The 288,358-nt window shown below is 44.0% G+C and overlaps 5 protein-coding genes across 18 annotated transcripts; 2 read left to right on the forward strand and 3 right to left on the reverse strand.

Annotated features, from left to right (window-relative positions):
• Window positions 1-429: 429 nt before the first annotated feature.
• On the reverse strand, window positions 430-132,599 carry TBC1D7 (TBC1 domain family member 7). Of its 9 annotated transcripts, none has more exons than XM_064476206.1 (8): window positions 132,463-132,599; window positions 17,820-17,983; window positions 16,734-16,814; window positions 12,350-12,537; window positions 8,350-8,487; window positions 3,507-3,652; window positions 2,083-2,212; window positions 430-1,041 (listed from the first exon to the last, which is right to left on the reverse strand). In XM_064476206.1, exons 2-8 carry the CDS (start codon window positions 17,938-17,940, stop codon window positions 955-957), a joined length of 891 nt encoding a protein of 296 aa, XP_064332276.1. In that variant the 5' UTR covers window positions 17,941-17,983; window positions 132,463-132,599; the 3' UTR covers window positions 430-954. The 9 variants fall into 9 exon arrangements, with proteins under 9 accessions (XP_064332276.1, XP_010978383.1, XP_031291039.1 ...); XM_010980081.3 differs by lacking the exon at window positions 132,463-132,599 and adding an exon at window positions 19,290-19,445 and having other exon boundaries at window positions 17,829-17,983; XM_031435179.2 differs by lacking the exon at window positions 132,463-132,599 and adding an exon at window positions 19,290-19,445.
• Window positions 41,915-133,429, reverse strand: GFOD1 (Gfo/Idh/MocA-like oxidoreductase domain containing 1). The gene is made up of 2 exons (XM_010980082.3): window positions 132,463-133,429; window positions 41,915-48,940 (listed from the first exon to the last, which is right to left on the reverse strand). The coding sequence occupies exons 1-2, from the start codon at window positions 132,713-132,715 to the stop codon at window positions 48,021-48,023; spliced, it is 1,173 nt and encodes a 390-aa protein (XP_010978384.1). The 5' UTR covers window positions 132,716-133,429; the 3' UTR covers window positions 41,915-48,020.
• Window positions 133,430-173,495: 40,066 nt separating this feature from the next.
• Window positions 173,496-197,187, forward strand: SIRT5 (sirtuin 5). Of its 6 annotated transcripts, none has more exons than XM_031435176.2 (9): window positions 173,497-173,585; window positions 177,900-178,049; window positions 180,561-180,694; window positions 182,031-182,256; window positions 184,938-185,025; window positions 185,823-185,876; window positions 187,351-187,474; window positions 189,465-189,580; window positions 196,653-197,187. In XM_031435176.2, the coding sequence occupies exons 2-9, from the start codon at window positions 177,935-177,937 to the stop codon at window positions 196,726-196,728; spliced, it is 933 nt and encodes a 310-aa protein (XP_031291036.1). In that variant the 5' UTR covers window positions 173,497-173,585; window positions 177,900-177,934; the 3' UTR covers window positions 196,729-197,187. The 6 variants fall into 6 exon arrangements, with proteins under 6 accessions (XP_064332281.1, XP_031291036.1, XP_064332282.1 ...); XM_010980083.3 differs by lacking the exon at window positions 173,497-173,585 and adding an exon at window positions 173,719-173,862; XM_031435177.2 differs by lacking the exon at window positions 173,497-173,585 and adding an exon at window positions 173,776-173,853.
• Window positions 197,188-199,715: 2,528 nt separating this feature from the next.
• NOL7 (nucleolar protein 7) lies at window positions 199,716-203,549 on the forward strand. The gene is made up of 8 exons (XM_010980085.3): window positions 199,716-200,012; window positions 200,095-200,155; window positions 200,771-200,829; window positions 202,108-202,139; window positions 202,399-202,480; window positions 202,807-202,928; window positions 203,008-203,085; window positions 203,366-203,549. The coding sequence occupies exons 1-8, from the start codon at window positions 199,753-199,755 to the stop codon at window positions 203,440-203,442; spliced, it is 771 nt and encodes a 256-aa protein (XP_010978387.1). The 5' UTR covers window positions 199,716-199,752; the 3' UTR covers window positions 203,443-203,549.
• A 678-nt stretch (window positions 203,550-204,227) lies between these two features.
• On the reverse strand, window positions 204,228-278,208 carry RANBP9 (RAN binding protein 9). Its single transcript, XM_031435175.2, has 14 exons — window positions 277,287-278,208; window positions 265,022-265,133; window positions 238,557-238,609; window positions 237,464-237,631; window positions 233,217-233,239; window positions 226,176-226,360; window positions 223,589-223,701; window positions 222,192-222,300; window positions 220,360-220,550; window positions 219,057-219,201; window positions 215,624-215,745; window positions 213,860-214,011; window positions 208,082-208,193; window positions 204,228-205,220 (listed from the first exon to the last, which is right to left on the reverse strand). The coding sequence occupies exons 1-14, from the start codon at window positions 277,864-277,866 to the stop codon at window positions 205,090-205,092; spliced, it is 2,196 nt and encodes a 731-aa protein (XP_031291035.2). The 5' UTR covers window positions 277,867-278,208; the 3' UTR covers window positions 204,228-205,089.
• Between the last annotated feature and the right edge of the window lie 10,150 nt (window positions 278,209-288,358).

Raw genomic sequence — 288,358 nt, forward strand, 5'->3', positions numbered from 1 at the left:
CCAGAATCCCAGCTCCAGGATTTCATCGTCTTCCTTCTCTTCAGGGTGGGGTGGGGTGGGGTGAAGAATCCAACTCACCACTCAGGCTCCCGCAGATCTGACAACTGAATCCATCTCAAACGCAGGGCCCCGTGTCACTCGCCTGCCTCAAAGCCTGCAACTGTCCCATCGACATTTACCCTTAGTGACACAACGTGGCCCAGGGGGTCATTAGTGTTAACCTGAACCTGCCGGTTCTCCCATTCCTATTCCGGGCGGCAGAGCATTCCCTAATGTCCACCCAACATTTAATGACCCATCAGGAAAAAGCCTGAGTCCAGCAAAATATCAACAAGTCCTTTCTCTCCTAGCAGGGAAATTGAGACACATTTTGTTTACTGACAGTTTCATTCCAACTAGCACCAAGACCAAAAGAAAAAGAAAAAGAAAAAAAAAGGTAAGGCCTTTATTTCAGCCTATTTAACAAGACGAAGTCCAGGAACCAGATTTAGCTTTCCAAAGACTGAGATTTGGGAAGTCAGCTTAGGGTTCAACAGGTACTGCACCAGCCAAGTCCGAATCTGAGATGCCAACAAAAGGAAGCTGTTTTTCATTCCGGAAACAGACCCGAGAAAGTAACGAGCTTGGCGCTAATGAGAGAAGCAGGGCAGGCTTGGTACACGCTACAGACTGAAGCGTCATCCCCCACACCCTGACTGAACAGCTTTAAAGGCTGGGAACTATTTTCAAACAACCCTTTTAAAATGCTATTCAGCGCTGAACTGTGTACCTCTGTGTAACCAAGAGATGCCATCCCACAACACAGCAACCCCAGGTACCTTAAATAGTTTTACTGGAAAAACAATTACACTGTGAGCACCAAAGCAAGAACCCTATTGTCAATTCAGCAGATTACAACTCAAGAACAAAATGCCCCGGGGAGGCCGGGCGGACTGTCTACAACATCAGGAATGTTCAGGCCGAATGGACCGGGGTCCCGCAGTGTTTGTGCCAGAGGTCGATGGCCTTGCTCACGATCGCGTCCGAGCTGTCCTGGGGAATCTGTGAACAAGCAAACCGGTCTCTGAAATGTGTTTCCAGCTTCAGTATCTCCCTCATTCACTATGGCCTAACACTCATTTCCACTGGGTTTTCACTGCTTTTTCAGAAAGTGATCCCATAAGAGGCTGCTGCCAAGATATTTGCTTCACACGCCACCTGAGGTCATCCCAAGGAGCTGTGGTCACACTGCCTGGCTTCCAATCCTGCACTGCCCACAACTGTGTACTCCTGGGCAGGTTCCTGAAGCTCCCTGGGTTCAGATCCCCATCTCTAAAATGGGGCAAATGATGGTCCCACTTCACAGAGCTCTTTACAGGGGTTACATGAGATAATTCACAAACAATACTTAGTAGGGGCCCTAGCACTGCGAGCCACTAATCATGACAATGACGGTGGCTCCTTTATCCAACACGCACTCACTCAGTGCTTACTATTTACCAGGCCACTGTTCAACTGTTAATACTGGCTAAAATACATAGATGGTGGGTTCAGTGAAACTCACTCATCTGAAGTCTCTACTTTAACACCTCTTGCCCGGTTCAGGGGTACTCTAAGATACAAAGTGGGGGAAACTAATTCATTGAGACCTTTTTCAACATGCTCTAAGTTTACACTTAAGCACATGACAAGTCTAACTGGGATTCCATCAGCGACAGTAACAGAAATGCCAAGGGCTTACAAAATCCCTCAAAACATCAGGACTCCTCCATCAGCAAGGATCGCTCCTCCTAAAGTGACAGATCTCATCTCTTCCTTTTTTTGATGAGCCTCCTAGTAGTCACATCAGGGGACGAGACTCTGGTCCTAAGCGCACACACTCATGGGGAGAGTCTTGCTGCTCAGACCACTGACCACCCCCTCCCCCACCCAACAAACAAACGACAGGGACTATAATCCACAGACCAACTTTAAACTTTTTCAGGGGAAAAAACAGTTTCTTATAATGTAAAAATATACTGAAATAACTTAATGCAAGAGAAAAATCTGGCTTGCTAAACTTCCTTTCTAGATTCAAAATTCAAACAAAACAAGCACACTTACGTTTTCCAGAAACTTCGTTATCTTCTCCGCACTGTTCAGTGCCATTACTTTTATCTTAAAGGTTAACAAAATTTCCACAGCTACAAACACTAGTATCTTACAGGATCCACTTACAACTTTATCCCAAACCCTACAAAAATAAAGACAATCCAATTACAAGTTTGAAATTTATGCTTACTTCAACATTTCAAATTATAAAATTAAACCAAATGACACTTCAAGTAGAGTCATCCCTCGGTGTCCCCAGGGAAGTGGTTCTAGGACTCGTTAGGATACCGAATCCGTGGACGCTCAAGTCCCTCATGTAAAAGTGGGTGGTACAGTCAGTCCCCTGTTCCTGCAGACTCCACATCCAAGGATTCAACCAACCACAAACTGTAAACAGCACAGGATCCGGAACTGGCTGAATCTGCAGATGCACAACTGCGGACACAGAGGGCTGACTGCATACGCTCCAGAGAAGAGCTATAAAGGATCATCATCAGGGAAACAACACATCAGCCATTTGAAGTCTATTTCAGACACAGTCAGCACTGCAAGGAAAAAAGGGGATGAGCTAGAAAGTACTTGCTCTGCTAGGAATCTACCAAATGCCAAGTCCCTCATGCTCCAAAACTGACATTCTGGGGCCGGAAAGTCCTAAACCAAAGCTTAGATTTTATTAATACTTTGTAATGCTCATATAATCATTACATATTAAGGAACCACAACAAAAGAAGCAAATGAAATGAGATAAATTCAATTTCATTTTCTGGTGGTTTACATTCCTCAACGAAGGAGCTAGTTACTGAGCACACGCTAAAATTATTCTTCTGACAGCTCCTGTCTGTAACACTCATAGTTGGTATTACCCTCTCTGTGCTGACCACGCACGGTCTTGTATTCATCTCTGTATACTGCCTTTCTCCTCAACTGCAGAGTCCTGGAGGGGGCGGGACAGGGCTCTGAGATACCCATAACTCATATCTGAAATTGATGGAAGAGCTGAGTTTGAGTGTCAAATCTCTGACTGCCTTCAACTATTTTAGAACGTCATAAGATGTCCAAGAAATAAAGATTTTTCTCTATAATCTACCTCAGTTCTGGAAAACAAAAGCCCATGCCTATGTAAAATTCTTGGAGGCTATTTCAGATGTGCCTACTGTACAGCATCTAATACACTGATGGTCTTCAATTCTTCTCACTGTATATTTTAACACTTTAAATATTTACACTAGTACTGACTCTAACATTTCTAATTGTATATATACTAAGCAGAACCTTGTGTTGCTGTGTTAGCTGCAGGAGAAGTTAGCATCAAACTATTGTTCTAAATCAAATTTATTTTCTGAGATGATTACATTTAAGAAAAAGAAAAAAGAAAAACAAAACAGGGTTCTTCTTGGACTCCAAGCCTTCAGTATGTCTTTGAAAGAAATACTTGCCTCTGTAAACTGGACTCGGGCAAGCACCCGGCGAAGCACCTCTTGAACCAGAGATCATAAGGAAGTCTGGACACCGCAGAACACGTCTTCAGATGACTGAGCAGTCTGCTATCTTCCAGATTCAAATATTGTTCAAAAGCCTTTGGCTAATGAGTAAACAAGAAGGGGTTACTCATTTCCTGTAACATTACCTGATCTTACAGCCTCTGATGAAAAAGTCTACATGCTGAATACAAAGAAATGCTAGAAAACAAAACTTCAGAATCCTCCAAGTCACTGGTGACGCAGTGGTTCCCCAGATCAGCACAAACCAGAGCAAACCACCATCCAGACTGAGGTTTCCTGGGACAGCCCCAGGCTAAACAGAACAGTCTGTTAGTTAGTACTAACCGCACTAACCAATTCACCAGCCCAAGACAAACCAAAGCAAAATTCAGTTGTTCCGGGGAGAGAAGAAAGGCCATGTTCTGGCTACTCTGGGGCAGGAGATTATATCTACAGGGAAAGGAGAAGTTAAGACCGAAGAAACAGGGTAGGGCTACAGCGGGAGAGGGAAGTTGGAAGAATGAGACAGAAAGAGCTGGAGATTAAAAGAGCCCTGCAGCCACTGACTACACCTGTGCTGGCCCATGTGTAACGCATTGTGCCCTGGGGCAGGGAGGTCCAGACAAGAGGGACAGCGCAAGGGAGACCTCCATACCCCCACAAAATGTGCATGCGAAGTCCTGGGAGGCACAGGAATAGCTCAGAGGGAGCAAAGCCCCACGATTCCCTCAGGTCGCCTCTTCCACGTAAAGTTACACAGCAGCCAACTCCTCCAGAAGACTAGGGAGCTAACAAGGCTGCCTCCCAGATGGGGCCAAATCCACCTGGCATGGGCTGCTACATTTATAGGGACCATTCTCAGACCCTCAAGTCTGTACTCCCTCTCCAGAAGGGCACAACCAGATCCCATATCACCCAGGCTAACACAAATGTTTTTACTAAATATCTGCACCGCTGCACTTCTGCCAAAGAGGCAATTCATAATCCTTCCAACGTCCACTGCAGCCAGACACGGTGCTACACGCAGGGAAGAGAGCCAGAGGGTAAGACAGCACCCCTGCCTTCAAGGAGCTTACAACCTGGTTGAGAAAGACCTGCAAAGAGGCAAGTGTAACAGTGTCGTAAAGCCATGATGGGAAGAAGCACAAGGCGCTGGGTACATCCATGTGTGAATCCTGACCCAGACTTTAGAGGCCAGAAGCAGGTTCCCACAAAAGCAGATGTGTGAGCCAGCCATTAAGAAGGGACAGAAGTTAATCAAAGAGGGCCATATAGTAACATCTAGTTCAGCTTAAAGGGTAAATATCCCTAACTAAAGAGTTTCTAAAAAAGAAAAAAGCCAAAAATTCTCACAGAAAAAAAAAAAAGCAAATGGCTTCGTGATAACTAATTTGGTAAAACCACAAAAAAGTGAAAAGACAACAGACAAGATTATGGAGACGCTAACAAAAAGCTCAACAGAAGAGATCTTATATACAACAATAAAAAATTTTAAGCTAGACTAGACATGGTTTAACTAAAGACTTTTAAAAACTTGACCTTAAAAGTTGAAGTCAGTCGCTTGCTGCCTAAATCAAATAGCAAAGCAAAGAAAATTTAGCTTTTCTAATACATAGTGAAGAACTTAAAAATTTTTTTTTCATAACTATTTAAAACTACATGCTAGGCACTGTAATATATACAAGAAGAAATTAAGACTTACGGGACATGGGGACAATAAGTATCTTATTGATTCTAAAAAACTTCTAAAAAATGTTCAAGGCATTCGTGAAAAAGAACAAGAGAGAAATTTCCCTACCAGCTATCGAAATATGCTAGGAAGTTATATTGAATTATATGGTGCTGGCCCAGGAATAGACAATTACCTTGAGAGGAAAAAAAAGTGTCTAGAAAGAGATAAATATGGAAATCCAGTAGAAGATAAAGGTGGCATTACAAATCTGTGAATAAGGATGAAATGACAAAAAATAGCATAACTGGTAGTTCTACTGCTTACTGTGTGACTTTGGGCAAGTTACTTAACTGCTCTGTGCTTCAGTTTCCTCATCTGTAAAAACATGTTAAAATAAAGTAACTCATTAATATAGGAAATTCAGCACTGGCTGGCATGATGCTCCTTCTCAATAACTGTTAACCAGAGTGGGAAGGAGGAGGCGGGCAGTGGGGTACTGGCTGAAGTCGTGCTGCAATTAACTACAAAGGAACAAAGTCACATTTGCATCTGATACGCCAGTCACAAAGGAAAGTTCCTCATAAATTAAAGGACTCTAAATGTTGAAATATTTTTCAAAGATAGCTTTTTAAAAACCTGTTTTTTTAATCTTAGGGTTAGAAAGGCCTTTCTAACTAAGATACAGAAAAGCCAAAAAAAAATATATATTGATAAATCCAACTGTATCAACTTTACATCTTTATACAACAGGGAGAAAGGTTTTCAGAGAGAAAATAATTTATAAAACAAAGGATAATAAATATCCAGCATATGTCGATAATTCTTAACCCCCCCAAAAAAGGAAAGAGGTAAACAAAATAGAAAGGTAGACAAAGACAGCGACCAATAAACATACCCAAAGCTGTTTAACTGCACTCAGAAGTGTGGCTACAGAAATTAAAATGGGCTACCATTTCACTATGAGGTTGGCAAACATCGAAAAGACTAATGCTATCACGTATTGGCAATAGGGTGGAAAAGAGGACATCTCATAGACTGTTTGGAGAAGCAGAACTGGTCCAACGGGTAGGTGAGTAATCTGGCAGTTAACAAATTTAATGACGTCTCTTTCAATTGTGCGTTCCCTGTATAGGTAACCCACCCCTGGGAGAGAGACAGACAGACACACACACGCACACACGGGAACATGTCACGTACAGGCGGTGTGACTGTTAGCATGGAGCTATTACATTAAATTATGGCAAACTCTTAACAGAAAATACTTCGAGAATTTAAAAAATTTTTTAGAGGTGGTTCTAAATGAGTGGCTCTCAATCTTAGCTTCACTTCAGAATCACTTTTGAGTTGTTTTTTTTTTTTTAAATGAGAATTTTGGGGCCCCACCCGCAGAGATGCTGATTTAACTGGTCTGGGGGGAGGAAAGGCACTGGTCATTTTTAAGCGCTTCCAGGTGGCACTGGTAGGAAGTCAGGGAAGAAAATTACTTATGCGTACTAACATGGAAAAGCTCTAAAACATTAAGTTTAAAGAAAAAACATAGGGCCATATAAACGGTATGTATTTACATTTTTTTTAAAAAAACATAAGTTACATACACACACGTTGCACAGGTACGCACGCACACTCTCAGCCATTCTTGTGCACACAAAGCAGCCTAGACAAACATACACCACGCTGATGACAACGCTTACGTCTCAGGGGTGGGGGAGGGGAGGTGCTGCCGCAGGTGCGCAACTGGATTCAGCTGGATAGTTTCTCGCTTCCACAATGTGTCTATTACTTGTATTATTAAAAATACATTTTTAAAGAAACTATCAAAATGCTACTGAATTTACTCCAATATTAAGAAAAGCTAATTAAATCATGATACAATTTGGGCCTCTTGATTTAATCAGGCAACTACCATTTACATATCCTCCAATGCCACGCTTTATTTTTTATTAAAATCAGCTAAGTGCATTAAATTTTAGAATTCTAAAGACTAAATTTTACTTCAGTGAAATACATAAAACACATGCCCTCCGAAGCTGAGGGCTCATGCCGACCGCAGGGACCCTCCGGCTCCCCCAGCCCCCACCAGCGCCCCTTGGCTGAATCTGCGCCCTGTACCACAGTCACCACTGCCAACAGAATTTCCAAATGAAACAACTCAATGACTTAAATACAGATTCACTTTCATAAATGAGAAATGACGGAAGAAACTGGAAGAGAACAGCAAAGGATGCCGGCTCATGCTGGTGAAGCAAGTGCTGGGTCTCTGCTTTCCTGTCAGAGGACAGCCCACAGCCGCTGCCTCCCTCCATCCTCTCCCTCTTCACCAACAGAATCCCCAATCCAATGTGGGATCACACGTGCCAGCACAAAACCACCAAAGAAGCCACATGTCCCAGGCTCCACTGCAAACCAGGGCGGCCTGGTGACAAGGTCCTGCCCCACACCAGCCTGGCAGAAGGAAAGTCTGTTACAGGGGGACAGGCTGGACTGGCTGGTCACACTCTCCTCCTTTACTTCTGTCTCTGCCTTTCCCTCCCTGCCTGGAACAGGGATGGCGTGGCAGTCGCTCCAGCATCCATCGCATGATCACAAGAGGAAGAATCACACCTAAGAACGCTGGAGCGGAGGACGGGAACCTGGCTGTCTGTTGGTACCGTGGCTGTGGCACCAGCTCAGGGCTGCCTTGCCTCCAGACTCTGGGTTACACAAGGGAAGATAAGAAAGCTTCTGTTATGTGAGCTTTCCATCATATGCAGCCAAATGCAAACCTCAGGACAGAGAGATAATTCTAGAAAAAGTCAGTGGACTCTAGATCAGGATAAGGAGTGTGACAGAGCAGAGGTGAGCAAACCCCGGCCTGCGGGGGCCAAAGCCACAACCGTTCTTTGATGTGTTGCCGACGGCTGCTTCTGCATGACAGCTGCAGAACTGAGTGACTGCACAGACATGGACCAGCCGGCCCACCCACCTGGAAATATTTACCCTCTGGCCTTTTAGGAAAATATCTGCTGACTCCTACTACGGTGGGTCCACTCATAATTGCAGCGGCACCGGGAGGTAAAGGCATTTCCTGAAGACCCCTATTACCACGGCTCGCCCCCACCCCACAGGAGCCAAGACATCATCCCTCACCAGCTGGGGCAGAGAATCCCGGTACTTGTTATTCAACTGGTTCACAAAGCATCGGGTGACCCAGTAACAGTCCACGCTGTCTTCCACCATCTCTTCCATGGCTTTAGCAATGGCGAGAAATACTTCATCTTCTGGCTCCTGAAAGATTAACAACAAATCTCAAGAGGAAGGAGGAAGAGAGAAATCCATAATTCTTTAATAAAAATGAAGCCTTGCTCCCTAAATTTTGAAGGGGCTGCAGTAAACCAAAGTGGGACCAAAAGCAGTCACTAAAAAGACAACCAGGGGGAGATGAGGACGAGTAACCAGAGGAATCTGTCTGCACCAGTGTTGCTTCTGATGATCAGGTTTCAGCCTGACGCTCAGAGATTTTCCAACTTCTAACATTACGGCCAACGAGTCAACATAAATCCAAGGAAAGGCTGACTCTCTACCCAAAAATATTCTTAGTGCTAGAGAATTCCTTTTAAACAGATGTGATAAACAGCACAAAAAACTAGAGACATTCACCAACACAGCAATTTGCAAAAATTAAATGACCCCTAAAGGACTAATAAGCATTTTATTTCAAAGCATTCATACATACCTTTGCAATTTTATTCTATCTTTAAGCACCTGAAAAGCTAAAAATGTCCCTAGAATTAGAATTTTAGGACCTGGAAGTATGGCATTTCTCAACCCTGGTGTCAATACTCAGAACATGAAAGTACACCCTCAAATAAATTTCAAAAGAAATCTTGTAAAAACTGGAATCTACTTGAAAAATCTGTTTTCTAATACCGTATCTTATACCAAAAGCTTTACATTTCTCAACTAGGACTTAACAGCTGAAGGATTTTAACGTTGGAAAAAAAAATCCAACAACTATAAAGTTTCTTTCTACTCCCCTAAAAAGTCTGAAGCTAAATCAAAATCCCTATTTTAATACAAGTATTTCATTTTAGGCCTCTCTCAACTTACTAACATTCTACAAAATGTCAAGGGTAGCAGAACCATAGAAAATAAAATTCTCCAAAACACTTGTTAATGTGTCAGGGAAGGAGACAAGAGAAGAGGAAGAAAAGGGAAAGGGAGCATCCTTCCTCGGACGCCCGCCTGGCCCCGCGTGTTCCAGGACATGCCATCTCCACGCTGTCCACCAGCGGCAGCATCTTGGACCAATGCCCTCAGCTGAGATCAGCATCTGTGCTCCCGCCCTGGGCTGAGCACTGTCGCACAGGCGTACTAAAAGATACAAAAAATAAGGCTGACTGGGGCTTGGTGACCCAAGGGACACGAGCCCAAAACGAACCCTTGGGCAGCAAGTGTGCCCAAGGCCACAGCACAGGTACCTGGGCGTGGCAAGTGGAGCAGAGAGGAGGTGGAAACTATGACCCACCACGCAGACTTCCTGAGCTAGTGGATAAGCTCACCTAATTTCACATATAATTTAAGAAGTCGGGTAGTACTATCAACTAACTGCATTTGCCAATGGAAAAAAAATTACAGAAATTTAAGAGTCCCGATTATTCTCAGGGTTATTCTCTCCTGATAAACTTAAAGGTGGATGGCCTAAGATTCATCCGTAGGATCCACATCATTAACCTCAAAAGAAAGAACAAGTCAAAGCTTAAACTGCTGTGCTGGCAGGTTGCAATCTGCTGCCCCAGAAAATGACAGAACAGCACAGTTTGCAGGACAATCCCTGTTTTTGACAATTCAGCCAAAAGTTAAAATGCCTGGATTGAAATGTAAGAGGCAAAGAGCCGAAGCCGCGGAGCTGTGGGCATTACTCTGACTGCCCTCCTCTTCCTCCCTTTCTCTTTCCTTTATAAATAAGCAGTCCAGTCAGCAACTAGACCAAGGAATGTGTCAAAGATGAAGTTTAAAAATGTTTTGGAACTAGACAGAAGTGGTGTTTGCACAACACTGGGAATGTACTGAATGCCACTGAATTTGTTCATTTTAAAATGGTTTATTTCTAGATTGTGAATTTCACCTCAGTAAATTATTTAAATAAAAAATAAAGAATTAAAATTTTTTTAAAAAAAGATGAAGTTTAAAAAGCAGGCTGGAGCCTGTGGCGCTGAGGCCAAGGAGGGGTCAGGGCCAAGGAGGCAGTCAGAAACTACAAGGCCTGTGGGGCCTGCCGGCCAGGGCCAAGGAGGTGGCTGGCCGTGTCGGTTACAGAGGAATGAGCAAAAAAGTACAATGAGGCTAATGGAAGCCTCTTCGTATGTGCAACTGCCAGATACGGAAGGTGCAAATACAGAAAGGGTGAGGGCTAGAATGAACTCGTAATAGTAGAAAGGAATTGGCACTGTTAGCATGAACTCAGGGTTTTCATTACGGAGAGACAAGACATGCAAACGTGTGTGTGTGAATGTGTGTATTTCCTAACTCTGTCTGCTGTGAGCGCCTTAGAAGCCATGGCAAACCAGCGACAATGAACAATGAACATACCTAACTAGCATCCTGCTCTTGGTTTCTAAATACAATACTCCATTCAAAAAAAAAAAAAAAAAGCTAACTCCAGGCCTGGGGCAGGAAATGTACTAGGAATATCTTTTTGTGCCAAAAAGTAAGGATATGCTCCAAATGATGGGAACTTATCAAAAAGACACAGACTTCAGCTTGAAAGGGTTCCCACTGGTGAAATCTGGGACAATCTGAACATCAAAATCATGGTAGAAATGAATTATAGGTCACTAAAGCAAAAAGGAATCTATAAATTCATATTGATAAAAATGAGGGAGAAGGGAAAACTCTTCCACAGAAAAGAATGCTGACTGATCAATGCAGAAGGCATGGAGGAGTCAGAAAGTCACCATCTGGCAAGCAGCACAGCAGAAATTGTTTCAGGCCACAATCATCAGTGGGTTGATATTTACACAGTGTCAAAGTACCTCCCCACGAGTTACTTATTAATTACAAAGGGAAAAACAGCAGTCTCACATGGGAGAAAAAAAGTGATCAAAGTCAGCAGAGTAACTATCACACTTCTGTGGTATTCCTGCCAGAAACGCACAACCGGACTTTAATCGTGTGGAAACCTACAAACCCAAGCTGAGAAACGCTCTACTGGCTTGAACTCTCCAAAACGGTCAAGGTCATGAAAGATAAGAAAGGACTGAGGGGCTGTTTCAGATTAAAGGTGACTAAAACACGGCAATAAATGTGATCCCAGATGGGACCCCGGACCAGAAAAAGATCAGTGGAACAGTCAGCAACATTTCAACAAAGGCTAGATAGGTTAGTTCACAGTACTGTATCAACGCTAAGTTTCTGGTTTTGGTAAATAACCAGGGTACAATTAAGGTGTAACATCTGAGGATGCTAGGTGAAGGTACATGGCTACACTATACTCCGCACAACTTTTTTTCTATGTCTAAAATGATTTTAAAATATCAAAAAAATTTTAAATCAGCAAAAGGTATAACTAGTGGTTGAGAGGTTGCTAATTTCTGAACCAAAACTTTTATTGTTTGTAATAAAGGGAATGATACGGGCAACTGGTCAAATGGGAATGGAGTCTGAAGATTAGATGTTAATACTGTATCAGTGTCAACTTCTTGGTGCTGATGACTGAACTATGGTCACCTAGGGGAGAGTTTTTATCTTCAGCAAGTACACACTGAAGGAATCTGAAGTAATGGGATGCCATGTCTACATCTGATGCTCAAACGGTTTGGAAAAAAATACATATACACATATACAGGAAAAATGACAAAGTAAAGGTAGTACAATGTTAACAACTAGGGAACCCGGCTAAAGGGTTTATGGGAATTCTTAATAGTATTGTTGCAGCTTTCCTGTAAGTTTGAAATTACTTCAAAATAAAATTTTAAAAGATTGGGGAGATTGGATCAGAAGGTACCGGGCCATGAGAGCCAGATCTGCTGCTTTTACCCTACGAAGCAGAGTCACTGAAAGTTCGTAAGGCAAAACATGATGCGATCACAGGCTGGCAAGACGGAGCAGTCTCGAGTTGAGCCAAGGGTCAAACAAAAGTACCACTAACCAGTGGAAAGGAGGGACTTCGAGGCAACTTCCCAGACTCCAGCCGATGCATGTGGAGATAGACTTCAACCTGCGGTGTGGCATCACTGATAAAGCGAATGACTTCCAGGGCGTGAAGGACATCAGAGTACTGCTCCTTGCGATACGTCATCACCTGGGCATGGGACTCGTGGTGTGGAGGCAAGATTCCTACAAAGACCCAAGGGGGAGGAAAGGGGCAAAATACTGAGGCGCCAATCCAAACCCCACCTCTACGAAAGAGAATCCCGGGAGAAGCTGCCTATCAAAATTAGACTAGGACCCACAGATATTTAATCACCGTGATGACTCTCTTTGAGAAATTCTCACTATAAAACAATACAATCTTAAGTTTTAAATACTATCAATATTTGAAATGGCAACTGAATCACTGATATTAAGGAGAAATGAAATAAATATGCCACATAAATTCAAGATAATTACACCCATTACAATACTGATTTAATGCAAGTTTAAGGTTGTCAGCCTGGGGCCACCCTTAGGCCTCCAGAGCTATCTCCATTTTTTGCATTTGGCCCCTAATGGACTGAATTGTACCCCCTCCTCCACAATTCATATGCTGAAGCCCTAGCCCCCAATGTGCCTGTATTTGGAGACGGGGCCTTTAGAAGATAATTAAGGTTATATGAGGTCGTAAGACGGGGCCCCAATCCAATAGGGCCAGTGCGCTTATAAGAAAAGGAAGAGACACCAGAGCTAGCGGTCTCTCCTCCCCTTCTCATGTGAGGACGCAGCAAGAAGGTGGCCACCTGCAAGCCAGGACCTGAGGCTTCACCAGGAACAAAATGGGCCAGCACCTCCATCTCGGACTTCCCAGCCTCCGGAGCTGGGAGGATACACACTGTTGTTTAAGCCCAGTGGTCTGGTATTTTGCTAAGGCAGTCCCAGCCGACAACACAGCACCCTTCACCTCAGAACCACCACCAGCTGGTCAAATCCTTCTCTTCCCCAACGACTACAACTTGCTCACAAAGTGCCGTACCTTTAGGACAGAGATCTCTCATCTTCACTGACAAAGTCACCTTACACTTTGATGCCATTTTATGCTCATTAACACATTTAAACATGATGTCTACTCACTAGACTTTGGGGCAAGAACCACATTCTTAAAAAATTTTTATTGAAGTATAGTTGACTTGCAATGCTGTTAATTTCAGGTATACAGCAAAATGATTCGATTGTACATATACATATATATATTCTTTTTCAGATTCTTTTCCATTATAGGTTATTACAAGATACTGAATGTAGTTCCCAGTGTTACACAGTACGTCCTTGCTGTTTACCTATTTTTATACATAGCAGTGTATATCTGTTAACCCCAAACTTCTAACTTATCCCTCCCCACTGCCTTTCCCTTTTGGTAACCTTAAGTTTGTTTTCTATGTCTGAGTCTAGACCTGTTTTGTAAGTTCAGTTGTATCTTTTTTTAGATTCCATAAGTGATATCATGATATCTGCCTTTCTCTGATTTACTTCCATTTAGTATGATAATCTCTAGGTCCATCCGTGTTGCTGCAAATGGCATTATTTCATTCTCTTTATGGCTGAGCTGTATTCTGTTGTGTGTATATATATACCACAACTTCTTTATGCAGTCATCTGTTGATGGTTGCTTCCATGTCTTGGCTATTGTAAACAGTGCTGCCGTCAACACTGGGGTGCATATATCTTTTCACATTAGAGTTCCCTCTGGATATATGCCCAGGAGTGGGATTGCTGGATCATATGGTAAATCTATTTTTAGTTTTTTGAGGAATCTCCATACTGTTTTCCATAATGGCTGCACCAAAGTACATTCCTACCAGCAGTGTAGGAGGGTTCCCCCCCCCCTTTTTTATACAAACAAATGGCATGGATAAACACAGTGGAAAGAGCACTGGGTGGGCCTTCGGCAAAACCAGGTTCTAGTCTCAGAGCTGTGAACACCAGGACTCTCACAAATGTCTCCCCAGGCACTGGTTTCCTCATCTGCCAGAGGCAGATAAAGCATTTCACCAAATGTTCTCTGCAGAACATGAGCCCAAAGGGTCTTCATGAGAATAAAGGTACCCTGGTCAAACAGATTTGGGAAATGGTGACAATGAATTTAAGGCTTTAAGTTTTCCTATAAAGAAAAACATCTTGTTTACTCCAGCCTCATTAAACATAATGAGGCTGTATTGCAGCACAAGCTCTGGAGTCCAAGTTCCTGGGTGTGAGTCGAGCTCTACAGCTAACTGTCTGCATGACCTTCTGCAACTTATTTGATCTCCCTGTGCCTCAGCTTCCCCATCTGAAGAATGGGAGTAATAATACCCATCTCATGCAGGTGCAATGATGAATCAACAGATCAGCAATGCACAGCACTCAGGAAGCACACGGCACACACTAAACTCATATGTATTAGCTAGCACAGCTGCTGACGGACCCCTCTTTGGTGCAAACCACCACAGATCCAGCATCTTCAATGTTCTGGGAAACATAAGCTGGATGAGCTTGACCGACTCCAGCTAACATGGTGCCACATTAACGTGAGAGCCAAACTTGCTTAAATGTTTTTCCTGACATAAATCTTTACAGACCTTAGCCATGGGGTTCTGTGCCAGGCCTCCAGAAAAGCCGAGGACATACACTCAGGTGCCCTCCAACCTGGGTTAATACAGCCAAACCCTGAGCACACTGTTCGAGGTGGCACCCGCTTCCCACGTTAAACTTGTCTCCTATGATCTGGTCCTAAAACATCTCCTTCTGATATTAACTAAAATGGTTTCAGGAGGCAGGCATGCCAAGGTCCCCGAGCTATCAACCACCTGTTCTAGGAAGAGTCAGCCTGTCTCCAATGTAGCGTGGCAGCTCTAAACCTCCAGTGCCTTTTACCTCAAAAACAAGAACAAAGACTTACCTGATAAAGGAAGCCATGAGAAACAGAGGTGACGAACAGCCTGACAGGCCTCGGCGCTTAGCTGCAAAGTACAACTGTCCATCTCACACTAATCCACTGGCACTGGCACTTAATGGGACACATGGTATTTCCCAGCAGACATAAATGATCATCGACACCACCACCTAAAAGGCACCCCTAGAAGGCATTTATTTTAATGGGCACTGGAAACATTAAGACTTAAAAAATGCTCAGGGAAAAACTGAAACTGTTTTCACATGTGCTCTACATTTTGATTCAGTTTTGGTGGACTGTATGTTTCTAGAAACTTGTCCATTTCTTCTAAGTTGTCCAATTTATTGCCATATAGTTGTTCACAGTATTCTCTTACGGTTTTTTATATTTCTGTGCACACATGCTCTATATTTTAACCATATGGTGACCTATTAGAAATAGAAGCATATAGACTGCTGAGATGCACAACAAAAAAGGCATCCTGCAGTGCTTCCTAGTGCGGCCTGCATCCCCTCGCTGCCCCCACATCACATAATCGGACTGAGGACTACAGATTTCTCAAGCCCTGAAAATATTGTACATTTTGGAAAGAAAGCGGTGCCTACAATCTACCCTAACTTCAAAAGGGCCCTACAAACCTGAGCTCAAATCCTAGCTCTGCCACTTACAGTCTAAGGCCTTAAGCAAATTATTTAGCCTTAGTCTTTTCCCATCAGTAACACTGGGATATTGATACCTGCCTGTCATTAAGATTACTTTTTTTTTCCCGGAATGCAAAGGAGAGTGGGAATGGATGGGTATTTTACGCATCTGCAGGCTCAGCGATGATTAAGAACAAAAAATCCGTAGCGCAAAAGGAATGCTGCCAGTCATTTTGGGCCCCTAGTACACTTTCTCTTCCACAGAAACTAAGCAAGATCATGTTTCCCTTCTCCTTCAGCCGATCATCGCTGGAATGTATTCATTTGTGCTTCTAGAAGTAAGAACCCTCCAATTCTTTTTGACTCTGATAGAGCTCATCAGGAAGTTATGCATCTACAGCTGGGAGTCACAGGCTAAAACAAAGCTAAAACCTAGGTGTTAATTTAGCTCAAATGTATTCTCATTTTACAGATTAAAAAAAAAAAAAAAAGAGGCCTAGGGAAAAGGTCTAAAGGGTCTTCTTCAAGGTTACCCAGCTGACAGCAAAGCCTAGACCAGTTCTTCCTCCCAGCCCGATGCTCTTCCCACACCTGTGTCAGGAAGGTACGTTGCTGTCTCTTCTAACATTACAGACACTCTTACAGCGACCTTCCGTGTCCTGCCACTGAAGTCACCTTCTTCAAGGCTTCCCAAGTGAGCTCCTGGGGTTAGATCCAGCATTCAGTAAAAAGCCTAAACACATCCTCCTTTTTCTAACTGATGGATACCAATGGTCCAATCATTCAACATTTTTGAAGATAAAGCTTCCAACTCTTGGGAATCATACCTAAAAGCACCTTCCAGACCAACGCACGGTACATGGATGGGAGCGGGAACCTCTGACTAAAAGTGCAAAGTTTCTCGACATCTAGAGGACGAAAAAAAATAATTAGATGCTTTTCATGCTGACCACGATACGTACAAGTGCATTTCATTTTTTAAAACTGGAAGTTGTAAGAGATTTCTTCACAGAAAGTCTGCCATAGAGTCAGCAAATCTAGGAAAGGTTTAAACGAGACTGAGTTCAGCCCAGGTGTTCCAACTAGCTATTTAAAAACAATTAGCATTTCACTGCATAAGAGATGTATTTTGCATATATTACGACATTCATTATAACATTAGCAGTAGTTACTATGTATAGAACATTTCATTTATCCACACTGCAAGCTTGTCAGGTAGTTATTGTTTTAAAGATGCAGAAACTGAAGTTCAAAGCAGTTAAGTGACTTAACTAAGTTAACATAGCTGGCAAGTGGCAGTCAGCCCACAGGTCTGCACATTCTCCAATAAACCACATTCAACCATCCTGGAACTCAATTCCTCTACTCATCAAGTGAGAATTAATATTTAAAGCACGGACTATCCAGTGAGGATCTAAGATCAGGTGGAAAGTGGTTTTGAAACTTTAAAAGCACTCTATGCATTTAAACTACTATTTTTAACTATGGTTCAGTTTATCTTACTTTAGTTAGCAACAGAACAGACCTTATTATGACTGGATTAGATTAAAAAAAAGTCAATATATAAGGTAGTCTCAGTATTTCCGTAAAAGAAAATCATGGCAAGAGTTGCTGCAAATTTACCCAGAAGCTATGAAGACACCTCTGAAAACTGAGAAAGGAAAATATATGGGTTTAATAAGAGAAAAAAATATTACTGACTTCTTAAGCGGCCTTTCAAAAAGGTCTGGCTCTGACTCAGTCAGAGGTAAACTTGAAAAATTCTTAACTTCTCCCAAAATACACTATTCTGCTGTCATCCTATCAGTAAAAAAATACATGGCAGATGACAAATACCTTTGGATGCCTTATAAGGTAATGTTTATTCCAGAAGATCTGGCAGACTGAGAACCAATAAGCTTAATTTAACTTACAAAACTCACCCAGCCGGTCATCTTTTAGGAGAATTTCTAATGATTTCTTTTCTTCAACTCCACGGAACCCCACTTTTTCATAATATACTGAGCGAAAGTTTCTCTGGGAGTCCTCAGTCATGTTTCATTCGTGGAGAGACAATAGGGAGTGGAAATAAATGAGCCTAGAAACAAAGAAGAATTGAGGAAATTTTTAATGATTTTCTCCGACTTTTCCATAAATCTCATATACTATGATAAACGGTCTGTTCTCGCATAAGACTCAATATTAAATCTTCCCTTTTATATAACTCTACCACCATCTTGCCTGTGCACCTTGGCCAAAACCAAGACATAAAAACCAAGTCCTCTGAGCTGCTAAAATAGATGGGCAAGGTTCATGCCTTAGGGCTCCAACTTGACTGAGGACGGCACCTCGCAGAATGAAATACTCTGCAGCCATTGTACATGTTCAAAGAAAAAAGTAAATCAGGAAGACAGACAAAATGCCATGCAAAAGGGTACATACACAATGATTGCTTTTGTTTTAAATATGATGCATTTTTAAAATTAAGACTATTTGGAAATATTAACAATGGTTATGTTTAGGTAGCAGAATTCCAGCTCTCTTGTTTAGCTGTAGCTTTCTACAGTGGGCATTTCGAAAATGGGTAAAACAAAAATTAAATTATAAAAGTTTAAAAAAATCCACAAGTTCCTCAGTTTTCCTTCAAGCACAGTCCTACCAAATGTAATGGTCAAAATTCAAAACCCACAGATTAAGCATTAAATTAATTATAAATTAGAAGAGGGGCAGGAATGTTTCTGGTTGACAAGGGATGCTACAGAGTCAGAGACAATAACGACTTAAAATCTGGCATCAGAATTCAGAAGGTTTGGTGGTTTCAGTTTCTTTCACAATAACCTACAGTAGACTAATGGCAAGTCATCAGGAAAAGGTAAAATTAGGTTTGTGTTTTAACAATAGAATGGATATAAAGCACTTTCCAAAAAGTACTGTCCTGCCCGATCCAAATGCTTAAAGCGTCAGTGTGAACAGAGTATAAGCCTCAGGTTTTAGAAATTCTGAGCTGTCCCCAGGGACCAAGGGGGCGTTCTAGACAGCCAAGGTCTTCCTTATTGACAAGGACCGGATCGGGCACAAGAAAGAATACGATTCGTTTCCACTGAGGAATTCTAAAGGGTTTTCAGGCTTTTGGGACCAAATTAAAAACAAAACAAAAAACAGAATTCCAAAGCATTAAGAAGCTAAATAAGTAGGGATTTTATTTAAAAGAGGCATCCAAACAGCTGCAAGGCGTTACGGTGGTTGCCGCTTAAGGACACCATCCTCGAATTGCAACGCAACGGCAAACGCGTCCTCACGGGAGGAAATATGTTTCCTTCCTGCCCATGAACGCCCACCTGACGGGAAAAGTACACACACCCTGGTCCAGCACCCCAGGTTCCACTCTCCCTGTTATGCTTCACCTTCAGTAGTGGAAACCACACCCGGGTTGAGACTAAGTGGTCCGGGGAGGCAGCGGAAACCAGGCCCGGCGCGCTGACCAGCCGGCGGGCGGGCGGCGACGACGGGGCCGCCCAGGTCCCGGGGACCACAGCGCCAAAGGCGGGCCGGCGGGGCGGAGCGAGACGGCGCGAGACGGCGCGACACTCGCGCACGCGCGCGGGGACACAGCAACCCGCCGCCGCCGGACGTGACGTCAGCTCCAAGCCCCAGGGGCGGGGCCGAGTGCTCGTGCGTCAGAGCTTGCGCAGTCTCCACCCACACCGTGCGGCCGAGGGCTTCGGTAGCAGACGCGAGGAGGGACGTGCGGGCGGCGCAAGCTCCTCTCCCACGACAGCGTTCCCCGCATCCGCCCCACTCTGGGTCTGGAGAACCTCGCGAGCTACCTTACTACCGCTGTCCTGGCGGTGAATGCCAGGATGCTCTCGCCAACCCTGCCATGCTGGTGACCTCAGAGCCCCCAAACAGTGCTCCTCAAGCTGTCTGCTGACCCCTGCTGCTTTGTTTCGCTTCCTTTTTCCCGGTGTGTGGAAATAAATGACCAACCAAATGGAAAGTGTAAAGGCACCTTACTGAGAACTTGCTGTACAAGAGGCAGCCCCACGCTCACGTGGATTTTGGCAGAAACTCAAAGGCAGGCAGAGGAGGGAAACGGTTGATAGTGGGAAAAAGGAAAGGTTTCGGGTGTGCCCTGTTGGAGGCTGCTGGCATAGGGAAGGTGTAGGCAGACTAGAAGCGGGCGTCCCATGTGGTCCGTTAGCCATGTTTGACTTTCTCTGGTTGCTCTTTAATTTGGAAGCAGAGACAAAAGTTCAGTTAATAATCAAGTCCTGTCCATTAATCGAGTGCAGGCCAATTGTTACAGTAGTTATTGTTCAGCTTCCTGGGTTGTTACTAAAGCTAACAGTCAGGCTCCCTGCAAGTCTGACTTACAGTAGGCTGGCTTTTGTAGATGAGGGTTTGGTTTTCTAGGCGGGTTGCTGCAGTTTGTAGGGCAGTCCTGTTTTTACATATGGTCCAACCTCTGTCTGTATACTCCGCCTCTCAAGTAAAACACTATAAAAAATAAGGCACTGTAAAACTAAAAACGAAGTTCTAAAACAAGATATACTAAACACAAGCCCCAACTTACTAGATTCAGCAGTCGAAATTACTCTTTAAACGAGTTATTAAAGTTTATAAACACTTTGCGTTTCCCCACTGACCTTGTAACGGACCAGCACTGGTCCCAGAGACATCCATGTGAGCAGCACTGCCAGAGCAGGTTTTTTAAACCCGTTGGGTTTGAGAAGAACTGTTCCTGAACCAGACTCATTTTGCCCAACGCGCAGCAAGCCAAACGCTGAGACACCAAGGTTTGCAGCAAAGAGAGGGAGAGCAAGCCTCAAACCTGGTTTGCGGAGGCAAGAGGCTTGGGTACTTATGGGATGAAAAATAAAGAAGCAGGGCGGTCCGAGGCGTGGGGAGCGCGGAGAAACGTGATTGGGAGAAGGTGCAGTAATAGTCATTCTGCGCAGGTGCAACTAAGCTACACTTTTAATCGCGCATGCCCAATTGGATGGTCAGTGGTCCCATCCAGTCTTAACCAGCTCAGCTCTAACTAGACACAGCTAACTCTAAAGTTCCTGCAAAACACTTATGGCAAACAGCTTATTGTTTAGGCCATGGGCCACTTGGAGGAAAAGCAAGCCTTAAAACGATCTTGATTAGTGAAGGCACATGAAATGGTCTTGACCTACGGTTTCAGTACCATCTCAAAAGAAATAGGTTCAGTGATAGGAGCTGCTTCCTTAAGAGCCCAAATCTGTACAAAACAGACTACAGAGGGACCAAGCTCTAGAGGGAATCTTAGGAATCAACAATACAAAAGTCAGTCCAGTTAGAGTCAGTAAGCTTGTGGTGTAGCGGCTCCTCAGAACTTTAAAGCAGTGTGTGATAGTTGAACTCAAACATTTATGCTCCTCCAACCCCCTACCATCACCGTCTTTAACTCTGCAGTACTGGGGTACTAAGCCTTGCTTAAGCAGTGTTTCTGCACGTTAGCAAGTAGCATTCTTCAAGTTTTCACTTTCAAGAATTCCACTGACTTTATCTAAACCTTGGACCAGTCAATAACTTGGACCAGTCACTAACTTTTATAATCTTCTTTTTCTCACCTCTAAAAGAGAGCTAATGGTGGTGATGCTATCATAGAGGTTATCAGAAGGGTTAAAGGAGAAAGTACATCAAGTGCTTGGCCCAGTGCCTGGCACCTGGCACAGTGAGGATGTATTCAAATTGGCTGCTATTAGCTAAATGGTGACAGAAGATGGTTGCCTTTAACCTCCATCCACTGTGCTTTTGGATGAGCTGATAAACCGAATATTTTGGAAGCTACTATAGAAAATAAGTCTCTTGGAGACTAGTCTTAACACTGCAGCCAGAGTGACCCTTTGGAAAGGTCCTTCTGCTCACAGTCCTGCAGTAACTCCCCCGTTCACTTCGAGTGTATACCTTGCTGGCATCTCTCCTTACTGCCTTGTAACACGACTGCCCTCTGGTGGTTAGTTATTCTTACTAAATTATGGGAGTAATTACACTGCTGATCAAACAATCAAAATTTCAAGGTTGAAAGAGACTCAAAGTTCAGCCAGTTCCATTCAGTGTGGTGGGCCTGAGAGCTAGACCTCAGGGTATGAAAACAGCAGAAAGTGTTTAGGAATGGCATTGCGTCTTTTTAAATTCACCTGTAGTAGGATAGTAATGATCAAATACCATCAACCTCAGCCCCTTGGCCCTCTTTTTTTAAGAGGTAAGGAAATGGAGACCCAGTGAGGTCCTAGCTCTAAGGCAACTGTCTTCATTTTCAGTAGCATCTAAAATTAACATAGTTTAAAAAAATCCAATACAGTGCAAGACTGGGACGTTGTGCTGTACACCAGAAGTTGACACATTGTAATGGACTGTACTTCAATTTAAAAAAATCCAATACAGCATGATGGGGCGGGGTGCTATATAAATTAAAGTAATTGACAAGTCAACTCACATCTCCAAAACATCTAAAGAGGGACAAATTTGGATGGTCGTAGAGGCTCATTTTCTCCTTCATTTTGGTCATTTGACAGAGAACTGGTTGGTTCCGCAGGTCTGGGCTGGCTAATCACATAGACAGATACCAGCTGCAGGACTCGAGTCTCCCCTTTCTAATCAGGAAGCTTCCCTTAGTGTCATAGCCGTTCTGTGCTTCACCCCACCCCGACCCCATCACTGTAAATATGTAAAGAATCAGGGGCACAGGGGCTCCCCTTGATTGCAGCGTCAGCTGCAGTGCATGTAGACCCTCTGGGTCTGGTCTAAGCCATGGGATAGATTTGAAGGATTGTGTACACTTGACTATTTCCTATTTGTAAAGTCTTCCTCTAATAAAGCCTACTTTATACTTGCATCATGTTACAGTAGTGATGGTCCTTTTTGAGGATTTATAACTGTTAGAGGGAAGAGACATTACTTTACCTGTCAAAACTGGGAGCATATGTATCAGGTGGATGTGATTATAGACTTCCAATACTGTCCTGGTATATGGAAACCCCTGGTCGGAGGTCGCAGGGTGCCTCGTACATAGGGGGTCATTTAACAAATAATGAAATCCATTAGCCATCAGTAATTATTTGGCCTTCGCCGTGTCTTATATTTTGCATCAATCTTTGGCCCTTTAAGTGTCAAGATGGCACATAAAGTCAGCAGGGTAAAAATAAAAACTGCATTTCAGTTTCAGTGAAAGTAGAAAAAATATATATAAAGTAGAAGTTTCCAAAAGCAGTGGAGATCAAGCAGGGCATACATCGGAGAAAGTAGAGACTCCAAAGCCGCAGACCTCAGAGCTAGCAGTACACGCCTCCCAAAGGCGTTTTTATCAGGAACAGATGTTAGAATTTGCCGCATGTGTTTTCAGTACATGTGGGGATAATTACACAGGTTTTCATACATGCTTTTTTAACATGGTGAATTACATTAATTGATTTTCAAAGATAAACAAATTGTGCATTCCTGGGATAAACTCCGCTTGATCATGATGTATTATTGTTTTTACATATTGTTGGATTTGATTTACTAGAATTTCATGTATAAATTTTGCATCTAATTTCACGAGGGATAAGATTCTTTAGTTTTTTTTTTCTTGTAAAATCTTTATTCAGTTTTAATATCAGGCTAATGCTGACCTCATAGAACAAGTCAGGACGTGTTCCTTCTTCCTATTCTATTTTTTGGGACAGTTTCTGTAGAATTGCTGTTATTTCTTCCTTGAATGTCTGGTAGGATACCATCTGGGCTTCGAGGTTTCTTTGTGAGATGGTTTTAAACTATATATGCAATGTCTTTAAAAGATAGAGGGCTATTCAGGACACCTGTTTCTTCTTGATTGAGCTTTGGTAGTTTAGGTCTTTCTAGAAATTTCTCCATTTCATTTAGGTTTTGAAATTTATTGCAATAAAGTTTTTTTTTTGCCATGAGCTGTTTAACCCTTTATATATATGTATTTTTTATTGAAGTGTGATCAGTTCACAATGTGTCAATTTCTGGTGCACAGTACAATACTTCAGTCATATAGGAACATATATATGTTTTCATATTCTTTTTCACCATAAGTTACTACAAGATATCAAATATAATTCCCTGTGCTATGCAGTATAAACTTGTTACTTACCTATTTTATGTATATTAGTTAGTATCTGCAAATCTAGAATTTCCATGAAGTTTTTCATAATGTACCCTTGGTACATGTAACTGGACTTGTTTTGTGACCTAACATATGATTTAGGTCTGTTAGGTCCATCTGGTCTAAGGTGTAGTCAAGTCCAGTGGTTCCTTACAGACTGTCTATAGGTTCTATCCATTGTTGAAAGTAGAATATTGAAGTATCTTATTATTATTGTATTGCTGTCTATTTTTTCCTTCAAATCTGTTAGTATTTGCTTAATATATATATAAGTTCACTGGTGTTGGGTACATATATATTTACAATTGTTGTGTTGCCATGAGGAGTGACGTCTTTATCTTTATGTAATGATCTTTGTAGTTTTCATCTCTAGAATTTCAACTGCGGTCTTTTTTATATCCTCCATGCTTCTACTGAACTTTTTAATTTAAGGAATAGGGTTATAATAACTGTTTTAATGTCCTTGTCTGGTCATTTTAATGTCTGTCAGTTCTGGGTCAGTTTCAGTTGATCAATTTTTCTTTCCATTATGGGTCATATTTTCTCCCTTCTTTATATGCCCGGTAATGTTGTATTGGATGCCAGACTTTGTCAACTGTAACAGTTTGGGTGCTGCATATAACTGTATCCCTGTAAATATTCTTGAGCTTTGTTCTGGAAAGAAGTTTAGTGCCTGGGAAACAGTTTGATCCCTGTGGATCTTGCTTTTAAGATTTGCTAGGTGAAACCAGAGGCATGGGTACTCTAGGGCTAATTATCTCCCACTACTGAGGCAAGAGCCTTCTGAGTCCTCTACCTGATGCTCCGTGAATTGTGAGGCTTCCCAGTCTGGCTGGTGGGAAGAGGCACTAATGTCCCCAACCCAGTGGATACAGTTCTCTCTCTTTTGGGGTGGTTCTTCCCCCAAACTCGGGTTGTTTCCTCTCATGCATGCACTGCTCAGGACTCTGGAAAACTTGAGGGGGGTCTTCTACAGATCTCTGAATCTGCTCTCTGCACGGTTCTCTCCTCTGCAATACTCTGTCCTGTGAACTCTAGCCATCTTGGGTCCCCAGTCTCTCAGCTCTGTCCTCAACGTAAGGAGTCCACCAGGCTCCTCGTGGGCTCCCCTTCCCTGCACCACGGCTTGGAAACTCTCTCAAGGCAGTAAGCCAGGTTAACTGTAGGACCTGCCTCCTTTGTTTCCTGCCTTTCAGGGAATCAGTGTCCTTTGTTGCCTGATATCCTGTGTCTTGAAAACCACTGTTTCATACATTTTGTCCCATTTTTTGGTTGTTTCAGATGGGAGATAAACCTGTCATTTTTAGTCTACATCTTGGTTGGAGGCAAAGGGCCAAAAGTATTTTTTAATTTCATCATAATTTTCTTTATGAATTTCCCAAATTTCAACAAAACGTTTTATCAGAATAGTAACTTAAGTCTACCCAAGTAACAATGCATTTGTTCGGGGTGACCTGAGTAACACATAAGAAATGTGATAGAAATTGAGGCACTGTTTCCTGGAGTGTTAAGAGAAGACAGTGGAGGAAATAGCATTTGAGCTGAGTTAGTAAAGAATTTTTGAAGAAATGAGGGTATTTTTGACAAAAGAAACAGCATCCGCTAAACCTCAAAGGAAATCATGGGTATATGGAGATGGGAGTTGGCCTGTGGCAGCCGTGTGGGGGTCACACAAGATAAGACTTGAGAGCAAGAAGGGTCAGATGGAGGACAAGGGAGCGCGGACTAAGTGTGGGCAGTGGAGACGTGACTCGGATCAAGAAGACGTTATAACCACGGGTCTCAAAGACCTGTAAAGGGGAGAGACTTGGAGGCAGGGGGGGCCCTGTGGAGGTGCAGAGGGAAGGAAGGATGAGTTTGGGCAGCGGAGAGGATGTGGGAGGTCACAGCTAACTCGGCACTCAAGACTGGACCTCTGGAATATGGGGGCATGAAACATCAAAATGAGGACATCAGCAAAGAGCAGGTTTGAGAGCTGGCCACGTTCGATTGCAAATAGGCTGAGCTTGAGGTAACACATAATCTGCATTTGATGGCAAAGTCCAGAAGCAGTTATAGATGGTCTGCCCATGTGAAAATGCAAAGCTATGATGTGGAAGGCGAAGAACAAATTCTAGGACATTTCATTAAATTCTGAACACAGTACAAATTGATAATCCCCTCCATTTGCGGGGAGATGTTGCCAGGCTGCCGCGGGAGAAACACTGCTCGGCGTCATCCCCGACAGAAGCAGCAGAGGGCAGCAACGGTAGGCGGCTGGGACGTTCCTCACACTGAGCTTCAAGCCAAAGGGGTGCTGGGATTCTGCCTCCACCAAGATCTAGCAGGTACATCCAGATGCTGGGGAAGGGAAGATGGGCCCTGGCTTGTCAGATAAACCACAGATTCATCTTCTTCTTGCAGATGGAAATGTGAGCAAGGGAACAAAGACCTCTTCATTCCCTCAGGTGAAAAGATTAACAGCTAAATTTACCAAGTGCCTTCTGTTCGAAGAGCTGTATGCATTCTATGCCTTTTAACTGTCTTAATAACCCGAAGCAGTTGTCATTATTATTACCATCCACATGTTACAGGAAATGAGTTCAAGTGGATGCAACTTGTAAATGATCGATATCTTGCTCCAGAGTCCATATACTCAACCTACATTGTATTACCTCTGTAGGGAGTGGTATTGTTATTGGGGGGGGGGGGGTGTATGTGTGTGGCGCATAAAGAGTTTTTGTTAGTTGTTTAGATTTAGGGTAAGATGGAGAACTTGTAGGCATTTTGATCTTTCCTATAAACCAAAACACTGTAAGGTAGAAACAAGATACTTTGGTTTGCTGGAACAGAGTTGCTTTAAAGTGTGGTCCTCTGTCTAGTGTTGGTCCATGGACTGTGCGTGATGGGTCTGCAACCTGGTAAGTACAGAAGTTCAGAGCACCCAGTCAGACACTCCGATAGCAATTTGACAGAGTAGCTTTAGGCCTGTTGCATCTAATAATCAAGACTGGGGACTTACGCGTGTATGTCTTTTTTATTTCATTTTCGAGTCATTCATCTTTATTATATTTGAGAAAAGTTAAGTCCAGAACAGAGTGGAATTTTTTTTTTATCAAGAAAGCTGGTTCTTTGCCACAAGATTGCTTGAGAAGCCCTGCAGTGGAATTCATAACAGAGATGTAAAAGTCTGTAGGATTTTAGATCTGTTCCTTTAACAGGGAAAATGAGCCCCCAGCACAATGATTACAACATGGAGGAGCTACTCCTGTAAATCCTCCAACAGCTCCACTGATGGTCGTGATTATAATATAATGAAGAGGGAGGCGGCAGCGGAGGAGGGAGCAGTGGGAAGAAGATGAAGAGGGGGAGAAAGAGGAAGGAGAAATCTTGATAAGACTTAAGGAACATGGAGAGGTGGGTGTAGCTCAGTGGTAGAGTGCATGCTTAGCATGCACAAGGTCCTAGGTTCAATCTCCAGTGCCTCTGTTTAAAAAAAAAAAAAAAAAGACTTAAGGAACAGGAACCTTTTTCACTTCTTAGCTTTGGGCCAAATCACTGCAATGAATACAGGAAAAGCACAAAATAATGAAGAAACAGATGGCATACGGAGTAATATCATTTAACACCGGCCCTTAGGAATTTCTAATGCATCTTTTGCACATACATTTGATACAGCGAAGGATCCCAAGATCCATGTAATAAACCAGGCTTCCACACTGATTTGTTCCTAGTCATTTATGATGAAAAAATACCTGATTCTCGGTTGAAAAATGAGCCCTTGGCCTTCCTCCAGCTTTGGCATCAAAAAGTTGCTATTTACGAGTGTGGGTGTCGGGGTGGGGAAAGTTCTAGGAGAAGTGGCATTTCCCATAGGAAAATCAAAAAACAGAAAAGAACTTGTCAAGGCATATGTAAAATTTTTAAATGTGGAATGGGGTTTGCTAGAGTAAAAGAAGAAGAAAATGCAATGTTCTTTATTCACTTTCAGGCATTTTCCTTCTTTGAGAAAATAAAGGGGAAAATGCTCAGCTCTGCCTTGATATAGGAGCAGCTGCCTCACGCTGCGCAGACACAGAGTTGATGTCCATCCATCCAATACGATTTGCCAACAAGTGTTGCCCGGTTCCCCCCACATCTTCCCGCCTCTGCTCCTGCTCTGCTTTAAATGCCACTTCATTGACTTAAGACTCTCTGCTGTTAGAAAGCAAGGAGCCCTGGAAGGATCCAGACTTTCAACCAAATTGCTCATTTGTGTCCGAGAGCATGTGAGTTTATCAGATTCTCTCCAGAGAATGTGATTTGATAGGAGAGTAGTTGAGACTGGAGGTGGCTGCAAGCCTTCATTCTTCTTCCACAAATGTTTTGAGTCCCCACTATGTGCCAAATACTGGGAATGCACATCCCTACTCTCAAGAAGCAGCTCAAAGTCTACAGAAAGAGACACAGATGAATCCCCAAAACCACACAGATATCTGATGTTGTAATGCATATACAAGATGGCGTCTAGGAGTCAGAGGAGAATTCATGCAGACTGGGAGGGGTCATAGAAAATGAGGAAATGGGGGCTTTGCTCTAAGAGCCACGGGAAGGCACTGAAGAATAACGCATATAGAAACAGGAGCCCAAGCCCTGTGATCCAGGATGAGGTCAGGCTGTTCTGATTTGGCTCCATCTGAGCCTATTAAGACCGATTAAGAGCAGTTTACTTTGGAAAATTACATTGGACTTCCATCCCTTGATAATTCAGCTCAAAACCAATGTTTAATTCAAGTTCAAGTCAGGTTTCGCTCCCTCCAAATTAGTAACTGTCATTTTCAAGACATCAGACTTTCTGGCCAAAAGGCACAGATGCATTCTGGCTCCTTGATTTACTGGTTGGGCACAGTACTTAACTTCCCAATGTCTTCTGTAAGACGGGGAGAATGGAACTACGTGCTTCACGGTGTTAACATGAGAATTAAATAAAAGGAATATGTCGAGTGCTTAAGAGTACCATGATTACCTGCAATTGCTCAAGAGTGACATCCATGCCCAGTAGTTTGATGAACTGAGGGATGGTGGGAGGGACTGCTTCTCTGACTCTGTGGACAAGATAGTCCCAGAATTTGGAAAGAGAGGGTTGGAAGTAAGGAGCAGCATGTGGACACCCAGGTGGATCCTCAGAGAGGCTGAAGCCATTGAGATGTGCCCCAGATTAGAAGCAGACCCTTAAGGAGGGCCTTTGGTACAACACAAGCTTTTAGCAGGAGGAGAGAGTAACTTTTTGCTGGTCAGGAGCTGGTAGGAAGTGTGGTCACTGGTGCCTCCTCTGTTGAGGACACACACCAGCTATTCACTTTTCCACTAATGTTTATTGAGTTCCTACTATGTTCAAGGCACTTTTCTAAGGGCTTGGGGCATGTCCATATAAATAAAGAAAAAGATAAACATATAGTAGATAAAAAGTAAAATATCCCTTCCATGGAGTGGGGTAAATGGATAAAAAACAATATATACAACAAATAAGTAAATTTGGGGGAAAGAAGAAAAGTTAAATGAGGGTCACGGTGGTTGGGGTCTTGGGGGTGAGATTGCGTATGTCTTTACTTGAAAAATGACAAGGAGGCCGGTGTGCTTGGACTGCAGTGACAGAGGGGCAGAGCTATTACAGCGGTAGGCAGAAAGGTTTATGGTGGGGTGGCGGGATCACATTGGTAACTGCGAGAACTTTAGCCTTTTCTGGAGTGAAATGGGGAGTTCTGAGCAGAGAAGTGACATGGTCTGACTCATATTTTAAAAGAACCACATTTGTCGCTATGTTGCCAACAGACTTCAGAGGGACACATGGAGAAACAGATACCTGTTAAGAGCCAAGGCAGAAATCCAAGCCAGGGATGGTATTAAGCACGTTTGCAACTTCTGTAAACGTGATGTTTTAACATCTGTCCCACATGTACAAGCCGGACACGCCTCATTCTGGAGGACCTCAACGTGCCGGGGTCCCCACGTGTCTCCTGCCTCCCTCGCTGGCCCCCTTCTTGGGAGAAGTCCCCCTCCAGGAGCGTGCTTTTCAAATGCAAACCAACCAATCCAGAGTCCACACCCCCAAGCACCTCCCTTATCAGCTCTCACACTCTGGGCCTCGATTCCCCTGCCCTAATCCTCCCAGGGCCACATACCAGACACCTAGGGACAGCCCCTGTGCCCAGAGTCCACTGGAAGTATTCGAACCAGCCAATCCTAAGCCTCCTTTCCCTGCCTCGTCTCTGCTTTCCAAGGGAAGCCACAGCAAACGCTCTTGCCCACAATTCCCCTCTCTCGCTGCCTCTTGATGACCCTGGTGCTTCCCCGGGTGCCCCCCCCACAGGGCAGCATGCCCCCCTCCTCTTAGGAACTATGAGTCAAACAGTCTTTTCAATGGCAGTCATCTCCTGATCCTGTGGCCTTATTCGACCTTGCACTTTCCATCCATCCACTGTGCTTTAGAACAGGGATGATGATGATGACTTGAATGGGGAAGTAACACTGGATAGGGGGGCAGGTGGTCAGATTATAGATATATTTTTAAAGGTAGAGCCAACAGGTTTTCTTCACAGATTAGATACAGGGAGTGAGAGCAGTGACTTGGAGAGACTTGGGCCTCAGAAACTGCAAGAGTGGGGAAGGGAGTGAGAATTTGGGAGAATTTGGACACTGGTTCAGCTGTGGACACAGTAAGCTTGAGATGGCCATCAGACATCCCAGTGGAAATGTCATGTAGTTGACTGATCACAAGTTTGGAGATGTCAATTATATGCCTCTCAGCTCCCAGCCCACCTTTCAACACCTGCTGTGTGATAATGGAGCTGAACCCTGTGAACATTTTTACTTGGCCCTCTGGCATGATATTAAGTTTCCTCAGCAGAGTGCATTGGAGGGACCCTGCAAGAAGAAAGGGTTTCCTTTCCTGATTCTGGTTCACTCTTCTTGACAGACACTTGCACTGTGCCTGGCATCTAGAGCTTGGCTCTTGCAGTGACAACCAATGACAGCCCCTGGCAGGCAGGAACACAAGATACCTCCTCATGGATGGCTTCCTCTGGTGCTCTTTTGTGAAGTTTTGCAGCAAGTTCCAAAGTACAGCACCAACCAGCAGAAGCTTCCCCAGCACCAGAGAGGGCCGTTCTCAGTAAATCCCACCAGCACAGCAGCTAAGCGGACTTCTCCACCATCCCATGAGCCACAGCTCTGCCCCATCCAACTAGGTCTGGATCTCAGTCCTAGGGTGTGAATGGGGGGGGTCCCCTCTTCCAGATTTGTTCCCTCCTTGGGTTCTCTATCTCAGCCATAGGGGTAGTGGGTGTTCCCTGTAGCTGCAATTCCTGTATTCTTTAGAGTTTTCTTTACTCCTTGATAGCCAATCCTCCATCACTCCAGTCCCCTGTCATAATTATATTAAACTGTCCTGGTTCAGGTTACTGTGTTGTGTCCGTCTCCTGACTGGTCACAACTGATGGGTTCAGCAGAGGGGTCCAGGCAGGAGATACACACTTGGGAGTTGTCAGCATATAAAGGCTACCTAAGAGCCATGAGGTCACCAAAGCAGTGGGTAATTGAAGGAGAGAAGGAAATAGAAAGACACTTCAACTTTAAAACGTCAAGAGAGAAGGAGGAAATTGCATAAGAGGCCAAGAGGGAGCAATCAGTGAGGCAGGACGAAAATCAGGAGGCTTTCCTGGAAACCAAATTTTGAAAGTGTATCAAGGAGGGAGCAATTAGCCGCGTCAAATACTGCTGATACATCAAGTAAAAGAAGACTGAGAACTGATCACAGGGGGTCGTTGATGATCTTGACAAGACCACGAGACCAAAAGCTTGGTTGGAATGGTTTTAGGAGAAAATGGGAGGAGAGGAATTGGGGACAGGACATATCAGCTGCTCTTTTAAGAAGTTTTGTTGCAAAGAGAAGTGAAGAACTGGGCGGCTGTTGGGTTGGGGTGAGAAGGAAGTCGTGTCAAGGTGAAGCAGCAGCAGGGACGCGATGGTAGGTTAGCGAAGGAAGACTTGGTAAGGGGGGTGCAATTTACTGGAGCCACATCCTTGAGTGGGGGAGATGGTCCAGGATCTGGAGCACAAGTGGGAAGACAGCTGAGGACGGGTCTTTAGGGGGTGACCTAAATCGAAAGTCAAGTGTGAACATGGAAATTAGGTCTAGTTGGATCAGAGTGGGGCAATCTCAGGTGGGGATAACAGAACCACAGAATCAAGGCTGCATTTCTCAGCCTTGCCTGCAGGTAGGTGTGATGATGAGGCTAAGTCCTGGCCACAAGTTGTGAGGGGGACATTTGTGTGAAACGTTGGGTCATGCCTTCCAAGGGAAGGGACATGTTCTCCCATGCCCTTTTCATGCCGGCTGGGATGCAGACACAGTTGCATAGTGGGGAGCCCCCTAGAAACATCCGGACACAGACAACGTTTTAGGGAAGACGGAGCCACCAGATAAAGAAGCCAGGCCCTCCACTCTAGCTTCAGCTGCTACACAGACAGAAAGCTACTCTTACTTTGCCTAAGCCACTGTTATTTTGAGACTCTGTTTTATGCACCTAAACATAGCCAAATGAATATAGATTTCCAAATACGCCCCACAGCATGGGGAAGCTGTCTTGGAGGCTAACTCGATCTCATCTGGGTTTAACAACAGTTAGAAGTTAAAACATCCCCTCAATTGTAAAATTAAAAAAGAAAAGAATCAAAGACGCAACCAAAACATTAAACAAGATGCAAAAATCTCTTTACTCGTCAAGGCAGTAGGAACGCTAAGAAGTAGTGTGTGGAATCTATACCTCTAAACCTTACCTATCTCCCCGAGAAACTTCTAGGTGGCATGATCGGACTGCAGACCTGGGGTCCAGAAAACAAGTCTCTTCAACGGCAAGGGGCACATACGTGAAAGAGAGTAAAGGTCACTGATCTTGATCTGCACACTAAATAAAAAGCACGGCTAGGATTCTCGGCCAGCTGCACTTGAGTCTCCCAAATTCAAGCTGAGACATGGGTTAGGGGCTTAGAACTGGCTGGCCACACCCCCTTCCTGCACATCTCCTCCAGAAAAGACAAGTTTTCTGATGATAGAAATGGAGAAGGGAGTGAAGGTTAGAAGGTGAAACTCTTGCACAAAAGATAAATGCTGGAGAGTGTGGAGAAAAGGGAACCCTCCTTCACTGCTGGTGGGAATGTAGTTTGGTGCAGCCACTATGGAAAACAGTATGGAGATTCCTCAAAAAGCTAAAAATAGACTTACTATATGATCCAGCAATCCCACTCCTGGGCATATATCCAGTGGGAACCTTAATTCAAAAAGACACCTGCACCCCAATGTTCATAGCAGTACTATATACAATAGCCAAGACATGGAAACAAACTAAATGTCCATCAACAGATGACTGGATAAAGAAGCTGGGTATATATACACAATGGAATACTACTCAGCCATAAAAAATAATAAAATAATGCCATTTGCAACAACATGGATGGACCTGGAGAATGTCATTCTAAGTGAAGTAAGCCAGAGAGAAAGAAAAATACCATATGATATCACTTATACGTGGAATCTAAAAAAAAAAAGAAAGAAAAACAAATGAACTTATTTATAAAACAGACTCATAGACATAGAAAACAAACTTGTGGTTACAAGGAGAGGAACGGGGTGGGAAGGGATAAATTGGGAGTTTGAGATTTGCAGATACTAACTACTATATATAAAATAAACAACAAGTTTATACTGTATGGCAATATGTTGTAGTAACTTATGGTGAAAAAGAATATGAAAACAGTGTATGTATGTTCCTATATGACTGAAGCATTGTGCTGTACACCAGAAATTGACACAAGATTATAAACTGACTATACTTCAATAAATATACCTATATTAGTAAATAAATATATATTTATATATATATAAAGAAGGTAGGACTCTGGCATGTTGAACACAATGTCCAGATCTGCACTGTCCCCAGAGTGACTTGGGCCACAGCTGGGAAGGCCTGGCTGTATTCTCTGGCCAAGTTCCCAGGTTCCTTTTTCAGTGTTTCTTTTGCGTTTCTGAAGGAATTTCTAGACATTCGAGATCCACTTGGCTAATTACATAGTACCGTTGACATAAGATTACCCTGAAACCACTTACCATCCTCTCTCAGCCTTCGAATCTCATCACTTACTGTCGGGGGGTGGGGGGTGGTTTAGGAGGGAGAGGAATTCCAACCTATCTTGTTTTCCGGGAAGAAGAAAGTGAGCCAACCAAAAACATCAAGCAACTGACGCAGGAAACACTCAGCCTATTCACTTTCTCCATCCTGGCCCACTCGGCTTGCTTTTTTTTTAACAGGAGTCTGTACGTTAGCACAGCACAGGCTGATTACGGTACAGTTTTTGCCGAGCCAAGAAAAAAAGAGGGGAAGGGGAGAAGGAGTCAGGAGGAAAGGCAGGTAGCTGAGTAGACGTGAAAAGAGTCAGGCGTCCGTGAACATGGGTAGCTGGGCTGAACGTGAACGTGGGCCGCCCTCCAGACAGACTGCTGAGGGCCCGCTGGGACGTTCTAAAGCAGAGTAAGAACGCAAACCGTTGTAACGGCTTCTTTTTTGGCATCTGTTTGTCTCAGGGTACCAGCTTCTTTTAGACTCAACTTATATTTGGAAATACTACAAAAACACAAAATTGACCAGCTCACAATATTTTCTGTCCATCCTGGAGGGAGTAAGATTAAATATTAGCAATTCTATGCTGAAGACAAGTTCTGACCTTTCAAAATCTCCTAGAATATAAGTTTTGTTTTGTTTTTTTGCTGGAAAAGACTTTGACTATCAACTAGCTCTCCGACTTAAGAAAGGAAGGAATTATTAATATAATTTCTGTTTTAGACATGAGGCAACTGAGCCCTAGAAAGATGAAAGGATTTAATTTTCCTGAAGTCCTGCAGCAAGTAAAAGGGGCTGAACCCAAGTGTCCCCTCTGGCAACGCTCTGTCTTACCTCCTGTTGTCTCTCAGGCTGATGAGGGATCATGCTGAATTACAAGGAGTAATTCCTTCTGTGCTGGAAGGAGGGAGTGGGGAACAAACCGGTGGTTACTTACAAGGCTGCCAAAATCTGCAGAGAGAGGAGCGTGAGTGGTTCTTGAGCCCGGGCTGTGCATTAGAATCACCTGAAGACCTGTGATTGGGCCCCTGGCAGAGGAGTTAAATCAGAATCTCGGTGAGGTGGGGGGTGGGGTCAGCCTGGGTATCTATTTTGTGAAAGTTCCCCCAGGTGATTCTAAGATGCAGCCAGGGCTGAGAGCCACTGTTCTAGAAGCATGAGTGATTCTACAGGGGGCTAGATGGAAAACAAAGACTGGCCTAGGGCTGTGATGCCTCACCTTCACCTGGAGGGCTTGCCGGGCCCAGGTCCGAGTTTCCCTGTTTCCCGAGACCGAGGATTTGTGTTTCTAACAAGTTCCCCAGCTGATGGCACTGAGCCAGGGAGCACACTTTGAGAACTGCTGCTCTGCAGGTCACTTTTCAAACTGCCCCCAGCCTGAGAGTCTGTTGTACCCCCTAGAGTGGACTTGGGGAGCACAGGACGGGGAGGGGGGCAGTTCTGATTAAGACTCTGAGCAAAAATGATTGCAGCGTACATGGCACCCACTGTAGTTGGTGCCGTCTCTCAGGAATCCTGGGCAGGAAAACATGGCCACAAGCGACCCACGACACAAAAAGCAGAACTGAAAGTTAATTATATTTCCTTTCTTGGCTAAAAGTCAAGTCTCTTGAAAGTCATCCTAGAGTTAATTGTCGGGAAAGAGTTCTGAAAAGGCTACACGTGGTCCATGATCAGGCCACTGAGCAACCCAGCCACCAGGAGCCAGCGCTGGGTTGAAGAAAACCAGCTTGCCAGGAGATTCGGGCCTTTGGAGCTCCGTGGGGCTTGTCCCAACTCCTTTTCTTCACCTTATAGGGTAGTTGCCAGGACCTCAGTCACAGAATGAGGTCTGAGAACAATCTGATCTCAGAGGAAAGGCAGCAGAGAAATGAACACACAATGGGTGTGGCAGCCACACAGTTCTCTGGATAGAAAAGCCTGGCACTGCCGCTGCTCCTCGGTCCTGTGCCTTCATGACGAACCATGCCTGGGCCAGGCAAGGCCACAGCGGCTCAAAGAAATGGTGTGTGAGCCGGTCAAACTCTGAAAGCGGGGACAGTGGCCTAGAGTTCACGAATGCATGGAAAGACCGTGTAGGCAATGCGGGGAGGGGGCTGGCACACAATGAGACCTTCCAGAAAAGTAGCCATTAATAACTACGTAGGGCGTAGAAAATTGAAAAGACTCTCCAGTGAACGTGTAAGTTCACAGCCATGCCTCACCAAAGACTCCTTCCATGAAGTGTTGAAGTGTTGATGTGTGCAATGACACAGCAAAGCACTCCAGGGAGGGGTGAAACCTTGGGAAAATTCTTCTCTCCAACAGAGTAACCTCACGGGCAGGACCCTACTGATGGAGACGCGGACAAACTCACAGAGCCAGCTACATATATGTGGGAAGTACACATACAGGCTTTTCAACGTGAGATTTTAAGTTATTCCTTAACAGGGAGAGACAAGAATTTGGTGCCACAGTCACTTTTCCAGGTCACTAAGGCAAGGGTCTGACTTGGTGCCCTGAGTCCGTCTGCAGCCAAGAACAAGAGCTCCCACGGACTTGACATGAAACGTGGGACCGAGGCTCTGGGCACTGGGGGCTGCCTGGGAGGAGGGCTTCACCTCTGATCTGTTCCCTCTGATCTGAACTGCCCGAGTCCCCACATCAGTGGAAGTGCGTTAAACTGCACAGATACACCACCTGGTGCTGAATTTCAGGGGACATAGCTTATCTGAACGTGCCACTTGTGAAAAAGGCTTTTTCCAAGCCCATTAGCTGGGTCAAGGATGCCAAAAAGCCAGTGAAAGAAAGTACATGGAGGCGTTAGTGTCGACTTTGGGGTTGTTTACGACCAGGCTTAAATTGTTTCACAAGCCCTGGCCTAATTTCTGCAAAGCTTTCAACACTGAGGATGAAAGGCATTCCAGAGCTGAAAAGGATGCTGTCCTCCCCAGCGCTGGGACTGTCGGTGGTAATGCCAGCTGTCTGCTGCCTCCTGACAGGCTTAGGGAAGAACCTTTCATCCACTTACACTCTGCTAACAGCCACCCGTGGAAAGGGGGGCTTTTGTTTCCATAAAGAAATACGAATGAAAGGGCTCTGAATGGCGGTAGACAGGCAAAAGAGAGGGGGCGTTTCCAGAATGTCAGATTGGCTGACCTAAAGGGGGGAGGGAAGAAGAGGTGGGGGAGGGGTGGGAGACGAAGTGGGGGAGGAGGGGGAGGGAGGGAGCTGGTGGGGGAGGGGTGGGGGCTGGGGCTGCCCCTCAGTTACCTGGGGAGCTTAAAATTTTTTAAATTGTGGCAAAATATACAACACATAAAATTGACCATCTTAACCATCCAGCTTTGTTGAAACAAGAACTTCCTAAAGATGGCAGTTTGGGCACCTAGAAGGGGTCTTTTGATGTCAGTGTATCATTATTTAAATCATATTCAATCACGATGGAAAATTTTCATAGTTGAGAGTAAGAATCATGCAAAAGCTGTTTCTGCCAGACTCAGGGGTTCTCAACTTTTTTGTGCCTTGTATATCTTTGGCAGTCTTGTAAGTCGATGGATCCCTTTTTGGAATAATGTTATAATTTAATGACATTTGGAATAATGTCATTAACCTCCAGGAAAATGTTTTCAAATGTATAAAATAATACACATATGACTATAAGGTAGTGAATTATATTGCTATACAGGTACCTCTAAATTTTTTAAAGTTGTGATAGGGCAGTGTATGGGCTTTTTACTGAAGTATTAAATAACAAGATCTGGTTGTAGTCTAATGATTTCCATAATTTTAGAGAAGTCATGAGTATAAATGATATTTTAAGATATCGGCAAAACCAGTGATGAGATCTGAAGATATATGTGATTCCTATTGGTGATAAAGTCACAGATGCCACTAATCCACCTGTGACTTGATGCCACAATTGAAGAAAATGCTGAATTTCAGTTAGAGTTAGTAAAAATTAAGATTTTTGTTTGTTAGTTTTTTTCTTTCGATCCAACTTCAAAGACTGCCTGGAATTCATATTCTGGCCCAACTGAAGGATGAAGGGAGTGTTGAGTGGACAAGGAGAGCTTCAAGGTGGGAGCGGGAGCAGGCTGGGAAGGGATGTGGTCCAGCATAGCAAAGGCAGAGGTACCCGCCTTTGTTTCCAAGCAAGGATGAGGAAGCAAGTCAGATACAACCCACACTCAGTGATCAGGAAAACAGGCAGGGAGGCGCTCATCAGATGACCTCTGTTTGGATGAATGGATAAATGAAAGCAAGAGGTTATTGTCAACAAGGGGAAAAACCTGAGTGTCACAGCAACCCGATGAGATCGGGGACAGAGCTGAGGACTGAGCGGGGGGTCCAAGGCAGCAAGCCACGGCTGGATGCGGCTAGGGAGCACCTCCTCCTGCTCCCCGAGGAGAGTGCCTTCAGAAATGCTCTCGGCAAGAGGAGAAAGCAGATTGAGTGATGGCCTGGTGGGCGGGGTCCCTGAAAGCTGAGGAGGGTGAGACATCCTGTGTGTGGGAAAAAATAAAGGCTATCTGGCAGATTCCTGAATGTGTCCCCAGGGGGGACGAGCAGACAGGGTGAAATGGAAGATGTAGAATCCTTGAACACGTCAGGTTTGGGAGGGGGAAGGGACTGCAAACAGCAAAAGCAACAAGAAAGGAGGAGGGGACCCAGGGCGCACTCGGAGTCTGGTGCTCATTTAACACAGAGGGTCGTATGGAAATTTTCCCAGCAAACGCCGACGGTTTGATCGCTTTGAACAGCTCTAGAAGTGAGTCAGCCCAGCTCTTCCAAGTTCCTGTAAGAATTCCGCCCTCGTGCTTTCTCGTCTTCTCTCCTCCTCCTCCAACAAGCTGTTCTCAGCACACAGATAAGGCTGTCAGCCGCAGAGGAGCCACGTCTCAGGTGTCTCACGTAACACAGTTATCTCCAGAACCTTCCACATCTTACATGCGTGCCTCTGGTCTTCTACCTGTTTCCCTCCGCTCGTCTTTTTACCCTTGGCAGGAATGTCCACTCTTGCTTCTGCCTCATGTCCCTGCTGCCACCCCCCATGACCCCAGTTCCTTCTCTTTTTGCTCCCCATCACTTCCGCCCACTCGCCTCCTCAGTGAAGCAGATGTTTTAGCTCCTCACAGCAGGGCTGATACCCGATACCCAGTTATTCTTCCCCGGCTGGCTCTCTCTTCTGCTTCATGGTAGAAACCTGAGTACTCAGCCCAGCACACTGAAGAGGGACTGAGGCCCCAGCCTCACCTGTTAGCTGCCACATCCCAGACAAGCAGCCTCAGAAGACCTAGAAAGACAGCAGGGACTCTGGCCTTCCTTTCCGCCTCTATATTTTCACCAGCTATTCTGTCTGTTTGATCTTGGTTTTAAGGAGCCTAGAGTGAGTCACTATTCCCAAGGCAGCCCCAAACAGCTTTGGTCTGGCCTGATTTAGACCCCTCAATGCTCCCTAAAAGGGAGTCAGTGACTTGGTGGGGTTCAAGGCTGAGGACAGCCTAGGGCCTCATGGGCTTCATGGTCACGATCCCCATGGCCCTCTTAGGTTCCTCCTCCCAGGGCATCCGGCTTCCAAGGGGCTGATGGCCAGTGATAAATGGGTCAGAGACAATGGGACTTACATACATGTGCCTCCCAGGTTGTAATTCTGGGATTGAGCCCCACCAATGTACAAATCATCTACCAAGAAAGAAATGCATCTATAACTGCCCAAGAAGTTACTCCTAAAGTTAGTCTTTCATTTTTACTCATGGCCAAAAGGAGAGTTTTGTTTGACCTAAGATGGTTAGAATATGGGTAACATTAGGAGAGAAAGGGGTTCCCATCATTAGGATATTTGGGAGCAAGTCCAATAACCAACTTAGAAGTCCATCTAGTAGAGGTGTGGTTGGACCACAGTGGTGCTGCAAAGACTGTCCTAGCTCAAGTCATCTCTCAAGAATTTACCCAGCAGATGGAGACTCAGAGATAGGATTCAAGAGGGAGCCTGAACTTGAATGAACAAGGCAAAGAATTCTGAACATTTTGCATAAGCTTCTTCATAGAGGTTTTGGCTAAAGTAAGCTGTAATGCTGTCTAGTTGGTCATGACAAGGCTCACATGCTATCAAGTGCCTTTTTTCTATTTCTGTGGTTGTCACTTCTCGGCCAGCCTTCCGCAGGGAGCACTGCTCCTGACAAAGGCATGTGGAGACTGCCTAGGACAATCAAGGCAGAGGGATCTTTTCTCAGGCAAGATTCAGGTAAGTGTGGGTTCATAAAATGGGAGCATACAACTTATAGAGTGAGGTGAAATTATTTTTCTATGCAAAATTCTGCATACTTTGTACACGTATAGTCCATTCTCATAACAATTGTAGCAGTCATTTTATTTTTCCACAAAAGGTGCTAAAATGCTTAAGACAAAAGCAGCGGGAGATAAAACCAGAAAATGGTCATGCATGTGTGCGCACACACATGCACGTGTGTGTGGTGGGGCAGGGGCTGAGGTAGCTAGGCACGGGAGGAGACAGATTTCTCTTCATTTGACCCGTAAACTACAACCTCAATGACTCGCAATGTAATTGCAACTGTTCTTTGGAAACCGCAGTCCAGAGACTATGAAAGCAATGCGATCATATCCTGTGATTTCGTAGGAGGCAGCATAATCCCTGGCTTATGTAACAGGAAATGAGCCTAAATTGAGAGGAACCAGCATCACCAAGAGATTCCAAATCTGCGAAGGAACATCTAGCTCCTGGATTGAAAATATACATAAGTGCTTAGGAAAGTGATGTCTTCCATGAGGGTTTGGTTCCCAGACCACTCTGCTGGAAGAAACTCAGAGGACCGGACCCCACGGCAGCCACGTAATACATTTGGGCAAGTGAGGCGTTCAGCTTTGACAAAGTGTTCTCTCTCACTGCCTTCTTCAGTACTGAGCTTAGACTTACTACAGTGTCATAAGGTTCAGAATGTTATAAGTGCATCGTAATAACCCATGTGAACGCAGGAGTTTGCTGCAATTTTATTGCCTTAACAGATGGGCTGCGTTCTGAATGCATTAACATCATGACTTGCTCATGAAGGAATGAATCACGGAATCTCAGCTTTTGTTTTCTTCTTCCTGAGTCTAAACTGTTTTTAAGTGAACGGAAAGCATGGACCAGAAGAATTACCTACGTGCGTTCTTTAAGACAGCAGATGGTGGAAAGGAAAGGCCAGCCCATCCTCATTCATGCAAATTTGAAATTCGGCTGAGCTCAGTTCTAGATGGTTGCTCTTAAACACTACTAAGAACGAAGTAAGCAAAGATGCTCTTGAAAATAGTCAGCTGAGCCTGTTAGAACACGTCTTGCAGAGCTTGGTGGGTGGTATTAGGTCAAGATCTTGAAATAACAGAGAATTCTAAAATTTTCTCCCCCAATCTAAAGTCTATGCTGTCATCTTCTTGTTTGTTGGGACCAGACTTTCAACCACCCAGACACACACACACACACCCCCCAAATGGCCTTATACAGGTTATCTCCCCACCATTTCCACATTTTCAAAATGAGGCTTTGAACCAGATTGCTCTAAATTGCCTCCAGTTCTAACATCCACATCTACATGTATCTACAATCAAAAAGAACAGCTTCTCCCATGCTAGATACATACACACAGACACACACACACACCCTGGATGCTCCACCATCATTCCCACCCCATTCTTGCTTCACATCCCATAAACTGGCCAGGTACCTAACTCATCAGATGGAGCACCCTCTAATAAACAGGAAAACAGCTGGACTCGTATCTTCTCTTCAATATTTATTTGGTACTTCCATTCCTTTATCCAACCAACGCAAATTGAGGACAGCAGGAAGCCAGGTTTGAAGTGGTACAGGCCAGTGGGTGGAATGATGGTAACCACAGCCCCCTGAGCATCGCAGAGGTAACAGCAGGCATCTGCTCTGGGCCGGGGCACGGACTGTCCAGCCCGAGGGCCTGGTAGGGAAGGCCGCCTCCCACAGCAATGTGGCCTTTAAAACACTAAGAACAGTTGCATTCATTGTCTTTTTTTGTTTTGCTTTAATAATTAAAAAAACCCCAAACCTTCTATAATTTATAAGCTATTTTTTTGCTATCACATTATATATAAAATATAGACTCTGTTTACTTTATAACACACATCTTTTGCCCTTGATAAATAACTCTTTAAAATATCTAGTATACATGCCTTGACTTTTATATATGTTTGGTTTTATACATATACATACATATATATACTCATGTTTGTAAAACACAATAAATATATACTCGACGTTGACAATCAAACAAATGCAATTTTGGTTAAAAAAAAAAAATGAAGTACAGTAAAAGCACCAGGCAACAAACAGAAAGCCATACTTGCTAGAAACTTCCCCCTCCCCTGGGCAAGGCACAGGGCGGAATACTAAATTCAGCTGGATGCCTGGCAGGGGTCGGGGTGGGGGTGGGGGTGGCGGACAAGAGTAGGCAGGTCTCCTGCTTGTGTTTTCTTTCTGAGCCTCGGACTAGAATCACAAAGAATCCCATCAAGTTTATGAGGAACAACTACGGGGAACATCCAACAACATAGCCTTTGTGATGGCTGCGGGGCACAGCAGAGACCTGGATGGACGGGGAAGGACAGATAGCTGGCACCAGACTTAGTCTGTGGGCCCTGCTCACACCCTCCCAGACAAGCTTTTGACTGCCACGCTAAGCATGGAGCCACTGCATGTGACATGGCCTCGTGATGACTCTCCTCACTGCTGGCGTAAACAGAAAGGGGCAACAGATTCGAGAGCATTCAGTAGTGCAACACTTTAGGAGCCTGACTGAGCCAGCCGCTTGGGTAGCCCTCCCAAGAACTCCGGCAAATAGGGACTGTGTCTCGGGGAAGGAAAGGTCGGTAGGCCACCAGCTGCTGCTGCTAACTGGTGTAGCTACTCGGATAAGGTCTTGGCTTCACCTCCAGGCTATGATGAGACCACTGTGCCCATCACCTCTTTAAGCAGCAAGAAGGTCTTCACTCCTCTTGGGAGACATCCTGAAGCACTCCCCACCTGCCCACTTCTCTACCCCGGGGTGGGGTGGGGCAGGGCAGGCTGGGGGGGCCTACGGGCTGCAGACAAATACAGCTTTTCTTTCATTACCTTCCTATCCCCAAAAAGGAACTGAAATGCAGGGCTCTGAGAGTTGATCAAAAAAACAACAACAAAGCTCCCCAGTGTTGTGGCCTCTGCCCTATAAACTTCTGGATTTGGACGGCCGGAAAAGTGGGTGGCGGGGAGGGCAGGGGCCCTAAGGGAGTCAAGGCCTAGATCTGATCCGGGAGAGGGGTGGGGGCCTCAGGAATCCCAAAGGTGGACATCTGCATATGTGCCCTCCACCCTGGCCAAAGACAATACAAATTAGAGACTGTTGTTCACATTACAGTCACAAGGGGAAATTTTAAACAGCTAGTTTTCTGAGTCCTCTCAAGACATCATTGAGTTTCTTAAAAAAACCAAAAAAAATTCAGCTGCAACAGCTCAGGTCCACTGCAGGTCTGAGTTCTAAATGCAGCTCTTCCATCAACTAGCTATGGGACCTCAGACGAGTCATCGCACTTCTGTGGGCCTCCCGCTCCCCATCTGAGAGCTCTGAAGATGCTGTGTGAGGCAGGATGGGATCTTAGAGTCAGAAAACTGGAATTTTAGTCCTGGCTCTACCGCTCTGAAGCGGTGTGACCTTGGTCGTCACTTAACATCTTCGGGATGTAAAAATAAAGGAACTGAACATATTGATTGGGCTCTGAAGTCCCTTCAGATGAAAATAGATTTACCTTCTCCCCAAGGTACCCTTAGCAATACTGAATCCCCACCCCACAGCCACCAGAATAAAAGCAATGCAATCAGAAACCTATTTTATGACCACAGGTCAATTTCCACAGCTGCAGCTACGAGACACGATGAAGACTTAAGAGAGTCTACAGGTAGAAACACAACGCACAGCTCAAATCTGAGTCCCAAACAAATGAACTTTAGGAGCCCCATTCCCTGAGAAAAGCCATTTTCCTATGTTATACTCAGACCAGCAAGAGCAAAACCCAACCGTCTACAATAATCGGCCAACAGTGTTTTGAAACTTCCCAAATCTGCAGTTTGCTGCATCACCTACAATCAGAATCAACCCACGAAGTTGGTTCTAAAAGAAGCTGAGTGACATTCCCCTTTTGGAAGGGGAAGAAAAATCGACTCTTCTATATGCAGCTCAACAAGGAACCTTCTGGCAGAACATCAAACGTGGCGTCCTGCTCAACGGGAAGGTGCCGACAGTGGCAGAGCGGAGCCCCACGCAGGTCACTCTGAGCTCTAATTGCTGTTGCTCCATAGACCCCAACAGGGTTCCACCAGGAGTGCTTCCCTGCCCCGCACGGAACTGGAGAAACTCAAACCTGGGAGGCAGCGTGGTTTGGAGGCGAAGAAAGGTTTGGGATTCAAGTGACCCCTCCTCTACTTAGTAGTTCTGTGGCTCTGGACAAATTACTCTTCCTCTCAGCCCCCATGTTCTCGCGTGTAAAATGGAACAACCCACTACTATGGAGTTGTTTTTATGGATTAAGTGAGAGACTGTACTTAAAACACCCCGCACACAGTGGAAGGTCAGGACATGTGGGAGTGTGGGGAGTATTTAGATGGATCCCCGCAGACAGGGCAGGGTCTGGGAGAAGATCATCTTCAGCTGGAGTCAACCAAGACTGCCCTTAGAGGCTAGAGGTACCTGCTACCAGGTAGGCTGAGGAGCGTCCCCTGCCGTGCCTCTGCCGTCGGGGGCAGAAGTCGTAAGGAAGCTGACAGTGGTCCTGGACTCTCTCCAGAAGAAACCTCAGAGCATCCAAACCTTCTAAGCAAGCACGGAGCATTCCCAAACCCTTGTGGGCACCGGGTAAGAGCCTGACTTAGAATCTCAGAATCTGGAACATCAGCAGAGGCCACCAGTGGCAAACACACGATGATGGCCACAAAGCAGGGAAGGAGGGACTAAGTGTGATGCCCCTAAAATGGAGACTCCATTACTCCAGGTCCCCAAAACACAATCAATAAGGCAGAAAGGGGCTGATCACTCCCAAGACTCCATCTGAGCCCAAATCCTTCTGATGGTACCCAGTCCCCTGTGGGGGACTGTTAGGGATGCTGGGCCGGAACAAAGTCCTTCTGTAGAATGTTGCTGAAAGCTTGAGATTTCTGCTGTACCTTGTGGCTCCCAATCAAGTCTTTGCAAGTAGTAGGGCAGGGGCCAAAGGGGCACCAGGGAACCCATTTACTATAGTTTTTGTTTTTTTCAAAAATGAACTATCTAGGTCTTGTCTTCCTCTTGTCCCTGCCTCTACCTACCACATGCATTTCAGCAGATAAAATTTGAGAACACTTACTAAAATATTTTCATGCTTCTTTTAAAGAATATATATTCTTTCTCTATACCCCAGCCTCAAGTGAGAATTTTTATTTTAGACACTAAATATTTATCACAGAGCTCAGAGATCTTTTAGGGGAAAAAAACTCCCAAGTATTTTAGTTAAGTACAGAAACAGGAATATCCCTACTTAGATTATAAATGACTTAGAAAAATGAGACCCACAGAGTCACTAGTTTCCTTTTTCTTCATCCTTAATCACAGCCTTTGGGCTAGCTAGGAAAATAAAAATTATTTCCACTCAATTTCCACAAAAGCTATTTATCTAGAAAGGAATTTAGGACAATCTGAACCAAAACAGTCCATGGCATGACCCTCTGCTCAAACTGTTACTGGGAGACTTCCATTCTACCAAGTCTCTAGTTTTGAACTGATAGCTACAAAAGCTGGCACGCTGATCATGAACTTTGCCAACAGCACAGGGACCTAACGTACAATGGTGAGTTTCAGCTGACTAACCTCAGCATGTTGCAGTGAGGCCCCAGGAAGCAAGGTCATTCCTTCTGGGAATGTAATCCTTACTCCTCTGTGTGAGAGAATCCCAACATCCCCGTGGTGTTGGGGCTTGACCACGCTGCACCCTCGTGCACCGACCTAGGGAGGAGGAGGGAGGCTGCAACTGACCAGACTGCTCAGTTTCAGGTTTTGCTCTGAGAGCCTGGGGGTGCCCTCTGGGCCCCTTAAATTCTCTTCCAGGCCTCCTGCCAGCCGTCTGAAAAGAAGCTTAAGCCTCACTTGTGTGCCAAAGACAACAGTTGGATTTCTGTGACTGTAAACACACACTATGTAGATTTACAAGTAACAGTCTCCACACTGACCTTGACAAATGTCCTATGGGGGAGAGGAGGGGTGAAGGATTAAGAAAAGAGAACAAAAGTGTAATTTCCCATTTTCAAAATGTATTTGACTTGGGCTTTCTTTTTGGTTTGAATTTTTAAGAGTGATTTCTAGTAACACTGGTGATAGTGAGCATTTATCAACGTGTGTGTGTGTGTGCGTGTGTGTGTGTGAGTGAGTGAGTGAGTGAGAGAGAGAGAGTGTGTGTGTGTGTCCAGTGAGTCCCTTCCGCACTGCCTGCTCCAAGCCTACAGTTATAAGCAGAGGGTGACAAGACAAGAGAGACAGGAGACCAAGGGAAGGAAGATTTTTTTTTCCTACATTAGGCTTTTCAAGCCTACGTGAAGTATACACATCAGAGGGCTTTGAAACCCTATTTAGAAACACTGAAAATGATATTCCTTGCTGGCCTTTTAATACCTATTCAAAATTTTTCAGGTGTGTGATTCATGAAAGCAAAGGTCAAAGCTAAGGAAAAGAGCCTTGACTTTTATTTATTTATTTACTTTTTAAGGGAAGAGGATTATATCTGAGTAGACCTGAAGATTTCCCTTTTTCAATCCACAAGGCTGGGGAATCTCCGAAGAGCCCTTCCCCAGTTTCCTAGGAGAGCCTGGGCCTGGGATGGCTCACTCTCTGCTGCTGGGGAACCGTCACTGCCACCCGGGTGCGCACAGCTGCCCCCAGTCCTGGAGACCAGCACAGAGCAGGCCCTCAAACCCCAAGCTCCTGCTGTCTCCTTGGCCCCTTCAAAGGACAGCCTCCCCACCCCAGTACCCGGCCCCTCTTACCCTCCACCCCATCCCACGGGAAATAGTTACACGGTGGCTCCTCGTGGGCTTTTCGCTGCTCACAAATCCAAAGGGACATTTTCCTCTCTGCCTCATCTGTCTGGGTGCAGGGTGTACCCTTGCTCTCTCCTTTCGGTTCAAGGGAACCCCTCCCTCTTCTTGTGGTTCCTGGCATTCCCACACCCCACCTCAGGTCAGAAGGGCAAAAAGTCAGTGAGGAAGGCACGCCCTCCTGCGTCCTGGGAGGAAGACCAATCAATCAAGAAAGCTACACACTTTGCTACCAAGTACTTTCTCCTTCAGACACTAAGTGGCTTCCTGGAATCTGAACTTTCTCGTTAGCCGCTGCGCCCCCACCTCTCCCCAGACCCACAGGCTTGCGTGGACGTGTGAAGATGTGCCAACTGAGCTGCCACTGGATACAGGGCCTTGACCTCGCAGGAGCATTTGGCTTGCAAAGGAGGCCAAGGTGTCGGGGAGGGACGAGGTGCAGAGGACCGCAACCCCGCCCCGCCCCACAGTGAAGGGCAGCAGAGGCAGCTGAACCTCCTCTCTCTACGCAGGCGCCAGCAGGGACGACCTCGGAGCAGGCCCTCTGAATACCCCCAGGTACTAGCTCAGCCCTGCAACAGTCTTGTTTGGGGGGGGGGGCCTCACCTGGGCAGGAGCTCGGTCTCCCAGATGCCATTTTCTCACACCGCCTTTCCCCTTCCCCGTCCCCACACTCCTCGAGGCCGCCTGTCCCCCTGCCCTTTCCCACTCTCCCGGCCCCACGGGGGACCTAACCAAAGTCGCGCTGGGTCCCCGTTCCTTGCTAGCAATACAGGGACATCCTGCTCCGGCGCATGGCCTCGCTGATCAGGTACGCGGGGCTCAGCTCGGGCTCCTCCGTCATGACAGCGATGTTCTGCCACTCGCCTGTCTGGCTGGACCTCTTGATGGTGTCCACCACGCACAGGGCGTACAGGCAGTCGTCGAAGGTGGCGGCCATGGTGAGCGGCCGCCCGTCCCACGTGCGCCGGTCGTCCTGGTCCTGGAAGGCCTGGCGCACCGCCTGCATCATCTTGATGGTGCCGCGCAGGTAGGGCGAGGGGATGTCGCTGAAGGCCTTCTCGGGCAGCAGGGAGTTGCTGACGGGCGTGGCGTCCTGCACCAGCAGCTCCTGCTCCGGGGAGCTGTTGCGCTGCCCATACAGGTCCGTGCCCACCGCCAGCAGGCGCCCGGCCGAGCCCACCACGGTCACGTCCTGCTTGAACTCTCCGGGCACGTTGAAGTTTAGCGTGACGGTGCAGCACACCCCGCCCTCCAGCACCATCTGGAAGGTGCAGAAGTCGTCGCTGGTGATCTGGCGGATGCCCTTGATGTGGTCGGTCTGCTTCACGAAGGTCTTGAGCAGCCCGTGAACCTTGACGGCCTTCTGGCCGGTGAGGAAGGTGAGCAGGTCGATGATGTAGGTGCCCACCGAGTGCAGGCCGCCGCCGCCCATCAGGTCATCGCAGCTCCAGTTGTACTTCTTGCCCAGCAGGCTGCCGCCGTGCACCTGCACCTCGCACACCAGCAGCTCGCCCACATAGCCCTCCTGGATGAGCTGCTTCATGCGCACGAAGGCCGGCAGGAAGCGCAGCACGTTGCCCATGATGCTCATGAGCTTGGGGTAGTAGTGGGCGGCCGACATCATGCGGAAGGCGTCCAGCGGCGTGGCCGTGCGGTCGCAGATGACGTTCTTGCCGATGCCTGCGGGCGGGAGGACAAACAGTACATCAGGGCCCTGGCGCCGAGACAGCGACAGGGGGCGCTGTGGCCCCCGGATGGGAACTTACTGACGGACCCAGACCAAACTAGGTACCCTTTTTACAATTTAGAAACATTTTATAACGCCTTTTATTTATACAAAAATAACACTTGGGTCCAATTATTTAATTTTAGTATTAAACCATCGGCATTGATTTCAATATTTATTTATTTTCATACATTTAAATAGTCTATTTTAATATTTTTAAATGAATGTACCAATATCAAATGTTTTAATTTTTTATTTATATTAATCTATAACATTTTATATACAAATGTATTTTACTTGTAATAATATATTCAAATATAAATTTTAAAATATATTTAAAATATTTAAATATGAGTTCTATTAAAGTATACAATATAACTTTTCACATACAAAATATATTTTATTAAAAGTTATCTTACACAGGAAATGTTTGACATGTTTTATTTTATATGTAAGATATAACTTATTAAAAAGACCATATGTAGAGAATAGTGTCTTTATCTGGACAGAACCAGAAGACATAAGCTGAAATCATGGCCAAGGAGAGTCTGATTAAGTATGAGGAAGAATGTCTTCATATCCTTCAAAGGTCTAAGCGTTTAGCCATCTTCCCCATAACCATCAACAAAGGATTGTTTTTTGAGTGTTTTCTTGCTTGTCTGTTTTGCATTATGGATTAGGACTGGCAGTGGTCACAGATGTGTGTGTTTGATGTTCTCCTGCTCCTTAGGCCAAGAGCAGATATTCCTTACACCTGAGGGGTGGGCAGTGGCCCGACCCTCACCTGTCCTCACGGTGGGGTTTGGTTCCTTTGGCAACGGAGCTGAGGCCAAATAAGAATTCGGCTTATGTGCTGACTGTACTGGGTGCACACATTACAGGTAGATGGAAACCCTTTCAGAGACTGCGTAGTTCTGGGTCAGGAGACAACAAAGCTGAGGGAAGGCGAGTGGCAGAGAATGAGAAAAGGATTTATTCCAAGGTAAAGCCAAGAGTCAGGGAAGAAAAACAACTCAGCTGAACCTGGAGAAACAGCCAAGTGGAACTCAAAAATATAAAAAAAATAGTCTCTACTGTCTGGTCATGTTCTGCACGTAGGCCCTCTTATGAAGAGCTGAGCGCTTGGCCACAGATGAGGGACATGCCACAGGGGAAATGGGGTGATAAGACATGCGCCCATCCCAGCTATCCTGACCATGGATGGGCACTCGACTTGTCAAAACCCATGAACACTCCCAGTAAGCTGAGCTCAGAGGGTTTGGTGGAAGTCCTGCACCTGTGGGTGGCCATCCAGTGGAGATGCCTGGACAAGGCTACGGACACGTGGCACTATCATTTCCCCTCTGGAGAGCTAACCAGAGCTGGCTGAGCAATAGAAGTGGTCAGCACAGACTGGAGAAAATAAATACAGTCAATGGCTGTCAGTTTCCACGGGCACATCTAATTCTGGCCCCAGTGAAAGGCCTGGAGCCCACACAATGACCACATCTCCTGGCCTCTTCTACACTGGCAGAGCTGGGCTGGCTTTCCTGATAACCATGAGTGAGCAGTAAGAGCACTTTAACTCTGAGCAGCCAAGTGAAGGGATGGGGAAACACTGGTGTGTTAAACCGAATGTGCCGGGCACCCATGTAAATATGTTCTGAGAATATGGCCCTATCGGCATGAGGTTCATGTAACATGGGCTCATGTTGGCAGGAGCAGATTTATATGTGAACAGATTGGCAGGTCATTGTAGGTACAGGTGACAAATACTACCAAAACCTGCCTCCCACCCGATGGATGTAGGCTGTGACCCTCTTATATCTAATTCATAGTCTGCAAAACCAGCACCCAACTGCTATCGTCTTAATACACTCTACTGGTCGTGTTCATGACACATGAAAAAGAAGTTTATCTTTTTCTCTTATAAACACTGTAAGATAAAATAGTAAGAGAAGAAATAGAGAAAAACAGTTCTCTCCCACTCGGTATACCCAAAACAATATCGCAGGGGCAATTCTTTGAAGCGCTGTAGATGAAAAGATACTGAAGAAAGCTCTAGACTCCCTTTCCAGAAAAACACAGCATGGCTTCCCCCAAGGTTCTAAGACCCAGGCATCTCTTCCTCCGGGCTATTTAAGTATGTTATGGTTCCAAGCATAAAGGCTGGGCCGTTTTATTTCTTAAGTCTCCACCATTCCTGCAGCGCCTAGAGGCGTGCCCTGAGTGTGCAGGAACCCAGTGTGCCTCACTGCCTGGCCGCACCACTCTGCCCGCAGTCCTTTGCAACGTCCACACTTTACAGGCGGGTCTTGACAACATATTAACACACAGTATTTTCAAAAGTCAAAAGAGACTTCTAGGAATCTCTCATACAGAAATCATCTAAAATGTAGGCACGGCTTACCCAAAGATGCCTCTCAGTGCATTATTTATTAAAGTGAAAAGCTGGGAGTGTTGCAAATGCCCAACCATAGGAGAATGGGTAAGTAGGCTGTAGCCCAGCCGTATAATGGAATATTGTACAGCCACTGAAAATGATGCTTATAAAACCTTTTTAATGGCAAGCAAGATGATCATGAGGTCATGTTAAGTGAAAAGGGCTCTATTCATAGACATACTATGATCTCAGCTCTCTCTTAAGAAGACAAAAGAAGAGGAAAAAACCCCGAAAGGGAACAGCTCAAAATGTTTACAGTAGTTAATTAATAGGATTAGGACTCATTTTTCTTTTCTTCACTACTTTTTTCCAGATTTTCTAAGTGTCTTTCTACTTTTATGGTCAGCAAAACATGACTTTTTCTCTCAAGCTCAAAGGAGACATGAAGAGCTCATGTGATGGCAGAAGGGCCCTCCGAAGCCTGGGGCAGGCAGGTCCTGGCCCAGCTCCTGCCCACCCTGAACTTGTGACGCTTCGAAGGCTCAGGCTACATTGCTACGTCTTTCTGCTCCAGCTCCTCAAGGCATCTTCATGATTCTGGTGAAGGCCAGGGACCCTCTCCAGAAGATGCTATTCACACATACACACAACACTTTACCCACATCCCAAGCCGGTGCACCGTCCCCTCATGGTCTGAGGAATGGGCATCTCCATGGTAGATGCTCCTGGAAGCCCATATAACATATTGTCAAAAATAATATAATGCTTCCAGCTTCAAAGGAACCCAAAATGCAGAGCTAGCAGGCCCTTCACAGATGTATAAGGCAGAGTCTGTCTTCTCCTTGTTCTACACAGATTTCCCTCAAACCTCACCTCTGTGGGGCTTCTGCAAAGCCCACTCTGCGAGCCACCCCTCCCCCACCTCCCTGCTAAGATCCTTCGGTTCTCTCGCTCAGCTTTTCCACCCAAATCTGCCCTTCTGAAATACCCAGAACCCGAAACTCCAGGGGTCTTAACAGCGTGACAAGAATCAAGGGCTTAGGCTAAAGGAATACAATTCTAATTGTGGACTTGCGGTCATCAGATAGCATGTGAGTGTGCGTGCATGTGTGTGTAGGTGCATCAGTGTGGCACAGAGCACCCCCTCACCCCTAAAATCACAGGGACGTGCACTGTCTGCACAGAGGGCTGACACAGCCCACAGTCGGGGGTATCACATGCCATTGAATATATGCAAGGATTTTTCCCAAAGAAATCAGTCAGCTTCCAAATCGCCCTGTCAGCCCAGCCTTTGGGACTGGTTCTCCAGGAATACCATAGGGCTTTGGTGTCTTCATGAATTTCCTGTGGCCTATCACCACGCCTTTCTTGCCACCGCCAGAGAAAGTACTGGAATGGGCTCTTTAGAGAAAAGCTCTCTCTCTCCATTTTGTGCTGGAAAGGAAATAATAGGGGCACCCCCCCACACACACACACATGCCCATGGCTCTGAGATTCCTTTGATATGAAGGTAAGTAGACTCTACCAGGGAGATAGAGACGGGAGAGGGCAGGGAGAGGCGCAGCCGTGGCAGACTCCTAATGGGGGAAATCACCACCCTCGTCTCCGCTCTGGAAACCCTAGGAGGACAGCCTGTACACTCTCATCGCTGGGTGCACAACCTTACCAAAAGGACAGCAGGGCTGTCTCTATTGCCCTGCATCCATCCATCTCTCAGAGAGCAGCATGGCACACGCTCCCTTGAGGCTTGGGGTTCATATTCTCTTGGGGCCAGATGCATTCTCCTCCTAAGGCAAAAGATCCCACACTTTAGGGCCTCAATCATAGAGAAAATCATATGGCAGAGAATCAAGCAAAGAGACCTGAAACATATGGACTTGATTTCACTTCCAATAAACAGGCTGTGTGAAATGGACTCACTGAGTGCCTGAGAAAAACGCCTTGCATGTTCTGCCAGAGCCCAGACATTTCCCCAGCAGTTGGCGTTTCAGCAAAGCAAGAGCTCCCTCTCCATAAGAGGGTGGGATCAATGCCTTCTCCCCCATGTCACGGAGCTGAGGTTGGGGAGAAAATGAGATTGATGGGAAATTTCTGGAAGGGAAAGTGCCACGTGCAAAGCAGTGGGCCTGCTCTTTGTTGGAAGCTTTTGCATTAAATCATTTCAGAAGGAAGTTTACCTCCCTCCTGAGACCCCTCATGGGGAAATGCAGACCTGGCCTCCTCCAGCACCTACTGAGCATGTGCTCTGTAAAGGAGCCCAAATCTCCAAGGCCCTTGGAGGCATCAGTGCCGTCGGGACTCAGGGAAGGAGTTTCCAAGCAACAGACCCTAAAGTCTGTTCAGGGAGCTATACCCCTCAGGGTCTGCAAGCTCAGGGTCTCTAAGCTGTGGCTGAGAACCCACCCAGATCTCTTTCCAGGGACCAGAGCTTTTATAGGGGCTGATACTCCACCCCGGGGGCCCCCCAGGAGCAGGAAAGGAACGGCCCATTAACACCTCCAGAGAAAGACACCTGCCCTCTGCTGTCCCACAGAGCATTGGTCCTCTCCTGCCCTTGATCAGGTAGGTTATCTCTGGGTACCTGGAGGATGGCTGCCGCCCCGCCACCAAAATCCTTCCCCAGCATCATCAGCCTGGAACTTCAAAGCCCTCTCTGCCAGCACATTTCCAATGACACATGCCCTTATCTAATCGATGGCGGTGATCTATGAGGCCAGGGCGACTTTCCCACCCATTCTCCCTGATTATTCCACTTGTGTTGACAGCCCCTTATCTCCTGAAAGCCAAAAAGGATGCTGGTTCCCTAGGCTGGCTTGCAGTGGTCCGGGCAGGTTGGCGGAGCCCCCACAGGAGGTCCCATCAGATACGGCTTCCTAGTTTTTCCTCCCATTCACACAGTGTAGAGAAGGCTTTCTCTGCATTTCAACCAGGAAACTCGTTCTCTTCCTTCATACTCCATTCCTTCAGCACTTCTGGGCTAGGCACTGGGACCCAAAAAATGAGTAAGAACGATGAATAGGAGCTCACAGTCTAGGAGAGGAGACCAACCAGGAAATGAGGGATTAGAGGACCTGACAGACTACAGGATCTAATAGAGGGATGAACCATGGGAGGGGCTGGCCAACCGACTTGCGTCTGGTAGAAAGCTCTGCCGGCAAGGTGACATTTGGGCAGGGTTCTGAAGCATGTGTAAGAGTTTACCTCTTCATTCAGAAGCTTCGGGTCCCATTTTAAAAATGGTCTAAAACGTGGGTGTTTAATCTGGGTCTGAGAAACCACTACAATGTGACTATTTACAAAAAGTGTGTATCCTGATGTTCAATGTTCTGAGGAAGAGGGTTGTTATAGTCTTAAAAGAGTCTTATCATTCAAAGGAGATCAAACAGGACTAGAGTTTAGAGGGAAGGAAAAATAAAAACAAGTCAAGACAAATCTCTGCTTTTAACAGAACTAAGTATCTGAATGGACAGGTCCAGCTCAGCCTCTTTCTTCCTTTATCCCCACTTCCATTTCTCCTTCCCCTGCCCTACCTCCCACCACACACCCCCCCCACCCAGAGAAGTGGCAGCATCAGCAGAAATGTCTTGTCAAAACCCCATCTCTGCCCCCAGCCCTTCTTCCGTAGAAGTTGGGAAGAGAGTCCCTTTGCAGAGATGAAATCCTTCATCTTCAGCCCCACTAGACCTCCTGACAGACAACTTCCCAACTCACATCGCTGACCTGATGTGGTCACAATAATTCTGATGTCATTTAAAATAGCAATGATGACCTTTCACAGGGCACTTACCTTGTGCCAGAAGAGGGTGCACATCTTACACACACTTCCATTTCTGTGTGTGCACAACCCCACGTGGCAGGTATGACACTATCCCCATCTCACAGACGTGGAAACTGAGCCCCTGAGAGGGTAAGCAACTTGCCTGCGGCTCCACAACTCAATGAGTGCTACCACTGGGATCTGAACCCAGAATGCCTGGCCCCAGAGCAAACCTGGTCTTCACTCCTGCACTCCTATGCCACCGGCCACCCTCGTCTTCCAGCTGGTTAGGTTATTCTCTGCACCCACATCTAAACTGTGTACAACACCCAGAGGTGACATCCACCTCCATGATACACGGTCCCATTCTTGTGGCACATACCCGCAGCAACACAGGAGGGCTCCCAGGAAGTGATGTGCGGTAGTGAGCACCAGAAACCAGGGTGGTGGGGGATGGGGTGCCTAACACTCAGCTGGGTGACCCCCCACCCCCACCCCGCCGAAAGTCTCAGAGCAACGTGATGAAGTTTCCATTCTAATGTCAAATTTCAGATGGAAACGGGTCAGGGAGACCCATATTTAGCTCCTTTTGTCAAGGCCCCCTGATGCCGGGCTCTGATAGGGGAGGACAACCAGAGGAAGACGGTCAGCAGGGCTAATGTGGACGGGACTGGATATGGAACTGAATTAGATGTTCAAGTGCTTTTCCATATCCAACCCACCCTTCAAGGCCAGCCCCATCCCACCGTCACTTTTCATGGACTCTCCCCCATGACTCACGCCTGTCATCCAGGCCCTCCTTCTGCACAGGAGCCCCCATCAGGAGTTAGGTTTTCTCAGATTGTTTCATGCATCATCTTACCGTTGAGCCTACACCATCCATAACGGGGACAGCACTCCTGAAACGCTTTTCATTCGGGGTTTCCTTACTGGTAAATCACACACATCTCCATCACTATGGCTTATACGTGGTGAGGTTGAGGATATGATGCTGGGAAGTTACCTGACAGCTCATTCCAGCTATTCCCCAGGAGAGAAAAGAAAAGCTAGCCACATCTAGCCCAGGGGAGTCCAAGAGCGGAGGTTTAGAAACAGCAGGTAGGTAGGCAGGAGCCAGAGCCCTTCTGGGCTAGTGGCAAGCGTCCCAGGTGGGTGGCCTGAGGCAGCTCCTGCCTGTAGACCCAAGTGAGAGGGGCAGGGAGGTGGGGAGAGGGCCCCTGGGAGAACAGAGGTCTGGGGTTGGATGCAGTGGCTGCAGTGGTCAGGGACTTGGGGACAGAAGAAAACAGCCAGAACCATGGGTCCTGCTGTGTTGGTCCCATATAGCCAAAGGACACCTGCTGCACCTTAGCAGTTGTTATTCTGGGGAGTGGCCTGGAACAGCCTCTCTCAAGCCTGCACCACCATCACACATCTGGACAAGCCAGGAGTCAGAGGCACCACCTGCATCCAGGGAACACAGCCAGTCGCACCAGCCACACTTGCCCCATAGAAGCAGCCACCTTCTGCACTAGAGGCAGGCAAAGGGCAGAATGCTGAACAACTCGGCCACCAGAGTCACCTAAAGGAGACCTAGCTACTTAAAAGAAAACGTAGGTGACTGGGTTGGGGAGGATGACCGGGTAGCTCCATTCCCTACCTTCCCTCCTAAGGGTGGGGCTCAGAACGGTGATCAGGATGGCTGCAGAGAAATAAAGAAACCTGTACTTCCTCTTCCTAATTGAAGTGGGAATTCTCGTCACACATCTAAAAGGGTGGGAGACTTGTGCTAGCTCCCAAAGCCCCCGCGTGGCCCCAGACAAAACCTCCGTCCCTGGTGGTCACTGCAAGTTTACACTCTCCAGAGAAACACCATCTTCACTCTATGTGTGCGTGAAAGACAAAAGACTTTAAACTAGGCAACTCCTCAAAAAAAAAAAAAGTAGGAAACCCCACTCAAGAGGGGTTATGCTTTAGTGAAGGGATCACAGGTATATTGACCCAGCAAATGTTTTTGTAAAAAAATCAGTATATTTCCCACAGTCTAAGCTTTTGGCCTCTTTTTTTTTTTATGGAAAGATCCAGAAACATTGGGTTTCTTCCCCCAGAGCCTCCTGCAAGACAACAATCAGTTGGAACTGAACGGTGGCCTCTGTAGTTGGGTGGTGTGGGCACCTCCTGTAGACCACAGGCCCCCCAACCCCCACAGCCCCTAAATCCTTCTCATGCTGGGAATCCCTCTGACTTCCTCTTTGGTCAACAGCCAGAGAGACCTCTGTGTCTTTAAAGGGCTCCTGTGATTAGATTAGGCCCACCCCACCCACACTGACCCTTCTTTGGCTGTATAACCAATCAAAGGAGTGACAGCAGGGGCAAAGGCCATCTTAAAATTACTCCAGCCCAGCTCCCTCATTTGCCTGTGAGCTCCTGAAAGCCCCGCCCAGAGGAAGATTTGAGTATTTTCCCAAGCAAAGTGCCTCAGACGTCCATCGACATTCCTTTAAAACCCCGCTTTGCTTCTATGTTCTTGTGGTAGTTTTTACTCCATCAAAGACTCAGCAAGGTACTCCAGGCTTTTTAAAACTTATTATAAATCTCCCCGTTACCACGGAGATTGTGTCCCCAATTCAGGGCTCCCTGTAGGCAGTGGTAATAGGAACAGAGCCGGGAAGGTGGCAGACTCCATCTTGGGAGTGAGCAGGAGGAAGGGAAGAGGAGCTGAAACTGCTGTGAATCTGCCAGGTGCCCGGGCTTCCCATCCCCTCAGCTGAGCATCACACTAGCATCGTTACCCCCTTTTGTCCAGAAAAGGGAGCGGAGGCTGGGAGTGACCACAATCACCCACAGTCACAGACACATGGCAGGGCCCGCTACGAATTCAGTTCTGAGATCCCAAAGCTTGACATTTTCCATTTTCCGTCCAGGGAATTGCTCTAGCGGGAGGGTGGAAGCAGAATTAAATCACTAGGCCTCAGAGGACCAGGCGGGTTAATAAAAGAAGCCCAAAGCCTTTGGGCCCCACAGGAGCCCAGCACAGAGTTGAGAAGTGATGCTGGAGGGCAGAGGCTGGATACTGCTTGGAGGGGGATGAGCCGGAAGTCAGGATGGGCTGGAGGCTCGACGTGGGAGAACCACAGTGACTGCTGTCCTTGAAAGGTAGATGTCCTTGCTCCTGTAGATGTCCTCTGTCCTTGTGGCCAGAGCAACCAAAAGAATATTATCAGGAAGGAGAGTGACTGGGGAAATGGGCCGCTGTGGTGACTGGTTCCCACAGACGAATAAGGAAGCCCTGCAAGGGCCCCAGGCGCCTGCCGTCCTAGCAGAAGGAATTGAGCGGCAGTGGGCTCGCCGCAGACTTCAGCTCCAAGAAGCAGTGTGGCAGCAGCAAAATCACAGCGGGGCCACACCACCACCTGCCTTGAGGCCCAGGAACGCAGGTCCCTGGAGGGATAAATACCTCGGGGTGGCCAGAGACCTGCCTGGAGAAAGGAAAGTAGCACCACGCTCCAGGCTTCCTCACCAAGAAACTATGGATCTCGCCCTTCAGCCAGAAGCTGGGGGAACAAACCAGCTGTGAGACCATCTTCAATTAAAAGGTGCAGTGTTTCTGGGGATGATCAGAGAACAGTAACCAAGCCCTCCAACGGCTGGGGGCAAACTGGAGCCAGGGCTGTGGATAATCATTAACAAACCACTTCCCAGAGCACTTCCACCTACATCAGCTACACATTTTAGACCACGGATGAGGTGTGGCGAGTGGTGGGAAGGTGGTGACGACTAGAAACAGAGAAGTCCCCGACAACTAGGTGTCTGTGTGTGTTTGGGGCAGGGTGGTGGAGACTTGTAACGTTCGGGGCTGCCCGGCACCTGCACCCCTTGTTCCTTGTGGGAAGCTCCCTGTTGTGTGAATACTGGTGGGAAGTACAGCTTCTTCTCACTACGGAAGCCAAGCCGGGGGTCACTTTCCCAGCAGCCTTTGCAGCAAAGGCATGGACACATCTGGGTTTGGCAACCAAGGATACCGCCTGGGCCTGACACAAGGAAGGAGAAAGGTGGCGAGTCCAGGCTGGCAGTGGGGGCAGCAACATCAGTTTTCAAGGGCTTCGGTGGCAGTGATGCCAATGACAGCACCTGTGGTTCAGGGCCAGTATCATCACAAGCATTGGGGTCTGTCCACATTGGGTGGGTTCCTCCGTGTGATCTGGACTGATTCCAGCTGCCAAGCCTTTCTTTGTTCCTCCTGTTTTCCAACCCCGCTCCCCACCACCTCCCCAACAGAAATGTTGGGGATGAATTAATGTCTTTTCAAATTTTTCCATTCTACTAAAATCAGTCAGGTAATTTCTGTTGTGGGCAGTTAAAATGCTTCTCGAGAACAATGGGTTTATGAGCTCTCTGGACTCTTTTCTGAAAAGATTGATTTGGGCACAGAAGAACCACTGAGGGCCTATAAATAAAGCAGCCCGAGACCCTGGAGGGACTTACTGGAAAGGGAAGTGGAATGGGGGTCGGGGGAAGTGGGCTCAAGTTCTGATTCTGGCACTGGGAGTTGTGTGACCTAAGCCATCTGACATCGAGAAAGCTCAATTCCCTTATTATAAAACTGGGATAACAAGACCTTCTTCAAAAGGCTGCTTTGAGGACAAAATGACACGTAGGTACCGTCCGACCCATGAAAGGTGTCTGCTCATGAATGTCTGCTGAAGTCAACAACGCTTCCAAATAAAAACTGCTCATGTCAGCTCTGAGAGCTACAAGAATTCAGAAGAGGTCAGGGCCAGGGAGGTAAGTACACCACAGTCCGGCAGTGGGTAAGGTACCAAGACTTGAAATTAAAATGGGTTCTAAGTCTGGCTTTGCCACAGATGCAATGTGCAAAAACCATCTGTGAAATGGGGCTGATATCTGGCCCTGCCAGCTTTATCAGACTGCTGAGAATATGAAATGAATAGTATAAAGGAAAGTCCGCTGGAAGGAATAAGCCTATTGCAAGAATGAAGTTCCTGCTGAGATTCAGTAGCAAAAAAAATCCCTTGAAAAAAACAAACTGATGGCGGCGCGCTCTGCCCAGAATCCCTGGGCTGGATCCTAGATGCTCTTGTGAAAACAAAATGCAGAGCCTACAGGCATCAATTGGGGTGCCAATTCACTTGACACCAAACACACCCCTGGCAAGGACTTCCGTGGGCATTACTAGTTGTACGGGGTGGCGCAGGGAGGCGAGGTCGTGCAACCATAAAGGCGAACGCAGCGTGATATGTTTAGCTGAGCACCTTATCAGCGGCCCCTGGTGAATAACTGAAGCGCAGCTAGTGGTCCAGGCTGTAGATCGGGACCTCTTTCCTGAGAATCACCCCTACCCTTGGTTGCAGCTGATATCTGGACAGATCTATGCTACTGTCATCACTAGAATAAGGGTCTTGTCCACAGAGCCCAGAATCACAGAAATGGGCAAGACCAGGGAGGGTCAGGGTGGCGGGGAGTTTACAAAGCCCCTAATTGAATGCAGAGATCCCTGGAACAGCCCAGAAGCCAGCCACGGGCCAAGGCTTCCCTCCTCCAGTCTTTTCTCTTAAACGGACAGTGTTCAGTTTTCCATCTCTGGACCGGATGACAATCCCTGGTGCTGAGCTGATGAAGGTTTCAGCAAGTCCAGCCAACCGAGGAGAGGCTAAAAGGTCCAGGCTTTGGGGCTTTCTTGTTATTTGAGGTTTTGTTGATTTTTTAAAATTTTGTTTTGGCAACAATTTGCAAACAATGCAGACTTTTTTTTAAATTCAACTATTATCGGTTTACAATATCGTGTTAATTTCTGGTGTACAGCATAGTGATTCAGTTTTTATATACATTTATATATATATACCTTTTCTTATTCTTTTTCATTATAGGCTATTACCAGTGCACACTTTTTCTTTCTTTCTTTTTTTAATGGAGGTACTAGGGATTGAACCCAGGCCCTCATGCATGCTAAGCATGCACTCTACCACTGAGCTATATCCACCCCCCAACTCCCATTGCAGACATTTTTTAAAGGCAAAAACCTAGAAACTAGGCACACCGGGGTATGTGTTTGCCCCTGCAACGCTCACTGAAAGCCTGAAAAGCTAGAGAGCTTGTGGGCTGCCTGGCGGTGTCAGGTGGAAGCAGCCCCTTCACGGATGAGGAAATGGGTGGAATCAAGTCTTAATACTTTCTCTTCCACATAGTATAATTCAAGGCCCTGGAGGAGGCCGGGATACAGGCACACAGGTAATAAAGGCTTGTAAGGCTCCCTATACATCCTGAGGATGCTCCTGCATGGAAGGGGAAGGGGGTCTGACTCCCAGGAGAGGGTTCTGCATGGGCACAGCGCTGGAACAAGTCTGGCCTGGGGCTCCGGAACATCCGGCCACTCATCAGATTGGCACAGGACCATGGGGAGAGGTCCCAATGTCTTAGACACAGCAGATGCCCTAAAGGTGTGTCAGAAACAGACGGAGAACCAGGAAGAGATCAGGCTTGGTTCACTCTGTTCCACGGTGAGTAGGGGTGTGTCGGTAAGGCCCTCTGAGAGCAGAGAGATGTGGCTTGTCACCTTCCCGCCTCCACGACTCACTCATCCTCCTCTCATTTACACTCCGTTCTGAGAAAAACTTGTGATGCTCAATCACACTGAAGTCTAAATGCCCACCCCAGGAGTAGAATTACAGGAGGAACTAGCACAGACTGATTAAAGGCCTTACTAGGTACCAAGCACCTGGCAAAAGGCCGTTCACGCCTCATATCCTCCCAATACCCTGAGGAGACACTGTCATCCCCAACTCACAGGCCGTGAAGCCAAACCTGCAAGAGTGAAGATCCAAATTCACAGCCTTGTAAGTGGTAGAGCTGGGATTCACACCCACATATCCTGGTTCCCTCTGCGTATCTGTGGCTCATCTTGAAAAGTCTGTTGCAATTCGACAGGCGGTAAAACATGACTGCAAAGGAAGCCAGTTGTAATCATAGATTTTCATGAAATTATTCATTCAACCCACAAACACTTATTAACAGCTTCCTGGGGAAGCAATGGGAGGGGGTACCCGGGCTCCACCTGGTCTTGTATTTTCCACTACTAGTTTCTGTGCTTTAGAACCACAGTTCCCAACCTGAATGTCTTGGGACCCAAGGCATCTAGGGGTCCCACAGCGAACTCGCAGGGGCACTGCAGTGTATTTTAAATTTTTGAGGAAAACAGTGATATTCAACATCTATTGGATGCTTCAGGACCTGCTAACTCAAAAAAGTTCACAGTTTCAATATTGGATTGCACTGCCTTCCTTTCAATAATATCCCATCTCTATGACGCTTGGTTTTTGGCAGTTGCTGTGATGAAACTAACCAAACACAAGTACCAGGCAAAATTCAAGGAAGGACAGGAAGTGAGGGTGACTGTGTTCTTTCTGATTCCATGGTTTGAGAAAGGTGCCCCACAGGCACACATATCTCAGTATAACTCATTCTGATTATTTAAGAATGAAATACTAGATAAAAAAATAATTTCTTCTGTATAGTACAGGGAACTAACTATACTCAATATCTTTTAATAACCTTGAATGAAAAAGAATATGAAAATGAATATATGTATATATATGCATGACTGGGACGTTACGCTGTACACCAGAAATTGACACACTGTAACTGACTGTACTTCAATTATTTTTAAAAAGAATGAAATATATAAATATCTTTATTCTTTCAATTCATGTGTTATTTTTTCAAGCATCTGCTATGTTGTTAGGATAAATAATATCTGGATCTTATTATCTGGACTGACAAAATGGAATTGCTAGTTCTTTCTTTTGGCCTAGGAGCACCATGAAAAACTACTGGGACACTAAGGGCACTGTGAATGGAGAATGGATGGGAACCTTTGTTCCAGAACATTCTGTGTACACTCTCCCCTCACCCATAATTTGAAGTTCTTTAAAGGCAGGAGCCATCTTTTACTGGTTACTACTTTGGTTTCCTATCACAACAGTCCTTGGCCTTTTTAGTACTTGTTCACAGTTTCCAATAAAAGACTGAATCTAGCCTTGGCAAGCCCTTAAAGATCCACAGAAGTCCAGTGAAGTGTGAGTGATACAGGGGCTCCTGACACTCCAGCCCACAGGTCCCACCAGCTAGGGGGCAGAGACGTGTATGGGACCTTCTTGATCCTAGAGAATAAATGCAATTTTCTGAGCTGATACAAAGTAATGTAATCAACTGTCTCTTAAGGGTTTTAAACACACATGAAGCTCTAAACTTTAGGTAGAGATCATTTTAAACTTCTTAGATTCTGTTTTATTTGAGTTGAATCTATTATCATGTCATTGATCGAGATCATTCTTTCCAGTGTCAAAAGGCAGACCCTACACCTCCAGGAAGAAGAGGCCCTTGGCAGAGAGGGAAGGGTCAGAGGTGGTCGGCAGCAGCAGAGTTCAAGTTCCAGCCCCTGGTTATCTCCCAGCTGGAACTCTCCAGCAGGAGTTGCAGGCCTGCTTGGGTATCTGCTGACTGGGAGAGTGAGGATAACCTGGTTGCTTAGCAACAGCTGCAGCCCGCTTCACTGAGAGGGTAGTGGGGTGAGGGGAGAGCAGAGGAGGTATGTGTTCACGGTGAGGCTGAAGTTCTAATCTTGGGCATGTGCCATTCTTCTATGTGGGTATCTCAAGACAGGACCAGCAGGAGAGGATCCACAAGACACCTGCTCCCACAGGGCTCTGGTCCTAATCAACTGGAGATGAGATTAACAAGCTGAAAATGCCACTGGAGTCCATGCACCTGTCTTTAGAGCTGGCAAGTGATGATGGTGGGAACCTTCTGTAGACTGCAACAAGGAAGGGTTGCTGCCCCACTTGGGTCTGGGGACAGGAAGACAGGGATGTGGGGTCCAGAGAGGACTCTTATGGTGCATTTCTGCTGCGCTGGGAAAGGCATTATGGAATCATTTTTTTTTTCTTTCTGTGCATTAAGATTAAGCAGTCATCAAGGGTTTGATGAGTAGAACCGGCCAAATTGTCCTATTAGCTCATTGAATAACTGAGCGCAGGTCGATTTCTCTTGGAGGAAGGTGGGTGGGAGAAGAGAGATAAGTATTAAAAGCAGAAGGGGTGAGGGTCAGGTAAAGCACAGCACCTAAAACACAGCCACTCACCCGCGTCCAGGGCTTAAAGCCTCCAGAATGTACTCTGTGACAGGCACAGCACTCACAGGGCAGGACGATAATAAATAACAAAATACACCAATAAGTAATAATGTGTAAGAGTAAAGTCACTGTGCCCTCCTCAGGCATGTCTGCTCCACAGAAAGGGGACTTGATCTCTGCAGCTCAAGTCTCCTTTAAATTTTTCACACCCTATTCCCATCAGACATGTTTATGACTCTTCACCTTTATCTTATCAGTAACCTCAGGACAGTGAGTTTGGACAATGACCCTTATTTTCTCAAATAACAGCTTTGTATTTACAGTTCTCTGTTCTCCTTTTATTCCCAGACCCTAAAGGGTCTTCACACTGATGTCCCAGGGGCCTCCTGTTAACCCAAAACCCCCTTTAAAAAATTGTTTTTTGGTTTTTGGGAAGGGACATAATTAGATTTATTATTTATTTATTTATTTAAAAAAAATTTTTTAATGGAGGGAAGATTGAACCCAAGACCCCATGTATACTAAGCATGCGCTCTACCACTGAGCTATGCCCTCCCTCCCAAATCCTCGTTTTTAAACCCAGGCAAACAAACTTGCCCTGCGTTTACACTGGACACATGCCCAGTGAATCGGCAATTCTAGAACCACTGACTGGAAAGCTGATTCATAGCAGTGCCTCCAACCAGACTGCAGAGGAACCTCATCCTCCGCGGGAGACACCTGCTGTCCCCTGCCACCTGGAGTCAGCAGAAGTACCGTTCACCTGGCAGAACTCGCCATCGCCTGCTCCCCAACCAGTGCATCAGCCCCACAAAGCTCTCCTCGCCAAACGCCCTCCTCCAGCTGCTCTGCCCGATGGCTTTAACAGGCGCGTCCCCTCCGCACAGCACACATCTCACTGTTAGAGGTTGAGCCATCAGTACCCGTGGGCGTGAGGCTGGCAGCAGGGGCTCGAGACTTTCTGTGCCCCCTGCACCCAGGCCGCAGTCCCAAGTATACCATCCACTGTGCATTTTCTCATCTGTGAAGGGAGGGGACGGGGCTAAAACAGAACTTTCGAGGAATGAGCGTCCCGGGGTGTCGCTGCTGCGCATGCGCAAGAAGAGGGTTCTAACGTCAGGAATCTTGGGAAGTGCTTGTTAAAAATGGGAAAAAAGTGTCAATTCTTGGTTCCAGCCCCATTCCTAGCCTAGATCTCATTCCTCACAGTCCAATCACCACCCTCACCTCCTATGCTCCTGTGTGTTTTGATGGGCTTTTTGTTTGTTGTTTGTTTGAGGGGCATAAATTAGGTTTATTTAATTCTTCTTATTTTTTAATGGAGGTACTGGGGATTGATTCCAGGACCCTGTGAATGCTAATAAGCACACGCTCTACCACTGAGCTATACTCTCCCCTACCCCTCATTTTGATGGTTTCTAAAGCAATGTTAAGTACCCTGTTACAGAGGCACACACACAATAAATTGAAGTTTCAACTACCCTCTCCCATCAAGAAAGTTTCCCTGATGTACTACTATTTCGAGCCATTAACATTTATGTGAATCTGCAAGGAATCAGAGAACAATCCCCAAATGATCCGGCCTTTCCCTTTTCTAGTAAAGCATGCTGGAGAGAAGATGGACAGCTGGTGTTGAGGCTAGATGTTCTATAGGACGCCTCCAAGTGTACCACCCATGGTTTACATTCTTCACTAGGTGCCTTGCTAAGTAAGCCACTCATATGCATTTATTTGGGGGGCGTCGGAATAGAGAGAAGACGAGGGGCCAGAGGGGATCTGATGCTAAGCCAGGGCTACCCATGGTGCCACAGCTGGCCTCCCACGTGGCCTCAAGGGAGGGGAGCACTTTAGCTCTTAGAAGGTACAGTTCAGGGAAGGCGAAGATGTGAACGCATTAGAACAGGCTGGGTAGCACATGCTTCCCACCCACCAATGCACACCCGCCTTGAAGTTGAATGAGTAGAAAGAGGTTTGGTAAACTTCAGAAAAAATCTTAGCAACTGGACATGGAAACAGCTCTCTGCACAATTCACACAGGGGCGCTTTTACCAACCGCTGATATGCAATCAATTTTCTAAAGGTCCAAACTGTATCAGAACAGTGTCTTTAAAAAAATGTCTGACATCCTGTGGGGAGGGTAATAGCTCAGTGGTAGAGTGCATGCTTACCACGCACAAGGTCCTGGGTTCAATCCCCAGTACTTCCATTAAGAAAAGTGTCTAACGTGCCTTTGCAATCTATTTTACTATTAGTCTTTTCCAAACATAGATGTACAAGTGTGCGGGTGTGCGCACACACACGCCTCCTGTTTAGAAACTTAATCTTTGCCATTGCCCATCCTAAGGCATTTGAGACTTGGCCTTGGCCACGGTTTACCTCTCCAAAGGGATTCTCTATTTCCCCCAGCTTGGTCCTCAAGTTCAAACAGGTTCAGCCTCGCCGTACACTTTCTCCTCCTCATACCTTTACTCCCTTCCTCCCTAGTCCCCTTTGTGCCAAGACCCCTCCACAGTCCAACTTAAGTCCCATCTCCTCTGAGACATCTTTCTTGAGGACCCCAACCCTCAAGTAGCTCTCCTTCTCTAATACCTGCTGCCTGCCTGTTATAACTTTCTGAGCCTTTATAACATAACATCTGGAATTTTTAGCCATATTTTCAGTGTTATAGTAAAGCTGCCAACCATCTGCGAATTCTGTAACTGTGAGCAAGGTCCCCCAAACCTTCTAGGCTTCAGTTTATATTAAACCGAGATAACAGGAGTATCTGATTCAAAAGGTTGTTATGAGGATTAAATGAGATAATGCATGCAAGTTACTTAGCACAATGTCTGGCACAGTGAGGGCTTCGTAAGTGCCTTTATTAACCAGCTAGTGAAACACTTCGGAACAATAAGGAACCACGTCTGTTTCTTAGTGTCTTCCAATGGTCTAGCTTGAGTTTCTGTGCCACTTGAGTTCTAAAATATTTTTAAAAATTGATTCAAAATAACTTTTTTTGGGGGGGGGGACATCATTCCTTATTCAATTAATTTGGACTCTACAAAATAGTACATTATTTCCCTTGGCCAGTTTCTCAAAGGAATAATTTATAGGTATTTTGCTAGCTAGCTAGCTAATAAATACGTAACCTGTTTTTCAGAGATTTACTTTAGTTGTCATGAAACATGATCTTTTTCATGGTTTATGTAAATTTCATGCTTCACATACAAATGAGCAGGCTCTTCACACATGATACAGAAAGTTACACAAAAAGGGCAGGATGCCTGGTATATTACCAAGTGTATACAAAGCAAAGGATAAATGTGTATTTGCTTGTATTTATGTAAAATCTCTGTGGAAGGGAACACTGATAACCAGTAACACTGGGCAGGAGAGTGAGTGAGAGAGCAGGAAACGGGAGGGCGGCTCTTCAGTGCATCTGCTTTTGTGCTCTTTGAACGTTGAACCAAGTGAGTGCACAACACACTATAAAATGAACAGATAAAATTACAACTTTTATTTGAAAAGGAAAAAAACAACCCCTACAATGTCCTTTGGATGGAGGCAGGGGCCCAAGCTTCCGGAGGGAGGGTCAGGACGGATTAACCAAGGAACGGGCACATCCAGGAGCGGGCCAGCCACCGCCCTGGGCATGGCCCTCTTCCAAGATGCACTGGGTGTGTGATAACAAGCCTATAAATCACTCGCTAAAGCTCATACATCACGGCCTGGCCTCTGATAGGGGAATCTTGTTTTTCCTTTCCTGTAATACAAGAGATTCATGCCTTATCCAGAAATTCAGATACAGTGGTGTCACGGGCTGGTCGGCGTAGAGCTGGCCAGATGCCAGGCTGCCCTGTAGTAGCTGTGCAAATGCAGATAAGAGCGTTCGCCTCTTGGGGTTTTAGCTTCCTCACCAGCAACATGCAGGCAGTCATATCCCAAGGAGCAAATAAAGATAACTTATGTAAACCAGCACTCACTCAGAAATGAGCGATAAAGGGCCAGAAACCATCGCCGGGGGAGCCTTCCTAAAAGAAGAAAGCCTTCTTTTCTGGTCTTTGCTCCCCCAGAAAAGAAACTTCCCTGGCATAGCTAACTAGCCAGCATGACTCCCACCCGAGGGCAGCCCCAGCCACGAGCAGGGGAAGCTGGGGCCCCTCCCTGGGGAGGGCTCGCTCTGGTTTGTGTAATCCCTGGTCTGGGGGCTGGGACAAGTCCAGGCCCAGCTCGGTGTTCATTCATTCCAGAAAGGTCTGATCCTGGGACTAAAACTGCCAGCCACTGAGCCTGGGGTGAGTAAGGGCAGGCAGAGGGGAATGCAGGAAGGCCATCCTAGGCTGTCACCGTCACCATCACCATCAACTGCCCTTCCCAGACTTGCAGCCGTGGAATTAGAATCTGGGAACCCCGGGAACAGCATTCATACGTTCAGTATGTTTTTCACAACCACAGATGCACCTAGGAAGCCACTCGACATGCAAACTAACCTCAGGGACAGTATCAGTCCCACTTCTAGGCAGTTCACTAGAAATTCTCCAAATAATTATAGGCATCATTTATTGAGCACCTATCGTTTGCCAGCCATAGTGCTAGATGCTCTATCTTCGCTCTTTCCTGTAAAGTTAGATGCAAACTGCCTCTGTTTTATGGATGAGGAAACGGAGACTCAGAGATGATCTATTTCACCTGCCAGAGGTCACAGAGCTACCAACTGGGTCAGAATTGGAACTTGGGTCTAAGCGCCTCCCCAGACTTTCAGATGCGCCTCTCAAAGTGAGTACCATGCGAGTGTCTGCGAGCTGTACTAGCATCTCAGTTACCTACAGGACAGGCAGCCTTTCCCAGGAGTTGGTGCCAAAGATTCTGTGCTGTGATCCCCTGGAAGGCCTACACCTTCAGAGCACAGAGAGGCCTGGGGGAGAAAAGTGCTCAGGGAAGGACAAGGGCACCAACCGTCACTGAGTAAGCTCGCAGCAGTGGCTGGGGACCGTGGGCCCTGCAGAAGCCGGTGTCAGGCCCTCCTCCTCTCCATCAGAGAGAGGCCAGCCGGCCAGCCTGTGGTGAGGAATTCACCTGCACCGTCACAACATGGCTTTCACTTCCTCTGTCTCCAGGCCCTCCATCATCTCTGGGGCAGCCCCGGCTATACCCTGAAGGGTGGGAGGCAGGGACTCGTCATAAAACCCAGAGGTGGACCGTGGGAGAAACCAAGTGCCCCGATGCCACCTGGCAGGGCAAACCTTTGCCTCTGTCTGCCACGTCAGAAGCCAACGCAAAACAGGAGAGCAGGTGGGAAGGAGGACGTATATTTAGCCAAACAGCAGCTCAACCTCAGCGTCACGAGAAGACGGCGGTGTCCCAAGTGTGTGTGTCAGGACACACTGGCCGCCATGTATCTCCCTGCCATGTCCTTGATGTGACCATTTGGGGGGGGGTGTGTGAGCATTTTTATAGTAACTGTATCTTCTAGTAAAATTAACACAGACACATGTGGAACCACATACAAATTCTGCATTAATTTTTAGAAGGAGAAATTTCCAACTCTAGGCCACATCCCCAGCTATTCCCTGGGTCCCCTTAAGTATGCATTCCCTTTTCTCTCTTTTTAACAAATATTTCAGAAAAGGTCTGAGAAATCAGGTTTAGGGAAAAGTGCCAACAGGGGGTCTCTCACAGCTGTGCTTGACCCCTGGCACAGCCAGCAACCAGCTGTATCAGGTTACTGTACTGTTATCAATTAGGAGATGTAACAGGTATTATGTATAGAATACACAGTGCATATAACATATATATGACATGCTATATGGTGTATATTATATGATGTTATGTATGTGTACATAAAATGTTGGCCCTCCTGAGCTTCTATGAAACTATGAGAATACTGATTTTTGCTTTTAAAAGGAGAGACCTCTGGTCTTCTGATATATTGGAAAGAGAACAGACTTGACGGGAGGTGGAGGCTCTGGAAAGGACAGAGTACAAGCTATTAGATGGAAATGTACAGAATATCTAGGTGGTATTCAGCCAGTACACGATCAGTTCGAGGCAAAAAAAAAAATTAAAACATGTACTTATCAGTTGGTAAATAGCCTCTGCCCTGAGACTTCTGAGTATCTCCCCATCAGCCAGGAACCCTCCCGGCCTCCCTACGGTCCAGTAACTTGAAGGGTGGCAGCTACAGAGCCAAGACCCTACTCCAGCTCCAAGGTGGCTTCTGTGCCAATGCGCTGGTGCCCAACCATACCGGATGGGGAAATAGTTTTAGTGCCTCCCCTGAAAGAACAACTGAAGTTAGGAGTAAGCCACAAGCATACAGTGATTTTAAAAGAGCACACATTTTGTCAGGATGGAGGGCCGCCAATGGAAAAACCACAGAAGTGGAATTTTTTAAGGCACATGCCATGTAAAAACTCTTAAGGGATTTTTCCGTTTGTAAGCCCTGCTTTGACTCTAATTGCAGACTTGTGTCTTGCTTCCAGGTCAACATTTTAAATGAGGGGAAGAGGGAGGAATCTTGGAAGGACAGAGAGAAAATTGTATCTGGTGACTGGAGGCCAGGGAGAAGAAATGGGAGCAAAGGAGTGAGGGAGAAACTCTTCCGCGGGGGCCGGGGCATCTGGCTCACACTATTAAATAAAGTGAGATGAGGAGAGCCTTCTTCATCACTCCTGAGAACAATCAGTCATTGTTATTCAAGTGTGGGGGTGGGGATAAGAAACAATGGTGATCTGTCCAGCATCTTCAGCAGGGAGTATTTTCTCCGCAACAGGTGCTTGGAGGGCCAGCAACAGCATCACACATTTGCGTAGACCAATGGCCCCGCCCCTGCAGGAAAAATTCTGTTTCAAATTTCCTCATCTGAAACGAAGCAGGAGGGCTCTGACTCTGTCTAATGAGGATTATCTAGCTGTAGGTGTTAGCTTTGTATAAGGTCAGAGACTTGCTGTGCCTGAATTACACAAATTTAAATCCTCCAGGCACAAAAAAGAGAAAAGAGGAGCCATTAGAAAGGGAAGGAGATTTGAAAGATACCATTGCCAGGTTTAAGGCAAGGGCGTGTTTGGATCCTGATTTGAGAGGTCCAACCCTGAGAAGACATTCTAGACAATCAAAGAAATGTGAATCTGGACTGTGTGGTGAATGAGAGCAGGGACTTGTTAATTATTGTAGGTCCAATAGCGGCATGGTGGCTAATTGGAAGGAAGGAAGGAAAAAGAAGGGAGGGAGGGAACAAACAGATGTTAACTTAGGTATTCACAGGTGGAATGTAATGTAAGTATTTTGGGTGGTGTGACACTATTTAAAATTATGCAGGAAAATGAGCAATCTGAAAATTAAATTAGGAAAACACATTTATAACAGCATCAAAAGGATAAAATACTTAGAAATACATTTAAGAAATGCAAAACTTGTACTCTGAACACTAAAAAAAAATGCTGAAAGAAATTAGGGAAGACTTAACATAATAGGAGAGACATCTGTGTTCATGGGTCAGACATCTAACACTGTTAAGATGCAATACTAAACCAGAAATAGATTTTGATTTATGGACACAGAAAACAAACTACGGTTACCAAAGGGGAAAGGCAGGGAAGGATAACTTAGGAGTTTGGGACTAACAGATACACACTTTTGTATACAAAATAGATAAACAACAAGGACCTACTGTATAACACAGGGAACTATATTCAATTTCTTGTAATAAGCTATAATGGAAAAGAATCTGAAAATATGTGTGTATATATATATATGTATATGTATAACTGAATTCCTTTGCTATACACCTGAAACTAACATTGTAAATCAACTTATACTTCAATATAAAATTAAATTAAAATAAACAATGCAACACTACTCAAATTGATCTACAGTTTCAATGCAATTTCCATCAAAATTCCAGCTGCCTTTTTTTTCAAATTGATAAACTGATCCTAAAATTCATATGGAAATGCACCCAGAATAGCACAAACAATCTTGAAACCACAAAACTAGAAGACTTACACTTCATGATTTCAAACTTACTACAAAGCTATAGTAATCAAGATGATGCGATACTGGCATGTGGAGAAACAAACAGATCAATAAGATAGAACTGAGAATTTAGAAATAAACCCTCACACTTACAGCTAATTGACTTTCAACAACGGTGTGAAGACCATTCAATGGGGAAAGAACAGTCTTTTCAACAAATGATGTTAGGACAACCGGATCTCCATATGCAAAGAAATGAAGCTGGACCTCAACTTGATGCCATATGCAAAAATTAACCCCAAACCAATCAAAGCCCTAAAGGTAAGAGCTAAAACTATAAAACTTTTAGAAGAAAACACAAGAGGAAACTGTGAGAACTTGTGTTTGTAAATTAAAACCATGGCATCCCAACTACATGGGATAGAACCTCAGCCATGCCACTTTCTTGCTATGGCTAAGTGGGTGGCTTAATTTTGCTGAGCTTCAGAGAAAATGAAGATACAACCAGCCTCATGGGGTTGTTACAAGAACTATAAGGAGGCAACACTGTCCTGGCATCTCCCAGAATATGAACTCAGTCCATGTGAGTTATCTGTTAGCCATGTCCTTAGTGAAAGAATATGTAAGCTCCAGAGTGAAGCCTCTCTGGGGACTTGGGTGCAACATTAAAATGCCATTTCAAGATTTAAAAAAGAAACTCCAAGTTACAAAACTCAGTTTGAATTCTCTACAATGCATAATTTTCATACAATCTGTAGTGTACAATAGTTTGTTTTAAAGGTCCCAAGATAGCAGGCTGGAGTCCTCTGGACCCAAAGTCCACCTGAAGACATTGCTTATGGAGTAAAAAGCATTTTAAAATTTTTAATTTGGATGCCTTTATACAGGGTCCCTCATCCCATTGAACCACAAGCCCCACCATTCCGTACTGATAACCTCAGGCAGACCTCACTTGTTTACATCACTGTCTGGTCCCTGAAGGTGATTAAGTTTCTATGCTCTATCTCAAATGCTGTGAAATCTCTTTGTTAGCTATTCAACTTTATTCTTACAAATGTTTGGAGAGCCTCTTTTTTTTTTTTTAAGACTTTTCAAGTTTTGGAAGGTTTTAATATTCATTTAAATGTTCGCAATAGCTTTAAAAATACAGCTGTAAAATATTTTAAAACACAGACCAGCGCTATCCTAATGGAAGTGTAATACAAGCTACAAATGCAAACTGCTTGCATAATTTTAAATTTTCTAATAGTCACATGAAAAAAGTAAAAAGAAATATATTTTCTATTCTTATTTCAAAGTAAGTCTTTGGGATCTGGTGTGTGTTTTACACTTGCAGCACATCTCAACTTGGAATGGCTGCATTTTGAGTGCTGAAGAGCCACCTGTGGCCAGTGGCTCACAAACTGCAGAGTGCAGATACAGAAAACCAATGACAAACCATGCAATACAAGACCTTAAAGGAAGAGGTGGGGTTACACAGGAAAAGAACATCTACACTGGAAATTATTTAAGTGGCAGATTCTGGAGCTTTGATAATCATGGTGGTGACAATGGTCATGATGAAGTTTTGAGGTCACATGACTCCATTGCTGGGAGGAGGGTAGGGAGGGAGTAGGGGAGAGGACATCATTCAGGGCTTCCTTTTCTGCTGTGGTTTCTACTTCCATCCTCCCTACCCCATGCATATTGGAAGTGGGAAAGGACAGGGTTGAAAACAGAGCAAAGAAGAACAGAAGGTGGGGTTGAGAGCTCACCACTCCTGACATTTACCTCTGCTTCAAGCTACGGCCCCAACTCACCAGTGACCTGAAGGTCCTGGGGCGAGGATTCTTCCTGCTACTCCCGACCTCCCCTCCCCGACTTCTGAGGCAGCCTTCTCTATCCCCAAAGAACAGGCCTTCTGGCTCTGCTATTCGAGGAATATTATGTTCTCCCAAGTGTGATATTTTGGGACTTTCTGGCAGGAGGTGGGATGGGCAGGGGTGGAAATAACTCACGAATGTTCTCTGAACAAGGAACCATAAAGCACAGACATCTGGCCCCAGGATCTTGCTGGCTCCAGGGACGTCACTGTAAACCCACTAACACTAATTGCTTTCACGTCTGCTGCCATTTCTAGTGGAAATAAAATGCCTCCCTGGCTAATGGAAGACAAAACGCCCGCTTGCTGTTTGTTTGCCACATTACATAAGCGCTCTCTGTCCCACCACTCCTCCCGCAGCCCCACCCTGAAGCCCTTTAAAGGGCATCTTGTGCAAAGCCTGCAAGAGCCCCACATACACAGGGTAACAAGGTTCAGAAAGGATGCCTCCTTAATCCCAGACTAAACGGGGGAGGCAGAAAGAAGGCAAAAGGGGAGCTAGAAAAGGGAAGGAATCCTATTCGTTTTTAATTCATACTTTCAGGAATATCGTGGATCTCCTGACTTGACATGAAGTACAAAGACCTGAACCTCAACTTCTGAGTTCAGTTTGACTGCCATAGAAGGGAAAGTACAAGTTCAGGTGAAGCTGAGGTTTAAGAAAAAGGACTCTCAACCCATGGGGCCAAATTCAGTTGCCCTTTAAAATGATTTACAGCAGCTCACTAGGAAGCCTTCCTTAACAGCCCTGTTCCAGCTTGGCTGCCTGTGTTCACCCCCATGTTAGGACTTACTTCACAACGTAGTAACAAGTGCCTTGTCCATCTCCCCACTGACGGCCAGCAGGACTGCATCTTACACACCACTCTATCTCCAGCGCCTTGCCTGGGTCTTGGCAAAGCACGAGCTATCCTTCCTCTCCCCACGATGGTTCTAATAACAGAACCAAGTTTTAGTTGGACCCATGGTTGCCAAGAATAAGAACTACATTTCCCAGCCCCCCTTGCAGTTAAGTGTGGCCATGGGACTAAGTTCTAGCCAATAGGATCTGAGTAGAAGTGATGTACAAACTTCTCACGGTGCAATTCTCCATCTCTCCCTTCTTGTGTGAGTACTGACAGGGGTGAGGCCATCACGGGCCATGCAGGCAAGGACAACACCCTAGGGATGGTGGCACAACAAGACAGAGGATCCTGGATCCTAGACAATGTGGAGCTGCCAGACGGCTTTCAGAGAGGCTGCCATGTGAGAACAAAACTATTATTTTGGGACTGGGTTATAGTAGCTGAAATTATATGCTTAGGATTTATTTGTTGATGAAAACAGACAAGGACACCTCTAAAACAGTGAACCCCACTGTGATGGTTATTTTATGTGTCAACTGGACAGGGCCACAGGGTGCCCCACACAGTAGGTCAAACATTATTCTGCGGGTATCTGGAAGGTGGTTCTTGATGTGACTAGCATCTGAACTGGTAAGACTGGGTAAAGCGGTTTTCCTCCCTCAGTTGGGTGGGTCCCGTCCAATTAACTGAAGACCTCAGCCTGAAGGCTGAGTAAAAGGGAACGTCTCCTGCCTGACTGTCTGAGTGGAGAGATAAGTCTTTTCCTGCCTTTGGACTAAAACTGAAACATCAGCTCTTCTCGAGTCTCAAGCCTGCTGGCTTTCGGACTAGAGCTTACAGCACTGGCTCCCCTGGGTTTCCAGAGTACCGACCACAGCTGTGGGGCTCCTCAGCCTCCGTAACTGTGCTACCCAACTCCTCGCACTGAATCTCTTCTTTTATTCTTGGCAACCAGCATTAAGTTAATGGTTCTGTTACTGGAGAAGAAGGTGAGAGCTGATTAGAGGAACGGCCAGGGGTCTGTGCTATGCCTATAATTTGCCGAGACCCTGCCAGGTGCTGGAGATAGGGTGTTGTGTAAGATGCCGTCCTGTCAACAGGGAGATAGACAAGGCATTGTCTAATTACACCATACTATCATATAGATAGATAGATAGATAGATAGATAGATAGATAGATAGATAGATAGATTGTTTTCATCTCTAAGTGGATGGATGGATAGATAGACAGACAGTTTCCATCTCTAACTAGATGGATGGATGGATGGATGGAAGGATGGATGGATAGATAGATATGGCTATAGATATAGATACGCTTCCAATTGATTCTGTTTCTCCAGAGCATCCTGACTAATACACCCACTATTTGGCTCTCATTCTGAAGAGCCAGCCTCTGGTTCTTCCTGCCTCTGTTACTGATGAACAATCTTACATCCCTACCGAGATTAGATGCTCTTGGGCTGCAGAGACGCACCTTTCTCATCACCTTCTTTTGCCTCCACCTCCCTCTATATGCTACTTACTCCAGGCTGGACCCAGAACAGCACTCCTAGATCCTGGAACAAAGGATCATGTTAAAAACAAAGCCCTTTGTCACATCTCTTTGGAGTGCCTCTGAAACACCCTGTTACAAAAGCTGAGAAAATTGTCCAAGATGGCCAAGTTCAAAGGGCTTATCTTAGAATCAAAACCTTCTTCAAAGCAGAGACTGAGTTTTTGTATAAACACCTTCTGCCTAGCCATGAGGTTCTACATAGCAAAATGAAAGTGGACAGTTTGGGGGAAATTAATTTGGGGGGAAATCGAGGTCAAACGGGGGTCAGAGGATAAACTTTTGCAACAGGATTTAGTCAGATGGCTTTTCCTGAGTCACTGAATTTCATCAGGAGAGAACTGCAAACACGAACCCTCTGTTTAACGAAGATGGTGATGAAATAAATCGGGTGACTCCCACTCAGCAACCTCCCTCCTCACACTCACCCAACCGACTCTCCAAGATTGCTCAACCAAAGAGCAGAAATTCACAGGATCTTTCCTTTTGGGTCAGCTCCCACAGGATGGGAGCACTTGGCTGTGCTCCCAGAAGAACCGTGATCCAGCGAAGGTATGTGAGAAATGGGCCCTAACCACCGAACACAGCAGAAGGAGACAGTGGCCAAGAGTCTGACCCCGAAGCTTTTGTCCTCCAAGTGGAGAATGTTTAAGAACTGACACGTTCTCTCACCAGCTCCGGAAATAGCTGCCTGGTCAGAACACAATTGAACCTGACCTTGGACCCCGGCTGTGGCAGGCAGAGGTTAATTTCCTTTCCTCCCAAGGCAGGTCCCAGTGCCAACTGTCTTATTAATCGTGCCTAATTAAATTTTCTGCACAATATAGCAAGCATCTTATCTTGGGCAGTGGGGCCAAGGCATCCCCTGGTTCTTTCCTATGGTTTGAATCAGAAGTTTGATAAGGGGCAGATTTTGCTTAAAAAAAAACAGTGATGATGGTGAGGAGAAAGGATTTTTTTTCTTTTTTTACTGGTGGCAGCTCCCCCAGGAATAATTTCTATTTGCCTGTGAGAACCTCCCCTTGTGACCTGGCAGGGAGAAAAGATAAGACAGCCATGTAAAGGAGCTCAAGTGAACACCTTCGGACCCAAAGGAAAGTAGGCCAGTGGGTTGAAATAAAATCCACTCAAAAGCAAACAAAAGGTTTGATAAACAGAAGACAACTTGATGCCGGCACAGACCTCGGGCCCTCTGCCTACATCATGTTCCTGGCCAACGGCACTCTGTGTCCACCTGGTCAACACAGCTCTGCTAAGGGACTAGTTGGGCTAATACAGCTGTTCACTTATATATTCATTTATTTCAGAATGACTTCATTGCCTTTTGGAGAAATGACACATACTCCTTTTTTTTTTTTTTTTTTAACTTAAGCAACTTAGAAAAATCTGAAGAAAATGAAACTCTAAACCCCACCACCCATTAAGTTAGGTGACCATGATCCAGTGACATCTTTATGGCCACAGAGGGCTAGGAAGACGGGTGGACTTCTAGATAGCAATAATGTCACAGGGAGTTTACCACACACCACCTCTGAGAAAGAGGATTCCATTAGTTGAACTCGACAGGTTAAGAAAGAAACTGAGATGAAACGGAATCTGCCACATTTCTGAAAAGACACAGATTGTGATCCTGGTGGATGGGATTCTGAAGGCAGAGTGAACGTCCCAGGCCAGCTGAGGGAGAGGATATCAGAGGTACAGGTAACGCAGGGAAACAAAACCCCAGCCCCTAAGAGATTTAAAATGCTTTCCTTGGCACTCTGGAGAGATGCCTTAGTTGACATACGGTAGCCTCCTCTGGACTCAGCGTTCTGGAAGCCCGGGCCCTGGCTCTAGCAGAACAGCTGGCTCAGCCTGTGTTTGCGTAGATTACCCGACCTCTGAAGAAGGGAGCATCTCCTCGGTGCTGGAGAAATTCTGGCAAGAACAAGGAGGACGGAGAGGACAGTGCTGGTCACCTAACAGGCTGGCGAGAGAAAGCGGGGAAGACTTTGAAAGCTCAGAGTGTGTGTCAGGAGACTCCCAGATAGACTGATGGAGGTCTGAGCAGTTTGGATGAAAGAAGAAAAAGGGAAGAGAAAGACTGAAGGAGGAGGAGGGTAGGAGAAAAAGACACGTCTGGCAATCTTGATACTGAGAACCAAAACCTCAGCTCCCCCCAAAGCCCACCCCTCGCCCTCTGCCCGGGCCTCTGAGGGGACATTGTTATTCACACAGCAAAGCAGTTTAACCTCGAAAGACAATGAGAAATGCTTTCAAAGTAACCAAGGCCTCGTACCTGATTGTATAGTAAAGCCTCAGGATCTCACCCGGGCCTACAAACAGCCAAGCCCGCGCAGTCCTCCAGCCTCGCCGGGAAGGAGAAGGAGCAAGAGGGAAGGTTCCAGGCAAAGCGACACCTCAGATCAGAGAAGCCTGCTGTGAAAAGAGCAGCTCCAGACTCTGCCAGAAGCAAACCTCCGGCTGTGGGCCTGCCTCCTCCGCTCCGGAGCAAGGACCCACAAAGACATCAGCTGTCCAGTCTCAGCAGCGGGGTGACGTGCGGCCTGTTCTCCTCAGATGCAGGCACAGAGTGTCACCTGGGGGACCTCTGCCCACGCGGAAGGGTCGGCGGTTGGCCGCACCGACGAAGGCCTGTCCTCCTGGCCTGCGACGGGCGCCAGGCCCGAGGGCAAAAGAGCACCTCGGTATTGTCTTCTGTCGCCGAACTGCGGCCACACCTCTCCCCACCCGCTCACCGACACAGGCTCCCACAGGAGACCCGCGCTAAGCCTTTGCTTCCGAGGCTGCAGGGAGAGAAGCTCAGTGCAGGGGCTCTGGAAGCAGAACCCCGAGTTCAGGCCCAGCTGCTTCCTCAGGTCCCTTGTGCCTCAGTTTCCTCATCTGTGAACTGAGGGGGTACTCGTAGCTACCTTAGCGCTATTGCGGGGACAGGAGGAGCTGGTCCACTCAAAGTCTGAGCACAGCTCCAGGACACAGTAAGGGCCACCAGGACCCTCTACCACTGAGTCTGAATGCCAGGTGCTTGGGGCTAAGCTGTGTCCCTGGAAATTCCCAGTTTGAAGTCCTCACCCCTAGTCCCTCAGAATGGAACCGTTCTTGGAGACAGGGTCTGTCAAGAGGTAATTAAGGTGAAAGAAGTCAGGAGGGTGGGCCCTGTCCTTCAGTCAGGCTAAGCAGCATTAAACCACCTCTAAGCACCCACTAATATTCCAGGTGCTCCGGGGAAACGGGAGGAAAAACAAAACCTGGGCCCTGATCATTAGCATCTTACAATCTGGATGGAGAGAAAAGATGTACGTATTTGGCAATGACTGGAGGTGGCAGTGCGATCACACCGGATGGAGCGCCAGATCGTGGGATGCAGGCACCTGTGCTTAAGCATCCGGAGAGCACCAGAGTCAGCCAGCCCTGCTGTGCACCCACCAACGAAACCAAACCAGCCAGCGAAGACTGGAGGGGGCAAGGGGCTAAGCTGCCCATCTGAAATCAGGCAGGCGGTGCACTGGGAGACTCAGGGTCATCACGGCTATCTCCAGCCAGACACGCTGCCCGGCACAGAGCTGGAGAGAGTCTGAGAGCAACTGCTGGCACTGCCATGTGCTATGTGTGTGACCCCAGGCCCCTCACGTGATCTCTCTGGGCCTCCACAGCTGTAACATGCAGACCGGTCAGTGGCACTCACATCACTGGGCTGTTGCAGAAAGGACTTCAGCACAGTGCCTGGGCCACAGGAAGGGCTGACAAGCGTCAGTCATATTACCACGGGCCTGGACTTCTGATGGGGCTCCCATGGTTAACAGCAGGAATCGGGACATTCAGTAAGTCGAAAGACAGACTAGGTGAATGGAAAGTAACTTTAAACAAGACGAGGGAGGGAGATTACTTACAGAATGGAAACAGACTCACAGACAGAAAACAAATTTACAGTTACCAACGGGGGAAACACAGGAGGGATAAATTAAGAGTGTGGGATTAATAGATACTCACTACCATATATAAGCAGATAAACAACAAGCATTTACTGTACAGCACAGAAAATTATATTCAATTTCTCGTAATAACCTATAGTGGAAAAGAATCAGAAAAAAAATCTATACTAAAAATATATATAAAACATAAAATACATATACGTATATAAATGAATCACTTTGCTATGCGTCTGAAACTAACATAATATTGTAAATCAACTATACTTCAATTTAAAAAAAAGAGAGAGAGAAGGGAAAGAGAGGCCCAAGAGTCCCATGAATATGGTGTTAGTCATAAGAGGCTGTAACTCAGGGTGAAGGCCATCGTCACCCCAGCCCACGTGGGTAGGGACAGGGGCAGCCTGCTGCTCTTGCGAGTGACCAGGGGCCGTGGGAACTGAAGGGAGCGCTGAAGGGAAAGGGCATCAGTGATGATGTCCCAGGACACCTAGCGGCAGCGAAGGAGCCCCACTGGGCTGCACGGATATGTTCAGTTCACTCCCCAGCCCTGCCGCCCTTTTTGGTGAGAACCCTCAGAATAGAGGCTAGACTCAAACACCCTCCTCTTCTCATGTCCTCTTAAAGTCAGTCCCCTCCCGGCTCCCACCCTTTCCAGCACTGAACATGTGCTTCTCCTCATGAGACTGTCCTAGAACACGTCCGATTACAGGGGAAACAGGATCCTTCCTGGCCGGCCAGCACGCCCTGCCCTTCACCCACAGGGACCCTTCAGCACTGATGTCCCCTCCGAGGGACGGCACTCTCTCCCCTGAAATGAACGCAGTGTGGCTGAGTCACCCCACCTCCTCTACCCTCCTTGTCTCGGCCACTCAAGCCCAGAACAGAAAACAGAGCTCTTCGACTGTGGATGCTACCAGGAGTGGTCCAGCCCCGAGGGCAGCTGCAGATCTGGGATGCCTTCCCACCCTCATCCTTCCTCAAGGGGAGGCATCTGTCCGCGTCCTGGACCTGAGGGGGATTTGGTTTCACCTCCACAGGGCATCAAGCAACAGAGCAGAACCTGTGTGGGTTTGGCTTCGATACCTGGGCAAGCTGACTTCTTTGATGGTTCACTTCCTTGGCAGGTGAAGTTCTGTTTTGGACTGTGGAAAGGGCTCAGTGAGGTGCATGAACACAGAGCACACAGGTGCGAGTCTGGCACACAGTGGCCGTTTGCCCGCCAGATCATTAGCATCATTATCTGTTTATGATGATGGTTAGTGTTCAGTTTTCTATTCATTCATTCAACAAACGTGGACCATGTTTTCCCAGCATCAACCATGTGCCGGGCGCGGGGTCCCAGCCCTCCCGGAATTTACAATCTAGTTGGGAAGACAGCCAACAAACAGGGAAACAGAGAGAAACATCATTTCAGGTATGGAATGAAGGCTCTGAGGGACTCAAGCGTAGTTTGTGAGACAGGATAACAAAAGGGACCAGGGACGGCCTCCGTGAAGGGACACTGCAGCTAAAACCAAAAGGACGAGAAAAAGCTAGAGGAGAGACAGGGCGCTCTGAGCAGCAGGAAGAGCACACAGGTGGGCCCTGGGGTGGGCAGAAACTTGACGGGTCCAAAGAAGGACAGCAAGTCAGCGTGGCTGGCAGGCCATCCCAGAGGGCAAGTGTCCCTGGGTGAGGCAGGAGAGCCGGGGCCTGAGCTGTAGGCCTTCCTATTAAGAAGTTTGATTTTCATCCTAAGGGTGATGGGGAGTCTCTGGAAGGCTCTCACCTGGAAATGGTACCTCATATAGATGCATCACACTTTCTTCAATTATTCATAACAAACATTTATATCAGTCCATTACTGAGCACTCCCTCTGAGCCAGGCTGCGATACGAATTTTACCTGCATCATCTAGGCAGACACTAGGGTGATGGCGATGGGGACAAACAGGTGGCCAGAAGTGAGACATATGTAAGAGCTAAGAGGGTGGGCTTTGCTGACAGAATGAATGGGGCCCAGGGAAGAAACCAGCTCAGCCATGGCCACCAGCTTCTCCAACTATCTCATCATCATCATCATCATCATCATCTCCGAGTCACAATGATCATTTAAGATCGAGATGAATTCAATTAGCCAATGTGTTTCTAAAGCACCAGCTATGAACACGGCACTCTGAAGGACAATGTGTTCAGTAAGAAGCACGTGCCCTCCAGAGTATCTAATGCTCCATGCTTGGGAACCCCATCCAGACCTACTACTGCCAGTGGCTCAATCTAGAAAGTTCCCAAAAGACCCTGACAATTGCTGAATGGTCCAGATGACTTAAGTCAGCTCCAAGAGCAAAGCCAGGGGACAAACATCCTAAAGACACAAAGTACCAGTGCTGTTTACCAAAGCAGCATTGCCGAGAGGACAGACAGCATCACACGGAAGGTTCCTGCTGCATCAAGCAGCCTGTCAAAGACCCAGAATGTCAGCTCAAAATAGCAACAGAGCCCTCAGCCCAGGGACAGCTTCTCATAAAGGTGGCAGGTAAAGAACTGCTGGGACACGGGGTTTTTTCGTCCACAGCTTGAATACTCGGTGTAGAGCACACTCATTTCAGTAAGAATGAATTCGGGAAGACATGGACCACGTTCATCAATGGACAAGTGAATTATACAACGGGTGCACTGAGGACATGAAAGCAAAGTGAGAAGATAAAGGTGAACGCCTTGGGTCCCCCATCCTCCCGTGCCTGGAAGGAGGGGTTACCTTGTAGGTAAGGAAAGAGAGAGGCATCTGGCTTAACTGACCTGGCTTCCACCCCAGACCTGGACTAAGGCTGTCACTTTTGGAAGCTAGCCACTCCCCTACTCTAAAATCTGCACCAAGGCCACCGCAGGGGACAGGCAAGACTGTAAATCAAAACAGGGACTGGACACCCCCCCCCCCAAAATGAAGGTTGGAACTGCAGGAAACAGTCACCTTTTGAGTAGTTACCTGTCTCTCTCTCCTTAGTTTCTCTTCTGAGATGCCGAAGTCCAACCTAGACGCACAGCCTGATGGACACACGGCTGATAAACTAGATCCTTCTGTAGAATATGCAGCCATGGGGATAGTTCTCCTTACATGGAAAAAATTTTATTCTTTTTTTTTTAACTCAGGCTTCAGTTTGCTCATACTTCCTTTAACAGAACAAGCCAAGTCATGCAGCCCCTGATATCATGAAAATTACAAAAGTGGAGCCCTAAAAAGGGACACAGAGAAGGCCGCCCTAAATTTAAACCTAGACCAGACCACCACTTGAAGGAATCTGTCTCCTGAAGCCTAGGGCACTGGTTTCATTCAACACTTACTTGGAATTATAAGACATCAAAGCTGAAAGGCATCTTAGAAATCACGCTGTCTGGGACTCATGTTCAAGATTAAGAAGCAGACCCACATGGATGATGCTCGCAGGCACACATCTGGCAGAGCTGGAGGGAAAACCAAGGCTTCCGGAGCCCTGGTCTAGCGACAGCCTTCCTGATATACCGGGAAATGTTACTCCGCCCTTTACTAGCATCTTCAATAATGCAAAGCCCTAGAAGGAAGTCTGACAGCCGCCAAAGCTGACGGGACATTCAAAATGCAACCCGACAATTGTCTGCTCAGTGTTTCCTGGTCGGATTGTATAGCTGGGGAGCTCTAGCAGGTGGTTCCTGGGTTTGTGGGGCTGGTTTTTTTTTTTTTTTTCCCTTAAGTTCCCATCCAGCAGAAGGCTTGGCAGGGAGGGAAAGAAACAGACGGTTCTGGCTTGAGTCTGGGTTGCCATGTTGGACTTCTCCCGTATTTCCTGTTGAAGAAAGAACTCGGAAAGAAAGATTCATGCCAATGTGAGAGGAACGCTACGCATCTTTCCAAAAGGAGATGGATGTGATTGAGAATTGGAGATCCCAATTCCGAAGAGGAACAGACTATTTTAGACGTTTCCAATCTTCCCTGGAGGAGGGAAGGCCTCCATTGGACAGAGGTCTACTTGCAGGGGGTGGAATAAAGGCAAACGACACCTGACCTCCCCACGGTGTGTGCCCCCGGGACCACGCCTCGCTTCCCAGAGCTGCCCCCATCCTCCCTGACCTGGACCATGGCTGTCACTGCCGTTCTCCTTGCTTCACTCTGCCATCTGCTAATCCAGAGCCAGCCTCGTAAAGCAGGACATCGCATCATGTCCCTCGCTTGTCACCAGCCCTCCGGTGGCTTTGCAGTACATTTAACACCAAAACTGAGTCCTCGCTGTGGCTTCTCGGGCATCCACAGATCCACGGTGCCTCCCTCCCCGACTCTGACTCCCCCCACCCCGTTCACTCCTTTGTGGCCCACTGGCCACCCGCTGTCGCAGGACAGGTCAAACACCCTCCTACCCCTCGGTGCCAGCTGTGCCTTCTACCTGGGGCATTCGCCCTGTGAACAGCCCCAGACATCCCCAAGTCTCACTCTCTCACTTCCTTCAAATCTCTACTCAAAGGTCAGAGGGCCCTTCTCTGGCCCCATCACTCTCTGTTCCCTCCCGGTTCCCCAGCGGAGGGGCTGCAATCATCCTTCAGTGTTGCCCCTCCTGGCTGGAAGCAGCGAGCGCCGCGTGGTCTGCCCGAGCGCCGCCCCGTCTGGGACAACAGCAGACGCACAGAAGGAACTTAGTCCACATTCGGCGGCTTGCGTGGAGCTGAAGCCAGGCCTTTCAACTAGGTGTGGACGGAGAAAACACAATTTCCACTGGAAAACTCAAAGCTGGCTGGGCCCTCTGGTTTCTCTGTATATACAGATTTGATTCCAACTAGATACATCCTTCTGTCTGCCCACATGGCCCTGCTTCTGAAGGGTGACAACCAAGCCTCAGGGATGCCACAGGGAGGCCTGGCAGGGAGGCCGAGGGAGCAGGATCAGCCTTCAACTTCCCGGAGGAGAGGCCCTCCCAGGGCTCCGATCCAAGCACAGCCCCGACTCTGACGCATCTCTCAGGGGAAGGTCCCGTCCCACCTTCTGAGACACGGCTTACCTCGGAGGGGAATGCCAAAGAAGTTAAGAGCGGCAGAACAGAGGAAAGCTAAACGCGTCATTAACCAAGCCGGCCCCAGAGCGTGCCTGCAACATCCCAGCCCCATGAGGACAAAGGCATGTGCTTTCTCTCTCCAATATGCCACGTCTAATTTGCATCATAGGGAAACACAGTAGAAGAGCTGCTGTTCTTCTTTCCTGGGTCTCTGGAATAAATTTTGTCAGGAATTTATCTTAATTTGCAGGACTTCAATTTACACAACAGGCTGGTATCTCCACTTCCATGAAGGACTGATGTCCTGAGTCTTCAGGAGGAAGTAGGCACAGGCCCTCCCTCCTCCGTGTGGCAACGGGACACGACACTAAAGCAACGTGCCGACGTGTCTTAAGAGTGATTTTTTAAATTCCATGCCCAGTAATTGTGCTTAGAAGAATTGACTCTAAACAGGATGTCATAAATCAGGCAAAAAGTTATTTGCACAAATAGTCATCTAAGCACGATTTATAATAGAAAAATACCCCTGGGAACAACCTACATATCTAAAAATAAGACTAATAATGCATGTGACATTCTTAGTCCAATGCCAGGCACACAGGAGTGGGTAGAACATTTTTGTGGGGTACACTGTATGGTGGATAGTCACACGCCTGCAAAAATCTGAGTAAGAGGAAAATCAACAATTACCTTGCAACAGGAGACTGTCTATCCACCAGTATTTTCAGAAAAGCCCCATCTATCTTTTCCAGCCACCGCAACCCCTATATCTGACAATTGCACAAAAGGACATGCCACCCACAAGCTCTGTTCTCGCTACCTGAACTGCTGCTCTGTGGGTCTTCATTAGCCTTCCCTTGGAGCAGCAGGTGGAAAAAGAACCACTCTGCAATTCAGCCAGCATGTCTTTCCTTTTCTTTGCATCTACCATGTTTTTGTGCCTTTGCTAAGATGCATGTCACAGGAAGGACCGTACAGACTAATGGGTTGGAAGCCCCTCCTGTCCAAGGAGCATCTCCAGGGACAGTCCAGAAGGCCTGCTGGGCAAGTACGGCCTTTCTCCAGGGTTGTCAGTCACACCCTGCAATAGTTAGAGCAGCAGCTGGCTTCTTCCTCTGGGAAGCACCAAGGGGAAAATCTGAAATTATAAGCTATCCTTCCTCTAAGGAGAAATATATCCAAAAGAGGAAGAACGCAAATCAAGAGGCTGTCAGAAAACTAGGGATTGGTTGGGAGCCCTCCCCCTTTTCACCTCTATATACACATAAGGCATGTATGCACTCACGCACACACACACGTGAACACACAATGCACCAACACACACGCACACACACAGGTGATCTCCTTTCCTCTAATCATGCCCTTTTGCAATTAAGGCTGCGATTCCATCCTCAGGTTCTAAGGACAACAAAAAACAGGAAGTTCATTTGAATGGTTTGTGACGCTGTGAAAACCCCAGGTGGAACCAGAGGCCCATGGAACTCATGCCGCCCAGCTGGATGCTCCCAAGAGTAAAAGACTGCAGGTGCGGAGAACCACATGGCTGGAAGGGACGTCCCCCACCCCCTGCAGAAGAGCATGCTGAGGTTTCCCAAGTGATGCTTAGTGTCCCCAAGATGCTACACAGAGGCTCTGTGCCCTCCCCAGCTCCAGTCCCAGTCCCAACCCAATAAATCCTCTCCTTCATCCCCCTGCTTCTCCACTTGCTCGGGACTTATTTGAAATCATGCCGCCACAGGACCGAAGCAGAGGCTTCCCAAAAAGCAGAGATGCTTCCACATCTGTGCTGCAGCCCTCTGCACGTGAGTCACTCGCTGTTTCAGGTGGATGTGAACACAGAAAAAGAAAAAAAAGAAACTCACGTTCCTTTTGATTCAGATCATTTCCATCTCAGTAGGAAGCAAGTGTTCACCCAGATACCAGTGGGCTGGTTCCTTTGTTTAAACAAAAGGCTTTCCTGAAAGCTGCAAGGAACCAGAGGGCAAGGATTCTTAGCAAGCAGTTTAGTGAAAGCAGGAGGCACTCCGGTGGGAACGTCTTACCCTGGCTGGACAATTCTGGACACTGAGCTGGCAGCGTGGACCGTGTGAATGTGTGTGACTAGTGGTTTCACCCAAGGAGTGACCTCACATCCAGCTTGCTTTAATTGGCTATTTCCTCTCCATCTAATGCTGTTTCAAATACACATGTGTGGTAACAAACATGATTCTCACAAAGAGCTGGTGTCCAAGGGGCCATGATGCCCTTCAGCTGGTCTACCAAAAACATTCTTGAAAGCCAACCAAGAGAATCCCCTTGAAACTCCGTTTCACTTCCAAAATAAAATAATGGAAGGAAACTCCAGACAGCATTACATTTGGTCTAAAATGCCCAGCAGAGTACCTGGCAGACAGAAAGAGACGTAAATCTCAGACTCCCTTACTCCAGCATTTCATTTGAGAACAGGTTCCCAAAGACGGCTGAAATTCACACACAGTTACACCGACGGTCCTGAGAACGAAGCTAGGTTCCTTTCTTGAGAACCTGTTCCATGCAAAGCACTAGGCCAGCTGCTCTTTGTCCGTGTCACCTGTCACCCTGAGAAGGCAGTCAGACCCACTTCGCCATACAGAGGAGGGTGCTGGGAGTGCCCAGGCGCCTGGGCCAGCGTCATTCAGGGAATCAGCAGCAGAGCCAGGACCGGACCCACTTTGATCCAGAACTCATTCTCTGCTCACTATAACACACTGCCTTCCATGAAGGATCTTCTCAAAGTAACTCAGAGACGGCTCCTTCCTTAGAGACCCTTTACAACCTGCCTCCCACCCAAAGCAGGAATGTTCCCAGCAGATGGTCATTCCCCCTTTGCTTAACTAATTATAGTGACAATGGGCTGAGAGAGTTGCCACTCCATGGCTGAGCTGAACCAGCAGTCTAAAGTTCTGTCTCTACACTGGGCTGAAAGCTGCCCCAGCATAACTTTGACTCCTGGGTTCTGAGTGCTCAGTTCTGTCCCAAATTTTGCAAGCACCAGGAAGGTGATGCTGACAATGACACGGCAGTGATGCCATGAAGGTTCATCTTAAAACCTCGTTACAGAGAAGCCAGATGTCAAGGGTCCCCTTTCAAACCTGACACCCCATCCAGGACATACAGGACATATCAAGATGTGAATAAAAGAGAACACTTAATATATTATGTCATCTGGATGATGGATACTATAAAACTATTAAAATCAAGTTTCAAGTGATACTCCGAATCGTAATACTCACCACACACTGTTAACAAGAACATAATAAAAGCAGCATAATTGCAACTCTGTTAAAACAAAAAACCAAAAACCTACAAACATATAAAAATATATAGAAAAAATGCAAAAAAAATTGTGATCACCCCTGATTAATGAAGAGGGCTTTAAAAAAAAAAAAAAGTCTTCCTTTTCTATTTCTGCATCTTTTGAAATTTTACAAAGTTTTTTTTTTTTTTAATGTTTCGGACTTAGCCATCCAATCTAAGGAACTACCCGTGAGCACATCCATATAAAGATTAGAATAATAGTAGCAATAATAATGATAATAATATCGATAGCAGCTCCAAAACTTCTATGACTCACTATGGGCCAAGCAGCATTCTTAGGACTTCATCAAATACATTAACACACTGAATCCTCACCACAACCCTTTGAGTTAGATACTACCATTTGTCACCATTTTTCAGAGGAGAAAACTGAGGTCAGAAAGATTAAGGCACTTGTCGAAGGCCCCAGAACTAGTAAAAGGTAGATTTAAATCCAGGCAGTCTGACCCGAGGGGCCATGCTCTGGGCCACTCCTCTAAGGCCCGTGTTCCATCAGACCTGAGCTAAGATTCAGAGCAGCAAAAAATGGCTCAAAACCCCATCTGGTCCACTGCTGGGTATATGTACAAAATAACTGAAAACCAGATCTTGGAGAGAGAGTCACCCACCCATGCTCACTGCAGCATTAGTCACAATAGCCAAGAGGCGGAAGCAAACTAAATACCCATCAACAGATGAGCGGATAAAGAAAACGTGATATATACACATACACACACTGAATTCTGACACACACTACAGCATGAGTTGTCCTCGTGGATAAACCTTGAAGGCATTAAGCTAAGCCAGTCACAAAAGGACAAACAGCGTAAGATTCTGCTCACATGCGGTACGCGAGAGTAGTCAAAATCAGGGAGACAGCAGCATGGTGGCTGCCAGGGGCTGGAGGGAGAGGGAAATGGAAAGTTACTACTTAATGAGCACAGAGTTTCAGTTTTACAAGATGAAGAGATTTCTGGGGACGGATGGTGGTAATGACTGCACCACACTATGAACGTATTAAATACCACTGAGCTGTATACTTAAAATGGTTAAGATGGTAACTTTTCTGTGATGTGTATTTTACCACAATTAAAAAAAAATGGGAGAGATTCAAAATGAATAAAAAGCATCTGAAGACGGTGAGCTTGTGGGGTTGCTCAGAGAGAGACCACAGGTCGCAGTCTTCATTCAGGACTGAAAGCTTCAAGGTCTCCAATACCTGCCTCTTCCTGACAAGTCCACATGGCCTGAGCATTTCTACCCCGGCCCCTGTCAATCTCACCAAAGAGCCAGCAAGGAGGCTCCACGTGGGAATTCTAGAAATTAAAATAAAAATGACAGCCATGTTCACCACTTCTTTCCGGAAAAGAGGAAGAGGGTCTTGGGCCGTCCTGCTCACATAGGTGGGGGCACAGGCACACGTCACCAGGTTTGATGGGCGCCACTGTTGCTGGGAGCAGGTGAGTCAGGCTGAGGCCAGGCCTCCAGCTCCCCCCTCCCAGCTGGCTTCCCAGTGCCTCCTCTGTGAAAGCCACACACAGCAAAGCGAGCCTCAGGCCCAGCCTGCCTGGTTCTACAAAACAGAGGACATGAGCACCAGGAAGCCACAGAAACAGCCGTCGAGGGGCTTGGTGTCCCACAAACTAGCCTGGGTCCATCCTCCCCCGGCCCTGACCATGTCCTCTGGGTCACAAGGTGGGGTGGGAGCTCTAACGGGGGTGAGGCACAGACTTGTCGGCTCCCAGGAAAATGACTGCACCCTCTCCCTCAGGCCTTCTGAAGCTGCCCAGGGTCCCAGGTGCACTGCCTGCCCCTTCAAAGCCTGGGAAGTTGCCATCTGCTCCCCCAGGATGCTGAGTATCCTGCTGGGGTCCTTCAGGCACCCAGGGAGGGCAGGTCAACCTTTAATGAGAAAAGAATATGAAAACGAATATATGTATGTATATGCATGACTGGGACATTGTGCTGCACGCTAGAAACTGACACATTGTAACTGACTGCATCTCAATTAAAAAAAAAAAAAGGGAGGTCACAATGAGAGCCTGGAGCTGGGAGAACAGCTCCCCAGAGCTCTGGGTGGATTACAGGGCAGACTCCGAGCAAGGGACAACTCAAAACCTTACAAGCAGGATGGGGACGGGAGCTAAGCTAGAGCAGAGGACAGAGAGCCCTTTGACAAAGATGGCAAGTTCTTCGCAGCTTTCTCCTGCTCTGGGAATGGCGACTGTGTCTGCAGGGAGAGAACAGGGCTCTGTTGCCAGAGGCTGGCGTTCGAGTCCTGGCGTTCGAGTCAGCTCTTTGTCTTGCTGCCTGTGTCTTGGGGCAGGCTATTTAACGTCTCTGGGCCTCAGGTTTCTCCTCTGCAAAGCAGGACGGGAGCAGTACTTCCTTTGCGTGGTTGCTATGTTGAGCACAACCACAGGGAAGCAGGGGTTGAAATCACAAGGGGGCAGGAAGTGGCCCTGACAGCACGTGTTTGGAAACTGACAGGACAAACTCATGCCAACCAGGGCTCTTGACATGCTGAGCTTTTCTACTTGGACCAAATCACCCTGAAACTACATTTTCCAGGTGGTGTGGAGTTTACCCAGGACCCAGGGCCCCAGGTCCTCTGCACATCTCAGGCCTTGGAAGAGAAAATGGGCCGACAGGAGACCTCGGCTGTCAGAAGATCCAGGAACTGTGCAAAAAGCCAAATTACCAACAGAGAGGCTCAAGGCTGAGAAAAGACCTGAGGGAACTGGGAAGAGTTGAAAACAAGATTTTAAAAAGCACTGTTTTTCAGCAAACTCCTCTGATGTCTTTGAGACACTCAACCGTCACAAGTCTGAGCTGCCCGCATTTCAAAGGTGTCACCAGCACATTTGATGATGAAGGAAGGCTGATGCCACTGCCTGCTGGGCCGGGAGCTCCCTTGGATGGGGCACTTTTGGGATGCGGGGGCCCCAAAGGGCACCTCTCCCTCAGGACCGTGGGACATCACATGAGCCTCCTGACGCTGCGGGCCCCAAGCGTAGGAAGGGACTGCAGAACTTCGAGGTCAACTCTGACAAAAGAGAACAATGACCAGTCCCTGATGGAGAGCTGTGACTGCTCCCTTTTCAGATGGCTCCTGGCCAGCAGAGCACAGAGGCCTGGCAGCCCACAGACCTCAGCAACACGATCAGCAACCACACGCACGCGGGCCTGGGAATCCCAGGCACCGTAGAGATGGGAAATCCGGGTGGAAACGAGCTGCCTTTTCTATCAGCCACGTTTTGGTGCTGAACTCCCTTTTCTTCTCAGTGTTAGAAAAAGAAAAGCAGCCCCCTCCAGTGTCTGCAGACGGCTGGTCCCCTCTCTGGCTCCCCAGCCTGGCTGAGCAGCCCCTGCTCTGGCCCTAGCGCCTCTTCTGACACCATGTGAGCCCTGGTCCAGGGTGACACTCATCACCGAGCGGTGTGAAAACCGGGGGCTGGGGAGGAAGTGGCAAGTGTGAGAAAACGGAGGGGGCAGGGTGCCCCAGGAGCCCCACACACAGCAGTGGAAACGCAAACTTGACATTGTCACTTTCCTGTTACCTTTTGATCTCTGGCATCCAGGGAGACAGTGCTGGCTTTTCATTTCCCCTGCCTTTCACACCTGGCACAATAAAGACTGCTTTAAGGGAAAAAGAAAAAGGGCTCAAGTGTTTAAATCATGAAGCTGAGGAACCAGCAGAGAGTCCTCTCTCTATGCCCCACTGAAGCACCAGGAAGCTTCTCTGAGGGAATCCCCTGGCCTCCTCTCAGGGCAGGAGCAGGGGGCCCTCCTCTCCAGTATCTGCACTTTCATGCTTGTTTCTCCCGTCACCGCAGCCCAGCTGTAAGCTCAAAGGGGCCCCATCTCCCTCCATCAAGAGCAGAGGACTTTCTGATTATTCCCAGTTGTTAAATCAGGTCCACCGGGGATCCCACGATGCACAGCTTCTGCCTGCTTTTTCTCTGACCTAGTTAACAAGTATCAGGTTAGATGCACATTTTCTTGATCATCCAAAAGGTGGAAATAAACATCTTAATTAGTACCAAAGCCCCTGAACAGGGGATGCTAGCTCACTTGAAATCCAGACAAGATGCTAAGAGGATGAGCCCAGGAATGAATCTGCAAAGATGTGCTCCTGGGAGCCTCACAAATGAAACAGAGAGGAAGGACCCAGAGTGAGTCAGGGTGGGTGGCAGATCTGTTATTCCTATGAAAGAAAGAAGAGTACAGGTATCTCCCTGTACTGCGGGATGAGAGGCCCTGGCCGGCCACAGCACACCTCCCAGTCACCGGCCTCAGCTGCAAGGAAGAGCCAGTCCCTGCAGGGCAGGCACTGCGCCGACAAAGGGCTTTGTGGCCCCAACACGAAAGGGTGGCTGCATTCAGGAGCCGGTTCCCTCCTTCGCATGCCATCCACCAGGGCATTCAGCCAGCTTGTTGCTGTTTCCAAAACTGCCCAACTGCCTATCTAATGCAAAGGAGGAGGATCTCGGAGACCATGAGGGGTTCTCACAGGCAGAAAGGTATGTGTTTCCTGCTGGCCAAGATCTAGGAGTCACTCAGGTATTGCTGGTATAAAAAACTTGGCTGGAAACTAAGTCAGGTGGTGCCCTGGGCCTCTGGGTGTGACTCAGACACTAGGCTTCTTAGAAACAGCTCTTTGCCCAAGACTTTCTGGAAGAACCAGACCAGGGCACAACACAATAATGGCATGAAATTGACTGAGTGGGTTGATGGAGGGCATCTTTCTTAAAAGAATAGAACAGAAAACAGTGTTACCCGATGTAATAAGTTCATTTGTTTTATGTATTCATATATTTCTATACTATATAGACATACACATTTACATGTTATTATATAAATATGCACATATATTACCTATGCGTATTCATGTATATATTGGTGTAGCAAATTGTATTCTTCAAATGTGAGTGCAGAATCTGTAACCTCACATATTCTTTTAGAATCTTCTTACTTCCTGATGAAGAGGCAGACCGTATGGCCCTCCCCTTGGATTTGGGTGAGTCTTTGTAACTGGCACAATGAAAAAAAAAAAAAAAAAAAAACTGCAGGGGAAGTGGCACTATGTGAGTTCCAAGGGCCGGTTATAGAAGGTGATACAGCTTCCCGATGGCTCACGCTCTCCCTCGGGATGCTGGCTTTTGGAATCCAGCCACCACACTGTGAGCGAGCCCACGCCGCACACAGGTGTTTCCACGAGAGCCCCAGCTGACGCCCCAGCTGATGCCCCAGTGAGGAGCCGCGTCTGGTAACTGACCAGATGGGTGAGTGTGCCTTCAGGTGACTCCAGCCACGCAGAAGATGCAGTGTAGAGCAGAGATGCGCTTTCCACGCCAACCCTGCCCAAATTAGAAATTCAAGAGCTAAATGGATGACTGGTTTTGTTTCATGCTGCTAGATTTGGGGGTGACGCAGGACACAGCCAGAGAGAAGCAGAATCGTTGAGCTGTGATAGAAAATGTATCTCCTACATCGACCCCATGTCAAAAAAAGCTTGGGAAACACTGAACTTGACCACCACTTATTTTCTATTCATTCATTCACTTATTTACAAAAATTTACTGAGCCTAGTAGCGTGCTGGGCCTATTACGTGCTATCCATTCAGTCTTCCCAGCACCCCTGGGAGAGCCCACCCTGCTCTCATTCCTACTGTACAGAGAGAAAATGAGGGAGGTCCCCTGAGCCTAGGCAACAGGTGAGTTCTCAGTCCTGCTCAGGGCACCAGCAAGGCAAGGGGGGATGGGGAGGAAGGGCAGACCTTTCTATGGGGAGATGCCACAGAGAAGGCTGCTTCCTGGAGAAGTTTTGTCCTAAAGGCAAGCTTTCAAGAACTCACATAACTTAAGGTTTAGAATTGGCTGGAAAAATTATCTAACCCAAACCCTCCTTCTATAGATGAGAAATCAGATTCCAGAAAACACAAGTTTACAGCTAATACGTAGTTGAGCTGGGACAAAATCCCCATACCCCAGTTAGCAGCCTGCTCCTCTTCCCACCACACCACAGGTAGCATCCTCGGGCAGCCCCACCTGGGATTTAGTTACACACCAAACCAAGTGTCTTCTGAAGGAATGGGAACCACAGTATGGGGTGGTGACCGTCAGGAACAAGCACAGGGAAGGGATTTGCTGCACTGTTATCCGTGTTCCCAATGCTCCTATATGGGCCGCTGGTCAAACACTATCCTAGGATCAGTTCTTAAGCAGCTACTGCAATACTGAGGCAGAGGAGAGAATAAACAACTGACAGTAAAAGAAGAATCATGTTTGTGATTTCAGATGGATCTGGGTGTGCCTGCGGGTCTGAGAAAGTCAGACCATGGCAGCACGGCCGCCCCGTGCAGACCTAACCCAGAGGGGCTCCAATGCTCAACCCTCCTTCTCGGCAACCACTGCCGGTGCAGAGGACACTTGTCTGTCTGTCTCAAATAAATGCAAAACTGGTCATCCCGAGCCTTCCTTCGCGGATGTAAGAAATGTCACGCCTGCATTTCTGGAGTTCTCTCTGCAAGCAGAACAGCTGAGCTAGTAATGCAAGTCGTCCTTTACTGAGCTCTTACGATGTGCTGGGCGCTGGACTCTGCACCTGGCGTGTGTTATCTCCTATCTTCACAGGAACCGTCTACGTTAGATAACGTTATCCCCACTTCACAGGAAAGGAAACACAGCGAACTGAGCTAGCACACTTCTCCACAGCCTTACTTAAACACTCGTCCCCAGCACGGTTCTCCGTTATGTGGTGGGAGAAGGCAAATACTTTAAAAAATATCCATGCCTGTGTTTTACCCTCAGAGACACTGATACACTTGCTCGAGGATGCAGCCTGGACACCCAGAGTTTTAAGAGTCCCCGGGGCGATTCTAATATGCAGTCGGTCAGGACTGAGAACCATGGCACCAGGGTAAGTAAGTGAAGGAGGCAGAACCTGAACCCAAGTCTCTCCAGTCCCAGAGCCTGCAATTGTGACCGCTTACCCTCACGACCTGCGCTGAAATAAGAACACGTGGTGCAGGCAGTCAATAATCATTGTTAAAGACAACCCCAGTAAGACCAGCTCCCCAGTTCTAGGCTGCTCGGGTTGCCCACGTAGTTCCAGGTCTTTCCATTTAAGGGTTTACATGCTTTCTCTGTGTGCAGTGCCCACCTCCTGCATTGTAATGTGTCCTCAGATGTCTGCTCTCAGAACTGCCCCTGGGCACCACTCCTCATTTCTAGAAAACTAAGAGCTCAGACGTCCTCCCATCCCAGGACCGGCCTGACCTCCTGGCAGCAATTTTGCTAACAAATGTTTTCAAAAAATCAAAACCAGCTATGTTTCCTATTAAATCAGAGAGCAGCTTTCCATGTAACCAGTACTCGGGTTATTACTCAAACATCCCTCGTTCGTTTTAAGAAATGCGGAACCCTTTCAATACTTTCAAGCAAGTGCTTATGTTTTCTTCCAATGCTTCAGCTTTGCCCAGTGAGCCCTGGTGTGTGTCTTTCCTGCTCTAGAACCACTCTCTCCTCTCTTCTTCCTACGTGACAGACAGGAACAACTGCAACTCTCTGGGCATTCAGACAGACAAGAATAAAAAGAATAGGGTTTGGCCTGGTGCACTAGTCACTGTATCAGCCAATCAAAAAGTCATCAGACCACTGCAAAGAAGTAATTCCACCATCCACATCGGCCAGGGTTGGTATCATTTCATTACATGATAAGCATTAACATTAAGCTCCCCTCCCCAAGCCCTCCCTACAGGGGTGAGGGCAGCAATGTGCCCAGGGTGGTACCGTCAACATTGAAGAGCCACACATTTGATGTCAGTTCCCAGCACAGGAAGGTGAGTGGGGATGCATCTGCAGCCCAGAGCCAATACTGCCTGGCCCTGAGTTCAAATGCTTTGCCCTGTTCCTGGAGAACCGGCCAAGTCCATGGTGTGATGGACTCCACTGGGCTGAGAAACCAGGAGACTTCTCTCACCAACGATCCATGATTTTTAACTAGCTGTGAGCCCAGACAAGCAACCTAAGACCTCAGACCCCTCGGGGCCCACGTTTCCTCATGGACTCCAAGCCCCTAGAGGCCCTGCAGGTTGACGGGCACCAGCGTGGGTGTCAACTCTCCTCCTGGATCCACCCACAAGAATGCTGCCACCACACACCTATCGGCTTTGGCCTCCCTGGTTTCTGAACTGGTGGGGCTATTGGTGAAAAGTTTCCAGGAAAAAAACAAATCTGAGATCGCTGCAAATGACAGGTCTCTTTAAAATGAAATGCAGAACAGATGCATTCCACAGATAGACACTTATCCAAGGGCAAAGGGGGCAAATATTTAAATTTAGAGTTCTCCTCAATGTCATACTTTGTGCAAAGAATTTATCTTCCAATCTTCTCAGCTCCCCCATAACGATCAACCTCCCCTAATGACTTGAGTCCCCCTAACAGGTAACTAAACAATAACACAAGCAACAGTCCTAGAGCCGCAGGTCCACCTCCAGGAACACAGTGACGACCTGTCTTATGCACACAGTGCAGGAGATGAAACATGGCCAAGAAGAGGTTCAGCCTCTGGCAGAAGGCAAAGTGGAGGAAGGTTGGGGAGGGCAGCAGAATTCTGGCAGATTCTGGCTGGCAGCCATCCAAGCCTGCTTCACAACCCATCTCCGCAAAGGGCCAGATTTCCTGATGTTCACGGAGTCCTCCTCATATTTACATGTGAATATTGAGGAACTAATACGCATCTCAGTGGGACGTAGAGACTGCCCGGTCATAATCTCCTCTTTGCTCACAGTAATAACGTTCTGTACTCATAACTGGGTCCTTAATCTAAGGAGCTCAAGACCCGAACCCACCATCAGAATAGCCACAGAATTCAAATGATTTAGGAAAACAAGCTCTTGTTTGACATTTTTCACAGGCCAAGGCAAACAGATCTTGTCCTTTGGCAACGCCTGGCTTCTTTCTTCTCAAAACAACAGTCTGGAGCGGAGAGATTTCTCCGCCCACAGAACCAGTGGGGATGACAGCTGGGTCTGGTGTTACTATTTCTCCTAACCAGCTCGCTTTCAAAAGAAAGGTAATGCTTCTCCCTTATTCCTGCAGAATCAAAAGATGTACTCAAGACCGAGATATCTTAATGCTGCAGCTCAGAGGATGCACCGATGTAATAAAGCACATGTCTCATCTTCAAGAGGCCAGAAGCCTTAGGCCACGTGTGACACAGCCCGTCCTGCTGGGTTGCACAGACGTCAAACCCTTGGCTGTCCGAAGCCTCTTGGGCCGAACACCACATTGAGCTCTGATCTCTTAACAGAACATCACACCAAGGACCCAGCCAAGTATGGCAGCCTGGATTAAAAGAAATGCACAGGGTGGCAGAGGGAAGGTTGGAGAATGTCTGTCCAATCACAAAAGGGGGAAAGTGATGCTGGCAGGGACCAAAAAAGGCCACCCGAGGGGGAGGGGACCACAAACCACCATGCTGGGGTTTGGACCTACCACTCTGCCCACTGGGCTATCAAGCACAGCCCATTCGTAGCATGACAATGAGGCCAAGAACAGAAAGTTACCAAAGCCACAGCTCTGGGGGCCGTGACACAACAGGGGACAAGCTTTTGAAGTATCCATATCTTGAAACAGAATTTATGTCAAACCACCTTTAAAACTCCCAAACACAGATCTAGTCACCTGCGATGCCCAAAATCAAATCCTAACAACCAGCACTCCCAGACAGCCCCCTGGAGAATGAGTCCAGAGCATCAAAACAGAGGCCTGTGTTTGCCAGAGCTCTGGGGACCGCCGGTGGGGTGACTAGTTACACCACCTGGTAGCCTGATCTCTAAGCTGGAGGCTACAGTGTGGTGAGGACAATCTTTCTGGAAAAGCCACTCCAAAGGGAGAGCCTGGGTGTGCAGCCCTAGGAGGGTGAAGCAGGGAGAGTCTGAATGACAGTCAAGAGTCAAACAGGCCTGCGGTGGGCACCAGCTAATCCCAGAGTGACCGTCTCAAGCACTGTCAGCAGACATGCCCCTGAGACTGGTGGTGAATCGCATATGCTGGCGGCATCTACTCCCCCAAACACAGCAATGTGGGTGGCAGCCAGTTACGGCAAAGTGAGCCGTGCAAGGACTGGGGGGTCCTAAGGAAGGTGGAGGCCGACACCATCCCACTAACCAGCCTGCTGATGGTGAAATGGCTTTGAGAGGCTGGGAGCACGCCTTTGGGCCTTTCGCCAGCCTTTATCCTCACCACGCCCCCACCTTGTAGAGGCCCAAAGCAGAGGTGGCTTCTCCAATTCTTGGTCCATCCGCACTAGATGTCAAAGTTTTTTTTGTTGTTTTGATTGTGTTTTGCAAAAATTTGCTAACCTAATAGGGAATGCTTTTTTGAAAGAACAAATGAATATATGTATATATATGCATGACTGGGACATTGTGTTGTACACCAGAAATAGACACATTTATAACTGATTATATTTCAATTAAAAAAAGAAAAGAACAAATGAAGCCCAAAGTCAGTAGAAAGAAGGAAATAATGAAAATTTTTGTTTTTTCTTTTGTTTTTATGCTTATGGTTAACAGAGGGAGGGGTTCTGCTCATGTGGTCAGTCAAAAACCTGGGCGGATCAAGAATCCTTCATTTGGAATTCCATATAAATTTTAGAAACAAAATTTTTACTGAAGGCTAAGGTGATTTTTATTGGAATAGTATTGAACTTATTAACTAATTTAGAGAGACAAAAAACATTAAAACACAACCGAATCTTCTAATACACTAGTCTAAAATAACCATTCATTTTTTTCTAAAAATTGAAATTAATTAAAATTTGAAAGGGAGTGCTTCGGGGAAGTTTTCAGAATCTACACGCCCTCCTAAATATTAAAATGAACAAGTCACAACTTCACCATCATTTCAAAAGGTCAGAGATTCAGGCTGGGAGGTCTATTGGTTTGCAGGGCTGTCACAACAAAGTCCCACAGACTTGGTGGCTCCAAAGACAGAAATGTCCTGTCTCACAGTCCTGGAGGCCGGAAGTCAGAGACCACGATAATAACAGGGTCGGTTCCTTCTGAGGCCGAGAGGCAGAATCTGTTCCAGGCCTCTCCCAGATACGTCACCCCAATCTCTGCCCTGATCTCATGTGGCATTCTTCCTGTGTGCCTGTCCCTGAATTCCCCTTTTTAAAAGGACACCAGTCATGCTGCATTAGGGGCCCCTGAATGACCTCATTTTAACTGGGTGACCCTATTTCCAAATAAAGTCACATTCTGAGGTGTCAGCGGTTTTTAGGGAACACCAGTTTTGAAAAGTGCTCTGGGAAGAGAGAACCCTTCCATAAGGATGCACCTGTCCCCAAACTCATCAAGTTGTGTATGTTACATGTACGATTTTTACATGTTAATCATATGTCAATAAAGTATTTTTTAAATAAATAAGATAAATTAAAAATATATATATAGAGAGAGAGAGAATGAGAACAAATGAATCCTCTGTTCCAGTATGTTTAAGAAATGCTCCAACTCTAAACTAAAGATTCATTATTACAAGAAAAATTTATGAAGTGTGTTCTCCATGTCAGGCACTCACCTTGGCTCTGAGACTCTAAAAATAAGTAAGACCCAGTTGCTGCTGTGGAACTAGGTCTAGGGGTTGGAATGGAGAGTGGGTGGGAGCGGGTGCGATAAGTGCTGGGAGAGAGGCAGGCACAAGTCACTGTGGGAGCCCAGGGAAGGCCTTCCAGAGGGGAAAACTAGCTGGGTTTTTAAGCGCGTGTAGGAGTTTGCCGAAGTCATCAGGGAAAAGGCATTCAGGACAAGAAAGCAAAGGGAACTCAGCACACATTTGAGGCAACATCCCCGGCTGAGTATTTCTAGATGATAAAGGATAAGGTGAACGGGCTGGAGGGGAAGATGAAGAGGTGCAGTTCTTAGGAAATAAATACGATGTATTTAGGAAGTTAAGGGCCATGATAAATGCAATGTACCCTCCAGTGGATAAAGAAAAGATTAGAGGAGTGGGGGCTGTGTGGGTGTGTTTGTCTGTGTGTGTGTGGAAGGGAAAGTGCACAAAACAGATAAAATATTAACAGCAGGTGAATCTGCATAAAGGGTCGACAGTGTTCTCTGCACTATTCTTATGCTTTTTTTTTAATAGGTATACCCTTTTCATTTAGTTAATCTTATATTCTTGTCTGTTGAGTCATTTATATGTTTTTGTTTTTATGTTATGTTTCAATTGATAATAAAGGATTTAATAGAATAGATTTTAGAACTAAGATCAGCATCCAGAAGCAAATCAACGAAATGAGAACCCTGTCTTAAAAATATTTCATCCTTGAAGAGAAAACATTTTCAGGCTTAACGACCAATGAGGCATTCTCTAATACTCATATTTATAGCATTTCTCCTAATTACAGTGACATTTTCCTTTCTGGTAAGTACTTTAGCAAAATAACAATTTTAGGTTTTATTACTTGATTTAAAATGAATATGCACACTTTTCTTATTCTTACAACTTTTCTGTAAGCTTGAAATTAATCCCAAATAAAAGGGCAGGGGGGAAATGATGCTGAGAGCCTGAGCTGGGCAGCAGTGAGGAATAGAGGTGGCAGAATCTGGGCTGACTGGTAGGATTCAGGGGGACGAGGGCGGGTTAGAGCTAGAATGACTTCCAAGTCTCTGGTGTGTGAGCCTGGGGGCCGGCAGCGTCCCGAACAGAGGCAGGGAAGGAAGGAGAGCAAGTGGGCCTGGCTGGACAAAAGAGATGGTTCTGAACGCCTGTCTGGCTTTAATGGTTCCCTCAGAAACCTCCTTCTTAGTAACTTTCCTAAGCGGCCACACCTGGCTCTGGCTGCGATCCCTCCTAGGTAGGAGGCGGTTCACGTCCACAAGTACTTTCAACTGATTTATACTTCTGCTTCGCAAGTGCCCATCAGTCATCAGGTTAACGGCAGGGGTGCAGGGCTGCCCCCTCACTCAGCCCAAACGGAAGCCCTAGAAGGGAGATGAGACCCTCGTCTCCCCAGCACCACCCCCCACCCCAGCAGGCACAAAGTACAACCAGCTTTCTGTTCATAGGAGGTGTCCAATAAAAGCACTGGCCAACGCTTTCCTTTTTTGTCATTTTAGCCCGAAGGAAAGGGTGCTATTATTAGTCCTCCACCCAGTGGAGATCTTATAATAATCCTGAAAAGAAAACGAAAGTTTCCAAATGCCATTGGAACACTCAGATTTCCACATTAGAGCCGAGAGGGGCAAAAGATCTGCCCACTCCTCGCATGTTATTTGCAGCAGCTCTTTGTGTGATTCAGCGCCTTGAATCTGCTCCTCCAAGGATAAAGGGAAAACGTGTTTAATCCACATGTAGGTGAAGTCAGTGTCTCAGGCCCGGAACTGCCAGGGAATTCACAGACTCTCAGCGCAGCCTGACAGCCATGCTTGTAGCAACCGCCCTCCAGTGGGTGGAGGCCTGGAGCACCTCCTGAGATGCTGCTCCTACAGCTGCTGACTTCCAACTCCGGCTCTGGAAACAGAGCCAAAAGCAGATCTGAAGCAGGGGGCTAATTTAAAAGCTGGAATACGAAACGTGGTCGAGTGACCCTTCCGCCCTTGGAGAGCCAAACACTTAACTACCCGGGCGACCAACTTGCCAGCAGAACAGAGAGCTGCTTGGAGAATCAAACTGGGGTGATCTGGGTGCTCCTGGCCCATGAAAGATACAACAGCCAAACACAAGAGCTCATTCTCTCTGCTGACTTACAGACTCACTGTTCTTGCCACGAAGGGTGCAAGACTCCACCTGCCCAGAACAGACCTCTATTCTGAACAGAATGCTTTCCTAAAGCATTCAAGGAAAGCGATGTGGCTTCTACTGGAAGTTCACATAAGCATCCTAAACATGCTAAGGTTAAGACCTTGTGTCTCCTTTCAAATGACCTTTCCTCCATCCATCATTTTTTCCTAACTCATAGAAGGCTTTCCTGACTCGACTCTAGAGAATCTATACCCTCATGGGATAAGGAATCTTGCAGCCAGAGTTGCCCTGAAGAGAAGGCCTGGCAGCCACATTCTGTTTCAGAAAACTCCCTCCTTCTTCTGGAACCTCAAGCTGAGTCGAGTTCCTTGCTGACTTTTTAAACCTGGACCATGAGTGATCTGGCCTCTCCATGGACAGTGTGACATCCGGATGCTACATGTGGCTGGTGGGGACGTGAGTGGGAAGGAAGTGATTTTAATTGAACTGAAGTGCCTCTCAGACCAGGCAGTGGAGCCCAGAGCCCCAGGGCCGTGAGTTAGCCCGGGAGACCACACTGTGGTGTGGGGCTCACCTTCATTTGCTCTCAGCCACTTTCAAGTCCTCAAGGCCGCCCCCAGGCCTGTTAGGAGGTGAACTGGTAGGAAGGTCCACAGGACTCAGCACGGGGTTACACCCCCAGCTACAATGGACTACAGTGAAAGCGAATAGCAAGTAAATCAGCAAAAAGAAAGGGCACGTGGCGTGAGGTCTGGGGGAACCAGACACAAGTTTCCAAGTGTCCTCTCCTGGAAGAGTCACACTGGATACACTTAAGTCCTCCAGCGTCTACCTGTGACCACGAGTGGGAGGTGTCGTCGACCAGGGAAACCCATCAGGAACTTAGCGCCCAGGGTTTTGCTGGAGGCTAGTCACACAGGCACCCTGCTGCCTGGCATGTGCCAACATTCCAGGTTCCCAGAAGGAAACGAGTGTTCAGTATAAACCATACTGTTTGCACAGACAGTTCAGGCACAGTGAGCCGTGACTACTCCCTAGGGGAAGCTTTCTGTCAGGGTAGGGAACTGTCCACCAGTCAGGCTCCCAGACACCAGCCAAGGGTCAGCCTTGCAGGCTGGCCTTTCCAAGCCGAGGAGGCTCAGGCCTGCTCAGCGAGTAATCCGGGACTCAGGCCGAGGACTGTGAATCCCAGAGCACAGCTGCCCGGGCTGCCCTTGTGAGGGCTCCTACCACACCTTGACGTCAGAGTGGCGCTCCCCGGCGGGCTGGCCCACTGCGCCCTCCTCCCGGTCAGCTGCAGTGCTCACTCCCTGTACACCCTTGGCAACTCCTGCCAGAGTTCGTAATGGACATCACAGAATTTCTCAGAACCCAAAGGGCCCCGAAAGAACATCTGGTTCATTCACCTGGGGGTACAGATGAGGAAAGAGACCCTTAGGGAGGGAAGTGACTTGCCCAGAATAAGACTGGATTTGAAAGTCTTTTCCTCTACCAGACCCTCCCAGCCTCTGACACAGACCAGGCCCCACACACCGGCCTGAGAGAAGAGAAACAGACCAGCAAAGTGGAGGCCTGAGCTCAGGGAGCGGTCTGGCGTTGTGACCGGGCCTAGTGAGGTCAGGGACAGTGGCCAAGAGTTCATTCCTGCTGAACAAGAGGCCACGGAGCAGGCAGCTCCAGCCCTGTGCCTCCCGATCCACACAGGGCCCACCTGCAGCTGCCTTGAGGTTTCCTCGACAAAGCCCTCCACACAGCTGTCAAGCAGGGGGTGGTGTGATGGCTCCAGGACCCCTCAGTTTGACACCAGGAGATTGGAGGACAAGGACAGCCAAAGGCCAAGCGACTCCCCTGGGCCCCAAGCAAACGGGCTGGACGGTCATCCCGGGGCAGGAGAACTGCAAATCAGCAACTGAACAGAAGGCATCAGACACAGGCAGGAAGAACCGAGGGTGGGGGACGCCCACCCCAAGTCCACCTGGAGGGAGGGGTCTACATGCTGTGTTTCCTTAGGCCCCACCTCCCAGTTCTTCGCAAGGGGAAGCAGACGCGTGCGGGTGCGGACTGGAGGAGAGACTCCAGCTCCATCTGGCTACCTCTTAAACTGAGGAGGGGTAAAGTCAGGTTTGGTGGTGGCAGACTGGGAAACGGGAAAAGTCAACGGTAAAGAAAGAAGCTCAGATGGGAAACAAAGGGCAAAAACTCCCCGGGGTTCCCTAGGCCCCAGGTTCTAACTCCTCCCCAGGGTGAGCCACAGCTCTGTCTGGGCATCCGGGAGGTACCGTGGACCCTCCTCGTGTCCCCCCGCCCAGGGCCCTCTAGGTCTGCTCCTGGAGCCAGTTTCAGTGACCTGCCAGCAACACAGGCTTATGAATACAGACAGGTAGGATGGGCTGACCCACGCCTGCAGAGTTCAGTTCTTCACTATGATAAGGAGAGGCTGTAGGAATGTTCCAGATTAAAGGAGTCTAGAGTCAGGGACCGGGGGCGGCAGGGCCCAACAGGTAAGATGTTTGCCCTCAGCACTTCCCCAGTCCTGATCCTCCACCCTCAAATCCTGCCGTGACCGAGCTCGGGCCAGGGAGCCAGGCTGCACGGCTCAGAAAGCCGATTCCATCCCTCTGAAGCTTTGAGCCCTGAGCACACAGTGTACCTCCTCTGTACCTCAGTGCTCCTGGTCTGTAAAATGTCTAATGGGACCGGCCCACCATCCTTTCCCCAAAATCTCTGGCCATAGGTTCCCAGACTTCAAAAAGGTAATAATGCGGTGCATTTCCCAGATGTTACATATCACTCCTTTGCTTTTCTGTAGAGAAATGTGTGGACATTCACATGAAGTGAAAATAATAAAACGATGGGTTGCTTCCCATCAGTTCTGCTATCAAATGAGGCTGCACCCAACCAAAGAAAAAATTCAATTTTCAGAGTTGAGTTTTTTTGGATTTTTTTGTTTCCCCCGCTCCAGAATTGAGGATTAGGGACCGTGACCCTGTATCCATCTCATCAGATGACTGCATGGATTATGCGGGTAAATCCTGCTGCACTCTGTGCAGAACGCCTGCTGCCGCCTCGGACTGCCTCGCTTTACGTCCGTCCCTCACTAAGCTGCGAGCGTCTTAAAACCCAGAGATACTATCTTAGTCTTTTTTTTTTTTTCTATCCACCCTAGCACGTAGTGAAGTGTTCTGTGCAAGGCCTGAATAAATGTTTGTTAAAAGAATAAACCTAGTTACAAAGACAATTATTTTTCAGTATTCACAACACAACGGAGCCTTGCAAATTCCCTGGAAGGGACAATTACCTCGTCATCTGAAGATGTTATGAATGTAGAAATTCAGGTGGTAACGTCCTCACTCCTTCCAATTCACCCTTTTTAAAGCGTCCTCAATAACACCAAGTGCTCGTCACTTTAAACAAGCAAGTGAATAGTGGCGGTAACAGCGGAAGCAACTTACATTCGGTGAGAGCCAACGTGCCAAGTGTCATTTAAAGAACTTGAAGTGTATTTACTTATTTGATCCATCAACCTTTTTTTTTTTTTTTTTTAATTTGCCCACTTTACTGATCTGGAAGCAAGGCCGACAACTTGCCCAAAGACACACAGCCAGTGAGTGTCAGCTTTCAATTCCACGCCGCTGGACCCCACCACACACGGCCTCTCGTGTTGGGTGAGCACAGAAACCCCTTCTGCCTACCTTACGGATTGAACTGTGTTCTCCCCACAGCCCCCAGGACCTGTGAACGTACTTTTATTTGGAAAGGAGGCCTTCACAGACCATCGTGTTAGACTGGGGTAGCTGAGTGGGCCCCAATCCAACATGACTAGTGTCCTGACAGAAAGGGGGACATGCAGAGACAGACACACAGGGAGAACACCAGTGGACAAGAACGCAGGCCAAGGAATGACAAAGATGGCCAGCGACCCACCAGAAGCCTGGAACAGAGTCTCCCTCCCCGCCCTTGAAAGGAACCAGCCCTGCCGACGCCTTGGTCTCAGTGTTCCAGCCTCCAGGACTGAGAAAATTCACTGCTGTCATTGAAGCTGCCCAGGCTGCGTCTTTGTTAGGGTGGGCAGGCCAGCCCAGGAAGCGCACACAAGCCCACAGGGCTAATAAAAGCAGCAGGCTGGAGCCAGCAAGGCCCGTGTCCCCCTCTCAGGGACAGTCCTGCGGTGACAGGAGCCGGCAGAGTAACATGTGCTCGTTGGACGGGAAAGCAAGAGACACAGGACACAAGTGGGGCTTCCTGCTCCCTGGCCGGTCCCCGAATCCTATCTCCTGGCCTTTCGGTGACTTCTTTTAAAACCAACCAAAAAGAAACCAAGAGACCAAGAGAAGACTCACTGCCATGCTGCCTCCTGGCTCCCTGGGGTGAGTAACGGCACTGCCCCGCCCACGGGCACACTGCTTCTCACTCACGCAGAGACTCCCCTCGTCGCTGCCTAAGGCCACTGCTGGTACCCTCCACCTCCCACGGACCAAGGCCTGCTCGGGATTCAGAGAGGACAGCCGACAGCTGGGAACGGAGGCCAACACCTCCCAGTCCCTCTGTGGGCTGCGAGGCCGAGACAGCAGTGGCCCCCTACGTGGGACAGCAGAGCTGGGAAGGAGAGAGAGGCACTTCAGACCTCAGGACCTGGACTCATCCTCTGCCTGTCACTCACAGCAAACCTCATATCGCCTGCTCTGATATGAAAAACCTCAAGCAGATTACAAGTGCACTTGGGTGAGAGTTTATATCATCTGATACCATGGCTACCGCTAGAGTTCAGGGTTTAGTCATCTGAGGCCCTCTGATCTAAATCTCTATGCATGTGTGCCCATCATACCGGGTCTCTGCATGCATGTGCGCGCACGCAGACACACACACACACACACACACACACGCTCTGGCCTTCCCCCCAGACTCCTGCCCCTGCAAGCATCCAAGCAGAAGCACATGCCTCCTTGGGGATACTGGAAGCTTGGCAGTGAGCAGGTACTCTCCAAGAGGTGCCCAGGCGGTCAGGTTTCTGACCCTATCCAGACTGAGTTTTTCACTGAAGGTTGGTTCTTTCCGAAGTCCCTATCACTAAATCACCTTGGTAATTCCAGACGCCCATCAGGCTTTTGACAGAGCCATGGAGAATCGTCGCAGGCAGGAAGGCTGCCTGGGTGGGAAAGCAACCTTGTCCTTGGTCTGAATTTGGTTGTAGAAACAGCCAAGATGCAAATACACGTTATTTCTAGAGAGAAAACGCTCATGACACCTCACCACAGATTGGCAGGGAAATTTCTGAAATTGCAGGCAAAAGGGGATCCTTAGGCCAAAACAGGAGCAAGTTGGAGGTCCTGCTACTGCCTGTCAGCAGTGCCCTGCCTGGGCCACCTCGCATCCTGTTTGAACCAAGGAGAAGAGGAAGAAATGTCTCAGCCACATTCAGCACAGACACTCACACAGAGAGCCACGTTAGATCAGGAAGAGCACAGGAGGTCGAGTGGCCTGGGTCCTTCCTGCGTGTCTGTGTCTGCACGCCCTCCCACTGGAATCTGCTAAAAGGGAGGGGAGACTGGTGACTCGGCCAGTCGTGGCTTAGCATCTGCCTGGTCCCCCCTCTGCAGACAGCATTTCCAAACAGACACCACAGGCAATTCGTAGACCATTCTTCCAGCTTGACTACTGCTTACTCCTAAAACATTGCCGGGCATGATTTTGCCACAGCAGGCCTGACAGGCTGGGGACTCTCCTGGTTCAGTCCAGCTCAGTCCCGGGAAGCCCTGATCCCGGGCACTGCCTCATCTCACAATGGATATGGGTGTCAGAGGGGGACCCGAAGTGCAACCACCCTGCTGCATAAGATCCCAGAGGCTTAAGAGGAAGCGAGGCTTCTTATAGGTTGTTTTAGCTTTTAAAAAAATTAAATGAGTATCACCATGGCAGCTGAGGTTTATTTCATTTTTGCCCATTAAGTAGAGGTTAACTTTTAAACCATGCATCGCAGCCCCCACTCATCCTTTCTAGAATAAAGCAAGACTCTAAATAAACATGCAGACAGATCTCAATGGCTCTCTTGCTGCCCGCGCTCAATCCTGAGCAGGTCAGGTCCTGATGTGCAGCCTCCCGGGGCGACTGCACCCCTGTTCCCCCAACCACACACACACGTGGCATACGGTAGCCTCCTGGGAATAAAAGCTTTCCTGTTCAGATAATCACAGGGACACTATGGAGTAGAATGAGAAGTTCACATGAATTTTTCAAGTGAAAACAAGAGACCTCAAAGAGATACGACTGTCCCTGCAGGAGGCACTGAGCTATGCCTTTCCCCGACTCTGGGGCCCGGAGCCGAGGAGTCTGGGGAGCATTGTGCAGGGGAAGGTCCTCACTCCTCCCTGCTCCCATGACTGACGGGTGGCTTCAGAGACCCACCTGGGAAAATCCAAGACGGGTCTTTCTAACAGACATGAGGCAAAGGAGCAACAGTGCTACAGCCCACAGCTGTGCAGGCCAAAGACGCAGCGGCCCCAAAGGGAAGCAGGAAAGATGACTTCAAGGGGAGCTTAACCTTCCCTGACCTGCTCCCTCCTGTGGATCCTGAGTCAGACTTGCTAGAGGCAAATGGGTACCTGCCAGAGATTTGAGAGGTGACCCAGACTTCCTGTAATTTTCCAGAGCCAAAAAAATGGAGAATTGGCTCTAGAAAGTTGTATGGCACGTAAAACCATGCTCTACAGATAGCAGGTGCTCAGTCAATGTTTGGAGATGATGATTAATAAGCTTACCACCAGCAAAGAGCCAACTGAGGAACGTGACTCCCCCGTCCACCACTTTCCGATACCACAGGGTAGGGAGGGGCCAAACGGCTCCATTTTTAACAAGCCCTTCGTCCAACCCCAACCCAGGATCCTCAGAAACACTTTGAGAAACTGATGCAGAAACACACACCGGGGGAACGACAGAGCTGGGAGTGGAGCCTGGGTCTGGATAACGTTACCCTTGATACTTCTCGTATGCCAGAAGCGATAATTGATTATTGATGGAGAGCGGGTATTTCCCGCTAAGCGTCAGCAACTGTCTGTAAGGAATGCCTGCAGCTGGATGTGATTCAGAGTAAGCAAGACATCCTCAACGTGGCTCCAAACTGGACTCTTTATCATTTACGTTCTTTGGAAGTGGCTACCGGCCTGTTTACATAAGAAAAATGAACAGGGAGCTTTCACTGGCTCTGTCCTTGGGGCTCTTAAATCATTTTCCGGGGCTGCTTCAGGGACAGCCTTCAGTGGGAACCAAGAGGCATTTTCTATCCAGGCAACAGCAGAGGTTCCAGATACGATTCCTGGAGCTCAGGCTGGTGTCAGTGGTTCAAACAGATGATGTCACACCCTCCCAGCAGCCCAGCCCAGCCCATGAGTGGAGGGACCGTGAACTCTTTCAGGGCAGGGACCCCAATTTGCTCTGCTTCCAGCAGATTCGAAATAACCAGCTGTCGCAGGGTCGCTGAGCCCAACTTCAGTAACGCCAGTGAGCCTCCCCTCGCAGCCACAAACGACAGGTTGGGGGGAGGATTCTTGGAGAGAAAAGAAGAATCACATCGCCTCCTGACTGGCCCCAGAATCCGCCTTCGGTTTCATTTCCCACCTCGGGGTGGTGGGCCCCGGGGGCGCCCACGTTCGTCTACGGGTTCCAAGGACGTCAGTGGCACACGATGAGTCACAGATACCCTGGGGCGCAGCAAGTCACTTTGAACTTGTAAGTTGCTTGAAGTTGTGAGGCAGCTCAGCAGAGCAGCGTCTAAGAGGCCAAATGGCAGGTTCAAATTTTGACTCTGACAGTTTCTGTTTTGTTCTGTCTTTTTCTGCTCTCTTTTTGTGTAATATCTATTTTTTAATCTCCCAACCGGATCCTTTGGAAGCTGAGATCCATCTCATTATGTTTTGAGTGTTTCCTCTGTAGCCACTGGCCGAGTGTCTTATACCTGGGGGACCCCCCATCGATGCTGTGATGATAGGCAGCCCTCTGCCCCCGAGGTGGGCTCTGCACCTGTCATGTCACTGAGCCGGAGCAGCTGGGGAGGTGGGGGATGCCCCAGTTCAGAGGGAGCAGGAGGCAGCCACCCTCCCAGGCCCAGCCCCGCCCAGACTCCTGCCATCTGAAACATTCCAGGTCCCCTGAGTCAGTTACCACCGCTGTGATCCCTCCCGCACAGCCTGGATTGGCTGATGACCCAGGGCGGCTGCCCCACCTTGTTTTTCCATCCACTGCCAGCTCATACCTCCCACCCTCTCGAGCAGGGCAGTGCTCCCTGGCCCTCGCACCGCCATCCCTCCTTCAGCAGCTGCTTCTTGCTGGCTGGATCTTCGAGGGGTGCGCTGCTGTTTTCCCCTTTATCTGCTATGAGTGGGGTACACTCTTTCCTTCAACATGAGCTCCTTCCCTCTGACTTCGAGACAAAGAAAGCTCCTTCTCCATCCCTCTACCTCATAATCACTAACTTTGCAAACCACGTGCAACAAAAGCGAACCCAGACTGATGGTTAACCTCTGCACCCTGATTCCCGCAGTCCTCTTCCTTTGGGTTGTTACACTGGAGAGAGGTTCCCTCCACTCAAGAAGAAAGCAGCCAATGAGGGGGGAGGGTATGGCTCAATGGTAGAGTGTGTACTTGGCATGCATGAGGTCCTGGGTTCAATCCCCAGTACCGCCATTAAAAAATAATAATAACAAACAAACAAACCTAATTACCCCCCTCCCCTACCACCAAATGAAAAAAGAAAGAAAGAAGCCAGTGGAAGCAAAGCATCTTGAATTCAGGTCGCAAATGCCACCCTACTCAGAGCTCAGCAAGTCGGAGAACATGGGCTGCCACGATTTCATTAGGCAGAAAGCATCTCTCTTTTCAAACGGTTAAGTCACACGGGGGAACAATTAAGCAACTGAAAGGGAAGAAGGGAGAGGTTTCTTAAGGACCATTTTAAAAATGCAAAGCACCTTATCTCTAACACCGCCCAGGGCACTGAATCAGCTGTGTGCCCCAGGTAAGCGTTAGGCCTGGCTTTCCTGACCACCAGACTCCAGAAAGGTGGAGCTGGGGGTCCTGGGGGTGTGGTGAGATGGGGGTGCACTGCGATCCAGCTAGCGAGAGGCAAAGGCAGGGCAGGACCCCAGATCTGTGCTGTCCACCCCTGGAGCCACCAGCCACACGTGGCTGCTTACATTTCAATTAATTAAAATGGAATAAAAGGTAAAAGTCAGTTCTTCTTTGGCACTGGCCACATGGCACGTGCTCAGTGGCCACAGGGGGCCTGTGGCACTCACACTGGACAGCGCAGAACAGAATGTTTCCATCACCAGAGAGTTCCACTGGATGGTGCCACTTCAGACAAGACTCCCCAAGGTGTTCCCACTCCCCAGGGGTTTGGGTCTCACTCTCAGCCCAGGCAGGCATCCGTGAAGCAGTATGAAACTGGGTCAGCGGGACAGACCCGCTTTTCTTCTTAATGAAACAGCACAGCATAGAAAATATCATAGTGCATCACATGCCAATGACATAAGGGGAAGAGTCAGGTGATAAAACGTTTTCAACTGACTCAGTTTTACTTATACACACACATTCATAAGTTTTCTGTATCTATATATTTCTAGTTATATATCTACTTGGCCACGATATAAAAGGTATTTCTTCCGGTGGGTCAGGGTCAGGAAAACTTAGAGCCTCTGCACTCAAGTGCTCCATGTCTGTAGATATTTGGGTGCTTTGGCCCTCGCTCACCTTCCCCTTTTCCAGATGACTCAGATCACGAGAGAGTGAGGCCAAGTGTCTGCTCCTAGCTTCATACACGGGTTTTCCTCCAGACCTGATTTTCCCCGTGAGCTCTTCCTTGCTCATCCATTCCCCCGGGCATGGAGCCAGTCAGCTGGAGGGACCCAGACACTTGTCTGGGCTCCAGGTCCCACACACAGGCAGGGGCGGGGGGAGGATGGACAGACAGACCCACAGCCTCGCTGATACTGATTCTGTGGCTTATGAAGCCCGGCCCTGATATATTTATGGCCCAGCAAAGGCTTGTCGGATCATCAACAGCCACAATGAAGACATCCCTAGAAATCATTCTCCTTGCTCCCTTGGCCCACAAGCTCCTCCGGCCCCAGCAGTAGTTCCCTCATTTATAGAGGCCCAAAGAAACTGGAATACACTCTCCCTGATGGTGGTGGTGAACTTACATGTCAACTTAGCTAAGAAATGACACCCAGACATTTGATCAAACATTATTCCAGATGTTTCTGTGAAAGCATGTTTTAGATGAGATTAACATTTAAATCAGCAGACTGAGTAAAGCAGATTATTCTTTATAATGTGGGTGGGCCACATCCAATCAGTTGAAGGCCCTTAATAGGAAAAAAAAACTGATCTTCACTTCAAGAGGGAATTTTGCCAGCAAACAGGCTTCAGACTCGAACTCCAACATCAAGTCTTCGCTAGGTCTCCAGGCTGCTGTCCTGTCCTGCAGGTTTCAGACTTGCCAGCATCCACAATTGCATGAACCAACTTCCATATATATACACACATACACATACATACATATATATACACATAACATAGTTGACTTTTGATCAATATAGGTTTGAATGGTGTGGGTCCACTTACATGCAGATTTTTTTAATAGTAAATACTACAGTACTACACGATCCTCTGTTGGTCGAATCCATGCAGGTAGAGACGCAGATTCAGATGAACTATAGATATGGAGGGCCGACTATAATTTATATGCAGATTTTCAACTATGGGGAGGCACCCCCTAACCCCAAAGTTGTTCAAGGATCAACTGCAAACACACAACACACACACATCCTATTGGTCCTTTCTCTGGAGAAACAGAAGTTTCCTGGACTAATATACACTCATATTCTGCCCAAAGAAAGCCTCCTCATTGTTCAAGTGCCACCTCCTCCATGCAGCAACCCCTGATTCCCTCTGTCAAAATAACTGCTGCTGCTTCTGAGCTCATTTCTGCAGTATATTCCTTGTGCCACATTTTTACAAACATAATTCTTGTGCCTTGTACGAGGGTTAAGACTTAGATTCTAAACCCTGTTCAAAGCTTGGTCCACGAACCAGCAATGCCAGCCTAGCCTCGACACTTGTTAGAAATGCAGGACCCCCACCCTGACCTATGGAACCAGAATCTGCATTTTAACTGGATGCTCAGGTGGTTCATAGTGTATTAAAGCTTGAGAAGCACTGTTTTAAATAAAGCTGTTTAACTTCGAGGAGGTTTTAAAAATATCAATGCCTAGTTGCTACCCTCAGAGACTCTGACATAATTGGTCTGGGATGCAGGCTGGGCATCAGAACATTCAAAATCTTCCCAAGGGCTCCTAATGTGTAGCCAAGCTTGAGAACCACTGTAAACAAACCCTTCTTTTATAAGAGGAATGGAGATTGGTGAAGTTAAGAGACTGTCAGGCTACAAAGTGAGTTAGTAGCAGGAATAGGACCCCCACCAAGGTTTCCCGTTTCCCTCAAAATGTTAGGGAAAGAGAAAAAGCTCCCTATGCGCTGTCAGCAAATCTAAAAGGAAATCTGGGTCACCCAACGCCCAGCAGACACAAGACACTGTCGCTACACCACGTGGCCCCTATGCAAAGAGGAACCAATGGGATTCTCAATGAATACAAAGAACCACTCAGTGTACGCTGGATCCCCAGGAACCCTTCCCATTTTTAATGACTGTCAAACACCGAAACCAATGTAAAATGAGTGCTGGGAACGACAGGAGCCACCCTGGTCTAGGGTGACTCAAAAATGTCCTATGCAGACACAGATCCTGCCTTCACTGGCACCTTTACCCTCTGCCCCCCTGATTCTCTGCTTATGTAATGCCTGTGGAAGGAATAAGATGATATGATTGCACTTGCTTAGTGTTGCCATATGGCATGGAGTTTTCCTCGGAGCTAGGAGACTACAGGGAGAAAAGAGGGGAGGAAGCAGTTATTTTCCTTGCAAACTCTCTCTGGGTTTATCTTTACACAACCTGGGGAAGTCCACGAATTCCTCTGCCACGGTTATGGTCAGTAACCACAGGTTTTCCCCCCAGATTATTTCCACCACCTGCTCCCTTTTAGGAGGGGGTGACTAACATGCAGAGGGGGCCCGTCTTGGACTGCATCCAGACAACAGCTCACGTGTGACAGGGTGACGTTCTCTAAAACGGCCTGCTATCAACTGGCCAGGAGTGGCCTGGCGTGACTCTCCCTTTGATCTGCTGCTAACAGTGCAGTAGTTCTTCTTGGGCAAAACTCCATCCTTCCTCAGCACAGTGGAGGACAATCTGCTTAACCTTCGGAAAAAGCTAACCCCAAACATCCACTGCATGTGTGCCCAGAAACCTCCCAACTCCCACTGAATTATCAGCTTGGCAGTTGGTAGCAGCAGCTACGCGTCTAGATGTGTTCTCAGCAGTGACATTAAAGGAACGAAAACCCGCACCATCAAGGGCATGAGGCATGTGATCGGGCGTTCGGACACGGGCACACACACACACACACCCCACACACTTAGGCAAAAAGCCTTCCCACCGAACCACACTCTGGTCAGGCCACTCTGCCCCTGGAACACAACTGCCCTGCAGATAAAGGGAAGATTGCTTCCTGGTAAGGAGGAGAGCTGTGTCTGTGCAACAGATGAAAAAATGGCAAGTATAGGTAATCAACCTTAACTGCAGCAACAGGAATGAAACAGCACTTAAAAATATTTACCAAACCATATAATGTGGCCCAGTCAGAGCTAAGCCTTTAATGTGAGTTACTGGAATAGGTACACACAGTGGGAGCTCTTATAAACAGACTCTGGCGCCGGCATTTTACAGCGAAAGTAATGAAAGTCTAGGGAGGTGCGGTCACTTGCCCAAGGTCACAGCTAATGAGCTTGGCTGTCGGGACAAGAATCACCTGTCCAGGCTCCCAGGCCAACACGCTTTGGCCATATCACATCACTATCCACAGCCCAGGAAAGAGTTCAAGCAGACGGTGATGAATTTTCCCAGAACGACGGTTCTGAAGCTGCTCACCAGCCGCCGCAGCACAGAAAACCTCCAGCAAAGAAACGGGGAAGTGAAACTGGAAATGTTGTCCCTGCACCATCCCTGTATTTCTTTGGAAGGCTGAAGCCAGCAAGGGCTCCACTTCCCATCCTGAGGCAAGGCGGAGGAAAATGACAGGGCCACACTGTTTCAAGCAGTGTCTGGGTTTTAGCTGGACATGGTTAGAATGACAGCGAAATCCCCCTACAGCCAAGAGCTTCTCCCCAGAGTCAGAGTCATATCCGACCACCTTCCCAGAAGACAGCAGAGCCCCTGGACCTTCACGCATCCACTTCCACTTCCTGGATGGCTGCCTTTCCCCTTCGGCCAACACTGCACTAATTTGTACACATCATCAGCGTCTGCACGTGCCTGGGGACAGCTGTCCCAGATTCAAAGAACCACAGAATGTAAGAACTGGAGAGTCACTCCAACCAAATGTTCTCCCCCCATGTTACTGTCTCTTTCTTTGGAAAAAAAAATCAATGTATTTTTTTTCCATTAAGATTGTATTTTTAAAAATTGAAAATTTAGGAAAGGAAAAATTCCATAGTCTCACAACCCCATAATAACCATCATTAGGATTTGGGCTTATTACCTGCCAGACTTCCATTTTCTGGGCCTGTGTGTGTGTTTTAAACAAGTCTATCATCATAATATACAAATACTTCTGCATCGTTTTTCTTTACCTGTAATTATATCATATTCCTCAAAAAACTAAAAATAGACTTACCATATGATCCAGCAATCCCACTCCTGGGCATATATCCAGAGGGAACTCTAATTTGAAAAGATACATGCACCCCAATGTTCATAGTAGCACTATATACAATAGCTAAGACATGGAAGACCTAAATGTCCATCGACAGATGATTGGATAAAGAAGTGTGGTTGTGATATATTTATAGGATGGAATACTACTCAGCCATAAAAAAGAATAAAATAATGCCACAACATGGATGGACCTGGAGATCATCATTCTAAGTGAAGCCAGAAAGAGAAAGAAAAATATCATATGATATCACTCATATGGAATCTAAAAAAGAAAAAGAAAAAAGAAAGAAAGAAAAGAGGACACTAATGAACTCATCTACAAAACAGTAACAGACTCACAGACATAGTAAACAATCTTATAGTTACCAGGGGAAAAGGGGTGGGAAGGGATAAATTTGTGAGTCTGAGATTTGCAAATGATAACCTCTATATATAAAAATAGATTAAAAAAACAAATTTCTTCTGTATAGTACAGGGAACTATATTAAACATCTTACAAATAGCCTTTAATGAAAAAGAATATGAAAAGGAATATATGTATATATACACATGACCAGGACATCATGCTGTACCCCAGCAATTGACACATTCTGACTATACTCTAACTTTAAACATACATATATAATTAAATCATAAAAGTTCCACATATACCTGTAGCCTTCCTTTACAGGATTCTAACAGCCATTTAGTATTTAATCAACTGCATTTACCATATTTACCTATGGAACATTTATGTTTGTTTCTAGTGTTTCATGACATAAATAAGTCTTCACTGAACACTCTTGTGAACACAGTTTTTTTCTAGTTATTTCTTGAGGTTATTTCCTTAGGGGAGAGCGTCCCAGAAGTCAACCTCCACCTTTTCCTCTTTGTTGGAGAAACACAGGCCCCAAGTGATGAAATGTCCGATTGGGTAAAAAGAGCAAGCTCTAGGTAGCTGGGTTTGGCGCTGACTCAGCTGTCAACCACCAGCTGTGTGCACACCACCAAGCCTCAGCTCCTCTGAGACTCGGTCTCCCTTAGGCGCTAGGCGACAGGTCCCCCCAAGACCTGCCACCATGTCTCTGCCCACCATGCCACATGGCCTCCCATGAGACACCAAGTCATCCACCACTCTCCCTTCTAGTTCTCTGCCTCTTAACATCAGCTGCTCAAGAAAACGACTCAGGTGAAGCCCAACACGAGACCAGACTTGTTTAAGCATGTGAGGGTCACGCGGATCAGGTCTAGGGCTTGTAAAGTGCAGCCATATTGGCTGTTTTTCCCCCTCACAAACCCCCACTCCACCCCTAGTCCTTGGCACTCCTTTCTGAATCCAGGTCAGCTGTGGAATTCAACAGTCAAACCTGAGAGTGCTGATCACAGGGCGTTGCGACAACCATAAACACACACAGGCCTGCACGTGGGGACTTCCCAGAATTCAGCCAAGCAGAGGAGGGCACTGGCCTGAGTCCCTGATCAGGGTTCCCCAGGACAGTCAGGAGGCCACTGTGCCTGTGACCACCAGTCATATCCCCAGTGGATCCCGGGAGGTGAAGACACCGCCCACAGAATAGAGTATACCTGAACCAGCGGAGGAGTGGTTTCTACCTTATCCGCACGAGAGTTTGCCATTTATTTTTAGCCTCTGTAAACAATGAGTTATAATCAGCAGAGAAGGGAAGACGATGAGATAACATTTTCTCAGTCTCTGAACATCCTGTCTGACATGTGCAGCTCCCCCAGCTGCCGTCCCCACTGGGATGGGATTGGATTCTGTGCGCTCTAGTTTCCCCCTTTTCATATTTCATGCTGAAACCTTATGGCCTCTGTGCATATGGCGCCTGGATTTTGCAGCATATTGCGCTGGAAAAACACAGGTTTTAGAGTCAGACAATCCTGCGTCGAAGTCTGATTTCACTTCTCTGGAGCTGGGTGAACCTGACAAGATACCCTGATTCACAGGCTCTAAGCCACCACTGTGAAGACCTGCGGTGAGTATACCTACTACCAACAAAGAAAAGCCACTGTCAATTAAGCTACGACCTGACACCGACGGTAGGCATGTCCTGATTTTAGATGTTAAAGCGTAAAAAAAAAAAGTCTCAGTATCAATGATCTGCGATATTTAACCTCTCTCCAGTTAAACTTCTCACCTGCAAGACAGAGGCACTAAATCCCCGCCATGAAGGCTGGTTGTGCAGCGGGAATTAGGTACCACATGTGCTACGCCTGGCTCTGGACCTGGTACAAAGTACTCAATAGAATGTTAGTTCCTCTTCTTACTTCGAAAGGGATGGGGTAGGTCCTAGATAGAGTGTAAGCTTTTTTCAGAGTAGTTACCATATCTTATGTATCTCTGACCTCTTACCTCTTCTCACCTCCCCGTCATGACCCAGAACAACGCCGTACACGTCCTAGGCACTCCACAAATGGATAGTGAATGCAAGGGTTGAACTAGCTTGAAAACTGATCAGTACCCACTGGGGGAACCTCTGCTGGAGGATGCGGCCACTGCAGTCCCACCGGCTCCCCCAGCACCTGGAAGTGATGAGCACACCTGTCAGTACCATCCCGGGTCGTGGGGACTGGAAAGAAGAAAAGCGAATGGCAGGGGCTTGGGTGCACAGCACGTGGGCAGGCTGTGGACAGCGGCCCACTGCATGTGGGTCAGCACTCGTGGCTACATCTCGGGTCTGCAGACAAGTGCAGCATTGTGGTACCCGCAGGCCTCCCGGGGAAAACCAGGCTGCCTCTGTGCCCTAGATGTGAACGGCTGTGCATATTAAGTCAGACAGGCTACGTCCCCACGGGCTCTCAACCTGTCCGCAGGACTCTCTGAGAGCAACATTGTGCGGTGTCAACAAATGACCCACGTGGGCGATGCTGGAAGGAGCAGAAGTTCAGACAAACAGAACCGTGCAGTGTTTTTTTCCCAGAAGTGTTTGTATCTTCTGCTTTTTTTTCCTCTGGTGCCCCAGCTCTACTGGAAAAGGGAAACAGACAGAGCAGGGAAAGAATCTCATTTCCCACCACCCACTTGTGATTATTCAGGGTCACGGAGGAGATGAGGGACACTGCCAATGACGAATGTAAATGACAAGTCATCCAAAATCCCGACTTTGCCCTTGACTTCAATCACAAGACAGTGTGTCGGAGGCATGAGTATGCTCACACCCTCACAGAGGCACTCACCGCTCCCTCCAAGCTCCAATTAGCTGGAATTTCACAGTCCCAGGTCCCTAAGGAATGCTCGCACAAATGGGTATCGCTTTCACAAAGTTAATGGGACTTGAAGGGGGAAAAAAATACTAATTACCAAAATAGCAATTACCTATTGGCTGAAGTTTCATGCTTTAGTGCTGTTTTAGCCTTGCCCCATGGATGGAGAGGACAGAGGGGGCCGGGAGAGGAGGAACTGTCAGAAACCTCATTTCCCCCAGAGTCGTGCCAGCGGCGCAGAGAGGAGAAAACGACCCTCCTGTGAACACAGTATCCTTCTCCGCGTCATTGGGGACCGGCCGCGAGTGTTCCCTTGGGTTCTCACAGGATTAAGGGCCCTGAATCTAGTCCCTCCCCCGTTGTCCCCCTGTGCAGTCTCTGAGGTCCCTTTGCTTCTCTGTGCCTTGGGCTCTACATGGGCCAAAAGGAAGGAAAACTTCAGAGAGCTGCTGAGGGCTAAGGAAGCGTCTCCAGGGAGGGGAGCTGTCCTGCCCCGGCGTCTCTCCAGCCGCATCTGTGCCACTTGCCACCCAAAGTCCCTGCGAGGACCCCGGTGGGGGGAGTCATGTCACTTATCTGGGTGTCCATTCCCAACATCCAAAGGGGACCATAGGAGACTGTCCACAGCGCTTCTCTTTCTTACTAATGATAGAGTCCTGACTAATAAATAAAGAAGGTGGTACCTATACATCATTAAATATCTACTAATTACTCATGCAACTCCAGCAGCCCACATTGTAGACTCCCTAGCATCCCATTCCTAGGAGAAAATGAAACACCCAAAAGCTTGGATTGCTCAAAAATCCCTGTTTATATCAAGCACAAATGACTGCTTTGTTCATGGCTGAATCTCCAGCCTTGAGATTAGTGCCCTCCAACAGAAGTTTCTACCACGATGGAAATGTTCTGAGCGGCACTGTCCCACACGGTAGCCTCCAGCCAGCCACACGTGGCCGTTGAGCACTTGAAATGTGGATAGGGTAAGTGAGAACTTGAATTCTTTACTTTATTTATTTTTAATTTTTGTAAATTTAAAGAGCCATGTATGGCTAGTGACTACTGTATCGTGAAGCACAGATCTAGAGACTGCCTGGTATACAGCTGGTGCTCAATAAAGATTTGTCCAAGGTTCACAGACATGGAAAACAAACATAGTTACCAGGGGAAAGGGGATGGAAAGGGAGAAATTGGGAGTTCAGGATCTGCAGGTACTACTATATATAAAATAGGTCCTACTGTCTAGCACAGGTAACTATATTCAACACCTTGTAATAGCCTATAATGAAAAAGAATATGAGTAGGAATATATATATATATATGCATAACTGAAATCACTATGTCTTACACCAGAAATTAGCACATTATAAATTGACTAGATCGCAATTCAAAAACAAAAAGATTTTTTTCAAGGGAAGCATGGACAGGAGCTCACCAAAGTAAGTCCTGATTAAGCACGACTCCCGTGTTTCCTGAGCCCTCACTTGAAATAAGTCCCTGTTTAAGTAAGTCCACAACCTTCTGAGCTAGGTACATTTATTGTCTCTGCTTTACAGACGAAGAAACTGAGGCTCCAATGAGAAAAGTGGAGGACCCACAGCCACGTAAAATGCGGCAAGGCCCAGATTCAGCCCCAGGCAGAACGGCAGGGGCAGCCTCTTAAAACTAGGCAACTTCTCTGCTAACGAAGAAAGTATTCAGACGCCTCGCTTTACTGTCCACAGAATGACACCAAGTTCAACTTTTTTTTTTTTTTTGGAAATATGGAAAAGGAAAGAACATTTCCTTTTGAAATAAAGCAATGAAAATACATAGAGTGTCATGTTTGGAGATGTTTTCAAAGCCCAGCCAGCACACTCACCTAGCACGGCCCCACTGACCGGCTCCTGGATCCCGAGTCAAGAACTAAGTGTACATTCCACCGCTGGGGCCTTTCCCTAAACCCACCTCCTACGGCAGCAGACTTTTCTGCGGTGGCCTCACAGTCATCATCTCCACGAGTTCTCACCTCCCGATGCTGACAAGCACGTCCACCGCTCATGCACTGAGTGTCCTTCTCCACGGACATTCTTTCATCCCTTCTCACCCAGTGACTCACAGCCCCAGGCCCGCCTTGCTCCTTGGACCATAAGGGGCTCGACAGTGTAACAAAGAGACACCACCGTCCAACACAAGCACAAAACTAAGCACGGCCCGCCCGTCTGCCCTCTCCTCCGCTGACCGTGCCCTCCACCCACCCCATCACACAGGGAGCTTTGTCTTTACAAGGTTTCTTGCTGCCTCAATTTTTGCAGCTCTTTTCACACCCTCTAAGGAAGCCATTTGTGTCCCTCTCCACAGGGTCCTTCCCCACAATCCCACAAGCTGTTCCCTCTCCCTCCTCCAGAGCTGTGTCATCTGTGACTGTCACCGTTTGGGATCTGGGGAGAGAGAAAATGGTGAGTGGAACTTACTGCTGATGGGGGGAAGGGGGTGGCTAGCAAAAAATATATATATTTTTTAATTCCAGGTAAAAATTTTTTTTAAATTTTGGACATTCTTGAACCACTCTAACTTTGCCCTAGGCAGCTGATGGTAGGAAACAATTTTCCTCAGAGCGCTGCCTCAGAGCCAGGCGGTTCCTTGAAGAGGAATCTATCACCTTTCAGCTATTTAAATCCGATTCCCTCTTCTTGGTCCAGTATAAGCCCCACCTCCTTCAAAGGTTCTTCCCAAGCCATTCACCCTCGGGAATTCCTCCATTATCTGCAGAGCCACCTCCTCAGGGAGCAGGCTGCCTGAGGGCATGGGCCCTGGGGACCAGTGTGGCCCTTTCTCACAGGCCCGGTGCATTTTATCTCTAACCTCAAACTCCCCTCAGGAAAACAAGGGCTCAGCAGTGAACCAGATCCGGCCCTTCTAGAAGACAACCTGATAACACGTCAGCTGCTGTTAGGCGAAGCCCCTTCCAGGACTCACTCCCCAGCCTCTCCCATTCACGCACAGAGAGCGTTCCAGGAGGGGGATTCTGTTCAAACACTGTCTCTCTTTTCCCTCTTTGTTCTAGTTCCCTCTACAGACTGGCACTGGGAAGCCACCCTGATGGCCGACCCTTAATCTAATACTGATGTTCTGGGGTTATTCAACTGCCTTAAGCAAACACTTCCTGCCATTGCAGTGTAACGATCCTTTCTGTACTTAATGTATATATTTCACTGCATTGCTGTGTGTTCGCAGATGTTTATCTTCTCTCAAGAACAAAGACCGTATCTTAATATCTGGGCTATTTCTCACCACAGCTAAAACAGTGCTACAGACATTCAAAGGCATTTATTAAATCAAAATAAATGAAAAAAGGAGAAACCCTCTCCAGATACTGGGCAAAATTAGTGATGGAAAGGTCCTGGAGCAACTCTGAAAATCTCCAAATTGGAAATGGCCCTCAAAGAATGTTCAGTGCCTTACCAGGACCCAGGGCAATGCAGAAGACCTGGTCACCAGCATCCATCACACGGTCATCTCCCTCTTCTAAATAATGAACCATTTCAACAAGTATTTGGCAAAGCTAATTTCACTTGGGTTGGAGAATTAGTTCAGCTGTATTTAGTTCCAAAATCAAAAATAAAGAAAGTACTTGAAAATCAAAAAAACCTACCCCTAACTTGACAACATCCCAGAATCGTAAAACCATTGCTTCCAATTCAATAATAAGATGACAGACAACCCCCATTTAAAATGGTCAAGTGAGCAGAATATTTCACCAAAGAAGATAGATGACTGGTTAATAAGCCTATGAAAAGGTGCCCAACATCATCAGTCATTAGGGAAATGCAATTCAAAATTATAATGAGACACCACTACACACTAACCATAAAAGCTACAAGCAAAAAGACTGATGATATCAAGTGCTGGCGATGAAGAAATCAGAACTCTTCTACATAGCTGGTAGGAATGCAAAATGGTGCAGCTGCTTAGGAAAACAGTTTGGCAGTTTCTTAAAAAGTTAAATCTTTGCCTACCATATAACCCATCAATTTCACTCCTAGATGTCCATCTGAAAGAAATGAGAACATGGGTCTACAAAAGACTTGTCTGCATATGTTCACTGAAGCATTATTCATAATAGCTAAAAACTGGAAACAATACAAATATCCATCAAATGTTGAATGGATAAACGAAATGTGTTACAGCCACACTATGGAACATCACTTGGCAAGTAAAAAGAAAGAACTTCTGACACATGCAGCAATACGAATGAACAACAAAAACATGCTAGGTGAGAGAAGCCAGACATAAAAGACCTCATGTTATGATTCCATTCATATGAAATTTCTGGGAAAGGCAAAATGTTAGAGACAGAAGGCAGATGCGTGGTTGCCCAGGGTTAGGGGTGGGAATGGCGGTTGGCTGAAAACAAGCATGAGGAAACTTTTGAGGGTATTGAAGTGTTCTAAAGCTTTCTGTGCTGCACAACCATACGAGTTTACTAAAAATGATCAGATCACTCACAATGGGTGCAGTTTATAATATATAAAGGATATCTCAATAAAGTTGTTTCATTTTTTTAAAAAAGCAATGCTAAAGCTGCAAACCAACTTAATTTGGGGCTTCAAAACGCTATAGTTTTAGTTTATGGATATTACACTAACTAAAAGAGAATCTCATTACCCTAAGGGCTATTATAGTTGGAAATTGGAAATTTAAAAAACAATTCACATCATTTTTGTAGTTATTTTTCCATGTTTTTTAAAATACTCATTAACAATTCTCAGGAAAAGTCTAAACCCCAAGGCATCCCAGACTTGCCCAAACCTGAGGGACCAGCTCCTTCAAAGCCCTGTTGACGAGTGTAGAACCGTCCGGGTGAGGGAGTGACATGGCTCTCAGCAGCGAGTTTGAGAGCCAACATTCCCTTTGGCCTGAGTCTGAAATAAAAAGAACTTCCCCCTTCAAGCTCTTCCCGCTGAGAGGACAACACTCAGTGAGTGTGTCCGAGGGGCCCACCCCATCAGCTGAACTCCCCAGAGGGGCTTCTCCACCCAGTCTTTCTAGACCCACACTTGGGACACATCTTGATAGGCACAGCATCGCCCCATGTGCCTGCCAGGTGGCCTGGATCCAGCCAAAACCTGCATCAGGCAGGGTTCTCCAGAGAAACAGAACCAATAGGATGTGTATGTATGGAGAGAGAGGTTTATTTTTAAGGAATCGGCATGTGCAATCATGGGGATCGGCAAGTTCGAAATCCATGGGGCAGGCCAGCAGGCTGCACACCCAGGAAGAGTTGATGCTGCAGTTCCCAGTACAAAAGCAGTCTGAAGACAGAAGTGCTTTTTCCTCGGGGGACCTCAGCCTTTCCTAACTCCTTTGAGGCCCTACATTTGAACTCAAAGGGTCTAAGGCTCACAGTGGTCCTTTGCTGGTGCACGCCGTGCAGGAGGCGCTTGGTAAAGGCTTACAGACAATAAGCCATTTGGACAGATGACCGTACAACTCCATGGAGTCAGTCATGTTTATGGGCTCTCCCATCACCTACTTTAAACATACGCACACCCTAAATTGAATAATGACAGTAAGGTTGACGCCATTTGATCGCCACATATATTTTTCTCCCCACTGGTTTTACTATGGCCACTAGAAGAAGAGCAAAATGCCAAATGCGTATTTCATAAAGTAGACAAAGAACCCACATAATCCAGAAATGTCTACATCTGTAAAATCTTCAACCAAGTCTAGTTCTTCTAATCAGCACCTTTGTGGAGCCCGGCCCCCAGCTCGGAATGACCACTCTTAATCCCTCCATCGCCACTACCCTCCAGTAGTGTGGTCCCCACAGCATTTCGTGATGTATCCCCCACATTGTGAGGGAACCTCCAGAAAGACAGAGCTGAGAGGAAGCACTGGACGTAGGCACACCTGGGGGTGGGGGGCAGGGCTGCACTTTTCAAGGGGCTGAACTGGTAATACTTTTATTTAGGAGCGGCATGTGGACGGTGTTCCATCCACCACATGGGCTCAGGAAGCAGAGGACACTGCTCTAATGAGGGGTGGGTGATGAAGGTGACACGTGGGGAGGAGCAGAACACAAAATGGTCAAATTCTAGGAGTTCACAGTTCCCAGGTACCTACTGAGACCCAGCTAACCTCCCTGTCCCGAGTTCCATGAGACGGCCCGGCATCCTTCTCACAAGGGATGGTAAATCTTCATAGGAGGATGCTAGGTTCCTGGTAACACCAGCAACACTTTCTGGATCACCTATCTATGAAGCAAGGACTCGATTTTCAGCCAAGATAACATCTGAAGCTTGGCTTATGTACATTCCCTTTTTAAAATAAAAAATTTAACTGTGTTTTCTGAGTCTAGCAGGAAGGAATCATCTCATTAGAAAATGAGAAAAAAAATCTTCAAAAGCACCATTTGGAATAGGCTAGACAATTGATCACACTGGGGAGAAGTAAAATTAACATTTATTGAGCCCATGGAGACAAGGAAGGGGGGCCATAGACTAGGTCTTTACACAACCTCCTCATTTTAATTGTCACACCTGTATGATGGTATCTTCAACCCCATTTTATTGATGAAAAACTGAGGCTCAGGAAGGTCGTTACCTGTCCTAATGTCACATAGTTGGAACCTGCCAACCCTTCCCAGCATTGGCTAGTCTTGTGAATCACAACATCTTAAATAATGATGCCCTTTGCTGGGCCATGATTGCCCTTAATCAAAATATATAACTAATTGCCTGTGTATTTCTTCATCAGTGAAACCCTTAAAACATTGCTATCTGCCTTCACTTATTTTTATTATTACTTTTTTGGTTCTTCCCCAGTTTCAGGTATCAAACTGTCCAACTTCTTCATTTGGTTTCACCTCACTCCATTTTTAACTTCTGCAGAATTGTACATTTTTCAAAGCCAGATACCATCAACAAAATACTCACTCAACTGAGCCTAATTTCAGTGAGATAAAAGGAGGCTGGTGATGCTTGACTTTTCCTAACTGTAAACAGAGTCGTTCCTTTCATTCCCATATGCCCCCAGGGCTTCCTCAACACTGCACCAAATCAACAGACCGCAATGATTTCTCTCAGTGTCCAGCGGTAGAGACTCAGAAAAAAAAAATGCATTCCCCTTTTCTAGAGTCTTCAGACAGGAACAGATGGAGAAGACTTGAAGGAAGAACAGGAAATGCAGGGTTTGCTGGAGTTTCAGAAGGGTTACTCTCAAGTCCAAATACACTGTTTCATTATCAGCAGCCGTATCTCTGCTAGTGTGGCAACCCCGGCCAGCCAGCGGGGCCCCATCTCAACCCCATTTCCTCCCTGCTCTCTCAGGCCTGTTTCCAGCAGCCCTCCTCAACCTTGAGCAGTTTCTGACACTGTGAAGGAGGGCAGGAAAGGACACAGAGCTCCAGGTCCGCAGCTAATGATGACAAACAAGTTGGAGCAAGAACAGTGGGCGGCAGCAGGATCAAAGCTCAGTGAAACCCTACAGCCTCATTCACCATCCCAAAGAGCCATCCATCCCATGAGACTTCCCCAAGGGAGCCTGCACTACTGTCTCCCAAAACTGGGGCAGGGACCGTGGAACAGACATCATTATGTTACGCACAAAGGCAACAGGTGTTTGAACACAGTCCCCCTGCCAGGTTAATGACTCACGGCAGGGCACAGCTTCTTTTCCCAAAGGCCAGAGGGCTATCACACCTCTATCTGGCTGCTGCAGCCTCCACATCACCTGGGAGCTGGCTGCAAATTCTGAATCTCAGGTCCCACTCTAGAATCTGCATTTGGACAAGACGCCCAGGTAGTGGGACTGGAAACTGAAGTCTGAGAGGCACTGGGCTATTGCAGGCAGCACAAAAATGTTCTGTATTGACTGACACATCCTGTTTGTAACCTGAGCATTCATTCATTCCATGAAAGGCATTCATTTGTCATTAAAGAAATATTTACAGTGTGCCCAGGAGGTGACTCAGTGCCTGGCACTAAGGGAGATAAGGCAACCAGGGGAGCCAAGCAGACAAAGGCCCTACCACCTCAAAGAACTTACATTCTAACTGGGGAGACAAGTAACACACGAGAGGCTGAGCAAACAAATGAAGGAGATTATCACCAACTGTGACAGCACTACCAAGAGGACAAAGAGGATGATCGAGGTACAATGGAGAGCCGCGTGGAACTTTCGAGTGGGAAGGGAGGACCAGAAACGCCTCTCTCCTGATAGAACATTTGAGCTGAAACTTGAAAGTGAGAATGGGCCAGCCAGTCAGAAGAGTGAGGGGAGAACCTTCCAGGCAGAGGGAAGAGCCAGTCTGTAAAGACCCAGAGTCAGGAAAGCGGTTAGTGTGTTGGGAGGAACAGAAAAGAGGCCTAAGTGACAGGAGCGGAGGGAGTGAGCCCCAGAGAGCACGTCATCACCCAAGGGGTGGGAGAGCTTCCGAGGCAGGACCATTTCAGCCACAGAAGTCACAGTGAAGAGCTCAAATGCTGGTCCAAGTGCCATGGGAGCCACTGAAAGGTTCTGAGCAGTGAGCGACGCAAGCACATACACACGTGTATATGCCACTCACCTGTTCTGTGGAGAACAGAGTGGAGAGGAAACCAGAGGGGAGTGAGGAGGCGGCTGACTGCACAGTCTCGGTGGAGTGGCCTGCTCTGGGAGGACAAACCGGGGACATGTTTTGCCTGACCAAGGGCCGGCCAGGAGTCACGCTGGGCCCTCCGTGTGATGCTGCTCTGGATACAAAGGTGAGCAAGACCGTCCTCGGCCGCCTTCAGGCACCCGGCAGTCAGGGGCTCATGGAGAGAGGCACACGAGGAAATTGACAAAGAGCAGCGTCCAGTCAAGTGCCCGGTAATTTGGCAGTGTCTTTGTTAAATGAAACAAGCACATCCTTTTTCACCAGCAGTTAACGTATTTATCCTACAAGGAGATTGGCATCTACGCAAAATGCCATCTGCTCTAGATTATTCATTACATGTTTGTATAAGCAAAAGATTAGAAACAACGTAAATGTTGAGTAATAGGAACTGCTTAAATAAATTTTGATTTGTCCATACAATGAAACACTATGCAGGCCAAAATTAGGAACAAGAATACTTTCACATTTTGAGTTTTTTATATACACATATATACAATTTATGTATATAAATTTTCAAGATAATATATTGTTGCATGACAAAAACGGTATGTATGAGATTTCACTAATCCTGGGGTTTTTTTGGGGACGGAGGTAATTGGGTTTATATATATATATACATATATATATATATATATATATTTTTTTTTTTAGACAGAAGTAATGAAGCATGCACTCTACCCTTAACCTATGCCTTCCCCCACTGATGTCACTAATTGGGTAAAAAACATTTTTCAAATTTTCACACACAGATTCACCAGCACATACTCAGAAAAATCTTCAAAAGGAGACATAAAAAAGCTTATAATCGTGATTGCTAAAGGACAGCGACTGGGGGACACTAAACACTTCACCATGTACTATTTTAAATGTGTTAACAGCATTTGAAATTTGTACCATGTGAATATATAACCTATTTAAAATAACTAAATGAAATCTACTTTTTAAACAAATGTATTAAAATAAGTGCGAGAAAAGATGGAGCTTCATGGTGCTGAGACCTCAGATGGGTATGTGGGGGTGCAGGATGGAGGACAAGAATTCTGGGAGGAGGTAACACTGGAGCTGAGTCTTGAAGGATGAAAAGGCATCCATCATGCACACGAGGCAGAAGCATGTTCCTGACAGAGGTATGGACATATGAACAGATCAGGGCCCTTCCAAGAAACACCTGTGGTTTGGTTTAGCTGAAGTGCACAGGGTTCCACAACAGGCAGCAGGACATGAGGCTGGGCAGGCTCATTAGAGGTCAGCTCTTGCCCATCAAGCCAAGAAGATGGGTTTTCCCAGAAGTGATGGAAGCGGGGAGCAGTGATTGATCAGGTCTGCAGGTCTTCAAGGTAATTCTGGCAGCAGCGTGGAAGCTGGGTAGAGGCAGGGCTAGGGAGGGGCAGACTGGAGCCTAATTCGGAAACGAGGTAAGAGCCTCGTTCCTTTTACGGAGGAAGCAATGATACAGAAGCAGGAACAGATACGAGACAGATGAGGAGCTGGCATCAACCAGATCTGGGAACCCATTCCATAGGTAGGGTCAACACCAATAAAGGCTAACTTCTACCATCTCACCTGGGCTGCAACTGACAGAAGGGAGGCAAGGAGCAAGTTTAGGGGATGGGAGAGGAAGGGAAGACTCTGGGGGAGGAGCAACGGCGGGTTCACATCTCTAGCTGTGTGTCCTGAAGCAATTCGACTGTAGCCTCATCTGTAAAATGGGTACCTACCTTAGAGGATTATTTTAGTCATGGAATGAAACATTTTACAGATAGCTCCTACCACACTGCACATGGTAGGTACATAACAAGAGGCAGCCCTGGACGCTGTAGAAATGATCCGTTGTAGAAAAGTCTCTACAACAGAGAAATGCTAGTTCACTAAGATAGGGATTTCAAGGACATTTTTAGTAATCAAAGGAGAACGTTGTGATTCAACTGATTGCAAGTTTTATGCCTCTCTGGTCCCTCCATCAGCCCCTCACCTCAGTCGGCCTGTGACCAGTATGGGTGGAGGGGAGGGGCACAGATCTCTCACCATTGCTAGAGAAGCAACCCAAAGCCCATGCCTTTGCTGATGGAAGGACAAATCGTCTAGGCCAGGACTAGTCAGGACTGGCTTGTTTCAATCCCAGGCAAACACTATTATCTATAAACCCCCAACGGTCAGACTGGCCCAATAACTGCTGCGGTTTTTCACTTCCTCTGTCGTATGTGTTGAACGTCTAACTGTGACAGCTAAACACACCATGATGACCACCCTGCCTGGTACTCGCAGGTACAATGAGAAGGAAAGCCACGTCTGGGGATTTTCCAGTGAAGATAAAGCCTGGAATGAGCCTAACATTCAGCTATCTCTCAATCCAATGCCTCCACATTTCCTATAACCACAGACTACCTCGAATTACCTGGGAAATCAGGAATTTTAAAAAGCCCAAGACTTATCTTGAAAATATGAACAAACCCCTGTTCCTTAGTTATGATTATTAAACCAAGTCTATTTCTCATGCCTCTTACTCTTGGTTTTGAAAAAGTAACCCACCTTAGCCTTGTCAAGGAAAAATCATAGGGATGTCTGAAAGTAAGAACAGAAGAAGTATCCAGAAATGTACAACTTGTGCCACTTCTCTCAAAGCCAGAGCCCCCAAATGCTCTCCTGGCTAAAGTACCAGAGATGGTCAGAAAACAGGGACATCCTTGTTCCCCAAATTGCCACCCTCCAGGAGACCTGCTCTGCGGGTCTGATCTGCAGACTGTACTACCCTGGGCTGGGGTGGTGTGGGGAGCGATGTTACAACAAGGTCTTTCTGATGTGATCAGTTATAAGCTCTCCAACAGAGACAGGACTCAAAATGGACCTGTTTTCTACAAACTGACCTAACAGATTTATGCTATAGGATGGTTATAATCTATTTTAAATGCACAGACCCATTGTAAGCCCAGAGGTTAGCCACCCAACATATACATTAGATCAAACAGAAAAGAAATATTGGCCAGAACCCAATGACGTTCAATTCAAGGCCAAAGACAACAGGCAACAAAGATCAGAAGCTTAATAAAATTAACGTGAAAACTGACCGCCTTGGATAGCCTCCTTAGGAATCCTACCAGAGGTCCCATCTGAGTCAACAAGAGAATGGCTTGAGATAAAAATGGTTTTCTAGGGTGAAAGAGTTACACATTCTGGTCATAGCTCTCAGAAGATCGAATTGAAGTGTATGTCCATGCCACCTACCCTAAACCCAAACCATGTTTTAAAAATAAAACGTTCTTTCAAACGCCAACAAAAATTCCAACTTTCAAAGGGGGGCGATAACATTTTCTCAGGATGGTAAGGAGGGAGCCACCTTCCTGGTTCGTGTGAGAACTGCTGATGGACAAATATGTACTTCTTTTTTCCTCTGGGCAAGGTAGTGACTGATGATTTGCTCTTACATGGTCCCGTCTGCCTGGGGGAAACCAGCCGCTGAAGGCTGAAGGGCTCATCCCCACCTGCTTGTCAACACCGGGCCTGGGAACTGCTGCGGGGAATTAAGGAGGGACTATTGCATGTTTAACGTGAAACTGGCAGCGTGGGGTTTTTTCGCACACCAAACATCCATGCCTCTGGAACTACTGCGCCTCTCCCCTAAGATTTTAAGATCCATTACTCCAAGTATGCGCAGAAGATAATTCCTGAGCTGCCGCACTCGAAAGTTAAATCCCTCTGGTTTTCTCAAATAAATTTGAACCAACCTATGACCTCCCCACCGCCTCCGAATCCTAATATATCCCCTCCCCACCCCACCCCCCATCCAATCATTCCCGCCACCCTTGCTTTCAGCGAAAAGGAAACAATTCCAGCTGACCGTCACCTCTCTAATCTCACACTAAACTAACTCACAGCAGAAAGAAATAAACTATCCTAGCAGGGCGCCACAGCTGCTAACAGTCAGGTAGTCTACCGCCCCCAAGAAAACCCGAAACACGTGTGGGGCCCTTTATTCCGGCGTTCCTAGGCGCGCACTCGCCTGTCGCAGGCGCGCGCGCACGCACACACACACCCCGGCTCATCACACACAGCTGGGGACTTAGTTTTGTCTCCCTCAAGCAGTCCTTCCCTATTCCGCAGCATTTCCTCCGCCTGGTCCGCTTCCCCGGAACACACGCCTGCTACAGCCACCGCGCCACACACGTGGGGAAGCGCGTTCAGGTGGTGCCATAAGGGAGGAGGGAAGCGTAGGTGTGGGGAAGGCCAGGGATGAGGAAGGAGAAAGTGGGGTGTGGGCTATCAGGTCCCCAGGTGGGCGTAGATGCCACGTAAGCCGCTGAGATGAAGAGGGGGCGAGACGGGAAAAGCACCTGGAAAGGAAAGAAGGCTGGAGGGGAGGTGGGGGAGGGGTCACTTACCCAGGGTCTTGACAGCGATCTGCCGGGTGAGGGGCGGCGGCAGGTTGATGCACACCAAGTCCACGTCCTGATGCAGCAGCACCTCGTCAATGCGGCTGGTGTAGAAGGGGACGCTCATCTCCTTGGCCAGCTCCTCGGCTTCCTCCTGCGTGCGGCCCCACAGCGCCTTCACCGCGAAGCCCTCGTCTTTCAGCAGCGGGATGATGACACGGGCCGTGAGGCTCGTGCCGAACACGCCCACCCCGGGAAGCATGGCTGCTCCGGTCCGCCTGGCTCTGCTTTAGCTCGGATCTCCGCTCGAACACGCGCACACACACCCCTCTAGCCAGTCCTGCGCCCAGCTCGCCGCGGTGCGCCAGCCGCCGTACACCGGGCAAGGCGCCCGGGTGCCCAGAGCGCACCGAGCTGCGGACGGAGCAGGCTCGGGCGCCTCAGTACGGTGACTGCTGCAGTGTCCGCCACGAGGGGCTCCTGTCCTTCCCGGAGGCGGCGGCAGGGACCCTCCACTGGCGCCTGAGGCCCCGAAGCCCAGCGGAGCCCGGGTTCAGGCGGCGCCCCCGCCGCAGCGCCGGCCGGCTGCGTGCGCCCCGCCGAGGCCGCTCCATGGCTGGCTCATCCCCGCGCCCGAGCCGCCGCAACCGGGACCGGCTCTTCCTCGCGTCGTTTCCTCAGCCGGCGAGTCGCACGCACGAGCCCCGACACGCTTCCAGAGTCCGGACCGGCGGGGCTGCGGGGCCCCTTTCCTCCCCGCCCGCCGCTCCGAATAAAATAAACCAGCGGCCACCAGGAGGCCAGCTAAGCATGCGGCTCCGAGGGTGCTGGGCGAGGAGCTAGAGCTGCAGCGCGGAGGCCACGACCCGAGCCCGGCCTTCTCATTCTACTGCCATGTTCGCTCGCCGCGCAGTTCGAGCGGCCTGAGCCCGAGGCCGGCTCGGGCTCCGGGATCCCGCGGGGGCGAGGGCGGAGTTGGCGAGTTTGGCTGTCAGCGGCCGGGGGTTCCTGCACCGCCCCCGCCGCAGCGCCGCGCGCCATTGGCCGCCGCGCGCCGCCCCCGCCCCCGCCGCCGCGGGCTCCGGGTGCGCGCTGCGCCGGGGCCCAGGAACACGCCGGGCTCCTCCCCAACCCCGCCTCGCTCGCCTCCCGCTCGCGTCTTCCCTTTCTTCGCCCTCCACCACCTCCTTCTCGCTTCTTTCCAAACCCCGCCCCAAGCAAGCCAATAAATCTATCAAGGCAGGACGCGCCCTAATAGGCTAGTCGTCGGTGCCTCGGAAGAGAGCAGCGGGCGCCCCGGCCCGTGGGAGGCCAAGGGACGCGGCGAGGTGTGAGCAGTGGGTAATTACCACCTCCGCTCCGGGAGCGCTTCCTCCAGGCCGGGAACCAAGCTAGGGAAGCTTTCCAGGCATTCTCTCTCTCTTAATTCTCGCACCAACCCTAAGTTAATTGAAAACCCATTTAACCGATGATGTAACTGAGTCCTGGGAAGGGACTTGAGCAAGGTCGCACAGCAGGTAAGCAACAGGCCTGGATGGGAATCCAGGCTCCAGAGTTCGGGCAACGAGCTGAGTTCTCCCCTCTCCTTCTAAGAGAAACTGCTCCGATTGTGCGCCCCACCCGCCGGCCGCGCAAGCACCGTCCAGCCGTCTTGTCTGGATAAGCCCTGCTTCCCGGCGAGGCCGGCGCCCCCGTAGACGCTGCTGTTCTAGGCGACGGCAGTGAGGTAGGGGTTCCCGAAGCGGCTGCGGCACGTCCTGTGTGTGTGTGTGTGTGTGTGTGTGTGTGTGTGTGTGTGTGTCGCGTCCGGTTTTCGAAACGAGGGGTCGCTTAGTCAGAAGAAACGCCAGCCTCTCGCCTCGAGCTTGGCTCCTTCGCCGCCACTTCCCGCGGCCCCCACCTCAACCCTCTGCTCCCTTCCCGAGTCCTCGCGTAGGAGCCAGAGCCAGGACGAGGGTCGCCCCGCTTCTCTGGACCCGTGGGAACCCTGCGCAGTCCGGTTTCCCGCCATATCCTGGGCTCCTATCACTCTGTCTACCTGGCCTGTAGTAAGAGCACTCAATAAACATTTGCTAAATAAGTGAATGTTCACTGATTGCCCGCTTTGCGGCCACTTGGTGCTGGGAGGGGGGACGCAACCTAAAAGGCATGGGACCTAGCCTCTAGTTCAAAGTCTCTGGAGAGGTCAGGCGCCCTGTCGTGTTCGTCTCTTGTCTTCAGCACTCAGCTCAATGTGGTAAAAGGTCGGCTGGAACACAGGGGTGAAAAGCGAGATCTTCAGAAGCTTTTAAAACAACTTGTAACAACTGGCAGTGAGGCGGGGCGCTTGGAGAGAGCAGGAAACCAAAAAGCCTGTGTGTAACAATACAGGGAGGAGGCTGACCTCAGGGTGTTAGAGGAAAGGCAGCGAGGACATTGAGTGCTGGGGTGACTGAGACAAAAGGGGCGTAGCCACCAATACTGACAGGCTTCTTTAGAGCAAAGGTTTTGTAAGCACTGAGGCAGGAACGCCCACGGGGGCGGGGGTGCGGGCAATGGTGTTAGACTCAAGGCTCGGTACCCAGAGGCGGGGTCACGTGTCAAAGATGGCCCCATTCACATGGAACAGGAGATGTGCGACTGGGCGTTGGGGTTGGAAGCGGAGCTGGAGCACCTGCGGTTGACTCTGGGCTGTATTATTTACTAGCTGGAGGATCTTAAGCAAATTACTTCACCTCTCTGGGCCAGTTTCACCCCTAAAATGAGAATAATAATGGTATATACCGCTAAGGATTTGGGGGGATTCTATGAGTTAGTTTTATAAAGTCCTTAGAATGGTGTCTGGCACATACTAAGCTCTCTATAAACGTTTATTTATATATATATATAGAGAGAGAGAGAGAGAGTCTGTTATCAACATCATTTCTTGATGTGAGAGATAATTGTACAAGGGCAGCAACATCTAGCCAATCAGAGGAAATTCTGTGTTCTTTTAAAGGGAGCTCAACTCAGATTTATGGGTATAGCACAGAATGCTTCATTTCTAACCCTCCCAAACCACTTCTCCCTCAATTTTCCCCACCTCAACAAATGGTGCCACTGGCCCACCAGCTGGCCAGAAATCTTGGAACCATCCAGGACTCCTCTGTCTCATACACTCGAAAGCCTGCATCAGCAGACGCTGTCTGCTCTGCTTTCACGACCCATCCAGTCTTGACGACTTGTCTGCTGCAGTCGGGGAGCCCCAGGCGGCAGCATCTCCTCCTCACTGTCTACCTGCTTCCACGCTTGCTCCCCATAGTCCGTGTTCACCACTCAGCAGCCAGAGTGATCCTTTAAGAGATAAGTCAGATCATGTCCCACCAGGCTTGACACCTACCAGTGAATAAACTCCAAAGTCCTCAGGATGGCCTGGAAAGCTGTACCTGACCTAACCACCCCACCTCTGCCTGGTACATCTCATCTCCTACCACTTTCCGCCCCACACCCTGCATCGCAGCATGCTGGCCTCCTCGCTGTGCGCTATGCTGACTGAGCCCGTTCTTGTCTCAGGGCCTTTGCACTAGCTGTTTCCTCTGCCCATTCCCACCCCCACCCTCCACACGTATGCATGTGACTCACTCACTCACGTTACTCAGGTCTCTCCTCACACGTCCCCTCCTCAAGTTGCCTTACCTGACCATCCTATCTAAAATGAGTCTCTGTCCCATTTCACCCCTTCGTCTGGCTTTTTCTTTCTAGCTCCTCTCCCGGCCTCACTTCATATTAGAGACCTGTTTTTCTCTTTATCATCCATTTGCCTCAATAGACGATAAACTCACTGAGATCAGAAGTTTCTGTGTCTTGTTCATTGCTGAATTCCTGAGCCTAAAATTGTATCTGGCACCTGCTGGACATTTAATATACATTTGTTGGATGAATGTTTATATATTCTTGTAATAACCATGTACTATCATGAGAATCGTATGAGTTATTATTTATAAATGCCCAAGAACTGTGCCAAGTGCCAGGATGGCTTAGGCCCTGGAGAAGTGCAGCTGAGCACCCAAGGCCCTTGCTCCTGGTGGCCTGTTGACTGGGGCCCTGAATTACAACGGCAGCACAGCGTGACTCATGCCAAGGTAGGGGCCTGCGGGGGCTGATTTGGGAGCGGAGAAAGGCTTTGAAATTGGAATGGGAAGTCTTTGAAGACTTGCAGAGAGAGAAGTGGGCTGGACCCCGACTTTGAAAGGCTTGTGGGAGTTAGCTAGAAGAGGGGAGGAGATTCTAGTCACAGGGAGACTAAAAACAAGCTAACCCGAGGTGGAAAGTGTGTGGAGGAGGCTCGGACATGATGGGAAATCACTGAAAGGCTGAAAGCAGACCATGAACAGACTGCACTCATCTCAGGCCTGCAAGGATACCACTGCCATAACCCGAGAGTGAAGGAAGGAGGGCTGAAACAGGGTGCTTTATGTGGTGGCAAGGGGATGAAGCCTCCCAGGCCTCGTTGCCAACTGGACGTAGGAGGTGAGTGAGGAGGAATTGGGGCGACTTCCCAGCCTGGGGCTTGCCAAGAAGCTGGGTGAGGTGCGCCTTTGTGTCTCACTAGCTCGGCAGGTCCTGCTTGATCAGCACTGAGCTGGGGAGGATGACACATCGATTCTGAGCTTCTGATCACACAGACCTTTGAACCATAGTGCTTATATCCTCGGTCCCCTCAGACACATCAGGTGGTTATTCTTCATGTAAAAACGTCTTAAACCTGGATCCTGAATCTCAACACAACCTGACATTTTGACATTGTGAAACAGTTCTGAAAATAAGCCTAGAGTTTTCTTTCCCCCCAGTCCATGGATTAGCTGCCAACCTCTACTATTTGCATTTGGGTGAAGGTTTTAGGCCCAGTCTAATGTCATTTCACATAATTGTCACATGAATCCAAAAAGAACATTCTAAACCTTCTTTTAGAAATAAAAATAGAATGGATTCTTTTTTTTATTCACAGCCCTAGGATGATGATAAAATAGAAGTTTTTCTCCTGTTACTTTAGTTTTCATGATAATTTAGAGTATTTTTCATTATAATAGTCACTTACACATATTACAGAAATTTCAGAAAACAAGATGACTTCTACCTTAATCTCTCCATCCTTACATAGCTCGTGTAAATAATTTTTATTTTGCTTCCTCAGTTTTGGAAATATTTTGATGAATAAAAGAGAAAGTCTTGCTATTTCAATTTGCTTTTTTTGACACATAGTAGAAACAGACTTTGGTTATTTTTAGCTGAGTATCCATAAATACCCAATATCCTTATAAATCCAAGTACTTGTGGAATGACATACTTTTGCTCTTTGTAGAAATAAAGCTTTGCCAAGTTGAAAAGCTAGCACAGTTATGACTTCTGAGGAGTCTGGAGCAGATCTACTAAACAGCTCTGAAACGCATCATGCTGAAATTGATTCCTGAACTTGTTTCCATCAGTAGAGTTTTGAAAAGTACCCATCCGTTCATCATTATGCTTTCAAGTCTGGCTTTTTTTGTCATGAATAATAGCTACCATTTATTGGGGGCTTGCTACACACATGAAGACATAAGTAAAGTGCTTTGTATGCACTTATGCCTCAGAGTTTTTTTAGGTAAGTACAATTATCCCCACTATCACAAATAAAGAAACTGCTCCATAAAAAAGCAGTTGGCTTGAGAATGGTCATAACGGCAGGCATCTGACCAAAATCAACTGACTCCAAAATCATAGCGCGGAACCACTGAGCATGCTGACCTTGAACTTACGTTAGGTACCACAGCCCCTGCTTTGCCCTGACCCTCTCGGGAAGATGGAGAAGGAAGCACACTTGCCTTTCTCTTTGTCTTTCTCCCCATCCGCTAACAAAAGCCAATGATCCCCAGAGGAAGGCTTCAGTGGAGCTGCCCTCCAGGCCAGGAAGGAGGTGCCCTGCTGTGCAGCTGTGGGGGGGGGGGGGGACGGGGCAGGGACAGGATCGCCCATCATCATCTCTCCCCCGGTCAGCCTCCTAACAGGGCTGACCCTCACACTCCAGCTGCCTCTGATCTGTAAGGATCAGAGCATGCTTTGCAAAGCATGTCACTGACTTGTTTAAAACTGCTCTTTTTGTCCGGTGCTTACAACACAATCTAAACCCCACAACATGGCCCGGGAGGCTCTCTGCTCTGTCCCTCCCCATCCTGGTCGGACACCACTCACTCTCCAGCTGAGGATCAGTTGCTCTTGCCTCCTCTCGACTCCTTGGTTCTCTCCTGCTTCAAGATCTTTGCGCTTTCTTTTCCCTCTGCCGGGAACGCAGCTCCTCAGCCCTCCATTCAACTATTGGCTTGTTCTCAGCTTCTTGGGCTCCATTACATGTGGCATCCTCCCCACCCTGTGATGGTGATTCTTTCCAAACCCCCTGGGGCTGCTTTCCATCGCCACCCGACTGCATTCCATTCAGCCACTTACACAGTCTTCTTGAGTTTGCTTCCTTGAACTGCCCATCTCTCCTGGCTGGAATAGAAGCTGCTTTCGTCCCAGACTCTTGTTGGTCTTATTTATCGCTTTAATCTCGACAGCCTAAAACAGTACTTGGTACCTTACTGATAAGTAATAAATCTTTGTTGAATAAATCAATCCCATAGACAGTCAAGTTTTCTAATATACAATGGCATGGAAAAATGATTATAGCATAATGTTATGTTTAAAAGCCAAGATAATATTGCCTATATAATATTATTGCAATTATGTATTTTTGTCTTTTTATTGAGGTGAAATATACATAACATAAAATTTTCCATTTTCATCATTTTAAGTGTACAAGTCAATGGCATTCAATACTTTCACATTGTTGTGCATTCAACCATGTATTTTTAAGAAGAAATAACCTATGAAATAAAAACTGCTTTCTAGATATATTTTCCTCTTTTCTTACATTCAAAAATAAAGGGAAAAAAACAGGTAAATGTTTAAATGAACTAACAGTTCTGGTCACATGCTCAGAAATTTCTTGTATCTCTAATTCCAACTCTGAGGAGATGAACTAGGTACTAGTTCATCTAACTAGTTGCTAGTCCTCTGAAATAATAAAAATAATAGTTGACTCAGCTAGGTGGTATAGCAACAGATTTCTTATCTGTGCCACTCACCAGCCTAAGAGAGACTCAGGTGCTCTTTAAATCACCATCACCAAATTCATGGCTCTTGGAGGGTCGGAACAGGTGTAAAGTAAGTACTCAGGGGCTTGGGCATCACAAGTTTACATGGAAAATACAGAACTTTTCTTCTTGATGTGTGAAAATCCTCAGGGCACTTGGCCTCTTCGTGCCCATGATTTCTCTGGGATAAGGCTCTTCTGAGTAACTTTCTGCTGCCTCAGTCAGCCTGTGAAGGTTTAGGGGCAGATGGTATAATTGCTCCATAAATAAACAGAAAGTAGGTATGGTGCTTTTTCCGGACGGATCAGTAAGTACATAGGAAACCTATTTAGCATCCCAAATCTTTAACACGCTGCTTACATACACAGATTAGCGCACCAGGAAAATAACCCTTGTAACAGTCTGGCAGAAAGAAAGCACTGCTGGGGAGAGGATGACGTGGACTTTGCAATTCAAATTAAGAGCCATTTCTGGTTTAAAGGGTTAAGCACATAAGATAATATATGCTCCATTTTAAACAAGTCTCTCCTATTTTTCAGTTGAGGCAACATACAGAATCCAAAAATCAATCACTTGAACGATATGTATCTGGGCAGTGATACCATAATGTAGGCTCTAGCCCTGTAGTTATATGGTCCAAAGGGCTGAGAGACCCAGGGCTTGTTCTCAGGTAGAGGTAATTGGGGGCTAAGTGTGGTCTGGGGTCACTCAAGTGCAACGGGAGGAGAAGGAAACCAAGGCCACTCATTCATTCATTCATTCACCCAGGGATGATAGTAAAATTATTTAACATCTGGTATATTATGGGCACCAACCAATCCAAACAAACGCCAGTACCCTAGAGCAGGGTCTTGGAGGCCCCCTGCTGGATCAACCATCAACATGTTAGTTGCTGGGTCACGGTCAAGCCCAGGAGACTGGGGGAGAGGTCAGGGCACTGGGGTGGCAGGAAGCACTCAAAGCTCAGGGCAGCCGCTAAGCATTTCCACAAGCCGTACAACCACACCAGACACGCACTGACCTGCAGCCCTACATCCAATGAGGGTCATTTCCTGCCTGCTCTGCATGGGTCCCTCGGTTGCTCACTGGGAATAAAAGAACTAAAAGATGTCATCATGTTCATCAGGAAGCTCGTGGCCTTGAGTATCAGACAGAAGCAAACAGGTACGTGCCATGTACTATGTGAGAAGCAAAAACCACGTGGGAGGGGGCGGGGCAGAGGAGGGGGTGGTGGGTTGGGGAGGAGAAAGGAATAGGCGATGTTGTTTGCCTCAATGAAAGGACATGGAGATTCCCTTCTGTATCCGTGGAGGGACAGCCCAAGTAGGAGCGGGAGCAGCAGCCCTGATTCTCCCGGAATTCCCTTTCCGTTTGGGGAAAGTCTCTCACCAGCTACTGTTACCACCACGACAACCCAGCTGTCCTCCCCACCCCCCGTCGCTCCTCACCTCCAGACCCCCAGGCCACCTGCACACGCCTTTTATTTCTCCTCTTCACACACAGCTAGGACGTGACTACAAGTTTTCAATGAAACTTTGCGGAGGGCCAGGAGCTAAATGGTATCAGGTATATATCATGAAACTTGGGCACGTGGCTCACAAACTAGAACATAGTTATCTTCAGCCCACAGAGCTTGCCCACCCTTACCACTTCATGGTCCGCAGATCAACAGTATTTGACAGTCTGTTGAGGTAAACCAAGGAAGGCCTCACACAGTGGGGGTGACCTATCTGGGCCCACAGGTCCCTTGGGGGAAGAGAGACCATCTCTCAAGCAGAACTTTAACTCACTGGAGGCTGCTGGCCCTCTGCCCGTGGGTTGAGAAGCTTGCTTGTGCCCCAACTAGAAGAACACTGTCTAGCAGTGGAGTGGTGCTCATGAGTGTGCAAAGTCATAGAGAGATAACAGGCAGATAAAGGCTACTGACGAGCACAGATAAGAGAAGCCTGGCTATGAGAGTCCAAACCAAGAAAGGGGAAGAGAAGTCAAAAGAAAGTTCCTGGTGATGAATATCTGGGGACAAGTCTACCAGCTGAAAGATGGAACCAGCCCCACAAGGACTCACATGGAACTACAGGAAGGCCTGGGTATAGGACGGAGACCTTCCCCAGCTAGAACACCAACCCCCAGGCCAAGCTAAATGAATATTCGATTCACTTCACCCACTCTGATCTAATCGGATCACATCCCAAGTTAAGGAACCCCATCAGGCAACAGAAAAGAAGAAGTATCTGAAAGAAGAAGGACTTGATTAACCAGCAGGTCCTAGCTGTGCTGGGTGAACAGAAACTACCTCTGCATCAACCAGCCGGGGCCCTAGGAGTGGGTCACAGGGGCAGTGACACAGCTGACACCCACATCGTCCTAACCTGCTCTGGCATTTCCAAGGCAGGAGGTTACATTAGGCCCCCTGCAGCCTGGAGGGCAGAGAAGGGGTTGGCTTTTCCAGGACTAGGTGATGCTTTTGGGAGCCATAATTAATTTCAAACACTGTTTGAAGGCACCAGAATTTCTAACCAAATTCTGGTTCCTTTATGAAATGAGACCTGCGTTCGTGGAAGTCATAGGACAGGCAAGGTGTCGATGGCAGCATCTGTGTAAGTTACCAGGATGTGCTCCTGCCAGGTTCGTGGGCCAATGACCACTGAGCACCTGCTAAAGGCAAAGGCTTACCCCAGTGCTGGCTCTGCCACACTAGTCAAGACTCCCCTGCGGTAGAAGCACCAGTTTCACTTTTAATTAGTTGGCGGTTCACCTGCTCAGCCCTTCTTCCTTCTACGGATCACTTTCACTTTTAGTCTCTTTCAACTTGCAAAGGACTGCTTGGGCCAAGTGCCAAGTAGGTGGCCTGCCTCTTCTTGCCTTCCTTGCAGAAACATAAACGAGGGCACAGTCTTTATCTGATGTTGAAAAGAGTCAGTAGAATAGTTCAGAGCAGCAGCAGAAACATCTTAGCATCTGTCCAGCACAGAGAGGGGAAACACTGACTAGAATGGAGACAGGTGAGAAGTCAAATGGAAATCACAGCATTTATGTAGAACTCTCAGTAGAGATATGAGTGTGGGACTTTTATGGCAACAGCTGGGAGGGCAACTTGAAAGCCAAGCTTTGGAAACAGAGGCTCGGGGTAGAGCCCTGGGGATGGAAGGATGAAGTAAGAGGTTTCTAAAGCCAGCTATACCACATACGAGTGGGCAGCAGGTGACAAGAATTGAGAAGCCCTCTGCTGTGGCCTCTGATTCTCAGATCAGCTTCCCTACCCAAAGTTCTGCTAAGCAGAGCAGCAGACAGCAGCCCTATTCTACCAGCCAGAGGGTGAGAGAGTGGACAAGAGAAAGAACCTAAAGCCATTCTCCACCTCTACGGTCAGTTACTGTTGGCTACTCTGAACGGAAGTCTCCTTCTCTGAAGAGTGAGAGGATTGTGTTAGTAAGTGATCAAGGTCCCACCCAGTTTTCATAAACCAGTGTCCATTGTCTGGTATCTATTCATTCCATGATCAGTTCATCCCTGTCAGATACTGCGCTGGACTGTTTCAGAAGTTCCACAGGGGAAAAGAGAGAGAAACTGAAAAGGAACTGATCCAAAAGAGTTTTTAATGTACACACAAGTAAGCAGACTAGTACACTACAGACCAGTCCAGGTCTGGATCTAGAAGACAGAAGGCCACCTTTACTTTTTTTCCCTGTGACTCCCTTTTAACCACAGCATATTTTTTTAATAATACCTGTGAATAGGTTTTGTGGTTAAAATAGAACACTCCTTGGAAACTGGCTCCAAGGTTTGGTAAACAGAGTTTTCTCTGCGAACAATGTAAGCACTTATTACTATGTTTATTGTGTGAAGCCCTAATACCCAAATATGCCCCTGCGGGACACTATGCCAACCCCGTTAACATTCATAAGATGCTAAGGACACAAGGGCTTTGAAAGGAAAACTTGGGTGGTTCGTTTTAATCCTGCAAGAACTCAAATAGTTACACTTAGCAGGAGCACATAGCTCACCAGTAAGCAAACTGAAATACATGAAAAACATTTTTTATCATTTTGAGGACTTGAAAATTTTCTATTCATATATTTGTGTTCCAATTCCATGTCAAGATTGTGCCAAGATTCAGAGAGCCATATTGCACTAGAAAAGAGTTAATCTCTCTAAAGGTGAATCACTTTTTTCTTCTTAGCTAATAAAGAAATTGGTATTTTTAATGAACTATAAGTAAACTGCAGTTTAGCTGCATAGAGAGCTATGAGAATCTTTAACTACTCTATTATCAGGAGACCCACTGATTTAATTATTTTTGTTCTAAACTAAACTGTTTTACTGATGTTCATTCTGAGTATTCCAAATGATTCAAATACACAATTAAGTACTTTATAATGGAGGCCACCTTCTAATTAGGTGAAGCAACAGGGATAAGATTTGGGGGAAAAAATATATTTTCTCAGATTTAGATCACTCTCCTAAAACATTAAAAACCTTCAAGATTTAGAATTTTTTTACTTTAAAAAGCTTTATTAAAAAGTTCATTCATCAAAAGTGGGTAGTGAATTATCACAGGGTGCTCGTATCTGTGTAACAGCTCCCAGACCATTAAGTAGAGCACTACCAGCACCCCAGGAAGGCCCCTCTAACCCCCTCATCACTATCCCCTCCCCAACTCCCCAAAGTTAACCACCATTCTCACCTCTAACAACAAACCTTAGTTTTGCTAGTTTTAAAATTTCTGATATAAATGAAATAATATAATATATATTCTTTTTTAGATGACTTTCTTGATTCCACATGGTGTCTTGGAGAGTCACCTGGGGTGTTATGCAAAGCCATGGTTCATTCATTTGATTGCTGTCTGATACTAACACTCCATTGTTATGACGATTCAACAACTTACTCACTCATGCTACTGTTCCTGAATATTTGGGTTTGCTTACAATTTGGAGTTGTTAGAAATTGTGCTAGTATGAACATTCTGGTACATGCCTTTTAATGTGTAACTCTGTATGGATTTCTGTTGGGTAGTCACCCAGGAATGAAACTGTGGGGTCATAGGTTATGTGAAGAATGTTCAATTTAGAGAAACAGTGCCAAACAGTTTTACAAAGTGGTTGTAAAGTTTCTTTTATTCTTGGCAGTCACTCTTTTTCTATTTCTGGCAACAGAAGTAGAGTGAGTAGGATTTTTAATGTCTTACAGTTTTCTTAGAACAAAACATCTTTTTATAAACACTATTTGAATGAGTAAAGCTTTAAGTAATTAAGGGTTTAGAGATGAAATTTATTTCTAAACTACAATTTTTTTTTAAGTGAAAAGTGCTTGGGGCAAAATACATTTGGGATTTCCTTGTTGCCAAAATATCTGAAAAGTAATTCCAGCTGCTGGGCTCAAATAATCCACAGCTGGGCTGGCGAGCCTCTGACCTGATACTATCCTGGGGCTTTCAATAAAATAAACAAACAAAACACAGAGAGAAGCTAAGGATCCCCCAGTATAAGAGCAATGTCACTCCCAAGAACTTAGCAAATAAGCAAACATTTTCAACATAGCCATAGTGCCACCAAAAAGTGGGCAGCTTTGAAGATTGAAAAAGAAGTTTCTAAGTTTGGAAAATTCCTTCTCCCTGATATGGAAGACAGGCAGAAACCAATATCTGTAGTTGGAAAGAGAAGTTTTTCAAAGGACACTGCAATGCCCATCGGGCTATCCCCTACCAACTTCATTCAGTGTAGAGCTGTTTTTCTTCCCAGTGAGAAGTCTGATTCTCTCACCAGCTCTTTGTGAGCGAATGGGCTCGCCAGCGCCCCCTAGGTTCTGTAACCAATTTCTTGCCAAGATCAACAAGGTTCCAGCGAAAGAAATTAACATTTTTGTGTGTACAAGTTCATAAAGGCCAAATAGCCAGTTAACTAAAAATTGTTTTTAAAAGTTTGTGATTAAACTGGATAAATAAATTTCAGTACATTCACACAATAGAATGCTACCTAGCAACAAGAATGAACCAACTCCAATTACAAGGGGCAATATAGGCAAGTCTCAGGGACATGATGTGGTGTGAAAAGAAGTCAGACGCAAAAGTTCAGAAGTGGGCAAATCTAATTTATGGTGACAGAAATGAGAATAATGTGCCAGTGGTGGGGACTGCCTGGCAGGGGGCACAGGGGGCTTCTCATGTGCTGGTCTTGTTCTATCTCAATCTGAGTATTGGTTATACAGGTGTGTTCATTTTGTAAAAGCTTAACAAGATATGTACTTATGATGTGTGTGTTTTTCTGTTGTGCTTGTTGCATTTCAGTATTTTTTAACAGTCCAGCAGCTTAGAATAATGTTAAATAGCTCACTCCCTGCTCAGGAGCACAAAACCTTCCCAAATCTTTAGTAATGATTATCACTTTATAATGATCACTTTATGGAATAACAGCTACATATTAAGCTTTGTATAAGGTCTTATATATACATTATCTCCAGGTCTTCAAACAAATATTCAAAATAGGTAACATTGTCCCCAGAGCACAGATAAGAAAACAAAGTTCAGAGACATTGAACCATTGAGACATTGAACCATTTCCCCAGGTCACACAGCTAGTCGGCCCCGGAGCCAGATCTGAGTGCTGCCACCTTCCTCATCATCCAATCCTTTGGGAAGTTCACCCGGCTTACCTCTGCTGCAGGGCAGAGGAAGTGGGACCTGGAGCAAAATTAGGATGCGCTGAGTGGTAGAGGTTTGCCCACCTGTGAGCCCACGAAGGGGCCACATCAGACAGTGTCCAAGATAAGAGGTAAATTCAATCAGGGTCACTTTAGCAATTGAACCCTGATGAATTGCAATTACCTACCCAGGTGCTGTTATCACAGCTTGGAGCGTCCATTCATCCTCTCCAAATGGAGCACACATCTCCTCCTCCATGAAGCCTTCCCAGATACACGAGGCCACAGGGCTCTCACTTTTTCATCTTGGGGAATCCTTCCAAGTAAACGGATTATTTCATCATCACAGTAAGTCGCCAGTTAGTGCTCTCCCTTCTCCTCAAAGGAGGAAACCGAGGCTTAGAGAGGTTAAGTGGTTTCTCAAGTTCAAAACACTAGAAAGAATTCAAGCAGGGCTTCAAAGTCGGGTTCGAAATCTCCTAACCCAACCCTTCCCCCCCACCTCTGACCTAAACCCCTCCTCCGCCACCTCATCACTCCCTGGGGGATGTGTCTTTGGATTCATCACACGTTCGTGTAATCAATGACTTCTTTGCTTGTCTCCCTGACTAGACAGTGAAGAGAACTTGAAGAGGTTTGTTTGATTGTACATCCCCAGTCCTTAGCAAAGTACCTGATTAATAGGGATGACTCAATGCATACCAATCCTGTACCCCTCGGAGTTACTAGCTGTGTGCCCGTGGGTGGGACACGCAATCTCTCTCAGTTTCCATATTTGTTAAAAGGATGTAAAAATCGTCCCTGTTTCAGACAGTTGTACTCTTAGCTCAGGCTACTTTAACATAGACTGGGTGGCTTAAACAATAAACACTTGCTTCTTGCTGTTCTGGCGGTGGGAAGTCCAGGATCAAGGTGCCGGCAGATTTGGTACCTGGTGAGATCCTATGGAGGCGGCTGCACCCACCCTCATGATGTCTGTAAACCTAACTACCTCCCCATGGCTCCATCTCCTAATACCATCACATTGGGGGTTAGCACTTCAACGTCTGAGTTTGCGGTGGACACAAACGTTCAGTCCGTAATCGCTGTTATGAGAATTAAATTGAAACATGTTAAGCACTCTGAGCAATACGTGGTACAGAGTAAAGGTAGACATATCTAGTACAAGGTGATATTAGCCAAGTTACTGGGCAGCTTACAATCAAAACCATTGTGGGAATACAATGGATAGGACTGTCCCCTATTCTTGGATGTGCACTAGATGCCAGGTACTGTGATCTGCATGTACATTCACCACCTCAACACTGTGTAGCAGGGATATTATCACCTGTGTTCTACAGATAAGAAGCTTAGGCAAGAACACTCACCTGAAGACACCCAGCCAATCAGTGTGCAGCAGGGATGTGAACCCAGGTGTGCCTGCCTTTGTGGTCCATGCTCTTAAACAATGGGCTGTCGTAAGGCTGATGGGGGCACCTGGAGATAGCTTCAAGGATGAGAGAAGATGTGAGATGAATCTTGAAAAATAATTTGGATTTTTAGAAGTGAAAATGGTTGTAGCCCTCACTTTGGCACTTACTGATGTGCAGCATTGTGTTCTGGCTAATTGCTTTGGCTGGGTCCAACTCAGCCACTCAGCACTACGCACATTTGTTGTGGTGGCTGTCCTGTGCAGTATAGGGTGTTTAGCAGCATCTTTGACCTTTAACTACTAGACGCTAACTAGATTTAGTTACTGATGTCGGTGATTGGCACCTACCGTTGTGCTGGGTCCTGGGATGGACCCAGAAGATGCAAAGGTAAGCACAGCAGAGATGGTCCCTATCTCTCAACCCCAATCTAATTATTACACAAATAAATGTTTAATTACAAACTGTGACAGGTGTTAGGAAGGAAAGGCGCTGCGAACCACAAGAGCACATAACAGAAGGACGTCACCTAGGCTGAGGGCTGGGGAAGCTTTCCCTGAGAAGGTGATAATTGAGCTGAGATCTGAAAAATGAATAGAAGGTAATTATGTTCATGTGTGTTGAGGTGGTAGATGGCTCCAGGCTGAAGAAGCAGCAGGGCCGAATCTCTGAGGCAGAACCATGGAGGCATGAGGTTGAAGAATGAGGGTCACTGAATGTACACTGAGCCCTATGGGTTGGGGGTTGGGGAGGACAGGTTAAAGTGATTAAAATAAAAGAAAATAAGCTAATGCTCCATTCATTGTTCTCGATGGTGAAAGGTTCCCTTCCCAAGAGGACAAAAATAAGTTACTGCATCAAAGAGAGGTAGGCTGGCTTTGCAGGCAGGGCTTCCAGAGTTTGAGAATGTTCAGCAATTCAGTTTTTTTCAGTTCATCCAATCAAATTCAGGGATTGAGTCACATTGACCAAAGTCACGGAAAACAGATGTGTAAATCAAAACACCTATATAGAATATTGCCATAAGACATGCAACCTCCTAGCAAATTGAAATATTCATGTCTATTGCTCTCCCTTCCCTATGAAGTGGTCCACAGGGGAAGGCAAATGCCCATCAGGTTAACGCGTGAGGAGGAACTGGAACAAAGCCTACTGGTGAAATAATCCAGCTGACCATTTAATGCACCATTCTCCACCAGAGCTGAGCACATCTCCTGAGTCCCAAATTGGAACACAGGGCTCAAAACAAAGAACTCTAACCTGATTGATGAGTGTCATTCATTTAGTTAGCTGTCTCTGTTGGGCTTTACTAATTAAACAATAATATTGTATGATTAAGTAATTGTATAATGTTAAATTATTACATAATAATATAAAATTAATTATATAATAATAATTATATTACATAATAGTATAATTATATTACATAATGTTATAATTAATATTATAATAATCAATAATATATAATTATTGTTAAACATATTACATGGTAAATATTATATAATTATATTGATGTAATTAATATTATAATATTAATTACAATATTATGTAATGATAGTTGAATAATATTTTATTATATATTGAATTAGCCACTATTACTAGAAAGAATTAAATAACATGAAAAGAAATACAACCAATATTAATTCAATATTTGTGGCATCATTTTTTAAAACCTTTAGCTATCCAAGTTAATAGTTTGATTTTCCACTAACAATTATTTTCTACTGATACTCAGTTTTCTCAATTATTATTTTTTCTTTTAATTAAAAAGTCTCTTAAAGAGTCTGAGGAACTTAAAAAATTGTTACAGTTTCATTCATTATTGAAGGTATTTTCAATTTAATGTTATTCATCAGACACGGAAACAATGACAATTCAGTGGCAATGAGAAACTCTCTGCACCAGATGTGGTTTCTTCTGCAAACCATTTCTCCCTAAGAGAAACCAGGGCTCCTTGGAGAAACAACTGCTTCAAGACATGGGGCAGGAATTTTTCAAGATGAGGCTGGGGCATGCTGTTACACCTGAAATCAAAACCACTATCAAAGACTCCTGGGGCCATGGCAAAAGAATATTGAAACTTACTAGAAGGAGCTCTCTCTGGCCATAACTGGGTCAATTTGAAGACCAAAAGAAGGTAATAATCATAACAGATTGAAATGCATCAAATACATAAAAATCCAAGAGCTCATACAACAATAATTTAAAAACAAATCAGTGATCTCCTTTGAAGGTTCTTAGGGCACCAAATCCCTGCCAGGCTGAGTGGTTTATTTTAAGAGAGAAAGAGAGAGGTTTATTTAAAGAAATTGACTCATATAATCTTGCAGGATAGTAAGTCCAAAATCTGCAGAGTTGGCTGGCAGGCTGGAAGGAGAAGACCATCAATTCAAGTCCAAAGGCAGTCTGCTGGCAGATTCCCACCATAATCTTGGATTCACCCTCCACAGCTGTGAAAAACAAACATTTGTTACTTAAGCCACTAAGATATTTTCTTATGGCAGCCTGAGAAGACTAACATAGTGGCCCAGCCAAATTGCCATGTAAAATTAACCATCATACAAGCATTTATCTGATCTAGAGTTTGCTTTAAACTACTCCAAAAAGGTTTTTTTTTTTTCAATTTAAAAAACAATCCCAGGGAGGGTAGATGAAATACGTTTGACAAAATGTTGGTAATTGTTAAAACTGGGGGATGGATAAGTGGAATTTCATTATATGATTATCTGAAATGTTCTATCATGAGCCATTTCAAAGGAATATTCATGAGACTCTGGTGTTCCAACCCAATAATGACAGGAAGAATTCATGCACCCTCTTTCTACTTTGGAAGATGGATGTTTTAATAATGAAATTCTTTAAGTACTTTTGTCCAGCTCCGATCTGTAGCTTCCTTTTTCTTATTCAGCCAGCAAATTCTCATTAAGATATGACTCAAGGACATGGAGTTCATTAAAATGATCATCATGTCACATGGTGAGAAGAACACTGTCAAAAAAATTCCCTGTCTCCAGCCGAGCATGTCATTCAGGGTTTCCTAAAACTGAAAGCACAGTGGCTGATGAGGGTTTTTGAGATTTGCCTCCCAAAGATCTAGATAATGTACCGCATTAGCATATAAATCCCTGTAACGAGATTCAAAATGCATTAAATATCATTGTTTTGCTTCTCTAGTTCTCATACTTTGCCTGGGAAAAGCTTGGACCATTTTCTACTAAAATTGTATTTAAATGCAAATATTTGCATATAGCTTCCTATTACTGCATTTCTGTTTTAGCTAAGGGATGCTGAGTGGTGCCACCTGTTTAAAAAAAAAAAAAAAAAAAAAAAAAACAGAACCAAAGTTGTTTTTTAGGATCTTTGATTTTTTTTTCCCTTAAGAATAACAGGAGCCTTTTCACCTGATAATAAATTTTCTCTTGAAGGCTGAAGAATTTTGATTAAGATTAGGCTTTATCAGAAACCTCATACTGTATATTGGAATCTGCAAACCAAAAAATCACTAAAATTTTTCAGTACAGGCAGAACTGGGTTAGAGAACTTGTCGAAGTGGACAGAAAGAACAGCTCCGTCCCTCAAATACCTCATCAGTAGGGCCCAAGCAGGCTCGAAGCGAGACAGGAGGGAAGCGGGCAGGGCACAACCATGACAAGGTTGACACAGCCATTGAGGATATGACAAAAACTGGTTGGAACCAACTAGGCTCAAGATGGTGGATGATTCGACTTCCAGGAGACCTTGAGCCTCATTACACGCTCATTGTAACACATTAGCACGCTAAATGACACACCGCAGCTGCCATGACAGTTCCGAGGCTGATCATAAAAGGCCAAAAAGTGGATCGTGGCCCAATTCCTGGAAATCCTGTTCCTTCCCCAAAATAGTGAGAATAACCCTCCCACTTGTTAGTGCATGAAATTAACCCAGCCCATAAAACCTAAGCACCCCCAACACCTCCTCGGGCCTCCCCCTTCTGAGACTAGCCACGTTCTGCCTATGGCATGTTTAACTCTCTAAAACATGCTTTCATTTTACTATGGTTCACTCTTGAATTCTTTCCTGTGGAAGCCAAGGAACCCTCACTGGGTGGGGCGCATCCCAGGGACCCTCCGAGACCTGGGACATAACCACCCTCTTGTGCCGCTCATTCTCCTGCAGCTGAAGGACAGGACTCAGCCTAACTGTTTCTAAGTGAAAGTGGAAATCAGGTTTTTAGGGGAGTCTTCGGTGGAAAATCCTGATCAGTATATTGAGAGCCTTGTCAACTGGGTGCCCTGATTAGACGTTTCAATACATGATTCCAGGCCGCTGATGGTCCTTTTCTGTTCTGAGAGGTGTGGGTTGGGCAAGGTGAGAGCCAAGCTTCCTTTGAGATGCCGGGTCCCACGTCAGTCTGTCTGGCTGCCGGTGCGGGGAGGGCAGCCGGCGCTAGCACTCTGAGTCTTCCAGCCTGAGAGCAGCGAATCCCAAACAGTGTGGACCCCCCAGGGATATGTGACAGGTGAGGCAGACGGGACAGGCAGTGCCTGCAGGTGTCTCTGCCAACTGAATAGAACAAACACAAGCCCTCTGGGAAGGGGGAGTGGGTCAGTCTGTCAATGTCTAAAAATACCCAAGTAGGGACAGAGACAAGGCAGTCAAACAATAGTGCAGAGATAAAGCAGGGTGGCCACCACTGCAGGGCGGCCAAGTGAAAGTCACAGAAGAGTGTGTTTGCTGGAAAAAGAGGACAATGGGCAAGGGAAGGAGAGCCTGGAGATGGAGAAATTTGGGTCCCTCAAAGGCTGGCACAATAGTCACAACAGGAGACAGATGCTGGGAGAGCCTTGGAAATAGCCTCTGGGTCACTGCCAGGGGAGCATTTGTGTCAGGCCGGCTGTGAGCCCTGGGAGTCCGCTGGGCCTCGGGCAGGGCTGTAAGGAGCTGCAGGATCACAGGGGAGTCACACAGGTTCTGGCAACGCTGAGCCAGCAAGATATTCCAGAAACCACCTAAACTGGGAGCCCTGCGCATATTACATGGGGATGGTCAGGGTCCAGAGTTGGGGGAAATAACCTGAAACGAAGTAACGGCAACCATCATTCTGCACTTTTTTTTTTTTTTTTTTTTTAACCAGAAATGCCCGTGGACAAGGAGAGGGCCGCTCTGGGGAGGAGGGAGGAGGATGCATCCCGCAGGCAGCATCCAAAACACTGGCTGGTCTTGTCACTGGAAAACTAGGTTCACCTCTGCAGTCAAGCCAAAGAGCAAGCGAAGGAAGGATTTATTATTACCTGCAGCAAGTACGGAGATCACCGAGGACCTCTCCCAAAGCAGTGTCTCCTGGAACAACAAAATGGGGACGTTTTAAGCTAAGGGCACATGCATATTCACTAAGGGGCTGGAGCAGGGGAGAATTCAGCACAGAATTGGGGCAAAGGCCGACAGAGTCCAGGCTTTAGTTGGTTGAAGTCAGGAGGGTCAACATCATCATTTCCTCTTCCACCTGAGCAGGGGCCATGGTTCCTGCAGAATGTGTCCCTCAAAGACACATCATTAGGTGTATCCCCTGAGGAGGAACCAGGACTCTGCTTTATCTCTGCACTATTGTCTGACTGCCTTTTCCCTGTTCCCATATGCCTCTTTTTTCCTTAAGAGTATTCATTACTGAGACCTATTCAAGGGCAAGCATGTAGCCAGGCTTAGGTCACAAAATGGCTTAGACCAAAAATGGCTTCTCTTACGTCAAGGGAGCCATTCCTGGTTCTCTTTCTCTGGGGAACCCCTAACCTATCTGCTTATAGCATAGACAGGCCCGTGTAGCCAAAAATACAAGCACAAGAATCATGTGACAGCCTTAGGCTCCCACGGGGTCTCCGGGTACCACTGAGTAGGGCCCTTTGGTATAACCAGCAGTGGTTTCTGTGGCCCCTCCATTCCAGCCAGGCTGTGCTCTCTTTCTCTCTCCTGATGGCCGAATATTCCAGGCCTTTTCTGGGCCTTGTCCTTCCTAGTCACCCAGGTTTCCAGGCACACCCTCAGTCTTAGCCAAGGAGTGCTGGCCTCAGGCTCTTCAAGAACATTACATCTCCAGAAAGCTGAAAAAGTATCACATACACACACACACACAAACCCTTCACAGGCTCCCTCCATAACAATCACCCTGCCTTTCTCTTCTTTTTCTTGGATAAAACTATATCCCCCACAAGTATCAGAGGGGGAACAAAAGCTCATTTCTCTTTTGGGAAATCCTCCTAGAAAGATGGTAACTCATGAGCCAGAGCAAAGACCCACATGTGACAGAAAGGAATTTTCCACCACTGTGTGGTCAGACTAGCTCATATTTGTACAGTGTTTTCAAATTTACAAAAAACCTTTCCCACAGATTATCATGTTTTGGTCTAGCAACCCCGAGGGAGGCAACAGTTATGAATCCCATGCTAAGAATGTAGAAATTTTGACTTGAAGAGCCTCAATGATCATTTCCAAGTCACCCAGTTATTCAGTGACAGAACTGGAATTCAAGTCTCGTCATTTAATTCCAAGTAAAATCCTTTCTCTGATAAGGTGATAAAACAATAGCTACCATTTACTGAGCACTTACTATGTGCCATGCACTATCCTAAGTGCCTTAGACACTAAAATTTAGTTAATCTCATGAAAAATGTATAAGGCGATGCTACTATTATACCCATTTTAGGGATGAGGAAAATGGAGGCACAAGGAGACTGAGTCATTGTCCCAAGTTACACCTCTATACCATACCGCCCCAGAGCTGTCTACAATTCTGCTATTTCTACTTCACTACAAATCAGGAACTCAGGCTAGGAAGCAAAGGAATAAACAGATAATGACCCAAATAGAAAGTGTGGGAAAGACAGAGCCAACAGTTAGGACCCTGATAGGGTTCTAAAGCTGAGCTCACAAGCAGTCAGCGGCTACAGGTGTTTGCTACTAACTCAGGGTAGACAGGCAACACCAACTTATTTTAAGCCTAAAGGAAAAGAAGGTTTACTGACAGTATCAGCCAGGGCCTGGCAGGAAACAGATGGCAGGCTCCAACATGTTGAACTGAAAAGAATTTAATGAAGGGACTATTTACAGAAGGGTAGGCGGGATTACAGGAAGCAACAAGGGATGATCAGGCGCCCAGGCGCAACAAATGCCAGAAGTTGTTACCACATCTAGGGCTGTGGGGCTGATGGAGGGACCATGTCACCAGAACGCAGGGACAGCTGCAGCTGGGAGAGGGGCTGCGGCCACCAGTGGGACGGCCCTTCCCCTGTCATCTCCTGCTGGTGCCCCACATTCGCAGAAAATCCAGGAAGCCCCAGGACAGAGGGACCTTGGGGAAGCTGCCCATAGACACCACCACGCTCAGGGTGGAGAAGGGCTGAGAAGGGGACCCGGGGGAGCGAGTGGGGAGCATCCCATCTGGCGTGACCGTGACCGGCCCCTCTTGTCCTGACCCCGCCCACTCCCGGATCCTCAGACACCTCCTCCTGCTTCTCTAACCCCGCCAGGGTGCCCTGGCTCGGGCTTCCTCCAAAAACACAACTGGTTTAAGTAGACCGTGTAATAAAGGGAGCATCGCTGCCTTCTGTGTTTCTTTTCCCTGGACGGCCCGGGGTTCAGTCAGCAGAGCCTTCCCTCCTCTCCTCCCTAACAAAGGAGAGTTCTTTCCTGACGCCTCCCCCCCACCCCCACCTTATCAAGGACGAGTGGAAGCAGCATCAGAGGGCTGTTTTTCTCCTCTGGGCCTGTCTTTTAACCCTTGGCATCTCTCACTTTTTTTTTTTTTAATTTAATTCAAGAGGAAGACAGCAATAGAGACAAATCCATTTCCAAACTGGCTGTGTTTACTGAGTCCTGGGGCTGTCTCTGCCGGCAGAGGTGACAGGGAGTGAGTGGCAAGGATTTCGGGAAGGAAGGAGGGAAGGAGAGGGTGGGGGGGCGCCTGGAGAGCTCGGTCTGTTACCAAGGAAGGAGGAGAGGAAGGGCTTTCTCCTGATAATCAGGAAAACATGGAGAGAAGAAGGAAGCTTCCGTGCCTGAATACGAAACACCCAGATTAGAGGGAATGCTTGGGGCCAGACTCTAAGACCCTCCCAGCACTTGGCTGAATCTCAGAAAATGTCTTTCCAGAATCACAAAGCTTAAGTGACAACTGCTTTAAAACATTTGGGTGCAGATGGGAGGGGGCAGGTTGGAAGGGGAGTTTTTATATTGTATCCTTTTTTTAGTGACGAAGATGGATTTTACTTAAATGATGCAAGAGGGGGTTTTCTTACCCCCGTTAAACCTGTCACTCAGCTTCATCTCCCAAGGCACCTGGAAGATAAGAATCCTGATAAGTTTTGACAAGAATGTCTCTGAAGTGGAGAACGATTATACAAAACGGCAAGTTGGGACAAAACCCATACAGAAAAATGAGTGAGTCCCAAATACACCGGGGTGTGGGAAAGGGTGGAGTGAGGAACTGTAAATGGCTCAACCCAAGTTTCTTAGTCTTGGTCCTCAGGGTCCCACACGTTTTCCCTTACTGTCTTCACAAAGGGTCCATGGTAGTAACCAGAGATGTGATGGAGAGAGTGGCCAAAACAGTCACTTTAAAATTCCCAGCGGTGTCATAAGGCTGGGAGGTTCTACTTCGGGCATTGCTCTATGAATGGCCCACCTATTAACCTGGTCACTTGGACCTAAACCAGGAAGTCATCTTAGACTCTTCCATTTCCCCCAACATCCCATATTCCAACAGTTACCAGGTCTGCCTGAAAAGTCAAATAAAACATATTTATTGGACACCTGTGAGGTGCGAAGCACAAATGAAGTAGTGGAGGAGAGATGATTACAAACATTAGGACCTCAGAGTCAAGAAGCTTACAATCTGACCGGGTGAGACAATACTAAATACATAAACAAAGTCATCTCAGATTGTGTGCTAAACTGCTTTTGTCTGTTGGGTAAAAGAAACCAGGTTAGTTCCCCTTGTGGAAAAGACTTCAGGGATTTATAAACAGTGGTTCAAAAACGTCATCAACAACCCAGATTCCTTCCGTCTTTCTGCTCCACCATCTTGTTTTGCTTTATCCTAAAGCTAGAAGCAAGATGGCTGCAGCCACGCCAGACATCACATTCAGGTATTACCAAAGCTAGAGGGAGAAGAGAGGTCTTCTCTTCCTTTGACTCTGCAGGGAGAGAAGGACCTTTCACTCGAAGCACCCCCGAGACTTCCTCTCAAGTCTCATTAGCTGTAACTGTGTCACCTACCTATTCCAGAACCAAAACTAGCAGCGGGGATGAGATTACCTTTAGATCAAATAGGATGGAGTCTCTGCCCCAAGGGGCTGTGTGGGAAGGTGCTATCTGACCAAAATTAGGGTTCTTTTTAGGAAGGAAAATGAGGGGAGCAAATTCTGGGTTGGCAACCAACAGTGTTGACAAGAAAATTTAAGGGCATTTTAAAATTAAATTAAATGGGGTAACAAGACAGAGGGGTCAGGAAAGGTTGCCGCAGATCTCACCCTCATTGCCACTGCCTGGAGTTACGGCTGTAGCCTCCTAACTGGGTTTCCAGCCACCAGCCTCCCTCTCCTACTCCAGGAACCTGTTCTTTCCATAGCCCCATTGCATCTGCCTAAAATGCAAATCTGCTTAGGTCTTTTTCTTGCTTAAAATACTCCTGTAGCTCCTTATTCCATATGCAAGGCACATTTTAAGCACTTTCTATTGTGTTATTTACTGTGCCTCTCGGGAAACGCCATTATAGCCCCGTTGTATAGGTGAGGAGGTAATCAGGCACTGGGATAGTAACTAACTTGTCTCTGTGTCAGTTTCCTCTTGCTGCCGTAATACATTGCCACACACCCAGTAGTTTAAAACAACACAGATTTATTTTCCTACACTTCCAGCGGACAGAAGTCCAATGTCAGTTTCCGAATCAAGACATCTGCAGCACTGTTTTCTTCTGAAGATTGCATTATCTTGCCTCTTCCACCTTTTAGATACTGCCTTCGCTCCTTGTCATGTGGCTGTATCACTTGACCTATGTGTCCATCATCACATTTCCTTCTCTTCTTTCTGATTTCCTGCCTCCCCTTATAAGGACCCTTGTGATTACACTGGGCTCACTTGGATAATCCAGGATCATCTCCCTGTCTCAAGATCCTTAACTTAATCACATCTGCAAAGTCCCTTTTCCCATGTAAGATAACAAAGTCACAGGATATTGTTATTAGGACAGGGAGCTTTAGAGAGCCAGTATTCTGTCTACTCCTCTCAAGGTTACATGGCAAGGAATTAGTGGAACCATGGTCTGAACTCGGGCTCCGCGGCTCCGGGAAGAAGCCATGCCTCCTTCCCAGTCTAGTTGTTTTGTCTTTTACCTAGACTGTCTGCCTTGTCTACCCCAGCCCCCCAAGTGGCTAACTGCCACTTAACCTCTCAGCCACCTCTTTGGGAAAGCCTTCCATGACAGCATTCTCCCCTACTACTCTGCCCATGGACCTCTCAGCTGGATTAGACATCCCTCCACTGTGCTCCTCCATACTAGAGCTCACTGCTAAAATATCACTTAAAATCAGCGAGTATGTGGAGCATGAGCATGTGGAGTCGGGCAAACTGCTTTGTTGGTTGGTTGACTGGTTGGCTGGGTGGTTAGTTGGTTGAATAAATGAATGAGCTGAGGATAAGACATTTGAAAGGAGTGATATCGTTTTTAAGAGTTAATAGATGTTAGGGAAGGGAGATTTGGAGCAATAGTCTTTTGAAATCTGTTTTGGGGTTGGGGTACACTTTGGGGTTTGGATTGTCTTATCCTTTTATGAACCCAAAGGGGTCCATGTGGGGCTCAGAGAAAGAGGCAGGTAAGTGGCCATCCCAGGCTGCTCTGGTTTTCCAGCTCAGTCACCAGGTGGGATAGGAAGTACGTTTCAGGGCAGAAGGTGGGTCCTGGAATAGAGTGGGCACGTGGTTGCGGTGCATCCCTCGGGGATGGGGGGTGCTGGTGACACAGGAGGAAAGATTTGGAACCCAGAGTGACAAACCTTTATCCAGTCCCTGACTTGTGAACATGCAGTTTAATAGAGCTTAGAGTTTGAAGCCTACATCTCACACACACACACACACACACACATGTTGGGGCAAAAGAAAATGTGTAGCTAAAGTCACAGAGCTAGTAAGCTCTGGAGCCAGGAAGCTCTGGAGCCAGGCTTGGAACCCGCCTCATCTGGGCTCAGCCCTGTGGGCTTACCCATTGCACTGTCCTGCCTCTCACATACCAACTCTGTTCTATTTTTAAAAGAAATCAGTATCTGGGAACTTTGGAGCCTGGCCTAGCAAGCGGAAAGGTCACAGATAGAAATAAAGTCTAGGAGGCAAGAGGGAGGAAGAAGGGGTGAGAACTAATTCCCAAGGGCGTGTCTCAAAACCAGATTGACAAGCGACTCAGCGCCTGCCCGGCCCCCGTGTCAGGCCAGTCCTTTGTCTTCTCAGTGACTTTCCTTCTCAAAATCTGCAAAGGTCATGCATTGAGTATTAGCGTGTTTGCCAGATAGAAAGGAGTCTTAGATGTGAAGCGTTTTATGCTATAATTCCAGCTAACTCAGTCCTGGAAACAAGAGGCAGAATGACGTCTCACCCAAAAGGGCGTATTTATTTCAACTATGTAATTTACCGATGTGTTGGATCACTCAGAGATTCCTAAAAGGCTCTGCCCACTAGTCTGAATTACAGTTTTATCGAATAAAATAAATATAAGGGGGAGACTATAACTCAGAGGTAGAGTGCCTGCTTAGCATGCACATGGTCCTGGATTCAATTCCCAGTACCTCCACCAATAAATAAATAAACAAATAAACCTAACTACCTCTCCCCCAAAATAAATAGTTTTTAAAATAAATAAATTAAAATAAATATAAAAACGCCCCTGTGCTAGGAAAGCTAAAACGCCAACACAGGTTGATACAAATCAGGCCCCCCCAGAGTAGACCTGTGTACACTTCTGTTGGATAATAGAGACACCAGGGCTTTAATTCTGATTTCCCCCAAGAGGTATTAATATGTATCAACAGGCATGTGTGAATGCACCACACATGTGCACACACTTCAGCCCTGCTTACCCAGCCGTAGAAGCACGTCTCCAAAATAAGCCAGAAACCTTAGCAGGGCAGAGCGCTGGCAATTTTCCAAAGGTTAGACTTTTTCCACCAATAGGAAGCTGTGCACCCATAAAAATTGGGCTATGGCTTGCTCAAACACAACAGTAAAGCCTTAAAACATTGAGGGTCGTGTCTTAGACATCATCCAGCTCACCATTTTACAGATGAGCAAGTTAGGGCGAGGAAGACGCATGGCTTACTCTAGGTCCTAGAGAACGAGGCAGAGACCCAGGCTGGAGGCAAGGGCTTGGCAGGCTTCAAGACAACCAGGAGAGGTGGTGACCAGAAATGGCATCATCGAAGGCTAAGCAGAGGAGAAAACAGCAAAGCCAGCTGAGAAGCATTCCTACAGGAAGAAGGAAAACCAAGAGGGTCTTGGATCTTGGAGACAAGGGGAGGAAGACACTCACAGCTGCAGCAGTCAATGCTGTCACGTGCTACGGAGGGCAAGAAAGAAGGGCTGAGGAAATCCCACTGGAGGTGGCAACCAGAAGACACTGGTGACCTTCAGCAGAGCTTTCTGTGAATAGTGGGGACAGAATTAGGTCCTAAGGGTTCGATGAGTGGGTGGGAGGTGAGTAAGTGGAGACACAGTTGGGGGCTTCCTTTGAGAAGTTTGGCTGTAAGAAAAGAGATACAGTGCTCTAGCTGGAGGGGTGTCTGGGTGGAAGGAGACACTTCTTCGTGCTCCTGACCTATGGAGAAAGGTGTTAAAGAAGGAAGACTAGAAAGTGTCGGAGAGAGGGGGACTAACGATGGAGCCGTCATGATGGAGTTTCATCCTCACTGGAAACCTACCTAGGGACACAGCAGCCAGAGGAGCCTGGTAAGAGATGTTCGGCTTCCGATGATGTTAGAATTCACTAAAACTGTGATTAACTGAAATGCTTAGAGAGAACTGACTTTGGTGTAGATTTGAAAGAGTTGAGGGAGACCCCAGGTCTCCCTAAGCCACCTTCCTTGGTCAGGATGTCCCCAGGGCTGGAGATTTTCGTTTCTCTGTGTCAGGAAAACATGACAGGTAAGTAGGGAATTTTTTCTAAACGAAGTCTATCAAAGAGTACTTTCTGATCCCAATAAATGGCCACAGAGGAGTCCCTGGTGGTCCTTAATTTGGCATTTTGACATAACCACTGATCGATTTGGGGGAATAATTTATTCTGTCTAGAAATGGGCTGAAAACATTGACTCAACCAGTTTTCAATGATTGTTATTGTTTTAGGTGAAGATGGGTAACAGGCAGAGCCTGACTGTTACCCACAATAACTGACTGTTCTCTATTGGTCCAGAAGGGAATAAAATCCAGTGCTTTTGGGGGGAGGACAGGGGTTGTCGCATGAAGGCAGCAGCATTTGTCTTCCCAGGGCTAACAGGGAGGGCTGGGAAGAAGTCCCGTCCGCACTGCACAGGCGTGCGCCGCTGTGAGAGCAGCGGTGGGCTCTTCGTGCCTCAGATCCCTGACCCGGTGCTAATAAACACATTCATCAGACGCTCACTATGCACCAGGTGCTTTCCTCAACATTTTACGCATTTCCTCTTTCTGACAACCTGTGAGCTGGATATTATGTCTCTAGGGGACAAGGAGACCAAGGTTCAAAGAGATGAAGGAACTTGTTAGGCGTCACACATTAGAATGTCCCAGAATCGGATAATGAGCCAGACCAGCCTGACTTGAAATTCCCACACTTCACTCTGTGGCCGGCACAAGACGGGGATTAAACAAGTCTGGTCTGGCCGTTCATTCTCAAGATGAAATAAGACAATTACCGAACATGCTGTGACAGCTCAGGAAGAGAGAAGCCTCGTTACTGGTCTCCTTCGCACACTTACAGCAAACACGGGTCTACAACTTGGGAGCGGCATCCGTGTGGCCGGGGGACCCTGGGGAGGCAGGTGTTGAAGGCTCCTACCCAAGTGTGGGAAGGGTTTTGAGTGTAGAAAGCGTCTTTTTGCCTCTCAGAGTTAGCATGACTTCCCCTCAGCTGTGTACTTGGGAATTCGGCCAAAGGAGAAGGCATGTGTAGATGTTCTGACTGAGCCCTCTACAAAAATTCTAGAATCCATTCCAGAACTTTCTTGGCCCAGATCTCCATCTGCTGACTCATTATTCAGAACTTTCAGCTCACAAGCCTCTCCACAAAGCAGCCCCCTGCCAATACTGTTTTATTTTCTTCATCTCTATTCTTAAAAATTATCTTTTCAAAATTTGTTTCTTTTGTGTATTATCTATTTCCCCCACTCACTCTTCTCAATCCCAGAATGGAAATAGAGGTCTGCTGTATCTCCCATACCTACAGCATTATCTTGTACATCATAGACACTTTGCTAAATGGGTGGATGGGTGGATGAATGGATGGAAGGGTGAATGGGATTTTAATATGATCTCCCTCTATTTGGGCTCTTCCCCTGTCCACAGGCCCAGGGAATATTCTCTCACTGATGACACGGCTGTTCTAGGACTTAGAAGCTAAACTATTTGAGGGTGAAACTGTGGGTAACAATTAGTTAAATCCATTTCACCTGTAACGTGTCTTCACTGGTCAAGGTCGATTAATTGCTGCTACAAAAGACTTGCATGTCCTCTAAGAGGCACGTTGCCACGCCAAAACAATAAGACGTTTGCCTGAGTTGGTCTCCAGGAACTTGGAGTCTGCTGTGTCTAGCTCAGCTGAGCCAATTGAGACTGGATGTGACCACCATCCTCCAACTGGGCATGCCCTAGTGTCCACTCCCTGACCTTTTGACATCAGAGGGCCAAAAACTCCACCCGCAGATCATGCTAAGGGCTTGTATCATTTGAATGTGCATAGTTGTCACACCTGTGTGGAATTACTGAACCTTTCTCCAATCACCTTTCCCCACGCTCCCCAAGCCTCAAACCACCCGGCTTCTTTCTTTATCCCACAGATGCCCCAGCCCCTTGCCTGTGGGGAGGTGGACCTGAGATTTGTTCTTTCATTTCCTAGGTAAGCTGCCTTGTGAATAAACCCTCTCTTTGCTGCAAACCTTGGCTTGCTGCGCATCGGGCAGAGTGAACCAGGGTCAGTAGCAAGAGCATGGTAGGAGAAAGGGGTTCTGTTCCCCGAAGCTTCATGAAGGGGATGATATTTGATGGTAAAGGATCCTGCAACATGAAGGTGGAGAATGGCAAAGGCGGCGGGGCCAGGATGCCCAGCGGAGCAGTGAGCTGCCCACTGCGCCCTGCTCGCACGGGCTGGGCTGGGCGGGAGAAGAGGCTGGAAGGAGGTGAGGGTCAGGTGGGGAAAGGCCATGGATGCCCAGATAAGGAGTTTGAGCGGCATCTCATGAGAAATGGGGAGCCCTTGAAGGTCAGAGCTATGCAAGCACCCTTGGCCCTTCTGGCTGCCGACAGTGGATGTAAAGCAAAGTTGAGGAATAATTAAGCAAGATCATTGGCTGTGGGTTTGGTCTCCACTGCTCAGTCCCTGCTCAGTCGTCTCTGAAAGGCCAGGTTTGTCACTGTCATTCTAGGGTCCGGGGTGCTGGGTAAAGTGGTATGAAGGCAGTGACACTGATAAACCTATTTGGCTGTTGGTGAAAAATAAAACATTTCTCAAACATGTAGTAGATTGTGAAAATATCTGTGTGGTATGAACCAACTTCAGAGATTAAAATTCATTTTTTAAAAGCCGTTAGTACTGCCTATTCCGCACTTCTCTCCATTCCTTCTCAGGGTCAGGGGAATAATTCATCTGATAATAGTGATTCTTAGCAATAGGAAAAATACCCGGCCAGGTAATCAATTCAATGGCTGTGAGTTATGCTTTCAATTTTCACTAAAATATGCCCCACCTATTTCAGGCTCTTCAAACATGGAATCATCTCCTGAAAATATTTTGTAGAATAGGTTTTAAATACTCTCCAAGATTTATCAGAAGAGCGTTGCTGCTCTAATAATTCTTGAAATAGAAATTCTTGAACTCCACACAACCATTCAAAGTTCTGGGAGAACAATGTGCTTTGTTTAGTTAATCTTTCACCTTTTCCCTTTTAGAACTTAAAACTATTGTGCAAAACACAAATGCCCTAGCTACCATGCATTCGTTTTGTGATTAACGCCATTTTATTATTTCCGGGAATTACACAACTGCGTTCTTTAAAGACTTGTTGCTACCTTAAGTGATTTTATCATGCTGGGGTAATGAAAATATCCAGGTAATAAAACCTAGTGAGGGAAAAGGGGTTTATCTATTTAGAAATTCAGTCTGTGGACAACTTTGAACAAATTTATTCTTCAAAATAGTAAGTGCCTTATGCTGGGATGGCTTGCCCTACAGCGCGGTCGGCTCCCGTCTTCTCCGCAAAGCTCCCCCTGGTGTTTAACAAAGTCCAACTGTCCCTAATTCTTTCTGGACTCCAGGTGCTTCTGATTATCCTGAAAAGCTATCCATTGATACCCTACAAATTATTATCAAAGCTAGAACATTTGGTCAAAGTTAGGGGGGTGGGGGAGGGTCTAGCTTAAGTGGTAGAGCGCATGCTCAGCACCCAGGAGGTCCCGGGTTCAATCCCCGGTACCTCCTCCAAGCAGAAATCGATGAAGAAACCTAATTTCCTCCCCCTCAGAAAACAAACAATACAAGCAAATTTTGAAAAAATGTTGAGTAGCTAGTAATTCCTCAACAAACGCTCATTGGCTGGATTAGGACATTCTTACCACAAACCAGGCAGCCCAGGCCAAAAGAGGCAACTCAGCGATAAACTGTCACCTCCTGGCTCTGTGACCTTGGGCTAGTCACGTCACTTCTTTATTCAACAAACATTCACTGCTCGTTAATCCATGCCAGGCACCACCCGCTGCCCTCAGGACCATCCCCCACCCCCCTCTTTGCTAGGGACAGTAGTGGGGAGACAAGTATGGTTCCTAACTTTACAGACTTTATTGAGAGATTCTCAGCTTGCTGTGCATCAGAATCACTTGGAGGACTTGCTTAAAAAAAGGTTGCTGTGCTCCATCCCCAGAGTTCCATTTCAGTAGGTCTGGAGTGGGAGGCAAAAGATAAGAACAAGATATATATACTATACATAACATAAAATGTACCCTTTTAACCACTTTTAAGTGTATAATTCTGGGGCATTAAGTAATTCACGCCGTCGTGAAACCATCACCATTATCCATCTCCAGAACTTTTTCATCACCCACACAAACTCCACACCCACTGCTAATCACTCCACCCCTCAGCGCCTGATAGCCTCTATCCTACTTTCTGTCTCTATGAATTCGTCTATTCTAGATGCTTCCTGGAAGTGGATTGATAGAGTATTTGCCCTTTGTGTCTGGCTTACTTGACTTAGCGCAATGTCTTCAAGGCTCCTCCACACTGTAGCCTGTGCCAGAATTTCCTTATTATGGCTGAATGATATTCCATGATGGGTGTATACCACATGTTTATCCATTCACCTGTTGACGAATACTTGGATTGTTTCCACCTTTTGGACATTGTGAATAATACTTGTGAATAATACTACAATGCGCGTTGTTGTGCAGATAGCTGAGTCCCTGCTTTCAAATTCCACCCAAAGGCGGAATTGCTGGATCCCGTGGCTCTTCTTTGTTTAGCTCTTTGAGCACCTGCCAAATTGTCTTCCACAGTGGCTGCACCATTTCACACTCCCGCTAGCACCGTATGGAGGTTCCAATTTCTCCACATTCACACCAACATTTGTTATTTTGCTTTTTGATAATAGTCACCCTAATGGGTACAGTGTCTCCTTGTAGTTTTGGTTTGTGTTTCCCTAATGGCTAGTGATGTTGAGTCATGTCTATGTCTTCTCTGGAGAAATGTCTATTCAAGTCTTTTGCCTATTTTTGAACTGAGTTGTTTGGAGGTTTTGTTTTTATCTTTTGCTTTTGTGTTGTAAAAGTTGCTTATATACAGTTTTCTGATAGCACTGCCTTATCAGTTATATGATTTGCGAATATTTTCTCCCGTTCTGTGTGTTGTCTTTTCCTTCTCTTGATAGCATCCTTTGATGCACAATTGGACGGTGAGTGCCAACATGCCTCAGGAGCCATGGAAGTGCTAGGAATTTAGCAGGAAAAAGACACAGGGTGAGGGGAGAGGGTGGTGGATAAAGGAATTTAGAAAACCACCCCTTGAGACCCTAGGCTGCCTCCCAGGGCTGGAATCTTGCTGCATAATCCTATTTGGCATGTCAGAAACAGAGTATCATCTTTCTATTATTTCCGTAGCAAATTCTGCTTTCCCCCAGGCAGAAAGATGCTTTGAGTAAATTGAGGGCCAGATCTTTGTTGGGTTTTGAGAAGGCAAATAAAGATCCCACTGCTGTCTCCACAGACTGCAGTGAACCCCCGGGGAGACTTGCAAAACTGACAGGTCCCAGAGCTTAGCTCTCATAGTAGTAGATGAGAGAGACTCTATCTAGGAGTCACTTGTATATTGTTTTTTTAGACATAATGCTCTTGCACACTTAGTTGACTACAGTATAGAGCAAACATAACTGTTCCATGCACTGGGAAACCAAAAAATGTGTGTGACTTGCTTTACTGTGATATTTGCTTTATTGCAGTGGTTTGGAACTGAACCCACAATGTCTCAGATCTGCCTGTAACAAGAAATACGGTGTTAGGCTGAGCATTGGTTAGGGCTGTTATCTCTATAGTTCTTTTGGCCTTTCCCTCATGACCATAAGGTTGTTGCCACAACTCCAAGTATCACATCTGTATTCACAGCAAGAAAAAAAGAGAGAAGAGGTAGTGCTAGCCATTTCTGATGCTTTATTAGCAAAGCAAAAGCTTTTCCAGAAGCCCCCCGATAGACTTCCCTAAACTGGGAGTCTCATAACTGGCTTGGACCAGGAATGATTCATCATCCAGAACTGGGCATGTTACCACCTTGAATACATTTAGGTTTCTGACGAAGGAAAGAAGTGGAGAATGGCAGGGTAGGCTATAGTTTCTTTCTGTCCCCTGAAATCACTGGTTGGTAGTTTTCCTCCTAAATCACTGGTTGCCTGTTCTTATCTAAGAGAGAAGTGTCAGAAAAAAAAAAAAAAAAGCTGGTGGGAAAGAGGCGTACAATGGGTGAGGCTTACTGAGGGCCAGGACTCATACTAGGATGATCAGCCAGAGAGTCTGTCCATCCTTTGCAGAACCCCAAATATCAGTAAGGGGAAGTGGTTTTGGTGGCTCTGTTCAGTCTCTTCAGAAAAGAATCCTTCTGTAGCGATCGGCTTTGGAAGACTGGTGGTTGCGGGTAGAAATCAGAGGAAGGGTGTCGGGGGTCAAACTCTTCCCTTCCCAGGCTCTCAGATTGACCAGGTAATGTCAGTCCCCTGATGACAACCATAAGCCTCAAGACTATCCACCCATTTTCTGGTATCTTCAAGGCAGTGGTTTTCAACTGGGAGCAATTTTGTTCCCCCCGTAGGGTTGCCAGATTTACAAATAAATATACAGGGTGACCAGTTAAATGGAAATTTCAGACAAATAATGCAATATTTGGAACATACTTATACGAACAAATTATTTGTTGTTTATCTGAAATTCCTATTTAACTGGGCATCCCCTACTTTATCTGGTAAGCTGGCGGTACCCGGGGGATAGTGTTGGCAATGTCTGGAGACATTTTTGGTTGTTACAACTCCAGGGGTGGGGAGAGGCCAGGGATGCTGTTAAACGTCCTGCAATGCCCAGGAAAGTTTCCCACCACAAAGATTTATCTGGTCCAAAATGTCAGTGGTGCCAAGGCTGAGAAATTCTATTCTAAGGCAAAGCCTTTTCCTTTCAACTTCTCCAAAGAATAAAACTCCAGACTCCTGCCTGACATTTTGTGCCCGGAGTGGGGACACATTCATTTATTTTAAAATCTCAGCATGATCTATTATCCATGTTCACAGCGAAGACTCAAGCATTCTTTCCTCTTAGTTTTCTTCTGTAGCTAACAAGCAGCCCAAGGAAGCCCTGGCCAAGATAAGACAGCACTTCTGTTAAGCTCGGGGCATGAAGGCCAGCCTGCCTATGGCCCTGGAGCCTTTTCTTGGTAAAGCCCAAGTTCAGAGTCAGCAGCACAGAGAAGCCCTGAAGAGCTGGGGGCTGGGGTGGAGGGAGCCTGGCACATCTCATTCAGGCCACAAGTTCCACCTTCCTGCCTGTCAGGAGCGGGATGGGAGCCACACAGCTGCACTTCTCATGAAGAGATGCTTTCTTTGCAGGCCCAGGGATGGGAGGGGGGCCGGCAGCAGAAGGTGGGGATAGTAGGACAAGGCTGTTAATCAAAGGACTTTTAGAAAAACAGGAGAGGAAGGAAGCACCCGGTAGGGAGGGTTCTGCATGCTTTCTGGTTATGAGATGCGAATAAATTCACGGGAGGTTATTTGAGGATATTTCTCCTAAGCCCTATTCACAGCTGTCCTTGAAATGAATACTGGAACATTAGAATTCAGGGATAATCGTGTCTTTCTGCAATGACCAGCCCCCATATCCTTTCCCCCAGCAGACCCGTGTGTCACACATGTTGGTGTATGTGCCAAAGAATGAAACATGCACTGTTATCCACCCGATTTGTAGACCTCAGTTTCCCTAGGGAAAAAAATTGCTGGTAGGTTTTTTCCTTTATTTTATTAATTTCAAAAATAAATAGAAAAGCTTTTTTTTTTTTTTTTTTTAAACCCATTAACTGTTGACTCAAGGACAGGGACCAGGTTTTTTTGAGACTTAAAAAATAAAAATCCATTTGGGCATTCATTAAGTCAAGCAAGATGAATCAGGCTTTTGGTCCTATAAAAGCTTGGCTTTTTATGGAAAATCTGTCTTTTCAGTTCTCTGCTTGCTGGAGAAAAGGATGCAAGAAGCATGAGAAGAGGGGCTGGGCAGACGGCGTTATAAACGCCCGGAAAAGCCCCTTTCAGGCTCAGCTGTGGCCTGGAGAACAAAATGGGGAGGGTGAAGAGCGGGATGGGGGCGGGCAGAGGGCGACCCCCTTGGTCCTCAATCACCATTCATCCATTTTCTGGTCCAGGAAAGTCACTGAGTTTACTGTCAAATAACGTTTGAAATTTCTATCTGAACTTTGGTGACTTGCTCTATTTCTCTTTGGAAAGTATTGTAAACTAAAGTAGATTGATTGGTCCATTGAAGTATAGTTGATTTATAGTACTGTGGTAGTTTCAGGCGTACAGCAAACTGATTCAGTTACATAGACGTATTTTTAGATTGTTTTCCATTATGAAAATAGAGTTCAATTAAATACAGTTACTACACAGTAAATCCTTATTGCTTATCTATTTTATGTAGAGGAGTTTGTATCTGTTAATCCCATATTCCTAATCTATTCCTCCCTACCTCCCTTTTCCCTTTGGTAACCATAAGTTTGTTTTCTATGTCTGTGAATGTTTCAGTTTTGTGTATAGATTCATTTGTATTATTTTTTAGATTCCACATATAAATGACATCATATAATAGTTGTCTTTCTCTGACTTACAGTACTTAGTATGATAATGTCTAGGTCCATCTATGTTGCTGCAAATGGCAATATTTCATTCTTTTCTATGGCCGAGTGATATTCCATTAAACTAAAATTTTTTTAATTTGATTTTTCCATCCATTATAAAAGTAGTAGAGGTATCCACGGGGAAAAACTCAGAATATACAAAAAAAGTAAAAAGTAGAGAAAATAAAAATGGAATCACTTGATCCATAGTTGAATATTCACAGAGACAGAGACTTTCTTTCCAAGGTTTACTGTAAGCTTAGTTTTTGGATTGCAACCTTGTGATGATGATCTTTAAACACATCTCATGTTCAAAAAATAGGAACACATTTATTTAGCACTTACTATTTGCTAGACACTTTTATGTACATAATTCCACTTAATAGCCAAAACAGCCGGATGGAAGAGATACTGTTGTTACTTCCCCTTTTACAGATGAGAAACTGAGTCTCTGATTAGCCACAGAGTTAGTAAGTGGCAGAACTAGGCATTTACTATTTTTTTCACTTAATATTGAACGTGATCTTTTCCATGTTATAATGCTACTTGAAAATAATTTTAATTGTCCAGTTGCTATATTATAATTTATGAAACGTTCACCTACCATTAGATTTTTGGGTTACATCCAATTTTTTGTGGTTGTGGGTAATGGTGAACTTTTTTTTTATTTGTGACTGTGGATACTACAATGAACATCTCTGAGCAAAGCTATTTTGGGATTTAAATGTTTTTAAGGATTGATTTCCAAAAATAAAAATGGAATCACTAAAAATGTTTTTAAGGAGTTTTACCTATAAGAGAGTCACACTGATGTTCAAAAAGGCTCCTTTCTCTGTATCTTCATTCAGCAATAGAAATTATTATTTAAAAAATTTAGTTGAATTTTTTAGGAAAGAAATTATAGTACATAGTTTGAATTTATTTTTGCCTTATAAGTAATTAGCTCAAAATTTTTTTTTCATTGATTTGTTGGCCAGATATAAATCTTTTTTTATGAATTGGCTTTCTTAACCAGTTATCTACTGGGGTATTAATGTTTTCCTAGCCAATTTCAATGAATAACCAGATAGCAAACAGTTTGTCATTTGTCACAGTCTCAGTATTGTCCTCAGGCTGCTATTTTCCTTTAATGTTTGAGTACTTTTCTTCATGACATTTGAAAATGTTTATTTAAACCTCTCGGTGTTTTCCACTGTGACATCCTTCATGTAGAGTTCAGATGCCCACTTCTCTTTTCTCCAAGTAAGCTGTTTTTAACACTTCTGAGAAATTTCTCAGTAGTATTTATAAACTTTAAGGTTCAAAATAACACAGAGAAAACAACATCATCCTATCCCAAGCTCAGACTTACCTGGACAATTGATTGCTGCAAACTACAGATCTCAAACCAGCCAAAGCTGATTTGGGCAAGCCCGCCCCAGGCACCCTTCAGGGTCCTCCATTCCCCTGGCAAGCCAGCCCCATATTTAACGGGCTCTCATTATGTGATGTTGAAAATTCTCCATTACAGCTCATTTGAAATGCTTCTTCTGCCATGCAGATCCGTTTCCTTTGTCCTGTTCTCAGCAGAGACAGAACAGCGAGGCATTGTTCTCCAGGCCGTGATTCCTCCTGGGTAGCACCGGCCCTGGGCATGGTGGGCTCTCAGACATTTCTTGATTAAAGTTATTTAAAATAATCAGAACTATTCTCAAGCTTCCTTTCTCCAAGTTAAATAAGCTAACAACTTTTTTTTTTTTTTTAACCCTTTGGATCATCTCTGTGTCTTTCTTTTACTTCTAGGAGCTCCTGGTCCTCTTGAAACATAGTCTCCAAGTTGAGACAGAGACATCTATGTCCTTCAGTCACCCCTGCTCTGGGTCAAACAACCATATACTTGCCTTCTCTAGAAATACTGCTTCCTGCCACCACACAAATAAACAGCTGACAGTGCAGAGCTTGGAAAATTTGTTGGCGCCAAGAGGAGAGAATCCAAGAGTGAACAGAGAAGTCAGTTTAGGCTGAAGCTTTTTCTACTGAGACTGAAGAATGATTCATTTTCTTAGATTCTCTCATTAAATCATTATTGCTTAATTATAGGGATCTTTAGAAGGCCAAGGAAACCGAGTTTGAATTCTCTTCTAGAGCTTTTCTGCAGGCTCTCTGAGGAACGTAGGAAGGGAAATTGGAGGACAGGCACCCTTCTGACTAAAGCCCAAGACAGCAACCATTGATTTTGCTTGGCAACGCCCACAGATCCCTTTCAGTGCTTTTAACGTTTCCTTGTTGGAGAGTCCTACAAAAAAAAGTATAGCACTTTTTGCCAAATATATTTTAAACTGACCCTACTATTAAGAAAAGGGTAAGAGAATATTAGCTATCAATCGTGTTTAAGAAATGACTTCCTACATTAAGCTAAAATTCCTTCTTTTTAATATCAATTTTAGTGACCCTGGGTCTAAATCATCTCTTCCATTAATCTCTCAGAAGGTCATTTTTAGAACATGAGTGTGAATGTATAAAAACACAGAGAGACATCTCAAGTGACAGTTTTAGTGTCTGTGGTTAAGGCGCCGAACTGGATTGATTTAGACGTCCTGTCACAGCAAGCTAATTGACCCTTCCCTGGTCTGTACTCCCCAAAGCAAGCTTTGAAGCAAACCAGCTCAGCACGCAATTCATCTTTCTCTTCCCTTTGACTTTTAAAGTGGCCTGGGTCAAGTGCAGCCTTCTTCCAATGAATGATGTGGTGTTGGATTCTTCTTTTTCTATTGAATTATACAATCCCAGGTGTGACAGTGCCTCACCCCTTGACCTTGGGTCAGTCACTTAACCTCTACGTCCAGGTGGCTGCACTTAAAACGGAAGATGTTACCATTGATCTGAAAATTCAGGGAAGAATGACTTATTAATGATTTGAAAGCACTTAGGACCTATAAAGCACTATAAAAAATCTCTCCTGTAATAATATACAGATAGCATAAGAGAAGTGTAAGAGTCAGTCGCCATCGTGGAAATGAACCACTTAGGTGCCATCTTGATGCTCCGTGAAATTTAAGTGAAGGAGGAGAGCCCTTTTCCACCACAAAGTTTTTGCCAAAGGGCAAAGACATCAGAGTAGGTGGACACTTGTAAATTTGCCTTCCACTTCTTTCCCTGTGGCTGTTCTGTAACTATTGTGATCCAAAGCTGTCTTTATGTGTCAGACAGTCCGGGGTCTCCTCATTGCCACTGGCCTCTTTTGACCAAGAAGGTAGAAAGCAAAGCTGTGTTTAAATGCCAACACGTTTGGAGCGTGTAAGGGTCTCTCTGGAAACCGTAGTGGAGCATGTGGAAGGAAAGATGGACAGGCAAGTGGATGGATACCTTGTCAACCATCTGAGGGTTCTGGAAAATGTGTAGTTGTGCTACTGGAATGGGAAGCATTTCTAGACCAAAAGAGGCCAATTTAAGGCGACACTTGAAAGAGATGGTGCTTACTGTCACGTGTACGTGTCCTTATTTTGACTGCTTACCATCTGCACCCCACTCCCATGCACGGGGAATTCTCCCACCTTAGGAGTTTTGTGTGTGTGGTTTTAAAACTTTTTACTGCAATGTAACAACGAAGTAAACAGTAATTAGAAGCCTATCAATTCCCCCCCAAAACAAACTCAAAAAATGTAAACAGGAAAACAACTCTGCCTATACTTGTACAGCTTCTCAAATCACGTTAGAATTTCAACGATCAAGAAATTTTAAAGTAGCAGTAATTATTTAAGAAAAAGTTCCCCTCCTCCCCTCCTCCAACCCCAAGTATTTAACACGAAAGAATGGGCTTTCTTACATGTTAATTTTATACTTATTGGACGCAACAAAAACAACCATCAATAATTTGGCAGATCGTCATTCACGAGAAGTCTGGGAAGTGCACAAAGACGAAGCAGGATCCTGCCCCCTTCCGCCGCCCAGCCGTCCTACTCAAGAAAGACAAGCAAAGAAACAATCTTGTTGGATGATCCACAGGCCCAGGGAACGGGGTCTAGGGCTCAGGAGCCCGGCCCGGTGTGGGTCTCCAGCAGGGGCCACTGCAGCCCGGGCAGGTGGGCCGAGCCGCTCCACCCCTGGCCTGCTCGTCCCGCCGCCGCCGCCGCCGCCGCCGCCGCCGCCTCCGCCGCCGTTCGGGCCTCCTGCATGTGTGTCTGCGCCGGGCCCAGACCCGGGTCTCCACGGCCTTCCCGGGCTCCCTGGAAGGGAGATGAGCACGCCTACACCCGCCGAGGGTGACCAGGGGCTCTGGGAGGCGGGGGCGGAGCCAGCCAGCCCGGCCGCGGCGCGCATGCGCGGCACGTCCGCGTCCCCGCTTTCCCGGTCCGCGACGGTGGCGAGGTGGGGAGGGAGTGCGAGGGGGAGGGGAGCGCGATGTGGGGAGGGGGCGTGAGGTGGAGGGGGCGTGAGGTGGGGAAGAGGGCTCGAGGGGGAGGGGGGTGCGAGGTGGGGGAGGGGGTGCGAGATGGGGAAGAGGGCGCGAGGGGTGGGACTGCGAGGGGGAGGACCCCCCGGGGCTTCCGGTGGCGGAAGCCGGAGGCCAGGTGTCTTCCCCGCACAGCGCGGGGGCAGCTGCTGGAAACGAGGTTGGAAAGTCAGGCCGGAGCCGGTGAGCCTGGTAGGCCGCTGGAAGGGGAGCCCCGGGGGGCTCGGAGCAGGGCGTCCCCTTTGAGTCGAGTCACCCCGGGCACTGCAGCAGCCTGAGTGGCAGATGCGGGTGGCCTAGGCCGGGGGCGCGGCCGGCTTCGGGAATGTAGTTGAACGCTGCAGCCGTGAGGATTTGTGAGCAGTCGGGCTGTAGGTGTGAGATGTGAGAGGAAGGGGAGGCCACTCCTCTTGATTATATTAGAGACCAGTTGCAAGGAAGATTTGTTGACACGCTTGCTTCTTGTTTTTAAATGAAGTTCATTGAAATGTAAGTTACACACTATAAGATTCACCCTTTTTATTATAAAGTCTGTGAGTTTTGAAAAACCACCACAAAATACAGAATTTTCCCTGGCTCCCCCTGCCTCCCCTCCCCCGCCCCCGCAGTCCCTGGAAACTACGAAGGTGATTTCTGTTGTGCCCTTTCGGAATGTGTAAATGGTCTTATATAGTAAGTAGCCTTTTGTGTCCGGGTTCCTTCGCTTAGCATAATGCTTTTCTTTTTTCCAAAAGAAAGCATCTTTGTATTTGCGATAATTTTAAGTTTAGAGAAATGTTGCCAACACAGTACACAGAGTTCCCATATACTATGTAGCAGCACCATTTCCCCTAAGGTTACCGTCTTACCTGACTAGGGTACGATCATCTAAACTAGCACATTTACATTGAGATCACCTAAACTAGCACATTTACATTGATACGGTACCCTTAACTAACTCGCTAACTTCATTCAAATTCTGCCGCTAAGGTCCGTTTTCGTGTCTCGAATCCAGCGCAGGGTCCCGCACTGCATTTAGTTGTCATGTCTCCTTAGTCTGCAAATGGGAACAAGTGTATCTTTCATAACCTTAGGAACGTTTTTGAAGAGGACTGGTGGCCACTTTGGCTGCAGAATGCCCCCTCAATTGGGGTTTGTCTGACCTAATGCATTTCTGGGGAAAAATACCACCCAGGTGATGTTTTGCTCTTCTCATTGCATCATATCAGGAGGTAGATGAAGTCAGTATGTCTTACTACTGGTGGTGTTAACTTTGGTCACTTGATTAAGTACCTGCCAGATTTTTTCCACTGTGATGTTACTATCGTGTAAGACTGAAAATGCATCCATGTTGCTGCAGGTACGACCGGTTTTATTCTTTTTAAGGCTGAATAGTATTTCATTGTATGGATGAGCCACAATTTGTTTATCCATTTGTAAGTTGATAAGCATTTGGTTTGCTTCCGTCTTTTGGCCTGGTGCTATTTGATAGGCCTGTTGAATATAAATAATTTCACAGAACACCAACAAGGCTACCTACCCCATGATCACAGGGAGGCAGGACAAAAATAAGACAACTACATAATTAGGTCTGAACGCAGACATAAATAAGAACTTTGTCTTAACCACGTAAATGACAAAACATCCTCCTATCCTGGCTAATAGAAGGGCCTGCTGCCTCTTGACCAATCCTGGCTCAAGCCTCACTTCACTCCTTCCTCCTACATCTCATTCACTGAAATATCCAAGCAAAGGATCCTGTTTTCTGACAGCATCCATTCCAGATGAAAGCCTCCTTCCGTGAACCCTCCCTGACCTTACCCAGCACAAGCCCACATCCCATAATAACCCCTTTCTAACAGTTGAGATGCCTGCAGCTCCTCACTGCGAACTTCTCTCCTTTCCAGACTGCAGGCATGTCCGTGGGCTTTCCCTGGCGAGCACTGATAATGCAAATAGCAAGTGAACACGTGTATCGATAACCCTTGCTTTCACTCTTGTCTCCATACGTCCTGTTTCTCACCCCAATTCTTGTTACTAATATCTTGGGAATTCCTCTGTTTTTAAAAAATGCAAATGCAAATAAGTACTATGGTATAACGTATATCCCCCCTCCCTTTCTCTTACAAAATGCTATTTGCACCCGACTTTTTGCCCCATTCTGGGGAATCTCTATCAGATAAGAAGGAACATCTTTATTCTGTTTTTTTTTTTTTTCTTAAACCTGTGAAATCTGAACATTGGAGTGATTTATGGAATTAAACAATCTGATTTGGAACTCAGATTTTTGAGCCTCATCTTCCAGACATGTTTTCTTTTGTTTTTTGGGGGGAGGTAATTAGGTTTATTTATTTATTTTTATTGAAGGTACTGGGGATTGAACCCAGGACCTCATGCATGCTGGGCATGCGCTCTACAACTGAGCTATACCCTCCCTGCTAGACATTTATTTTTAACCTCTCTGAGTATCCTCTGCTCTGCTGATAGACCAACATTCACTTCTGAAGCCAGCCAGCTCTTTGCTTATAAATACTGTGAACCAGCAAATTATATTTAATTAGACTTTGTTCATTTGAGTTGTTTTCTTAAAATGTTAAAATAATTTTTTTTTAATTTTTCTTTTTGGGGAGGATAGGTAATTAGTTTTCTTTATTGATTGATTTATTTTAATGGAGGTACTAGAGATTGAACCCAGGACCTCCTGCATGCTAAGCATGCATTCTACCACTGAGCTATACCCTCCCCCCTTGTTTTTTTAATTGTAGTAAAATACACATAACATAAAATTTACCATCTTAACTATCATTAAGGGCACAGTTCTGTTGTGTTAAGTACATTCACATTGTTGTGCATCTAATCTCCAGAACTCTTTTTATCTTGTAAAAAGACTGAAACTCTATGCCCATTATTTTTAAACTATTTTATAACTTATATAATAAGTTATATAAAAGCAGTAAAATGAATGCTTTTTTAGTGTAGAGGTCTGTGGGTTGTGACAACACTGTCGTGTAACCACCAGCACAATCAAGATGTGGGACAATCCCATCACTCCCCCAGGTCCCCCTACCCCTGTGTGTGTTCACTCCTCCCTGCTCTGGCAACCACTGATATGTTTTCTGTCCCCACAGTTATGCCTATTCCAGAATGTCATATAAGTAGAATCTTTTTTTATAGCAGCCATGTTGCATGGTGTGAGTGTGCTGTTGTTTATTGAACTTATCCCCTTTGGATGGACGTGTAGGTTGTTTCTAGTCTCTTGCTGTTAATCACAGTGGTCTAAAGAACAACCCTGGAGATGTGTCATTTTGGATGTGTGCAAGTCTCACGGCTGTAAAAATGTCCAGACTTGGGATTGCTAGGTCAAAGGGGAAATGCATTTGTAATTTTGATAGGTTTTCCTCCAAAGGGATTGTAAAGTTTTGGAAAATGTGTTATTTTTCTCTTTTTCTTGTATATGCAGACCTTTAATTCTGAGTTGTCCCCCAAATTTGACTTACTAGATAGAAGTCAGTTACCCTTTTGTCAGTTACCCTTTTGATGTCATGGATCCAAATTATGCCTTTCTCTGTGTGTGTCTGTCTTTTATAAAATTCCTCAGGGACAGACAAAGATTTACAATGTGCTTTGAGACTCACATGTTTCTTTGACACGATGTCACCTTGATCCTATTTGTTGTCATAGTACATATCTTCCCTGCCTAGTTCAATTCTCAGAACTTACAGTCACACAGAAGTAGTATTTTGACTGAAAGTTGAGAGGCCAGTGGTTTTCATACCTTTTTAAAAGCACTAGAACCTGTTTTTCAAATGAATTCTCACAGCTGACTCTTTCCCAAGCCTCTAAGGCAGTGGTTCTCAAATTTGGGCATTCGTTAGAATCACCTGGAGACAGATGTGCCCCACTCCCACCCCCGACAAAGTTGCTGATTCAGTGGGTCTGGGATGGAGCCCGTGGCTTTGCATTTCTAACAAGATCTCAGAGGCTGCTGCTGCTGCTGGCCTGGGGACCACTCTGAACCACTGCTCCGGGTGCCGAGGAGCACACAAATCAAAACAGCTTATTTAGGGGATGAACACCGTGAAGATTATTACTAAAGATTTTTGTTAAAGGCATTCTTACATTTGTGTGTGTATATATATGTGTGTGTGTAATATATATCTCTGTGTATACATGTGTATGTATATGTGTATATGTATATTTGTAGAAATACTAGCATTTTCTGATTGTTTCTCTTTGTGATTTTTCTAAAGCGCATCTCAAGAATTAGTGCTACACAGAAAACCTGATGCCACCTTTCCAGATTGTCCCGAGCAGATTATTTTCCCAGCTGTATTGTGGGTTGAAGTCTCCAGCCTCCAAACAAACCAAGATTTGCCTAACAATGGCTCGTCCAAGCTCAGGTAGGTCTTTCTAGTAGCCTGCCATCTCATCTCCAGTGAAAGCTGAAGTGCCTGAAAGTCCCTGCACTTTCAGAGGGACCGTCTGTATTGAAGTGTGTGCGGGGCAGGATGTTAGAGAAAGTCGGTCTGTCCTCTTCTCCTTAGGGAAGTCCTTTCCAGGACAGCGTCAGAATTCTCTCTCAATAGCCATGTTCACTCCATTTAAGACATTCTGTCACTTCTTCCAGAATGTTTGCATTTAAGCTTTTTGCACGTGATTTATATTTTAAACCCCTCACCTCTCTGCAGGGCAAGAAAGCTAGTGATTTTCCTATGGGATAACATGGGGTTAAATTTTCTAACTGGGCAGAAATGATCTGTATCTCTGCCTGATGAAAACCTACACGTTAACTCTGACCCAGGAATCGGTTAGTTGGTAGGATGACAGGGTTTACGTTTGAGGTGGAAAAAGACCTTTAGGGCTGGGGAAAGTTTCATGGATGAACTTTGAAGTCCTTAAGGACGTTGGAAGGGTGTGAAACCAGGAGTCATAGACATGGTTCCTAGAAAAGTACGGGTACATTTTCTTCTTAAGCAGCTTGTTCTTCCAGGAGATAAGATCAGATTCCAAATGCTAATCCACACAGACTGGGTTTCTTTTTCTGAATTCTTCCTGGTTGGACAGCTTTAGAGGACCTTCTTCACACAGTCTCTCTCTGACAGGGATGCGCATTTAGGCAGAGTGCTGGTGTGGCTGGCAGATAGTTGAGCTGGTTACAGCCGAAGAGAACAGTGTGCCTGAACCACCTTCATTCCTTTGAGTTGATGTTGCTGAAAACATGGTCCCAGAGCTCCAGGAAGGCTGGGGGGAGAGGGCTGGAGCTCTGCTTCTTTGTGTCTGAGGGTCTGCTTTTATTCTTTGTTTATTCTTCCCAGTAGTCAGAGAGGAAGGGAAGGGGAGGAGGGGTTGACTCTTTTTTGAGATTCTCTGTCCTGGGATGGCCATAAAAGCAGCTCTGGGTTTAACGAGGGTGAGGAAGTCCCATCCCTGCCTAGAGGGCGCTGTCAAGTATGAGAAACCAGTAAGATCCAACTTCCCCTTGTGGGGTACAAAGTGGAGTCACATTGCCTTTAATGTTCAGCTCTTGTCTCTGAGCCCCCATCCCGTTCTCTTCCGTCCTTTCCTCCATCACTGGTTCCATGTCTCAGGGATGCTCATTGAGTCCAAGGGTTAATTAGCCTTGGTTGCCATTGCCTCCTGGGGAGACCAGAAAGCCTGGTCCATCAGCCAAGGAACTTGCTTCCACTTTTGCTCAAACCTTCAGTGTGTTAGTCCTAGAAGATGTCTGTTCCCCGGGCAGACCCTGCTCCAGTGGCCCAGGCTGGCCACAGGCAGTGCTGGCCCACACTCGCTTCTCTGGGTCGGGGCAGAAGAGGGATGGAGGCAGAAGAGGGAGTCTCTTCTCCCACAGCTTATGCTTGGCTCCAAACCGCTTAGGCCTGGCCTGCCGGGGTCCCAGCATTTATAGAGCGCAGTGCCTGGGAGAGAGGGGGTGCTGTCACCTAATCTCTGCTGTGTGCTGTGCCCTCATCTAACCTTTGCTGCCCAGGAGAAACAATGGCAGGTCCAAGTCTGGCTCCTTGTCCTTATCCTGGGATGAGGATGTTTGCTTCTGGGGCAAAGTCCACATTGTGGTTCGTGTGAGGGGTGTAGTGAGCATCACTAAAGGAAGGCTGCTGCCCCTGTGGGTCTGAGATCGGGTGGGAGGATGCCTGGAGGTGCAGGATGAGGCTGTCAGTCCTGGAGGGCAAGCCACAGGCCATGACCACGAGTGTCTGCTATCATGTTACTCTCTGTGTTCAGTTCCCTTCTGTTACCAGAAGTCTCTGGGGACACCTTGTTGAAAAGTCCAGCTCTTACTTGAGCCGTAGCAGAGAAGATCATGTGTCCAGATGGGGACAGCGCATTTGCTCACAGGGGAGGGACCCTCAGCCTCACCTTGGTAGTGATGCTGAGGGAAGCTGCAATTAACAAGATCCTCAAAGCGAAGTGAATTTGGGGAGGAAGGGAGGACTCTAGGGTCCAGTGGGCCCCACGTCAGCCCTCACACACACACAAGCTTGTTTTTATTTTTAAGAAGGAAGATATGTGCCCGTCCATTAGCCTTTTTTATTCCTCATAGCAGCTCTGCTCCAGGGAAGGCACTGAGTACCTCACACAGCCAGGGAAATCCAGGAGGGCAGGGGATCCATCATTTGCATAAAATATCACTTGTGGGAGGTGGGATGGGAGGCGGAATGGGACTCAAAGCCAGCGCTGTGTGCCCCAAGCCCCTCCTTCTTTCTTAAGACACTGTACACTCACACACCAGGCTGCATGGGTAGCGTCTTCATGGTGTGGGTATGATTTTTATTTGGGTAACTTAAAGCATAATTTCACAGAAGATCAAGTTTCAAAATACAGGCAGTTGATTCGGGGTGTAAACATCCAAACAGTACACTGGATTGATCCAGGTTTTATTCTCTCTTTAGATATGGCAGACTTTCGGAAGATTTTTGCAAAAGCCAAGCACATAGCCATCATTTCAGGAGCCGGTGTGAGTGCTGAGAGTGGGATTCCGACTTTCAGAGGAGCGGGAGGTTACTGGCGGAGATGGCAAGCTCAGGTTAGTAGTGCGTCCAGAACTTTAAGAGGCTCTTCTGAATGAAGCCATAACAGAGTCTGACTCAGAGCCCATACCTAAGCCTAAACTCAGAGGGGAACGTTTTGAAATTTATGATGACCCCTTGGTCCGGTTCTCTTTGGCACCAACACAGGGTCCACCCGATTAAGATCCAGATGTAAGCAAAGCAGCCTCTGTCCTGTCTTTGCAGGTATGTATAGATTGTGCTTATTCAGGTGGCAGATTTCTTCCAGTAGTTAAGTGGGATCAGGAAAACCTTGCTTAGCATAATTCATTGCTTTTCTATAGATACTGAAATTAAGAATTACACAGTTTTAATCTACGAATTTATCATATGAAAACCAGTGTTGAATTGCTAAAGGCTTAGGCCTTGATGCTCAAAACTTTACACGAAGACTGTTAAGATGGAAGTTCTCTAGGGGCGTGGAGTTTTTTAAATTCAGTTTTTATTGGGGTATAATATACATGCAATAAAATTAACCAATTTTAAGGTACGCTTCAGGCCTCTTGGGTTCTGAGCGGAGGGTGGGAAGGGAGGGAGGAAGGGCTGACGTACACAGGTGATCCACTCCCCAGTTGAAGGCTGACATTACTACCAGGTCGAAGGGTGACCTTTATAGTAGAATAAAATGCATACTACCACCCCCCAGCGCAATCAGCGTCTGGATTATTTAGGTCTTTGCTAAAGGCTCCCTTCACCAGCCACCCTGTGCTTTCGCCGTAGATGAGATCTCTCTGTCCCAGAAAAGGTCTTGTACTTAAAATATATATGTTCTGTTACTATAATATATATTCTGTTTTTTATATGTGTAGTTGTGTGTGTGTGTAGCTATAATTACAGTTGTGAAAACTGAGTTTTTCAGCTGTGGCCATGGTACCTGAGTTGGGCATTTTGCGTCTTCCTTTTTGTCCTGGATAAGTGAGATTGACTTCATGCATGGAGCTCCATGGAAAAGCAGATTCCAGCCTCCGTTACCTTCCCACGTATTACTCTATGTCATGTCTGTGACTTACCTGAGTGGAAGACGGGACAGGCTGCAGTCTCCCCGCCTTGTCACTGGGGAAATTAAAACCGATTTCTCCCAGGTGCCTTTAAGTCCCAGGATTGGGACACAGGCTGCTGTCCAGGCCCCAGTCCCGTGTCGGCCACACTGCGTGAACCTACAGGGGACGTGTTCTCGCTGGCACCTCCCAGAGCTGCCTGCCTAGAGCGCAGGGGGCCTCCGCGTTTGGCTGTCACCTCCAGGTTCCACACCCCCGCCACTCGGCTTCTTGAGCATCAGAGCTCCCTGACCCCCACCTCCTCTCTCACCCCCAGGACCTGGCCACCCCTCAGGCCTTTGCCCGAAACCCGTCCCAGGTGTGGGAGTTCTACCACTACCGGCGGGAGGTGGTGCTGAGCAAGGAGCCCAACGCCGGCCACCTCGCCATCGCCGAATGTGAGGCCCGGCTGCACGGGCAGGGCCGGCGGGTCGTGGTCATCACTCAGAACATTGATGAGCTGCACCGCAAGGCTGGCACCAAGAACCTTCTGGAAATCCATGGTAAGGGGCCCCCGGTTTCCCTTGGCGGAGGCAGTTGGGGGGCAGGGAGGACCAAGACCTGAAAACACATGTCCCAGCTGGACTCATGGAGTCAGAGCTGCATCTTGACAAGACCCAGATGTCTGGACCACAGGTTACACTGGAGGAACCAGGTCTGCACTGCCACGTGCTCCCCTCCCTGCAGGGCCCAGGGGAAGCGGGAGGTTTGGGCCATTGAACAGCTGTGACTTTAGCAGGATTTCGCCTGGGAAGACTTGGCATCCCTGGGGAATCCATTTACTCTCCCTGTGTCCCTGACTGTCATTCTCTGCTGAGCCTGGGCTTCTGCTCAGCCCTGGAGGCTTGAGGGAGCTGCCAGTTCAGTGACCTTTGCTGTGGCGAGCCCGCCAGGTCTGTGACATCTCAGGGCTTCCCTTCTCTGCCCTTGACGACACCCTCCTCTTCCGTCTTATCCTCTTAATCCTCTCCCCTCTTTTGCTTTCCCTCCTAAATCTCATAAGTTCATTCCTACAAGAGAATAAATGGGCGCGAAGGGATTTCTTCCCAAGGTCATTTAAGAGCCTACAAAAGTTCAGCCCCAAGGAATGCATTTCAAATCATGGAATTTCCAGAAGCAGAGACCCAGTGGGGAATGTTGCTTGTTTTGTGTGTGTGCAGTGATGTTGCCCATTTTTGTCCAGGCTTGTGACCAGCCTGCTGATGGAAGCTGAGGGCTGTCACTTGGGTCCTGTCTCTGTTTTGTGTCCCAGCAACTACTAACCCTGTGTCTTTCTGGCACCTTCTTCTTCTGGGTCTGGGCCGCTTTCCATGTGGTGCTTCCTGTCTCTGCAGTGTCAGAATGACAGCCATGTTACTTGCCATGTATAAAATGTATGAAATGATAAACCTATCTTGTTGGGTTGTTTTAAGGATTAAGTACGGTAATATACGCACACTAGTTGAGACTTACCTTGGGTTGCAAGTGGTGAGAACTCTCTTCTAATTTAAATAAAACTAAAAGAAAGGCCCTCTTTTCATCAAACTGAAGATGTCATCAGTTTTAAGATGCAGCACATTTTCAGTGTGAAAGCTAATCTGCGCCTAAACGATGACATCTTATTATCCCTTAGAATTGTTACTTTGTGCTCACAGAATGGGCTTGTTACAGCTTACTTAGACACGGATTTTAGAAACGATGTCACTCTCGTGCAGATAAAAAACAAAATGTGGGTGGAATAAAGTGGTTTAGGCCTTCCTCACTGTTCAGCTCTTCAGGAGGGCTTCTGAGGGACTCGGAGGCATCAGTGACTGCGCCCCACACAGCACCATGGGCTGTGCCATCCTGGGCGTCGGGAAGGAGTGTCCTGACCGCAGGCCCCCCTGTGACCACCGGGCCCTCTTCCCAGCTGCTGCTGACACTCATTCTGCACATTTTCTATTGGGCTGGGAGGGTTCCAGTCAACAACCAGGATTCATTTCCTTCCTCAAATGGCCCTTCAGGGGTTTACTGGCTGAAATCTCCCCTGGACATTGCCTCTGTCCACCAGGCCACTGAGGATATCCACCAAGTCACCGCACATCTCCATCCTCATCACCCTCCTCGACAAGTCTGTGTAGGTGCAAGTGTTCCTGTCGCCCAGGAAGAGTTGGAGGACACGTCTGGATTCCAGAGATGCTAAAGTGGGGAAAGACGGCGTATAAACCTAACAAAATAGGCATATCGGCTCACAAAACTGGAGCAGATGGCATTGGCAGGGTCCCTTTCTTCCTCTCTCTGACTCTCGCCTTCTTCTTCCTGCACTCTGTTTCCTCTGAGTTAACCTCTCAGCAGTAGACCTGCCGCCGCACACCAGCGCCAGCAAAGGTGGCATCTGGTGGCCCAGGCTCCCTCTGGTTTAGCTGTCTCCTCAGAAAATAAGTCTCTAGATGGCCTTGCTTGGGTCACATATCTCCCTTCTGACCAGACACTACTGCCAGGGTGGGTAGGGGCTACAGCTGGACCAGTCTGGACCTTGTGCCCAAGCTGGTGTCTGGGGGTGTGATTGACAGCTCCATCAGCTTGGCGTGGGATAGAGGAGGGATGGAGATGGTCCCCACAGAAGGCATGTGGGACAGGACGGAGCAACATGTGTCCATTGCAGCAAGTGACGTGCTCAACCCTGGACACCTGGTGAATATTTAGTGAACTGAGGTCACCACGTATTGGTTAAGCCCAACTAGAGTCATCGCTCGTTTCTACAATTTTTTTTGTCACTTATTAGTTGATTATTTATTGAGCTGCTTTTGTAGAAAAGATTTAAGCTTTGTTAAATCAAAATTAAGATTTTGTAAAAATATATCCCAAGCTATTGACCCTTGATCCATCATATACTTAGTAGATCCTGCCCTTGGGCTTAGATTGGCTTCTTCTGTCCTAGTGGCCATCTCAGTTCCACCTGAACATCAAGGTAATTAGAGCGCTCCTTAGTCATGTAGGGAATTATTTCATCCTCCTCTCTTCCTGCCTAATTACGGAGCCCAGGAGGGCAGACGTTCTTGGCTGGTTCAATAGCACTGCATACCTTTATATTTCCCCTGATAGCTGGGTGGGCCCGTTTGTTGAAGTGAACACAAAAACTGAATTATTTTGTACTCTTTTAGACACAGAGATGATTGCTCTTGATTGTATTAAATTCTGCTCTTCTTTAACTTGTGTTTTTCAGGTAGTTTATTTAAAACTCGATGTACCTCTTGTGGAGTTGTGGCCGAGAATTACAAGAGTCCAATTTGTCCAGCTTTATCAGGAAAAGGGTAACTAGACTGCACTACAGAATAAGCATATATCGTTTTCTCTTTTAAGTTGAATATAAATGTGAAGAAGCTGAACATTAAGATTCCCATAATTATGAGAAGTAAGACTAGATACAGTACCGCTAGATGATAAATATTTTGCTCATAATTTACAATGTTGAGTACCAAGGAATCTAACTCTATACAGTATGATCCCAAGTTTGTGTTTACACACACACACACACACACACACACACACACACACACACACACACGTTGATGTATCTATGTATAGATAGAAGTCTAGAAGAAAATACAATAGAACATTAGCAGGAGTGGTAGGGTTATAGGTAATCTTGATGTCTTCTTTGTATCTTTCTGAACTTTCCAACATTTCTATGATGAACATTTACTATTATTATAATTAGAGAAAAAAATTAAGAGTAGACTCAGAACATTGAGAAAAATTCTACCTGGCCATTTTAAATCAGTATAAATTATTACAAGTAATTTAGTAATATCTTGCCACTGCAGATCATTCAAATTATGACGACATGTACAGTGTAATTGTGAAACTCCCCCTTGGCACACCAGCTGCCCCACTCCCTCCCCACACACAGATTCCCTCTCTGGAGGCAGACCCGCTCGTGATTAATTGTTTGGTGTCCGTCCTCTGAGTGCCCTTCTAAGTCAGCGTGTTTTAATTAGAAATTTTGTACCATAGACTGCGAGGCATGTAGTCTTATTGGGTTATCTTATTCCTTTGTTCTTCTATTACACCAGTGACATTCTTTCTCTTCTAATATCATTTACCTCAGTGCTCCAGACCCTGAAACTCAGGATGCCAGAATCCCAGTTAAGGAACTTCCCCGGTGGGTAAAAAAGCTTTGATCTGTATCGGGTGTTCCAGATTGCAGAAAAAGAACATTAGGAGTCAGAAATCTAAGTTCATTTGGTGAGATGCCTCTTAAACATGCAAAGGCAGAAACCAGCCCTGACCTGTGAGGCCAAGGGAAAAAGGATGAATGAGGAACCAAACCAGGCTTGAGAGAACCGCTTCTGTCCCGTCCCTTTTTGCTGTGCGTTAAGGCGGGATCTTTGGGGTCTGGAAAGATTCATGCTGCAGATGCTAACCTAACCTGGTGTCTGTGAAGCGTAGAGCCTGGCGTCCTAACTGCTGTCCTCTTCCTCCTCCTCGTCCTCGTCAGTGCTATCACCCAGGCCATGCAGGCAGTGAGAGGTCTTGCGAAGGTGAAGTTATAGGACCAAACAGAATTTTTGTAGATTTAACAACAAGAAACCTTGGAAAGATTTCTATGTCCATTTGTCAAAACTAGATATTAAAACAGTACTTCCAAAAGTGTTTCATTTAGCATTAGACCCATGTGATGTTGATAGGGATTACTTGGGAAAAAGATGTCATGTGCTCAAATAAATACGGGAACACCAGATTAAACAAAATTAAAGTATGTTTGCTTTACTGCAGGACTTCTCAGAGCATTGACTATGCGGAATTACATTGTTACTCTCCAAAGAGTGGTTATTTCACTGGTTTACTTAACCACAGGAACTTTTTTTAATAAGGGTTTTCATTACTAGATTTTAGGAGGGGAGGTGGGTTTGTTTGTTTGTTTGTTTGTTTACTTATTTATTTATTTAGTGGAGGTACTGGGGACTGAACCCAGGACCTTTTGCATGCTAAGCAAGCTATACCCTCTTCCCTCATTAGTAAATGCTAAAGTTTCAATCTAAAAAAGTCTTTAGGAGATTAATATGATGACAATGATGTTTGGGGAGATGATTTTAGAAGGTATATACAAGATGGCCTAGTGGTAGTAGTGAGCAAAAGATGAGAGATTTTTAGTAACTGACACTGGAGAATTTGGCTATAAATGGGCAAGAGAGAGGTGAATCGGAGAGAAAATGAAAGGAGGTCACTGATGAAATCAGTGGGTTGTTGGCGTGTTGGAGGCAAGCCTGAGTCCAGTACTCCTCCTGGGCCTGGGTGACTGTGAGCACAGTCTTGCCGACGCGTGTGATAAGGTAACTGGGAAAGAGGAAGCTGTTTAGAAAGAGAATGTCAAGGTTGGCTGAAGTGCATTCACCAACAGGTCAGCCCAGTGCATCCGGACGAAATAAGTACTTTATAAATGAGTAAAATTAGTACTTCATCTTCAGGACAAGCTCCCGTGGGCTGGGAGGGAGGGGGTGGGGGGCTGTGAGGGCTCAGAGTGGCCTATCTGGACAGACCGGGTTTGAGGTGGCCCTGGCTTTCCCCTGGTCCACCTGGGCTGACCCTCTGGTGGAGCGGGTCCTGGGGTCAGCTTGAGGATGACACTCTTACAGGTGTGAAGAGGCAGGATGCGGGGCCCTGCTGCGACCTCACGTCGTGTGGTTTGGAGAAAACCTGGACCCTGCCATCCTGGAGGCGGTTGATAGAGAGCTGGCCTTTTGTGACTTGTGTCTAGTGGTAGGTCACACCCTTCCTGGTCCCCAGGATGCTCTGAAACACCAGGCCTGGGGCGGGTTTTCTTGTTTCCTCCCTCCCTCCTCCTCCTTCTTCCTTCTTACCCTCCTTCCCTCCCTTCCTTCTTTCCTTCTCTTAAGGTGTGTGTGAAGAGTTATGGTAATGCTTTACAGAAAAATTAAGAAACAGTGAATAAGATATGATCTTAAAGAAAAAACAAATTTCTTCTGTACAGCACAGGGAACTATATTCAATATCTTGTAATAACCTTTAATGGAAAAGGATATGAAAACAAATATGTGCATGTATATGCATGACTGAGACATTGTGCTGTACACCAGAAATTGACACATTGTAACTGACTATACTTGAATTTTAAAAAAGTGAAAAAAATAAAAAATAAAGAAGAAAAGGTATGTCCTTAAAATATGAAACTATGTAAAACCATGCCTTAGGCTTCTCAAAGCCTTTCCCTCTGGAAAAAAGTTAATGAAAAGAATGTGTTACTGGTTTTGATTTTGAAAGTAATACATACTTATTATTATATTTGAGAAAATACAAGAAAGTATGAATTTATAAAGAGGAAATTTGATATCACCAATAATTACACCATCCAGAAATAGTCACTCTTAGCATTTTGGTGTATTTTCTTCCAGACCAGTGGCGATAAACTGTGATAATTTACATTATCTGGTGAATACAGTTTTATTGGCCCGGTGGCTGTGGTCACACTACAATGGCAGAGTCGACTATTTGTGACAGACATTGAATGGCCTGCAACCTGAACATTTACTATCTGGCCCTTTACACAAAGCTTGCCCACCCCGGTCTAGACCTTTTCTCATGCACATGTGCACATATTCACTTTCAAAAACGGGTTCATGCTGTATGTTCTGTTTTTAAGACTACTTCATTCACATAGCAGTTCACTCGGCATATTTCTTGTCAGTATGTCCAAATCCACGGTGTCTTTTAACGGCTGCGTGGATATAAAATGATATAGTTACCCAATCCTCCACTGTTGGACATTCAGGCTGTTTCAGATTCTGATATATTTTAGACAACGCCCTGATGAGTGTCCTTAGACATAACTCTTCAGGTTATTTCCTTAGGACGGGTTTCCTGGAAGTGGAGTCAGTGGGACAGAGGGCACGCTTTCAGGTTTTCCTTCACACATCTTTAAAAGCAGAGGCACTGTCTCGCGGATGCGTGTTCATTCAGCCTGTATTTCTTGAGTGCACCCCAGCGTTGAGTCTGGTCTCTGTGCACTTGATAGATGGTTAAGCGAGGAAAGCTGGCTTGTAAAACTTGTTCTGGTCTCCCCGTTCTTGTAAAGAATGTTTATAAATACATATTCATAAAGAAAAACCTGAAAGCATATTCATCAAAATGTGCACAGTGAAATCTTGGGGAAGTAGGATTATAAATGACATGTATATGGTTTTTTCTTCGACTTTTCTAACTTAAAAGGAACATGGGTTATTTGCATGCTTCAAAGAGCAGAAACAAAAATAAAACTAACCCTCTTTGGGTGACGATCAAGTCATTTCTTTGCCCTCTCTCCAGATGCTCAGCTCCCCTTCTCTCTTTTTTTTTAATTTTTAAATTTTTTGTGGGGGAAATAATTAAGTTGGTATGTATGTATGCATGCATGTATGCACGCATGCATGCATGTATGTAAGTATTTCATGGTGGTACTGGAGGTTGAACCCAGGACTTTGTGCATGCTGAGCATCTGCTGTACCACTGAGCTGTACCCTCCCCACCACCTCCCCTTTTCAAATCACATACTCTCTCCGAATTCCAGGGATCAGCCAAAAGGACGCCTCCTACCTTCCCCTCTGTCCCTCGGACATTCTCCATCTATCCCGCCCAGCTTAGCTTTCCTCACATCTGCAACCACAAACCGGCCTGAGTTCATGTAAGGTTTTCTGAAAAACTGTTTCTCCTGCATAGTGTGGTCACTTGTCCATTCTGTCTGTTTGCTTTGTAGGTGGGAACTTCCTCTGTGGTCTATCCTGCCGCCCTGTTCGCCCCCCAGGTGTCTGCCCGGGGCGTGCCCGTGGCCGAGTTTAACATGGAAACCACCCCAGCCACCAACAGATTCAGGTACAGGGACTCCTGAGGTGGGAGATGGACGGAACTGAGCAGGTTTGGACACGGCCACCCAAACAGATTTACCCACTGTTCTAATTCAAAAACACAGAGTCGATGTTTTCTTATTGGGCCTGTAGTTGTTTCGATGGAAGAAAACAAAATATTAACTGTAGACTAAGGTAGCTGTGACTTTTTATGAGGAGTTGGCTGTAGGGCTTTTGTTTTTTATATTTTGAAAGTTCGTCTTTGATTCTTTGGACTTGGCTTTTGTTTGTATTTATAAGCTAGGTGTAGTAATGCATTTAGTCGCAGGTCAGCCAAGTACTCAGCTCATCGGTGCAGAGGTACCCATGTGGCACTTCCTTGCCCACTGTTCTCATCGTGGGGCTCTTTGCTCTCGTGACCTAGGATGTCTGTACCCTTGGCCGTGCTGTGATCCTGACCTCATTCCCCAAGTTTGTGCGGAGAGTGTAGGTCATCGTGGTGTCCGTTTGCAGTCTCATTCTGAGGTTCCATTTTACATCTTCACCTTTGTTTTGCTTTCTTTTTTTTCACCCCTGCTTTTCTGTCTTCACTTTTAATGTAGTTTGTATATTCTTACCAGTCTGCTTCATTCCTTTCCAGAATCAGGCAGACTATAACTAACTAATAAATAAATATGAATAACTAAAATATAAAACTTCACTGTCATTTTACCTCAGCTACATACACATTTTAAAAATTCTGCTGACTTGTACCACCCAGGAGATTCCAGTGTAATCGGGGTGAGGCGGGGCCTGGGCCTCATGATTTATAAGCTTCCTCAGTAATTCTTATGTGCAGCCAGGAAGGGAACTGACGCTCTAAGTCCTCACGAGGAAAAAACTGTGTCCCAGACTGTGTGGAAACGCACTTTCATGTGATCCTCGTCCGGGGGTGGGCTGGTTTTCATCTTGGATGCCTCCAGGTCTTTTTGATCCACTACAGCCTATGTCCTCAGACATTAGTTCTTCATCTGTGTTTTAAGTGGTGGGACCACGGGAGACGCGTTTTAAAAAACTGCCTTCTAAAAGTTAAGACTTACACTCTGAAAGCAACAGAATGTTGCTGAACAAAACAGACGACCTCAGGATACAGAAGGACACCCATGTTCGTGGATCGGACGACTTAATGTTATTAAGATGGCAGCACTCCTCAGGTTGGCTGAGATTCACCTGGTCTCCGTTAGAGCTGCAGCTGGCTTCTCTGCTGAAATTGACAAGGTGATCCTAAAAATTCATACGGAAATGCCAGGGGCCCGGAATAGCCAAAACAGAAAGAAGAATGGAGAACTCACACTGCCCAGTTTCAGAACTTAGTACAGAGTTTCTGTTATTAAGACAGACTGATACTGGCCTAAGGACAGACATACAGAGATTAGTGGAATAGAACTGAGAGTCCAGAAAATAAACTTTCTGTTTTTAGTCAACTAATTTTTGAAAGTGGTACGAAAACAAATCAGTAAGAGAAAGAATACCTTTTAAATGAATGGATTGTATGTGAATTATATCTCAGTAAAGTTGTTCTATTAAAAAAAACTATTGTCTTCTAACTTACCCACTAAGATACATTGTGGCATGTACATTAGCACCTGGACTAGCAGCATCATCAAAAGGAATGTCACCGCCAGGTAACCCAAGCCCCTCGTCCGCTTGAAGGAGCACCAGAGTGCCCCAGGGTGGGACGGGGCAGACGTCCTGAAGCTGGAAATGAGCTCCACCCCCAGTCCCATTCTCCTTCTCTTGTGGCTTCTTTTCAGTCATTTGATCTCCAGCTCCTCTCTAGCAAGTGTACAGAATTAAAACAAATCATCATGTAGAAAAGCAAGAAGATGCAGATAGGGAAAAAGAAGAAAATAAACCTTGAGTGTTTCCACAACCCAAGATACAAGTTGGCCTCTACCTCTCACGCCCAGGACAGACCAGCAGGGACTGGATATCTTCATGTGAAAGGAAACTGAGCTGGGCGGTTTTCCTTGCAAGTGAAGAAGAGACTCTTGGCATCTAATGGTATTACTGCGTGAGCTGGGCCTCCTAAAGCCACAGACGTGCCTCAGCGGCTGCCCTTCTTCAGCCAGGAGTCTTCAGCTTCACACCCTGAAAACCTGCGGTGTCTCTGTTCAGACAAGCAGGCCACTAGCTAGTTAAAGACTTCGATCAGATGGGACAAGCTACCCACGGAACAGCACAGAACACAGGAACCCTGAGGCTGGGTGTTGGCGGGCTTCTCTGGGAGCTGGGGCTCTCTGTACCACTAAGTCTGGGAATCTTCCCAGCTTTGTGTAACTGCCCAGTGGAGCCGGGATGCTTTTATCTAAGGAGTCGTCACAGCTGACATTTAGAGGAGACGGGGGCAATCATCTTCTCGTCCTGCTCAGTTTTCCAGGTGGGGAACCGAGCCTAGAGTGATGGGGGGGCGCTTGTCTAAATACGCAGCTTAACAGGAGCAGGTTTCTCACATCTCGTACGTACCAGATGTTGGCTGAACTTTGGTCTAGGTCAGGGGTCAGCAGACTACTGCCTGTAGGCCAAGATCCCCCACCATCTGATTTTGTAAATAAAGTTTTATTGGAACCCAGCCATGGCCGTGTGTTCCTGTCTTGTCTGTGGCTGCTTCTGCACTTAAACAACAGAAGTGAGGAGCTGCAGCAGAGACTGGTCTGCAAAGACCAAAATATTTACTCTCTGGACCTTTACAGAAAAAAAAAAATTGCCAAGCCCTGCTCTGGTTTAATAAGAAAAATGAAAATTGGAATGAGCATTTCCTTTTAACCTGATTTTCTCTATTACCTAAATTGGTAGCAGGAATGTGGCCTCCATTTTAAACTTGGATCTCACAAGACCCCTTCAACCTTGCACAAGTTGTCTGGATTCTTTGCCCCAGTTCTCATTTAGAGACCAAGTCATAAAATTTGCCTCCCATTGAAGTATTAGTATTTTCAGGCGTTAACTGGTTCTGGTTTTGTTTATTGTCATTTTCCCCACCCCTGCTGGTTGTCTTGGATGATTTCTGAAAAACCGTTACACTAGGAATTTTTGGATTTAGGCTTCAAGGTTCTGACTGCTACTCAGCCCCAGGGGTCGTTGGCATGTCAGGATCTGTGCATTTGTTCAGGCAGAAACGGGATTTGTGCTCCTTGAGAGGCCGATATGCAGGCCTTCCAGGCCCTGTGACCACCAGGTTGTTCATCTTTGAATTTCTCTGAGCTGTGGAATTTAGTTGAAGTCCACAAATGTTTCTTAGTACCTACCATGTACCACTGTTCTCGGTGCTCAGTATAGGATGTATTAGTAAATAAAACAAAAATCTACCATGTAAAGATGTCATTCTAGTGGTGGGGGCAAACAGTAAACAATCAATCATTCTAATAAATTCTGTGGTGCGTGAGAAGTGGGATTCAGGCCGTGGGAAAAAGCGAAGGTAGAGTTGGCGGTGCAGATGGGTTGCAGGACTTAGTGGGGAGTTGGGTTGAGCCTCACTAAGAAGAGATTTGAGAAGACTTGGAGAAGCTGACGGAGTTAACTAAAGAGTGTATCTGGGCTAATAAGAGCTCTCCAGACACCAGGACCACCTGGAGCAAAGGCAGCCCTGAGGTCTGAAGGGACAGCCAGGAGGTGAGGGGAGGGAGGGCGGGAGGGGGAGTGTCCCAGAAGAGGTGGTCAGTAAGGGAAGTGACATGTTTATGTGGGGGAGGTGCCCCCAAAGAGAGCTCACTGCAGGTGGAGTTTGGAAGTGTAAGGAATTCTTAGCTAGAAGGTGGTTTTACAGATTGTTTTATTTATGTGTTCACTTGTCAAGAGTGTGATGGGGTTACTTCTTTTGATTCCCAGTTGGCCCCATTTGGTAGGGAGTCCGGTGCTCTGCCTGCTGGGTTATCAGGGTGGGCGTAGGGGCCCTGTGAGTCCAGGCAAAGGGACCTAGTGGTCTGTTAACCAAAAAAGCCATTTAAAGCAAGAATTAAAAAAAAAAAAAGACATATGTCTTCAATATTTCATTTTCATTTTCATTTAAGGCATAAACATGTATTCATTTGCTTTTTTTTTGTGATAGCGCTAAAGGCCTTTTCTCTGCGTAGAAATCTGCTGATCAGGGCTCACCTTTCTTGCATAAATCATACTTATAATCCTCCTTACGTTCCCCAAATTTCCCTGAAGACAAGAGCCACCCCAGCCCTTATTTTATAAAACAAAACAGTCAGCCAAGAAAATCAGATCCCAGGGCACCTGTCTGGACTTCCTGAGTCAGAATTTCCAGGGCAAGAGGACTGTTTTTTCATATCATTAACAAGTGACCCAAGTGATTCTTATCATCAGGAAACCTTGGGAAACACACTTCTGGTTTTGATATTTTTCTGTTTTTTGGTTGTTTTTTTTTTAAGTGGAGAAAGAACATAACGAAAAGAAACTCCTGAAGCAGCCCCCCCGTCTTTCCACCTACACCTAGTTTTAACAGAATTATTTTTAATAACTTGCTATGTCCTTCCAAAGCACTCAGCTCATTTTCCTAGAAATAACCCTCTTTTAATAGCTATATTTTTGTCGTTTTATTACCTAGCTTTTAATTAAATTGGGTAATTCCATTAACCAGTGAAAGCGGCATGCACGTATTCTGGAAGAAACACAGTGCTCTCGGTTGTCCTGCACCGCGAGGAGGAAGGGCATAGACACCGGCTGCCAGGACAGAGGCAGCCAGCACTTTGCTTCATGTCCCCCTTTTATATTTTTAAACTCGACGTCTAAAATCTATCAAAATCATTGAAAAAGCTCTGATTCCAAGTGTATTGGAAATAAAATACCGACGTTTAAACGTGAGAATGCCGTTATCCTGGTTGAGGTGTATCCTGTCAAATCTGAAGGTCACAGCTACTCGGTCCCCACCGTGACCCGTTTCAAAATAAATATACAAGCCCCTTTCAACAGTTAGAACCCTCACAGTTTTTTCTTTTTCTCTTTGAACTTGCGTCCCCATTCTGCTTCCACCACAGAAATTTATACTCATACATTCTTATGCTTGAAAGTCTTCGGTTGACTCTCCTATTATGTACCTCTATGGCAAAATATATGAATTATTTAGTTATTTTCAGTTTCCTTAAAACTTAAACATTGTTGCATTGAAAAATTCTTCTAGATGGAATTATCACTGCAGTAATCTGTAGCACCTAGCAGCGGATACATTTTGATTAATAATTCCATAAAAGTCAAACTTGATAGGAAGTACATCTCTTAACAGCTGCATGGGGTATGAGTTTTTTGAATCCATATATCCATGGCTGAGTATTACTTACTGTTAGAAGGAGACCGAGTTCTTGGCGTTGTCGCCCAATCTGCCTAGGGTCACCCAAAACAGACCTGTATTCCGAGAAGATCAGACTTCCTGATTTACCGCAGTGAGGAGCCGTACCCATCCTAGTGGAACCACAGGGAGTGGCCCCAAACAAAGGAAAAGATGGAGCTGTTATGGGACTTTGAAGGAAGGTTAAGTTTAGGTGAAATTTAAATGAAGTATTTAATAGACTCAGCAACCAGCAGGGCTGTGTGTGTGTGTGGAGGGGGTTGGATCTGGTCTGGTGGGCAGGTGGTGGTCGCAGGGTCCCGTGTCTTTGGAAACTACAGCTTGAAGGTAGATGTGGGACACTGGGCCCAGAAACTCCTTACCTGGAGCTTTGCACCTGGGCTGGAAGGAAGGCTGCTTCTTGGTGGCAAAGTGACTAAAGCTCTCCAGGCCCAGGGGATGTTTCATTCTTTACCGCAGTCACTTCAAACAGTGAAGTACCTGATAGTGTGTGATTTCACACAGAATAGAATTCCTCAGTAAGTAAAAAAGCAGTGGTCACCCAAAGAAGGAAGTTGTTACGATACTTTGCAGCTTGTCTTGGGGGAAAAAAAATCTTGTTTGTCATTAGCTTTGCAGCTGGCCGCATCTGTGTCTCTAACTCCACTCTGAGAGATGGCAGGGCGGATTTTTACTGGCCAAGCTAAATTTCACCTTTTCAGTATCAATTGTAGTTCTTAGTTCTTGATATTTAAAGATGGAAGTACTGAGAAACTGGGTCACATAAACGCGGGCATGAAAGGAATTTCGTTACAGCATTGCTGCTCAGATTTCAGCCCTCCTTCTACGTTATATGCTGAAATGCCCACGTAAGAAAAGGATCAGAGATGCCATTTGGTCGGGAACGTCCGTTCATGGCGCTCCACTGAGAGCACAGAGTATTTCAGGACTTAGGCCGCCATGATTTGTGCTTTATCACGAATAAATAATGTGACCGAATGTTTTTTCATTTTTAATTGTGTTCAGTTTTCTTATTCAGAATACACTAGAAATAACAAGGTCCCACTCTGTAGCACAGGGAACTGTATTCAATAACTTGTAATCACCCATAATGAAAAAGAAAAACTATATAACTGAATCACTGTGCTGTACACCAGAAACTAACACAACATTGTAAATCAACTCTGCTTCACTTAAAAAAATACATTAAAATTAGTTGGGCTTTTCCCCCGTCCTAAGTGTTTTCCCTTGAAGGAAGCAGAAATCATTGGTTTTTCTTCTTTTTTTCTCCCTCCTCTTTGTTCGCTCTTTCTCTTTTTTCTTACTTTCGTGAATTCCAATGGATGGTTCAAGAGGCCTTACATTCAGTTAAAGCCCTGTGGTCTGCCTGGTGCAGGAGGTTCTTTCTCTCTTGTCCTTAGTACCTGTGAATGCTGCTTTAATGTAGTATGTAGATTTGTAAGTCTAACAATTTCAATTATGAGTTTGGCAAAGCAGTCATCAAGTACGCTTCACAATCGTGCCCCCCCTTCCTCCTTAAAATAAAGTTCTTTATAGCACCTAAATTCTAGGCAGTTGCTTTCCCAGATTCCCTTGGTGACGGGGACCAGCCCACACTGAAGTGTCTGCGTTTGGAGTTGTCAGAAACTAGATCCAAGAACTGCGTACCAAAATGTATAAGGACTTTTTTGTGAGAATCTGGATTTTCCTCTGCGTGTAACTAAGAGAGCTGACTTGCTGGAAGCAGAATATTCGTTTTGCTCCTAACTCTTCTGTGTTCGTCCTGCTATTTCAGGTTCCATTTCCAGGGGCCCTGTGGGACGACTCTTCCTGAAGCCCTCGCTCCTCATGAAACTGAAACCGTTTCTTAATTGTCCTGGGGAAGGAAGAAATCACAGCACAGCTAAGTAGCAGGCCACAGACAGGAGAAACAGTCTTGTGGATGGTGAGCTGAACATTGGAAGGTCTAATAATACCTTCTGATTCCCTGGCTGGAATCCAAACTGCTGATAAGCGATGAGGGATTGGAAACGACAGTAGTAAACACGTCTAGAAGGAGAAGTCACAGAACTGTAGAGTCAATTCATGTTATGTGGTTTGAACCTAAACATAAGATACCTCTGATGTGTTTGGTTTTTGGAGAGAAAAAATTTTGTGATTAGATTGTCTGAAAAAAGTAATTATCCTGATTGTATTTTTGCTATTTGGGCAAAGATTTAAGGAGAGGGGTAAAACCCCAGTATTTCTAATTTTTGCACAAGGTTTGGTGGAAAAACAGAATCACTCTCCACAGGAGGTAATTTATTGTATAAAGATGTTACCCCAAGAGATGTCTTTGTTGGGGGCTTTGTCTTTTCAGGGTTTATCTTGTTTGGCTGCCTCACCTCAAGTTCCAGAAGGGAGTAGCTTACAGCAAGAACTTACGCAAGGAAGGAAGAGAAAATTAGCAACAAGGTAGAAAATCAGGATGCGAAAAGAGAGTGATGCAAATACATGACCCCAAGGACAAACACAGCTGCCTAAGATTTAGCACTGGCCTCAGCAGCCCGGAGGGGAGGGGAGGGGAGTGGTGATGGTTGGCAGATTCTCAGTATCATAAGCACAGAAGCACATTTCTCAATATCATAAACACACGCCTTCCCCAGACAATGAGATTTCAAAGTTTTTCCCATGGGACTTTAAAAATGTGTGTCATAGTGCCTTGGAGTGAAGTAGTAAGAATACAGTTCTCTCCTCAAGTCCCTCCACCCAGTTTAGCACCCAAGGGTGCCTGCTGTCTGGCGAGCATCAGAGGCCTGACGGGAGGAGTGGCCTTTAGTAAACAGTGAAGGAAGGTTTTTCCTAACTAGGTCCCTTGAATCAGGTGGGTTCCCTGGGTGCTGACGCAGCTGGGCCACATCACCTCTGCCCCTTAGAAAACTGCATTTCGTATCGCACCCTGGGCTTTTATAGAAATAGATGACAAGACACTGTGACGTAAAACTTTGCACTGATTTGCAAGTCATGCCTTTTAACAAATCCCAAGGATCCTTTGCACAGGCAAGAGGGATGCCCATGACCTGCAGGGGGTCAGAAGTACCAGCCAGGCACCCTGAGGGCTCCATTCATACCTTACATGGGCGATCAAAGCATGTACACTGAGGGGACTTGTAATACTTATAATGGAGTTTGTGTACATACAATACTATCATTCACTTCTAATAGGTTTGTTGTTGGTCTTCTCAAAGTGAACTCTATACATTTTCCTAGTGTTAGCAGTGATGGAAGTCAGCAGACTGTCTCAGGGAGTCTGATTATATTTTAATTTGTAATTTCTGTCTGACCAAGGCCCAGGTATTTTGGAACTGTTCTTTGCAACTGCTTTCCTGCTAGGTTGTTGGTACCAGCAGCTTTGTTTCTGTTTTGCCATTTTTGTTCATGTTTTGGTTTTGTTGTTTTTAAATTAGAAATTGCTTCTAAATCAGAGATGATGAAAAGAGAACTGAAAATACTACAAAATTTATGTGAAGTAGGATTGTTCAATTTAGTATTTACTGAACACCTACCATATGATGGATGTTAGAAATACAATGATTAGTATTGTATGGACCTTATCCTCGAGGAATTCACAGGGACTTGGTTGGGACAACTGTCACTATTATAGTGTGGAAACTATAGTAACAGAAATGTGTGCAAGATTCAGAGGAGAATGCAATTAGAAATGGGCAGAGTGGGGATGGGGTAGATGCTGAGGGGCTTGAAAGGCTTTAAGAGAAAGTCATCCTGGGTGGGAGGTTTTGAAGTATAAATAGGAGTTCCAAGTGGGGGAGTGTGTATCAGTAGACAGAACCGCATGCACAAATGCAAGGCAAGTAGGAAATAGCTTGGTTTGTTCAGAGAGTGATGAATCATTTGCTGCTGTGTAATGGGTGGGAGAAGATAAACAAAGATCACGATGAGCCACGTATGCTAGGAAATGAAATACGTGTACTGGGGAGCTTCGGGGGCGGGGGATAGATATACACAATACTAGGGTTGCGTTCACTACGTAACGGTGAGGCCATTCTCTTGCCGGTTTCGGGATGAGCGGTGGGCAGCCACTGTGCAAGGTCCGGGTTACAGAAGGGAGCCAGGCGGGTCGGGAGCTCACGCTGTAACCGGGGAGTCAGACAGTAGTAAACTAACCGTCAGGGAGAGGCGGCGGGGAGAACGCGGAACAGAGGCACGGCCGGGCAGCGGCCGAGGGCTGGCGCTCCGGGAGGCCGGCCCAGGCCGCCAAGCACACGTTTGGGGCCGAAGATTGGTTAAGTCTGTGTCTGTCGACCTGGTTTTCCGTCGGGGACAAAAACACTGAAAGGCACGGGGTCCTGCTGCCGTAGCCCACTTCTTCCTTTTGAAACTGCACTTCTTCGGGGAGTGCGGAGTGAAGGAAGCCGAATCTACAAATACTGATCAACTGGATCGACCAAGCAGATCCCGGACCTAAAAAGTCGGCGTCTGGGGCCTGCGGTCAGCGGTTCCTGGGCACCGGACGGCGTGACCCGCGCCAGCCCGCCTCGAGGAGCGTGGGGACCCAGTCAACCCTGCTCTCAGCATCCCTCCCGAGGAGGCAGCAGGATAGATCTTACCCCGCCTAGAAACAAGACCCAAAACTACCCGCTGCCGTCCCGGCAGGTGTGGACCGCTAGGGAGCCGCGACGCCTCCCACGCGCAGCCTCGGAGCCGGGTGGGAGGGAACGCCGCCGACTTTCCTTAGGCCACGCCCTCCCCGCTCTGCGCATGCACCTTTGCGTAGCTCAGCGGGGCCTCCGAAACTGCAGAGGGCAATAGAACCCGCGTCGCCTGCTCTTTACGCCACGCTCTGCTTGGGCACAGCTTCCGGGTCAGAGGTCAGACGGTACGACGCAGCTTGGGTCATGGTGCAGCTCCGGCCGCGCGCGTCTCGTGCCCCGGCGTCGGCGTCTGCGATGGTGGACGAGGGCCAGCCCGCCTCGGAGGAGGAGGCGGAGCACGGCCTGTTGCTCGGGCAGCCCAGCAGCGGCGCGGCCGCCGAGCCGCTGGAGGAAGACGAGGAAGGAGACGATGAGGACGACGAGGCCCCGGAGGAGCTGACTTTCGCCAGCGCCCAGGCGGAAGCGAAAGAAGAGGAGCGGCGAGTTCGGGACACCGTGCGCAGGTTCGGAGCCCGCGGCCGGGCGGCGACCCCTTCCCCTCCCTCTCGTCCCTGGCCGCGCTGACTTGTCACCCTTTTTTCCCAGGGATAAAACGCTTCTGAAGGAGAAGAGGAAGCGACGTGAGGAGCTGTTCATCGAACAAAAGGTTAGAGGGGAGGGAGGCGTTTCACAGCTTGGCTCGGGGTAAAATTCAGAGCTGGTAGGATATGGGGTGGGGAACAGTCGCTAGTGTTTTCTTCAGACAACAGTGAAAACAAGATGCCTGTGCTCTTTGCGTTTCACCGATTGAAAATGCGAGTGGGAAGCGATGTGACCTTGAAATTGTAGGGTCAGTCCCACCTCCGACACTCAGCGGAGGTATTTTATCTGAAACTGGGTCTTTGTGAGGATTCAGTGAAGGGCTTTGTAAACTCAGGGCATTAGAAACGTAGAGGTTGAATGGTTTGCTCTCTGATGTTTAGCAGATTGGCCACAGCATTGATCTTAGATGGACGTGATTTTAAGTGCTTTTAATGTATAACCGTGACGTGAAGATTGGAATACAGTGGGCACCCTTTCCAGTCTTAAGTCTTCCGAAGAATGGGGACTAGGTTTTGAGTTTCCAGGTCCCAGTCTTCCCACAGCTTAGAGATAGTGAAGTGTTCAGCCCAGTTCATTTCCTTGCCGAGAGGTAGGGCTGTCCTTAAAATAGTTTCAGAAGCAATCCAGGGTATAATATTACGTACCTCACTTTTTATTGACTTTCGAATATGTCTTTAAGAAAAGGAAACTCCTTCCAGATACTATTCTAGAGAAGTTAACTACAGCTTCACAAACTAAGTAAGTAATGGATCTTGCTGTATTATTTGTTTATGCACAATCTTTGAATTACATACTGGTACAAATGTTTATTTGAAGCCAAATTGAAATTAAAAGGCTACACAGTAGATGTTGGAATTTAGTGGGCAAGGTGGAGGAAAATATTCCACGTCTTAGCAGCCTTTTGCCATTTTTAAATTTTTGTTGTTCGTTCGCATAGGTAACTCTAGCTTCTGAGTTGCTGATCCCAGAGCGTTCATTCAGTAAACTGGATGAACCTGGCCCACTGTCTTTGTACTCCGGACAGGATAGAGGGTGTGAATGAAACTGTCTTGAAATCTATCCTTTAGTGACGTAGCAGGCACAGGCTCCTCAAACTCAGCCTGTCCCACACTTGCTCTACCTGCCACCAGCCCATCTTTCCTCCTTGTTCCCATTTCATTTAACAGCTTTAATAGCCATTAAATGTTTAAAGCTGAATGCTGCCCACCTGTTCTTCATTTATGCCATGGAATCAAACTGTACTAAATTCAGACTTTTAAATATTTGCTGTTTTTCTCATCTTTCCCCTTGTCACCTCTTAACTGCTTTCAGTTCAGAAGTTTAGCCTTGTATTTTTTACCTAGGACTGTAGTTCTCAAATTTTCAATGAAAGAACTTTTCCAAAGAGTTATTCAGATTCTGAATACATACATCATGGTGGCAGAGTCCCTTTCATCTTTCAAAACCAATCTCAAATGTCACCTCTCCCTTCTCTGCCTCCCTCCACCCCATTACCTCCTCCACCGCTAGCTTTCCCACTGTGCAAGTGCTTCTGTGTAGACCTCTCTCATTGTGTTTTGCCAGTTTACCTTTCTCTCCACTAGGCCAGTCTAGTGCTTGTCTCCATCCCTATTTCTTGTGTCTAAACTGAATTAATCCTTTGAGATCTCTCTAAAAAAGATGGGGCAGGCCTACCACCTTTCACTTCATATTTCAAATACTGTATTATTATAATTCTTAAATTTCACGTTACCTCTGTTAACTACAACAATCTCCTTCTTTGGAAGCCTGCTAATATACTCCTAGATTTTAAATTCTGAGAAGATACTCCCATCCTAGTATTTAGTTTGTTGACTTGGGAATTGTTCGCTTGTGTGTCTTTTTTTTCCAAAACTGATTAAAGATCCTAAGTAGAAATTGAGAATGGTGGTAATAAAATGAGGGTGTCTTATTTGTAAACCAGATGAAATTTTATAACAAGTTGAGTAATCTTTGCTATCTGCCATCCCAATCAGCTTTTTTCTTGTTTTTCCTTAGTCTAAAGAAATCACCCGGAAAGTTGAAAGAAGGTACGAACTATTCTAATTTAAGTAACTTCACATTAAGTGTCAGGCGTGTTTGCAGATTATCTGCAGTCACATGTTACTGACCCTGAGAAAGACAGCGTGGGAATAGGCCTGGCCAAGTTTAGCTTGGGCCTCTTCTGTTTCTTACAAATAAAAATCACAAACAAATCAATGTGTAGTGGATATTTAAAGTGAACTCTAGTATACGTTCCCGATTTATTTTTACACAAATGCTACTCAGAAATATAACTTATTTTTTTAGTTAATTTGAAGAAGAAAAATGAAGACTTTGAGAAAGGAAGTGACTCCAAGAAAGCTAATGTGCAGAAAGTACAGACTGTTGGGTAAGAAGAGTCATCTTTTTTGTGTATAGGATGTAAAGGTGACTCCCACCTTGGGAGGGAGAGTATTGGTTTAATTAGCAGCAGTTTCAGGCTGGATCCTCTGGAAAAATTTTTGATATTTATATAAAAATGAAACATTTCTTTGTTCTACTAAAATGTAAACATTAGTTGTAAAGTAGCCATGTGATTTAGTTGTATTCGTTGTCTTACCTGTGCATATACAGACAGTGTATGGGGGTTTTCCCCACTATTTGAGTCAACTAACAAAAATACTTTATTTTGAAATTAAGCATGGCCTCATTTTGACCTTTTGAATTGCTCACCAGCCAGAATAAAAGCTACTTGGCTCTAAGGCTTAAAGACCAAGATTTGAGAGATTCAAGGCAACAAGCAGCCAAAGCCTTCATACAGAATTGCTTATATGGTCCAGGAACCAACAGAACTACTGGTAATTTTCCTATGGACTATTTTTCTCCTCTTTTAACTGCAAATTAAACAAAAAAGTGATAAATAATTATCTTTCCTAGTAAACAAGTTCCTGTCTCTTGAGAACAAAAGGTTACCGGTGAAAAAGGCTGCAGCCCAGTTTTTGAACCATGCCTGGGGTAAGATCCAGCTTTGGTCTCTTGAATGTGATAGTTTTATATATTGAATAATGTTCACTTTTAAAGAGAGAATAAATTCTCATGAAGTATTCATTTTTTCCATACAATGGCTTCCATTAATTATTTGCAAATTGCTTCTGAAGGCGTGGCCAGTGTAGTATGTATGTGCATATGATGTGTCTAGTTTTAATATTTACATTCATGTTTCATCTAGAACATTTGTGAATTGTTTTTGCGTATTCTTTCTCTTTATTAACTGCACAAAACCTTCTATTTCTAGGATCTCAGAAAAAGCAAAATGCCAAGAGGTTTAAAAGACGTTGGATGGTCAGAAAGATGAAAGCTTCTAAGAAGTAAATCAAAGCTAAATTTAGAACGAGTACTTTGTATGTACAGAACTTAGTTATTTAAAGGATTTCATTTTTCTAAAAAAAATTAATAAATCATTTATAAGTCATTTTAAAGGGTCGTTACAGAAACCGTCAGTCTCTTTGAGGAAGCGCCCGGTCACACTGGGAGTGTAATCGTGCCTGTAGTCTTTGAGGGTCCTGGAAGAAAAAGCAGTTTAAAAGGACTTGTTTGTCCATTAATTGAAGACAAGCAGCACCCACACAGGCAGAGCGCCTCCACTACCCCCCCTCCCCCCTGCCCTGCAGCTGGCGCTGCAGGACGTCTTGCCTGCAGCTCTCAGATGCTTTAGTCACTTGGACACTTTGGTGCTGTTGGTAAGAATTTCACAAACTGTGGAAGAATACAGTATCTAAGTGTAGATAAATAATCTGTTCTTTTTAAGAAGGTTCAAGCCTCAGTGTACAAAATACAGCCAACGAACACCTTTGCAAACCAAAGGATATGGTTCTTGTGTTGAGCAGCTTGTTTGCATTCACTTTTAACCAGTTTGGGGGTTTGCTTTAAAACTGCAAGTCACATGCCATATGATGATTATGAAAGTAAGATTAAAGGTTAATTTCCTGCTTGCTTTCTGTATCACCCACAGTATCAGGCCTGATCCTGATCCCGTAAACTGAAGGTGGTTTTAGGCTGCAGGACTCAGTTACAGTACCAACCATTCACTTTAACTGTCCTCATTTTAATTACAAAAAGTATGCAAGCACCTAGTATATAAACCATTGACACTGGTATCTGTAGAAGTAAATTTTTAATGGCTGGTTAATTATATCACTACATTTTTATTGCAATATAGTACTCATTTAAGCACTTAAAAATGGAAGGTGTACAAAGATTAAATTAAGACACGGTAAACTGACTAAATATTTGGTTTTTATATAAATAATAAAGATCATAACCACACTGTTGACATGTAATACTGTTATAATACAACAGTTAAACTTGTGAGTCTACAACAGAAGTCATCTGTAGTTAAACAGGAAACAAAGTTGAAAAGACCATGTTAAAACAAAACTACTGGGACTAACAGGTCGGGATTGTAAGTAGCAACAAACATATTCACTCAGCTCCTGAGTATTTCAAGTTTTACAGTACACATTAAAAATGATTTCTTCCATCAACACTAAAAATTCAAACCGTCGGATGTTTATGCATTTTGCAAGTTACACTGATTGAATGCTTGTTTGGGAGCTGGGGTCAGAACGCCTCCCACTTTGTAGTTTACATCACCCACATGCTAACACAAACACAACCTGCTCCGTTTCCTTCCCCCTCTCTCCCCCCAACAAAGAAGGCAGGACTTTTTGGTTTCTTTTAGGTAATTGTTTCAAAGGATTTGTGATGATAATTTGATGTCTGAAATTCAGTAATATTTAACTCTTAGACAACTAAGAGGTTAAAGATGGAAAATAATTTCTCCTAACACTAAGTTAGAAAATCATTTGCATCATGCTGTAAACTAGGAAGCAATGTAAAGCGACAAAAACCTGTCCCCAGTACATAATTAAAAAAATCTAAATTTCCAATCAGCAGAGCTGGTCTACTTCCATGTTGACTATATGCCACAATATAAGTGTGAGCTCCTTAAATGCATAGCTAATGTAGGTAGTCTTCCACTGTGGCAAAAGCACAGGATCCAATTCCTGATCGAGCCATCAGTCCTAGACACTGTGTGGCCTGTCCCATGGCCAGGGCAAGTGGAGGTTGCTTTGGCAGATTGTGGGTTTCTGAGGAAAGATTATTAAAAATGGAAATAGCAATTAGCAAGACATTTTAAAAAACATCTCTCAATCGGGTAAATACTGTGTTACTTACAAAATTATTAATACCTATCCTGCTCTTAATTAACTAGCAAAAATGGGTTTTTTAGCAAATGATTAGTGCCTTGGACATCTACTCTGACAAGGTACTATGGTCACTGGGTGTTCAAGTATAAAAAAATTCTTGTAGAATTAGACTTCCAAAGTGTTAGACACTCAAAAACTTCCATATTAACTATGAGGGGGAAGATGTAATTTTTAATCAATGTCTGCAATGGGGAGTAAGGAATATTTAGTATTTCTCGTCTACCTCACCAAGGTCAGCTGATGTTACCAGAGAAAAAGGCACCAGGCTCTCAGTAGAAGGTCACTGATGGATTCTTCCCCTTCCGGGGACAGGACCCAACAGAGGTTGCCTAATCCTCCGTTATCTGGGTGGTAAGGGAGTACATGGTGATGGCAACCTTGAGCGGTAACAGCAAAACCACCCTATAATTTGAGGGGTTAATTTACAATCGATAGGACAAACATTTTAAAAGTCACCGATAAAGTTTTCAGGGTCCTACATACCAGAAATTTGTCAGACAGCTATAGCATAAATGTAGTAGTTACCAAAATTTGTTCTTTGACAGAGATGAAAAGCTGACCGAATGATAAAAGTGGCCAAACCCATAGAAGCTGGTAATTTCTCCTTGTGTGGAGATGTCCAAATTTTAATTGTATGCAGATCCCAATTAGTAAAATGACTTATCAGTCCATACGCACAGCTGACGGCAAGGCAAGAACAGGGATACGTGGCTGGTGAGGTTCCTTGTGTGTGGTTGGTTCCGAGGTTGCAGTGTGGTGATGGGAAAAATAAAGGAAAAATTCCAGAAGGGTTGAAACAAAAATAGAAAGGAAGCAGGTTCAGGACTTACAGGCACAAGAGAAAATAAAACAGGATTGAGGATATTAGGATAAAAATATGCAAGAAAAGATATACAGGTTGGTGAAGAGTGGTCCAGAGGTTAAGATGATTAAAGTACTGGCTGTTCTCTGGCAACGTGCCATTTAGCTCAGTTTTGATGGTGATATATTTTTGTCAACTCTAAGTAGGACTGACTTTATAAAACGAATTCTGCCTAAGCCAGAATCAAGAACAATTTAATTTTTACACAAAATTAACATAACAAACAATGAAAAGGAAACATCCTTTCAAAAACACCTCTTAAAGGTTCCCAGGGAAGAAACCTTGCTCAGCGGTAAGGACTTCACTGCAGTTTTATTTTGGCCAAGGGAGGCATCTGGTTTTAAGCATCCCTCCGTTTTTTTTGGCATAATGGCACTTGCAGGAATTACATACAATTAATGTAACTTTACGTACTATAGATGAAGCTATGTGCATACATAGACCCACAGCAATTTAATAGTTTTGTCATTACTTTTGCAGGAATTATAAACCTCTAATAAATTTATGCACTATTTATAGCTGAACTACACAATATATGACATAATATGTAAGAATATATATATACATCCTGGATAATGGTCCTAAGACGTTTACTATTTAAAATGTTAATTCCCTTGGAGAACCCATGATTTTTAACTGTCACAGAAAAACTGGTCACTTTTCTTCAGAAGTTATTTCCAAGTCTGAGTGTTACCTAGATATAAAGCAGTCAGGGCTTCATGACTACCAATAATGTGGTCATTTCGAAAAGACAATTTTAGTAAAATCATAATTTGCCCCACAGTCCCAGCATTGGTACTAAGTACTCTTACCAACAGAGCTAAATAAATCATATAACCAAAGAAAATACAACACATTAACCAAACAAAATTCACATTATTTATTGTATACAAATTCTAAATTTAAGAAAACTATTCCAAAACTTCAGTAGCAGACCTTAACACATAGTGAATTCATAATGACCTTTGTATGGGCAAAAAAGCAGATTAAGGCCCAAATATGAATACTTTAAATTTTTAACTTCCTTTACATTCCGGCCATATGAGCCCTGGCCCTTGTGACAAGTGTCCCTGTTTAAACACTCCAGGCCACTGCTCTCATCTAAGACAGTCTGAAACATGCGCTCAAAGCCCCCAAACCCAACAGGGCCAAGCAGCATGGAGCAGGTTTCTAAACTGGTAGTCTCCATTTTTCTTGGGAAATTACATTCTAAAAAAGTGAAAAATCACTCTTATCTAAATTACCATTGAAAATAATTGCCCAGATACTAAAACACAGTTTTCTGTAAACAATCAACTGTATAGTTTACATATAAATGCACAAAATGTGCAGTTACAGAATTCCCATAAAAAGGATCTGTTCAGTACATAAATACCACACTCACAGCAGTGAGCTGCTCACAGGAATGGCAACCGATCAGGAACAGCAAATCCCACTTTCTCACTTCACGCTCCCCTCGGCTAAGTCTCACTGTTCATTGCTGTTCTGCCCTCCCCCTTTTTCATTTTGTAACAGCATGAAGTTAAACATGCTGGACTTCAGTGCAAATATGTGTCTCCAAGGGTTGGAATCCTGTGCCTGTATCGTAAGCATGGTGGGGGCAATGACGTGGGTGCTCAGGCCGGAAACGCCTCTGCACATTCACACAGACACTTCTGTTTTCTGGACATCACAGGATGCACCCCAGTGTACTGTTTTTAGTCCATTTGAATCCATTTAGATACTGGAGGAAGTTTTCTATACTTTAAGGTAATTTTAATTTTTAAAATGTTGAAAACATCTCCCTTATCATTTTACCAAAATAGAAATACCAGCATAAATACTGTCTCTCAAATACTGAAGAGACTAGTTGGAAGTTTTGCTTTCTGGCTTCACTTACCTAATATTGCACTGTTAAGAGCTGAGCACACAGGTTCTCTCTGAATTGGGTCAAGCTGATTTCCAACTGGGCTGTTCCAAGGATCTGAATAAGCTAGTAAACTGAATGCGTCCTGTTGAAAACAGCAATTTGGTTTTTAATTCAAATAGTTCAGTGACTGTGCTCACCATGGTTTCAAGCTGCGACACAGGTAAAATACGGCTTTAAAGCACTAGACAAACACTTAAACCCATTTACCCCTATAACTAAGAGGCTACGTATTTTTTAACAACTGGATTATGTAGTAAAGCCCAAATTGTTTTCATTTTTCTTGTAAACAGCCCTTTTCTATCATCTTCCCCTTATTCCTACAACACATACAGAACAGAAATAGATAAAAATGGAAAAAACAAATTCCTGTGGAATGGGCTAATATAGGTTAAGGTAAAGAGAAAGAACATTCTGATGCTTTACAATTTATTACCACTGACAGGGATCGGACCTGCCCAAATGATCACTGACACATAGTCTTCTTTTCAAATGGCGGCTCTGTCTTCTGTCTTCTTTCTGTGGGGGATGCGTAACTACAGTGGTTTCAGACACTGGCCTCAAGTTAAGCTGCATCACCAGTGTGGCGTTTGGCAAAAACAACCTTCCTAAGTATCAGTTTCATCATTTGTGTGATGAGGATCGTAAGAGGTTCTATTTCAGAGCCCCATGGGGACTAACTGAGCTAAATGAAACTAACAACGTCAGTTCACGCCAATCCTTCAATAAATGATCAACGCCCTGCTCCAGAGTAATGTTACGATGCAGATGTTGGTACAGTTAGACAAACGCAGGACACCCTCCCAAATCAGAAGGCATATGTGCAGAGGACACCTGCACACGTGCTGCGGAACCGACCCAGCGAATGCAGTGATACATCACTTAAAAAATGCTGGTCGCTGAACTTGAAGAGTCACATTTCTACAGAATACACTCTCCCAGGGAAAGCTGCTCGCACCCCTCTAGTCATCCCACTAGTGGGGGGAAGGCTCGTGCTCAGCTCTGTTCTCGCCCCGTCAGCTGAACCGGCCTCCCTGCTGTGGCGACCAGAGAAGAACTGCCCGCAGGCACTGCTGCGCCGTCGGAGGTCACCCCGGGGGCGCGCACGGCCCGCCAGTCTTACCCTGTGGAGAACTTCACTCCCATAAGACTTCCTGCCCCAGTTATGACTGCAAGTTCTTTCAAGATAAAAATTATTTACTATACCACTCTGAACCACCTGCAGCCATGCATGGTTGCTGGCTTCAAGGGGGAAAAGCTTCACACGCCTGCTGATGGCGAGCCCTGCTGCTTAGTGGTGTTTAAGACACTGCTTCCCACAGAGCTATTAGGTTCTATTTCTGGTTCCCCCCAATCCAAACTTACTGATGGAGAAAGTATTAATATCCTAGCCTGTAAAGCTAACTCTAATCAATCATTATTTAATTTTAATTCACCTCACAACCATCTAATAAGGTATATCCCTATAGAGCAGATAAATATTTAAAAGACAAAAGGATTTGTCCAAGGAATAACTGCTACATAAAACTTCAAGCACAAAACTATCCTCTTGGTTCTACATCCTGACTTGCTACCAAAAAGGTGAGATGCTGCAGTCCCAAATCTCAAATCAAGACCATTCTGTTTATACCTTCTAGTATTTAAAGCAAAATTCATAGAAAAAGGTCCGTTAGTACTTTCCTGTGCACTAACACTGTGTGAGGCCGTGGTTCAAGCGCTCACGTGGATCACAGCTCGTTTAATCTTCACAATAACCCTACGAGGCGGGAACTATTACGCACATCTTAGAAGCAAGCCGAGGCGGCGAGATTACGACCACACAGCTAGTAGCACTGTACTGCCTTCAGTAAGTGCCAAATCTAATGAGGAAAACAAGTCTAAAATTTTGCCCTCATCTTTTCAGTACAATTGAATAAACATTACTGGACACAGCTACCAGACACCGAGGACAGATGGGGATCACCAGGACCCTGTCACTGTCCCAAGGACTCAGTCTTGTGCAGAAGGCAGACATGTAAATGAGTGATGTTCTGTGTGTCGCTTATTCACACGCAGAACTGTGTCACAGAAGCCGTCACAGAAGTCGGCTCAGGCTACGTGGAAACTGAGGCTGGGAGGAAGGAGAAAAGGCACGGGTGAAACCGCGGGTAAGGGGCTAGATCCCAAAACACCCTAAAAGCTTGAATGTTTTCCAACAAGGAAACAGAATTTTAAATGAAGGAGTCACATGGATTAGACTTGATTTTAGATGGATCACAGAACACTAAGAAGCAAAGCTTGCAAGTTGAGTGAAGCTGTAAGCAAGAAAACTAACAAAACCTTTAAAAAAAGGTTTACATCATCAAGTTCCCTAGAACTTTTTCTTTCAGAAGAGGAATGAAATTAACAAAGCAACATTGATATTTTAAATCCCGCTGTAAAGCTAACTGGTGATAGTAACCAAAGGAATGCGAAGAAGCAATTCTGAGATACATGTTAAACCCAGTGACGGAGAGTTAAGGTAGGAGTCCCACTGGCACATCCCTTTATTCCTGCCGGTGAGCTGGTGGAGGTTTCTGGAAAACAATACAGCCATATGTAGCAACAGCCACAAAATTGTCTCCTTTGACTCAGTAATTCTATTTCTGGGACTTTATTCCAATAAAGTAATTTTAAAGAAGAAACATAAAGGTACAAGTATAAAGGTGTTCACTAAAGCATTTGAAAAAAGGCAAATAAAAACTCTAAAAATAGAGCAATGCTTAAATACACTGATAAAGCAACACATCAGAATATCATGTAGCCATTTAAATTGTCAATAACTCATAGAAAATGGAAATAAACTTTTATGATAATAAATAAGAACAATACAAAATAGGGTAACTACAATTACTAATCAGATGAAATCCACACCCATGGGATTTACGGCACAAAACTGAAAATGCCTGTGAAACAGCATGGATTATGGGTTGCTTTTCATTTTAGAAAAAACATTACCTCAGTGGGAATAATTTCTGACGGAAACGTGGCATTTAGGGAGGACTCTCAAACTCTGCTTACATTTGGCTTAAAATCTGTAGCAGTTTCTAAGCAGGGTGCATCTCCGTGACCCCACTTCTGCTTCTATCACCAGACTAGGAGCCGCCCTGCGCACCACCCAGGCGCTCCTCTCGGGAGCCCCTGGCAGACTCAGGCAGAAAGCAACAGAAACCAAGAACAGGAAAAGAGGAAAGGGAGACCGAGAAAACCAGACAGCAGTCAAGAGAACCACGGCTGCAGCAGACACGTGTACCTCAGGGCAACCTTGGTAAATCTCATCTTCACCCTGAGCCAAACCCTTCTCTCTCTACGTACGTATGTATGATTCAGAAGTCTGTGCAAGTTCAAAAAAATTAAAGATGATAAAACCCACTTCAGTCACTCGTGACCTGAAGTAGAAGAAGAAAAGAAAAAGTGGTAATTTCTAAGCCTTCTCAACCATGGTAAAGAAACGTGTTCTCTGTGTGTTACCCTCAGCCCCTCCAGCGCTGTTCTCTGGGTGCTTAGCGGCTGGTCCATTACTCCTTTCATCTCTATCTGGATCAAGATAAGTTTGACGAGTGGGAGGGAAGCCGCTCAGAATGTTAGGACAATCTCTGAAAGGAGCTGGCATTTGCTTAGAAGTCAGAGGTGCAAAATCAAAGCCATCCACATTTGTTAGATGAACAGTTACATCTTCACTTAATTCAATATATAATCAAGAAATATCTTTAATAGGCCATGTAATGGCACCTCCTGTGCTTCAAGCAAATTAGAATCAAAGACAGAATAAGCAATGGAGTGAAATCTTAAAATTTCAAAGGCACTATATAAAATCATACTCAATACTCCCAGATATCCCCTAAAACAATCAGTTCTCAAAGTATGGTCCAGGGACAGCTGGGTCCAAGACCCTTTTAGGGGCTCTTCAGAGGTCAAAACTATTTTCATCGTATTACTAACATATTACTCTTTTCTTACTCTCATTCTCTCACTACTATTCCGTGGGGTTTTCCAGAGGCCACATGATGTATGATACCACAACAGACTGAATGCAGAAGTAGGTATGAGAATCCAGATTATCTTCTGGGATTTTTAAAATATTTTATTTATTTATTATTGCATTACTTTCTTTTTTTTTTTTGGCAGGAGGGGGAGGTAATTAGGTTTATTTATTTTTAAAGGAGGTACTAGGGATTGAACTCAGGACCTCCTTCCTGCACGCGTGCTCAGCGCTCTACCACTTGAGCTATACCCTCCCCCTTACCTTCTGTTAAACCTAGCATTAAAGATATTCACAAAAATGTAAAGCAATGCTACTCTTATTTTTGTTTATTTTAGGAATATAAAATATTTTTATGAAAATAAATATGTAATGATTTTTGTTATTTTAAAAATTAATAATTTTAGTATTCTTTCTAGTAGAGTAAAATCAATAAATGTAACTCATACAAACAAAAGCCCTTTGGGAATCTTCAATAGTTTTTAGTGTTTAGATACCAAAAAAGTTGCCAACCACTGCCCTAAAACCACCTCAGTACTTATCAAAGAAGTTCCCCAAATGAATGGCTTTCGATAGCTGAAATAGTAATAGAGTCTGAGAATTAAACTTCTTAGCACTCTTGATATCAGAAACGATTCTACAAAGACGCATAGCGATGAAAATTCCCAATCTGGAAGAATCAAGTTATGAGTGCCTTTATCTTGAGGTGTGTATAAGTGGCCCCTTAACCCATCCTAGACTAGACAGGGCCCCTCTGTCCAGAGGCGCTGGGCTGAGGCTGTGGTGCAGGTAGCTGTTTCATTTTTGCTGAATTTACGCCACATTTAGCGCTACTAGGTGTTGCTCACTGGCCCTCTCTCTGTCCAGGTCAGGAAGGGAGCACAGGAGTCCTGCCCTCTCCTTCTGTATCCAAGCATCGATCCTGGGCCACTATGTGTCCTGGGCCACTACGTGCATCTCCCCTTTGATTTTGTTTTGGACTTCCCTCAAAACACTCAGGAGAAAATCTTCCTAACGAATCATCTCTGAGCCTAACCTAATGCAGGACAAACAAAACAGAACAGCAACAAAAACAATGGCTAGGTTAGCGCTTCGCAGGCTTACAGCACTGGTGGGACTTCTGTGATTATGGAAAATGTCATCTCTACAACCAGCTGCAGTGCTGATTTAAGGGAGGGCAAAACTCAGTCTTCAGCTGAGACACAGAACTGTGGCTAACTCACTGAACTGTTTGTTTTATCTACCTCACTAACCAGCACAGGCAGCAATCCAGAAGAGACTAGAAAACGTATTTTACCTATTCTGTGAAAGATGACCCAACCTTCACTAATCACCATCAAAGTAAAGGCCACATATTATATACATCCAATGTGCTGCAACTCTGAACAATGCTTACTAAAATAAAAAAATCTCAAATTTATAATCAGCACACTCACATTTATCCTAGTAACTTTGCTAGTTTTACAGCTGAGAAGATAAAACTAAGAAAGCAAGCTGACCAAGGCACACAGATTGGGAAGTGGCAGAACTGGGGTTTAACCCACATTTTTCACTCGGAGTCCAGTGTGCTCTCTGGCGAAGCAGAGCTGCCCAACCCTGCCAGACGCTTCCACTCTCACCTGGGCAGGAAGCCAGGGAGGAGTTCACATCCAAGGTTCCCAACTAGAATTCCAGTGCTGCTCCATGTTTTACAAAACTATGTTTTAGTTCCTCTGATGAATTTATACCTTTTCAAGAGAAAACAAATTTACCTTCAGCATCTTTTTGTTTGCTGTGTTCTTGCCGCATTCTCTCCTCAGCTGTTCACTCATTGCCTGCAGTTCTCTTCCAAAGTGAATCATTCTTTCTATGGCGGCTTGACTTCCTCCACACAACTGGCGTCTTAACTGACTTGAATCAACTTCTGTAAGCAAAACAAACAGGTATTTTACTACCGTACTGACTGGACAATGAAGAAATCAACATAAATTGCTCACAACATTTTGGACGTCTCATTTAGTAACTACTTCCTAATATTTTACCTATATGTTCAGATTTATTTGTAATTTAATATGGAACTTTGCAGCTAAAAGGTATACTTTGTTTAGGCCTCAAGAGTCTAAGATCCAGTATCTACCTTGCAGTTGAAAGTCAGGTGACACTCTTTCAGCGTTAGGATGTACAATGCGTCAGGGAAAATTTTATGAAAAGTTAAGCACAATTTTCTAAACCTAAAGCAACATTAAAAAAAAAAGGTAACTGCTTCTCAGGCTACTTATAACTGACGCAGAACAGAGATAGAAGAGACTAAATGACTCTGATAAGAACACAGAAGACACCATATTACACTAATCAAAAGGGTTAATTACACTACTTTTAGAAAAATACTACTTTCAGAAAAAAATTTTAGTGTATATCTTGATTGACAATAATCAATGATTAATAACATAACAGTATAAATCACTAATAACAACATATAAATCACTGATAATAGTTAACATTTTACTAAGCACTTACTTTGTGCTATTGGCTTTTCACAGATTAGCTATGAGGCAGTTATTATTACACCCATTTTACAGATGAAGAAACTGAGGAAGAGCTCTGAAGTAATTTGTCCAAGGTTACACAGCTAATAAGTGGCAGTTGCAGAATTCAAATCCAGGTAATCTGGCTCTAAACCTCCTGCTCTTAATCACTACGCTCAGATTACTCTTTCAATGTTGGTTGCTTACTGATGTCTAATAGAGCAGAACCACACTGCCTTTGCAATCATACTCCTTGCTTGAAAGAGTGAATCATACACTGAAACACATAATCCTCCACAGCAAGGTGGCTGTGTGTAACAGCAGAGCAACTTTGCACTTATAAACCACTTTCTTTTCTAACAATTTGAATAAGTATCTTTTAACCTCAAAATACCAAGAAATCTAATGTCCTAGAATTCTGACAAATAATTTACAAGCTTCAATAATTTTCACTCTCCAATTAATGGGGAAGTTTGCTGATGGTTTAACTTTATGGTACAATTTACCACACAAGTTGCCAGCAAAGCAGAATCGCACACACTGATTTCTCTTTCGGCCACGTAACTGGGTGGGGTGGGGGTGGGGGGTCCGTACTTGAGCACCTCCTATCTGCCAGACACTGAACTATGCAGAGTCACATAAATTAACATTAAACGACTTTAAGAAACTGGTTAGAATTTATAAAATCACCTCTACCCATCTGGCCTTTATGGGCTACACTGAAAGGGGGCTTCACACCGTCAAGCTAGCGCCGCTGCTTCACGACAGCACTACGGGTGCAGAAGCAGACGGTTCCGCAGAGAAGACTGCAGCAGATACGGAAAGGTTACTCTCTCCAGCAACCCACTCTCACAGGGAAGTTGAAGGGAAGTAATACGTATTACTATCAAATCCAATGGCACATACATCTTTAAATTTGATTTATGCGCATCAGCTGTGAATCAGTACAAGTAAAAACATAACCTTGTAGTCATCATTTTTATTAAAAATGTAAGAAATATCACTGCAGACCCATTTCGGTGTCACAATCTTCCATTTCGTGGTCATGTTTAGAGCTACCATTTAGGAAACCATTGGATGAAGTTTCTCCAACTCCATTGGAGTAGTGATCTGTTTCCATGTCTACATCATTACTGAAAACGAAAAAACAAACCTAATTTTAGAAATAGCATACTTGCAGCTCAGTTTAAAATAAATTACTACTCAACTACATAGCCTACTTATGAACTGACTTCATAAGGCAACAGCAATCTGGAAAAAAGGTATTTAGTTAAAATTGTGAATATATTCAAAGTCAAACATGTAGCTGACTTTCAACAAATTTATACTCCTAGAGATAAGGGAGGAAAAAAGCTTATGTACTAAAATGCAGTGGTTTTGTGATTTTTTTATCAATAGGGAGAAATTGTATTTCAACACATACTTTCCACTGTTTTTCAAATTCAGATCTGCACTTCATTCTTTGTTAATCAACTCCTGCCCCAGAACTGCCCATTCTCACCCCAGCATTCAATGCCACCATGTAAGGGAAAAAGCCTCCCTCTCAAAACAGACTTCTCCTGGAGCCCGCCCACTTCATTTCTTCCCCTGCCCTCATACTCAGCTCGCTTCTAGACTACTTTTTCTCTACTAGTCTTGACATTTTGGCATTTGTCCTCACTACTTAAAGATATACTCTCTCTCAAAGGTAGACAATAATCTGAAAAACCACGCAGTCTCATCCCCTCATACCTTTCCAGAACCCAGCACGATTCTTCTCGCACAGGCTTTCTTACAGCTCAAGACTCTAAAATATTGCTGAATCCTAATTTTTAAGGCGCTGTTTTGGAGATACTTAGGGCATTTCCAATTTTCACTCATCTCACACTGACTGAACCACTAACATGCTGAAGTTGTCAGTGTATGCCCTTCAAGTCCACCCACAACCCAAGCGATAAGATATATCTAACTTTTAAGATTTCTCCTCTGAAGATCTAGGTAATGATTATACAGCCTAGAAGGAGACACTTAATGAAAATTTAGGAAATATTGAAATAAAAATGACCTTTTCTCATTAAGGAAGCAGTGTATATTCATTTGTAGAAAAAAAAAATCATTGACTGCAGATAAGCAAAAAGCACTCTGTGCATAATGCCAGCGGAAGTAACCACTGATTACCAGTGTGGGTGAGCGTGTGAGTTTAAGTGTGTGTGTACGTGGGTGCGTGGCGCACACAAGCTTCTAAGGGTAAAAAGACACAGATCTGGGAAGAAGGGGGCAATGACCGTAGGGCATCTTCATCAGTCAGAGAAGCCTGTTTGGTATCTTGATGAAATTTGAGAATTGATAAGGAAAACTTTTAAAGTGCTATCCTTAAGATCGTAGCTTTCAGTGATCTTATTAATAAAATATGTTTTTGACAATTTAATATAATGTTTGAGAGGGATACTTTCATTCAACACACATTTAAGAGGCTTTGAGCCATGTTCCATGTTAGACGCTAAGGATGTAATGAAACAGCCCTGCCCTCCAGGAATGAAGAACCATAAAAAGCTAATAAAGTGAGTCTATGACAGAGAATCAGTACTACATCATCACGAGTGACACAACGTTTGGTAGGGATATAAATCAAGGAAAATATCCTGGAAGAGGTAACAACTGAACTTGACTTTTACAGCCTGAACAGAAGGTAGGATGGGAGGGAGGGAGAAGAGTGTTGTAGATCGGGGTATGATGGAAGCAGCACAAGTCTGGAATCAGGCATCCTGGGAAGGAGCCTCAGTTCTGCAACTTGCTAGTCACTGACTGTCAACCTTAAAAAAAAGTCATTTGTTTACTTCTCTGGTACTCAGCTCTACATCTGTAAAATGGTTTTCACAGTTAATACAATCTTTGCCTACTTCACAATGTGGTTGTAAGGAAAGCCATTACCAACTATAAAATAACTATTACTGTTTAACAGCTTAAAGTAGTTTAAGAGCTCACTTTCTCCTCCTCTGTACTGAACACAAAGAGGGTGCTGTGTCATCACCCCTTCCGCTAAGCTTGCTTCCCTCAACTCAGGTGACAACTGGTTTCTTTAGCAACTTCCTGCCTGAGGACAGTATTCAAGAGAAAAACTCACGAAGTGACTGCAATCCTATCCTCAAACTATGGCAGGACCCTCTATCAGTGGTCCAGAACTAACACTGTCAAGTATGATGAAATATTAAAGGTTTAATCTTTTAAATTTCCTGCAAAGTTTTTACTATATATGATATTCTACTATATATATATTTTACTATATATGATATTCTAATTTTATGTTTTCTAGTATGTCGTTTCCCCTGACCTCAGCAAAAGACAGTACCTTTTCCTACTATTCTTCTCCTGCCATTTTTGGGGACTTCACTATCACTTGTATCACACAAACCATTACTTCAGTAAATTTTTGTCATTTGTGACAGATACCTTGGAAATTCTGATTAATCTCCAAATTTGCAAATACAGATTTTTACACATATTCCTTTCTCCAGAATATTTCCATGAAGATGCATGGTATAAATGAGGTTCCTCCTCCTTCAGTGAGAGGATTTTGCACTGATGAACATTTCACCACAATGCAGTGTGACCAATTCATGTTCCAAGACCAAATTAACATCAAATAGATAAAATCTACCCACTGTTTCAGTGAAAAAGAAAATGATCATTCCACTAGTCCTGAACCGAACTGAGATCCAGATGTTGGATGATCTGGGCAGGCTGAATTCGTAACAACTTGCTCTCACACGCCAGCATTCAATTCAAATGATCACATTTCATGAACCTTTAGGTTTCATGAATAGTAAGCCTGAGGATGTCATAGTATGCTGACAGAGACATCTCTTCTCTCAAAGCTCTTCGAATGGAGACCATGCCTAGCGGAGTGTTTGACATCCAACAGGTCCTCAATACTATCCTCATGTTATATGCTTACTAAATGACTCAAACATCTGCTAGGCACAAGGTACTTAAAAACAGGCTCTCTTCAACAAAGATTTCTGCAAAGTTAGTTATTTGGATCTCAGGAAACACTACACATTTACACCAAAATAAGCCCACACAGAAAAAAAAAGTTGTAAACATATCATGTTAACCGCAGACGTGAAATATACTCTAGGGACTTAACCTGGAAAGGTAACAAATGGCAATGATGCGGCCATCTGCACGGGTCTGCTGGGGCAGGAAGACGACACTGCAGAGCCCGTGATGTGTCCCCGTCACCCCACTAGAGGGAAGAGGAAGGACAGGAGGAGGAGCCTGCGTGCACACCAGGGGAGTGGACAGCTCTGGGGGACGTACTCCCCACCTGTTCAGTCTCCGGGGTTTGGGAGCTCTCGGGTGCCCCCCACGGGCCATCCAACTCAATTTTTCTGAATTGTTAGAAATGATGATGCCTGTAATTAGGGCTGCTTACAGTAATGCAAAAGCTACAGAAATCCCTTACCTGGTGAAGTTATTGACTTGCTGTGATCTTGACACGTTTATACTGTTCAGTTCTGGTACATTCAAACTGGATGACTGGTGTTTACTATGGCAATATGACTGATGTGCTTTATTTGATATTACACCATTACTACAACTTTCAAAACCTGGGGAAAAAAGAAGAGATACTTCATAAAAATAGAAATAAACACAGGAAGGTTGTAACAAATGTACCATATGCTGATTAAGTATTTAAAATTTTTATAATATAGGAAAGTCAATGGACTACTTTAATAGAAAACAAATGGATAACTTCTTTGAAAGAACACAGGATACTTCATTGTGAGCTGTAATTAGCATCTCCTGTATTTATTGAAGGCTTAATTATGGGTCTCCTTTAATCCTCACAACCCCTCACCGTGAAGCCCAGAGTTACCATAGCCCCATTTTACACACGAATGCATCAAGGCTAAGGCTTTGTGCCTTTGAGCCTGAAGTGCTGTTCGCTGTCAGAGTGGGTGTGGCTAAGGACACAAATGTGAGAGTCACACTCATTACATAGGATGGTGATATAAATAAGCTGAGAGGCAGCACCATAGGGAAGTCTATGCTGGCTGAGAAAAAGCGAAGTATTACTCTGTGAAAGGGAAGGAAACAGCATTTGACTGTTTCAGAGAATTAAATGTACAGAGGGAAGATAATACCTTGGGAAAAACAGACATAAAGAGACAAGCAAAGAAAAAAAGACTGAGAAGGGTCAGAAATAAACCTGTAGAAGTGATGTCATAAAAGCCAAAAGGAGAGAGTTTTAAATGAGAGAACATCAAAAGCCTTAGAGAATAAACTGGTGAGTCCAGAAAGGGGGAGGAGGGAATGAACAGGCAGCCCTGACTCCTGCCAGTGGCTCAGCTGGGAGAGAGTGAGAGAGCTCGCCGCTGGGCGCGGTGACGGGTGGCTTCAGACCCACAGCCATGTCACCGCCTTCACATTTGTACTTTTATTAAATCACACAATTACTGTCTCATTACCAAATATCTCTGATTTTATTTCCAGAGACAACTCGAACGTTGACCTTTGTTTATGGAGATCTGTCAATAACCTGTTCTTAGAAGAAACAGCTCATCTTTAAGTTACTTCCTGATACTGAAAACACAAATCTGACCTGACCTGCCCACAATTTTTCTTCCTGAACATCCTGAGATCCAGTATATACACGTGCAAAACAGCTAGCAGAAATATCTAGATCTTTTTCAAGTTTTTGATTTGATTCAAAACCATGAAGGGTAAACATTTATTAAAGATAATGTCACAAGCCCGAGTCTCACCAGAAAAGTGTGCAGTGCTTCCTTTGCCTGATGCTAAATTGTGGATGTTCATTCCGTGGCTGGGGCTCATGCTTGGACTACTAAAGGGTCGAGGACTAACAGGATAACTGTCTTGAGATTTTGGACTTCGGCCTCCCAAACATCGTACTTCACTATCTGTACCATTCACCATTTCTATAAACTGACGTACTCTAAAAGAGGAAAAGAAAAATTTACTTCGATAATCTTCAAACACCCGTTTATTTACTTAACAGCAACAGATTTCTAAAAAAACATATTTTAAGAACTTGTACAGTATGGCCTTTAGATAGTATGCTAGGAATACTAAATATGGTTTCATATCCTGTACTGCTTAGAATACATTTAAAATTTTCCAGAAAAATGAGAGTATAATGCAAAAGATGGTGTACCTCCTCTAATCAAGATTTAGTAAGAAAATGAAAATCTATCTGTAGCTGTAACAAACCAAAATGGACCTCATTTTTTTAGTTAAAATGATTTAATCAAAATAATATTCACACTTAAAAAATAATATTTACACTTGGAAGCAAATCAAATAGTACATAAGAATATAATGTACTTCTACGTACACACCTATCTGTAAACAAAGTAAAAGCCTAATGCCCCGCTTTCCTTCATCCCTAGTTTGCAACTTCGTCCCTAATCTGCAGCCTCTTAACCAAAACAGGCCATATTTAAACTTTTATTCTAAATCAAAACAATTCCAACGTTTGACTTAGAGTTTCTGGTTCTCAAAGAGTTGAAATCTTATGCTTAATTACACCCGAAATTTTAAAATAACAAAGATTCATACAACCAATAAAAAGTGCCAATTAGGATGGCTATTATTTAAAAAACAACACAAAAGAAACAAAATAACAAGTGTTGGCAAGAATATGGAGGAACTGGAACTCCTGTACACTGTTGGTAGGAATGTAAAATAGTGCTGGGCTGTGGAATTGTGAGGACTAATTTCCAAAAAATTAAACAGAATTACCACATGGTCAGTAATTCCACTTCTGAGTGCAGACCCAGAAGAACTATTTGTATACCTGTGCCCACTGCAGCGTTATCCACAACCACCAAGAGTGGGAGCCACACAATGTCCACTGAAAGATGAATGAGTAAATACAATGTGCTATATACATATAACAGTATTTATTCACCCTATAAAAGGAAGGAAATTCTGACACCTGCTACAACATGAAGGAACTCTGAGGACATTATGCTAAGTGAAATAAGGTAGTTACAAAGGACAAATATTCTATGATTCCATTTATATGAGGTACCTAGAGTAGTCAAATTCAAATTTATAGGAACAGAAAGTAACGCAGTAGTTGCCAGGAGCTGAGGGGGAGAGAGACACGGGGAGTTGGTGTTGAACGGGTACCAAGTTTCAGTTTGGGATAATGAGAAAAGTTCTGGAAATGAATGGCTGGTGGTGGCTAAAGAACAATGTGAATGTACTTAACAAAACTGTACATGTAAAAATGGCAAATTTTATGTTTATTTTTACTGTGATTTTTAAAAAATGCCACAGACTTACTATAAGGTAATTTACAGGGGGAAAAATAGATACCCACCTTCTAAATAACATTTTTAAACACAGGGACAGAGTGACAGAAGGGCAAACACAAAATGAAAAAGTGCCTTCTGCTTACAGTCCTCAACACAAAAGCGTATTGGATAATGTGTCACTTAAATGTGCTACACTATAAAATCATATCTAAATATTTGAAACAAGGTAAAACAAAAATTAAAACTATAAAAACATGAAAATAATTTTGGTTATATAATATACATATAATCAATATACCATTTATTAAACTCACTTTAATGTGAAAAGGAGATTGGGATTTCTTTCAAGTAAACTTGGGTATAACTGCTGTGTTGTTTCAATGGCTTCTCCCATTCTTCCTGCTAAAACCAATTTCTGAATTCCTATTTAGAAAAAGAAAGCAAAAGATCAATTTTTTAAGAGTAGAAATAGAAACTTAGTGGACCATCAAAAAAAAAAAAGTTAGTACAAAGTCTCTAATTATTGTGATTAATTTCCATTTCTTTCTTTAACTTATAGTTTCCATTACAAGGAAAATTTTCAGACAAATTAAAAAATTAGAAAAACAAGTACTTTCATAAACCACAAAAAAAATCAAACTAACATACAAGTAATACAGGAAAAATAGCTGTTTAGCAATATTGACGCATTAAATATTATGATTTAAAAAGGATGGGTTTGTTACAGCATACGCTGTGGTGATGGTTTCATGGACAGACACTTATCTCCAAACTCATCAAGCTGTATATACCAAACATGTACAGCTTTTACTGTGTCAGTCACACCTCAAGTGGTTTTTTTAAAAAAAGGCCATAGGAAACATTTAAGAAATAATATTCAAAATGTCTTATCAAATATTATAACCTTTTGAACCTGGTACTAAAAGAATGATAGCCTCTGAGTAAGACCTGAATTCAACAGACACCCAGTGAGCCTGCCCTGAGTGTCAGGTGATGAGGCTACAAGGGGACGCGATCATCTGTCTGCCAGGCTTACAGACAGACAAGCACACGATTAGCCACATACAGCACAATGTGGTCAGTGTGATTACAGCAGTGTGACCTGTAAACATTCTGTTTTCACCCATAATGTCTTGTTTTTATCTCTAAATTCTCATCAAGTCACACCCTCCCTGAAGGACTGAGCGCAGCAGTTTCAGGATGGCTAGCTGTGGAACAGTTACGCTGACTTGCCCTTGTTAAAGCAGGCCCCACAGCTCTGGCCAAAAGCGCCAGGACCTAAGCAATAAGTACTTAAGATCAATACTGTCTTAGATTTAGATAGCAATCTTAATGCAAAGCTATTTAAATTTATCTCACACATTATCTCCACTAACATCAAACCATGGGACTACTTCACCAATTAAAAAAACACTTCTTATTAAATGTCTACTTTCTGAAAGCACGAAACATTTTTTAAGAAAAAAAAGGTAAACATTTCTTACAAAAATTTCTCCAAAATTATCTTTCTATATCCAGAATGTTAATACAATCCTGTGAATTTTTTTAAAGCTGATCTTCAAACATATTATAAAAATAAATCTCAGAGGCATCAATTTTAAATTAATATATTTAGAAAAAATTTAATTAAAAAAATAAAATTTCTAAAAATCAATGTAACCAAACCTATAATCTGCAAACAAGTATTAGCCATGCACCACAAGGTCCTTACTTTGTCTATTCTTAATGGAAGCTAATTCTTCTAGAACGGTCTGGTCTGTAGATCTGGCAAAGGCCTCTGCCGTAGCACAGTACCCGTGGTGGACTAAGTAAGATGAAACCATTCTTAAAATAAAAAGAAGAAACACACATCTTTTAGTCAAGAGAATACAACCTTCATACTATAATTTATATAAACAAGGTCTACTCTGGTGTTACAAAACCAACTTATTCCCTTGAAACAATTAAGGCTTTTATGACCTCAACTTAAAAAGTAAGTTCAAAAAATCATTTTGTTTTATTCATGTGGTTATTTCCAAAAAGATAACTGCAAATGCTATGTTGAGACTACTCTCCCTAAAAATAAATACTACAAGAGAATCAGGGACATGAAATGACGATGACTCTTAGCATTTCAGAATCCCCAGGCCCTCTCCTTCCCATCCCTATTCAATCATATTAACCATCATTTCTGTTTTACCTTTATCATATGATTTATCCCAGTAACGTGTTGGCATTTTGTAAAATAAAACAATAGATTAACTCTTTGTATTCAGGAGCTGAACCACTTTCTTTATCCACCAGTTATATAAGATGGAATCTCAAGATGTGAACACAAAAAATACTAAGGCGAACCGAGAGAGACTCTTCCAGAACAAAGTCTATGAGGGGGATAACACTCATCAATGAGGAGCAGCCTTCTTAGCCAAATCAGTCAGTATGGTTGTGCACAGGAGACGAATTACTCAAATATGATTTACGTGTAAGCGACACACTTCCAAAGAGCAACTTTATTTTTCAAAAAGCCACCAAGTGTATTTACAAGTATGGTGCTTACATCTAAGCACAAAATGTTGGAAAAACTGTTGACTAAACAGTATTAACTCATGTATTTGATACGTAAATACTCAACTCTAACCTGCCTCCACCTGGCACTAACTACTAAGGGCCCATTAGAGAACGACAGGAAGCAGTGGCTCAGGAAAAGGGGACTGAGAGGGGTGGGGGGAGATCTCTAAGAAACAGATTTTTCATTTTATTTCATCTAACTGTTCAAATTAATTTAAGAGGGTAGGGGAGAACCTTTTAAAATGGACTTCCCAGGAGGTCACAGTCAATGTCATTTTGTGAAGCATGGGGCAGGCGTGGGTGCCCTCACTGGACCCTGGCTGCAGGATTAAGATAAGTAAGGCCCCCTCTAGGACTCTGCGGCCACGACGCTCAGTGGTAATGGCTGGCAAAGCACCAAGGGGCGTGACCCTCAGAGCGCAGCCTATCTCAGCCCCACCTCCTGGCGACCATGGGATTCTGAGTCGGCTCCAGTGTTCTTTCAGCGAGTGTCGAGCTCTGTCATACCAGACGCTAACAGCCCTAGGGAGGCAGCTTATTTTCAGAATCATCATCTCTTCCAAAAAATATGCCAAGGTTTATTAGATTGATAAATTTAAGATGGTTCAAAGCAATTATACAGACAGTTAAGATGAACTGTTTCAGACTGACGGTATCTTTAAGCTTTGCTATTTTCTTGGGTTAGATTACAATAGTGACAATGACTATTTAAACTCAATGGTATTTATTTAAAGTCTCTACTATTTTGAGTTTTAAGAGCTACCATTCAGTACTACTGACATCCAGGGGTTATCTCTAGCCTTCTAAGCAAAGGCGTAGTCTAAAAAGTTGACTGTCATAGGAGCTATATTTTCTTGCTGACTACCATAACGAAATTCTACTTTTTCATAAAAAGCTCCCTAATAAAACAAGGTGAAAATTTTCTATAAAGAATGCGTTGTGATAAAGGGTATTCGTTTTATGGTACTTTAACCGACACCCACTTTTGGCCTGCTGCTGCCCTCCTCTACCACTGTCTTTACTGGCTCCTAAGTATTTAACCTGCACCAAGGAATCCACACTCCATGTTCCCTTCACCTCCTCTTAAATGTCTAGTAATAGCATACACAACAAGTAAATGGAGTTTTAAAAATTCCTTAAGCTGGAGGCTTTTGGTCAAAGGGGTCCTAGTAAACAAAAATAACTGATATTACTCTTGCAGAGTAACCCATTCACTGGAAAAATTTAGCCAAATCCTGAAACATGAAATGTACCTATCAAGTCTCTCTCCCAGAATGTAAACTACACTATTATTTTGATGCTTATTCTTATTGAGCAATAATTCTTTTTCCTCATGAATATTTAAATTACTGCTGAACAACACAGCCAACTTCATGTCCAAAAACCATACTGCTGAATTATACAATCTAAATTACCTTTCTGAAATTACTTTTGCATTGGCACTATTAATAGTTGAACCATGCAACCTATGGAAATCATTAAATCATTAAATCCTATTTCTCAGGATAGCAAATGAATAAGCCTAACCTAAGAGATCTAGTGTCACTTTATTTCCTCCAGCAAAATACTAATAAGTCAGACTAAAATACAATTATGCATGTGTGTCAGCCAAACATTACTAATACACTAAAATTACTAGGATATACATTAATAGATTAAAAAGCTTCAATAAACAGTCTTTCATACCTAAAGGAGAAACGTTTTATAAAAACGGTACTTGTGAATATGCCAATTCACATTTCTTCACTCACTTTTGTATCATGGTCTGCCACTCTCCTTCGCGGTCTCCAATAGGAAACCGGTCTATCTGTGCCTGTATTTTGGTTCTCCACTCTCGCATGTAATCTTCTATATCAAACACGAAAGGATGTTGCCCAAAATTAGCATCAACAACTTCTCCTGGTGTCTGGAGCCCCACAGTAGGATATAAATTTGGCTGTAAGAGAACACATTTCACTGAACATCTATCCTTTTTATGTTAAAAACTCATTCAATTCTTTCAAATGCTATCTTCAAAATAACAGAACTACAAATTTACTTGATGAATATTTAAAAATCTCAGTCAAAAACTAGTAGAAGAAGACTAAAGCAAATGATCTAACACACATTATATGCTGGCTGAAAAATATCACTTCCTGTAATCTAATTATCAAGAAAAATATGTAGCTGCCTAAGCCACTTATTTATTCAGAGACCATATGGCATTATACTTCTAATAAATGAAGACATCATTCTTGCTCTTAAGAATATGTCATATAGTAATTACAGAGGTTCAAGTATAAACATATAATCCAAGTTTACCCTTTTATAGATGATCTATGTGATGCATTTCTAGAAACCGCATGTGAAAGCTAGTTACCACAGAAATATATCCTAACAGGGCACGTACTATTTTAAGTTTACTAATTTCACACATCTGTACATCTGCTATGCCTTTATAAAGGGATGGTGATAAGGATTACAAGCAAAACAGTACCATTAGGGGTAGAGGTCCTTTATATAAAAATAAAGAACTCAAATCCACTTATTTCAAGAAAGGGAAAGGATGGAGTTAAACATTCAAATTCATAAGAAATGCATTTACCCCAAGATACACTCCAAGATTTCAAGGCTAAACAATCAAGTTTAGTAGCTTCAAGTATGTGTTCAAAAAAGACAGGAGTCCTTCTTTTGGCTCTATCATTAGCTGTTAATCTAAAGGGGGGAATAAGTTACTGAATGTCTACTAAATGACAGGGTTTAATCATTATAATTCTGTTAAGTCATTATTATTATTTGCATTACAAAGATACAGAAATTGAGGACTAGGGGTAAATTAACTTGCTCGTGGTCATTCTACAGTATGGCAGACTTGGAACACAGGTTTATCTGATACCAACTCTAAGTTCAATTTTTCTTTTTATTACTCCAAGTCCTACTTCATCTTTATTCTCTGTATTTATGCCTTGTTTGTTTTAATGGTTATCACAAGTATTCTCAGTACAAATTCAGGTAAAGATTAAGAGGATAATCTGTGTATAAATATAAGACGCTTAGATTTTACTGCAAAAAGCTAAGACAGTGTTTTTAAAATTAACTGACCGACCAAGCAACCAAATCAAAAACAGAAGGCATGTACTGTTCCAAAATATTGAGAAATATAGTCACACTGGATTAGGGAAATAAATGATACTGCAATGTACACAAATGTACTGATTTTTCATAATCAACAAAACTAGCAAGTTAACAGAATTTTAAGCTAAGACAAGTGAGACGCTTATTACAACCTTCTCAGTTCACCAGTGAGAAAACCAAGACCTCAAGAGCTTAAGGATTTATCCAAAAGCACACAGCTTGTTCATGGTTCCCTACTCCAAGCATAGGACTCTTTCCATTAAAGCCCATTACAAAATTATGACATACTTTAAAACAATAATATATAAAGCCAAACACTCTTATGTCAAGACAAATGGACTTCATAGAAAAAAATCTGTCACATATATAATAAAAGATCAATATTCCAAATACAAAAAATATTCTCACAATACTGGAGGACAAAGATTACTAGTTCAAAATTTTTAAACTGGCAATATATTGGCAATTTTAGGAAGAAATATAAAATGACAATAAAAATATGAAGAGACACAAACTCAATTTTTAAAAAAGCAAATTAAAATAAGATTTTTTTGCACATAAGATTTAAAAGACTGAGACATACCCAGTGTGGATGAAGACTGAGAAAATAAGCCCCCTCAGCCACTGTATACAGAAATGTGAGCCAATATAAAGCTGACAAAGCAATTTCACTTGTAAGAATTTAATCTCACAGAAAAACAAACATGTGCAAAGATATATGTCCTGCAGCATTAGTTGTAACAGCAAATAAAAAACTAAAAAGGTCCAGTCATAGGTGACATTATATACCACATATCACTGAACCTCAGACTCCAGTAACTCCAGGACTTAACCAACATTATGTCTAAGAAAAAAACACTAGTCACTAAACTCTGACAGGCCACAGATTCTAAATTGCATCCTATTTCATGAACATTAAAATATGAAAAATATGTATCTTAGAATTGTGGTAGTACATCATACAGTAAGATATTATAAAAACAAGCAAAAAGAAGAGTAAAAGATCTGTATGCTGATATAATGGACACACTGGCTAATGTAAGTTCAAACAGGCCCGAAGGACAGACCCTCAGCACAATCATTCTATCTAAAGAACCTGGGATTATAAGGAATTTCTCTTGTTTACATTACTGTATGTATAAACATTTCTTTTATTACTTGAATATATAACACTATCTGTGAAGTTCCTGTAATCAGAAAGTGGTAAAAAACTAAAAATGACAAAGTTAGCTTGGGCTCAATGAAAATACCTGTAACTTTTATACGACTTACTCAACCTTAAAACTGAAGAATCTGAAGGGAAGAGATTATTAAGGACATAGCTTGTAACTGGCTAAACTATAATTTTTAAAAAATACAACAGACTTTTTTACCTTGCTAGATTATAGATATCTAAAAACAGAATAAAATAACAATGCAATGGTTTTTAGTACAGTCACCGAGCTGTGCAGCCATCACCACTGTCTAGTTTTACATTCTCATCACTCTAAGAAATAACCCCATACTTAGTAGCAGTCACTCCCTATGACCCACATCCCCTAACCCCTGACAACCACTAACCTACTTTTTGACTCTACTGATTTGCCTATTCTGGATACTTCAGATCAACAGAATTATGAAACGTGGTCTTTCGTGACTGGCTTCTTTCATTTAGTATAATGTTCTCAAGGTTCATCCATGCTACAGCATGTATCCAGACTGTGGATTTATGTAAAACAATGTTTTCTCAGAAACTGTTTCTAAATTAAAAAAAAAAATCACTCTTGCCTATGTAGAATTAGACATAAGTGAAAATAATTAAAGTCTCTATCAAGAGAATAGAAAAATACGTGGGTCTCATTTCTATTATCCCATGAAAGATGAAGTTACTAAAAATACTATTCAAAAGCCAGTATACACAGTAAAAGTCATATTCTCAATATCAGAGTTTTGTTCTCTTATATTTAAAAGATTTTTTCCTAATGAAAATGAAAGTAAATGTATCTATAAAAAGTAGATTTCAAATGAGACTAAGGAACTGGAAAGTGGCCTCATTTTAAACGTGAATAGCTTCCAGAACAAAAGGAATTTCTCTAATTCCAAACTGAATTAGTTTATAGATGGATGTTTCTCAAACTGGTGAGGTGAGCTGGGGAAGAAAGATTACTCTGAAAAGCACCTAAGGTTTTTCAGAGATGTAAAACACCCTATGTCCCATGATAGCTGAACTGTGTTTCTATAACTCTGTTCTCCACCAGGACTGAGTGCTATGACTCGCTAGTGAGAGATCTCAGGTACAAAACATAAATACTTGTTTGGTGGTACCTTTAAGAGAAAGACTAACTTTTTCCTTCCTTTTTAAGAAGAATGATATGTTGCATGTGGAAGTCCCAGAAGATCTCACAGTCATAAAAATAAAGAGCTCTCAGAACCACTACATTAAAAGAAAGCTTACAACCACCACCATAAACCACCACTTTACCCACTGCGACAGAGCTGAATATCATCCTTGGTTAATTACAGACGAGGCAAAAAACATAACTGGTGATTCTAAAGTGGGACAGAAAGCGATGCGAAGGCAACACAAAAGCAGTCACCGTGTCTACAACTAGCTGAGCCCTTTCCAAACGTCCACCACCATCAATGAGGAACAAACCCTCCTAACTCCGGCAAGCTGGTTTTACTTGCTTAGTGCCACAAAAAGAGGGGGAAGGAAAAACACCCGAACCAGCTACTCTAACCAACTCCAAATGAAACGCAGGGTCTTAGCAAAACCTCTACAACAGTTCTGAGCCACACGAACCCACCTACCAGCATCTGCACCTACAGCCCCCCATCCCCACCACAGATGCTCTTCTCTGAAGCCCCACTTCCCACTTACTCGCTGTCACTTCCCTTGTCCGCTCAAGGACATGATCGCTGTTACTTTTCCTTTCTGTATACAACACTAACTGTTCTTCCTGCTGCTGAGTCCTTCTCATCAGCAAACACCCTGCTAAATCTACAAAACGTCTCCTACAGCCACCACATCCCATTTCTTTACTTCCCACTGTGATCAGAATCCTCCAGCATTGTCCATACTCTATATTCCTACTCTTTCTTAAAACCTTTCCCATCAGGACTTCTCCATCACTCTGCTGAAACTCTCTTGGCAAGGTCACCAGTGACTGCCACTCTGCGAAACCCACTAGTCAAATCTCAGTCCTGGTCTTATGTGATGTATTGTAGTGGCACTGGACACAGTTGATTCCTCCTTCCTTCTGGATATATTTTCTTCACTTGGCTTTGAAGACACCCAACTCTTAGTCTTTCTCCTACCTCACCGACTGCTTGTTACTCCTCAATTTCACTCTGCTGGTTCCTTTTCTTCTCCCCACTACGGCACGCCCCAGGACTCAGCCCTTGCTCTATTTCTCAGCCTACACATGCTCCCTTGTTGATCTCATCCAGTCTCATGACTTTAAATTTAAACATTGAAATGCCAATGGCTCCCAAATTTTCATCTTCAGAACAGATCAGTCTTTTGAATTCCAGGCTTGTATAGCCTGGACTGCATGCCTGACAAGTCCATTTAACTTACCCAAAATTGAACCCTGATTCCCTCCTCAAAACCTCCTCCACCTAAAATACAGCCTTCTCCATATCAGTAAATGGCATCTCCACTCTTTCCTCAGGCCAACAATCTTGAAGTCAAATCTTCTCTCTCACATTTTCACATGCAATCCATCAGAAAATTCTCTTGGCTCTCAGATTTTTAAAAAATCTTGTTTATTTATTTAGTATTTATCACTCATTTAACTCATCTGAAACTTGCTTTAGTATAAATATAGACAAAATCCTAAGATTATGTATTCTTTCTAAAAGATAAACATGTGTTCTCCATCACTGCTCATCAAATAATGCTTCTTGATGAGCAATTTTGATCTGTAGACTCCAAACTTTCTCTAGCTTAGCAAAGTTGTTTCGTTCTATTATAACTTTGATTTCTTCTGTTTTTTTCTAGCATTTGCTTCAGGGAGATTAATAATCTACAGATTGGGGGTCTATACTTGAGGCTGGAATCATCTACAGTCAGCGGCACCGCACGGCCGCCGGTAGGGCAGCTGTCATGATGCAGCAGCGGTCGCCGCCTGCACTGGTGGGAACCTGCTGAAGAACGAGTTCACTGAAACTCTGGGTCTTGATTTTTCTCCCTCAAACGGCTGGATAAGTGCAACCCCTAAGACACTTTAGTCAATAAGCCACTATTGACCCATTGTGAAAGGAATGTCAGAGTCCTGGTTGGGTCGGGAAACCTTTAGTTTAATACCTTCTGGTCGTATGAAGAAAGTGAGGGTGTAAAACCTGGCACCATGTGATCAGGAGCTTGAAAGCAAATGTCAGAGACATAATGGAGAACTCTAAAGAAATGTTCTTGAAGGCAGAGAAGACAGTATCACGCAGACAACCAGGGACTTAAATCTACGCAAGTGCCGTAAAAGGTTGGATTCTGAACGTGACGAAGTCTGGGGAGTACCTTAATTTATATTGCTTACTGCATCATTTTTAGGTGTGTAGGAAGTGATGCTGACTAAAAATACACATTTAAATACCTGAAGAGATCATTCAGTGAATGTAAAATATACATTCTAAATGACAAGAGAGCACTGTCTCACAAGTTTATTAGTTTGTTGGTTTCCCCTCCCACCTTAGGGCAGATACGACGCATATTACAACTGACAAGCGTCTTAGATTTGGTAACTAAGGCATCTGGAATCAAACCATGCCTTACACCCCTAGTTATGCCAAGTCACCATCATTTCTTGCCTGAATTTCTGCAACAGCCCCTCACAGGGCAGCATGCTTCCACCCCTACTCCCCCTACAGTTTATCTGAGCGAATGGCCCAGGCCTTACAATGGCCCCCAAGGTCTAGAGGATCTACTGGTCCTCCCCACCATCATCTCTGACTCATCCCACTGCCTCCTCCCATGTCTCCGTACCCACTTCCTGCTATTCTTCAAACACGCCAGATGAGCTCCCGCCTTAGTACCATTCCCTAATCATTCTCTCCGCCTGGAACATTCTCACTCTACATATCTATTAGTCAGCTCCCTCGCGTCCCCAGAAGTCTCTGCTCAAGTCTTACCTTGAGCAAAGGGAACAACTTGTACAACCCATGTTGTCTTCGGTATTCCCACGCTCTGTTTTTTCTCCTTCTTTAAAAAGTACTTAAAACCTTTTAAAATATTTTTAACGTTCAGTTTATTCTCTGACTTCCTCAGCCTGAATACTCCAAGAGGACAGAGACCTCTGAATCCCAGGCCCAGAACCCGCCACACAGTGGCACTCAGCACACACTCAATTCGTAAAGGGCTAGAATTGTACAGACACTTGCTGAAAAGCCCAGCAATAGCAAAGAAACATTCTGAATGAATCCACAGTGATACTGAAAAGCATGTTTTAAATGATCATTTCCAACGTAGTTTTTAGCTGCAACTCAGTTCCCCTGGGCAATGGTGTCCAGTGCACTTTGGAGCCTGAGTTCTGAAGGACTACAACAATGGTGGCTCGAGAAAGGAGCTCCAGTCTGTGCATGGCACCACATGTAAACCGAGTAATTATCAGTAAGACTGTGTTTTAAACATGATTAGCACTAGTTTCTTTATACTTCTTTCAATTAAAAATGTAAAACTACTTTTATAAGAAATTATGTCTTACCGGTAAGTCAGTGAAAGCAATACCTGAAAAGGAAAAAGAAAAAAAAAAGTGGCATTAGAAGCTGTTTTTCAAGGGCAGAATACGCTGACAAGCTGAATTTAACTAAAAAAGAAGGGAAAGAATAGCAAAAGAAGAAAAAACTAAAAACCTAAATATAAAATAACAAGACAAATTTTTTTCTCAGTAATGCTTAGCAGGACTGAGAGAATGCTGGCCCCTTCCAAGCTCATCTTTCTTGTTAGTTACACACCAGTCTTATCTCTGGGGGCTGCTGCTGCCTCCAGGATTTCTGAAAAGGTTTCAGAATATATCTTCAGAGCTATGTTAAGAACCACGTAAGAAAACTGGTTGCAAAACAGTCATTTAATTTCTGCCCTACACCTAAGCTGCTTCACCCAGCCTTATTATTTAATCTTCCTTACTTCGACTTAGCTTTTAAGTAATTTTGAGGGGAAAAGATTTTCTGTTACCCAAAACAAGAAAAGGTAAACAGAAAATACAGCACCTGTTTCTTTAAAAAACAAAACTTATAAAAGTATACTTGCAAATAACTTCTGACTACTCTGAAAAAAGAACTAATTCCTCTTTCAAAGGGCACAGATTTATATAGTCGAGAATTTCTCTGGAATGTCCTTTGATAGTAGTTTCCACAGTTGTGTACCAAATACATTTGAATATTGGCAATACACTGGAATAAATCTACTGACGTCCCAAAGTGATGGCGTAATAATCTCCCTTCAAATATTTAGATACATTACTTAGGCAAAAATAAGATAATAAACAAACCAAATTATCTCTGTAGGACCTCATTCATATATTTAAAAAGACTGAGCTCTAGAATAACAAGGGTGGTGTTGGTGACTCAGTTAATCACAATCCTTTCTGAACACACATTAAAACAAAATAAAACTAGGCCAGCACCACTACCTCTATGGTGTTGAGCACCATCTAAAAAATGGGGGCCCTTCTGTGAAGTTATCGTTAAGGTCTCTTCCCACTTGGGATTCTGTGGCTCTGTAATCGTGCTGTAACCAGAAAAACACAACTATCTGACTCTACTTATTAAAGTAAGAAAGTTAGAAGGGAAACTGACTATTAAATCCCTATTATATATGCTTTTAAATAAATGTGTAAAATGTATAAAAATAGTGCTTTGTAATTAAAAAGTACTGATTTCATGACTTTTAAAAACTAGTAATTCATGTTGGCCTGTCAAAAGGAAAAGCAATGCTGGAGTTCTCCCCATCCTCCTTAAAACATTCCGATTACCTTGAGCTTCATTAATAAATAGAATGCAAAATGACTTGAGGGCCAAACAAATACGACAAGTTATTCTAAAAAATTTCAGAAAACTAAAAAGGATACAGAAAACAAGAGAATAAATAAAATACTATCATACACTGTATAAAATCATTTTTTATAAAACAGAAGCCTAATCAGTTATTTTCCTCGAAAATATCTATTGGTAACAAAGACGGTCTAAATTTATACTGTTTTAGCAAAATTTCCTTGTCAGTAATTACTGAAATCCTTACTTTACCAAAAACTCTAATGAAAAATTCAGCCTGGTTCCACAGACTCACACCTCTGAACACTGCCACCTACAGCACCACAACCTACACACAGATTCAGACCGCAAAGTTGCCATTTTAACAAGTTGTGTAATTATTTACATTTTACACAGAAAACAGTTTTCTTCCTAGTTTCCCAATCTGTCAAGAGGCTTTCTGAAAAGTGATCTTCAACTGATGAATGATAAACAAAACAAAGTCAAAAAATTTCAAAAACTTGCGTACTGAAATGTTTCTCCTTTAATTATTTTCTCAAAAACTTTCCATTTCTCTTTATATGGTAAGTAAATAAAAATTTTGAAAATTTTCAGGAAACAGAAATTAAAGATATATTAGCTTTTGGGTAGAAATTATCCACTTCAGGAAATACAAGAGAAAAGTAACTGAATAATACTGTATCTTCTAGATGCTAGAATCTGGACCAGAGGTAAGCACACTGCTCCACACTGCTCCGGTAAAGGGCCAGAGAGTAATGTTTTCTGCTCTCTAGGCCATGTGATCTCTGTTTCAACTACCCAATTCTGCTATCGTAGCAGGAAATCAGCCATATACAGTGCATAAATAAATGGGTGTGGCTGTGTTGCAATGAAACTTTATTTAAAAAACTGACAGGAGACTGATTTAGCCCATGGGCTATAGCTTGCTGACCTCTGCTCTAGAGGAATAATTTTTGTGCACCAATGTTTTATCACTGCATCCCCAGCACCTGGCCCAGTGTCTGGCAAATGACAGTAGACAACATTTAGTGAGTACTCACTATGCACTAGACAATCACTTAAGAATTTCACATGCATCATTTCAGTTTGCTCTAACAACCTTAATAAGGTCAGCATTTTAGTGATCCTACTTTATGATCTGAGGCACAGAAAAGAAACTTGCATAAGGTTATACGGCCACACCAGGATAAATCCCAGGCAACTGAAGAACCACACTGACCACTGTTTTACTGCCTCTTTACATGCTTAATACACGTTAATTAAATTTATGAATGAATAATGACAAATGTTTCAAAGTTACTTAATATTAGCATGTGATTCCATCATTAGGTACCCTTTTCTTAAATAACATCTTACATTTTTAAAATAGCTTTCTTACTCAAGAGAAAATTTCAATGTAAATGCCTGGGAAAATCTAGTAAGAAAAAAATTATAGCACATCATCTATGATCTCATCTCCTAACACTTCTCCTCTGGAATAAAGTTTATAACTAAAAAGATAAATTTTGGTTTTAAAAATGTCTTCTTTTGCACCTTTGAACCAAAGGTCATTTCTCCTGGTTTAAGATTTTAAATTATCTTAAGCAGCCAAGCCAACAAGGACCATCCCAGTTTGCTTTGATAAGTCAGGGCTGGAACAGTAACAAATAAACTAGAAGGGCTGTATCCTCCTGGGAACCAGCTGGCCACAACAATCAAATCATAGATACACATAATCTGCATGCATTCTTTATCATTTTCTTGTTCCGAAGTGAACCTAAGAATCTCTGTGCACTTGCTACAACCTTTAAGTCAGATAGCACAGGACTTTAGAATCAGTATTAAAAATCAGAAGGAAAAATTTTAAACTGAATATAAATAACAACTTTATATAAGGAGTATGTTGAGATACTTTAAAAAAAGAATAACTATTACTAATGTAGCCAAAGAGTTAGGATTTTATACTATGAAATTCCAGAATAGTTTTTTGTGTTATATTAAAGAACATTTATTATATGTCTAAGCATACTATTTTCAGCTTAATTTTTAAATATGATTTATATGCAACCTGAAATGTTTGCCTTCTGGGGTTACTTAGTTTTTGCTTTCTTTCACTTCACCTCATCAGAAATAATTTGCTATTCTGAATCAAGGATGTTTCAAACAGTAAAATAATGTGAAACCTTTTTATTTTTAAAGCATTAGTCTTGCTACCCTTTATACTTTCTGCAATACAAAAACGAAAAACAAAAAACTTCTAAGAAAAGGGAGCCTAACAACCACACATAATTTTAAATCTGAAGTATCATGGGTATTATTCAAATAGAATTCCTTATTTCTTGTCAGTCTTACAACGAATAGATTTGCTCATGCTTTTATTAATCTATTTATTTGCCACCTGTCTTTTACAAGTTTTGCTGTTACTTGCTTATTTGAATTCTGCTCCCTTTTGCAGAACTAACTTGTAGTCACCATCCCTTATCAATCTGTTATAGGCCTGATTCGTCCATATGTCAACACTCTTCATTTGGTTGGGAGCACCAAGCTTTTCCTAGCTTTGTTATTACCCCCACACTCTACTAAAAACTGACGGCCCTTTTTTCTTACCACCTGTTACCTAGAGCACTGGATCAGATTGTGAAGGACTTAATTCAAAGCAAAGTAGAAAACACTCAGCATTTCTATTACTAGAATAAATATCTGAGCATGAAGGTTATTTCTAGTTAGTCCTAAATATGTGATACAATGTGGCTTTCATTGTTAAAAAAAAAAATAAGGGCTTTTAGTTGAATGTGGGCCCATCATACTTTAGATTTAAATATTGACCATTTCCTCAACTCCCACCTAGAAGGAACAAAGTAATCATTTCCAGGGGCATCTATTCGTAAAAGAAGAATCACACAATAAGTACAATTACCATGCTGTAAGTACAATAATCACAACATCTGGTTATTTTACATGCAATTCATTATCTTAGTACCTAAACTATGTCCATTCTTGGTGTAGAAGCAGGTATTGTTGATAAGGTTAACACAACAGCCAATGACATCACCAGTTGTAAAAGTTGGTCCATAAGGTTGTCCCGTTCCAGAAGAACAAAATGAATGTCCATCATCACCATGATAACCATATGAATGTTTATCCCAGCCTAAAGAGAAAGTTCCAGTATATTTACAGTGAAAAGTAAGGTTCCTCTATACTACAGTTAGTCACCAAGAGTATAACAAGATAAGCAAGAACAGTACTACAACAGATAGTACAAAGATAAAATTCCCAAAAGGACATGTAAATTTTCAACAATTACACAACATAACTTCCATATTAAAATACTGCTTACAATGTTAAGGAAAGTAAATTTGCCACACAGAATGCTAAAGCATGTCTTAAACAGAGAGGACAACTACCAGGGAAAAAAAAAAGAAAAAAAAAAAAACATGGCAAGACATTTTTCCACGCATACTTCCTTTGCTAACAGACCAAAGGAATTTTGCTTTGATTTGGTTTAAACACACACACACACACACACACACACACACACACAGAGTTAAATATAAAATAGGACATTTTTCTTTCAATTTTCAAAAACTTTTCCCCAAGGTTAATTTTTAACATTAGTGAACAGAATACAGAAAATATAATCTAAGAATCACTTGCATATGATTAATGGTTCGGGGAAACAGTTTTGCCATTCACACTGTCCTTAGTTTACTTTTAGTATCAGTCTTCATTCCCAGAATATTAAACAAGCAAAAATGGGTTAAAAGCCAGGAATATGTTGGGTAAGAAACAGAACCAACCCACATTAAAATATTTAAAGTCTTTGGTATGACCATGTACTGGAAGTTGAAAATACCTAAAAACAAAACAAAAACAAGCAAAACAAAACAAAGCATGGCATATATGTTATGTTTTGCTAAATAGCATAAAATTTATTAAAACCACTCAGCTGCCACTTTGAACTCGTAAGTGATTTAAAATACAGAAGATTAATGTACTTAACTATTTTAAATTACTACTCGAAATTTTTAGCCAGAGTTGGCCATAAGACTGTACTGCATTCAGTCATAATGTACCTGGTAGTCTGTTCATGTTCACTCCTTGAGCAGAAAGACCAATTCCCATGTAACTGTTTAAAAAAAGGAAGAAAGCAAAGCAGGTTATTAGAGTCACATATGTATAAATTACCAAACACTCTCAAAACATTTTCAGAACCAAGCCCAAATGAAACTCACAGGGTAGCTACAAAAACGTTATCAGGATTCATGAAATAGCAAAGAGGGCAATATAAAGTGATAACAAAACCCAAGTTCACAGTAAACTCCTATAGCAATCATCCATAAATATACCCAAAGTATTACTAACACTTCTGCACTCTAACAACTATAGAAATCTTTCCAACTTATCGTCACCTATAAATATTTAGGATTATATCTACCTATCTACATATAAATATTTAGAATTAATACTTCTAACAAAAAGTATAGAGGAACTTGTGGAAGAAAAAAGCAATGTTAAGAAACAAATGTGTTCCAAAAGGACGCAGTAAAAATCTAGTCTCCACACACAAGAACATGGAGACCTATTGGAAAAAAATGTCCAGTTCATATAAAAATATATGAAATACTTAACAGAATTACATGAAAAATAGGTGCCATGCAGAATCTATATATTGGTTTTCCAAAAATGTTTTGACAAATTGACAAAATGGACCTAAACATGGGACTCTTAATTATTAATTTATGAAACACTAGAATAAAATTATCTCTACAAAAGAAATACAAGAGAAAAGGTCATTATTAAGGTATGCAATTCATTTTTTAAAGTTTATAAAATATTAATAAAACTTGCTAAGGACAGTTCAAAGACAGGGAAGTATAAAGAAATATACTTATAAATAACAGTTGAAAAAAGAAAAACAATAAAAAAGCAAACTGATCCAATTTGTTAAAAGGTAGTTGACTGTGATTGTATCAAGATTAAAATGGCATTTGACAAATTTCAGCTACCACTCCTAATAAAAACTCCAATAAGAATGAAAGGCACTATTTAAACATGGTATCTTTTTTTCCAAATCTAATATAGCAAGTAAGGTATTCAACAGTGAAACACTGAAGGCATTTCCACTAGAATCAACAACACAGAGATGCATACAACTGTTAAACACCATTTTGAAGGTTTTAGTTTAATAAGAAAGCTAAATAACCAGTATAAACTTTAGAAGATATAAAATTATCTTAATTTGTTGTTGCTATGATTATGTAGGTAGGAAACTATGGAACCTACTAAAAGCTTCTAGAATTATGTATTTTGACAAAATGACTGAATGTGAGAAAAACATTTTTATTTCTCTTCTAGAGAATAAGCAGCTAGAGAAATGAAGCGGTATGTATAGACAGACCAAGCATAATAACTACAGAAACTTTTTAAATGGGAATAAAGAGTTCAAGTAAGGCTCAAAAACAGTATTCTAAAAGCAGTAAGTAAATGTGTATTTTAGGTATCCTGATAACTGGACAGCATAAAAATAGCAATCTTTCTAAAATTAATATATACACATAATGAAGTTCAAGATAGACTCCAAATAAATTTTTTGAACTAGAAAAAGTGATTTTAAAGTTCATACGGAAAAATAGAGAATTTTGATTAAGAGGAAATTTTTAAAAAGAAAAACAACTTAGTGTTTGTCCTACTACATAACAAAACTCATAGGCAATGGAATTTACAAGAGCAATATTACTAGTAAGAGTATGTGTCAAATGACACAAGAACGACAAACATTAAGAAACAACATTTTGTGTGTCTAGTCAAGAGTCATTAGAAAAAAGTTTTTAAGTTGGTATTCTCATTCCGCCTCTTTGGTCCAAATATAATATACAATGTAATTATTTATTTAAAAAAAAAAGTAGTAAGTCACAAGATAATCTTGAGAAGAAACACAAAGCTATGAGCAGGGATACAACTCTGGGCCTGTGGGCACTCACTACTGGGTAGGAGTTTCTCCTTCTGAGGAAACAAAGAACAAAATGGCTCCACAAGCAGATCAGGTGCCACACTCACTGCTTAAAGCCAACACCTGGAATAGGCTTCCCCTCCTGGAAGGAGGATAAGAAAACACCGACTACACCTGTTGCCTCGGCTAAAGCTTATATGACCCTTTGGCCTAGCTGGGGAAGGGGAAAGTAGCAGCCTCTTGACTAGGGTCTGGATAACATTGTTGAATGGATCCATGACTGAATCTGCAATACTCCCAATATTGCCTTGAAGACAGAACCCGGAAACTCTAATGCAGAACTGGTTTTAGATTGGGGGCCCAGAAGTTAGAAAGCAACTATAAACTGTAATAAAAAGAAAATAAGTACAGGGCTAGACAGATAAACAAAATGAAGACAAATGTTAAACTTTCCAACTAAAATGAGGCTGCAAAAACAAAATTCTAAAATATATACTAGATCTATTTTAGAAATACATATGAGGCCAACAAACATGAATTCATCCTAGATTCCATCAATCAATGGATAGCATGACAAGAAAAAAATTTTCAAATACATTTAGGATTATGTAAAAGAAAAAAGGATACACTATCCCTAAAGAAATAAAATGGAGCATAAATATTTACTGAGATGATTTAGCTAATTCCACAAGTGAAAAATATGTTGAGCTGAAAGTGCATATCACATACAGAGAAAGGTAAAAATAAATTCACACATAAGTACATTATAGACTATCAATACAAACAATATCCTAAAAGTTTCCAAAGAAAAAGGCAGATTACCTCTGAAGGAATGACAATTAGACTGACAGCTGACTTCTCCCCAGCAACAGCTGATGACTGTAAACAATGGCACAGAGTACTGAAGGTAAAGACTGCCAATCTGGAACTTAATTCCCAGGTAAAGTATTACTCAAGAAGGAGAGCAACTAAGATATTTTAAGGCATTATAAAGCTAATGCTTTACTATCCACAAATGTTCACAAAAGGACTATTTGTGGGTAGAGTTTAGCAGAAAAACAAGTGAAAAACAGAAGAAATGCATAAGACAGAGAAACAATAACTAGCAAAGAAAATGGTGGCATTTTCTAAAATTACTTGCTGAAAAAAATAGTATGAAGAATTTTAAAAATCTGTAATCCAGTCATAATATGCTAGAATACAATTCAAAATTACTTGACATGCAAAGACACAGCAAAACATGACTCATATTCACGAGAAAAGACAAACAAAAGAGAATGACTGAGACTATGAAGTAATTGGAATTAGCAGCTAAAGTAGTTAAAGCAGTTGTTGTTACAATGCTCAAGGATGGAAATGGAAATATACTTGTACTGAATGAAATGAAATTTTACAAACAAGAAACAATTTTTTAAAATGGAAATTTTGGAGCTGAAATATATTTCAAATAAGCATTTACTAATGTACCTAATGGCACACTGGAAATGGCAAAATGAGTAAGTAAATATGAAGACAAAACTAATATGAAGAACAGAGGAAAAAATACTGATGGAATAAAAAGTGAGTCCCTGGGGCAGTATCAAAAAAAGTCTAACATACATGTAACCAAAGTCCCACGAGAAGAAAAAAAGACAACGGAACAAAAAAAATAGAGAAAAGTTTCCCAAATTGGGTAAAAGAAAAAAATTTAGAGTCAAAAAGCATGGCAAACCTCAGCAGGTTAAGTACAAAGAAAGGAACACCGAGGTGCAAATCACAGTCACACGGCTGGAAACTAAAAATGAAGAGAAAGGATTAAATGCAGCCAGAAAAAGAATGATACATTACTTCCATGGAAACACTAAGCTGAATTTTTACTGACTTCTCACAAGAAAATATGAAGGCCGTGAGACAGTGGAACAAAATATTTCAAAGAACAGAAAAGGGGGAGGGAAATCCATGCCAACACAGGGTGTTATATTCAGGGAAATATCCTTCAAGAATGAAAGCGAAATAAAAATTCTCAGATAAAAGGAAAACAATGTGTTACCAGCAGTCCTGCACTAAGAAAAATGCTAAGGAAAATCTGCCAAACTGAAAGGCATCAGACAGATATACCATGTATCTACATCATATATGAAGGTATATCAGATAGATACCTGGATTTTCAAGGAATGAAAAGCACTGAAAATGGCACCAGCATGGGTACATAATAAAAGATCACTTTCATTCTTAATTTTCTTAAAACATGTATGACTCCTTAAAGCAAAAATAACATGTATTGTGCAGTTCATAAGATATATAGATGTAGTATCTATGGCAACCTCAGCAAGAAGGACAGGAAGAGGGGAACCTGTATGATTCCAAGTTTCTGTGTTTTATGTGAAATAGTAAAACATCAATTCTCAGTAAATTATAAAATAGGGGATGTATACTAAAACCTTTAGAGTAATCACCAAAAAACTGCGAAGAGATATTAAAAAGTCAATCGGTAAATTAAAATGGAATTCTAGTAGTATACCAAAAGGATGATATATCTACCAAGTAGTAGTTAATCCAGGAACACAACATTGGTTTATATTCAAAACACCAATCAATGTACTTTACCAAATTAGGAGAAAACTCAAGTGATCATTTAAATAGTGGGAGGAAAAACATTTGACGAAATTCAACACCCATTCACAATAAATACTCTAAGCCAACTAGAAATCCAGGGGAAGTTCATCAATCTACATTTACAAAAAACCTACAGCTAGCATACTTAATAGTTAAATACTGAAAGCTATTTCTGTATGATCAAGAACAAGGTAAGAGTAACAGCTCTCACCATTTCTATTCAACGTAGTACTGAAACCCTAGGCATTTCAATAAGCCAAGACAGAGAAATAAAAGGCATAAATGAAAAAGAAATAAATCTTACTTTATTTGTAGATGACATGACTTTAACAAAAGAAAATCTTAAAACACACAAAATAATCAGAATTAATACGTGAATTAACAGGGTTGCAGGATACAAAGTTACTATATAAAAAACCTACTGTTATTTGTATATACTGGTAGCAAACACTAAGAAAGTAAAATTTTAAAAATAATTACATCTACAACAGCACCAGAAAACAAAATATTTGAGAATTGAGCAAAAGGCAGTAAGATTTCTCTGCTGAAAACTACTGAACACTGATGAGGGGAATTAAAGACATAAATAAATGGAGAGACATGCCATCTGTATGGTCTAGAAGACTCAGTATTATTGGGCTGCAATTCTCTCCAAATTGATCCCTAGAATCAATGCAATCCAAATTATACTCACACTAGGTGGTTTCTGTAAAAACTGACAAAATGATTCTCACCTTTATACAGAAATGCACAGGATCTAAAAATATCCAAAGAAAGTTTGAAAAAGAATACAGTTGTAGGACTTCACTATCTGACCCCAAGATTTACTATAAAACTGAGTAATCAAGACAGTACACGGCACTGGCACTAAGGATAAACAAATAAATCAATGGAATGGATTAAGAGTGAGCCCAAAAAGAGATCCACACTTACACAGTCATGTAATATTTTACAGGGGTGCCGAAACAATCCAAAAGGGTAAGGAAAGTTTTTCTAACAAAAAGTGGTAGAACTGACAAACATTTGCAAAAAGGGAACATTAATCTCTGTCTCACACAACATATAAAACTCAACTGAACATGGTTTATAGTCCTAAATATTAAGTTAAAACTATAAAGCTTCTAAAAGAAAACATGTTAAAATACCTTAATGACTTGGGGATCAAGCAAATATTTATTAGGACAAAGGAAGCAAGAACCATAAAATAATACACTCATAAATTAGACTTCAGCAAAATTAAAAGCTGCTAAAAAGACATAAGACAATCCAATTTTTCTAAATAGACAAAAGATCTGAATAGACACTTGACAAAATAGGATACTGCAAATAACCAAGAAGCACATGAAACTGCTAGACACTATTAGTCATTAGGGAAACGCAAATTAAAACCACACTGAGATAGTACCATACATGGTCAAAACCTAAGACTGACAAGACTGATACTGCCAAGGATATGGCACAATAAGAACTTCAATACACTGCTGGTGGAAATGTACAATGGTACAACCTCTTCAGAACAATGGCAGGCAGTTTCTCGTAAGACTGAACGTGTACTTACCCCAAGACCCAGCAAACCCACTCATAAGAGAAATGAAGCCATACGTGTACCTAAAGACTCATACAGATATGTTCATGAGAGCTTTCTTCACAGTGAGATCAATCTGAAATAGCCTGGGTATCTATCAACAAATAAATGGATATACAAATTGTGGTATGTCTTACTCAGAAATAAAAAGGAAAATGAATTACTGATATACATAACACAGATGATCTAAAAAATGTTATACTGAATCAAGGAAGCCTTACAAGAGTATTGCTATATGATTCCTTCTACAGGCATACCTCATTTTATGTGTTTCACAGATACTAAGTTTTTTGGGTTTGTGGTTTTTTTTTTCTTTAACACATTGCAGGTCTGTGGTAACCATGCATCGAGCAAGTCTATCAGCACTGATTCTCTAACAGCATGTGCTCACTTCATGTCTGTGTCACACTGTTAATTCCTGTAATATTTCAAACTTTTTCATTATTATTAGCATTTTTAAGCAATAAAGTATTTCTAAATTAAGGTGTAGACTTACTATGATATCATGCTACTGCACACTTAATAGACTACAGTATAATGTAAACATAACTTCTATGCACTGGGAAACCAAAAACTTCATGTGACTCACTTTGCTTCATTGTGGTGGTCTAAAACAGAACCTGCAATATCTCTGAGGTGTGCCTGTATAAAAAGTTCTGGAACAGGCGAAATGAAAATAATAGTCACCTCTGAGAGGGCGAGAACAAGGCCTAAATGGGAACAAGTATGAAAGGACATTTCTAAGGATGATGGTATAGCTCTGCTTTTCACCAGGAGCTTGCACTACCCAAGTGTGTGAACATCTGCAAAACTCATCAAATGGCACACTTAAAAGATAAGTGCATTTCACTGTGTGTAAATTTTACAATGATGAAAAAAAGAGCAATAAACAAGTATCAAATTCTAGTTAATGATATGCATGCTGCAGAAGTTAAAAGTTAACTCTACTTACTTTGAAATGCATCAAAAAAAAGATGGATCAATGAATGGATAGATATGGGATAGAGCAATTACAGTCAGTTCTGGTATTACGTGACATTTGAGTTTCTTAAAATCAATGCACTATACAACATCATGCAATAAAAAACCACAAAGCTTATGGAGGAACTGGGGTTAAGAGCAAAACATTCAAAAACTTCATCAGTATCATATTTTTAAAAAAAGATAAGACCCAAATAAAACCACTAAAATTCAATAAAAATGATTTTACACATGCTGAATTGTCAAGAAATACATAAATAACGCAATAAATATGGCACTTTACACTGAAAAAGACCCGAAGTTTACTGGGGAAGTGGATGACGTAGGACTGCAGCCTGTGAGTTACTGTGAAGTGGTGGAAGGAGTTACGTGACGGGAAATTTGCAACACCAGATGTAGATGGGTGCGGCTCATAACAAAAAAGTGAACCAAGATACTGGCAGATGTTGGAGGTGTTGCATGACATATAAAAACAAGCTCAAATTCGATAGCAGTGAGGGAATGGAAAGATTTATTTGAGTACATGGACAAGAAATTTATTACTGTGATGCTATGTGTTTAGAAGTGGAAATGGACATGAAGATTTTTTAGATCAATTTATCAGTACAAATAATTTTAAATTATACATTATTAGCACTTCTAAGTAAGTAACAGTTGTGCCAAAGAGCAAATAACAGAGACTAAGAGGATTAGTTTGGTTTAATTTATATTACAGACAGATTTAAGTTTTACTATATTGTTTGTCCGATCTGTTCTCTCCATCATCCTTTTCTGTGATCTTTGTATTTTTCTATTTTATGATCTTTCTTACTTTTTGCCATATATTTTGGTATTGTATAAGTGAGTATCATAGTAAGTTTTTAAAAGCTGCACCTTTAATATATTACATCCTTGACTCCATTAGTATATTTATCAAATGCTGACAATGCAACACATAACTTTTCAAAACCTGTTTATCTCTTCCTATATGTTTTGATACTATGGTCATAATTTACCTCTTTATATGTCACAAACTAAACAGAATCATGTTGTATTATTAACCCAATTAGACCAACAAGCTTCTCATCAGAAAACAGGAAGCCCAAAGGCAGTGGGATGATATACTGCAATTGCTGAAAGAAAAAACTATAAACCAACAATCCTGTATCCAGTAAAACTATACTTCAAAAATGAAGAAATTAAGACATTCCTAAATAACAAAAACAGAGGATCTGTCACTAGCAGTCCTACACTATACAAAATAATACAGTGGAAAAGAGAGGAAACTAGACAGTTACACAAACGCATACAAAGGAATAAAGAACACCAGTAAAGATGACTGCATAGGTAAATATAAAAGGCAGCATAAACATATGTTTTTTGTAACTCTGCTCTCTCCTATCTAACTTAAAATGACACAAAGCAATAATTATAACTCTCTGGGCTTAAACTGTTTAAAGATATAATTTTATGTCAGTAAGAAGAAAAAGAAGGGAGAAAATACAGATACTATGGAGCTAGGTTTAATACATTATTGGAATTAAGTTGATATTAATCCAAATTATATTGTTTTGAGTTAGGATGTTATCTGAGTAATCCTCCGGAGCAACCACTAAGAAAATAACTCAAAAACTACAGAAAAGAAACCCCAATGAAATTAAAAGGTACACCAAAAAGTCTACTTCGAACAAAAGAAAACAACATAAGAAAAAAGTGACATAAGACCAAAATGGCAGGCATAAGTTCTACCTTATCAGTAATCACAATTAATGCGAATAGGTAAATTCATCCAATCAAAAGGTAGAGTTTCACAGAACAGATTTTTCTTTTCCTAAAGATCCAATGAGATGTTGTCTGTGGAGACATTTTAGATTTGAACACACAAATAGGTTGAAATTAAAAGGAAAGAAAAATAAATACCATGCAAATAGGAATCAAATGAGAGCTGAACTAATACCAGATAAAACAGACTTTAAAACAAAAGTTGTTACTAGAAATAAAACAATATATTTATCATGATAAAATGGTTAACACATCAAGAAGACATAAAAATTATACACAAACTCAAACCTAATAACAGACCCCTAAAATATTAAAGCTAAAACTCAAGAATTAGGGAGAAATACACAATTTATCATAATGGTTGGAGACTTCAATACCTACTTCCAATAATGGATAAAACAACCAAACAGAAGATCAAATAGAAATGTAAAACTTCAATATAACTGGAAAGAACCCAGAACTAACAGTTATAGAACTTACCACCAACCACGGTAGAATACACATGCTCAAGTGCACACAGATCTTCCAGGATATATTAGGCCATAAAACAAGCCTCAATACATTAAAAAAAAATTGAAATCATACATATATGTTCTCCAACCACAAGAAAATTAAATTAGAAATCACAAACAGAAGGATTTTTGGAATGTACACAAATGTGTGGGTACTAAACAACACACTCCTAAAAAAAAAAATACAACAAAGAAATCACAAAGAAAATTTTAAAATATTTAGTAATGAATGAGAATGAAAACACAACAGACCAAAACTTGTAAGATGTAGCTAAAGTAGTTCTTAGAAGGAAATTTATAGCTGCAATTGCCTGTAATAAAAAAAGAAAGATCTTTAATGAATAATCCAACCCTCAACCTTGAGAAACTAGAAGAATAAACTATTAAACCTGAAACAGGCAATAGGAAGGAAACCATACAGAGTAGAGCAGCAATAAAATAGAGACCAAAAAAATAACAGAATCAATGAACAAAAAAATTGGTTCCACTAAGCAAGAAAAAAAAAGAAAGACTCCAATTACTAAAAATCAGGAATAAAAGTAGAAATATTACTGCCAAACTAAAAAAGACTATTAGGAAATAAAGATTATAAGAAAATACTATGAATAACTATATAGCAACAAATTATGTAACTTATTTTAAATGAACAAACTCCTAGAAAGTCACGAACTATCAAAACTGATTAGCAATCTTAAAACTTGGCACAAAGAAAAGCCCATGCTCAGAGATGGCTTCACTGGTGAATTCTACCAAACATAGGAAGAAAAATGATCACCAATCCTTCTCAGACTCTTCTTACCCCAAAAGTTAGAAACACTTTCTAACCAATTCTACAAGGCCAGTGGTACCCTCTTGCCAAAATTAGATAAAAATATCATAAAAAAACAACAGAAAAATATCCTTTGTGAACACAGATGCACAAATCCTCAACAAATTACTAGCAAACCAAACCCAACAACACATAAAAAGGATTATACACCATGACCAAGAGGAATTAATGCCAGGAATAAAAGGATGGTTTAGAAACAGAATCAATGTAATACACTATATTTAAACAGAATAAAGGATAAAATCCACATGATCATCTCAATAGACATTAAAAAAAAGAATTAAGACAAAATCCATCACCCTTTCCTAATAAAGATACTCAATTAATTAGAAATAAAAGGGAATCTCCCAACCTGATAAACATCGTATTTAATGTTAAGAGACTGCTCTTCCCTTAAAATCATGAACAACAAAAAGATATCCTCTTTTATTAGTTCTATTCAACATGGTACTGGAGGTTCCAGCCTGGGCAATAAAGCATGAAAAATAAATTAAAAGCACCAGATTGTTAAGGAAAGAGTAAATATCCTCTATTCACATACAACATTATTTTGTATATAAAAATCCAAAAAAAATCCTTACCAAAGTACTATTAAAATCAATATACAAGTTCAGCAAGATTGCAGGATATAAGTTCAATATGAAAAAAATCAATTTTATTTCTATACACTAGCAATGAACAATTTGAAATTTAAGAAAACAATTCCATTTACAATAGAATAAAAAAAAATCTATAAATAAGCTTAATAAAACAGTACAAGACTTGAATACTAAAAACTACAAAACGTTGAAAGAAATGAAAGAACAGCTAGCTAAGTAAATGGATAGGCAACCATGTCCATGGATTGGAAGAATTAATATTCGTTAATATTGTTAAGACAGCAATATTCCTCTAATTAATCTAGAGATTCAAGGCAATATCTATCAAAAGTCTAACTCATTTTTCTTCAGGAACTGACAAACTGATTCTGAAACTCATATTGCAATGGGGCCCAGAAGAGCCAAAACAATTTTGAAAAGGAAGAACAAAATTGGAGGACTCACACAACCCAATTTTAAAACTCACTATAAAGTTATAGTAATCAAGAGAGTGTATTATTGGCTTAAGCACAGACATATACACTAATGTAATAAAATTTAGAATCTAGAAATTAATGTGGGGATACAGCTCAGTTGTAGAGTGTGCTTGGCATGTACAAGGTCCCGGGTTCAATACCCACTACCTCCATTAAAATAACTAAATAAATAAATAAACCTAATCCACCCCCCAAACAGAAATTAACACTGACATTTATGATAAATTGATTTAGACAATTCGAAAGGGGAAAGAATAGTTTTTTCAATAAATGGTTTGGGGACAACTGGATATATCTATGCAAAACAACAAAGGTGAATCAATACCTCACATCATATTCAAAAATTAACTCAAAAATGGAATCAAGAGCTAAGAGGAAAGGCCAAAACTGTAAACTCTTAGACACAAATATTGGACTAAATATTCATGACCTTCAATTAGGCAATGGTTTCTTAGATATGATACCAAAAACACAAGCAAGGAAAGAAAAAGATAAACTAGACTTCATAAAAATTTAAAATTTTGTCCTTCAAAGGACACCATCAAGGAGGTAAAAAGACAACCCAAAGAATAGGAGAAAGTATATGCAAATCATATAGGTGACAGGTTATTTCTATCCAGAACATATAAACAACTCTTAGAACTCAACTATAAAAAGAAAACCTAACCAAAAAGTGGGCAAGGGATCTGAATAGACATTTCTCCAAAGAAGATATACAAATGACCAATAAGCACATGAAAAGATGCTCGACATCATTAATCACTAGGAAATGCAAATCAAAACTACTATAAGATTTTACTTTGTACACACTAGGATGGCTAGAATCAAGAAGACATGTTGCTAGGATGTGGAGAACTTAAAACTTTCTCAGCTAGTGGCAATGTAAAATAGCATACCCACTTTGGAAAACAGTCTGGCAGTTCCTCAAAATGGTAATCATAGTTTCCCTATAAACCATTAATTCAACTCCTAGGTATCTATCCAGGAAAAATGAAAACATATCCACTCAAAAATGTTACACAAATGTTCCTAACAGCATTTTTCATAACAGCCAAAAAGTGTTTCTACCTATTGATGAATAGATAAGCAAAATGTAATATAGCACTGCAATGGAATATTACTTGGCAACAAAAAGAAATGGAGCACTGATAAACACTACACCATGAACAAACCTTGAAAACATTACACTAAGACAAGCCAGAAACAAAAGGTCACATATTATATGAAGCCACTTATATAAAATGTTGATTATAGGCAAATCCACAGAAACAAAATAGGTAAGTGGTTGCCTAGGACTAGGAGTCCTAGATATAACAGGATTTCTGTCAGGTGATGAAAATGTTCTAAAATTAGACAGTGGTAAAGGTTACACAATTCTGTAAAGATACTAAAAACTACCAAAGATGCTTTTAAGGGTGAATTTTTAAGGGTATGTGAATTATGTCTTCATAAAACCCTGACTAAAACATTAACAAGAGGACTTCTGGCTTCAGCTCTGATATGTAAAAAGACTGAAATCTGTTACTCCCATTCTCACAAGAAAAGAAGATGAACAAATGTAAAGCAACAACTCTCCCTAGATTCATCAGAAAACTGAGTTCACAGTGCAAAATGCCTTCAGGAAAATGGAAAAGACAAGTGAATATGGAGAAAGAGGGCTGAGCAGGAGCCTCTGAAGATAGTTTAGAGAAATACTTTAAAGGTAACTGATGAATTGCTGGAGGCTGACTGTAAACCAGCTGGAGCTGTAGAACTCTTAAGAGTTCTGGTCTTAGAGAAGCCTCCATATATTCATGAGCTCTACCAGGTTATCATTAAAAAAAAAATCCCTTCCAGTTTTGTGCTCAGGGAGAGTTAAAGTAACCATTTTGAGATATACCCAGAACAATCTGTTCTCTTTAACTAAGACCTGCCTTTTTGACCTAGAGGAAGGGCAGTTAGACAACTCCAGTCACAGCTAGCCTTCCTGACTGAAGTAAGGGGAGAGGGGAAAAGACTGAACTCTTCCAAAGGGACTCTGGTCCACTACAACCACTGATATTTAATCGTTAAGTTACAGAACACTTCCCTTCCCAGTACCCATATCACCACATCAACAAGGCTCCAGTATAAAAACAAATTACAACTGAGAGAGCTGAAAGACACACTATTAAGGAGTTTCTAGGGAAACCCCAAACAGCAGGGAAAACAAAAACAAGGAAACTAGAGGTAAATGAAGCTCTGACATCTACAGACAATATAAACAAGTAGCAAACATTAAACACAGCCTAACTCCTAGCCAGATAATTATAACACCTCACACTAAAGATCTATTTACCCAAGTTCCTACTACTCAATAAATCATGTAATTGTCAACAACAACAAAAAACGCAAAAAAAACCCACCAAGACATATTAAAATATTGGTTCTGTAAAGAAAAATCTTTTGGGCATCCCAGCAAAAGACCAAGTCTCTGTAAGAGAAAAAAGAAAATGGTTTAAGACTTTGACAATACTTCATATCCAGGTCCGTGGGGCTCAAGAAAATATAAACCAGGGATTTTACATCCAATCAAACCTTCAGATATAATGGGTATAACGGTCAGAAGCAAATGTTAAGAACCAGAGAGAATTTAATACCATTCCCATGAGCTCTCCCTGAGCTCTTTAGTAAAGAATGAGTTTCAAGGGAGAGGGTGCAGTTCAAGTGGTAGAGTGCATGCTTAGCACACCCAAGGTCCGGAGTTCAATCCCCAGTACCTCCTCCAAAAATAAATAAATAAGCAAACCTAATTACCTCCCCTCTAAAGAGAAAAAAAAAAAAAAAAAAAAAAGAATGAGCTTCAGACAATCAAAAAACTCTAAGAGAAGCTTTGGGATAAGATCTGGTGGTGATATATACTGAATTTAGAAATAACACTAAACAATAAGGTAACAGAGTTGTGTACGCAAATGTTTGTGCCGTATGTGTGTGTATGTGTGTATTAACAAAATGGAGAAGGGGAGAGTTTACTAAAAACGGAATGATTTACTGACACACTAGACTACCTAGATGAATCTCAAATGCGTTGCGCTAAGTGGAAAAAAAAAAAGGTTACGTTTATATGACATTTCCATTTATATGACATATGACATATGACATTCTGATTTCAAAAGGAAAAACTACAGAAACAGAGAACAGATCAGTTGTTGGCAGGAGTCAGGGGCCGAGGGAATTTGGGGACGTGAGGGAGTTGTTCTTGATCTTGATTATGGCGGTTGTTTTACGAGTCTATGCATCTGTCAAAACCCACAGACTGACACCACCACCCCCAAAAGTGAGTTTTACTGCATGTGAATCAATAATAAATTTTTAAATGCCAGAAAAAAAAAAGAAAGAAGGAAAGATTCTAGGGAAGAGAGAAGGAAAGGTCAAGAAGAGGTTAGTAGCTAATTCCATCATTGCTCATAAAAGAGAATATAAAGGAGGGGACCACAGGTACTATTACAATTCCTAAATGTAAAAATACACTAACTCCCCCACTAAAAAAAACCAAATAGACTAACTGCGTCATTAAAAAAAAAAAAACCCAAATTCAAAAGTGACAAAAATGTTTAAGTTTCCTTTCACTCCTCTCTGCAGCTAACCACTTCCCCCAGAAGCAACTAGTGCCACCAGTTACTCGTGAGATCTGTTAAAACTTTTCTATGGCATATTTGCTTATATTTTCAAAAGGAAATAATGGAAAGGAAAAACAAGAACTAGTAAAAATGGATACCTATGGGGAAGGAAGACCAGGATGAAGTGAGCCTTCTGTGAAGTGCCCTCTTGAACAGTTTTAATTTGGGAACAATGTAAATGTTCAAATGTTTTACATAATTTAAGAAAACAAAAATCAAAAAGAAAAAAAAGTAACCTCTATAAACAGAAGATAAATTTAAGTAAGTGAAACTAATGATATGTCAAGTTGGTGGCAGAAACAGAGAAAAGAATTACTTCAAATGACTTTTAAAGCACAATATTTTGAATACTTACCCCTAGTGGGATACATTCTAAAGATAAAAATACATAAAACTAAATACATAAAAACACATTAAAAAATCATACAGTAGTGAATATTCTTTTCAGTCATAATATTAATATGTTAATTTAGAAATGTATAGTTGTGTTCGAGGACAAAGCAAATAAAAAATTGTGTCAGTAACACTAGAAACAAAGATTTCCAGAGTAAGAAAAAAGATACAAGTGTAAAATTAGAGACTTTAGGTAAAACTGATCTGGAAACTTTAACTTTGAGATGCATTAAAAAATATGATGGGTTCAGATGGACAGATTTGTGATAAAGCAAATACAGCAAAATCCTAACTCTAAAATCAAGGCGGTAGATGGGTGTTAACTCTTCTTTATGTTGGAAAACGCTGGGGAGGAAAGCTGCTGAGATTCCATGCTAAGTCACAGAGAGAGCAGCACTGGGATAAAGACAACTCTTCACTGGGCTGTGCTTCCATCCCCACAGTTACTACTCTGGAATCATTTTAAACATCTTTTTTTTTTCAATTTTTTTTTTTGGAGGGAGAGATAACTAGGTTAGTTAATTAATTAATTAATTATATTATATTATTTATTTATTTATTTGATGGAGGCTCTGGGGATTGAACCCATGACCTCCTGCACGCTAAGAATGTACTCTCCATTGAGCTATACCCTCCCCCCTTAAACATCTTAACAACTCTTCCTGAAAATCTTACTCAGCTGCCAAATCATCCACAAAAAAATCAAAAGGTCCAGGACTAACAGACCATGTCTCCTTATTTTGGAACCTAAGTGATTCCAGCAGCGGGCAAACAGCAAGCACTAAATATATCTGAGATAAACATGAATAGATTGGTTACAAACTGTCTGTCTGGTTCTGAAAAACTAAAATATGATTTCAAGTAATATATTAATTACAACAAAGCTATACAACCTGAATTTTACATTGAAAGATTATGGGCATCTTCAAAACATTATTAAAATGGAATTCTCTCTCTGAATTTTTAATTAAACTCATATTAAGTATAGGAAGTGGTACATTTGAGAATAATATACTTCTAAAATCTCTTTTATGTGATTCAAATATACCTTAAACCAATTCTTCTTTCTTAGACTAATGTTAAAATTCATTTGAATAGAGAAAAAAAAAAGGCTGAGAGAATATACCCCGAAATGTCAACTGTAGTTTAGTATGGGTATCAGGACTGGAGATGCTTTTAAAAATAGCTATGCTTTTTTCTATTTCATAGTATTTGTTTGATTTTCCCTTTTGCAGTAAGAATATACTACCCTACAACTGGAAAAAAAAGGTTCTTTAAAAAGTCCATATGCATTTGCTGGGTATTAAATAACGGATGGAGTAAAGGTGATGTGGGATTTCAACTACCCTGAAAACAGATAACCAACTCAAGAATAATTTAAGAAACATGATGACTATATATCTCTAGGGTACTTTTCCCACATTCACCGGATATTCTGTTAAATGACATTTTCCTCACCACCAAAAATGCAGCTCCCAATCTTCTTTGGTGGTTTCAAAACATAGATATAGAAGTATTCAAAATCCAAGACTTATTTTGTTCATTCCATAAACACCAAACACCTGTACTCTGTATGAGGTGCAGAACCGGGGACGTGCAGAGGAAAAGACGTCGTTCCCCACCTACCTCCTCGCAGTCAGCATATGTACCCAGCACCCATTTGGTGCCTGGCAGCGTTCTACGTGCTGAGGATACAGTAGTAAACAAAATGGACCCAAAGTCCCTTCTGCTTCTCTTCATGTGAGTCATCTCTCATTGCTACATCCTACCTGGCATCTCCAACAACTCCACCTCAGAAATCCCACCACATCTCTTCTTAAACCTCACAAGAAACAGCAACATACAAAATTCTCCGTTTTGTCTGCTTTTATCAGCTTTTTACTGATTTCATTTCTTCCTTACCCAGCCTGAACTAAAACTGTCCATTTAAACATTCCCTCACCAGTAACCTCAGCTACAACTGTTCTTCCAACTGACCTATCACTTCCCATCCTGCATCAATCATACAATTCAACTTTCCTAACCAGCTAACCAGCTGAGTACCGAGAGAAAAATGTTGTTATGTATATAAACTGCTGTCAAAACAAATTCATGATTTTAAATCTCAGAGTTGCACCATATTTTTACTTCTTTGATCAATGAATATTTACTAAGTAACTAAGTGTGGGACAACACAGATTAAGCTGCAAAAAAGACAAAAGCCTGTGCTCTCGTGGAGCTGGCACTCTAACTAAGAAGACAGATCTTACATAAATAATTATGAATCTGACACAATGCTATAAAGCGGGAGGGCAGGGTGCTATGAAAGCAGATAACAGAGGCGTCTAACCTAGTTTGGAGGTGGAAAGGTTGTCAAGACAGGCTTCTGTTCTAATCAATTCTGTATTCCAGCCCACATTCCTAATTTATATTTAACCCCTCAACTCCACCCCCTTAGCAAAGGAACTAGCCTCTTCAACTTTTCTTTGGATTCCCTATGATTCCCTCTCCTCAGTGTACACATATGACCAAGTGTCTCCCACCCAAACAGAAGCTGGACTTATCTTTCTAGAAAGTAATCTGGCCACTGCATCATGCATCTTAAAAATGTACATACTCTCCCTATCAGTGCAATAATTCTACTTCAAGAAATCTTCCCCAAAGAAATAAAGGTAAATTTAAAGCATAAAAATTATTTGAAATAGTGAAAAGAGTTAGAAGCAACTTAAATAACAACTGGAGAATAGTTACAGATGTGCCTTAATATGCGCACAACAGACTACATGCTGCAGCAACAAAGCCAAAAGAAGACAGATGGTCAGAGCTCTTAATTTTACAGTCAAATGCTTATACCTGTAACTATGTTAAGGAATACATAGTAATAAATACGGGTAAGTAAATCAATAATAAAAGCAGAATGTACAAATGTGTAAGAAGAGTACTGCTGTGTAATAAAAAGGTGTATATATGAACATTGCAAGGAAGCAAGCTGAATTATTAACAGCAATATACAAGATGATAATTTTCTTCCTCACAGTTTTCTGAATGGATGGAGAACAACTGCTTTCCACAAGAGCAGTGCAGCTGGGCCGTGCACTGGCTCCATCACCTCCATTCCTTCCCTCTGACTCTGACACACTGCACCCGCTTCTGTCCCAACTTTAAGGAAACAACAACCTCCAAAGTGACAAACCAGCCGACTCTTCAGTTCCCTTTTTAATTGACATCCTTGCTTCTAACACACCATACTATCTAGGATCTCCCTCCTAACCCTGACCACTCCTCCTCAGAATCTTCAACTAGATTCCCCTCTCCTGTATATCTTATAAATATGGTGTTTCAGATGTCCCTCCTAGGCGCTCTTCTTTTTTTACATCACATACTTGGGGGATCATATCAATCCTCAAGGCTTCAACAAGTTACATTCTGACTGACTCCAAAATCCACCTACAGCTTTTCTTTCTCCTAAACTTCATTTAATTCTTTCAACAGCTACCCTCACCCTCCCACCTTAATCAAGTTTTTTTTTCTTTAAAGTCCTAAATAGCTAGCCAATCCATCTACTTTCCTCACTAACTCTACCACACAGATTAAGCCAACTTAAAATCATAATTGCCCAACTGGTCCTCATGTGTCTTTTCTGCATTACCATCAGAGTAAGCCCCTAAAATGCAAATCCAGTGGTTATCATTCCCTTTTAAAACTGGCACCTAGAAGATAAAGATAATACACCAGAAGTCCTTCATGGTCATCTCTAGACACACTCCTACCACAGAACTCGGGGCTGCTCCTTCTCCACCAGCAGCAGCAGCAAGTGTGTGCCAAGCACTCTAATGAGTGCTTTAAATGAATCATTGAATCTAATCCATTTTACAGAAAAGGAAACAAAGAGTCTGTCAAAAAGTATAAGGCCACAGAACTAGTAAGTGACAGAGCCCATATTCAAATCTTTTTTTTTAACTTTTTTTTTAAATTGAAGTATAGTTGACTTACAACGTTGTATTAGTTTCTGGTGTCCATCTTTCTAATTCCAAGGTACTTTACTGTATTTCTCAGCAAAAGTAATTAAATCAGCTTCTAAAACAGCTATTCATCTTTTAAAATTCTGTTCATAGAGAATCTCTGGAGGAATTCCTAGGAAATTAGCTCCAGGAGGATAAGTGGGTGGCTGAAGAACAAGGAAGTAAGAGAGACTTATGTTTAACTTCCTTTCTCTTCCATACTGTGTGCAAGCTTTCTAGAGGCTTCCCTGATTGCCACCCTATATTCCAACAGAGTTGGTCACCCCACCACCATGCTTCTTCTCTACTTTGTTCATACAGCTATTAATACATCTATTTTGTCCTATATTTCATTATTTATTGACATGTTCCTTTCTCTTCTTACCTAAAAAACTTCTGGAGGGCAAGGATCCTGTCTCTGCCATCCCATTCCTGTAAATCCTAGGTTCCTAGCACAGTATCTGGTACATAACAGGTATCCAACAAACTAAACTACCTCTTCCTCATTTTCGTTTTTTTAAATCTCTATCACACTTCACCCCCAGGCATCCCCAGCCTCACAGCCTAACTCCCATCTCCAACCATCTTTCACCCCGCCAGCACACGCTATATACTCCCCCAACCCACCCACTACTGCTTTTCTAAAACAGATACCATATCACTGCCTTACTCAAAAAGACTGAAGGCTCCCTACTACCTGCAGAGTAGTCCCCCTTAGAACTGTTATCAAGGCTTTCTAATATCAGATTCTAATTCCGTTACTCCTGCAAACTCTTCACTATTAGCCCTCAACTCTCCAACAATATTGAGCCATATACCTCAGCCAATGACACCACACAGTTCCATTCCTCCCATGAGACTAGACCAATTATCAGTCTGGAGTATTTTTCTCCAACAAAGTGTCTCAAATTCTCACTCATTTCCTAAAGCCTATCAAATACTACTTCCTTTATAAATCTGTTTCTTTAAGCTAAAATTAATCATCACCTCCTCAGTTCTCCCATATACTCTTTAAGCACTTAACATGTTACGTCTTAACCTACAGTTATTTGCATATGTCTGCTCCCCACCCTGCCTCACTGTACCAAGTACTGAGTTCAATACTCCTTGAGAACAAGAACCCACATTCAGTTCACTCAATGCATTTACTGAGTTTCTACTAAGTGTCAGGTCCTTCGTAGAAATATGGATAAGACAAAGACAGATAAAATAGTTTATTTATACTCAGCTCTGACAATGCCTGATATACCATACATGTTCGATATATATTTGTTGATAAATAAATACATTGCTTATTTGATGTCTTTGTTCACATTTTCCATCTGTTTCAATATGCTGCTTATTGCCAACAGAAACTAGAAGAAAAGACCTTTAAAAGCCTTACAAAGCTACATGGGAAGAAAGGCCTTTATTTCTTTTTCACTCCCCCAAGAAATAATCCAGAAAGTCAGGAAGCACAGAAGGAACATTCTGAAGGCTGAATTCTATTATCAGCAGAATTTAGGAACAGAACAGAGAGACCAGATTACTTGCTGGTTTCTCCTGAATCACACTGGCAGAGTGGCATTGATATTTTGTTTGAAGGGCTAAAAATATCACACACATAATAGATTTCAATTCTAAAAATTTCCAAATAAAAAATTTATTATCTCTCACATTTATAATTAACTGTATCTCTACTGCCTCTATTAGTATGCATTATTTAAAACCTGAATGAAATTCCTGAATTGAAAGAACATTTGTGAGACAGTCTAAGAAATTCGTCCTGACAGTCCACAAGGATTAGCAAGAACACAAAGTAAACATATATCCTTTAAATGTCTCCTTAAATAAATATTTTTATGCAGATAAAGTGATAAAATTTTTGCTCACAAAACGTGATTTTTAAATTAATCAAAAATTTAGACAGGTTATTCTGTCCTAACAAATTAAGCTTAATTTGCTGAATATACACAAAAAGTATGTTTAGTATAAATGAAAATCCAAGGCAGAAAACAAAATATATTTATTTGTTTCACTCAATAAAAGGAATTTCCTTCAAGTCTTACTTCTTAGGCAATGAAGAAATACAAGTAACAATCATCACAGTGAGGTCCCTAATTTTCTAAGGCAGGCCTAGAAAACGAGCATTTCACAAATAAACTGAGAAGCGATTCGTACCCAACGCTTGCCATTTCATGAGAAAACCTGATGCGATGACAATTTCTCTTAAGAAAACTGACATCTTGGATCCAAATCATATATTTACCTGTCCTAATCTTAGATAAACATACTGTTTAAAAGAAAATTCTATTTTAAATTAGGTATAATAAACTCTCAGATGAGCATATATTACTGCAAACAAAAGGTGATTAACAGCTGCTCTTTCTGGTCAAGTCTTTACAACGATGTTAGGATTTTAGGAAGGAATTTTTATATCTCTTGGTATAGTTCAATACATCTCCAGGAAGACACTATTTGGCCAAAATTAGCAAAATGACTTGCTTTCCTTCCATAAATGAATCGTTTCTTCTCGCCTTCCAAAAGCATTGGGATTGGGCCTAAAACTGTGTTCAAAAAGTTTACCAGAGATAAATAAAATCTGACCAAAGAAACACAACAGTTTTCTCCAAGAATATATATGAGGTAGGTACTGATTCTCATCATTCACTTGTTCACTCATATGAGTGCCAGCTGAAAATTAAGTACTGGACTTACCAGAAATATAAAATAGCCCATTACCCTGGACTCTGCAGAGTTACATCCCTCAAAAAGCAGACAGTTAAAGCAGTATAAACATCACAATTACAGTCTGCCCAAAAGGCAAAGGAAGCATAATAAAGGCACAACTCTACTTTGGGGAGGAGAAAGTGCCACCCAAAAAAGTACCTTTTAGGACCTGAAGAGTAATTAGTTAAGTTTGGCAAGTAGGGAAAAGGACTAGAGAAGGTGAATATAAGAAGGAAGGAAAGAACCTGTATCAAAATTGGAAACATGAGCCAGCAAGTACCATAGGAGACCCACGGATAGTACCTTACGGAATAACACAGCTGCCATCTACCCACTGCATCTCCACAGATACCAGGGCTGCTTAGAAAAAGGTCCTTGGGAATATTTTTTAAACTGAGCCCCCCCTTAAAGCCATGTTCCCTTGCCAGGTTTATGAATTAACCTCTCTATCCAAAACTTTATTTCCTCTTCTTGTCCCACCCCTATTCCCCTCAGGATAGAGGAGTATCAAAGAAAAGGGGGGATTAAAACCAAGCAGGACCTTGCGGGACCTTACTGGATATAAAAGCCCCTCTGTGTCCCTCGTTTCTTTCTGTAGGCCTTCCCTGAGCTCCAAAGAGCAGACTAAAGCATTTACTAATTAGGAAAGTTCAAGAATGCAGAAAAGAAAGTGAGAGAATGCAGAAACAAGGGAAAAGCAGTCAAGCAAGAAAAGTAATGATAGCTTTAAAGAATAGTTCAAAAACAAAACAGAGCCCTAGTTCCTCCTCAAGGGACATACATAACTTGATGCATATCTTTGAGTTGTTCTGTAGAAACTAAGACCCATCTGTCCAAAGTGGAGGATGGTGACTACATGCTGACCACAAGAACGTAGATCCCAGTTTGGAACCAGAAGGTTGATGACTAAGAGTCCCAAAACATCACCCTGTTACCTCACTACCAACCAGTCAAAAGAAAGTCCACATGCTAATCACACACCCTGCGCACCCTCACCCCTTTTACCTTTAAAAACCCTTCACTGAAAGCCATCAGGGAGTTCGGGTCTTTTGCACGTGAGCTGCCCATCCTCTCTGCTTGGTGCCCTGCAATAAACACTGTACTTTCCTTCACCACAGCCCCAGATCAGTAGATTGGCTTTGCTGGATGCTGGGCAAGTGGACCCCAGTTCGGTTAGGTAGCATTTTCTAACCTGAAAAGTTTGTTCCATCCCTGTCCTTTGGGGTCCCTTTATGTTGATTCAACTCTGTTTAACATCCTACTTTCTATTTTCTGGTCTTGTTTCTCCAAGCCTAAACTGGCAGAGAAGTGGAAATGGAGATTAACAGGATGCCCCAGTTAGAGCTTCCACAGCTCAGAAAAGAGATGAGGTATAAAGACCTTAAATTTAATCAGGGTGAACAACAAAATGAGAACTGCCCTAAGAAACTTTCCGCTCAATTGAACTGTCAACTCAGGATTTTTTAGTATATCTATTAAGTCATTTCTTAACCACTTTCACAGTTGCTGGCAACTTTAAAATCAAAATAAAGCAATTACTGAGTTTGTTCAAAAAAAAAAACAAAACAGGACAAATAAGAATTAAGGCTTCTTCAACATTAGTCATTAGGGAAAAGTAAATATAAACCACAACAAATCTTATGGTTACCAGGAAAGAGGGTGGGAATAGATAAATTTGGGAGTTTGAGATTTGCAAATGTTGGCCACTATATATAAAAATACATTTTGAAAGTAAGTTTCTTTTATATAGCACAGGGAACTATGTTCATTATCTTGTAATAACCTTAAAAGGAAAAAAAAAACATGAAAACGAATGTATATATGTATATGCATGACTGGGACATTGTGTTGTACACCAGAAATTGACACATTATAATTGACTACACTTCAATTAAAAAAAAAAAAACCCCACAACAAGAAACCACCGGATACCCAACAATGGCTACAAATTAAAAAAAACAACAAACCCCCCTGACAATACCAAGCTCCACTGAGGAGGCAGAGCCACCAGAACCCTCATATACTGCTGGTGGGAATGCAAACTCGTACAGCCACTTTGCAAAACAATGTGGCGGTTTCTTATAAAGTTAAAAATACACTTAACAAACGATCCAGCAATCCCATTCCTATGTATTTACCCAAGTTAAATGAAAATTCATGTTTACACAAAACCCTGTACATAAATGTTTATAGTGGCTATATTCTTAATTGCCAAAAACTGGAAACAATCCTGATGTCCTTCAACTGAAGAGTGAATAAGCAAACTATGGTCGGTTCATCCGTACAATCAGCAATAGTAAGGACTAATCTACCAATACATACAACAACAGGGATGAACCTCAAATGTGTCACACTAAGCGAAAGATGCCAGACTTAAAAGGCTACATAATATAATACATACCTACACACACACACACACACACACACACACACTATATATATGATTCCATTATATACCACCCTAGAAATGGCAAAACTATAAAGAAAGAAAACCAACCAGTGGTTGCCAGGCCCTGGAGACGGGATAGGGTTGTCTAAAGAAGGGTATGGAGGAATTTTGGGGGTGATGGAACTGTCTTACATATTGATTGTGAGGATGGTTATATGACTGTACACATCTGTCAAAACTAACAGACCTGCACGCTAAAAATAGTAAGTTTTATTATATGTAAAATATAGCCAATTTCAAAAATGAAGGAAAAAAATAATGAGGGATCCTGGTAACAGATGAGACTAAAAAAGGCATCAGTCAAATCACTAAGGACCCTGCTAAGAAGTTTTAGATTTTATCCAATAGATATGGCCAAATGATCTCAAGAAAGGGACAGACACAATTCAATTCTGTATTAAAAGAAGATGGACAACAGTTAGACTGGACTGACAGCAAAACAGGGAGCAACTGGGAGACCAATGAACCAACCATGTCAGTAATTTAGGGGATGAGTTACCAAGACCTGACTAAGGCTGTAGAAATGGACAGAGAAAGTTAAAGGCAGGAAATTCTCAAGTTTCTAGCACCAGTGAAACCATTAAGTAAGCTAGGGTTGAGAAAAAAGATTTTAAACAAGCTAAATGTAAATGCCTGTGGGACATTCAAATGCAAACATCTGGTCAGATATCCTGGTCTAGAGCTCAAGGGAATAACCTGACGCACCTTTAGCTTTGAGACCGGTCAGCGTATTTCAGCCATGAAAACATAAGGTCAAGCACATGTAAAGACAGAACATGCAGAGTGAAAGGTAAAGAAAGCCCTGGGAATTACCCTGAGCAACACAGCAGTGTGGGGGTGATGATATAATTTGAAGTATAAAAAGAACCGGCTTACTGAGTAGGCAGCAGTTGAGTTAGAAATGGGCTACAATCATATGTCTATTTCAGTCTGGGGTCTCTCAACCACTTTACCCTTGGCTTCTCTGGTTTTATCTTTGGCTTGATCGCCCTGGGAAAACTAAGGTAGTTCAATAAAAAGTTATCGTTGAATCTAAGGTTTCACTTTGTACCTTCCATATTGTTGACGTTGAAAATATTCAGCAAATAAAGTAAGAGGAATAATCTATTGAATACACTTATTTTGTCAATTAAACATAGAAGCAGCACTAAAAGGGGTGAAATGACTCACTTCGAAACAGGTCAGCTTACTCACACAGCCCAATGACTTTATCTTGGTAGCTGGTCAAATGACCCTACAAATGCTTTACAGGATCTCTGATACCAAAATGAAGTTATTTAGCAATTACCATAAGACAGAGCCAATGATTCTAGGCAATTAGTTCTCAATCAGAAACAGGCACTGAAACTCCCTGTGGAGCTTTCTCACAATGCCTATCTTGCCCAAGCTCTTACTCTGAAAATACTGATTCAGGAACTTTTGGGGTAAGACCCAAAGTATTGTATTTTTACTAGTCTGACGTGTGTGTACATAATGATCATTGCAGATTCTGATGTACACACACACACACACCACCAATCCAAGTTGAAAAGCAATGATATAAAAGGGGGTTCCAGCATCTACATGGAGTTTTCATTTCTAAGGTTCTAAAGCACATCCTCATCTCTGAGAATTGCCTCCAACTGGGAGTGTACAAACATACATTTCCCTGATCTAAGTCTAAAATTCTGAGCCCCCAGCCTGTAAAATACCTATGAACGAATCACCTTTTGGTTTTTGTTAACTACCTCTGAGAAGATTTAGCTCCTCAGCAGAATTCAAAAATTATGGTGAAAACAGCAACATTAGAAAAGCATGGAAAATGGGTCGTTATCTGTTAATTGTTTTATTCCAATTCTCTGTTTTAATGACAAATCTTAACAGAAAAACTTGGTAATTTCACCAACTCAAGCTTAACTTCCACAAGCTTTTAAGCAGAACCAGATCCAACCTGGTATACTGGAATATTCAGATTCGACTTCTCCAATTACTGAAATTTCCAAAAAGTTCCAATTTTCCAATCACACCATGAATGGTTATAAATCAAAACAAAAATAATTATCTGTAAGTAAATGATTTTTCCCACCAAAATTTACACTTACCCATCTCTCCCCTTACTGACAATTTTTACTTCAAAATAATAAATCCCACAGGCTGCTGGTATTGGATGCGTGGCACGAACTGAAGCTGCATCTTTTGGGGTTTTGCCATGACCTGCATAAGGAACAGGAAGGAAAAAAAACTGAGAGAGATTCTCATGAAAATCTTAACAAATTATTCAGAAACAAATGTGGTTTTTGAATGATATATACATTTCTGCTCCCATAAACACAAATAATCAAAGAATTAATGAAACATTTATTATCATAATTAATCCAATATGCAAAATAGCACAAGTTAGTCTTAGAACTCTTCACACTAACTAGTTTTGATGAAATTTTGGAACCTAAATATGTTGAAGCTAGCGGTCCTTTATGCAAATTAAATAAAGTATTTCAGTGTAGACTGTATTTTTAAGAGAAAAAAGGCTGTTCCTGAAGAACATGATTAATCTTATTAGATCTAAATTTGCATACAATTTATAACATCTCTAAACACTTTTTTGCCAAATGGCCTACTTTTTAAACCAGAAGCATCATGGACTATATTTTTAACTGGAATTTTATGCAATTAGATTAAATTGGCAAAACAGCTCTCTTATGTTAAGAATTTACAATTTTGTTCTCTGACATACTCTTATTAATTCTATATAAAGGCTGATCCATAAAGTTTCTTTGGTCCATTACAGCCTACTGAGGAACATCTCTAATCTCCAGTTGTCTTTTCTTTCTTTTTGAAGAAAGGAATATAACAACATACCATTACTGACATCTTTAGGAAATGTTAGATAAAGGCTCTTAAACTTTTTTAATTAGCTATTCCTCAATTCTAATCCCAAAGGGTTATCTTCGCTGGTATCAACTCCCCTGTCCATTCCAAGACACAAATTACCTTGAAAGCTAGCACATGAACAAAACCATGTGAGCAAAAGAAAATATGCCCATAAAATCACCAGAAGAATAAAGCCAGAAGCTGAAGCAGCACGTCAGGAAGTACCGAAAGTGAGCGAGACAGGCTCCATGAGCCCTGGATGAGAGCTGTATGAGAAACAGCACTCTGACCACCACTCGGGTGTTAGATACGCTTCCCCAAAGACCAACTTAAGTCCTTAATCTTTCACACAGGCTGTAACATTATCTTCATGGGTAGCAGAATTCCCCTTCTCAAATTTACCTTGACTGTTTCAAAACTAAACACCTCTTTTAAGTCAAAATTTCTATCTTGGCTATATAATGCCTATCACACACCAATGAGATCCTATCCTCCCTCACCATACACTTTATCAAATTACCAATGCCTATGCTCTCACTAAAGTTAAGTTTACACTTGTGATCCAAATTAGCACATGCTCATATGGCCTAAAAGAAACTGACTGAACTCACCCACTCTTCTATCACCATTCACAGATGCCCTAAGTAAATGTGTTATAGGCAGAACTTCTCAGCCCAGTGACCACTGAGAGGTGATAAACCTAGCTAGGAAGATTAAAGTGGAAGCAGCAATATATAGACGCCAATAAAACTGCTTTAACATATGTAGGTAGTATTTATACTGAGCTAAGCAGAAGAAAAAAATAACCACAAATCTGCAGAATGATACACTAGTTACTTTTTAAAATCAGACATTTAATAAGTTATGGTTTCAGCAAAATATCTTTTACAGTAAATTTATATTCAAATAATTGAGCTGCCTGGGAAAAGGTCATGTAAATTAAACACATTTTTAAAATTTAGACACTTAAAAATAAATCTAGGGAAAACTCTGATTAACCCTGGAGTACTAAATCAACTAGCCTTTATTTTTGGTTTTGGGGTTTTTTTTGGCAGAGAAGTGACCAAAATGCTTAGGGATAAGGGAATCTCAAGGTATACATAATAATAAGTGATAATAGTTGACATAAATTTAATACCATGTGAAAGGCACCATTCTAAAAGCACTGTATTTATTAACTCATTTCACATTCAAAACAACTTATGAAGTAAGTACTATTTATCATTTCATAGTTGAGGAAGCTAAAGAAACTCGTCCCAGGTCGTACTGCTGAGTGAGAATCCCAAACCAGGATTTGTGCTGGGATTTAAAGTCAAGAAGCCTGACCAAATGCGAGCTCTGAATCCATAGGAAGGACTGGTTACCAGGAGCATTCTGGGATCACTTCACAGGTACTCCCATCTCCTATTCCTGCTACTTCTATGGGAAAAGAGGAAGAAAACAATTTGAGGGTAAACAATCTCTCAAAGGTGCTTTTGTACAGATTTTTCTCGTTCAATATCTGTGAAATAGATATTATGTAACCTCATTTTTTAAAATGGAGAAATTCTTAGAGGCTATATAACTTGCCCTAAATTGGTAGAATTATGCATTAAATCCATGCCTGAATTAGAGTACCCTACACTTTTCAATTATGCATAAATAACTGTAAAGAACTACACAATCATAAATCTTCAAGGTTCTATTATATTCATTATGCCCTACTAAGACACAACAGAAAAATTCTGTAAATGTTAAAAGGCTTTGTTTCATTTTTAAATTAACTTTAAAATGTAAAGACCCAGGAAAAAGTTGAGGTGTAAGATTAAAAAGACTCATACTATTTTTAGGTGAGACCAGTAATAGAGCAAAGGGCCTATTTCTAAAAATGTTCATCAGCAGGAACATTTAAGGATTATCACCTTAAATTCTGCAGTGACCAAGGTACAACCTCACACTACACCAAAGTGTAAATTTCTAAAACCAGAGTCTTCAATGTCAAGTGTTTTCTAGATGGTTCAAGAAGAAAATACATGTACTGCTTCAGAACTCCAAAGCTTTCCTATTCAAACAATCTGTTGACTGCATATAACTGAAACAGAAAGGGTTTGAATAAACCCCTCCCTCAGCCCCCTCCACTCTCCAACATCCAGCCAAGTGCATTTCTGGAAATATAAATCAGACTTCCTTGTACCACCAGCCCTCAATACAACGAATATTCTCTCTTTAAAGCCTCCCATTCAGCCTGGAAAAAGATAAACTTCCTGAAAATCTTGTTTGATCTCGCTCTCCCCTAGCACTTTCCACCTCCTCCTTTCGGCTCCAGCCACCCTGGCCAGGCAGGCTTGGCCCAGTCTTCTCCCTCTACCTGGACACTCTCCCCTTCCCTCCCAGACTGGTCAGGTCTGACTGCTCCATCTCAGTGCAAGCTTTACTTCCTCAACTATTCCTTCTCTAAACGCTCTGACTTGGTCTAACCTCCTCTTTATAAACCCTCCAAACAACATTAACACACATAACACTTATTTGTGATTATTTTATTATTTCTACATTTTAATTCCTGGACCTCTTTTTTCCCACTGACTTCCCCTCTAATTTCAGCATCTCTCCTGGAGCCACACTCTGGATTCTGGTATCACCTGAAACTATTTCACCTCAGAACTATTAAATTCTAATAAAGTCTGTTTTGCTACAAAACACATTTCTTGAATACAAATTAGCTCACATGCACTTGATAAACACAGGAATGATGTCAGCATGATAAAGAAGTCATTCAGGTCATAACACAGCTTTTCCCAGTACATTAATGAGTTAAAGAGAAAATTTAGCAATATAACAAAAGGCCCTATGTCAAAAGAGCTGGGATTCCTACAGAAGTGCATTCCTATTGTACCTGATTTCTGCTGGCTTCAGGAACTGCTACACTTGCTACTATGTGAAACCATCTGGGAAGAATTCAAGTGCAGTACAGATCAAAAGTGCTAAGATACTGCCTCTTCGTTTATATCAGTATGGACTCATGCATCTCATGCATATTTATTTTATACTTTGTGTTATAATTCAACACTACTTAATTTCTTTTGTTGCTCAAACTGTTTCCTGTTTAGCCACTGGGAGCTTTTTCAGTTGGCTCCTCTGGCACTCTTACATACCTCCATTGTGTGTTTTGTGTTTTTGCTTGTTACTTTCTGGCACTACAAGATCCTAGAAGCTCATCTTGTGTACTTCCTGCCCCAGTCCTAGAATCAGCCATTTCTCCAAGGAGCCCTAGCTCCTTTTACAGACAAATGGCATTAGAATCCGAGATCTAGGTACTAGGCATGCTTGTTGTTACTGGGGTGTCATTGCTTTTAGGCCTCCTTATCGACAAGAGCAAGGAAATATGTGTGTAGGCTAAACCCCTGTATATACACAGGTCTATACTTTTACATGTAATCATCTACGTACATATTAAACTAAACATGACTGCACACTATTGTCTCCAACTCTAACTCATGGATCATTCTAACTGCCTCCCTTTGCTTATCTGTAAAATTCTACTCCAATGGTGAGAAACCTAACTCCCACCATCCGCTACCCGTATTTAAATACTAAATTCCAGTACCTATGGATAGCAATATCAAAACTGTCAACCAATATCCCCATGGGACACAACTTATCATCAATAAGAATTCAGTGCTTACATAGTATCTTTTACCTTAAGTTTTATAGACTTCATTTATTTCTAAGGTTACTTAGGTCAACGCCTTTCCCCTCCTCTTGCTTCATACATATGTAAGATAGTCTGTTTTGGCACATTCTATATTCTATCCTGGGATTTTTCCCCCTCCCTCCTAAGTGATTTTTTAATGTGCACACATTAAGGTTCACTCCTTATGCTCTGAAGTTCTATGGGCTCTATAAACACATACGTCACATAGCCAGATACAGTACCATACAGAATCTTTCACTGACCTACAAAATCCCGTTCTCTGCCTCACTCACCCTCTCTCCCTCCCCTCAACCCCTAACAAACACTCATCTTTTTACTAGCTCTACAGTTTTCCCTTTTCCAGAACTGTCATATAATTGAAATCATACAGTATGTAATCTTTTTAGATTGGCTTCTTTCACTTAGTAACGTGCATTTAAGATCCATATGTGTCTTCGTGGGATGGACAGCTCTTTTCATCACTGAGTAATATTCCACTCCAAGGATGTAGCATCGTTTACCCACCCACCTACTGAAAGACATCTTGGTTGTTTCTTGGTTTTGGTGATTACAAGAAAAGTTGCTATGAACATTCATGTGCAGATTTTTATATGGGCATAAATTTTCAAACCTGGGTAAATACCTAGGAGCTCAACTGCTGGATGATACGGTAAAACTAAGTGTAGCTTTGTTAGACACTGCCAAACCACCTTCCAAAGTGTATCATCCTGCTCTCCCACCAGTAGTGTAGGAGAGTTCCTGCTGCTGTCTGTATCCTCCCCAGCAATTGTCAGGTCAGGTTTTCTTCGGATTTTAGTCATCCTGGTAGCTAAAGGTAAGCATTTCTTCTTTGCTTAAAAAAAAAGTGGTGAAAAGGGCTAAACCCTGAATCAGATTTTTATTTTTGATTAAACAGCTAACAAAAATTTACAAGGAACATCTCTAACAGGAAGACCAAATCCCAGGGCCGAAGGCTGTGAAGGATCAGCAGCCTGTGATACCGACACAAACGCAGTGGAAATTTAACCTGGCTTGTATTTTACTAGGGCTGTTACTCTATAGTACTCTGGTTACAAAGTTCCATAGGTTTTAATGGGTCTCCACCAGCCCTATTTCTCCCATAAGCCCTGTTACTTTTAGTGTGCAATTCTGTGGAAAACGTGAGGTTTTTCCAGCAACACAGCTTTGGCATATAGGGGAAATACAGACATCTTCCCCTGGGACACACCTTCTATCCTCTCCCCTTTCTGAAGAATCCACTTCTACACTTCAAATCCAGGGAATTCCAATTCCTTGAGCCCTTTCTTGTTTGTCTGTTTTTCTTTTTCCTCTTCCAGGATGGTATACATGGTAATCATTTAAAATCTCTCAAATATCTCGATTTCCCTCATATGCCTATCCTTCCATCATGCCCAACCAACAAAACCACAGCCTTAAATCAGCATTATAATCCATCTTCCCTAGTCCTGCACTGGGCAGTTGGCCTTTGCTGAATGAAGTTCAACAATCTTGCAAATAGCCTCCACTGTGAACTAATGACGTCAATCAGCTAGGCTTCCCCACTGCTGCTACCACCACCGCACAGAAATCTTGCTTAGCTTGTCACCCATTCCCCCAGTGGCTAGTTCACATCTTCATCATTCACTTTAGGCCTGAAGTCTGCTACTCGAATTCAGTGAGCAAACTACCTCGTCTCCTTTATCATAAAATGGGACTTGAGCGGGACTCCACCATTATATATAGTTATGTCCTCCTCTCTGCTTTCTTGGCACTAACCTGTCTGCCCATCCCAGCCCACCTCTTTCTCTACCGTCAGAGGAACAGCACCGTACTTCTCTCCTCCTCAAGGCCAAGCATCGCAAGTTTCTCAACCGCTTTCCTCCCTCCAAGCCCTTACACTGTGAGCCTCCCACGATTGTATTTTCATCCTTTCCTTCTTTATTCTCCTTCCCCCCAACCTATAAGGGCACAGTGTCCCAGAAATGTATGCACTTCTTATAAAATTAAATGCCTCTACGTTATAAATCATTGTCAATAATGCACTGGGGTAGGTGGTTAGTATAATGAACTGTTTTCTAAGCTTAAGCCAATAAAACCAGGTATAGTGACTATTTATATTATTTGTTAAAATGTTAAATTTTGTAGACATTTATTGGGACTCTATACCTTGGACTAACATCATACTCTCATCTAACTTACATCATTTCAGTTTTACACACACAGCCAAACTAAAATGAGACTTATTTAGAAATGATACAATAATCTCTAGCACAGTACTTTCCAAAGGGTTTTTTACTGATAATTTTAATTACGTGGATTTTCATCTTACACGATGATGTTAGAAGCCACTCTCCAGATACAACGTAACTCCACTTAAAACTTAACTTTAAAAAAAATCACCTTAACCTCCATTCTCCTCCAGGTACTGCCTAATCTCTTTCCTCATCTATATTTCTCAATAACTTATATTCATTATACTTTCTGCTTGGTCCCTTCTATTTACTCTGATTTCTGCCCCCATCATTCAATTTAAACTGCTCTCCCTAAGGTCACAACGATCTAATTCCAAACCCAGTGGAAATTTTTCTGTACCTATCTCACTAAACCCATCTGTTGCATTTGACACCAAAGTTCACTTCCTCGTTTGCTCTGCTCAGATTCTGTGACACCACACTCCCCTCTGTCCAGATGTCTATTCCTTCTTGGGCTCCAACTAGTCTTCTAATGCTGGTGTTACTCAAGGTACCATCTTTGGCCCATTGATCTTAGCTTACTTAACTCTCTCTCATACACTGAGTTTCAACTACTAGCTAGAGGCAACTCCCAAATCACTCATGACCTCGACCTCTCTCCCAAGTTCAGGTCCATGATGGTATGTGGCAGCCTCTCTGAGGAGAAACTGCCCCCCACACTGCCCCTGCAGAAAGAAGTCAGGCCCAGACTATCCTTGTGCCAGGAGGACGTTTTGCATTTCTTAATGACGCTCACACCCCTACAGCTGACTCAGCACAGGGGAGCATCTAGGAGAGGGCCCTCAATTCACTCTGCAGCATATAATGAAAAGCTCTGCCCAACTAAGGATGACGGCAAGTAGCGAGGCCAGTCTGATAAGTCTCTTGGGAATTTAAAATAGGAAGGAAAAAAATAAACCACTCAGCAGGGAAAAGAGAAGAAAACAGCCAGAAACTAAAGACTGTGGCTGAGTCATTTTAACATTAGAATAAAGTGAAAAGTCATGAACTCCAGCTGTGGCGATTACACAGAGCCACCCTAACTCTAGAACACCTCTATCTGTTCTTTCTCTAAGGCTGTTTCTTTGGCGTCTTCTGGTTTACACAAGGTCAGATCACATGGCTAATACTCCCATTTTTACTCATCTCCAAACATATCATAATACTTCCTTGTGATCATTATCTGATTCATGGTTCACTGCAAAAATCTAACAGGGCTAGAAATCCAGCATCATCCTTGATTTCTCTATCTTTCCATCACATCCTGTCAGGTTTACTTCAGTACAGATCACAGATATGTCTGCTCTTCTCCACCCCGACCACTGACCAAATTCAGGTCCTTATTTCTGACACGGTCTGCAACAGTCCTCTAAATGAGTCTGTTATTTCCAGTCTTGTGCCCCCTGAATTCATCTTCTAATTTGTTGTGTAATCTGACGAAGATGACAATGAGCCAGTCACTTCCTATTTAAATCCTCTGATGATTCTTCATCTCCTACAGAAATAAGATCTAAGCTCAATAAAATACTCTGTAAGGGCTCACACAATCTTTTCCCAGCGGCTCCTTGCCACACGCTTAAATTCCAATAACCCCATACTGCTTGTAGGTACAAACATAAAGAATAATTCTCTCCTCTATGATTTGTTTACACTTTTCCCTTGTAATGGCCAGCCTCTCCTCTATCCCTATATCATACTCATCTTTTAAGACTGACCACTGGCCGCATCCTCTCCAAAAAGCTGTCCCTGACCCACCCACCAACTTCATCCCTTCCAGTGTCAGCTGGAGCTAACCCTAACCCTATCTTCCACAGAACTCGTCATAACACTTCCCTTGCTACACACACTGTTTCATGTCCTATGAGCGCTCTGAATTCAAAGACAGTATCTTACTCACCTCTAAATGCCCCAGAACCTGGCACAAAGTAAACATAAAATAAATAAATAGAAAGTAAGGCATATATACAAATGGCCCAGCAGAATATCTACCTTATAGCAAGTGCTCAATAAATCATCAATACTATTGTATGCTTTTCTGTTCAGTATAATTATTAGACTCAATTCTTGCAGTTACCCACTAGAATTTTTAAAGCTAAATTCTGGCAAAGGGATCCTTGGGAAAAGCTCAGTTTTTTAATTCCTTGATTTTAAAGAACATTTTTATATCATCACCCATAAATCTCAAGACATATGTATTGGTAAACAAGTAAATACTGTTAAGATATTTGTTCTACATAAAGAAGTGCAAGAAATTAGATCAGCAATTAAATTTAGGAGGTGTTAAAGGCCTAACGACTGGTGATACTGAGAGAGAGGGGAGTTAGGCATACTAAAAGCTCAACTTATTTGGTTAGATACTGTTAACGATGATTCAGTGAGAAGGTGCAATTCACTATTCACGGCTTCCTATCATTCCCAACTTTCACTTACATTTCTTCTAAGCTGCCCTAAATTAGTATAATCAAGGTGTCTGGACTTTTCCATGGCATTAGCGTGCTCCAGGTAGCACTTTTCACAAGAGGAAATACTTTTAACATCAACTGTTCTTCAAAGTTAACTATTCTTCAAGAAGTTATAAATGTGTTCACTGGATTTTACCTACTTGAGACAATTAAGTCCCATACAAACTGAAGCAGGCAATACGGTATAATAGAAGGAACACTAAATTTAGAATCGGTGAAAACTAGTTTCCAATCCTGGCTTACTTGTGGCTGGGAAATTCTAACCTCCAGGCCCTCCCACTTTCTCACATCCAAAATGCTAATTCCACCATCTTGAACAAATTCTGAGTGTATGTAACAAAATGTCTTGCAAAGTATCCAAAAAGTGGGAACTTCACAAATATAAAAATACAACCTGTAACTGAAACATTTAGACTAATCAAATCCATTGTCATATTTATTGAAATGTTTTAAGTTGGAACAAAGTCATCATTGTTAACTGTCTAAACTTGTCATATTTGTATTTATTCAAAGCTGATGAGAATTTTAAAAATAAAGGAGGCCCTACTTGAGGGTTTCAACAGTTGGTGTGTGGCTGCTAAGTGCAAAGATTTTTTTTTTTAATTTAACATATAATAAACACACCCAATTCCTCTGCAATCCAATCAACTTTGTCTGCATGTCTGGCATTGTCCAACACTAATCCCTTCAAATCATTTAAGGAACCCTACTGCTTCCAAAAGGAGTAACTGCGGCTTAGAAGAATAACATCTTCAAAACAATATGTCCTGAGCAAAAGAAATGTCTATTTTGAAGGTAAGGAACATCCTCATTATTCTGGAAAACAATTATCATCAATCTTACGAAATTCTATACTATGCAAAAATACCTTGTGAACAGTAGTTTCTCATGTTATTTTGTGACTTCAAGTTTGATTACCACTACCTACGACACCTTCCCTTTGCTCAGATGCCTGGTACTTCTGGTGTGGTCCACTTAGAAAAGCACACAGAAAAACAACACACACACACACACACACACACACTCTCTCTCTCTAAAATAACAAGACAAGAGGAAGAGGCAGTAGAAGGGGGGAAAAGGTCCTGTGTTTGTGACAAGGGGGGAGGGAGAGACAAAGGGGAGAGAAAAGAAAAAGGATGACAAACAACAAAATCTGTTTTCCCACAAATAATGGTTCATGTTTATAAAAGAGTGAACTTTCCAGAAAGTGAAATCTTAGTATTACACAACAGAAAGAAATAAAGAGGCCAACAGAAAAAAATAATTGAGACAGCAGTGTCATAAATATTCCAACTCCAACCAATTTCACATACGCTGCACTTTTCCCTGACCCAAATCATCAGTTTTACGTAAAAGGAGTTAGTAAAATTAATCAAGGCACGTTACAGTGCTAACTAAGCTGTAATCACAAATCTTAGATACATGGAAATTCAGAGCTGGAGATTTCCTTACCAACCATCCAGCTCAATTCCCTCACCTCTCAGAAGAAGAAACTGAGGCCCTGTCTGGTAACATGCCTAAAATCACAAATGATGGCAGGGCTCGGAAACCTAGAATTCTTTGTTAAATAATCTTCTCTATCTTCTGCTTCTGATTTTTATAAGCTAATTATTAACCATTAACCATAAATTTAAAGTTTTGTGGAGTCTAACAAAAAAGCATTCTGGTAGCCAGATGAGAAGTAAACACTTCATAACAGCACCATTCACACAAATTAAAACACGAAATTAAATTATAGCCTTCAATAGGGTATTAACAAAATGTCCTAACCTTAAAAAAAAGTAAATATTCTGGAATTTTCAGCCATTTAGATTAAGAAGCCTAACATTTAAAATTGAAAGTACTTCTCTGGATCTATGGATAAAAGGAAGGAATATTCAATAAGGCCTATTTTTGGCCATGATTCTTTGCAGCCAAATCACTTGGAAGATTTCTGTGGCCATCTCCTTTCTGATTAAATAGTAACTTATTTATCAAGATTCTTCTCAAATTTCAGTCCTGTAAACTTTAAGAATTTCACCACAATGGTTGTTTATACCGTCTATATCCATGTCACTAGGCTCTGATTAAGACCCTCCTTTTAAAGCCAATCAAAATGAGGCTGCTTTGAATGTAAAAGCAGCAGGTTTGGGGCCTAAAAATCTGGATTTGTCTCCAGATAGACCGATATATTGATTTTCTCCCCCGGACAAGTAAACTTGAAGCATGCTATTAACTTGGGCTACAATTCAAAAATTCCACAGCAATTTATAATTTTATATACAACTGATCTGCTTAAAGCTTTGTTTTAACACAGGAGAGGTAGGTGAGGGAGGAAGGGGAACAAGCACTAGTCTAAGGATGTCTTCTTTTTTTAAATTTCGGTGGAAAACGTAAGTCAATTCTCTCTAAAATACTAAACAACATATTTAACAAAGCCTTGTTTTCAACGTACTTCATATAATGCCAACACATAAATACAGGGCATTTCCAATCGGTAGTGGTAGGTTTCTGCTCGCCTAAGAAAACACGTACCCCTGACGTTTCACCTCTGCCTAGCAGCTTTTAGCAAGATACACTGACGGCAAACTTGGGGCCCCAGTCCTTCTGTCCCCCTAGACAATCTCTGGCCTAATTTGGGGCAAAATCCTTCTCTGGCTACTCCTCCCCCTGTATATCCCTGCTCTCCCTTAATTAGAAATTATTCCTCGGATTCGTGCCTCTCTTACCCCCACGTAAGAAAAGAGCGCCTGACCCACCACCACCTGGAGAACAATGTAACCCAACTCCAAGCCCATATAGATTCCTCCATCCAAGCCCCGGGATTTATCTCAAAGGGAAATCAGAAAGCGAGTTATGTCCTGTCATCCTGGATTCCCCCAAGGTGTCCTGCTCACAGCCAGGGATTACCAGCTCCATGTCACCGAGGAGCATTATACTCACCTCCCCCTCCCAGAATCGCCCCTTTCCCATCGCAGCTCTTCCCGTGACCCCCAATGCCACCCTCAGAGCAGCAGAGCCAGCGGGCCGCCGAGGGCACCGGGCCCCGGGAGGGCGGGGGGCGGGCGGAGGGTCGGCCTCGGGTCGGCCTCGGCGGCGGCGGGACCCGCCGGGTCAGTGGCTCCATTCCCACCGCAGGACACACGCCCAGTACCTTTGTAGTGCACCCGCAGGTTGTTCTGAGACAGGCCGATGTAGCTGAACTTGTCCTTCGGGCTCCAGGATCGAGGCAGCGGCGTCTCCTGCTCGTCCACGGCCGGGTAGAGGCGCTTGAGCCGCCGCTGCAGCTCCTTCTCCTGCTCGTTCAGGGCCGAGTCCCCGTGCGGGAAGGGCGCCGCAGCGCTGCTGCCCGCCGCCAGGGCCGTGGCCGCGGCTCCTCCGGCCGGGCCGGGGCCCGCGGCGAGGCCCGGGGGCGCGGGGGGCGCGCTGGCGGGGGCAGCCGCCGAGGCGGGCGGCGGGGGCGGCGGCGGCGGCGGCGGGGCCGTGGTGGCCGGGGGCGGTGGCGGCGGCGGCGGGTGGAGGAGCAGGGCGGCCGCCGCGGCCCCCAAGGCGCCGCCGCCGCCGCCCGCGCCGCCGCCGGGCGAGCCGGCCGGAGAGGAGCCGGCGCTGACGGCCGGGGGCGCCGGCAGGACGACTCCGGGCACTGGGGCCACAGCCGCCGGCGGTGGCGGCGGCAGCTGCTGCTGTTGTTGTTGCTGCTGCGGCGGCGGCGGCGGCGGCGGCTGCCCGGACATCCCGGCCGCGACTCAGCCTGCGGCCACCTCCACCTCTTTTCTCCTTCCTCCTCCGCTTCCCGGGGGCGCTGTCGCTGCGGCCGCCGGCACCAGGCGCCCAGTCCGCCCGCCCCGGAAGCAGGCGGCGGGCCGCGCGCCGAGGGAGAGAGAGCGCGACGGTTGGGGGCTCGAAGCCGGGGGAGTGGGCGGCGGGCCCGGGGAGGCCCCGAGAGAACGTTGGCCGGAGGGCGGGCGCGGGCCCGGAATGAGGCGCTGAGGGCGGGGGCGAGGCGGCAGCGCGGGAGGAGAAGGCGCGGTGGCGACCGCTGTAGCCGCTGCTCTCGCGGCTGTTTCCCCGCGGGCTGGTCGGGCCGGCGCGAGACGCTGCGCGCGGGCGGCGCTGGGCGAGGGGGCGGGGCCGGAGGCGCGAGCGCGGCGCGAGGGGCGGGGCCGCGCGGCGGCGGGGGGCGGGCCCGCGGGGGTCCGGGCGCCGGGCCGAGGCGGCGTGGGGGAGGCGAGCGGCCCGGAGCTGAGCGCCTCCAAGCGGGCATACGGGCATCTCGCGGGCGGGGAGCCGGGGGTCTCAGCGCGGGGCCCCTCCGGAGGTCCCCGCCTCCCCCGGGAGCCCGCCGCTCCCCCCCGCCCTCCCCGGGAGAATCTCCTCCTACTTTACTTCTTTTTGTTGTCTTCGCCCCACCTCCCCACCGTAGGGTTCCCGCTGCAGCGGCGGGGCTGCTTCTCGCCCAGACGAGAGTAATCGAGCCCGCTGGGGTCCCTGCGTGCCCGGACCCCGTGCTCCCCGGGACGAGCGGAGCCGCTCGGGCTCTCGGAGCCCAAATCGGGTCCCCGAGGAGAGCCGTCTGGGGGGCGTCCGCGGGCTGCTCGGGCTCTGCTCCAGTTCGTGCCCCTGTACGGGTCCCTGTTTGCCGCTTCCCTCTTTGTGAACCAACTGCTCTTCGCGCTTCACAACGTTTAATACCTTAACATAACCACTTGTAAAGGGAAAGTCTCCCTCTTAAAACAGGGAGCATTTTATTAAGTAATTTTATGATGACTTCTAGTGAACTTAAGAGTGACAGAAGGGGTCACTTATTTGGTAGAAATACTAATAAAGACTGATCTCTTCAAAGAGCAGGAACACGAACTGTACGAATACAAGGTGTATTTAGGAAGGGCTTCTGGAGACGGCAAAACACTTTATAGACTCATTAATTTTCATAAGAGGCCTCTTTGTTAGGTAACAAAGAATTATGCCCATTTTTAAAACAAGGAAATATTCACTGAGGTCAGCAGAGTCAAAAATAGGACTTCCTACTTTGCAGTTCCCAGTAGTGCTTTGCTTGGTCGACTAATTCGGCACAGCTGGCCAGAGGTTCTCTCTGACCCGTCCTAGCATTACTACTTTGTTTCACCACTTCCTTTTGTTTAGATTAGCCTTTCCTTAGCTGGCCACATCGAGCTTTACACTTGTAAACTACACTGTATAAATTTCGGTATTTTGTTTCCTTCCAAAGATACTATGATGGTAATTGGCCAAATAAGCAAGGAAGGTGTATTTTGCTGATTAGAGAATTAGTTTTGTCTTGAAGAGGGCAGGTAAATGGTGATTTAATTGAAGGCCCTCAACGGCTGGCCAGAACTAATAGTCATTCAGTCTAATTTCTCCCTCAATTACCCAGCAACTAGATGCCCTGTCCTTCTTTAATAAAAATATCCGATAATTCTAACCTACTGTTTGATGACTTTTTTCAAGCCACTGCACTTTAAATTACATGATGTCATTGTATTTAAATTGTTCTAAGAACTGGCATATATTACAGTAACGAGTTACATGTAAGCCAAGCTCTGTTTAAATGTTAGCTAGCCAAGGTAGAATAAATGAGCTCCAAGCCTCATCAAACTTTCTTGAAACAGTCATCAAGATTTTATTTATGAAGGTGTACTTTTTTCTGACAGCATTTAGAACTTCACATATCCTAAAACGGCTGAGAAAATGTGATATTTTGTTGGAAGCTTTTTATAGGAGTGACTGCTTGCTCTCCAAACAAGCAACCTCGAGAAATTGATGATATCAGTTGTGGGGAGGACTCTGTAAAACAGACACTTCCTCACACTGAAGGTAGCAGAGAATATCAACATCATTTTTAAAAGCCACATATGTGGTATACTTACAAAGAGACATAAAGGTGTTTATGCCTTTTTACTAATTCCTACCAAAAAATCAAAACCAAGAAAAAAATCTAAAATATAGAAGAAATTCAGGCCAAAAAAATGTTCAACTGGAATTATTAACATATGAAATATGGTAGCAAACTAGATGCCCAACATGAAGGGACTAGTTGGAAAAATTACCATATACCCTACTCAGTGGAATCAAGACTATAGAAGCACATACAGCAAGTTGGTTCAAAAAAATTTCAATGCATCCTCTCTGGGCAGTGGAATTGCCAAAAGAAGGGGGCCAACTAATTAGAAAAAGGCACTCCTTCCTCTTGACTTAGTGGATATTGGGCCCAATTTCATACCCACTCCTTCCAGGCCTCTTACATAGGCACAGTCTGAAATCAGTATTATCTACCCTCTTAAAAATGACGACATGGTTAAAAACATGTTAATATACAAAATAGATAAAAAAAAAACAAGGTCCTAATGTGTAGCATAGGCAATTGCATTCAATACCTTATATAACCTATAATGAAAAAGAATATGAAAAAGAATATATATATGTATAACTGAATCACTATGCTGTATACCAGAAACTAGCACAACATTGTAAATCAATTATACTTCAATAAATAAATAAACAAATAAAAATAATTTTTAAAAAATGAAGACATGGAAAAATGATTATGATGTTCTAACTAGAAAAAAGGCTATGCAATAATTATATATGGCCAAAATTGCTACCAAAAAGACACGAAGGAAAATTGCAAAATGTTTCCATAATGGGCAATTATAATATATAATTAAAAGTAAATTTTTATTATGAAAATTAAATTAGACATTTACATAGAGATATAAATGGTAAAAATCCATTAGCCTTGAACTTGTCCACAATCTTGTTGCACCTATATTTTCAGTCTTTCCTGTGTATTGCTATAATATCGATACACATATATCTATCTTCTGAGGTTCTCAGTAGCAAATAGTTAGAAACCAATTCTGGCTCTCTTAAGCAGAAGGAACTTATTGGAAAGATATTGTTTCAGAATTGACCAGAAGGTTGGACAACCAGGCCTAAAAGCAAAGACCAAAAGAGGTCAGGCAGCATAAACAGACTGGCCAGGGCTCCACCACTGGTCACATCAGCCACCATCAGATGCCACCTCCACCACCTAGACTGACACCTTTCTGACCCCTAATCTTTTCATCTCTCACTCGAGGTTCAAAGTTGGCCAAGTCTAGGTGGCATGTTCATACCTGGGGCTGCCAGGGAGCAGAGAATCCCAGCTTACAGAGGTGCTGAGTTATTGACACCTCCAGTTCAGGGTGGAGTGGCTAGAGTCTGTGGAGCTAGTCCCTTCCAGCAGCGAGCAGCTCATGCATTCACAGAGTACTTCACACACCTCATTCATTTTCTATGCTTGAAATGACACGCCATCCTAATAGGAAAGGGCCACTGATGCCCAAGATCGAGCATTTTCCAGTACCAGGAAAGAAGCTCAGACACTGGCCCATCAGTTTCAGTAAATGTCCATGACAGCATCCTTCCAGGTACTGGAAAATGTGATGGCAGAGTGGGCCAAGTTCTATACGGCTTCAGGGTCTGCATTAGTTATTCACTGCTGCTGAACAAATTACGTCCAAACTAAGGGGTTTAAAATAACGGCATTTATTATCATACAGTTTCCGTGGGGCAGGAACCTCACCGGCATTCAAGGTGTCAGCTGGGGCTGCGGTCATCTCAAGACTCGACTGGGGAATTACCTGCTTCCAAGCTTACCCACATGGTTGTTGGCAGGATTCTGCTTCTGGAGACCATTGGTCTAAGGGCCTCAGTTCCTTGCAGGCTATTGGTCAGAAGAGGCCCTCGTTTCTTTGACACTCAGGCCTCTCCAACACAGCAGCTTGCTTCATCAAAGTGTGCAGGCTCAGAAAGCGTTAGCAGCGGGCCAGAAGTCAGTCTTTTGTAACCTAATCACAGAATTGACATCCCTTCGTTTTCACATTTGTTCTTCCTTATTGATTTCTATGTGCCCTTTTTCTCATTTCCTTATAGTGACATGAAAAGTACATTCAAAGGAGGAGAGGGTATATAGCTCAGTGTTGAGCACATGCCTAGCATACATGAGGTCCTGGGTTCAATCCCCACTACCTCCTTTTAAAAAAAAGAAAAGAAAGAACATTCAAAATGGAGTAATAGCAGGGAAAAGAAGCTCCCTTCCTCTGCACTGTCTCCCTCAGGGCTGTTGGGTAGGTGTTGGAATCATGGAATGGGAAGGCTGCCCCAGAAATTCCCTGAGTTCCAGGCAATGCCACCTACCAACCTAGGAAATGCCTATGGGTTCAGAGGATTCCACAGCAGTCAGGCAGCCAAAGGCATAGTACCATTTTAGTCCACTTGGGCTGTTATAATAAAATATCATAGACTGCATGCCTTTTAAACAACCAACATTTATTTATCACAGTTCTGGTGGCTGGGAAGTCCAAAATCAAGGTTCCAGGAGATCTGGTGTCTGGTAGGAGCCTACTTCCTGGTTCATGGACAGCCATCTTCTCCCTGTGTCCTCACAGAGCAGAAGGGGCAAGGGAGCTCTCTGGGATCTTTTTAATAAGGGCCCTAGTCCCATTCATGAGAGCATCACCCTCCTGATCTAATCACCTCCCAAAGGCCCCCACCTTCTAGTACCATCACATTGGGGATTAGGTCTCAACACGAATTTGGGCGGGGACACAAATATTCAGTCTATATCAGATAGTTAGGAGCGAAGGGACAAGTAAAAGGAAAATTCAAGACAAAAATAGAGGGAAAAGAAAAAAAGAGTGAGAGACAAAAAATATCTGTCCTTAAAGGATAATGATAAACAGTTCCCCAAAGCACCAGACAGCACTGAGGGCTGTCACTTGCCTACCGTCGGTGAGTTCGATGACAGTTTTTCCTGACGTGTGGGCTACACTTCAGTCATCACTTATTGAGTACCTACTATCTGCAATACACAGTGCTAGGAAGCCTGTGGAAATTTTAAAAGAGAGAGAGAGAGACAGACAGAACTTAACGTCCCTAAGTTGTGGGAAAGAACATTACTTATGTAACCAATTTTTCAGGATAGAATATGAAAAGTGCTACAATAGAGACAAAAAGCACCAGGGTTATTTTTCTAATATCCCAGGAAAAGTAATTCTCCAGCCTAACCCATTGTTATCATTAAAATAAATTTTTCAACGTAAGTTTCTTTGTACCTAGGTTACAGCATAGAGATTATATATATATACATATGTGTGTATAATTATGATTGTCCGCAAAGAAGATGCAAGGCCTAATTTGCAATCTAAGTAAACACAAGAAGAAAGTAATTTAGTAAAGTGACTTACTTCACAATTCCCTACTTCTTTCAATATGGCTCTATATCATTTTATGCTTGATAACTAATTTTTTAAGCACTTTTGTTTTTTTCCTTAAGTACCTTTTTAAAGTTATGCAAGAAAAAATATGCCCAGCAATATATGAGGCTTTTTAAGTTGTTAATATTTCAAAGATGTCAGAACATCTGTATCTTAAAAAGCATCTGTATCTTAAAAACTGTTTCAAAGACTTCTTTAGTATTTTTCTGCTTCAGCTGCAATGAGCTTATCCCAAGAATATTTAACTTAGAAATAGATATCAATTATTTAAAGAGGAATGGTACTCGCTGTAGAATGACTGATATGTCTCCTAATGTCACCAACAGTGTCAGCCCCTCATATGTGACTTATGCCACTGTCCATTTGAAAACTTCCCATAGGTCATTGATCTTTGGCATTCTTAAGAGGCCCAAGACCTTTCTAAATCCTTAGACAAATTCTACTATAGCATATTATTGCCACCCCACAAAATTCAGTAAGTACAATGAGAATAATCGACATGATCAGAAAATACCAAGGTCACACTGATATGTGGATGTTGGGTGTTTGGCGAGGCCACTCAATGATCAAGTGTATATTTCTATGTCACGCACTAACCTCATCACACATGTGATGCAGTTTGTGTTTGGCAAAACTAGGAACCAAAATTACATCAAGAACCTTCCGGACTGCCTCTAAAGATTTAGGACTGTGGGCGTTCAACATGAGTATAAGTGTGCAAGCACTGCCCCGATCAGATGCTTCAGATGTGCGTGTCCCTCTTTACCTTGGTGTGGCTATGTGTGCTCAGACATGTACACACTGTGGTTGACCCAAAAGTGGCCCCCCATGTGGTGGATCCAAAAGATATCCACCCGTGAACCTGTGCACGTGACCTTATTTGGAAAGAGTGTCTTTGCAAATGTGCTCAAGCATCTCGAAATGAGATCATCCCTGATCATCCCGGTGTGCCCTAAATGGCAGGTGTCCTTATGAAGAGAGGCAGAGGGGGATTTGAGACAGAAAGATGAGGAGACACACACGGAGGAGAAGGCCATGAGAAGACAGAGCAGAGAGATGCCACCACAAGCCAAGGAATGCCAACAGCCCCTAGAAGTTGGAAGAGGCAGAAAATGGATTTACCTCAACAGAACTGAGGGGAATGCAGCCCTATCGACAACTTGACCTCGGACTTCTGGCTTCCAGAACAGACTTCTGCTGTTTTAAGCCACCAAGTTTGTGGTCACGTGTTACAGCAGCCCTAGGAAACTGATAAGCACGTACAATTCAAATTTGTTAGGTTCTGGGAAAAAAGAGTCATACAAGGTTGTTAAGAAGATGAAGTATACTGTGGATTGTGGAAGCTAGAGTAACACATTAACACATCTCCCTCATCAAAATTGCAATGCTTTTTGCTTAAACGTACGTTTCCCTAAGAAGCAGAGCGCATCTGTTAGGTAAATTGTACATCAATAAGGCAAATCTAGATTCATTACTTGTCTTCATAATTTTATAGCTACTATAGTTTCTCACTTGCGCTCTCTCTTTCTGGGTTCTGACCACACTTCAGTAAAGGAAGGGGTTACAAGCACTCTGGTTTGATAGAGAAGTCATTTTATAATTAAGGTATGAACTGAAATGGCTCTTCCACTGAGCAGAAGCATAGACGCCACAAAACTGCCTTAAGGACACTATTAGAGGGTGCCCTTGGCTGCCACAGCTCGGGGCTGTTCCTTTTTAACCATTACATGCCGAATGTCATTCGTATTTTACTTTAATGGCCACTTAAAAAATCTGACTGCATAAGGATAACGTTGTAGGGTAGGTCAGGCGTCTTACATCAGGTTTCCTAGAAATAGACCCTGAGCAGGGGTTTCCGATGCAAGTGACTTTTGGGGGAGAAGGCTCTCCAGTGAGATCTGTTAGGGGATGAGGAAAGCAGGGTGGTGCAGGGGAAGAAGCCAGGCAAAGGTGACGGTTCAGCGAGTCTGGCTTCAACCTGCCCCCAAGGGAAGCTGGAGCATGCCGCACTGCAGAATTGCCCTCCCCCCGCCTTAGGAGTCCAGGACTGTAATAACCTGTGTTAATCACTCCTTAGCTGCAGACCACCTTCCTCCCAGGGGGAGCATGACGTCCTGCGCATCTCTGGGCAAGGAGGCTCCCTTCAGGCAAGAGCAGTTCTCTGGAGAAGGCTGTGGCATAAGCCATTGGTAACCAGCACTCGGGGCAGCCTGAGGTGGGCCCACCGGCAGATGAGGGGAACTGGTCAGGGCACCAGTAGCATCTAAGAGCACATGGATTTTGCTTCAAGTTGCCTTTCTAATCACACAGTGGATCATCTTAGTGGCTACATTTGCCACAAGAGAACGCTCTGGAAGAAAGAAACACATTGCATTACTGCAGTGTTGGAATTTCACAAGTCTTGCAAGCCATCTTATGGAGAGATAATCAGCAAATACTTTGAAATCTTAATAGGAATAATCTTGGAAGAGCGTCTTTCGTAAAGAAATCCCTGTTTAGAATGCGTGTGTAAGCAGAAGCCGTCATAGGTTTGGCCCAGTGCTGACCTCCATTGTGTTTATTTTCATGGCCTGTATGTCTTTTTCCACTCTCTGTTAGCCACATGAATGTCTGGGTCAGTGTGGTTTATTTTAGTCTGGAAGGTCCTAGTAGGTACAGGTCACGTCTATTTATTGTTCTCCACGTAGCATGTTGCACAATTGTCTGCTTAATAACTGCTTCTTGTTGGTGATGCAGTGTAGGTATGTGACTGTCTGCTTTGGGATGAGGGCAGTGATGCTCTGCTTCGATAATTGCCCCAGCTTTAACCATCTGACTAAGACATCATCCTAAGCAGGATGTACACATCCAATTCGCCCAGAGCCAGATCGAAAACGTAAGAGTGAACTAGATGAGGTGTAAAACAGCGGAGATCACTGGGAGCTGTAACAGACCAGGGGCTGTTAGGGAATTCAAATCAGAAGGCTTGAAACATGACACGGGCCAAACAAAACACTTCTGTGGGTCAGATCTGGCTAATGGGTCACCAGTTAGTGGCCTAAAGGCTGATCTGAACTCAAAACCAGAAATCCAGGCCAAGTACAGATGTCCTGAATGTGCTCTGCTGTCTTACATCTGTCTAGCTCCCCGAGGAGCCAAAAACTGTTACTATTTCAAAACCACAGTGAGATAGGACTTCACAGCTGTCAGAATGGCTATTGTCAGAATGGCTATCATCAAAAAGTCTACAAATCACAAATGTTGGCAAGGATGTGGAGAAAAGGGAACCCTAGGACACTGTTGGTGGGAATGTAAATTGGTGTAGCCACCATGGATAACAGTATGGAGGTTTCTCAAAAAACTAAAAATATAACTACCATATGACCCAGAAATTCCACTCCTGGGTATATATCCAAAAAAACAAAAACAAAAAGATACATGCACCCCAATATTTATAGCAGCATTATTTACAATAGCCAAGACATGAAAACAACCTAAACATCCATCAACAGATGAATGGATAAAGAAGCTGTGGGAAATATATCCAATGGAATACTACTCAGCCATTAAAAAAGAACAAAATTTTGCCATTTGCAGCAACATAGATGGAATTGGAGGGCGTTCTGCTAAGCGAAATAAGTCAGAGAAAGATAAATACTATGTGATGTCACTTACATATGGAATCTAAAAAATATAACAAACTAGTGAATATAACATAAAAGCAACAGACTTACAGATCTAGAAAACAAACTAATGTTTACCAGTGGGGTGGGGAGGGACAATTTAGGGGTGGGAGAGCAGGAGGCAGAAGCTATTGGGTATAAGGCGGGCTCAGGGATGTATTGTGCAACACGGGGGATACAGCCAATACTTTGTAATAACTTTAAATGGAAGGTAACCTTCAAAAATTGTGTAAAAATAGAAAATTAAAAAAAAAAACCCTATTATTATTTGCCTCTGTCCACTGCCCACCGTGGATGATTGGAAGCACCAGTTTTCTCAGCCACACCTCTCTGCTGGTAGAACCAGATGTAGAGATCTCAAGATACTTCCTGGCTTGCCAGGGAAATCTGAGTCATAGGTGACCCATTTACGTAACACAACCACAAGAATCACCTTCAAAGAGCCTATTCCGTATTACAGTGCCTGTTACATCTAGTAGGCACTCCTTAAAAATTTCCTGATGTTATGAACAAGCTAGTTTCTCAATACTTGATTCCAGGTCTTTATTACCCACCCCACAGCTTTTCATCTAAGAATGAAGGTTTTCACAGTTTGATTGTGATGCAAAGATTTCACCTGCAGATAGCGTGTTGGTGAGGATGTGGAGAAATGGGAACCCTCCTACACTGCTGGTGGTGATGCAGAGCTGAGCAGTCACTGTGAAAGAGTACAGTGGTTCCTCAAAAAGTTAAACATAGAGTTATATGACCCAGCAATTCTTCTCCTAGGTACATTCCCAAGACGAATGAAAACATACGTCCATGTAAAAACTTGTACACAAATATTCACTGCAGCATTATTCATAACAGTCAAAAGGTGCAAACAATCCAAATGTCCACCCAGTGGATGAATGGGTAAATAAAATGTAGCATATCCATACAATGGAACAGCATTCAGCAGCAAAAAGTACCAATGCTCTGAGGCATCCCACAACATGGGTGAACCTTGAAAACACTATGCTAAGTGAAGGAAGCCAGTCCCAAAAGACCACATATATATTTGGTGATTCCATTTATATGAAATGTCCAAAGTGTCCATAGAGACAGAGTAGATTAGTGGTTGCCAGAAGCTGAGGGGAGGTGGGAATGGGGAGTGACTGCTAATAATACAGGGTTTCTTTTTGAGGTGATGAAATGGTCTAAAATTGATTATGGTGACGGTTGCACAAGTTTTGGATATACTACAAACCACTGAATTGTTCACTTTGAGTAGATGAATTATGTGGTATGTGCAATACATCTCAATAAAG

This window comes from Camelus dromedarius, chromosome 19 (assembly GCF_036321535.1).
Source record: "Camelus dromedarius isolate mCamDro1 chromosome 19, mCamDro1.pat, whole genome shotgun sequence".
Classification (NCBI taxonomy): Eukaryota; Metazoa; Chordata; class Mammalia; order Artiodactyla; family Camelidae; genus Camelus; species Camelus dromedarius.

Bases quoted from the DNA above. Each gene is read 5' to 3' on its own strand.
- SIRT5 (XM_031435176.2), top strand. From the start codon at position 177,935: ATGCCACCTTTCCAGATTGTCCCGAGCAGATTATTTTCCCAGCTGTAT. The intron at 180,695-182,030 runs GTTAGTAGTGCG...TCTCACCCCCAG, and splicing joins GGCGGAGATGGCAAGCTCAG to GACCTGGCCACCCCTCAGGC. The intron at 189,581-196,652 runs GTACAGGGACTC...CTGCTATTTCAG, and splicing joins CCAGCCACCAACAGATTCAG to GTTCCATTTCCAGGGGCCCT.
- GFOD1 (XM_010980082.3), bottom strand. From the start codon at position 132,715: ATGCTTCCCGGGGTGGGCGTGTTCGGCACGAGCCTCACGGCCCGTGTC. The intron at 48,941-132,462 runs GTAAGTGACCCC...TCCCGCCCGCAG, and splicing joins GATCGCTGTCAAGACCCTGG to GCATCGGCAAGAACGTCATC.
- RANBP9 (XM_031435175.2), bottom strand. From the start codon at position 277,866: ATGTCCGGGCAGCCGCCGCCGCCGCCGCCGCCGCAGCAGCAACAACAA. The intron at 238,610-265,021 runs GTAAGTGTAAAT...TTTTTTAAACAG, and splicing joins GTCAGTAAGGGGAGAGATGG to TTACATGGGAATTGGTCTTT. The intron at 223,702-226,175 runs GTGAGTGAAGAA...TTTTATTTTAAG, and splicing joins TGGCAGACCATGATACAAAA to AATGGTTTCATCTTACTTAG.
- TBC1D7 (XM_064476206.1), bottom strand. From the start codon at position 17,940: ATGACTGAGGACTCCCAGAGAAACTTTCGCTCAGTATATTATGAAAAA. The intron at 8,488-12,349 runs GTTAGTGGTACT...TTAATCTTTCAG, and splicing joins GAAGTCCCTCCTTTCCACTG to GAGCCAGAAGATGAAGTATT. The intron at 3,653-8,349 runs GTGAGGGATGAT...TTTACTCATTAG, and splicing joins GGGATTCTCTGCCCCAGCTG to CCAAAGGCTTTTGAACAATA.
- NOL7 (XM_010980085.3), top strand. From the start codon at position 199,753: ATGGTGCAGCTCCGGCCGCGCGCGTCTCGTGCCCCGGCGTCGGCGTCT. The intron at 200,830-202,107 runs GTAAGTAATGGA...GTTTTTCCTTAG, and splicing joins ACTACAGCTTCACAAACTAA to TCTAAAGAAATCACCCGGAA. The intron at 202,481-202,806 runs GTAAGAAGAGTC...ATTGCTCACCAG, and splicing joins CAGAAAGTACAGACTGTTGG to CCAGAATAAAAGCTACTTGG.